Source organism: Pezoporus occidentalis, unplaced genomic scaffold (assembly GCF_034315485.1).
Source record: "Pezoporus occidentalis ecotype Australia unplaced genomic scaffold, CSIRO_AGI_Poc_V1 ctg4, whole genome shotgun sequence".
In the NCBI taxonomy this organism is placed as follows: Eukaryota; Metazoa; Chordata; class Aves; order Psittaciformes; family Psittacidae; genus Pezoporus; species Pezoporus occidentalis.
This window is the reverse complement of record NW_026915724.1, coordinates 22,027,802-22,265,402: the sequence shown is the minus strand read 5'-3', so window position 1 is coordinate 22,265,402 and position 237,601 is coordinate 22,027,802. Positions and strand designations below refer to the sequence as shown.

The window sequence follows — 237,601 nt, the reverse complement described above, 5'->3', positions numbered from 1 at the left end:
AAGTCTGGGTTTGGGATAGTCCTGCTTAAGCTAAATAAATCCTTTCAGTAAGACAGGAGGCTGGAAAGGAGATGTGGTGCCCAGCCCCCTGGTCCAGGGGTTTATGCAGTCATTAGCAAGGGAGGAGCTTAGCCCATGGACAGTTTGGGCTTTATTCAAACTACGGTCGTTCACTGAACTTCTGGGCCTGTGTCTTGTCTTTAATGCCTCTTCCAAAAATGCTCAGATGAACTACACCTCGGTGGGTATCTCTTTTTTGGTTCCTACATAGAGAATGGGAGCACTTGGGCATCTGGGTGACCTGAATCATAGCATTTGCTTGTGGCTGCATAGCAAACAGCAACCTGGGAATTAAGGAAGTCAGACCTCTGGAAATAACAGAGGATTTGGGGACCTGGGTCGCACATGATTTGCACAGAGGATGTGGAAAAATTGAACTCCCAGCTATCTTTATCCTGCAGGAAGGGGAGGTAAATGACACTGTGTGAGTTCAAAGACTTCTATCCAAATGCAGAGCTCCCTGGGTGTGTTATCCCATAGCAAGTTCTTAATGTCTTATTTATTCCAACACAGAAGTAAGGGCATAAGCATCCCTTTGAGGGAACCCTGTTGTACACCTATTCTTGGGCCGGTCACCCCAAAAATAAGCTCAAACTGAGGGCTGGTTGGTTTGTTTATCCAGCCCAAGTGAAGAAGTGAAATAGGCAAGTAATCAGGCTCTAGGTACATATGCTGTGTTAGTGGCATCTAAGGAGATGAATGTGGAAGAAAAAAGGATGCAGAGATTTTTAAGGCTAAGAACACACAAAGTTTATCTTAAAGCAAGACATGCTGCTCCCAGCTCTATCTTTATGAAATCTCTGTCTCTGGATCAAAGAAACAGAATTGCTCTAACAGCTTGTTTTTTCAAGATAAGCCAAATTTTCACTGCCTCTCCTCCAACTTGCGCTGGCATGCTGTAGATGACATGCTTTTTTGTTCGTTTACCAAAAGGTACGATGAGATAATTAAGGCATCTAAACTAGAGCTTTCCAAGAGAAAGAACTTTTCCTTTATTCTCAAGTTCCTAATATCCTAATGTAGTTCTGTTTCCTGATAATTCTGAGGACTGTACAGATTAACTTTTAATGAAGGACACCACAGCAAGCACAGCCTTGTGTTTCATCTATTTCTTGCTGAGGCAAATTACAAACTAAAATCTTCCCTGTGTACTTAATCTCATTTAAATCTTAAAGTACATTTGAGTGAAAGGATGTAATTTATTATTTTAAAGCTGATCCATAAACTTATGGGTTAATGGCATTCATACTCTTAAAAAAAACACAGTTGTTAGGTATATAGAACTAAATAGCATCTGTGGAGTACTAATTCTCTGTACACGTCTTTAAAAACTGCAGACTGCCTTCCAAAGTCAAAGACAGAAAGCACTCTGAAAATATTATATCTGCACTGTTTCCTATACTGAATCTTTTCCAGAATAGGGTCAAAGCTAGAGTCTTTCTTTTAGCTCCTGTTAGCAGGAGAGTTCACCTTATCCCATTCTTATCCCAGCCCATGGCAGTGGGGTTGGAACTGGATGATCTTGAGGTCTTTTCCAACCCAAACCATTCTGTGATTCTATGATTCTGCCTGTTTGTGGGAATATGAGTCTTGCAAGCTCCCTGTCCTCCATAGAACTCCTCCTTGTGAAACAGGGGAGCCTCAGCCTTCCTTTTGCTAGTTTTCCTTTATTTCAGTAAGATGTCCTACGTCACAAATACATGGATTTTGACACAGAAGCAGTTAGGACCACTGTAAATGTCATTTAGCCACTGAACCATACCAAGGCATTGAAAAATGGCACTGGAACAAGAAAGCCTGCCTTCTCTGGCTCCATGATGTACAGTGCATGTACACTGTGTGGTATGGCATGTGTCATGCTACCCTCTGGGTATTCACAAGAGTGGAGGGGTTCTGCTGATCGGACCATGGCATCCCTCAGCCCTGCAGGGCTGTAAGAAAGCATGGCCAGGCTTCCAAGGTGGTTATGCCCTCCAAGAGCATCAAAATGGAGAAACCAGGGATAACAGCAGGCTACTGTTTAGCAAGCAGTGTAAAAAGTCCGGAGACATATATCCTGATCAGGACCCAAAAAGAAATTAAACATAATATATTAAAACAGATGTTTTATAGATGTAATTGCTTTTTAATAATTGAACTCAAGACAACACTATCACTCATACCAGTATAAAACCCTCCAAGCAGGACTCAGTTGCCCCATGTTAGAGCTCCTTGTTCTCAGTACAAGTGGCTCCTTAGTCTCAGAAACAAAATCAACTCTGTGGATTTCAAAATCCTGCCTGGAAAGAGATGTGAACAGGAAGACTGCAGAAAGAGTGAGGTATGTGCATGCAAATGTACAATCACAACAAACCCAGCTCAGCAGGCTTATGGATGCTGAATTAATGGCAAAATTGTATTTACATAAAACGTTGCAACCAACCCGTTAGAGAACAGATAGAATTTTCTTCTGTGTTGGAACTACACATGTTATTTTTAAAATTTTTTTAACTTTCCTGCCCTTTACTCCCAACAAGTCTGACTGTAGTCTCATTGCCTGTGGAATATCTGAAGGTGAACGATGCAGCTTTCTCTTTTTATTTGGTATTTTCACTGGGGTTCACTGGAATAAATGACACTTGGAAATATACTGAGGTTCTCATGGGCTAAATCCATCTTTATTCAGAAAGAAGATTTCCTGTATGCTGAGCTTGACAAGCATATTCCACCAAATAATTACTTTGATCCCACCCACATTCCAATACCACTGTGCATACTTTGTCTGACTTTCTTTATGAATCACCCAATAAAACTCACCCAGTTCAAGATATTATTGGCAATGCTACAGTCTACGCACATTAAACCTCATTTTAAACAAAAACCTTTGAACCTGAAATGCTGCCAGTGCTTGAATCCAAGAAGTTGAAATCCAGACTGTAAAGCTTCTTAATACACCTCACCCCCTTCAACTTGTTCCCACAGTTAAAAAATATTACAGCTTACATTTGTGACACAACCAGGCACCCATGGTTCAAGCCCTATATGGTGGCAGAAAAAAAGAAAGAAAATGGTCATTTATATATCAAGTGAACAAAGTTGCTTTGGAAATTAACAGCCAGGAGTTGTTTTAGGACTGTAATTGCCCTTTCACATCTTAGGGAATTTAATTAAACAAAGGCACTATTTTTGAACCAGACAGCTTTTTAAACTTTTGATATTTGCTATTACAAACCATCTGCCCCTGTATATTGTCAGATTTCATAACTCATACTATGTCACCATCATCCTCAGAGATTATATGTGGGGTTTTATGTTTATCTGTATCCCCTCTAGTTTTCAGTACATTTATTTCAGATAAAACACGTTGTTCTTTGGATTCCCTCCCAGTTCAATAGCTGAAAAGTTCTGTGTAGAAACCAGCCCATGTCAAGAACCATCATTCAGTTGTCCTCCTTATTTTGAGTAGCTTTTTAGCAGTTGTTTCCTGTTAATACAATCCTTGCTCATAGTCTGTAGATCATTTTCTAACACTGTAAATAAAACATTGAGTCTTTTAGACTATTCTCAGCCTGCATTTTTAAAAGAACAAAAATTTGAATTTCAATTATTTCTTCAGCAAACGGACCTCTGTTATATTTTGCATATATTTGTCTGCTTTCCAGATGTTGTGCCACTGTCTGTCCATACATCTGCTTCAGCTCAGTGTTACCTGAAATGTAATTACACTGCTGCTGATTGAGTTGGAGCACAAGCAGGATGAGTTCACATCTGCCGTCAAAAGACTGTACACCCATCTAAAGATGGATTCCTCCAAAGGTCTGAAACACACGTGTGTAGCTGACCCTGAAATTCTGTGTGCTTCCTACAAGAGCCAGGATTATCTAAACAAAGAGTTCTTAGGATGTAACCCCTTGACTTCTCCACCCCTCACATTTTTTAGGATTGACAGGCCCTAGCAATCACACAGAACAGGATAACAAGCCATGTCCCAAAGCAATCATTCTCCTCACATGCATCCCACTGGCACATATTATGCTTCAGATCAGCAAAAAAAAAGCTTAGCTGCCTGCATAGGCATGTGCCAACTTCTCCCTGACTAAATGGATTACAGTGGTGTTGGCTTAATAGGGTGGCCAAGAAGACTTCAGCCAGCTTGGATTCACACATGATGGGAAACAGTGTTACTCATGAATCTGACCTAAGTCCAATTAGGTCTGCAGACGGGCTGCCAGACCCCCCTTCTGCCAGGATTTGAGTTTTGTTTCGATTTTACTTAGGAAAAATGCGATGTGAGCATAAGAAAACACTAAAAAGTTTCAAAAACTGGTAAGAGTGCTGTACATGCAGCTTGCTGAAAAGAATTTGGGATGGAGGAGCAAGAGGGTGGGGAGAGCTGGTGCTGTATTAATAAGAGAAAGGTTCATAGGAAGGGGCCAGCTGGTGGGATGTTAAACTGACGTTGGAGGACAACCACCAAAAGGAAGAGCAGGTTTGGTGGTAGTGATAATTCAGTCCCATTTGTCCCTCTGAGGTGTATTCTGGGATCTGAATAACTCATCTCTGATTCACAGGAAGAAGAGTGTGAGCTGATTGCTATGTGCCAATATCTAAGCAGACCTGGCAAGATGCAAATTTAAACTCAGTAGACCAGGAAATGAAGGAGTGAATAAATGCAAATATATTAATCTGAAAATCAGGTTAGGTATTACCAGATAGGGACTGGTTGGGTGGGGAAGGAGACTGTGTGGGCTGAGGAAAGGCTGGAAAACCTCGCTGACTCAAGGGCAGGTCTCTCAGGGAGGCAGGGTCTGGCCAGGCATACAACTTAGAGCTGGCACATAAGGAACCATGCTAGATTAGATTGCTACCTGTCATATATGTAATGGCATCAGACAGTGAAAAACAGTACAGAATTTCTTTTTTTTTTTTCTTATGTTTTGATTTGCTATTTTCCATCTCAGGCTTCACACAGTATCAGGCACATTACAGAATCATAGAAGGGTTAAGGTTTTAAAGGACCTTAAGATCATCTAGTTCCAACCCCCCTGCCACGGGCATGGACACATCACATTGAGCCATGTCACCCAAGACTCCATCCAACCTGGCCTTGAACACTGCTTCTCTTGTTCTCTGTTCCTTTACCCCGTAAGATGAGATTAATGACATTTATTTCCTTAAAATGATCTGGAGGTCTAGGATGAAGGGTTGGGCATATCAGTATCCAACACGATAGCATCCCAGCTGTGCATATATGTGGTTGCTGTAATTTCTTGAAATAGCCCAAAATCAGTCTTTTCTCTCTGATTAATAAATAAATAATACATTCAACAGGCAATTCGCTGAGGAAAAGATTCAGTTTGTGGTTGCCCAGTCTTTTTTCCTCCCAGTATGTTGGTGAGACACAAACCTCTGAGAACCAGGAAACCCAGAGGTGAGGTTCATTGGTATAACTGGAACTCTGCCTTGTTTGATCAGTGATTCAGTCTTCCTATAGAATACACATGACACATGATTCCTGAAGTACAACATCTCAGAGCTCCTCTACAGCTCTGATAAAGCAAAACCTACATCTAGGTGTGGGCCAGTAAATGAGGAATCTTGTACATACACTGCACTCAAACACTGAGACCCAGCTACGTGAAACAGCCTCTGATACATGATTCCTTTGTCCTCTTTCACTGTGAGCTTCAGCACCTGTGGGATGAAATACATAGATTTTCACTTGCCTGTTATAAAGCTCAGCCCCCCCCCCCCCCAGTCCCCCCCAGCATCTATGGCCGAAAAGGAGCTGGGGATATCACCACTGGTAGTGGTCTTGATCATAATATGAGGCACCAAGACTTCTCTCCTGATTTACGAGTCTCTTCCTTTTGCCCACACAGCTACTACTGCCATGCAACAGATTTGTTTGCAAACTAATGCCAAAAGCCAGTGTGAGCTCCAGGTGCAGCCTTAATGTTGCACCAGGATGCACCTCAGGTGGGCATTTCCTACTTTCCAGAGGTCTGAGCATCACTTGAACTTGCCACTGAATTTGTTGCTGTCATGGAATGACCTGAGGAACCCACAAGGAAAACTTAACTTTGTATTAACCAAGCTCTTTGTCAGCAAATTTAGGTGTTAATTTATTCACAGTTGGCATATTAATGTGTTTATAATCCTTCTGTGAGGCCTTCACTGGAAGCAGTGGCAGCTGGACTCTGATGTTAAGGTTCGCAGCTCAAACTCTTACCCAGGAAAGGGGAAAAATTAAATAAAACTGAGTGCTGCACAAGGGACTTTCACAACCACAATGGACGTATCAAAAAACCCTCTGATATTTTTATTGGAAGGGAAAAAAAGAACAGGGAGAAAAGCAAAGAAAGGAGAGAAGGAAGGAAAAGGGAATGCAGAAGAAAGATTTTATTATGAATACCTCTTTTTGGCAGAAACACTTTACTATATTTTCAAATGCAAATCATCTGTGTCCCAGACTTCAGTCCCCAGGTTTTCATATGTATTCATAGCTATTATAGGTCCCCCAGTGCTTGCATGTGTGTGTGTATGTATCTAAATTCGTATGTTTAGTCATCAGCCAATTCTGCTAAAGCACTCTGTAAAGAATAAAGAGGTGCTCTAAAAAGTAAAGAGTGTATAGTTTAACCTTAAAGCACAACATATACGTGCAGACAGGATCCTGGGGGTGGACAAGAAAACTATGAGTCAGTATTGCTCAAGAGGATAAGCAGTTGCCTTGGTGCACCAGCAGTCTAACCCCGATACATTTTTTAGTAAGCTTTACAGGAAAAAAGAGCTTTGCGGAGGAATCCGAAGGAGGATAGCAAGATGGTTGTGCAGATATTTATGGGATTCTCTTCCCACATACAAAGTGTAGCCTGGGAGAAATGCAAAGCTAGTTAATATGCAGACATTAAAAGCTGGCACTGCTGTCTGACCAGACTTGCGGCTTCACAGCAAAGGAGAGAAAATAGATAATAATAATAACAATATGCTACATAATAATATAACAAGATAATATAGGTGAGTTCCTGGGGCTGCAGGGTTTTTGAGCCTGAGGTTCTTTTACTTGGAATGGTTTTGACTGAAGATATGTCACTAATCCAACTACAGAACAACATGTTGCAAATATGTCTAGATGGATGTTGGGTATCTTGTGTCTAACTTGGTCACTTGTGTAGGTTTGAAAGGATTTATGTAGTACGTTATGTAAATACTATATGTCTTGCTGATTGCTATGGACTTTTTTGAGATACATCATGTAGACAGCAGTACAGGTGTCTTATCACATGCAAAGGATCTTGCCAAGGAATCTTCCATTTATATCCTTCCATCCATAGCCTTGGCTTCCACTCTTCATAGTGTGTTTTTCCATGATACAGAGTGTGCAAATACGAGCTTATCTCTTTCTCAGGTTTTTTTACTGCCTAGTGCCTGTAAGGGTACTCAAACTGACAATGAGAATTCCAGCACAAAATCTGCTAGAATATTTTGGCAGGTGTTACATTACTTGCTCATTAAGAGACTCGTCTAATAAAGTAAGTCTGTTATGAAAATTTTCTTTCATAATCAGTTATTTTAGAAAGGCAGTTCATCACACTGGCTGAGTCAGCATCTGTTCTACGCTTTACAGGGTCTCTCGTCTGCTTTGCTTGTGACCAGTGGCAGGGAATCCGACCATCAACTTGACCTTTGGATCAGGCCCTTAAGGAGCACCTGGGAATTTAGCGAGGCCCAGAAATTTACAAATACCTTGGTATTTATTCATTAAGGGGATTTTGCATTGCGTGTTGGCATGAAGCCAAATAATATTTTTTCTTTTATGTTTTTTTTCCCACCTGTGTGTGTCACCATACGAGCCAAAGGTTTTGCCACAGAGTTTCTATCTACTCGCTTTTCCTGATCGCTGCTAGTGATGGTGCTGGGACCAACTGCCCCTGAGGAACAGTCTCATGTTCTATAGGTAAAGAAGCAAAAAAAAAAAAAAGCCATTCCTGAACAGTTGTAGTTGTCTTGTGAGGCTAAATCACCCCGATCCTTGTTATCTGTGCTATTTAAATACCACACAGTACAGGGAAAGAGCTAACCACCACTTCAGAAGATCACGTGCACATAGTAAGATCCAAAATTCATTTATATGAATTTATGTAAGCATGATCTCTTGCAATCATTTTCCCTTGCTTTATTTCATAAATACATAGAAATAACAAAATCCTAAATACCTAAGACCATTACATATGAGGCAATAATTAATTGATGATAATTAACACTTAATATACTTCTAAGAGCAGTAATTCTGGTGCATTTCAAATTATAAACCCAGTTGTTGTAGATATATCTCATTAAGGTTCCATTTCTCATTCTGATGATAATAATAATGGTTAAGGTAGCTTTGACCAAGGTAATCTATGGTTAGGGTGTGTTGTGAGCTGAAAAAAGGAACCAACCCCCTCGATTCAGTAAAACCAAACCCATCACATTTTAGTCTATTGCTACTGAATTCAGAGGACATAAAACTAGGCCTTGATTGTGGTGAAAGATGCAGAGGGGAAACAAGTGTTCCTGGAAATAACCTGTGCTAATAGAGATAATAAAAATGGAATCTTCAAGGACACTTTTCTGGTCTAGCTCTATTGCTATTATAGCCAGCAATTTGTGATGTCAAGTATTTCCCCTCAATCTCCTCTTGAACTACCCTGGCAGAGAATAGCATAGTTCATATAACTTAGCTATGGTGAATTTACTTAATTTACTCAGATTTTGAGGTCATGTATCTGAATAAAAGCAAGCGTAGAATAATCAGTATCTAGTAGGCCCTAGTGAGTCATTTAAAGATTGAACATGTATGAAACAGGACAGAGCTTGTTTGTAGGATTGTAGGGAAAAGGATGTGTGCATTTTAAAAGAAGATTACACATTTTCAGCCAATATGGCAAGGACAAGAAAATAACAATAAAGATTTCATCCTTGCCCAACTTACAAAATAAAAAGAACCGTATGTTAAAAAAGGAGCTTACAAGACATGCTTTTAAACATTCAGCTAAAACCAGAGCTACTGAAATTGTTTTTTTTAAACTACGCAAAATTACTTATTTGACTTTTATGTGTCTTAACATCTTAATCAGTTATTACAGCAATAAAAATAAGACTCATGTAAGACCAGTATCAGTAATACTGGTAATATATACTCAGTATAATAATAATAATAATAATAAATAATCAGTATTAATAATAATAATAAATAATCAGCACCAGTATCAGTAATGGTCCTTTATCAAGCGCTCTGGGCATCAACTATTTAGAGCATTTGTTTTATCCAACACTGTAAATCTTCCAATTTACAGCAGAAAATCTATCGAAACAGTGAAAAGGGCAACAACCCTCAGCACTGAACATAAGGTACAGCAAACAAAAGCAGAAAACGATGGCCATCTTTGTGTGTATGTACCCCTGAACTGAGTTGTTTTTAAAACAGAACTCACAAAAGTGGGGAACATGATGTGTTTTTAAAACACGGGTTCTCAGCTGCGAATACGCCGAGTTCCGCGAGGAGGGTGCTCTGGGCAAGGTGATGGTGCCGGCCTCTAAGGGGACCTTTCTCTCCAGGTGACCTCAAAAGGCCTGAAGCAGGGATTTCTGCGGCCTCATCGAGACCCTTCGAGTCTGGAAGCTACACCATGCAGCCTAAGGTGAGGCGGACCTGTGAGGAGCAGCCCCGCTGCGGGGTCCTTTCCCTCTGGCTGACCCCACAACGCCCGAACAGGGCCGTTCGGGGCAGGGCCGTGATCACGGTGGTCCTTCCCTCAGCCCCGCTGCCCTCCCGCCCCTCGGCGGGCTGCAGAAAGGGCCCAGTGAAGAGATGGCGGATGGGGGCACGCCAGGTGAACGGGCTATGCCCCGGCGGTGGCCGGCCCCGCTGCCCGCGGACAGAGCCAGGCAGGGCGGCTCCGGGCGTGAGTCAGAGCGATGGGCGGGGAGGCGCGGCCGCCCCTACCAGCGAGCGAACGCTGCACCGCCGGGCGGAGGCGGGGGCAGCGTGTCCGGCCCAGACCCCTCCTCCCGCCTTCCCCCGCCCGCCCGCTCCCTCCCTCCCTCCTCCCTGCGCGACTCTCCCGGGGACTCGGGAGACGCTGCCGGGCCCGGGGCCTGGACCGCGCGGGACCTGTCCCCGTCCCTCCGCCCACACCGCTGCCCCCTTTGCCGCTCGGCCGCGGGTTAAATGTAGCCCAGCGCCCCACGGGGGCTGCAGCAAGATGGCGGGTAGGTAGCGCCCCCCTCCCCCTTTCCACACACGCCGCCTCCCCGGTGAGGCGCCAGCCCTCTTCTTCCCCCCCTCCTCTCCCCCGACCCGGCTTCGGAAGCGCTCCCCGCCGCTGTCCGGCTCGGAGTGCGGGGGGCTGCGGGGCGGGGTCGGGTTGGGGGGTGCAGCCTGGCAAGCCCGGTGGCGGTGGCGGCGGGGGGCGGCCCCGCGGGCGGGCCGGGTTACGCGTGGTGGGGGCTGGCGGGGTCGGCGTTCCGGGCGCGTTGGCACATGGTGTGTCTCCCGCAGATCTGTCGCTGCTCCAGGAGGACCTGCAGGAGGAGATCGACGGATGTGAGTGGGGCCGGGGGGCGGCGGCGGTGTGGGGCGGCTTTCGGGCGAGGAAGTGGCTTCAGCGGGGAGCACCCACGGTGCATTGTGGGAGGCGGAGGAGGCCATGCTCCGCGCCGTTCGGTGCACATGACACGCACCCGGGCACGCGTGGGGCCGGCCGGGCTCCGCCGGGCTTTGCCCCAGGGCAGCGGCGGCGCGCAGCGGGGTGCGTTGGCCGGCGGGCGGGGTGGGGTGGGGTGGGGCGGGCACGGGGGCTCCGTTAACGGCCGTCCCGCGGGGAGGTGTGGCAGCCTGCGGGCGGGCAGCCGGGCGGTGGCGTCCCCTCATGGCCTCCGCTCGGGGGGACGCCTCCGGGGAGGAGAAACCTGATGGGCCGGAGGATACAGCGCGTGGGTTACTCTATCCTTTTATAGCTATATGTGTATATATGTATATATTTTATGTGCATGTGTGTATCTGTGTCCGTGTGTCCCCTCCCCTCAGGCCCCCTGTTCCTGACCCTGATGGAGAGCTGTGTGTAAAAGAGTTAATGTCAGGGTGTGAATTGAAGAGTATGGCTCTGGTGCAGAATTACTAACTCAGGGGTATGAAGCCTGGCAGGGAAGGCTGTTAGATGTTACTCAGGTGGGAAGGCGTCTGTTGGTAACGTCAGTACTGAGGGAGCTCCTTGGAAGCAGAGGAGGATGAATTTTGGGCGGAAAGTGGAAAAAAATGGAGGCGGAGGCAGCTGGTGAAGCCGGTGGCTGCCTCCTCGCAGTCTGCCGGGGACGAACAGACCCCTTGTTTCCGTCTAAAGGTATTTGGTTTGCTGTGGTGTCTGCACCCTGGTCTGCTCCCCAGGGGGTCATTGCAGGAGGATAACCTTTTGTTTAATACCTTAGGTTTTTAGAGGAAAGTAATTTTAACTTTTCAAAATGTAACTGTTACGTCTTCTGCTCCAGTTTTGTCATCTGACATTTGAAAGGCTTTTATCATGTGTTGTCTCGCACAAACAAGGAGCCTTTCTGTAAGGCTTTATTTGTTTATTAATTCAGATTGATAGCGTAGCTCTTTGAAAACTGTGTGTGTGATTACAGGAGGACTTCTTCAGAAGCGACACTTCAAAAAGTGCATTCTTAAATTTCCACATAAATTATGATTTTTGTTGACTAAGACAGGAGTTGAAGTAAGAAGTGATGTGTAGTCATTGGAGAGATGATTCTGAGTCCCTCAGTTCCTGGTGGTGGTTTGGATGTTACGGTCTTGCCTTCAAAAATGAAGAAATAATATGTGTGGAGAGATACGACTCAGTCCAGATGAGAGCATCCTGAAGGCAGGTGCTATAGAAATGTAAAGATTTGAAACCTCATTAAAAGTTACTGAGATTTTAATGGAAGTAGATAAAAGTGAATAGCTCAGTACTTGTGCATGTTTTTTTAAGAGAAAAACCAGGAATCTATATGAATCAACATGTGCTGTCTGGACATAGTTCAGTCACACGATGTGTTCTGTGGTTCTGGATTTCATGTGATTTTTGTTCTTGTGGGGTGGGTGTGAGCTGGAGGAGAATCATACAGACCAGAGAGGCTGTACATATCTTGTCAAAAGCACTGCTTCTGTGCAGTGGTATTTTTTTGAAATAACAGTGTTTTGTACCCATGTACAACAGGTCTTGACGCAATTTATGGAAGCATTCCTAATTGATGCATTATTTGAGATTACAAATCCATGGTTGCATATAGGAAATGGACAATTTAAAAAAAGTTTTTTTTTTTCCAGGCAATTTTTGCCTGAATCCCACCCTACAGAACCTCTCTGTTGTAAATATTTCAAATATTTGTAGCTCTTCAGAGCAGTGGCATTGGACACTGGTTCAGAGGTGTATTCCTGAAGCAGTAGAATGCCATTGTGAGAAAAGAATTATGAAGTGCTGGCAGCTTTTATGCATGTGTCATTTCTGCCAGCTGTGGTCTTGCTATTCGGTGTGCTAAGCTATAGTTGGGGACAAGCTAGGAAAAAGACATGCAGGCCTATCTGTAGTCATGGTAGTGTAATTTAGGAGGAGAAATTAGGTAAATGTAAAATTATATGAATTATAAGAAAAGACTGAGATAGGATCAATTGATCGGCTATTTTGAAAAGTGAAATAAGTAATAAATAATAAATCTTTGGCCTTTTTAATTGATCTGGTATCAAGAAGTAGGAAAACATCCATGAGGTACATTGGAGAAACCAGGAGTGATTAAGATGGGATGCATGTGTAAAGATCTGGATTGGACATCTGAAGCTGGGTCTCTGATTTGGCATATGGATTAGGATGTTTTACTAGATCAGGCATTCCTTTGCAGCTTATCAGTGAGTCCAAGTTTGATTCTGAATCACAAATTATTAGTTTTTTTTTTTTATTTTTTATAATGACAGTCTACAATGTGGTTCACTTTTCTAATACAATAAATGTACAAAAGAAAATGGAAGAATTACTAAGGTGAATAAGATACTTTTTATTGGTTGTGTTCTAAAGCAGCAGGAGAAAGTTTTGGGAGTTGAGCAAAGAGCAATGTATGGTTGCTGCTAAAAGTAATGAACCAAGCGTCGATATATCTTTTTAGAAATGCAGAGTTAAGAGCAGCTGTTGAATGGTCTTTGTCTTTAAGGTGTCTGGAATTAAGTATTTTACTGGAAAGTTGGAGTTTAGTCAGCAACTTGTACAGCTGTACAATTTGTGCCTCTCATTTGGTGTGCCAGCTCACTGGATTCCAATTAACCTGAAATACAAAACAGTAAATTAAATCTTTGGATTATCATTTTAATAATTGCTTGTAAAAGAAAGTTTACCATTTCCCAAAGAGAACTTGATAAATATTTAGGTAAAGTGAAACATTTCTAGATTTCAACAGGGAGTAGTAAACCTGCTTTTGGAGGAGTGGGAGATCTTCAGAATATATGCTATGGAAGGCATCTGTTTGAAAGTTGCCTTTTGTTTATTTGTTTAAGAGGTCAGAGATTTAACAGGAGGTTTTATAAGAAAGGCTTTTAGAGAGTGGTTGATAAACCAGCTGGATTGACTTTTAAATAATTAATTTCAGCTTTGGTTTGCATTTCTATTTTAAAAGCTTCATATTATTTTCTACTCTTGGTTGCTTGGTAACCAATGAAATCTCTGATTTTTTTTTTTTTTTTAATTTATATTTTTTTGAAGGTGAATGCATACTTTACACCTGATGGTACATGACACTGATGACTAAGTAGTTACATAGGGTATTTCAGTACTTATATTTTACCTCATATTTTGCTTCTGTAGAGGTAGCTCCTGATGATTAAGGCTACGATAATAGTTAAAGAAATTCTGGTTCTCCTGATTTCAGCCACTTCTTGCTTGGTAGTTTGAAGTAAAAAAAAAAAAAAACAAGACAAAAAAAAATCAGTGACTGTATGTATCCTGGCTGAACGTACAGAAGGTTATAAGGAAATTTGGTTCCTAAATGTAAGTTCTTATCGTGAAAAGCAACTTTGTTATTGACTCTACGCCCCCCCCCCCCCCAATAAGGAACATATCGTGTTTCATTTGTGTGACCCTAACAAGAATCTTTGTGTGATACCCACTAAGGCAGAAACTCACACCCTAAAGGCAATAGGGTGAAAATTCAAAGTGAAAGCCTGCAGAAGACTCCCCATCCCATCTGGCTTTTATAAGGCTGCAAAATTGAGATAGCAATTCAATGTCAGCTGCATAGTTACTCATAAAACTGCTTGGACTATTGACTTCCTTGATTCTTTGTCTGAGATCTTGCACAGTATATGAAAAGAAGTCAGGGAAAAATTGGCTTTTGTTCAAATCTTTTTGTGCATACAAAATCCAAATGAAATAATGTAACCGTGTAAGCTATGTATAGAAGAGAAAATAAGCAACAAAAGTGATTGAAAAGCAAACACATGGGGCTGTAGAATTACATACTGCTGATGATAAATAAAATGTTCTTTATGACTCTTCCTAGATAGTTTGTGTTCCTCTCTGCTCTCCCCCTGGATCTTTCTGAAGGTTGATCAGTACAGATAGATGAAATCAATGTACCATGATGCTGACTTCTTTCAGTCTGTCCATTGATGTGTGCAGGATGTGTATTCTGGAAAATAGATCCATCTGTAATTAGAATTCAGATTGGAGGGGAAAAAGGGTAGCTTTATTTAACTTGGGATTTTAATTGTGATTTAAGTCAGGTGAGAAAAGAAATTTTAATCTAATGACTGGTTTTACTATTTTGCATGTATGTTTTTTGAAAAGATGTTTGTTATTGATAACCAACAGCTCCATTTACATACAACTTTTGAACTTTTGATAGTCGCTAGTACTATATGCGTGCTTTGGTTACATAGTTTAAGATTCAGATTCTGAAGCTTCGCCTTGTGTCATGTTGAGAAATGGTGAGTGATAGCTACCTTTTTCTATACAATTAGACTAAAAATGCAGAAAATTATGTTTTAATATCTAAGCATAGTTTAGACAGTGCTGGTTTAGATGTGTTAAAGTTTTTATAGAGATGGTCACATCTGTAAACTTCTTTTCTTTGGCATAAGAGTTTAACAGTATGATAGATTGTAGATTTAAAATAGTATTTACAATTGGCAAATCTAGTGTGAATGTCTGGATTTTACTAGTGGATTAGACAGTTCTAAAAATAATAATAATGATAGTGAAACTAGTCGTTATGACCTAACATACCACTGGTTTTAGTATAGAGTTCTTTTTGATGGTTGGAAAGGGAAGACAGATCTTTCTAGCCTCCCCTCCCCTTTGTGAGTGAACTAGTTATCTAACTGAGCTGAAGAAAATACTCTGTGCATCTGCAGATGTCAGAAGCTGGTTTTTCATTGAGGTGTTCCTTTTCCAGGTGATCAGCAAATCATCTGGCATTAGCAGTGAGTTTGTGTTGGTTGAATGCTTTTAGTTAAATTACTCTTAAGACTTTGGGTAGCACACAGGTTTCTTCCCAAATAGAAACTAATTTCAATTAATTTTATTTTCATTAATGATACTTAAAAGTCAAAAAAATGTTTTTTTGTTCTTTTTAAAATAAAATCAGTCGTATTTCCCTGTGGTGTCAAATCACAATCACAGCTTGATGCTTTGTTGTAGTTCTTACTCTCTTGCAGCGAATTACATTGGCGTAACATGCATTCATTATGTTAAAATTCATCTTAACCTTTCCCATAGCTGTACATAGTAATATCAGAAGCTTTTGCATTGTGGTTCCTTTGTTCCTTTGCCACAGAATAAGAATTAGCAAATTTTGTTACGCTGTTAGTTCTTATGTGTAGACTGCAAGTCATGTCACTTCTTAGGCTTAATTCCAGCTTTGATTATAGCTAAATTTCCAACATAATGTTCCAGTGCTGTGTTGCAGTACTGACCTTTTGGTCGCATCAGAGTCTTCGCTCTGGTGAAAGAGTGCTGGAATAGTTTGAATTACTGGGTTGGTATTTCAGTCATCTGCAATCTTGAATGTCTGCATTGCAAAAAGCAATAAATCAATGGCAGACTTTCTCTAGTGCTTAGAATGAGTTCTCCTGTGGGACTGAGATTCTGTTCCATCGGGAATCTAGTAACAGTTTTTTAATGCTAATGTAACATACTTGTTAAATACCTCTTTCCCCTGGAGATGAGGTTTTAATTCTCCTGACTCTTCATTTCTTTGTCTTTTAATGTGGGGATTGACCTTCATAGAAACTGTGAGACTCAGGTGGACAGCTGTGTCCCCATGGAATTTTGGTTTCAGCAGTCTCAGGTGGGTAATGGATGGTTAGTCACTTTCTTGAACAATCTGTTAGGATCCTAGAGAGGAGCTATTGTGAGGAAAGGTTTGTGCTTGATTTGATACAGGCTAATGAACCTTCTTCATGCAGCTGCACGTTTTCTCCATTACATCTAGCAGAGGATTGAAGAGCAGGTAATTTTCTAGGCTTTGAGCTTCCCAAGGCCAGTAGCATCTTTTCTGATGTGGAAATAGTGCTTTTTGCCAGCTGCCTTTTAAGTTCCTGTCTCTGGCAGGGCTCCTCGATTAAGGCTGCAACCTCTTATTTATTTATTTAGTTTGTCATCTTCTGATTTATCTCCTGGGGCTTCAGGTATTCTCCTCCCTTTTTCTTCCTCTTGGAGGGGAAAAAAAAGAAAAAGAAAGGAGTGAAAGAGGCAGGAAGGAGCTGGAAGTTTCCAAACTCTTGAGTGCTTAAGATAAGAGTGAAACCATGGTGTTTGTGCAGTTCTTTCTGATTGCTGACCTGTTGTGGAGGTGGCAGGCGGCAGCATGTTGAAGATAAAATGCCTTTCTTTACTGTGTGTGTCTTTTCCCTACATGCGGGCAGGAGGCTTTCACTGTAGGAGAAGTAGCTGCAAGAGATGACTTGTGACAGAACTGGATGAAAGGATAGGTTCTGCTTTGAGAGCTAAAGTAACAATTCCCTCTTTGGAAGAGAGAGGCGGGAACAGCTGCCCCTAAAGGAACCCAGAACATCAGGGCTTCTTTACTTTAGAAGGTATAGCATAAGAAAAAATAATGTGGTTTCATGTGGTGTGGGAGGGATGCTGCAGTTTTTTTCTGGCAGTATGGTGTTAAAACCCTGTTCAGGATGTAGGTTGAATAAAATGTCAAAATATGTTTGTGAAGGGTGTTCATTTGCAACAGCAAGACAACTGCACTGAGAGTTCAGAGTACTGGTTTGCTAGGGTGTTTTTGAAAGGTATCCTGGTTTCAGCTGGCATAGAGTCAATTTTCTTCCTAGTAGCTGGTGCAGTGATGAGTTTTTGGCATTCTTCTAAGACTAAAGCCAGATAGCACACTGATGTTTTAGGTGTTGCTAAGAAGTTACCCCGATTAAAGACTTTTCACTCTCTCATGCTCTGCCAGTGAGGAAGGGCGCAAGAAACCAGGAGGAAGCAGAGACAGGACAGCAGGCCTGAACAAGCCAAAAGGATATCCCATACCGTAGAGCATCATACCCAGACTATAAGCTGGGGGGGGGTGTTGGCTGGAAGGGGTGATCGCTGCCTGAGGATGGGCTGGGTGCCGTTCAGCAGGTGGTGAGCAGTTGTATATCACTTGCTTATTTCTTCCTATCTCTCTTTCCTATTTTTATTATTCTAATAATACTATATTTTACTTTGATTTTCATTATTAAACTGTTCTTATTTCAATGTATGGGAATTTCTTATTTTATGTGTTTTTCTGATTCTCCTCCTTATCGCACTGGGGAGTGGGGGAGCTAGCAGGCACCTGTAGGTAACAGTACAACAAATACACACTATTCTGCAGTATGAATTCCACAAAAGCTAAATATACTAATGTATAAGTGACATTGTATATGAGCGATAATGCAGGCTGCTGGTGCGTTGTTCTCTGGTAAACAAGCTTGCTTAGGTGTTTTCTCGTATTGTTGCCATAGTGCCTGAACAGTTCCCAAATATTTGAATGGAAGAGACCACCTTTTCCTTCCCCTTTAGCCTGCAGGAGGAATAGCTTGATTAGTCCATAGGGATACATGCTTGTGTAAATTTGCTTTTATGTATGTTTTATTAGAGAAAACTACTTTAAATAACATTGAAATTGACACTCATGACTGTTCCTTTTCCTGAATTAATCTGCTGCATTCTGTACTGCTCAGTCTTCTCCCATAGACCACTTTTACATTTTATACTGAGCATGGACAGGAGAAAGCATGGGGAGTTGCAGAAGGAAGAAAAGCGTGAAGAGTTACAGAAAGAATTTCTGCCTCTGAATGCTCAGGAAACACAAAGGCTTATCCCATCCAGAGTTTTGAATGCTGTCAAACAACACCTCAAGGGCATTGTCTGGGTTTTAACTGGAGAGAGGGGAAGTACACTTAGGAAGTTCAAAGTGATTTATATTGGAAGGCCACATTTTGTAGATTATGGACGTACTGGTCATAGAACTTGTCTTCTCCTGCAGCATTTAGCTGAAGTAAGTTTATTTCAGTTACTGTGATTGAACTAGTCAAAGTAACTGTACAGTAGAGCAACACTTGATTCAAGTGGAGCAGTTCAGTTAGTAGCTGATGTGTCATAACTCATGGTGTCACATCACTGTTGTGTCCTGTGTACATGATCTCCCTGGTCCTACCATGACAGGACATCTTGGTTGAAGATGAAGTGGGATTCTCTCTGTAGTGCTGCAGAATTCTCAGTCAGTCACAAACCGCTAGTCAGCAGTGCTTTGCAGGGAGAGGATGGATACCTTTCTTTGATTGTGAGGAACTCATAGAGGAGAAAAAAGTACCTTAGATGGAACTTCGTGCTCACAATAGCTGACTTGCTTCACTCCGGCCTCACTCCACCACTCTTAATTGTATGCAGTTGTTAGGAAGGGGTAAAAGACAGACCCTTAAATAGCAAGGGACTTGAGTACCGTGGTGATGGGTGTGACATGTTACCAACAGGAAATAGGCAGACAAAGTGTAAACTGTTTATTGTTTTCACTGGTAGCTTGGATGTCGTTCTCTTTGTTTGAATTTCCTCTGGCCAGCCTTTGTTGCAGGTCAAACTGTTGAAGGTACATTCCACTGTTGTACAAATAAATGACTAGTGAGCAATAGGCGATAGAACTATTCCTTTGTTTTAGAGCAAGTCAGGATTTTCAGTGCTGTTTGTGTATGCCTGGAAAGACAAACTTGTCTGTAGCCACACCTGTCCTTGTTGCATGGAGAATTTTGTGTCACCCCTTGTTTCCTCTGATGTTTGCTGAGAAATGCAGCACCTTCGTTATGCTTGATAACTCTCTTTTACCGAAGGTCTTTGCGAAATGAAAATAGTCTGTTAGTCTACTGGATCTTTTAAATTTGCTGTGCCATACTTGCATAAGTCCTGTGTGTAAACAGTTGCTGATTTTGATGGCTGTGTCTTTCTTTCATCTGCTGGATGCTCTCTCTGCAAGCCTGTACCAAAGATCTATTTTGAAGCGTTTGCTCTGTGCTTCAAGCTGTTGGCAAGCTCTGCTATGAAAGTGCTACATAGAGGCTAATGTGGTAAGCCTTGCTACTACCACAGCAGCTTTGCATCAGAGCTGCTTTGCATTTCCCCCTTCTTGTCTTCTTCCTTGCTTCTCCCTCTCTCCTCCTTCAGTCTCACCCCCAAACCTTATCCCACCGGATCTGGAGTGGAGGCAAAGTCTGTGCATACAGGTGTGGTAACTTCACATTCGTAAGAGGCTCAAGGTACATAGTGCTCTATACTCGAAGGGGAAATTTAGGGAGAGATAGAGAAAGGAAAGTGTGGTTCTTATTTCTGCTAGTATGGTGAGCAGATGAAAATCTAACTGTTATCAGTTGCAGATCCCTTTTATGCTTTTGTGCACCTATTTTGTAATTTTGCTGAGTAAAACCATACCTTGTTCAAATTTGTATTTTTCTCTGAAAACATTTGCAGTATTGGGGTGAGCTTGTTATCTCATTTGCATTTTCAGTCTCACACTACAGGAGTCAAAGAGATATAATAGATTTTAAGTGTTTCTTGGAAAAATTGGCTCCCGGTTTCTGACAGTGGGATCTGAGATCACCAGTGATACCTGGATCAAGCATGCAGGGTGGTGGAATTCAGCATGACAAATGCTTTTTGTAATACTTGTGTAACTGTCATTGCAATAGTCCTTGGTTAATGTTACTGAAGCAGTGCAGTAAATTTGTGTTAGCAGATGAAGGTGAAGTAGCGTGACTGACATTTTGGTCTGTGATGTCACTATGGAAGCAGGCTGGAATACAGTGTAGTGTGAGAGGGTAAAAGTAATGCATTGCTGTGGACAAATACAGGTATTTAGCTTCCATGCTAAATGTGGTGGATTTCTTTGTAGAACATTGATGGAAAACAATATTTTTTATAGAAAATAACATGGGAAAGAATTTATTTAAAATATTGAAGTACTGAGAGAAACTTGCTCCTGTTATTTTGTAATTTGACTACCTATTATGTAGGTAGGGCTTTATTGTAAATGCTGGTAGGACTTCTATTTTTGCTTTACAGTTAAACTGAAAAAATATTTGCTTGAACAGCAGAACAGAACTAAGTCCTTTCTGCATGTAAGTGATGTATTAACCTGAACGTTCTTATAGTTACAATTGATACAGAACATAATAAATAGCCTCTACTGCAGTTGAAGAAAAATTAATCCATTTTACTGGAGATGTTTGTAGCAACTGCCATACAGACTTCTTAATAGATCTTCAGAATGCTTTGGGAATTCAGAAAATAAAATGAGGATGGTAATATTAGATGGAAATCCTGAACATTTAAAATTGTTTGTTGCTCACCTTCTAGAAATGAATATTGCTCATTTTTAGAATATATTTTGTCTTGTTACTGAGTGCCCATGTCAAAATGATGGATATGTTTTTGCCATGGAGCCCATAGCAAATACAGAAGAATAAAAATAATATATGTAGGCCTTGCTACTGAACAGTCTGTGGCAAGAAATTGTTCATGCAGTATTAAATAAAAGAAAAATAATAATTATTTTTTCAATCATGATGATGATGTCCAGCTGTCTGTAAAAGACACAATATGGTCGAAATCTTTGTTAAAGATATTATAAAGATATGTAGTAGAAAAATGGGCTTACTTGGAAATTGGCGTATTGGCTATGGTTTTATAGGGGACTGAGTTTTAAATGGATTTCTGTTTTGTTGTTACATGCTTGCCAGCCAAGCTTGTCAGTGGTTGACTAATCTCCTCTAAACATAGTCTGTCCCAGCAAGATTATATGGTCCAAGTTGGTTAATAATTGTGACAAGTAATTGTTGTAACCTTGCCATAAAACAGAACTCAAGGGAAACAGGAGAACTTAAAGCGAGGGGGTGTTAATACATTCTTGGTATAGTACAGACTAGATGCAGGATAGACGAGCCTGAATAGTTTCTATCATGAGCTGTCAAACAAATGATTGGACAGGAAAATGAAGATATAGAAAGAAGGAGGTTTACTTGGGTTGTGTCATACAGCAGGTCAGTGACAGATACTGAAACAAAGTTGTGCTTACCTTGTTATCTGATGCTGCCTTGTGTTCAGTGGTAGTAGTGTAGAGTTTTGAATAGGAGTTTGCAAACTACTTATTTTAGACAAATGCATTTACACATTTTGCTCTGCTTTGGTGCTTATGTGGACTGAAAATAGGGGCACTGTGATTGCTTTTCACACTTGTCCAGTTACTGTTCCTCACCACTAGTGACTTTAAGCTGCTGGGATAAGGTGTTAACTTCTAATTTCTGAGATCTGTTTCTTTGGCATGCTGGTGTGAACGTGTAAGACCAGATTGAAAAGTACTTAGGTTCTTCACTTGCATTAGTTTTCAGTGCTGTCTTGTAGCTCAGATGCCTTCTGAGCATTTGGTCTGGACTTTCTGTACTGGTTTGAAAAAGTGGAAAAATTAAGAAAAGTGACCTGTAGTATTTTCTGCAGCAGGAAAGTAACACGTGGCCCTGTTGCCTGGTCTACATTCCGAAGTGAGAATGAACCTGTGTTCTTCATTTGAACTAGCCAAGGCTTGTATTGGCTAGGACAGAGTTAAATTTCTTCATAGTAGCGTGTATGGTGCTGTGTTTTGGATTTGTGCTGAAACTAGTGTTGATAACACAAGGATGTTTTAGTTACTGCTGAGCAGTGCTTACACAGTGTCAAGGCCTTTTCTATTCCTGCTTCTCACACTGCCCTGCCAGCAGTAGGTTGGAGGTGCACAACTCTCTCCCAGCCAAAACCAGTACATTTGTGTTCAGGGTATTTTTTGTATTGGTAAAATTTACGAAAGGTCCTGTGGCACCTGGGCAAGTGCTCAAAGTTGGGTGTAAAGCAGTAGAAGGCTGCAGAGGCAATATTTAACAGCCTTTTTGATAAGTTTTTTGGAATAACCTTCCCAGTGTAGAGAATGTCAAAGCAGGCAAGTCAAAGACAAACATCAACTTGAGGAGCTTTGTTATTCTACTGGACTGATGTCTCTTTTCACTTGGATTCGTGTCTTCATGTTCCAGGTGAAAATGAATATGTAAGATAACTGTAATGCTAATAGAACTATAAACTGTTTGCTAACTGATTGATTTATTTTTATCACCCCTTTCTTCCCTGTTGGTATTAAGTGTTGCATTTATCAGGATGCTGCCATTTGAATGATCTCCTTTGTGACTATGAGCTGAGATGCTGCAATATTTAATAAATGTTGCCCAGCATCAGTAGCAGAGGCACGTCAAGACCAGTTTAGTGCTAAACTTAATTCTACAATGCACAAACACAGCAGAGTCAAATGCAGACACCTCACTTTCTGTCTGAACTAGTAGGAGATATCCATCAGATAAAAATATGAGCAGCTGCTTTCAGTTTATCATTGATATTTTCATCTGATATGGAGTGGATTTAGCAGTTTGGTTAACTAGTTTCACAAGGCAGAAGTTATCAGAACATTCTGTTCACTAAGTCAAAGGAATCAGATATTTAGTCAACTTTGATGCATGTTTATGTGTTAAGATATACCGAGTGAGCAGTCGCCATGTTCTGCACTATATAAGATGGCATCTACATCAGGCCACTTGCAGTAGGAATATTATTGGAGAATAAATGTAGAGGGGACAGAGAGAAACATGACCATAAAGTTGAGGTTGAGAGGAGAGAAACAAAGGCAGTAAACCTAGTGGTAGTTGATGCAGTTGTCGGGCTTTTATTCATGCATTTGATAGGTAAATAAAATAATGGTGACAGTAATATTGATATTTTGAAATAGCTTCTTCTTCAATTTATGCATTTAAATTTATAGTATGATCAACAGACTGTAAAATAGGAAAATAAAAAATAGGATGTTGGCATAGGATTAATTTCACTGAGTATTAAGTGATGGGGATTTTTTTTTTTTTTGTTATGCCACAATTTAACAGTATTAATTGAAGTTGTTTAGAAATTGATCCAAGTGCAGTGGTTTAGCTCCCTAGTGAAGGGTGAAATTATAATGATAAAAAAAAATTAATGCAATTAATTTCCTGGAATGAGGAGTATCTGCGTAACATTTCATGTGTGGATGTTGCAGAACGTGTTGCTTCAGAGTATGTCTTGAGTTTGTGAGTTGCTACTGTTGGAGGGTTGACAACAAAATGTTCCTATGAGGAGCAGCTGAGGACTTTGGGCTTGTCTAGTTTGGAGAAAAGGAGGCTGAGGGGCTACCTTATTGCTGCCTACAGCTTCCTGAGAAGTGGAGAGGGAGATGCTGATCTCTTTTGCCTGGGGTGCAGTGATGGGACACCTGGGAATGGTTTAAAGCTGTGTCCATCAGGGGAGGTTCAGACTGGACATAAGAAAGTATTTCTTTACCGAGATGGTGGTCAGACAGTGGAACAGACTTCCTGGACAGGTGGTCTGTGCTCCAAGCTGTCAGCGTTTGAGGCATGTGGATGTTTCCTTTAATAACGTTATAACCTCTGTCAGCCCTAAAATGGTTGGGCAGTTTGGTGATCATTGTAGGTACCTTCAGCTGAAATATTCTCTTCTAAAAAGATTGGTCCTTGTGAGAAAGGTGCACAGCATAACTGAAAACACAGGAAAACTGGTTTCAATTGAATTGATAGGTTGAATTAAAGGCCTGTGACCCTGTGAAAGGATGTAGCCTGTTCCTTGTTAATTTAACCTGGCATAAAATCCTAGCTTGCGTTATGAGTGAACTTTTACACCCCCTCCCCCATTTCCTTTAAAAATAAAACATTCTTGGGGAAAAGAAAAAGAAAAAGGCAGCCCAACCTAAACCAAATGAACAACAAAAAACCCCAAACAACCAAACCCACAAAGCCAAACCAAACATGGGTTCAAACAGTTGTGTAAACTTGGGGTTGCTAAGTGCTTCCCCTTTGTGATGCAATAGCTTTCTGCAGTAGCTTTTTGCAGCTGACCTGTCCTTCCTCTTCCCTGAAGTTTGCTATCCTCTACCTTAGGCATATCCAAGACCACGAATTCTTCTCCCCAAATTGCTCTTCCATTTGCTTTATCTCACAGCTACTAGCATGCTCTTCCTTATACCTATTGCCCAGGGTATTCTTACGCACTTGCTCTCCTCCCCTCATTTCTTCATTTGACTTCTGGCAAAGATTTCATGTCCTACCAGCAACTGCAGAATTTGGATCCTCCTCCAGGGATGGGATTTACAATCAGTTAAACAATGGCTGTTGATTCTATACCTAGGAAAGGGGAGAATTAGTTTGTTAGTAAAAGGGATGCTGTTAACTCTATTTAGGTCTAAAAATATTACTCTTTTAGAGAAATTTAGGGTTAAATCTTTTGAAATTGAAATATGTAAAGAAAGACGTTCAGAAAATGGTACCTGCTTATGTATTCCAAATGTTGAAGACAATGATACAGTATCTGATAACCGATTTATGTAACATAGTATATATAATCATGTGAAAGGCAAGAGCACAGTAATCTCTTTCTTTCCTCCATAGAGTTCACTTTAAAAAAAATAAAAATTGTTGGACTTCTAGATCTGTCTTTGTCTTCTGTGTGTCTCTATTCGCCAGTTTTCAAAAGGCTTTTCAGAGAAGCTTGGCTAGACTGAAGAATAGCTGTAGTGTACTCTAGTGTATTTTCAGGAGTAAAGCAAGTGACCTGGGATAGTTTTTGTGCTGGTTAATAATTATGCTAGTTTATTTGATGATTGGATATAACACACGCATTTGACCTTTCCTACATGCTTAATATAGATTTAAAAAAGTCTTCTTGTGTTCTGTATGTTGTATTAACTCTTTATTTCAGGAATACTTACAACTATGATTTTAGTCTGTGTGTCTTCAAAAAGCTGACTTTACAACTAGCTAAAAGTCACTTGATAAAAATACTGTTTTTCAGCTAAAAATACAGAGAACTGTGGATGTTCTGTGAAACATGTTTTGGAATTTAGAGAAAATTATTCAAAATCCATTTTAGTGCAATAAACGTCATTAATCACTGTTGTATAGAAAAGTCCTTATGGGTGTTTGGGAAAGCTGGGGGGAATGCAGTTAGTAAATACGTTGTCAATTGGAGGTTGCCTAGACTATTTCAGACCAACAACAGACATCATTTTAGTGTTAAACTTGTGATTATAAGGAATATTTCTGATGTCTCTGATAGTTGGTGTGGATGACTACAGCTCAGAGTCTGATGTGATTATTATACCTTCAGCCCTGGACTTTGTCTCACAAGATGAAATGCTGACGCCTTTGGGAAGACTGGACAAGTACGCTGCAAGTGAGAACATATTTAACAGGTATGCTTTTTAAATACCTTGTCTGGCTAACGATATGCAAACTATGCATCTGATTCAACTCTGACAAGCCAACTTGTGTAAGATACAAGTAATTAAAGAAAACCCAACAGCTTTACAATATTCTTCAGTTTCCACTCCTTCTGTTTGCTGATACTCCTACTTAGAGCAAGATAGTAGTGATAACAGAAGAATGTTTGCTTACCTTCACAGCAACTGTAGCTCAGGGTTCCTTGAACTTTCTTATTAATTGGAAGACATCCTTTTATTTTTTTGTGTATGTTTACATTCCTGCTGACACATGACTAGAAGATAAGTGAACTGTACCTGTAACTCTGTGTGGAAAGTCACTTTAAGAAAACACTTTATGAAAGGTCAGGAGAGGATAATAACGATAGCTCTAGATTTCCTGAGGAGCCCAAGAAGTATTCTGCAATATCATCCTTATCCATAGTTTACGGTTTGAGTATTGCTGTTTCTGGGTACTGAAAGTGAACTTGCCCAGTTAATACTGTGGTCTGCATTTCCCCCTTCTTGTTTCTGTAGTGCCACTGAGCTAGTGGCTTAATTTAAAAGCACAGGTATTGTAGCATACTTCAGATAGGAACACATACCCCATCCCTTGTACACAGACACTCTGCAATGGAATGGAGAAACTAAACGCCATCATTTTAATTGTAACTGTAAACAGCTACAAGATCATAGAAATGTATGAAATATGTTAAGGTTGAGGTTTTCTGGTATTTTAACGTAGTTTTGTTTGGGTGCCAAGTAAATCCTTAATAAAGCATGTTTACTTAACTATTCTCTGATTCTATGGTTCTATGTTGAATTCTTAATTCAGTGGTATGCAGAAGATAAGTCTGTGATCAGCCACCCTGTAGGTTAGCCTCTTTTGGTTTTTATGGCCCGAGTTCTGTAAGGGTTTAGCCCTGTGTTTAACTTGAGTCATATGAAGTGTACTTAAAATTCCTTACTACATGTATGAACATACACCCCTGTTTGGGAGGTTTTCATTCTGACTGAAGCTAACAATTATAGAATGGCTTCTTTTATTATAATCTGCAAAAACCTGTATGCATAAATCAGTTCTGAAATGTTTGATGTTAAAGTTTTCTGTTTTCCTGAAATCCAAAGTTTGTTGTATTTTACAATCTGAGATGACACCAGCAATTTGCTAGCCAGGAGAGAATTCTTCCATGTTTGACTTCATGGGGAGGGAGGGAAGAGCAGCCCTTCAGGGCTATAGGTGACAATTCTGTAATAAAAGCCAGCAGGGAGGAGAGCAAAATCAGAAACTCAGGTTCTGTGACTTGAATTTTTAACAAGAGTGGTCCTAATGTTTTACTTTCCCATTTAAGAAAAAATTGTCTCTGAGTCTCTCAGTATAGATTGCATGGAGTGTTGGGGTATGCATAAGCTTGAAATCTTTTTGATGATGCTGCCCAGCTTTACACATCCTGTACTTGCCTGTGCTTTTCTACAGGGGAAGATGGGGGGAGAAACTATAGTTTTCTCAGGTTTTTTTTCTGTTTTTTTTTTTTTTTTTGTATTAACTTGTTTATAGGTTTGGTTTTTGCTGCTATAAACACATTGTTTAATCCTAGATTTGTTTGGAGGCCTACTGTGTTAGGTAGCATAGGAAAATAAAGGAAATGGTATATGATAACCATTAGTGATATAACTGTGAATAGCAATTATATCACTCTAATTGATAGTAACTATTGCGGGCAGTTTATGATGATTCAGCATCAGTCAGTCCCAGGATTAACTAGGGAGATTTTTGCTAGACACATAAACTGGAGCATTTTATAGGGAAAAGATATGGATAAACAACTTTGCTAGTATGGTATAATCACATCCAATTACATATGTGTAGTTTATTTTATGATTGAGTTGTTAATGTTTTGGTTGCTCTGTGACCTTGAACCTGCATTAGCATGGAAGCTTCAAAATATAGATGTCCAAACCCTTGAAACATAATCGTATGGCTCTGGGAAGCTGTTTTAGCTAAGACAAGATGCCTCCCCTCTTCAGACTGTACTGAGAAAGAGCGCCATTTTACCTGACGTATTTTTTCAGAGATACACAGTGTGAGGCACAGCTTTTAGCTGCTTTTTTTTTTTTTTTGAGGTAGATGAGCATGGCTCCCAGCTTTCCCCTTAGAGAAGAATCTGTAAGAAATATCTCGTCCTGGAGATAACTATTCCATAAACTTAAACAGGAGAAGTTTAGATTGGATATAAGGAAGAAATTCTTTACTGTAAGGGTGGTGAGGCACTGGAATGGGTTGCCCAAGGAAGTTGTGAATGCTCCATTCCTGGCAGGGTTCAAGGCCAGGTTGGACAGAGCCTTGGGTGACATGGTTTAGTATGAGGTGTCCCTGCCTGCAGGGGAGTTGGAACTTGATGATCTTAAGGTCCTTTCCAGCCCTAACTATTCTAAGGTTGAGCCTGAGTAAATTAGGGCAAGATTTTTTTCTTTTTTTTTTCCTGTAAAATGGATGAATTTGCTTTTAGTGTTTAGTTTTTTGCCTTTTTTTTTTCCCCTCATAATGTATCTTTTAAGGTATTGTTTCTCTTTGCATTTGTTTTTATTGTAATTTTCTGCCTGGTATGTCATCTTATGTATCATATTTGCAGTGTGTGACTTTTAACAATTACTACAAAAGCTTAGTCTCCGAGAAGATTCCTTGAGCAGTCATGATTTCTCAGCTGTGATGTGACTGAAGGCCAAAGTCAGTTGCTCTGAGATGGAAATGGATCTATATCCCAATCCTAAAAAAATGTAACAGCTCAGACTTGGAACTTGCAAATAGGAATTGCTTCTTCATTTAAATATGTATGAATTTTGACATGGTGAACTGAAAAGAGTGAGGTATGGAATTCTTTAACAGCTTCCCAAATGGTGGAAGGATTTGCTGTGTGACAGTTTTTGGCGTGTTATGGTCTACATCCTCTATATGGTCTACATTTAAGTGTGGCTGATCAGCACCACAGATGTCTTCGGCTATGAGAATGAAGAGGAACTTGACAAATACTACAGTAGCCCCTTCTTTGTAGAACTGTGAAATGATTTGGGTTGAAAGAAGCCTTTAAAGGTCACGTAGTCCAACTCCTGTATCATGTGCAGGGACACCTTCCACTTGGACAGGTTGCTCAAAGCCCCATCTGACCTGGTCTCAAACACTGGCAGGGATGGGGTATCCACAGCTTCTCTGGGCAAGCTTCTCTGTCACTGTCTCACCACCCTCACAGTAAAGAACTTCTTCCTATAACTAATCTAAAACTACCCTCTTTCAGTTTAAAGTGATTCCCCCTTGTCCTGTCAGTACTTGTAAACAAGTCCCTCTCCAGCTTTCTTGTAGACCCCCTTTATGTACTGGAAAGCTGCTATACAGTCTCCCCCGAGCCTTCTCCAGGCTGAACAAGCCCAACTCTCTCAACTGGTCTTGTATCTGAAATCTAAGGCAAATGGAATCCTTTTTATAGTTTTATTAATAGAGACAGCCTTCAAACCAGATTTGAGAAGCATTTCTAGCATATGCTTTAATAATCCAGTATCAGATTGCATCAAGAGTAGATGCCGAGAAGAAAGTCAAGACCTGAAACAAGGTCTCCTTGTGTCTGGTAGCACTGGTATGTGTGTGCATGCATGCTTGGATGAGGATTCCCTTTTGCTGTTTGCTTTAAAATCTAATTGCTGGTGCAGATTGCAGCATAGCTTTTGTGTCTTCTCATTTTAAAAATTCTTGGTTGGTTTTACTAAGCTTTATTAATGTCAACTTGCTTCCATTTCTCATTAAGAAGGCTCAAAAGTATAAAATCCTCACTGTTTGATCTGTTCAAATAGTGAGAGAGTTCTTGAAAGCCAGGCCTTTCCTTTTGATCAGCTTACTTTGTAGGAATTGTGTTGCCCTTTCTTTTCAAACCAAAGCAAATCTTGGTAGCAGACTCTCAGTCATCACTATGATCAGTTTTGGCTATCAAGACTATGTCTACAGATCAAGGTAGATATTTTTAAGCTATGCGTTTGTCATGCTTCTTTGTGTTCTAAAGTACTTACTTGCTTTTCCCTGAGGAGAATACCTGATGTCTTTTGAAATAGTTTAACTCCAGTATACTTGTAGAGCAGCACTCAGCAGTAACTGAGGATATATTGGGAGTCAAAGAGGGATTAAGTGTAGGTGTGTGTAGTCATGTACAGCTTATCAGTAGCACTCTTCACTGTTGACAGTGTAGGTGAAGATATGGCCTGAAGCATTCTGGGTAACTTGTCTTTTTTGGCTAAAATATATGCTTCTGACTTTATGGCACATAGTTTCTGGTTTGGTTGGTAGAAGGTAACCTTCTGGCTTTGAGAGTTCGGATGGAAAAGATTAACATCAGAAAGGAGGCCATGTGTGACAACGAATTATTTTAATGTGGTTATCTGATTCCTGACTGCAACAGTCACAATATAAGCCTTGGCTTTACATGTCTGTGATTCTGGAAAACAGTTCAAAAGTGTTCAGGATGTGTATATTGTGTTTCATTAACTGAGAAATTCCTTTCCAAGGAATTAAGGGCAATAGTAAATTTCTGGATGTATCAGGGCTAAGCCATAAGCCTTTGCAGTTCTCCACTTCCACTTTGTCAAGAATGTAATTTTACTACATATTTGAAAATTAGGGCTTGCATGCAGAATATACCTCCACTAAAACAGAAGAATGCTGTTTCGAATGCGTATCACAGAATCAGAGAATAGTTAGGGTTGGAAAGGACCTTAAGATCATCTAGTTCCAAACCCCCTGCCATGGGCAGGGACACCTCGCACTGAACCGTGTCACGCAAGGCTGGCCTTGGGTCACCAGCCTGGCCTTGAACACCGCCACGGATGGAGCATTCACAACTTCCCTGGGCAGCCCATTCTAGTGCCTCACCACCCTAACAGTAAAGAACTTCCTCCTTATATCCAATCTAAACTTCCCCTGTTTAAGTTTTAACCCATTACCCCTTGTCCTATCACTACAGTCCCTAATGAACAGTCCCTCCCCAGCATCCTTATAGGCCCCCTTCAGATACTGGAAGGCTGCTATGAGGTCTCCACACAGCCTTCTCTTCTCCAGGCTGAACAGCCCTAATTTTCTCAGCCTGTCTTCATACAGGAGGTGCTCCAGTCCCCTGATCATCCTCGTGGCCCTCCTCTGGACTTGTTCCAACAGTTCCATGTCCTTTTTATGTTGAGGACACCAGAACTGCACACAATACTCCAAGTGAGGTCTCACAAGAGCAGAGTAGAGGGGCAGGATCACCTCTTTTGACCTGCTGGTCATGCTCCTTTTGATGCAGCCCAGGATCCGGTTGGCTTTCTGGGCTGCAAGCACACACTGAAGCTGGCTCATGTTCATTTTCTCATCAACCAACACCCCCAAGTCCTTCTCCACAGGGCTGCTCTGAATCTCTTCTCTGCCCAACCTGTAGCTGTGCCTGGGATTGCTCCGACCCAGGTGTAGGACCTTGCACTTGGCATGGTTAAACTTCATGAGGTTGGCATCAGCCCACTTCACAAGCGTGTCAAGGTCTCTCTGGATGGCATTCCTTCCCTCCAGTGTATCAACCAAACCACACAGCTTGGTGTCATGGGCAGACTTGCTGAGGGCGCACTCAATCCCACTGTCCATGTCACCGACAAAGATGTTAAACAAGACCAGTCCCAGCACCCATCCCTGAGGGACACCACTCGTTACTGGTCTCCAGCTGGACATTGAGCCATTGACCACAATTCTAGTAGAAATGTCTTAAAGAGCTACTGATGGTGGTTGGTACATAGTAGTTATACCACTTAGAACTCCCAGTATTGATTCCAAATAAAGGCAAATGATTGCATAAAAGGAGTTTGAATGAGCCAAGCAAAGACATTTATAGCTCCTCTCTGAGGGTATATGGTCACAAATCCTAATTCATGCACATACAGAGTCTGTCAGAGTATCTGTCACCTGCGTGTGGGCATAAGGGCAGGGTGTTAGTAATCTGTTCCTTTTTATCCTGCTGCTAAATGCAGGGAAGCGTGCCTACAAGATATCCTGTCAGTTTTTCTACCACTGGACAAGCTCTCCCCATGTGTGCTCATGAAAACATGAACTTTGCCAATTATCCTCCACTTTGGCACATAATAGCCAAAGAAAGCACTATTGCATGCTATGAAGCATGTTGCATGCTACATTCCACCCTTTGACCTCTCTCCTTTTGGTCTCTAAGCTATTTAATGGCTAAATAGATGAATTGCTACTTGTGTGGAAGTTGTATACCAGGGACATATGTGGTGAATAAATAATTTCCTTAGAGAGTTCGCAGCTGTAGGGTCACTGATTTGAAGTGTCACTTGCCAGAGCACCTAAAAAAAACAGTCTCTTTGGACTTGGAGGATTTGGGAATCAGATCTGACTGAATGAATAAAAAGATACAATTCTGTTAGTTCCTGCAATGAGGACAACTCTGCTGGCAGTGAGAATGTGTAAAGGTAGAAGTTCTTAGTGGAGCTTGGTATCTCATTAGAAGCAAGCCCTGCACAAACCCAAGCCAGTGACGAAGGAAATAGCAAGAAACCATTCATCCTAGCCCAGAATTGTGCCCTGATAACCAAGAGCAATATATAGTACAAGAGTGTATGCCATTGAAATAATTTTTATTATCATCATTAATATTTGCGGACTCATTTCTGTCACATATGTACTTGAAAGAGTCTGATTTCCTTTAGAATGCAGTTTATGGGGACATGTTGTTATCTGTAGAAGAAGACTTCTCCTCTTCCTTTTGACTGTCACAGGAGGTATCTCATTGCCTCTTGAAGCATGTCCGCCTGTTTTGTTGGTCTGTGTTTATAGCAGACAGGTCATCCTTCAGAGCTCAGTTACAATTCTACGAATGCTCACCTGGTACTCATCTGGCCAGTTGCTGGGCAGCCTTGCCTTATGCTGTGCTACTGTGGATTGATAGTTCATTGCAGTTGTCTGTTGCTGGCTTTTTGTAGCTCAGCCACCAATGCTTGCCTGAAAAGAAAGATCAGACTGCTAGACAGCCTTCTGTGCACCCTTGCTTACTCTGCTCTCCTTAAGCAGAGCATGTTAAAGTGTGAGTTTGTAGGGCTCTAGTCATTGTGCATTAGTTGCTAGACTCTAGCTCTCAGGCTGTGGCAAATGTGAGGTAGGTTTAGCTCTGTGTCCTATTTTTGTGTCTTGGAGGCACAAGAAGAATTTTGGCAGCTTGCTGGCTATAGTGGCAGAACTAGGTCAGAGCCTGTAATGTTTGGAGGGCATGAGTGGACATCATCTCCCAGGACACTGGATGGATGGAGTTAAGAGATTACCCTGTTATTACTGGCTGCCTACCCAGTTAAGTTTTGCCAGTTTGCCATGCTGCCTTTTGTTGTAAAGCTTTTTAACAGAAGCTGCTTAATATAAAAGTAGGTCCATTGATTCCTTTACAAGCAAAAGAGGGTAATAGCACCAGGGTGCAGGTGGGAGCCATCTTCTACATTTAGCCTAGGGGAAGAGTTGAATGGCCCTTCTTAGCTTTGAATGGGTTTAATAAGTAAGTCCTATCTACTTCAGGTTAGGATTTGTGTTTTCGTCTCCTCTTGAACAGAAGGTTTGTGAGCTTACAGGGTGGCTACTTCTGCATAACGATCTGGCCAACTCATAGGAGCTGGCAAAAACTTACTGTGGGATCAAAGTACCACAGTTCAGGGTACTGCTAACAAAGCTGTATGAGGATATGAAAGTCTGCTCAAAGCTCACAGCATAGTAGAGAGCCATTCCATAGTCCACAGGAGCCAGATGGGATGTAGTCCTGTTTAGTGTGCTTCCTTACTTGCTGAGACCAACTTAGTGGGTCAGCTGACTTGTCTCTCGCTTCCCAAGGTTATGTTTGACACATGCATCTAGACAGGCTGGTTTGTGAAATATGCTTCATGTGTCCATCTTCTCTTTTCAGAGGTGTCCAGCCCTTTAAAAGACCAAGTCAACTCTGCTTCTAGGTTAGTGTGTCACAGTCTGTTTCCCTCCATTAGGATTTTGGTAGCTGAACTTCCAGTTGCATATCAAGGTCTCTGCTGAGAGATGTTGCATGTTTACGACGCTGAAAAGGGTGAGGGAGAGGAAATTTGTTAAAGGCGAACAAGTTTTGCAGGTTGTTTTCTTACAGGATTTTGTTGAGCTGTAATGTCAAAACAGTTTAGTTCAAGATACTTTTGCAAGGGGCCAGTGTGAAACATTTAAATTATTGATACTTCCGTTTTCTCAAACTGAATATCTGCTTAGCTTTTGGAATTCATGAAAACCTACTGCATTTCTCCAGTTGCATGGAATTGTAAAGCTCTTGGGCTTCCCTTGTATGCTAGGAATGTAACCCTCTGTTTCTTACCAGTTTGTGACCATTGCTGATGTTCAGTGTTTGTAGTAAGCATGATCAATTTTAGTTATGCTTCTGCTCTTGTTCAGGGCACTGCAGTCTGTCAACAAACATTGTTTGTGTCTAGGCTACCTCCTAACATTTCCATCAGTCAGTTCTGGAAATAATGTTGCACTTGACCCTTGCTGCTTCAGCATTTTGATAAATTGCTCTCGGGCAGTACAGGAGCTAGGAGCATGTTGGACGCTGTTCCTTGGCCCATGCCACTGCTAGGATAATCCTGCTAGCTCTCTGAACTCATGTTCAACCCATGGTGTCCAAAAGTGTGTGTGTGGGGGGGAAGAGTTATGCTGTTGCAGGCTGTTGCTGAAGAGAAAGGTTGATAGCCACACTTTGCCGGCTTCATTGTTTAAAAAGTTAGTGTTTAGGGCTGTGTAGGTAACTGACAGGTATGACTTTGTAACATAGGCTGCAACAGAACCTTGGAGGACAAAACCCCAACTTAGTCAGTGACAAATTAATCCTTAGAAAATTATTGATTCTGACTTGTTTAATATTTTCTTAATGTTTCTTTATCTACTTTGCGTAATGTATGTCCCAGGCATAGTACGTTTTATTTTCACAGTGCTCCAGATAGCATTTGAATGAAGTTTAGTTTCTAAACATCACTATCAGTATGGAAATCTTCAGATTGAGTGCTCATGCTTTCCTGAAATGTTAGTAATTCTTTTTCAAATTGACAATAGTAGTAGTAGAGTTGTCTTCCTTCATGTGGAGCAAGTTGGGGAATTCAGAGGTGAAGGTGGAAGGCTGACACTGACTTCCTAACATTCAGTGCCTGTTTGCCCTCTTGCCGGATGTTTACTCATTTTTGTCTTTGTGGCTGGTTTTTCTTACCCTTGTAAGCCAAAGGGGTACTTTTAATGTTACATTTAAAGTTAACAGTTCTTTAGGGTTATCGTCAGAATTAATTCCCCAAGCAGAACTAACAGTTAAAGGTGAATCTACAAAATTTTACTTTTTAGTTTAAGAAACTTGTATGATTGCACAACTTTTTGGTTTTGGCTGTATTTCTGGACACAAATAATGCTAATTTTTAATCTTTCTCGTAAACTAGGCAAATGGTGGCTCGAAGTTTGCTGGACACTTTGAAGGAAGTCAGTGATGATGAGAGAGATTGTATTGCTGTGTTGGAGAGAATCAGCAGATTAGCTGATGATTCAGGTAGGTAGCATTAAACATTTTCCTGGTTTTATGAGGGAGAGTCAGAATTGCTGAACCTGTGTTCAGCACAGGACCAGTATGTGCTTTCTCATCTTTTGATGTTCAAACTGGGCTTCTGAAATGCAATAAAATACTGTAAAATTTAATTTTGGTAAATCATCCCCCCCCCCAAGATGACTTTTTCTGTACTATTTTTCTCAAGAGAATTAAGCCCCTTCAAAATGTAGGATTACGACTTTCCATCAGTACATTTTTTAATAACTAATTATGTATTTCAGCTACCTAGCAGATCTGCATGATTATTTTAGGTTGTGAAAATTTCCTATCTTGATAAGAATCTTGAAAAACATTGTGCAAAACTTCGATTAGTTTTGATAGAATTTAAATGCTGAAGTTGTTCTCTTGGTCCCTTTTGGGCGACCAGGTGGGAAGGTAAGAGAGGCAGCAGAAATTGGTGACAAGATGCAGATACAAGCAGTGAGTTAGGAGGGCTCTGTAGATAGAGAAGGGCTTTTGCCTTTTGCCTTTGTGAGTATATTGAGACTACTGGGTGCTTGGAATAAAAGGCAAAAGCAGGACAAGAAAAAAAAAAAAGTAAAAGAAAATGAGTGTTTAAAAAGTGGTGGGAGAGTGGGTGAAGGGAAAAATAGCTGCAAAAAAAAATCCAGGTTGAAGATGCTCTAGAAAGAATTAAGGATTTGATTTCAACAAAGCTGATACAGTTTAAGCACCTGAAGGAAGAAGGAAGGCTTCAGCAGCAAAACATCACAGAAGATCAGAAGTTCTTTTTTTTTTTTGTCATTGTAGAAGTGCTGTGGAGAGACATTTGTGTTAAATCCTGTATGAGAAGAAAACATTTCTTCAGTTTAATGTCTGTTAGTTTTTCTCCCTTATGGGATTGCAGAACATAATGCTTTCCAAGAGTAAAAAAGTATTCTGCTGATTTCTGTTATTCTGTCATTATTGTCTTCCTTTATGTCCTGGGTTCAACTGTAGCAGTTATGTATGTGCTGCTACAGCTGCTGCTGCTACAGCTGAACCCAGGACAATTTAAAACACACATTTTTACTTTTCTGAGGGAATGTCCTTGTTTAGCCAGGAAAAATAGCCTATTGTAAGCAGTACACAATTGTATTGAGTATCTCTCCAAGGATTCTTTAAGAGGAAAAATGGTCACTATTCAGTTAGGATTAAATGTGTCTTTAATTGACAACAGTGGCATGCTACTGATTCTAGAGTGCTTTCTTAGCAAAGCTCTGCTTCAAAATCTGTATATGTTAACGTTTTTGAGCATCAGAAACTTTCTGAAGCTTTATTTCAAGTTTGGAAAATAGGACAGCTGTGTCCCCAGGGGGAAATGGCCTTGTGAAGCAGTTTTGTAGCTGTAGGCTTTTCATTGATGACCAAGTGTGTGAAATTGAAGTTTGCTTGGATTAGAAATGTAATGAAAACCAAGAGTTGAGCCGAAATCCATTTGTTTCCTTTAACAGGGGTGGAGTACACTTTTAGCCAGGGTTGATATTTTCTCAGTGTCAGTAAAAGCAGCATTTCAGGCTTTTCCTGCGTTGTAGAAGTTGTCTCAGATCTGCCAAACTAGTAGCACTGGATTCTGCAGCTGCCCCGCAAATTAAGTTTCTGTAAACTCAACTGTGAGTCTTGTGCCTCGAGCAGTTGCAGTATTTGACTTAGCCTGTTTCTGTAAGACAGGTTATTAGAATATCCTTGTGTCTTAAACCATGTGAAAATTCATTAGAGAGCTAGATCTGCTTTGTACACTAATACATACGCTTGACTATTATTCAAACTACAGCCCGGTGGATTTTGTTGTCTTTTTTTTTGGGGGGGGGGGGGGGAGGGTGTTGGGGTTTGGGGATTTTGGTTAAGGTTGCTATTACTAGGCTTGGTTTTAATTTTTATCTGATGCTTTTTACCATTTATGATACCTTTTTCTGACCTGTTCTGTAAAACAAAAAACCAAATCAAAACAACAAAACAACTGAATTTGGAACAAGAAAACAAAATATCTCTGTTTTGACTTGCTTGGTTAGAGCCGGATACCTGTATGGTCATCCTGGAGTCCAGTCATCATATTTAAATTCGTAAATAAATAATCATAAATTCACAGAATGGTTTGGGTGGGAAGGAATCGTAAAGCTCATATAGTTCCAGCCCCCTGTCATGGGCAGGGACACCTTCCACTAGACCAGGTTGCTTAAAGCTCCAACCAACCTGGCCTTGAACACTGCCAGGGATGGGGCAGCCACAGCTTCTGTGGGCAAATACAAACTGCTGGGAAGTCAAACTAAACTATGTACTGGTCGTCTTGTTTCTAATAGGTGATATTCATTAGTCTTGCACAATACCCATGCTCTCTGTGCTACTGCTGCTGTTATCTAAAATACAAGTACAGCAGTGAACTAGAAATAAGCAGTCCGTTGGCCTACAACTTCAGAAGTCCTGTAGTTGGGCTGATGTCATTCAGATGTGGTCTTTGCTTGAAAAAGAAACATGTTTAGGTCATTTTAGGGTTTGGGTTGGTTGTTTTGTGTTTGTGTTGGGGTTTTTTTTTAGCTGCTTTTTTTTTTCAGTTGTTGCTTGGTGTTGGGGTTTTTTGTTAAATAAGCTGTGGCTACGATGAGACAGCCATTTCTAGTTTGAGAGCAAGAAAGTTTCAAAACAGTAATTACTCTTATTCTTCATATACTGCAGTAACACTTAGAAAGCTACATGTCCTCTCTGTTGCGCTAAATGCTGCATTAATGTGCAATAGAAATTAATCTTTACTAGAAAAAGATCTGTGTTCAAATACACGATTGCAGGAGGGGAGGTACAAAAAATCATGAGACTATGGCTTGGTATGATTGACACAGAACTTCACATAACAATTGGCTAGCCAAGACCTTACTTTCTTACATTTTTTGAGGCATGGTGGCAAAGGAAAATACCAGCTCTAAAGCCGTTTTTAAAAAAAACTGTTGACAAAAAAATGCTCACACAAACAGCTTTTGGTGGAAACTCATGTGGACTCTTGGAATAGTGTCCTATTAATATGGCTAATTTATGAAGGTTTCTTTTGGGGAGAAGAACTGAGTGTTGCCTGTACTTGAAAGAATGCTAAGTGATGCTTTAATATCTATGAAAGGTCAGTGTGCAGGTTGCAGGTGGATGCACAATGAGTTGTAGTGAAACGTATTTTGTGAAAGACAGTTCTGACTACCATTGTGTAACTGCACATACAAATTATATAAAGTGGGTCTTCTCCTGACAGGGCAGTTTGGACTCTTTCCAGTGAATTAGTTCTAGGTTACATGTGGTTTTGCAGCTTTCAGATCACTAGTATGTTTCTATTGTGGAAAAAATACCCACTTAAGGTGATACTGGAAGTGAGTTGCTCCAAGTGTTGATGGAACGCAGGAATTGCTGTGCTCTGGTGTCATGTCCTGCTGTATGTAAATGGCAGCACAGAATTGCTGATGAGTGGAGGAAACCAGTCAGTCGCAGCTGGGGAGTAATCTGCTGCCTCCAACCCACTTACTTCCCAGAGAAACTTTCTCTCCAAATCTCAGTTGTTTGAAAGGCATATTTTCTTTGGTAGTTTTCTTAACTACTGTAGTTGTGTGTTGCTGCCAAGCCTGATTTTGCTGTGGGGTGTGGATGTTTCTCAGTCCTTCAGAACTCTGGACTTCCCTGCTGACTTTGGTAGTGATTTCTCTGGAATAGCTACAGCTGACATACCTTGTATTGCTCTTGAATCTGCTGTTCAATCACTTTGTAATTTCTCTGTTTCTTTAGGGATGTTAGGTATGGTTTCCCACTTACATGTTTTTGTGGTGTCTTTGAATCTATAGAAGCTAAGAATCAGCTTGGCATAGAAGCCCAATGTTTGGCAAATCTTAACTTATCCCACATAAATCCTTGTTAGAGATAAAATGCTTATCTTTGTGTTAAAACAGCTGGGCCTTCTTCATTCTCAAATGTAGACTAGCCACAGACTTCATGTGAGCTTGAACAAGGGCCTTATGTCTGTCTTTTTCACTTAAGTGAATTAGTATCATGCAAACTATTTTTTGGTACCAGCCTGTGAATGACTTGCATGATAGAAGGCTTCATCATGTGTGCACAGGTATGATTAACTGGCTTTGAAAGTTAGCCATAGCAGAATTACTGCAAGAATGATGGGGGGGAGGGGGAAAGTGACTTCCTAGAGGACTAGTGTTTATTTGATTCTATATAAACTAGGGTTTTTTTCTCCTGAGTGACCAATAGTCTCTGTACTGCATAGAATCAGTTGTGAATGCAGTTTGCAAAACTCACTGAATTTAAAAACAATTATTAGACTAATTGGTCATTAAGTTTTGAAGCTGTGTAATCAGGCTTAATGTGGATGGCCTCATGACCTTAATTACTTAATAGAGTGCTTAACTTAGTAAGACCATTTCAATTGCTGTTGGCATAGTGAGAGATAACAATGCCTGTCAAATAGCACATATTACAGCATTGCATTTAACAAAATCCTGATAGGTAAGCAATATTAATGGGAATTTTCCATAATGGTGTGGAAGTATTTTCCATACCACTTCTTCTATCTTCAGCTATGCATTTTCCTTTTCTTGATGTGATCCTTTTTTCCTTTTTTGTTTCTCCATTCATCTGATGGATGACTAATGGTGACGTTACCCCTCTCTCATTAGTCTGTATTTCACTCCTCGCTCTGCCAGTCAGTAATGAAGTCTGTTTCTGATTAGTAAGAGTAAAGAACCTGACTACTGAAGCAGCACACACTCTGGACACATCAGTCCTTCCGATGGATTCCTAAGCTAAAAGAGACAGGTTCTGGTTATAGTGCATTTTGCTTGCCTAGATTTTCTTTTGTCTTCAAAAAGGTAGGGAAGTTGGAAGGACAGATGAAATGGGAAATGGAGGAAGTCGAGAATAAGGATGACACTAGAAGGAAAAAAAAGGGGGAAAGGAAAATTTCATTCAGGAAAGAAGTGGATGGATAAAGGTTGAGTTGACAAACTGAAGAATTTGTGCAAACTTTGTCTTTGATCATGTAAATTACATTGTTTGAGAATGGACATGTATACAAATCCCATACTATTGCTCATGCTGTAGGCATCTTGGTATGCTGTGGACCTTATACTCAGGCTGAATGCAGAAGTGAGGATCTTTACAGGGAGGGGGGCATAAAGGTGTCTTCTGCACTGCTTGTTTCTCTAGAACATATGAGTCAATATTTTAATTTGCCTTTCACCAGATTAATTTTTGTTTTCAAAAGAATGGAAGTGTAAATGCAAAATGATGCACTTACACCTTAACTTTTCAAAACCCTTAATAAGAACAAATATTACTAATACTCAGGTGTACTTAAAACATTCATCAAAATTGTTGGTTAAAACAGCATTAACATCACCAGTAGTTGTTTTTCATATACACTTTCAGAACACAAAAATGTTACGGGAAATTTCTGTTTGTATTCCAGAATGGTCATTCTGAGATAATGAAAGCTTTGCAAAATTTCTTCTAAACACTGTGCACTGTTGCAGAGTAACCTGTTGTGAAATAAATCTAGTTGTGAGCTGGCTCTGGAATAATTGCTTCACTTACAAATAACTGTTCTAGAGCAATTAGTTGGTATTACACTGTGCAGCTCTGCAATAATCCCCTTTGAATTTTCAGTATACAGCTAACTGTGGTGCTTTACTTCCTCAGAGACTCAGCAGGGATGAAAAACATTACTACACTTACACTTACTTAGCTTTCCTATATATGTGCTAGGAGTAGCTCAATGAATATTGTGGCATTTTGCTTACATGAGAGATGGTGTGAAACTGTAGGGGAAATCCAAGTGTTTTTCCATGGATGAGGAAGGAACAGTTAATTTACTTCTATGATTTTGACGTCAGTTTGGGAAGTTGATTTGTGAAATGTCTAAAACTGAAGGTTGGTGTGTGCAGATCAGAGTCTGCCCAGGTTCTGGAGATGTTGGTTGGAATATATTGCTGGCTTCATGTTGTCTGGAAATAGAACTATGTCATTTTATTCTAGCAACTGATTTTCAAAGTTATTTCACAAACAGAAGAAATGGAAGTCTGTTTTAATTTTCTTCTATCATTCTCCTAATTTTGCTTGTTTTCTGAACATCACTTCAGTATAATTCTGTATCTAGGGAATACACAAGACCTAGAATCAAACAAAGTGCCTAGTGACTGAGGAAAACAAGGATGACTTTGCTTCTGAGATCTATTTTTTGTATTACTATTTCTTTCCACATTTTTTTGTTTTGGCAAGTTGAAGCATTTTTTTTTTTTTCTTGTAGCCTGTTACTTTAAGGCACAGACTCGTACCTTCAGGAGGTAGCTTGAAAAGAGCAGCATTTAAAAGTACTTCCTCTGCCAAACATAAAAATACTGTTCCAAGCAAATGCTATGGAGAACCTAGTTGTACCCAGTGATTTTTCCAGTGTGCCTAAAATAGAAACTTTCTGTCTTGATGTGGAGCAAAATTCTCCACCCAGATTTTGTTTATACTGTGTGAAGGCCTGGTCCTGACTGTATTTTACAGTGCAAAACATATATAATCCAGATGTGTTCCCCAGCTGGATGAGTTTATGCTTTAAGAAGCTGTGTGTAATTATTTTAACTGATAACCACCATGCTCTGTTCACTGCGTTGATGACAAAACCAGAAACTTTGTTACAAACAACAAGAAAGTTTAAACTGAAATGGCAGACACTGTCTTGTGTTGAAGTCTGCTGGAATCTACTTGGATCTGCCACCCGTCTAAGCTAAAGGCAAAGCTGAGGAATGTACGAAGGGAATGAGAAATTGCTGTATCTTTAGTGGAAATTTTTGGCATTGTTGCTTGGATCTTTAGGAAACATAATGCAAGGAAAAGCTGTACTGTAACCCCATCAGACTGCAAGATTAAGTTCTATTCAGTGCACACTGGAACATACGCTTCAGCATTTGGAAGAATTGAGCTCTTATCTAAATTGGTAAGCTTAAGGTTAAGGTTCTTGCATAGCAGCAGTAATTCCCCAGAACAGCACAAATGCCTTTTTGATAGTGAATTATGGTGTTGGGTTACATAGCCAGTTACATACACAGTGCTCATTTGTTTGTTGGTTTCAATTGGCCTTAGTAAGATCATAGAGCCATGTACTTAGAAGTTAGGGAATGTAAGAACTAAGGTGACTTTACAGTTCTAATTCTTTCCTGAGCATGAATTTTTCAAATCTTTAATTGCATCATCTCGTCTGTCTGTATTCCTCACAAAGCCAGAGCTTGTTTAGCAGCTCAGGAAGAAGGGGGCTCACTTTACATGAGCAGCTCTTCCGTATTGTCAGGTGGTGTGGCTGCTGTCTAAAGTGTTGCATAATAGATGAACCCTGTTCTGAAGAAACAAGGATCTTATCTTTTTGGTACTCATTGCTGTCCTACTGGAGTGCTTCATAAAGAAATTTATGAATTCAGTTTCACAGCAAGCCCAGGCAATTTGGGGAAAGGAAATGTTGCCATTACTTTACTAGGGGTGGACAAACTGTAGAGGTATCAAAGTCAAAACAGTCTGCCCATTTTGAGTGTCTGTTGTCTGAAGCTTTATACATAGCTCTTGATATGCTTAATACATAGTTCTTGTTGGCTTTGATCGCAGTGGTGGTATTCAGCCATGATGACACAAAATTCTGACTGCAGTCAAATAGGTAGTGTGCAGTTACTCTCTGAAGAGTCTGGTTTGAGTATTTTGCACATCTTCATGCTAGGCAAAGGAATGAATTGGTTTTCTCAGCGTTTTGCTTCTTTCACTCTGTTTGATAATCTGTTTTGGTAATATCGCAGTAAGCAGTCCCAGCACCCTCTCTTACCACCACTTGCCTTGCTTCTGTCATCAGATAGTTCTGCTACATGGGGGAAATGTGTGATTGCACAGGGAACCAATCTGATATGTCTGTTCTTGCTGTTTAATCACGTTGCTGTGGTGGGGCAAAAGCTGTGTCAGCTAGATCAGTTCTTTGATATGGTTTGTTGTCTGGCTGCACAAACAGTTGCATTGGCATAATGGAAGCCACGATTTTTGGGTTTGGGAGAGTGGGAACTGCCTGAAGCAAATTCGGAAACAATTTAAGAAGCACTGCTGCCAAACATGCAGCCTCAGCCAGATTTATCTTCCTCACTCTTCCCTCTGTCCTCCCCTGCCCGCAAGTCATTGTCTGTCTGCTGCAAGAAATGAGGCAGAAGTCCTAAGAAGTGAGAGTTAATTCCTAGTGATAAGTGTTGTGACAGAAGCCTCTTGTACCCTTATCATGGGTATCTTGTACCCTTACCAGCCAGGATCATGTCCTGGGCATGTCTTGAAATAGCAGCCTTATGGGAAAGATGGAAGCGATTCCCTCCAGCCCTGGCATTGGGCCCTGGTTCCAGTTTCTTATCCAGCAAGTTCCAGTCTCCTTTACCTTCAGTTGCTAGTCTTATCTCCTTGTCACTTGCCTTTCAGCCATCCATCCCTCCTTGCCCAGCCTGATGGTTCGTCATTCTGCTGTTTCCCATCTGCAGCCATTTCGAAAGAGTTGCTCTTGGGTAAGGGGCTGTGCACAGTCTTATCAGCAGTGATGATGACTTTCTCCATCTCAGGAAGGAAGGACTCTTGTATGTAGTTGCTGTGCCCTGTGTTGGCTGCTATGCAGCTGCAAATGGAGGGTGTTTTCAAGGCCTCTTAGCTTAACCATCTTTTGGGCAGGTTATCACACAGATGGAAAAACCATGTTGAGGTGTAAAAGGATTACTTTCTCTGGCACGTTTCAAGTTCCTCTTCCAGAAGTGAAGAAGCTAGGCCTTGTCAGATAAGAGGACCAGAATCCCATATAGGAAGAAAATAGGTGGTTTTGCCAACTTTAGTCTTGAAAACAGCTGATCTCCTTTGGTTGTGTGAGAGATTGTGACAAGGAGTCCCCCTCAGCTCATTTCTTCTCACTGGTATCAATTTTGGGTTTACTTTGTGCTTAGCAGGTTTCTTTAAAGTAAGGGATGCTCATAAGGAGTTCAGACAGATTATGATATCATAATGTTTGATGGTTTGCTCTCTTCGTTTTGACTTGTTTTTATTAATGCGAATGTCGGACCTGTCCCTTTAGTAGTTTAGCAGTACAGAGTGCCGTTGTACCTAGTTTTGACAAAAGATGGTGCCTGTCAAAACGAACCTCGATAGAAACACACTGACATGAGCCCTTGAGAACGTACTTTGTATGTACAGAACCATCTTATTCTAGCACTATGCTTGTAAACACTTATTGTGCCTTTTTTTTGTGTTTTATTTTGACCCTGACAGAGCCAACAGTGCGGGCAGAACTAATGGAACAGGTGCCTCATATTGCTATGTTCTGTCAAGAGAACAGACCTTCAATCCCATATGCGTTTTCCAAATACTTACTGCCTATAGTGGTGCGTTACCTCGCAGACCAGAATAATCAGGTAAGTATCTTTTACAAATAGTTTATTTGCTAGTTGAATGCACCTGATGTGATGCTCTGTTCAAGTAACAGATCACCATATGATTGTGTCGTATTTTGGGGTAAAAAGTTTGAATGGACATGAAATACATGGCACTCTGAACTTTACTTAAAGAAATTTTCCAACATTTTTTTTTCATCAGACATGATCTGTTCTGATTTGGGGCCCTTTTTTCTGGTATTATATTCTCATGGGCAAAACCAAACAGTCATTTTGATAAGCTTACATAATTTAAATTCTGGCAAAAAGTAACAGTAGGTCACAAAAACCTGACTTCTCAATATAATTCATTTTTTAACACCATTATGTACCTTCATGACCAGTTATTTGTGTATCAATTCAATGGTCTTTGGGATTGAACTTTCGTGTTTTGTTTCTTTGCATGTGTGAGTTAGCTTGCCTAAAGCTTTTTTTGTAGGCTTTTCTGCATCATTTCAGACTGGACTACTTCTAGGTAATACATTATTTTAAAATATTTAGGGCCTCTTCAGTGTTACCTCTTTTCCCTTGCCTTTCCCAGATTTTCCATAATTAAAAATACATACCCAAACCTATGTTTCTTAGTAATATACATGAGTTTATGCATGAATTAGCTGTTTTGCTGATTCTGTATAACAACCATACTTGTGCTTGACATTCTCCTGCTAGCAGATTCAGTGATTCTTTTCATCATCTTAACCTCTGTTGATACTCCATAGTTCATTTGGTTGGTTTGCTCAGAAACAAAGATCTCAAAGATGTTTTCAAAATTACTGCATTGCAGTATGTAGTCTCTTGCTATATGTAATGCTTTCTCTTCTGATTAAATTCCTTTTTTTTTGAGAGGCAGGGGTTGCCATGTACAAAGTCAATTATTAATGGCTATCTTATTTTTGTGCAGGCTTTGTTCTTTTTCCCCAGATACAACTGAACAAAATAGTGTCTCAGCATTTCAAATATGTTTGAAATAAACACAGTTATTCAGTGTCAGCTGAACACTTTGATCTCAGAAAAAGAGGATTTGTTTAAAATTCACATTCCTTAAAACTTTGTTATTCCTAGGTAGTTGTCCTGCTTCGCTTTATGGATTTCATGAACTCTGCTGTGGCTACTTTTTTTGACATTGCTGTCCTCTGTTTTCGGAAGTATGTAGGTGGGCATTTTTATAACAGCACTGCCTTAGTTTATAATGTGCAGTTGCTCTTCAGTTCAAACATAGTTTGTTTCAAACATGAAGTGTTTGCAGAACTGCTTTTGGAGCATTTGTCCTCTTGCAGAGTGTGACTAGTATAGGTGTGTGGCAGTATATAGGTACAGCTTCCAAAATACAGGGCATTTATTCAAACAAAAAACCCCTCTCTTTGAATTCCTTCATTCTTTTGTCTTTTCATGATAGGTGAGAAAAACAAGCCAGGCAGCATTGTTAGTTCTGTTGGAGCAAGAGCTCATAGAGAGATACGATGTAGAAACCAAAGTATGCCCTGTTCTGATAGATCTGACAGCTCCAGACAGCAATGACGATGTGAAGACAGAAGCCGTGGCTGTAAGTAACACCAGTACCAAATCACACAGTATAAAGTTTGCTTGAATGCATGATATTCCAGTCATGGTAGCATGTTTCCAAGTTGCGCATCCATTTGGTATTAAAGAGAAAAGAATTTTCAATAACATTATGTCCATACAAATGAAAAGTAAACATAAAAAGCCTCTGCTTAACTGACACAGAATTTTGTGTTGTACAAGCATCCCTGATTAGTGTCTGTCTTGCCTTTAGATAATGTGCAAAATGGCCTCCATGGTAGGAAAGGACATCACAGAAAGACTTGTTCTTCCTAGGTTTTGCGAGATGTGCTGTGACTGCAGAATGTTTCATGTTCGTAAGGTATGAGTTATCAGCATTTGGTCTGGATTGTCTGTGAAAGGAATGTCATGAACTTGGAACTTGCATTTGGCTAAATGGGTTTTTCCTGCTAGGTCTCATTTGTGACATGCATAAATGAAAGCTATGGAGTTTCTTTGTACCTCGCATTTCCACAGATTTTATATTTGACACTGAGTTTTTTTCCAAAGTTCTTACCTTTATTATCAGGAATAAAGAAAGAATCTGCTTGTCCTATGATTGTGTAGATGGTTATGAAAATGTGAACCAGCTGTAACTGATACAACATCAGCCACCTGAGCTTATATGGTAGATTGCAGATAAGATGAAAGATGCTCGTTAAGATGAAATAAACCAATACTCCGTCATGGTATTTAGGTGCTGAGGCTGTGTGTTGGTTTCACCCTGCAATTGCATAGCTTATTTTCCATGATAACTTCTTGTATTCTTTAATCTGAGAGCAGTTTGAACACATTTTATTCTTCCCTTTCACTTAAGTTCTGGGATGGTTCTTTCATGATTAAAAAAGGCTGATTAAGCTTGAAATGAAGAAAACAATTTTTAATTTTCTTTTTAACCATGGGAACTGATGGAATGGGGAGGTAGCTGATGCTGAGTTTATGCTGAAACCTGGGTTTATGTTTTTAGAAGCTGTTTATTTTTTTGCTTTGATTTTTGTTTGCTGTATTAAAACTACAGTCTTGGTTACCCTTTTGCATTTTGTCTGCAAGGTATGTGCAGCCAATTTTGGGGATATCTGCAGCGTGGTTGGGCAGCAAGCCACCGAAGAAATGCTGGTAAGCTGTTTTTTAATACTTTTTAATATAAGTCAGTACTGGAGCAGGACAAGGTACAGGGGAAGGGCAGCTAAAATGATTGAACAACTACTGCACTGCTTTAGTAAGAAGAGACTAAACGAGCAGGGACTCTTCAGTTTTGCTGATGTGAGGTTATGAGTGACGTTTACAAAATCTCAAAGTTACTATGAATACACCATTCTTACTTGCCAAGTCACACAGTCTAGAGCTAAGGGGTACTCAGTTTTAGAGCTGGGAGAAGAGTTAAACCAGACTGAAGAAAATAGTTTGGGTGGTGGAGGCTCAGAGTAGTATTTGCAAGTTCAGAAATATATTAGGCAAGAAGTAGGCAGAAATGTGTCTTCTACTGTCCATAAATACAGTGAGAGATTGTAGATACAGGAGGAGCATGGTAGGCATAGACTGCTAGAAGTGGTGAGGCTTATATGTTCTCTTTTTAAATGGCATTACTTAATGCTGCTGTTCATTGGTTTAATCTTTTAAAGTAACTTTTCCTGACTCTAACAAAGCCTCACAGACCTCCTGGGAAGAAGGGAAAGAGAAAGAAAGGCAGAGAAAAGAAATCAATCTGGGCAATAACAAATGAAGTAAAGGGAAGAGATACAAATTGAAAATGGAAAAGAAGGGAACTGGATGGAGCAGGGAGTAGTAAGCAGAGGATCCTTAGCAGTGCCCCCCATTCTCCTGGTGTGTCAAAGGAGCTGGTGGGTGTTCATAGGCTTAGAGGCGTTACAGGGCTAGGGAGCAGAAATCGCCCTGACAGTTGCTGGGCTCCTTCTTCCAACTTTTTCCTCTTGGGGACGTGAACAGTGAGTTTGTTGAGGGCCAGAAGACTTTGAGTGAGTGCCATGGATTAGTGAAGGACTTCGATGCATGACTTTGAAAAAGGCTCTGTGTCATTTTGCAGATGTGGTATTGGGACAGGTAGGCCTAGTGTGACCCTCAGGGCACTTCTTACTTTCTTACAGCATCTGCTACATTTTTCCCTAGGTACTGTGTGATTCAAGCCATTTGATAATGAAGTATCATTGTGCAGATTTACACACATTGTAATTTGGGATGTAAATTGATTTCTCTCCCACAAATGATCTTTTAGTTATATATGTCATAAATTTGGATTAAAACTTTGTAGAGTGTGCAGTTAAACTATGAAATAAAAAAGTTATTTTATGTGAAAGCAGTAATGTGGCTGGGATGGTTGGGGATCTCTTTCCATAACAGAAAATGCCATTTTCTGCCTTTTCTGTATTATTAAAAGGAAAAAAAAAAAAACACCAAAGTGGAGGGGGAGGAGGAAGCTGAATGGCTTTAGATGAAATTTCAGATTATAACATAAATGCTTTTTAATCAGGAGCAAAGTCCAGAAAGCTTTGCTGCAGAAAGTAGCAACAGCTGAAGATCAATAGAGCTGTAGCAACAGTTGTATTACTTTCAACACTGCCTACTGAAAATGAAGGCAGCCATGTGATGACCTGCATGTCTTTGCTTCACCTGCACTGTCCATCATTTTGTCCTTACTGCTACCATTTCCAACAAACCCAAGCACCTGACCAACTTCAGAATACTTCAGTTTTATTAGTAAACCCCTTGGTCTGTTCAGGCATGTTTGCTTGTGCACCAAATGTAGTGTTTTTCTCATTTCCCTGTTCCTTTATGCATTTAGGTCCTGCCTTTATAGGGTAGGTGGTGACAGAGATTGATAAATCTAACAATGAGAAGTTGGAAAAGAAAGGGTTGTTCTTTCTGAAGATGCTCTTTTGCATTTCAGTGAGGCTCTTACAAATACACACACACACATATATATATAAAAGGAGGTTGAAAAATAATACTTTCTTGCTCTTCTTCACACAGGTGAATTGTCCTTACCTGTATCCATAAGTAACATGAGATCAACTGATTAGAAGGGTGGTGCTACTGAATGTGTGCTCTTTGTCTTGCAAATATTAAACTAATGTATCTGAGTGTGAGGAGAGAGAACCAGATGCAGGAGATGAATGTGAAAAAAGAACTTGCTTCTAAACAAGTACTGCCTGCTAAGACTTGCAAATTTACTCACTATGTTCCTAACAGCTGCCGAGGTTTTTCCAGCTCTGCTCTGATAATGTGTGGGGAGTTAGGAAAGCCTGTGCTGAATGCTTCATGGCAGTTTCTTGTGCAACATCACAGGAAGTCCGGAGGACAAAATTGTCAACCCTTTTTATTAATTTGATTAGTGATCCTTCACGATGGGTAAGAATTGCTTTTTATTTCTTGACTAGCTGTCATATGTAAAGGATTTTACTGATAGTCCATATAAAACTTCTCCCCATAGGTGTGGATAACACAATTTGTTTCACTCGCCTCAAGCAAAATTCTTCTCAGACTGCTTAGTTTGTCAGTGGGTGTAGGAAGTCCCTCACGTTTTCACTGCAGCATAACAGAAAAACTGTCAGGGGTGTAGTTTTCTTAGCTACGGGAACTGCCTGTGACAATATTGCTGAAAATCGTCAACAAACTTGGACAATTATATGTGATGCATTTGTATTTCTTGAGGTTCCCTACCACTGCCTCTTGTTTTGGGGAGCAGCGGGTCAGTGGAGCGTGGTGGTGGTGTTTGTTGGTTTTAGGTTTGGTTGGTTTTGAGTTGGGTTTTGTGTGTATGGTGGCTTGGGATTGTTTGGTTGTCGGTGGGGTCTTTTTTGGTGTTGTGTTTTTTAATTTCATTTTTGTGTTTTTTTTTATTTCATTGGTTGGTTGTTTTTTTTTGTCCTCAGACCATGTTAAGTTTTTTCTATTGCACAGATGACTTGTGAGATCCAAAACTAGATCTAGTAGATCTTTTGCACAGGAGCATGAGCTCATGGGTTCTGGAAAATCATGCAATTTATAGCCCAGCAGAATTAAGCAAATAAAAAAAAAAAGTAGATAATTATTGGGAAGAGAAGAATAAATAGTAGGAGAAAGGAGGAACAAATGAACAACATGGCCAGATAGGAAATGGAAAGAAACGCAGAGCTTATCATCAGTCAGACTTACGGTAGTGAAATGTCTGTTCACTGCACATAATTTTTATCCTTTCAAGTTGTTAAAATTCTCAGCTGAGCTTTCAATTTTCCTGCTTCTGCTTTCTAAATAATAATGATTTCTTTGGTTGTGGGAAATAGGCCTCTCAACCTAATTACTGTGATTTAGCTGTTTTTACCCTGCTTATTCTTAACTTTTTTTTTTACCTAGCACTTTATGTACATGACTGACTGACTCTTTCCAGACAAGAGCCTCTGCTGTTGCTTTCCTCAGTAGGCTTATGGCCCTTCCAGTTCCTAGTAGTGGGCATTTATGTTTTATAGGGCAGACTTGATTCATATATATAAATAACTCTTTTTTTTTTTCCATCTTGTGGACCCTTTCCACTAGGTCCGCCAGGCCGCTTTTCAGTCTCTGGGGCCTTTCATATCAACTTTTGCTAATCCATCCAGCAGTGGCCAGTACTTCAAAGAAGAAGATGGTAAAAGCCCAGAAGGTGGTGGTTCTGTGCAGGAAAACAGGTAAAGAATTTACTAAATCTACAAATTATTTTTTACTCTTTTTGTTTTTCTTCTGTATGAACTGCAAGTTTAAGAAAATTAACCTTCCTGTATGAATTGTGTATTTATCTTGGTAAATGGAAAGATCTGGAACTTCTCATCTTGCTTCACAGGCTGCCAAAATTTTCAGTTATATACTGAAAAGACATGACTATTCAGTAACTTAAGATACCTTAGGATATACCTTCTATAATGAAAAGACTGACTTAAAGAAGCCAGAGCAGTGGATATAGACAACCTAGATTTCAGTAAGGCTTTTGACATGGTCTCCCATCAGATCCTCATAGAGAAGCTGATGAAGTATGGGTGAATGAGGAGATAGTGAGGTGGATTGACAGCTGGCTGAATGGCTGGGCCGGGAGGGCGCTGATCAGCGACATGGAGTTAAAAGCCAGTAACTGGTCATGCACCTCAGGGGTCAGTGTTGGGTGCAGTCCTGTTTAACGTCTTCATTATTGATTTGGATGGTGGAGCAGGGTGTGCCCTCAAGTTTGCTGATGATGGGAACTGGGAATTGTGGCTGATGTGCCACAGGGTCACACTGCCCTCCAGAGGGGCCTTAGGCTGGAGAAGTGGATTGGCAGGAACCTGTTGAAGTTTAACAAGGGGAAGTGCAAAGTCCTTCACCTGGGAGGGTACAGCCCCAGGCACCAGTGCTTGTTGGGGTCTCACCGAGTGGAGAGCTGCTTTGCAGAAAAGGCCCTAAGGGTCATAGTGAACACCAGGTTGACCATGAGTCAGCAATGTGCTCTTGCTACAAAGAATGCTGGTGGTATCCTGGGCTGCATGAGGAGGAGTGTTGCCAGCAGGTCGAGGGAGGTGATTCTTCCCTTCTGCTTGGTGCTAGTGAGATCACAGGTGGAGTGCTGGATTCAGTTCTGGGCTCCTCAGTGCAAGTGGACATACCGGAAAGAGTCCAACAAAGGTATTGAAGGGCCCAGAGTGTCTCTCCTATGAGGAGAGGCTGAGAGAGCTGGGACTGCTCAGCCTGGAGAAGAGAAGGCTCAGGGGGCACCTTATCAGTATGTAGAAACACTGAAGGGAGGCTGCAAAGAGGACAGAGCCAGGCTTTTTCAGTGCTGCCCAGTGCCAGAACAGTGTGCAGTGGACACAACCTGAAACACAAGAAGTTCCCTCTGAACATCGGGGGGAAAAAAAGTATATATATAATTTTTTAATATATTTTTTTTACACCTGTGAGGGCTGACCAAGCATGGGCAGAGATTGCACAGGGAAGCTGTGGAGTCACCATCCTCCAAAGTATTCAAAAGCACTGGGCAACTGCTTTTGGGTGGCTCTGCTTCCACAGGGAGGATGGCCAAGATGGCCTCCAGAGGGCCCTTCCAACCTCAGCCATTCTGTAATTCTGTGATTTATTTTGCCATGCTATAAGTAAATCTAGTTTCATAAATAGCAAGCTGATAGCATGTGTGTGACTTCTCAAGAGCATCTGTTTGCAATGAGTATATTTTGGTTTTTAAATGTTCAATTGCTTTGGCACTCAACAGTGAGCAAGTCAGGACTACAGAAGATGTTACAACAGAGGATGAGCACAACAGGACAGAGGATCTGTCTTCACATGTTGATAACGATGATTTTGCAACAAAACTTGAAAATGCCATGGAAGATCAAAATACAGTGTCAAATCACTCCCAGAGGGAAAGTGATTTCCAGACTGAGTCATCCTTCCATTGCACTTTGTCCTCAGAATCTTGTGGGGAAATGGCTGATGAGAACGAGCGCAGTTCTCATTGCTGTACAGCAGGTCTGCGGGAGGCCAGGCTGAATTCACAGGAAACCTCTCTTTCAGAGCAGGAATTGTACAACTCTTTCCATTTCTGGAGGACTCCACTTCCTGAAATAGATATTGACCTTGAGCTTCAGCAGACTTCTGAGATAATACTTGACAGAGAAATTCAGGAACTCACTATGCAAGTATCTTCAAACATTCCTATGACAAAAAGGAAAGAATTGGAAGAAATGATAGAAAATTTGGAACCCCATATGGACGATCCAGATGTTAAAGGTATAGTAAAGATACTGAAGCATTTTTAGTGTTCGGAGGTATGGATATGTTGCTTTAGCAGTGTGGGTTTTAACCTTTCAGTCATTTTAAAAGTCAGAAGTACTACTTTCTCCTGGTCCTTAAAGAGATTGTATCTATTTTGATTTAATTATGAAAATGGATGATTAACTAAAAGGGCACTTTCATTTGTGTAAAAATGTTTAAAGGTGGTACAGTTCTTTCCATAAAGTGAATTGTCACAGTTTACACTGAACCCAGGGCATGAATACACATCCAGTTATCAGTATAAACTTCTGCCTGCCTGTCTTGACAGTATAATCAAATAGATGGTTCAATGGCATAAGCTGTTGATCAGGAAATTAATTTGTAGTTAGTATACATGCTAAATAAGGAGGCAGATTTAATTGTTTTTAATATTGAACTGTGATACACAGTTTTCATTTTATGCATTATCCATTTTATTTTTAATCAGTCTTCTCCATTTTTCTGTAAGGTCTTTATTATTGCAGTCTTGTGTTTTTGCCTTCAAGTGTGCCAAGTTTATTTGGTCTGAGGATTGATGCAGACTGAATTATTGAAGTGAATACACAGCCTCCATTTAGAAGCTCTTGAAGAGTAGAGAAGGGTTTCATAAGTATGCCTGGCTTCTGGGAGCAGCACATCAGAGAGACCTCCTAGGCTAGCAGAGCTACACAGGCTATGTAAAGTCAAGCAGTTGTATGTAATCGCTGTTAATAGGACCTTTCCAGTCCACTGGCCACATAGCCTTGAGGGTCTCAGACTGGGAGACGGAAACCTGCACATTCCTCTGAAGTATGCCAGCTCTTTTAAAATGATCCGAGGGTCCTTATTCAGCTCACCTTTGTACAGCTCCCTGAGGCTGCTGCTGTCTTCACTTACTTCAGAGGTTGCTTTTCTTTCCACAGATGTTTTCTTTTCTTTATTTTTCCTTCCAGGGACACTTTCTTCAGCTTGATTTGTCTGATGATGTTCTGCATAGAAAGTGCTAAATCATGTAATGTCAGCTTTTCTGAATGTTGTTTGAGGGAAGTAAGAAAGCCTGACTTGCAGGTTACTGGGGTTAACTGTGGTTTATGCCAGTTACAGGCTGCTTTGCCAAATGGAGACCTGATAGGGATAAACCAGCCTAAATGTGTGGTCAGTTGATCCCATTCCTTACAAAAATTGTTTTTAAGTTAGGCTACTAGCACTGCCTGCGGCAAGCATCTAAAATATGGTGCTAATGGAACAGTAGGTGGGGAGGAAGTGGAGAAGAAACTCCTCTGTGCCCAATAATGCACTTTTGGCTTGGAGTAAGAAGTGAGGGTAAGGAAAGCAAATTCTTCATGAAAGAAAGGGAGCATACAACTTGTAAATATTGTCTTCTAGTGAAATGTGAGGAGAAACAGAAAACAATAATAAAGCACATTGAAAGGACAGAAACTCCTGAGGACCAGGAAATTTAATAAGGCCAGATAAAGTGTGGTTTTGAATTTAAAGGTTTTGCCAGTTATTGTTAGGATACAGGTACAGTAGCCAAGAGTAAATAATTCTTTGCTGAAAAATACTTCTCACCTGAAGCAAAAGTCAAAGCAAGAGTTAATTAGCAGGTGGTTTAAGGTCCAGTGAACATCGACCTTTATTTTACCATGAGTTCTGTGTTATGCACATAGCTGACCTTTACACTTCAATTTTTACTGAAGGTAGTTGTGAAAGCTGGTTAGCCAGCAGATTCCCTTCCAGTTTTCCTCCCAAAACCTTGCTTCCCAAGAGCTCTAGGGCTTTTTTCCCTGTCATGTGTGAGAAGGGCCCCTTATCTTTTGTACTTTTAATGGTTTTCTGTCTGCCTGTCTTCTAGCTTCAGGAAAGACCTTTGTGGGAGATGAGGAGGAGCAGCAGCAGCCACCTTAGTCAGGAGGGTATCAGTACAGATCTTGGACTGTGTCTCTGTGTGATGGGATTATGAGGGGACATGGCCTGGCACCTGAGCCTGCGGTGGTGAAGACAGCTCATTAGGAAGCTGTTTCAAGTTTCAGTATCAAGGCAGCCACCTAGAGTCTGTGCACACATATGCACATACTTGCACATGCATTCTTTCTTTTCCTCCTTTGCTAAGCTGGAACCTTAAGATGTTTACAGATGTGGGGTCATTCACCTTTTGGTAAATGACAGCACTAGAGTCACCCTTGGTGTGACAAGGACCTATGGAGAAGCACTCAACAAAGAAGATACTTGCCAGTCAGTGAAATCCTTGGGAGTTTGGCCTCTCCAGTCCTTCATCACCACATCTTGGCATTGTAGAATTGACAGGAAACTGACAAGATGAACGTTTGTGTCATTATCTCCTTCCTCTAGGGCAGGCAGAGGAAATCAGGATACTTGTGGTCTCCATCCCATTAAGCCCCTATGTGGTGGTCCAAGCATGCAGACTGACAGTGGGGCATGTGTGGGGAATATGTCATGGAAAATTCTCAATTTCTGCTGCAGATAGCTTCACTCTTGCTACTAGAGTAATCTTTAGAGCTCTGTGTGGATTTTTCAGTAAATACATACTCAGAGTTGAAGCAGTATGTGTCACCTAGTCAGGATAAGCTTTCTTGGCTTTGTAGTGAAAATGAGAGGAGTGTGCACTTCTCATCAAGTTGTCCTGCATGAAATGAGTCCTAATGAAAAACATCTTCTTGATGTGTGGCACAATATAGTTCTTTTTAATTTTCTTGCTTGGTTTCTCTAAATGAGAATAAACTGGAAATCAGGCATTTCTTGCCTTAGCAGGTGCTCTGAAATGACCACCTATTTTGCATGGGCTTGGGTAATTTATTTGATTTACAAGTTTTACAGGAATTTACTAACCTTGATCTTGTTTATTCTCATGGGCCTTAAAGTACAGAGGTTTACTGTAAGTGAAGTAACACTTGAAGAGTGAAGTCACAGGAAGCTTTTGTTAATCTTGCAACTTTTAAAATTCATCATTTTTCTATGTGTATTTGCAAATTGTATATTACAATATAACATATATTGAAACTGTTTTCTAACACAGTGTGTTTCATGGAGGAAGTATTAGTATGATGTTGGTTTTGTTTTTAAGTCTCTAATTTTCTATGTTTTTTTCCTGTTGAGGTGAATTATAGTAATACAGCAGGAATGTCTTTTGGTTATTCTGTCAGAGATTTGATGCACTTATGGAACTAGCATTGTGTGTTGTAAAGAATTATCTTTATTCCTGCTCATCAAACTCTACATAGAAACCAGTGAACCTGTAGAGTGTTTTCCAATTTTTGCAGCTAAGATTGTGCTGTTGTAATTTTGCTTCTTGTAACAGATGTATTGCATATCTGTTTTGCCTGTCAAGTAAGTTCAAATGTTTTTTAAGCCTTGTTAGTAACCCTATTAAAAAAAAAACACAAAAACAACTAGAAGGAGAAATTCAGACTCTCTAACTTGGTATGGCAGTGTGGATTTAAAAACAAGCTATTGTTTATTGTTTAATTTCATGAGGAGCTTTTAAAAAACCTTGGAAAAAAACAAATTCTATGAGAAAGTGAGCTTCTGGATGGCTGGGTAAATTTAATTCCTTCTTACCCTCTTGGAAAAAAGTGGAGAACGAGGGAGGCAGGGTAGCTCAGAGTGCACTGAATTCTGTGTCGCTTGCAGCTAAGATTGCCTCTGGTAGCTGATCTGCTTGGGTCAGGCTATATCCAAGGAACACTGCTCAACAAAGGTGTTTTTTTTTTAATGAGCAGTAAACAGAGGGATGGAAAGAAGAGCAGTCTCAGAACTGCTGGATCCATTTCAAAAGAGTGGATGACAGTGTCTGAAGTGCTAATGCTTCCTTTTGATGAATAAGAGGACATCAAACAGTGCAACCTTTATTATTTTTCTGGAGGATGCAAGGCTAAAAGTATCCTGTGCAGAAAAGAGTTACTGGGGTCTAACATCCTCCTATGTAGGTCCTGCTTTAGAGTTACTATAAAAACGTAAAAAATGAATGACTGTATACGTAGAGGCACAGCCTCTTAGAACCTAAATCTGTTCTGTATGAATAAACCTGTTCTCAACCTTTATTTGAATTATTTTTCCCTTTTCTCTCCTATTCCCACCTCCCACAGAAGACCCAGTCAGTAAGTTAGCATTCATGTGCTGTTCAGTACCAAAGACTACTTGCACCATTAATATGTACTGATCCTGCCATAACAATAGTGTCTTACTCCTGGGTGTGTGTGGGGGGTGTATTTGCTTTAAAGACAAATTTCACTGTTCAACTGTAGTGTGGTTGAGAATCCTCAGGAAAAAAAAAAAAAAAAAGAAGGAATGTTAATTTTCCTTATGTTTTACACTAATTGTCTCCAGTTTGGGATTTGCTAACAGTCAATAATCTTAAATTTGTACATCCCCTGTAGTTCTTCACCTGTCTTCCAGTTAGTCATTGTCTAAAAGTTGATCTGTGGACTTGCTAGAATTTTATTGCAGTTCAGTCTCATGTATTTCTCTTTCATATGCTGCAGCACAAGTGGAGGTATTGTCTGCTGCACTCATAGCATCTAGTTTGGATCCTCAAGAAGAGACAATGGCCAGTGTTGGCAAGGGAACAGATTCACAGGCTGAACTGACCATCAGTGACCAACAGAATTTTAAACCTATACTGGATGATATTGTGCCTTTAATTGGTGATACTGTTGAGGTAAGAAGCAAGTTGTGTACTCTTTATTTTTTTTCCATTAGAATTTCCAAGGCTTCAGTAATAGAGCTGTATTTTGTGTTTGTGTGGTAATTGCAGCCAAATGCTTCTCACTTTTGGCTAGTATGGTGGTCAGTTTTGTTGGCTGGTATGGAAGCTACTAGCTACTAAATTAAAATGATTTGTGGTTTTGCCTTTGTTTTTGCCAGTTCTGTGCTTGTCCTTGTAAATTCTTAAAATAGTTTCTCTTAAAATCTTTGTTGTGACTGTCACATCTTAAAATGTTCTAATGCTGCTGCAGTTTATTCCTGTGAAGTTGCCTTCTTTAAATTGAGCCCTACTGATAATAAGTGAATCCCCTTCTTCAGTGCCTTCCCTCCTTGCTTCCCGACCCCCTATTTGGAGAAGGAGCTACTCTGTTCCCTGTGCTCCCTGTCAGAATGTTCTATAGTAGTTTACTGGTGTGTATAAGAGGACCTGCACTCTAGGGTGTTAATGCAGGCTGCTGAAAGATAAAGTGGATTCTAGCAATCAGTAACATTTTAAAGTTTCTTGAACCTGTTAAGCACCACACCACTGCCCCCCTGCCCAGGTGAAGTCTGTAGCAGTTGATACTATTTTCTGTTCTGTACTGTGTATTAGGCCAAACCCACTATGTTCCCTTGCATACAGTGCTGCAAGCTTTGGTGATACCAAAAGCTGTAAAAAAAAAAAAAAAAAAGCTCTGTAGAAAGCAGTGGTTCCAAAATATGCTCCATAAAATCACAGAAAGTGGTTATTCAACCTTTTTTAATTAGAGCAGTGGTTTTAGATGACATTTAATTAACTTTTCAACTAAGCTGTTGGGCTGCCATGTAGCCCAAAACCATATAGGGGGTAGAAGAATGTGACATTCACTTGGATACTTCTGTTTATACACAACCATAACTTAACACTATAAACGTGGCTGGTTTGTTTGTTTCGAGAAAACAGCTTGCGCCAAATTCCTGATGTCAGGTTTGATACATTTTTTTTTTTATCAGAGGACCAGTTGCAGTTGCTTCTTTCTTATATTAATGTGTAAAATGACAGTGTAAATGCATCATGGCAGCGTCATGTCACTGGTATATGTTGTTTTTGCATGGTTCAGTTTTGCTCATTAAAAGGATGCTCTTAATCTGTCAGTTCCTAGTCTGTTACTGGCGCTGAATCAAATCCACATTTTACAAGTGAAAAGATGTCATAGAAGTGACCTAAAATTTGGGAACCAAGCTGTGATCTGTTGAGCAAGTGGACTGTTGCCCCTAGCAGTGAAGAGAGGTCTGATTTTCACAGGTGGCTTTTTTTGTGGTTGTTTTTCCTCCTATTCTGTTGGGGTTTGTTTGTTTGTTTTGTTTTTGTTAAGTCTCAGTATAGCAACATGTCAGTAGGGTATTAGACACTTCGGAAAAATCAGGCTCTACAGCATTTCATGTTTGAAAGCAGCCTTCACAGTTCTGCACACTTACCACAAAGCAAATTACACTTTGCTTGTCCTCCTGTGGCTGTGTTGGCTCCTGAAGGAGTTACTGCTACATGTTAGAGAGGTCCTCTATTCACATGAAAATAAATGTTGTGATAGAGTGAACAGATAAGAATTTCAGATAGAGATGAAGTACGTTTGTTGAGGATGAGGGTATCTGTTTTATATTTTCCTCAACTTTTAGTTTCTTTAGGCTGCATGTTCTTTGTAAGGTTTGATAAGTGAATGTAAGCCTCCAGAAACCCCTCAAGTCATATTCTCAGTGGGTGGGTATGGGTGTCCTCCTTTTTTTTAATGGTTAGAGATAGAGAAGGAAAGGAAAATGAAAGACAAAGGAGACTGGCTTAAAATCAGCCCACTCTTGTCTGTCACAAGTACCTCTCTTTAAGAAGAGGGTGAATGCCATGAGACCAGATCACTGCACTCACATAAGAGGTTTGTAAGGCCATGACAGAGATTTTGCATCTCAGAGGTGGTGGTTCACCAGTATGGCATGCAAGAAACTTTCAGGTTAAACCCTGCTGAATTTTTATATCCTGGCTCTCTACAGTGTTCAGTTCAGTGTATGCATGTTACATGGTAAAGTACAGATGGAACTTCATCTACAGGAATAGAGATAATGCATTGACTTAAATACGGACTGATGCTTTGGTTCTGTACTGAAGATCTTCCTTCCTGGAACGCATACTTGACTTTAGAAGCGACTGGGTAAAAATGTTCCCATCTGTGCCACCCTTCAGTATATTTAGTAGCTGAACTTAGTTCAATCAACGAAGTATTATTTTTAGCTTAGCCTTTGAGAGCTGGGGTAGCAGAGATTGTGAGATGGAGTCATCTTATTTTTATTGTAGCAGAATGGGCGGCTAGCCTTTGGTCCTGTGCACCTGGGCCACTCAAGTACAGGTGACTTTGGGCTGCTGTGCCAGCAGTATGCAGTTGCCTTACAGCTCTGCATTTATCATTTATCACCTGTAATTATGTATCTCAGTGACTAAAATTATATCCCAGTGCTTAGAGGAAATCAGCTCATGGAAGAGGAAAAAGCAACTGTCTGAAGTCAAACCAAGGAAGACAGATTGTATCCTGGAGGCTATTTTTGAAGAAGTTTATACTTCGCTGGAAAATTCTCATTGTCAAACCGAGCTGAACAGCTGGTAGGGTAGGCATGTTCTCAGTGCTTGTGTTGATCCTGAGAGCTCACCCTGCAGCATCTGTGGATAGATACCATGGCTCATACCTAGCAAAAATGCTCTTGTCCTGTTCTACCACATAGCAGCCTTATCAGCTTTTCAAATATTCATCACATCTTGAAATTCACAGCTGATTATGCAAAGTCCATAGTATTCAGGGAACTCCACTGATGCAGAGTGGCAGTGCACCCTCTCCGCAGCAGTTTATCATAGCATATCACACCTCTGCTAATTGGTAGAGATAAGAAACAGAGTCACAGGCCTTAGCCTTATCTTCAAGGTCCAGATGTGTAGTACTTGAATGATTGTTAAATGTGATTTTAATAGAACTGCTGAAAGGAGTGATGGGTAGTGTCAGCAGCTGTGGTCCACTAGTACTCTGTTAAAAGTTGAAGGTCATCGGTAGAGAAGATACTAGAATAATTACTTTTAGGAAAGTAGAAACGGCATACGTCTCATCAGTTTCTGCTCTTAAGCATGGTGGTGGCTTTGTTTTGAGCTTTTGACCAAATCCAAAGCAACAAATCCAACAAAATCCATTACAGATATTTTATTTTTCCCTTCAGGGGAGAAGCAGTGTGACCCATACGTTAGTTACATTTTCCCTAATGCAGTCTCAAAGGTACTTCTTTCCTGTGATTCTGTGAGACCCAAAATAGAGTAAGAGTATGAGGAGCAAGCTTTTGAAATTTAAAGGAAAAAGATTTATTTTATAGACCTTTTGATTTTGGGCTGTAGCAAAATTGTATTTGATATGAAACATGTATTCCTTTAATCTCAGAAAAAGACCCTGAGGTGAGGACAGCACTTCTTCATGTAGACATCTGTTTTTTGTTCAATATGTATTTTGTGTAACCTTTTTTCTTCTTTTCTTTCATAGAATATGGATTCTACACTTCACTATATTCATAATGATTCAGATTTGAGCACTAACAGTTTCAGCCCTGAAGAAGAAAGAAAATCCAAAGTACAGGTAAATGGCAGTGACTTCTGTTTTTTTCTACATGTATCAGATAAGTGGTCTTTTTTCTTACATATATGGGGATTTCTGTTACGCATTTAATTTCTGATGTAGTTGCTATTAAATACAGCAAACCTCTTAAATAAGTAGTTCTAAAATAATCTTTGTTTCCAGAGATAATGGCTTAATTCAGCATTTGATTCTGTTTCAATTATGTATAAGAGATGACAGCATTTTTTGACATGAGGTGTAATGGTTGTCATAGACTTTCAGGCTCTGGTTTCATTTGCTTTCCTTTTCTCCAGAAACTACCCTGTAATGTAAATTAGGTTATTGAGGAGATGGGGTTTTTTTTGTTAAGTGTTTTGAGTGGAACCACTCCCACCCCCTGTCAGCTTTTCACAGCAAAGCTGTGAAAGAGTTTCATAAGCTAAAGCTGTCTCTTTGTTGTTTTTTCCCAAAAGGAATCAAATGTTTGTTGCTACACAGTTCATTATAAAGTGTGCCACCCCACACTAAGGTGATTCCCTTGACTGGGAACCTCAGTCCCTCTTGCTGCTTATGTGAGCCAAGCTATTTAGTAGCTGTGTTAGGGAAATGCTGGTGCACCCCTTTGGGTAGAATCAGTGCCTGAGATAAAATGACAACAGCTGAAGCAAGGACAGCATTGAAATCAGTGCAAAGAGGTTTTCACAAAACTTTAGTTCAAATGCTTTAATTTCTTAGTGGACAGAAGGATTGGTCTTCAGCAGAGGTCTTTATCTCTGGAGAGGCCTTCTCCTTCCTGCTGACTACTTAGGAAGTTTTATGGCAATTTTGAACATACTATACCTCTACTCTGCCCTTTTCCCAAGGGAGTTTAATTTAGTTTTTTACTCCCCACCTCCCCAAGACTTTGAGAGGAATAGGAAAATGATTTTTGAGCAAGTGTCGTAATTTGCTGTTTTGCCTATTTTTGTGGATGAGTAAAAACAGCCAGTCTGCACAGCATGAGAGCCTGAATGCTTGTGGAAAGGCAGAAGATAGTCTCTTAATTTCCTGGTCTGCCTAAGTAGACAGTGATCCACCCACCCATCTGTTAGGCTGGTCTGTATGTTTTCAAATAGCCCCCGGTTGTGCCATTGTTTCTTTGGAACTTTTTGGTGGAACTTAGGAACTTTACATTCTTATCAAGAGAATTGTAATTAAATAATACTCTGTAGCTGTAGGGGAAAAATTGTGTGCCCTGGAATTTTAGTAAGCCTTATGAGGACTTACTGGAAACAGTGTAAGCATTCTACCCTTTTCTTCCTGTAGGATGTTGTACCTCAAGCCTTGCTGGATCAATATTTATCAATGACTGATCCCTCTCGCGCACAAACGGTTGATAACGAGATTGCCAAACACTGTGCCTACAGCCTGCCAGGTGTGGCACTTACATTAGGCAGGCAGAATTGGCACTGTTTGAAAGATACCTATGAGACACTGGCATCTGACATGCAGGTAAGCTCAAGAAGCTCTGACGGTGATTGATGTGAACTTCTATGGTGTGACCATGAATAATCTGAGCTTCTGTGATGATCTACCTCCTTTACTGGATATTTGGTTGCTCTGCTTTTTACATAGAGCTTTCTATTGCCGATATTAGTTATTTGTATAATGAATGAAAGTTGTAACAGTTGTCTCAGAGGAAGCTGTGTGTGGTGCTCAGGTAGTAAAGAAGTGGTGCAGTTTGAGAGATAGATCCTCAGCAGGAATGTGAGGAGATATCTCTGATTTCCTCTGCTTGCTTGAGATTTTATGGCAGTGCTTGGGATTCTCAAAGGTATGAGAATTTGGACTGTGCTGCTGTGCGTGCACAGACATGTGCCGCTGCAGGCATGTCTGGAGCTCAGTGAGTCAGCCTCACACCAGGCTTCTTGGTGGCCTTTTGGGGCTACATCTAGTTAGTCATAAGGGAATAACATCACTATCACCATGCAGCATTGCTCTTTTTAAAAATAAACACTGGAAATAGCAGCATTTTCCTTCTTGTCAGGTGGTTAGGAGGTGGCTTCGTGCATTTTGTTGTTGGTTCACAGTTTCTCAGTCCTCCCTGGTTTCCTTTTTTGGAGATACTAATTTTTTTAAATAGTCTCAAGATTGTTTCACCTCTCTTTAACTTGTTGCTCGCTGTGTCAGAGCAGCAGCTCTCAGTGATATGTAGCAAGTAACATGGCTGTTGCTCATAGTTTCCAGACTCTTTTGGAGCCATTAAAAACAGCTTGCTAATAAATTTTTAACCCAGGACAAAAGTAAAACCAGATTGCCCTGTATTCCAGTCTGTCCAGAGTATGTCACAAATCTAATCTGAAATAAGATTGAATCACCAACCCAGGGCAAAAGGAAACATGCTGGCTAACGAATAGATAATATTTTATTTTTAAAAATACTTAAAATAGTTACTCTTTTAAAACAGTGGTCCCTCAATTTAGGATGAGTGTAAGCATTTCTGGTCCTTGGACTGCTGGGCACTCAGTGTGGATGAAACTTTACCTATTATGGAAGCTAAAATGCACCAGCTGAAATATTGTGGGATATGTATCTTATTCTGTTTTATAAATTAAACAAGTGAGAGGGAAGTAGTATGGAACTGATTTACCCAAAAGAATGTAAAGCAAAGCGTGGAAGATTGTGTCACTGATGTCAGAAGTGCTATTTTCTTTCCCAGCACCTGGAAAAAGTAAAATATTTTCATTACTTTTATTTGCCTTAGGTCCTTGATATTCAAGTGGAAGAAATGATGCCTTGTCACTTGTCTTTTCTTCTCTCCCCCCCCCCCTTTTTTTTTCTTTTGTTCTTTATTTACTGCATGAGACACTATTGAATGTATGTAAGTACTGTAGTCTGCTTGGATACTGACCCTCAAATTAAAATAGAACTGCAGCATCAATAAAAATGATTTGTTTGTTATTTTACAGTGGAAGGTTCGGCGGACACTAGCATTTTCTATACATGAACTTGCAGTTATCCTTGGAGACCAGCTTACAGCTGGAGATCTAGTTCCTGTCTTCAATGGCTTTTTAAAAGATCTAGATGAAGTGAGGATAGGTGTGCTTAAACACCTGCATGACTTCCTGAAGGTATGTCTGCATTCAACTCCAGTCAAGTGCAGTTATGTATTTTGCTTCATTTCTTCCTAGGTACTTGCTTTTTAACATAGCACTGGTTTAACTCTTTGAGGGAATCCATACAGATGTCTGTTGAATACTAGAGTATGTTTTGCAGTTCTGTGTTGCTGATAGGCTCTTTTCTCTGAAGAGCCTCATTTGTGAATGTTTATTCAATAAGTAATGTAGGTGGCAGTGGATGATACTAAGTTTTTTGGTGGTCTAACCTCTCTATGCAGCTTACTTCTCAGATTTCCTTAAGAGTTTCTCTATAACTCTTTTTGGAGCTGAAGCTCACAAAACCTTTAAAAGCAGCACTTTTCTGCCTACCCCTCATTTCCCAGAGTAAAAGAAGAGACTAGATCAGAGTTTGTTTTTAGTTTGCCCCATGTGATTTCACACACTTAAGCATGATAGGATTTCACCTACTAAAGATTTTTTTTTCGTCAAAAGCAAGTGTTTTATTAATTGTATTTTAAAACTCCTAATCTGTCTGCTGCTTGTAGCTTACATTTTTTTTATGTAAGTTTGTATTTACTGTTACAGCTTCTTCATCTTGACAAAAGACGAGAGTATCTTTATCAGCTGCAGGAATTCCTAGTGACTGATAACAGCAGGAACTGGCGTTTCCGTGCTGAGCTGGCTGAGTACGTAGTTTTCTGGATGCTTATTTTTATTCTTACAGATATTTTAAAATGTTAAAATCACAGAATAGGTGTTTCACAGTGACATTCTTTATTTCACTCCTAATTAGCGGATAGTCCTTATCCTCCTCTATGTGTCACCCTTCCTTAAAAATTCACCATAATTGTATATCACAGTAGTTGGAACTTGAATGTCTCTTTCCATCACCATATGTTGAGAAGCTGCCAAAAGAGAAGACAACAGCTGGTTGCTTTCGAAGTTAGTAGAAGTGTTCTAGCAGTTAGACTTCAAGTTGCTGTATTTGAGGAGTAGGCTGAATTCATGATCATGAAACACAGGAGATGTAGATCTTGAGGGGGGACTGAAGAAAGTGAGTAGCACTTTGGCTTTTTCATGGGACTGGTAGGCAGACTCCTATGGGAGGCAGCTCTTAAGGGTCAAGTTGCTCAGGAGAGCTAGCAGAGGAAGTGGCCTATGAAATTCAGCAAGGGACAGATGCCAAGTCCTGCATGTGGGAAGAAAGAGCCTCTGACAGTGAGACAGACTGAGGACTAGGTGCCCTGGGAGCTGCTCTGGTGAGCCAAACATGAGCCAGCAGTGTGTCCTGGCAGCACAATCTTGGTCTGTATCAACAGGAGCACAGTTAGCATATTGAGGGAACAGATTAGCCCCTTCTAGTCAGCACTCATGTGGAGTAATGCATCTATACCAATACAGGAAAGTGCTGATGAACAAGCTCAGCAGAAGGCCACCAAGATGATCAAAGCTGCAGCACTTAACCTGTGAGAAAATACTATGTGACAGAGGCTTCTCTAGCAGGAGTGATGAAATAAGCATATAGTAGTGACTTATTACAGTGCATCTTTTGAGATTAATTTTGAGTTACCTCAAAACTGATCTTGATATCATCATGTTTTCCCTACGTTTAAGTGTTAGTTTCGATTTAGTAAGTACAAATCACTTAGCTGTTGCTGCTGATACAGAAACCTTCGTTTGGCTGCTTGTAACATGTCATGCCGCTTCTTTTGACATACTTTCTACTGTTCATGACATACTAATTTCTGCAACCTGCTGAAATCTTAATCAACTCAATACGCATTGAAGACTGATAATTTCTCTAGTTCTCCAGTATACTCCTAAGTAGAGGAATTTTATTGATCTGATAAATCAGTGTACTTAAGTGACCAGGTTCCCTTGCCTCTCCCCATTTTTCCTTCTTTGAGCTCATTTAGCATTTTGCCATTATTGTGACTAAGTGGTAATCTAAAATTTGCAAATGACCCATAGTCAAACTGCTGGCATTGAAAAATGAAAGATTTTACTTTTCAGTAACTTTGTTATGGCCATATTGCATATTTGGCAAGTGTCATCATATAAATGATCAAAAGTAATAGTTAAAGCTACTTTTCTTCTTATAACATACTCTGGTTATTCTTTCATCTTGTAGGCAACTGATCTTGCTTCTAGATCTGTACAGTGCCAGAGACATTTATGACTACTTGCGACCTATCGCTTTCAGCCTCTGTGCAGACAAAGTGTCTTCTGTCCGTTGGATTTCTTACAAGCTGGTAAAGCAATCTAAGTAAATTCAGGATTTCATACTTCTTCTGAGGGTTGGTCAGAAGTGATTTTTGTATTTTTTTTTCTTATTCCTTCTTCAAGGTTAGTGAAATGGTAAAAAAGCTGTACATGGCCTCAACGCCAACCTTCGTGGTAGACCTCATGAATGAACTTGTTGAAAAGTTCTGTAGATGCCGCAAATGGTCTGGTCGTCAAACTTTTGTCTTTATTTGCCAGGTGAAATGTTGTTTTTTCTGATCATCCTTTCTGGTTTTGGGGTGAGGGGATGTGGTGGTGGTGGTAAGAATTAAGGGGGGAAAGCAGCTGGAACTCTTCAGCTGTCTGTTGATGCTATTTTCTTTTCTTTGTTTCCAAGTGAATAGCTTTCATGGCTGCTTTCTTCAGTGTTACTCCATAGATGCTCAGATGCATCTTTAGCTTAGCATATTAACATCAGGTTCTGAAATCTGAGTATTAAACAAAAGCATAGCAAAATAATCCCTGAGTTGGGAGGCTGTTTTATTACTCAGCCTGAAGTGAGATTTTTATAACATGCCTACAATTTTTTGGGGTTACCTTTTAAAAATCAAGCACCAAGACTTGCCTATATCTCCTTAGCCAGTTAGTGCAGCTTGGTCAGTAGCAACATTTTCTCAGCAAAAAAAGCAGGGAAGTTGATATTAGTTGGTGTCCCAAGGAAATGACCAAGAAATGGTCAAATTTGGAGCCTGCAGCAGAGGTGCAGACTGGGAGGCAATACGACTGTTGCCCAAATGGAACAGTTCTCTTAAGTATTTGGAGGTATGTTAGCTTTGAGCTTAGAGAAATATGCTTGGTGCAGCAGACATTTATTAAGATGGACCATTCTTATCTTGATATAGTACCTAGTTAAAACAAAGACTAAATCAATCTTGAAAAGTATTGGGAAGGTTTTTTACTTCCTTGTTTTCAAATGATACAGTGACTGAATAAAACAGTAGAAATAAGGAAGTTGCCAGGCTTCATACAAAATAAAATGAGCTGCTAACTGAGCCTGAATTTCTTCAACCCTGACTTGCTTTATTTTGTATGACTTTGTGCTAGAAAGTATTGTACCATATTTTACAACTTTGTGGATACTACCTACTGCATTCGTGCTGTGAAGGTAATGTTAGCTCTGTTTATGTGTTGGGATTTTACGTGCTGAAATCTAAGGAAATTGCTTCTGTCTTGTTCCCAGACTATCAGTGAAGATGATTGCCTGCCCATGGACCAGTTTGCTGTGCATCTGTTGCCACACTTGCTACACTTGGCATCTGACAGGGTTCCAAATGTTCGAGTCCTGCTTGCAAAAACACTAAAGCAAACCCTTTTAGAGAAAGGTTAGTGGCTGAAAGAGTTGCCGTGGGCTGACAGGGTATCTTTTTGTCTCTCCTATTTTCTACAGTCAGCAGGGAAAGGAGAATCGACATCACATGTGGATTACTCCTTGCTTTAACAGTCTTCTTGGTGTGGGATGTTAACTTGGCTGAGATAAAGCCATGAACCATGTTATGGAATCAGGGCCACTGTTGTGTAATGCTGAGGAAATACGAGTTCTTGCTCATACACCAGCCTGTTCTTTTGGTGCCATTTTCCCTCAATTAGCTGGTCATCAAGGCATAGAAAACACAAATGAACAACTAGGAATTGTGAAGTTGTTGAGCAGTGCCTTTTATTTGGTTAATAAAAATATTCTGTTGATGTTCTGTGTTATAAGAAATAAAAACTCTGTACAAATTTGCTGTGTGTTTTCTCACTGGGGGAGAAGAGATGGCTGCTGTTTGCTTTCATATTTTATGGTAGCAGTGGGAAGAAAGTTCCTCTGAAGTCTTCTCAAGGAAATTAGACATGCAACTTTCAAATTGCAGACTTTGCTTAGGAAAGCATCCCCAGTGCATAGTAAATGCCAGAAGAGTCAGCTGTGCTCAGAGTCCAAAACACTGCTAGGGAAAATAACATTGAAAATACTGCTCTATTTTGCAAACTGGCAGAGTGTCTGCACTTAGGATACTTCATCCAGTTTTGGTCACTTTCTTTCTCAAAACCATGCAACAGCCTGAAGACTGTTGTTCCTAGTGTAGGAAGTGTGAAGAAAAATGCCAACAGAGTGAGAACTATTGTTAGCTGCCTTGTGCATGCTGGAGATTGAATAAGCATATGTAGACAGTTAAGATGAAGTAGCTGATGTGCAGTAATTTATTCTCTGTTAACTGTGCCAAGGTTGTCACTGCTCTTCCTGTTACCATGTAATATTAATATTTTTGTTGTTACTGATGTGTTCCCCACCTGGGTGGTACACCTCCATTCTGCATTGCCACTATGTAAGCTTATAATACAGGTAGTCCCAGCCTCATAGAGATGATGTGTGTATGATTAGGAGTGGTGGATAGATAGGAAATGCAGATTTAAAAAACAAGTCTAGAAGTTTTTAAACCTCCAGATCTAAACTGCTGCTCCTGTGAGCTGTTTGTGGTTACACTGCATTTATGCAACTTGTGTAGTTCATGAGAACTGTCAGGTGCTGGAACTTCTTCCACTCTTGTTTCATATTATCTTAATTTTATTGTTTGATAATTATTTAGCAAGTCTGCCAGTGAAATGGCATGGCCGTGGATTTGTGATACCTTTACTTCATCACAGATATAAGCACATTCCGGAGTCTCTTGTAGAGTTTTTTTTCCTCTTCGTTTTGATCATGGTGTCTGTCACGCTTACTTTTACATTGAAGGGCTATAGAACTCCTGTATTCTAAAAGCACTGTTACAGCAACTGTGCTCTGAAATATGGAATGATACACTTTTTTTAAGCTAAATTCCTGGGTATACTCAGAAGTGTGTTGCGTGCCTGCTCAGATATTCCAGTTTGACTGAATGTGTGCACTGTCTCCTGAGATTTTGAACCTCGTGACAGCGCGCTCAGGTTTGCATTGAACTCTCTGCTGCCTTTTCCTCCTTTAAGTCTCGTGCATTTTCTTTTACAGAGTATTTTCTGAATTCTGCCAACTCTCACCAAGAGGCTGTGGAACAAACAATAATGGCTCTTCAAATGGATGATGACAGTGATGTCAAGTATTTTGCAAGCATACACCCTGCCAGTACCAAAATCGCAGACGATGCCATGAGCACTGCTTCATCGACTTATTAAAAAGTTCTGAATGTTGCTATAATTAAAAAATTTTTTAAACAAACTATCCTCAAATGCTTCTAAAATGGTTGATCTCTGACAACCTCTTTGGAAGGAGAGATTTCTTGCCAGATGTAACAGGTGGATGTTTTCTAAACCTGATACCAGGGATTTCAGGTCAAGGAAAAGTAAACCTGTATCAGCTTGACTTTAGAAAAACACGGCTCAGAGGATTATTTTTGCCACCGAAGCCTTAAATCTTCTGTCTTCCTCAACAAATGAAACTTGAATTGGCAGATCATTTTCATTGTAGAAAGGATGTGATTTCCAGAGACCTGCATTGTTTCTCCTGAGGAGTTAACTTAGCGAGTATTTTCTGTAGCAACTGATAGATGAGATGGCCAGAAAGGCAGATTTATACCGGGATGTAAGACCTCCAGTATTAGTGCTAAAAAGTTTTTATCATTCAAGGACTTGATTTGTGTGCAGCTGGGCACACCCTTAAGCGGGAATAGCTTTGATGTTTGTAAATGGGGAAAAGTAGAAATTTGGATTTCTCGTAAGGGCTCAGTGCTAACACTAAACTAGTATTTGATTTTAATCCTTAAATGCAGCATATTGCTGTACCCATTAGCAGAAAACTTTGCTGAGTACCTGTGTCCTAATTATTTTCATGCTGGTCATGACCTAAAGGAAATTTATTAGCACATGTACTTTAAGTCAGGTATTTTTAACTTGATCATGATCGGCTCTGAGGTGCAACCTTTTTCTTCATATACTGTACATATCTGAGAGCCTCCTTGGAGTGCTGCAGTCTTTAATCATGTTGTTTAAAGCTGTTGTGATACAAGTTGTTCTCTACTTGTCCAAATAAAATTTATTAATAAGATTGAAAGCAATCTTGTGACCTTTTTAAGACATTAAAAGAATAAGTTTGAACTTTAAGTGGCCTATTTTTTCTCCTAGTTCTTTACACTTTGATGGCTGTTGTAGCGTGAAGAAGTTTGCTTAATGTCTGTGAAGAATATTGCATTTTGAGATAGAACATCCTACAGTAGCACAGATGTACTTTGGCTGTGTAATTGAGGTTTTGCTAGATTCTCTTTCGAGCGTCCCTCTTGCGCTTGGGAACCTGTCACTCCAGTGTGAAATGGCATCTTTGCTGAAGTGAGTGTGACTATTCACCTCAGTCTGGATTTTGTGAGCTGAAACTACCCTTAGTCTGTCCTCAGTCCCTAATCCTTTCCTGTCATTTAAAATGACTGAGACAGTATTTCCTTCTCTGTCTTCCAGGGGCGACTTGCTTAAATCACCCTTCCTCCAGCCTGCTGAACCTGAAGTGCATGAAGCTTATTTTCCTGCAGAGGTAGAAATGGCTGTGGCAGCTTATCTTTGATGTATGTTAGCAGAACACTTTCATTTATCAGTGAGGTGGCTGGTACTGAGGCAGCTCAGCCCCAGGCAGGTTTGTCTTTCCCCTGTGTTCTTGGGAAAACATTCTTGTGCATTTTCTTCTCTAGTAAACTCCAGTTGCTGTTTATTCCCCAGAGGTCTGCTTTTCTATTACCTAACACCTAGAGGTGGTTAAGATACAGTCATCTCTCTCTGCTTTGAAACTTGACGGGTTTTGGTTTTTGGAGTGTTTGATTTTTGCTGTGTTTTTTTAGGGTTGGGGTTTGGTTTTTGGTTGCTTTGGTTTTTGTGATTTTGGTTTTGGTGATTGGGGTTGGTTGTTTTTTTTTCAAAATCTGCTTAAAGTTTGTGAAGGCAACTATACACTCGGGTCACAAGTTCCTGTAGTGCAGGTGATGGGGTAGGTAATAATTCTCATCAAGTTCCTCATGTTGTCTGATAATTGTTCAGAAACCACACACGAGTCCCCAGAGATCTAGGCAGTGCGACAGTGCTCTGTCTGGTGACAGTAGATCATCAAAAAGCCATGAGGTTTTCGGGCAAGAGGATTTCTGGGCGCTCTCTGCTGCCCTGTGGAGAACAATCACAAATCACTAGTCCTCTTCCAGGCCAGGTGATTCCCATTTTGAAAATACACGTTGAAATCCAGTCGATTTCTGCATTTTGCTCAGGGCACATAAATCCCTTGGTCTGTGCTTTGCCTCAGTGTCATGAGAGTTGAATTGTATTTGGGTCATGTGTGTGATTTCTGAGGTGAATGGGATCAGCTCTTTGCTCAGACCAGAGCATGCTCCAGGTTATTTTCTAGCTGCGAATAGAGTGTACTATTCATTGGAGGAGTACTGGGACTTGAAAAGAAATCCTTGTGTTTGGCGTCCACGATGAACATGTTCCAGCCTAATTCCATTACTGTGCTTACTGTTCCACTAGTCCACTAAAAGGAAGCACTATATCTGATCCCTTTAGGCATTTTCTAGTTATTTAAGGGTAAGGCATCTTTAAGTAGAAAAATGAGACAGATTTTCCACATGCTTTATTTCTGTTTTCTTTGTCTTCAGTACTGATGCAGGCCTGTAAATTTGAGGGAATTTGGGGCCTTTCCTAAGAAAGACTTGAGTGTTTTCAGGTGTAGAGGGCCTCAGTTCCGCTGGCATGTAGCAAATAAAGACCATCTTCAGAGAAATAGCTGGTTTACTCCTTTTTCCTCCACATGTCACGGATCTGCCTGCCTCTTTTCTGCTTCATTTGGTGATTCCCAAGAACTGAGAGGGAAGGAAAGACTCACTTTATTCTTGGCATTGCCTGAGAGCATTTGATCTACAGCCCGATGGATGTGGTCTGTGTTGCTGAACTGACAGGATATTATCTCATGCCAGCAGTGTTAGTGATGTCAGTAAGTCAAGCTTCAATTTGTCCCTAAGGGTATGGGGTTTGGGGAAATGTACATCTCTGTTCTGAGTGATGAAAAGAGGAGCTGTTCTTTAATGTGGGACAGCAGCAGAGAGTGCTGCCAAAGATCCTGGTGAATCCCCTTATGTGTGTGTGTCTCCTGAAGAAAGATTTGAGCTTTGTATCTCAATGCATTTCTCTTCTGGTCTGGATCTCTTGAGCAGAAAGTGGCTCCCAGATCTTCATCTGTTGATCCAGAGTTTCTCAAAGGCAGTATCATAGCTCCATCCCCGCCTTCTTGGTAGAACACCAAATCAGCCCTTCACAAGCAATTTCCATTGTTTTCCATTTAATCTCTTGGCTCATTCCTTTTGGAGCTTCTTCATGGGAAATCCTTTTATTCCCATGTCATGGTTATGCACTGTCTGCCTTTCTCCCACTTGTTGTTTTTCATAGCAGGTTCTCTGTTTTCAGTTGTTCCTCCCAGACATGTCAGGAATTAGCAGGGCTGTTTCCTCGCCATGCTTTCATGTAGATTCCATGCCCACAGAACAGGCAAATGTCTGGAACCTTCTGGAGGGCAGTTTGTTTTTAACCAAGGTATGGCTGATGCTTGGAAATCAGTCTTTGCTGTTTTGAACGTCCCAGATAGCTGTTGCACAAATTCCTGGCCCTGTGGACAAGATCCTAGGTTTATTAGGACTGCAGAAGAGCAGCTGTTTTCGGCCTAGCTGAAATAAATGCCTGCAGGGGCTTGGCAACCCTTCAGTGCAGGTGTAGGTCTGTGATGGTTTTCATGTTCTGTCAATGGATCATGCCCCTCAGTTGCTGGTGTTTGTCCCCTTTGCCCTGTCAGAGGTCAGGGTTCAGAGCTGGCTGATTTGAATTGGCAGTGAGTGGGCAGAGAGGAGGGAACGGTGAAGCTTCTCCTGTGGCTCAGGCATGCTCTTCCACTTCCATTGGATCTCTTCCTGTTGGCAAGGTCTCCTTGTGTTCCCTTTGGCGTGGAAACTTGGGTGCATTGCTCATGTTTTCTCACCTAATTTCAGCCTGGGGACCTCTCTGCCTTAGTTGGGAGGGAAGAGGGACAGGCAGATGAACAAAACCTAGTTCTGTATTCTGCTTGTTCTCTCCTGTCAGTTCTCTCCTCTCTTACACTCGTCTTCCTGTCTGCTGGCATTTGGACAACATGGGAAGAACATTTAAAGTGATTAATCTTGTCTTTATATGCAGAGTTAGAACATACTGATAGACTGCCTTAAGAATACAAGACTGACAGGAAGCTCACTGAAAATAGGTACAGTGATTCTCCCCACTGGGTGCTTTCAGACTCTGCCTTTTAGTTTTACTTGGCTTTACTTAGATGAGGAAAATAAAGAGCCCAGGGTACTGGGACCGTTTTAGGGTTCTTGCTGTAGAGGTTGGACTACAACAAGCCCATTAAAATACACTGGGACTTAGCAGAGACAGGTAAACAGATGTTCAGTCATCTCACAGCCCTCTAATCACGTCTGCTTGAAGTCCCGTGACCCATTTGCAGAGGTGTAGTAATGTTTCTATAGAGGAAGTGTTTTCAGAGGATGACCCACCCACGGGTGGTTTTGGTTGAGGACTGGAAAGTGACGGTAGTGCGCACGCTTCTCTGCATGTGTTTCAACATGGCTGCTGAGAGGAGGAGGGAGGGAGGCACTGTTAGAACATCTAAAGAAATGACAGTTACTTGTAGTCAATCCAGGTTTCCTGTGTAAGAACCAGGAAGGCTTAGTTTGAGTAAGCTGACAACAAAGGCTCAAATGGGGCTGGGCCACTTCTCTTGCAATGGTCATTTATTTCACAGTAGCTGAGGCTTGGCTAGTGGGGCTGTGCCTCGTCTCCCTGGAACTGGGATGACTGGCAGCCATTCTCTGTTATGCTTAAAGAACACTGTAGAGAACTTGTGCTGTTGGATGGAAGCCATATTTGGTCTGGATGAGGCATTTTTCCCGCTGCGGATGAAGGACGCTGAGTCAGAGGTACATGCTGAAAAGTGAAAACTCTTGACAGATTAAGCTTGGTCACACCTCTTTTTGATAAGAGATGTGGGTTGATACTTTAATATTAATTTGGTTTTAATTACATTTTCATTGCATTTAATTACAGCCAGGGGACACAGAGGTAAAAATGAATCCCTGCAGCACTAGTACTGGAGCTAGTGGGTGGAGGTGGGAGCTTTCTGTACAGCGGTCCTGCAGCTTCCTCATAAAGGACGATGGAGTGGGGTGTGCAGCAGTACTGTCAGAGCACCTCACCACTGGGGAAGAAACCTACAGTTGTATCAGAACAGGTGGCTTCTGCTTCCATGAGCAGGAAGCTGAGCCAGCGTCAGAACCCTGTTGTGGGCAGTGCATAGCCCTGGAAAGCTGGCTGGAATCCTGTAAGGTGCTGGACACGAGGTGATGTTATTAGGCTTGTGGTAGGGATGTGATCTGAGGGGAGTACTGCTTGGTTGTTTTTTAACTTAACCTTTCTTTCAATAACTAACTAAAACGAACACCCTCACCTCTTTTCAGCCATTCAGGCAGCAACAGTTCACTTCCGGCTGTTATTTTTTCAGACAAGACTTTATTGGGAGAAAACAAGACCCTGTTTGTAATGCAAGGTGTGTGAAGCTGATTCACTGTACAGCTGCAGTATTTCAGGAAGTATGAGTGTAAATTCCAGTTCGATGCAAGTAACTGTCTGCTGTGTCCTGATTCATACTGGTGGTGTACTCCCAGTGACTGACTTACACCGTGCTCCCTGCTCCTTTGGGTTTCAGACTGAGCGACCAGGCTTGTGTTGAAAAAGGTAAGTAAGTGTGGGGTTGTCTCACCCCCCCAACTTCTCTGAAGTACCGCTGTGTAGTGGAAGCACTTGGTCTTCAAGAGGAAAGCAAATGGGCCACATCAGTCTGTTGCCGAAGTTTTAAGTCCAAAACACTAGCAGTAATGCTGCAAGCCTATTGCTTCCTCACTCCGGTAAGGGTAGGTCTGTCTGGTGTTTTGGCCAAAGGATGTGACACAGGTTCTGTTGTATTCAGCATGTGCAAGCTGTACACTGTTGAGAAGAGTCTTACTTTAAGCCAGTTTAAATGATGCTTGCTAACTTTGAATTAGTTAAATGAGTTATTCAAGGCATGTATGGACTCTGTGGAGGTGGCCTGTGGAGTAGGCATCACTAGTGCCGTGGGAGGGGAGCTGCAGCTCATAGGTCAGTGCAAGGTTCTTGGCATTGGTATGTCAGATTATAAAGTGATCTGAAGAGCACACTCAGATTATTGTGTTTCAGTTACTTTCCATTTTATTTGAAATGAGCTTTGGTTTTTTTGGCTGCGTATTTGCAGCTGCTGCCTTTGAAATCACTGCTGCTAGCATTGCTTTTCCACAAGCCCTGTGAGCACTGGGGTAATGCTGCTGTTATGGGACTTGGGGCAGTCAAACTCCTTTGGGGAGATCATCAGGCAGGAAAAGCAACCCCTTGCCAGAGGCAGGCACTTGGCCCTTCGTGCCAGGGTCTGGTTTTGGACAGGGCTCAGGGCTCCCTGGACCCCCTGCCCTGGAGCTGTTGGGTTTCAGAAAGATGGGATGGTGCTTAGGCAGGGTTGGCTTGCATTTTGGGTTTTAACTGCAGGCTTCACAGGAGTTTTATCAATAACTAACTGTGTCACTGGATGTATCATTTTAAAGAACACGAAAGAAAATGTCAAAAAAACATCGTTCAGGGGTTCTGAAAATGAATTTCTGGTTACAGTTGCTGTATTTCCACAGGAGCAACAATCCCACTTCCATCTGAGACTTCAAGGGGAACACTTTGAGTGCAGTGCAAGGCTGCAGGAGAAAGAACAGTGGTCATGTATAGAAGTGATGATGTGAATGTGCGTTTTACCTCCACCACTGAACTCTCAAGTAGTTATAGAGAAGCCAAAGTCTTAGAATCTTTAATTTGATCAAATTAAACTCTACCTTCAGCTGAGTTGTGGAAACTTCCTATAACACTGAGCTGCAAACAGTGTTCTCTCAGAGGGAGGCCTATTAGAAAGCCTGAATTCATTTAAACCTCTCCAAGAAGCGTAACTACCATGTGCATTATGAAGCAGGTAAATTAGAAACTACTTTCAAATGGCTGTTGATTTTATTTGCTTGATAAATACAATCCTAACAAAATAAAAGTTAATCGATATTAAGAGATTTGTCTGAACATTAGAAAAACCCATGACAATTCAATAGGAATTAGTGTGAATTAAACCAAAAAGTTTAAATATTGCCAGCAAATATAAAATGTATGTAACGAAGGCAGGGGAGGATGCTTTAGTTTACATTTGTCACCCGACCACATTTTCTGTGTTTATAAACTTCTTTTTTTCCCCGAATTTTAAAAAAATACTATGCTGTTTTCTATAACATATCAAAGCATTATTTGTACAAAATCAAATCATGGCCAATGATTCACAACAGTGCAATAGAGAAAGAATACAACCCCATCCAACAGGTGCTGAAAATATCCAGGTTAGAAAATACGATCGCCTCTACGCACACTGGGGAGTTCGCTGTCTGCAGGTGGAGTCATGTGAGTGTATCTGGAACATGAATACATTGAAAGGCCCCTGAATGCCAGCATGGATGGACAGAAGCTGTTGAACTGCTGGGGGTTGTGTTTTAAATAACCACCAGAAGAGGCTGTTGCTGAACCCCTGGTGTCTCCCAGGGCACTGCCTGTACTTCAGGCTTATTTGGAACCTTTAGAATGGATGAAGAAAACACTCTTGGCTGGATGGCAGCAGTGTGAGCACAGCCTGTCATGAACAGGTATGAGGATGGTGGTTTACAGATGGGTTATCTACATGGCTAAGAGACACGAACAGCTCTTGATGAACGTTTCCATCATACAGGGACATAAATAACATCTCTCAAGTCTTTACATTTATTCAGTACATCTCAGAACAAAAATGAAGCTTAACGGCATGTTGGGTTAACACGATACCCCGCAGTCTCCCACGTTTTCAGCCAACCCAGAATAAATTTAAAGCTCCCTTGTATAGCATCTGCATCAGAAAGGTATCAAAGGCACAAGCAAGAAGTGACTAGGTTAATAAGCAGAAGTAATGGTGAATGAGGATGAAGAGAGTCACAAGGCAAATAATTAGTAAGTGTGGGTGGGGGGTGGTTTTATTTACTGAAAATAAGATCTTCCAATTCTGCTCCAGTGAAGGTAAAGAATGATTTTTGTTTAAAATAAAACTTACTGGATTATTTTAAATCACCTGAAGGAAACACTCTCAAAATAATCTGATGCTAACTGCAAAACTCTTCTGGCCTCTCCAAACTCACCTGAGTCTGATGAGTAGAAGCCACAAGTATTAGAGACTAACGTCTCCAGGACTTAAAAGAAAGGTTTCTTTACAGAATGTACACAGCCAGCAATGCTCATTTGTGCAGTTTGACTCAGATTACAGTAACTTGCACAGTTCAGTTGGTTTCACGCATACCAAAGGAGCCTGATCAAATTGGAGTTTCTTTCCTGTCTTTGCTTGGTGATGGCTTCACTTGCTGCTCCTTGTTTGCTTTTGGCTGCTCTTTGGCTGCTTTTGTTTCCAGGACACTGTCTCTCTGCTGCTGTTCAGAAACAACCCCACGTTTTTCTGGGTCCTCTTCCTCCTGCACCTGCTGCTCTGACTTGGCTCGCTGCAGTAGCCGGAGCTGCACCCGCAGTTCTATGATGGCCTCTCGCTCCTCGTGAATCGCCTGGTTCAGGTGATTGTTCTTTATCTTTAAGCAAGGAAAACAAATGTCAGGGCTCCTTCTGGCAGAGGCGGGCTACAGCTAAGGGGGCATGTAGCACTGCACTAGGGAGCTATGCTCTTATGGCAACGTGGACTTGCACACAACAGAGTACATGGGTGTTTGTTATGCCCAGCGACAACTGATGCCAAACTACGAGTCTGCATATGTGCAAGTACCTCTGCACAGACTAAATCCAGTAACCAGAAGGGGAAGAGTGCCAATGAATGCCAAGACTCCAGTCTTACCTCTAGTTCCTCGTTCTGTCTCTGCAAATCTTCCAAGATGACCTGCAATTCTTCCTCATCCTCACTCTCACTTTCACTCTCAGAAGAGTACTCCTCGGTTTCACTTCGGCCATGCTGCTGGCGACTGAAAGATCAATGACAAACTGATTCAAACACCTCCTCAAGGCTGCCAGAACTGTAGCAGCGTAAAAGGGTTAACCTGGATCCACTGAATAATCTGCAACGGTTTTGAAAACCAAGTCAGAATTTCCTTTCAAAGCTTAATTTAATAATGCAGTGATGTCCAGAGGGGATTGTTTTTTTTAAGAGCGCAGGATCTGTTTCCTTTAGATGCTAACTCCACTGTTACACTAACAGAAAATATCCTGAAAGGCCCAAAGCTGCTGAGATTGCAGTAAAAAGAGGCGTCTTTCAAATGTGATGTTCACAGGCTGAGCTTTTAGGTGTGGTTGAGAGTATCATTTCAGAAGAGCACATGTGGGGCAGGAGCTCTGATGCGGGCAGTTCCCCTCTTACCTTTGTATTTCAGCTATTTCGGCTCGAAGGCGATCTATTTCTTCCTTCTCCGAGGCAATCTGTCTCCGCAGGAACTGCTCCATGGCCAGCAGTTCTTCCTGTTCTGTTAAAATCTCATTCTCCTGTAATGATCAATTAGTTCACTTCAGACCTTGACCTTATTTTCTGCAGGAACGTCTGGTAAGCAATGGTGCTGTTCTCTGACAGACTTTCAGCAGGAGTGCTCTGAACTCTGACTCATCAAGACCTCAAAGCAAATGCAAGTTGAAAACCAGCCATTTCTGTTCTGAATCCTCACGATGATTGCTGCACTGAATAGCCGTGGAGATGACGCGCCAAGTTCTGGCATGTTTGGCTGCCACTTCCCTTAAATCACAGGGGAAAATTCTGGCTAACCAGTAAAATAACTAGAAAACCTGAATTACAAAATATATGTCTGAAGGTGAATCTAAGGAGGCAACTACAGCGGAGAGAAGATCAAAGCTATTCAGGGAAGCAAAGGAAAGCAAAAAAAGCCAGGGTAGTTGCTTTACTTCCTTTGATCAGCAGGGAAGTAGTTAAGGGTATTAAAACAGGTCAGATTTATAAGGGCTCTCTAAGTACTTCAACAACAGAGGCTACCTTTGGTGGTGGTGGCTGCTTCTGCACAGTGTCTCCTTTCTGCTGTTAACAGGTCTCCTCAGCTTTGGGTTCACTCCTGTGGTCACCATTCCTTCCCTACTTTACTTACCATTAAAACAAGCCTTGTCTTTTAATAGAGAGACCCCTTTAAGCCTTCCATGTCCAATCACAAAGGAATGAAAGGGCGTTTAGTATTTTTGAGAGAAGATGGAGCAAGAAAATACCAGCAAACAAGCAGGTAAGTGCTGACCTGTGCAAGCAGAATATTTATCACTTCCTCGTTCTCATTCATTTCTTCTTTGGAGACATCCTCCTTTGAAAGGCTGGCAATTTCTTGTGCAATCTTTGTCTCACACTCCTGCCAGAGAAAGAGAACAACTTTTCAAAGGACAGCTTCCCCAGCCACTTTACTGTAAAAATAGATTTTCTGGAACCTATTATTTACTTTCCAAATACAGAATCACATCGTGGTTGTCTTGAAAGTGTTCAGCAAGGGACATATGACAGTTTAAAAAAGCATGCTTGAAGTTTGTTAACCTTGAGCTTTCCAGTAGTTCCTCTTGCTACTCCAGGACACATTGTGTCAAGCATATAATGAATCCATGCTCTCTGTCAAACACTAGGTTTTTAATCATGCAATGTGTTGGTTTTTTTGTCAACAGCTGTGCAGGAAGGTGGAGATGTTGCTGCCCCTAGGGAGAGCCAGCTAACCAGAAAATGCAATTGCCCATCAGCCACGTAAAGTGAAGATGTAAAATCTGCAGCAAACGGATTGAAACGTGGTCTGATCTAACTGTCACAAATTAGCAATCCACGATTTAGATGCTTGGCCAATAAACAGAAGTTACCCACCTGTCTCTTAGCTTCTCTTAGTTTTCTTTTCAGAGCTGTTAAAATCCTTTGCACCTCCCAGAGTCTCTCTTCTTTGGATAAGTCTTTTATCCCTGCCTGCAAGTCTCTGTGTAAACAGTTCAGTAGGAACTCCTAGAAATATTGCAAATAAATCAGTGTCTTCGATATATCCTAGCACAGCAGGCTAAAATGAAACAATCTTTCTGGCTTCATGGCAACAGGCTTGGGATTCTGGTTTTCAAAGCTCAGTATGTCAGCTAACAAGAGTTAACATACATGATCTAGAGCTAGTTGAAGAGCAGTATTAAAGAAATCAAACTCTTTTTAACATGTCCTCCTGACCTTTAGAGGAAAGGACCTTAAGATCATCTAGTTGCAGGAGCAGGGATGCCTTACACTAGACCATGTCCCCCAAGGCTCTGTCCAACCTGGCCTTGAACATTGCCAGGGATGGAGCATTCACAACTTCCTTGGGCAACCCATTCCAGTGCCTCACCACCCTAACAACAGGAAAGAATTTCTTTCTTATATCCAATCTAAACTTCCCCTGTTTAAGTTTCAACCCATTACCCCTTGTCCTATCACTACAGTCCCTAATGAAGAGTCCATCCCCAGCATCCTTACTGGCCCCCTTCAGATACTGGAAGGCTGCTATGAGGTCTCCACACAGCCTTCTCTTCTCCAGGCTGAACAGCCCCAACTTTCTCAGCCTGTCTTCATACAGGAGGTGCTCGAGGCCCCTGATAATCCCCCTGGCCCTTTCTCCCACTATAAAAGTATTGAACTACATAGCCCTGTCTTTCGTGGGTTGCTCTGCTATATAATCATCACAAGGCCGTAACACCTTTCCACCCATAAATGGGGAACAGCATCACTAATTTCTTTTCAGTGGTTTCCACTTACAAGACAAGTGTGATAGAACTACAGTGTCTGTTACAAGCTTATAAGGATTTACTACTGAATGTATAAAAGCCAGGGCAAAGATAAAAACACTAAAGTAATTTCCAACCTGTCGCCTGATTTCTTCTTTGATGCTTTCTTGTGTTTCTGGAAGTGCTGGCATTGTTGCCATATTTGACCAGCGAAGAGGTTTCGTCACCTGCTTCAGGGTAACATTCCCAAAGAACTCTTGAACGTGTGTAAAAAATACATACAGGACACGGTTGCTGATCTGCAGAGAAAGGACATACAAAACAGTGGTTAAGATGACTTACTCACATCATCTTTATCTGTGAAGCACAGTCTCTTCCTCCAGAAATAGCCTTTAGAATGCCTTTCTGTGACTCGTAGTCATACTAGTTTGTCCTAAGAGATTAAAATCTGGATTAAAAATGATACTTTAGACAACCCAGTGCTGTCCCCAAGGAATCTGTGTCTCTTACCTATGTATCTGAGGCAGTTTCATGCTAAACTCAGACACATCTTAACCTACTGCAATTATTTCCATCACTGGTAGATACAGAGATGTATTACTTTCCTTTTACTAGTGTAAAGGTGGTTAGTGACAACAATGGGTAACAGGCAATACAAACCATACCACACCATGGCTTTCTCTTACCCAACATGTAAGCAATTTCTACAACGCCTCTCTCAGATGATTTACTATAATAGAAAAAGGAGTCTGAAAGGGCCTGTTGCTGCTGTTCTTGTTTTAACATGAGACAGAAACAAGTATTTATTTTGATACTGTATCTTTCATTAAACTGCGAACATTTATCCTGTCACTACCTGCATTTTAATTGCTAAAAACTACTTAACAAAAACATGACTGGGCCTGCACTGCTTTGCATTAATTGTTACTTCTTTTCTTAGCTAGGAAGTGTCTGGCATAGCAAAAGAGCCAAGAATAATAGTGCCCAGCCCTTTTGCTACTGGGCTTCCTCCTAGGCTCTTAATTATAAAGCCAAGCTCTTCTGAAGTGTGGGTTTTCTTCTAGAAGACACACACCCAATAATGCCATGTTTCCATTATGCAAGGACTAATTGTGAACTGTATTTAAATTAAACATTTCCAAGATGTTAAGGAATTAATCAATCCAGAATCCACAAACTCTTACTGGAAAACTAAGTCAGTTGTTTTTCCCTGACTGCAGACAGGGAAATGGCTTTGGTATTCTGTCTTGCACCAAAGCCATTAGACAAAAGTCATTACTGCACCAGGAAGATCTGTTTTCAGGACAGGATTCATTGGCTTGATACTAAAATTAAGCAACAGTATAGTCTTCGCTAAATTAATGCTGAATCAAAAGCCCACAGAAATTGTGTATCTGCATGAATTGTTGGACAAATTCAACATTAAATGACTTCGGTTCGCAACAGAATTAAAACCCTGACAGGAGTCTTTGTAATACTGTCATAATAAGCCAGGTGTCAGACCCATAGCATGCAAGCTCACATTCAGAAAGTCTTTTGTTCTTCCCTTCCCAGCAGATTTGCTTCCCAGTATATAAAGAGAAGCTGTAATTTAGCTTAACTGTTACCAGACAATACCTCTTTCCCACCTGCAAAAGAATTCCTACAAAGAAGTCTTTCCTGGGCTGAAGTTCTGCTCTGGCACTTGCTGCGTGGCACACGTACCTGGACAGTAGGGCTGAGCACTATAGAAATATTCTGGATGTTCATTTTTGTTTCCAGTTCCTTTGCAATAACGTGGTCCATGTGCACAATCAGCCAAGAAATCAGGAGATGGTTACACTCTGGCAACTCTTTCAGCAGCCTCTGGCACTCCTGAACTTTCTCAGCTTCTGTGCTCTTCCCACAAGCATCTTCAAAGCGGGGCATTAGCTCTTTGGTAAGCAAGTTTTCAGGCAGTTCTCGTAGGTACTGTTTCAGCAAGCTGGCTACTGTATTGGGCTCATATTCTTCCAGGTTGGGAGATTCTTCTCGATCATAGGCTGCTTTTAGCTCATCAACTTTTGATTTTATTCCTTAAAATATTTAGATCAAGAATTAAGAGAAATCTTCAACTGTAAATGTATAATAATTACAGTTACACATTTTTTCTTTGAGAGGCACTTATTTCACCTCCCCTTACAATTTAAACTACTTGAGGAACACCTTTTAAAAGTTACCCATGTGTAACAAAATTAAGATCATGACTCAAAATTACATAGATTGTTGTTTCTAAAAGCACCAACAGGGTGAGCAAGGGCACGGGAACACAAGATCAGTTGTGTATTTTCAATCAGCATCTTTCTGGCTGTTCAATTATAGAGTCCTAAGCCAAGAAGCAAATACGTTATCAACTCAAGTTCTTAGCTATATCAACTACCTATAATAGTTTTCCTCTCCCAAACAAGTTCTACCTATAACAGCTTTCCTCTTCCAAAACACACCCCACACTTTTTAGTTTCCAGGTTTCCAGCTGGCCCTCTGCAGTGGAGGAATCTCACACAGGATTTTTGACTTGAGGCACTGCATGAATGAAAGCGTGTTCACAAAGTTACTCAACACAGCCAGAGTTTTCTGTGAGGTGTTCTTGTAACTCGGTGACATTCCAATCTTCCCAAACTTGGGGAAATTTCATTCTTAAAGCTCAAACACCCATCTGAGTTGCGCCAACTTGGCTCATACACAACCAGCAAAGCTGGGTGTGCTGAGCCCATGGTAAATGCCAGGTAAAATATACTCAGTTTCATGTCCAAGTTAGGTATCACAACAGCTGGTAGGTTGTTGAGCCACTGGAATTGTCTCTCTGCACTCTCAGTTTAAGCAGTCTGACACACACAAGAGGGTGCTATTGCACAGGGGAACACTAGATGGTACAAACATCAAAAATGATTTATGGAAAACACACCTTTTATCTGTAAAAATTCCCAACACATTGTGTCTTGAAAAAAACACAGCTGGAATGTTCCAACAGGCAAGATGAAGAAGCAGCTTAAGCTGCTGCAGTATTTATGCATGCCTACCTCATACCATGCAGATGGACAGCATGAAGACAGCTTAATGAAGCCTTTAAAACCGTTTGATTACTGCTTTTCACTGCTTTTCCTCAAATTCCTTTTCTCACTCGTTCTTGCTCCCTTAAACATACCCACAGAGGTACTTACACAAGTTACTTTGCAGATGCAGTTCACAAACAAAGGGACCGTTCTCTGTAATGTGACTAAACCTGATGTTCCATTTATGTAAGCTGATGTTACACAACCACCATGGTTAATTAGCCTGCTGCTGCTAAGCTTAATTAGGGGAACTTGGATTTTGTGCTCATTAGTGTATTTGCTCAAAGAAAATAATTTTTTAAGGGGGAGGGGGGAATCATACAATGGAAGTAACTGGGAAAAGCAATTTAGTGGGAAGCTTAAGTAATAAAGTGGTTGTATCTCATCTTTGCTTTTGCAATCAACTAGCACTGCATTTCTAATGCAGAAGTAAAAAAACAGAAGCTGGCCATACTAACACATTTTATTCATCATTGGCACCCTACCACAGAAGGCAAAAGCAAGTGGTTTCTTATTGCCAGTAAGCAGTACCGCCACTTCAGCAATTTTTCTGGTACTTTGGACTTATGAGTTACTCAACTTTAACTGCCTGATAACCTTTTGGATAATTAAAATTAATGCAGCTATTAACAGTCCCTAGGTGGTGGAAATGTTAAAATAGTAAGAAAATAGCAAGTAAAGACCTTAGGAACCTGCATGTCAGTGTGCCCAGAGTACCTGAAACTCTGTAGATGCCTTCGCATTTCATGCCATACTTCTCTACGTAATCTATACATTCACGGAAAACTGCTGGCAGGCGGACACCATCATACATCATGGTCCTGTCTACTGCATCAGACAAAGGAATGCCAAACACGGGTCTATGACTTGGAACATCCACTTGAGGTATCTCTGTCTCCTGAATTGGCTTTTTCTTTTTCTTCTTCTCTTTCCACTGTTTTACAACATCTGCTGCAGTTAAGTCTTTTGACTTCTTCTCTTTATGTTTGTCTTCCTTATGTTTGTCTTCCTTGTGTTTTTCATCTTTGGGTTTCTCTTTTATTTTAAAATCCTTTTCCTTTTTTTTGGAAAAGCTGGGTTTCTTGAAGACATGTATTCCCTTGGACCTCTTCAACTTTGAAGGGCTTTCAGCTTCATCACCAGAACTGTCCTCTTGAAATGCAGCATAACCTTCCGCTATTGGGCAAAGAAGGAGAAGGCAAGAGGAAAGCTGTAAGTCTGTTTAGATAGCATATTGTAAGAGGGAGAGAACAGGCAGTAGTATGTAAGGAGAAATGAAAAGAAACATGAGTGAAGAAAATAGCACCGGCTTGACTTTGTGGAAGGTTTTCTTTAGCCTTTACACAATTAAGTGGACAAGGACTAAATCAAGGTTGCATAATCACATCAAAGATAATCCATAGCTCCTGACCAATCTAAACAATTAATACTTTATATACTTACTCATAATGGCAATGTCCATGTTACGGGTTGGTTTCCCCTCTAATAGTCAAGGAAATGCAAAATAAAAACAACTGTCTGGCAACTTCTCTATGTTCCTGTAATCAACAGCGTAAGAGTTGCTGTTAAGGATCATCTACTGCATACACATAAGCCTAACAAGCTTCCGTTAAGAAGAAACTAAACTTCAGCCACTTAACTCCCCAATCCCTCCCCAGAACATTATGACTGTTAAGTATGAAGTTAACAGTTTCAGCCTCAAATAAAATACAAAAAAGAGAAAAAGGCCCAAGCACACTTACTTTTCCACTTGACAAATAAAACAATTCCAGTAACATTAGCACAATACCTGACCGTGAAGGTATCTGCCTTAAAAAGAACTTCAAACAAGTCAATGGGTGGAGTGCACCGTTTGAGCAGCAGAACACCAAGTGCCGTCTAAAACGTGCACCAGGGCTTTTACTAGCTACGCCTCTGCAGCAAGCCCTGCCTGTCCTCCAGGCAACAACAAGCAAATCTTCAAACATGGACTACAAAAAACAAACCCCACCAACAAAAACCCAACCCATAACCAAACCAACAACACACAAACCAAGGCAACTTCCAAGTCAATTAACTGATTTTACACACACATGTAAGAAAAGCCAGAAACCTGGTCAACAAAGACAACAGTTTACAGGCCCTTTGCACCAGCCAGGTCCCCCAAGGCAGAGGGCAGCCAGCTCTTGCTTCAGTGTGAAGCCCCCATTATACAGATCCTTTGAGGCTCTTCCACTACCCACAGGCAGCAGCTCTGCCCAAGTGAGGAAGCACACTGACAGCCAAGTGCTCTTCCTGCATAGTTTTGGGTGGTGGAAAATTACCCCCTTAGATTATGAGAGAACGCATCACACAAGAGATTATAGGCTGTAATTCTTACAGGTAAAAGATCTTATGCAAAAGAACCAGGAAACATTCAGTCTTTTGTTCTTCCAATTCTAAATTATACCAAGCTGCAGAGTTGCTCAGCATTAATTCAGCACGTCCAAGGAGCTGTCTGTATTTTGAAGCCTCCCTGGCTGCTCTGTAGCAGGCAGCTTTTAACAGTCAAATAAATACAAGAAATGTATTAAAGCATGCCATAAAATAATTACAACTGCCGGAGCAGCTCGGTCTGGACTCTTCCCTAGGGCTACCAAACGCACACTTTCATACAACACAGAGAAAGACTGTAGGTAGCACTGTTCCTGTCAGTGAATTTTTATTATAAAGTGCAGATGTTATCTGGACACAACCAGCAGCCAGGTCTCATCCTCCCAGTTTACCAGCTATACCATCATCATCCACTCTATAAACTAAACCCAGAAATGGCTAAGGAAACTTGCAGTGCACAAAGGAAGGATTCACATCTCACTCTGATACAAGAAGGAACTGCTGATGCACCAGCTATGGGACAAAGGAAGAGCACACATCACCACTGTGTTTTGTCAGAATGAGATGGGGCTGGCACCAAGCTTCAAGATTGGGTTCACAGATGTTAAATTCCAAACAGAAAGCCAGATCCCCACCAGACATTGCCCAGAACAACCTGCCCTCAACCTTTTCTGATCACAGTCAAACAGCATAGGGTCACCCCCCAGCATGTCACCTGGGTCAGCACAGGGGACCCAAACTTGGAAGTCAGTGTCCCCAACACAACACCTGCCTTAGTGTCTCAACACTCCATGTTGCAACACAGACCTTGGGTGCTTTCCTAGATCCGTGGTAACATAACACCAGCAACTGCACATTACTGAAACTGGTATTTCTTGACTTCATGAGAAGACAGGAAGGAGCAAGTTAAATACAAAACAGTCTATTCTAATTTGTCTCAGTAATGCTTAGGGATACATACTCCTTAGGTTCACAGAGAATCTCAATCTCCCACTCATACCAAGAGCGGGTTTGTATGTCTCTCAGAGTAGCCCAGTTTTCATTACCATACTTCTGCTAATAAAGTTAATGTATCCCTTCCACCAGTGATACAATATATTGAAATATAAACAACTTACATTTATACAGGAGGAATTACCAAAAGCAGTAGACAAACCAGGTAATTCTAACATTGGAAAGAAGTATTACCTGCTGTTAGTAAACTGGTATTTCTGCTCACTGTTTCCTCAAAACTTCCAGTACTTCTGCATTTTCCCTTCACTCTAGTGCATGTTAATGACATTTTCCTTGACCTGTGTGAGACCAGTACTAATAAATACTCCAATTTTACCAGCATAACAAGTGAACTATCTGCCAATTCCTTGCTCAGACTTTGTTAGACCTTCCACAAGCATACCTTCACTGCAGTTATTTTAAATAGGATGCTCCGAGTACAGCCCTTATCTTACTGAAAATAATGAAAACCTCTTTTAAAAACAGTAATACTAAAATATTCCAGTGTTACTCTGGAAAAAATTAACTTACTGCGTGACAAAGCTTTTAAGCCTGTGAGGCCACTGTTTCTATCAGTCTGTGTACTCCGGAATGCTTCTCCTGCACTCTTACGATGAAGCTATAATTTCATGCTATGTAGTATTTATTGCTAACACAAAGGGCTGCATTATATAGAACTGCCCCTTATCAAACCTACCACAAGATACATTTTGTGCATCAGGTCTCTGGTGAGTTTTTAAGCTATTTATACCTCTACACCTCATTTTGGCTCCCTGGGGAAATTTGCATGCATCAGTAATTAATTCACTGAAAGGACACATGGATCACTTTTATATATGGAAGAATCAGTTGGTCAAATATGACTACAGGGACCAAAGTGCAACGCTAGCATTAGTTATCTAACTTCAATTCGTCACAGGGACTGCCATCAGCATATAACATTTCTAAAGAAAACGGTAAGACATACATGGATACATAATCAGCTTGGGTAGATGGCTTTTATTTCCTCTCCTCACCCACAAGATGTATTGTTGTTAATAACAGAAACTTCAAACTTACAGACACTACCAGCACTTAGTATCCAACTTTCAATTAGATCAGTTTTGTTTTACATTCAACTCACTAATGTGAGCACAGCACTCCCCCAAAATTATGCATTCCAATTACTGCTCAGTGCTATGCAATGAGAGTAAATGAAGCTGAAATATGAAATTTGCCTTACCTAATTTTGATTCAAAATAATTACTGGCACTGAAAAGCAGACTTTTAAACTGTTTGCAAATGGTACTTTGCTAAATACACATTGGTGTATAGATACACATCGTACTTTGTCAGTAGAACAGAATGTGGCAACAAAAAGATAAACCTTGATATGAAGAGCCTCTAATGTTTATCACGGGTAGGAAACTGTAGTGACTTCCTATTCTGTAGATCTGGGAACTGTATTCAGAGCTTCCCCGCACACCAGATCAGTAAAAATAACATTCTGTTTGCAATAGCAGCAACGTGGTTGTTTCGTAGGATGACAATGGCCTCCTTACATTTGTAACAGACCTCTCCCCATACACATGAAGTATCTCCATTAGCACTCTGCACGGAAGTGAAGGATCATAAGAACAGAGACAACTTCACATGCCACTCCTCTATGTGAAAGAGCTGGGAATGCTATTAGAGCTTTTGCATGGTTGCTGGATGTCCAAATTCCTAAGAAGAAACTATTTTGGAGAAAAATCCCTTAAGATGACAGAAGAGAGAATAGGCTGATATCTGGTACCTGACAGTCACAGATCACTAGAACCTCAACTCAGCAACTCAGAGGAAGGAGATAAGGGTTAACACCCAATCTGGACTGAAGATTGTTTGGAGCAGGTCCTCAAGTTAACAATAGGAATATTTCAGCCCTCATCTACCTCCCGAAAGAACACCCCTGCCCAACGCATTTGTGATTTGGTCTTCAAAATATTCCCTGAAAACATCAAAGAGTTCATGTCAATGATATTAATGTCCTTTCATAAAACAGTTTTGTTTACAGTTCAACCAATTCTCCATTTCCACCAAGAATTCTGTAAAGAAAATGAAAATGATTCTACACAAAAAATCCAGCTGCATATTGAACCCATGCTGTCCAACGGCACCTCAGAAGCAAAACAAATAAGCAGAGTAAGATCTACTACATACAGATTCTTTATCTACAGAGATTCTAATGGGTAGAATAGCTTTTTCCTTAAGAACATCTTAGAATCTTTTTCCTTTCGCAAGGAACTCTAATGTTATGACTTTATCAACACACAACTACTGACAGGTGCTTAAACATTCAATCTTAAAAGTCAACTATGCTGGTCAGTGTCTCACAGAAACCATTACTGCTGAAGAAAGGTCTATTTTTGCTCTCCTGCTGCCACAGTACAAGTCTTGCATGGAAAGTTCCCTTTGAGTCAGAGAACACATCTGAGATGAAACTATCCTGCTGAAAATAAAATGCATTCTAATCCCTAATACATTCCCTAATCTAACTCGCTCTCTAGCTAACCAACACTCAGTCTGTCAGAGGAGTGGAGAATAGAGATCAGTGGCTGAAACACTTTTCCAGGAGCCGACATTCCACATCAAAACCAGTATTCCATTTTCTATTATCTCCAAAACATTTCTGAAGTTTACATTTACAGTATTATCAAAATATCCCAAAAACTGAAAAGGTGGAAGAAACCGAAGAATCGGAAGTGTGGAAGGAATAACAAAAGGCAAAGCTGGAAGGGGGACTCTTAAAAAAATCAAGCATGTTAAGCAACTGTAAAGAACACCTGTCATTTATGTAAGTAAAATGTCTGTTCAAGGTATATTTACAATAATGCCTATTTTTGGACTGTACAAGATGTACTGAAAGCTTTATATGTAACTTACTCTTACACCTGACTGGCAATTATATGACACACTTACATTAGGGCTAAGAAATGCGGAATGTTTTTTACATTACAGATTGCAGGAGATAATTTGATTCTTCCTCCATATTGCCTTTTTGTGTTTTCGAGGATTTTTCCTACCTTTAAAGCTTAAGTAACAAAAATTTCTTTACATCAGCTATAAAATGTGTTGTGATGTCTTGTGGAAAAAAGCAGCTACAGTGCTAATGTGCACAGACCTGCATGTATTTGCTGAAGAAGCGTTTTTCCTCTTTAGCCTGCAGTTACACTGTCACCAAGAGACAACCACAAAGAAACCCACACTATATATAATGCTGACCTCTAGCAATTCCAAATTTAGAGGTGTCTAATGCGGGGTTAGAACAGAAAACTGATTTGCAAAGAGTAAAAAAAAACTCAACTACTAACAGCCTGAATTTAGACCTAATCAATAATACTGAATTTTCATCACCATTCCGATAATCTGTATTAGGTTAATGTTGTTAGAGGAAAACCCTGAGAAATCACTTTAAACCTGCAGGAATTTATACCATTTGGTTTAACTTGAGGATAATATGTTTTTGAGTTACAGCAGTATTTAGGCACACAGTCTTTAGATAGAGTAACAACAGTCCTCCTAACTGTGGTAGAAACAATTCCTGCATTCCAGGAAACTAGTTTGATTAAAAGCAGTGCAGTGGCAGCAATTCTTAAGGAGTAATTATTTAAATAAGTGCATGCATATTACAGACAGTCACCAGATTCATTCTAACAGAATAGTGTGTGCTGTCTCATTGGTTTTGATCTTCCAAACTTCACATGTAAGCAGTAGCAAGGTACACTGGCAGCCAGAACTTCCAGGCATCAGAGACAGAAGCATGGTAGAAGAGGAACATTATTTTGAAGTTTTGCTAAAACAAATGTCAGTTAAAAAAAGCCCCAGCATGTGGGCTGTGATATTTAGGTTTCAGAGACTTGGACAGGAAGGATCTTTCTGCTACTGAGAGTGCTCACTCCCAAATTAGTATTTCCAAGTGCTTTGTTCTCTCAGAACATGTAGAGGAACTCTTACAGAATAGAAACTATTTCATGTTTGCAAAATTTTCTGCACAAAGCTAAAGGTGCAGAAGTTAAGATTTCCCTTGTGTTGTTTTGCTGGAGGGGTACACTTTCTAAATGAAAACTTCCATTCTGGACAGGGATACACTGACAAAGAATGGATTCTACAGTCAAAGCTTTACTTTCCTCTAACCTTTACTCTGTTGGTTCTAGCAAATTCAGATCTCAATGTTGGCTTGCACATTTTTGAACTCTGCAATACCACTTTGGCACTGCTGGTGGAAACTGCATGATCAGATTAAAATGAGAAGCTAGAGGAAAAAAAAGGACACAGACCTTACTGCTTCTCAAACGATGCAGTGTGCACAAGACAATTTGAGGTGGTAACAACAGCAAACTGAATACGTGAGACATAAGGGAAAACGGTTAAAGTTGTTGAAACTGACTCTTCTGAATTTAAAAAGTACAAAATTCAGGTCAAACTTGGTTTTATCTTAGCCCCTCAGCTGCAATTTTAAAAAACATCTATTTAGAAATACACTTGTAAACTTCCACTTAGAATGTGAACAGATAATGAGATTAGAAGAAGCACATGCCAGGCATTTACCAATGCATTGCTAAAGGTTCTGGATAAACAAGTTTATTAGTAATTCTGGGCACATGTTTGGCACCTGTACTTGTGCAGCAAAAAACAAATCTGGTTTTTGGTTAAGGTGTAGGCTTCTTTGGAAGAGAAACAGGTATTGCACAAAGCCTGTTTGTACAAGTTAGCTTCCTTCACACCTAAACAAGTCTAAAAAAAAGCACTGGAAATACTAAGCAATTTTGAGAAAGAAAGAGAGAAAAAGAAATTATAAGCATGAAATAAGAGCAGTTTCCTACTCACTTCTTTTTTCTTTCTTCTTAAATTTTCCTTTCTTCTTCCCATACTCTTTTTCATCATCAGATACTACATCTGGAGGCTCATGCAAGCTGTCATGAGGTGGTGAAGGCTCACCAGTGCGGTACAATCCAGGGAATTTTGTAGGACTGATTTCTTCAGAGCTGGGAGTACGAGCAAGACCTCCACTGTGCTCTACCCGACGGTGTTCACTGGGGCTGCTAGTGGGAGGCAGGAAGCACTCAGTCATTCTGATTCCCTGATATCCAAGTGAGATCTTCTGCTACCTGTCCATCACACCTGCAGAAGGGAAAACAAAAAGAAACCCCACACAATTTTAAGCAATGGGTTTCAGACCACCTACTTTAGAGCTCTATCATGAAAACACAAACAGCAATGCCTCCTGCAATGAATGGTCCAACTTCTGTCAAGACACAGTAATATAATATCAGGTCCTAAGCTCAGGGTTTGCTGAATCTGTCCATTAACACCTAAGCCACATTAACATAATGTGAGCTGCTATTTTATTCATTTATACTTTATAATATGTAAAACATTATATATTAAGTAGGAGAATATTTTAACATTTGAAATAATTCTTACAAAATTCATAGGCAGCTTGTGTACTGATTGGTTAATATTTACTATAAAACAGCTAACTTTAAACATTTGATACAAAATACATTTGTCTGGAAGCTCAGACTGTTTGTGAGCACTGCACTTCAGGCAAAGATCATTTTCATCTTTCCCAAACATATTTTATAGATGCAAATAAGAACTTGCCTAGCCTGTTGCAATAAAGGGGGGGGGGGGGAGTTAAAGCAAATCCATCTTCTAATTATGCTAATGTAAATTAAAGAAGGTAAAAAAAGCATGATTGTTTTTCTGGCCTATAAGAATTTCACATTCAAAGAGGGGGTATCAGGTCATCTGCACCCAGGTGCTGGTATGTTGCCTGCTTGAGAGTTATGACCAAATAAAAGCTAATATGAAAACTGCTGAAGAAAGCCAATACATAAATTCTCAGCAATGAAACGCATAAGCAAAAAAACTCTTCCTAGCACAGATAATTCCAGAAGTTCCTGAGAACAGATATGCTGCATGGGACATCATACCTCTGGAGTCCACCCTGCTGAACTTGACCCTTTGTGTTTAAAGGATCACCCTCAGATATGAACCATTCTTTCATGGGATGAAAGGAAAACAGAAATAGAACTAACTCCAGAGAAAGAAAAATCTATTTCCCACATCCACTGCTATAATTGGCTGACAGGTCAAGTCACACGCTAACTTCCACCTGTGCTACTGTGTTACTGCTGAGAGGAAACTGAGCTACTGGAAGACAAACAGGAGAAAAAAAGATTTTTTGTTATTTTAAAGATACATCAGTTCCACAGCCTGGCTCCCTGTGCAGCCATACGAGTGTCACAGGGAAGACTGTGGACACTTTGGGAAAGGTGCCCTGCACTTCAGACCTAAAGTGATCATGGTGGCTGTGTAGTCATGGCCTCAAACCTTCCTTCTCAAAAAATCAAATCACAATACTCAGAATTAAAACATGGTATAAGATTATGCACGTAAGCCTTAGTAAACCTATGAGTTTTTTAGTTGTGACAAGTGTATCTAGATATAATACCTGCGGTTTCTGCACTAGCCGTTGTACTCTGCAGTCACCTCTGGTACACCTGCTATTTAATGCTGATGTACAGACTACAGTCAAGAAGAAAGCAGTCAACCCTTTGCTAAGTGAGGCAAACAGTCATGGATACCCAGTACTTCACAAAATCTCATTCAGAGATATAAATGACACAGTTCCTGGCTAAGCAGAAACTCCTGATACATCATACAGACACACTATAACTTCTTATACAAAAGCAGAAAGCCTTTTTAAAAGAGAACAGCATTAATACAAGGCACAGCCAGTTTCTTTGTATTTTTTACTTGTCATGCTTGTTGGATTTTGTTACATTTTTAATTGTTATCAAATACTTCACTGCTAATTCAATACTGTGTTTAAACGAGTAAATGGTGTGCTCAAACAAGGTATTTTAGGAGAAATGTCCAGGTATCTAAAGCTTCAGACTCACAGATATCAAAACAGGATAAAACTTTCAATAACACAAGCATTTTCAATATTACCAATGACACAGACTGGCAATACTGTTGCATTCAACTGAGTACCAGAATGATCTGTAAAATTCCTGCAGAGCACCTCTTTGCATTTCATCCACCCACCCCAAAAAAGCAGAACTCAAACCACCCCACCCAAAGCTGCTGAACAGACAGACTAAACTTTTAACTGTTACCCATGGGATGAAATTACAAATACTACACTTAATGAAGTGAATAGGATGTACCACACCTACAAATCAGTCCACGTCTACAGTGGGCAAGACAGGCAAATGCACAGAGGGAAAGAACAATGCCATTGCCAAGGCACATAAACCCCACCATGGAAAATAAGGGTGCACATGCTTTGCCTCTGGAACTAAGCCAAGCTCCTGGGATGAAGGCAGCCTTAGCCCACACGTTCCACAACACTCTTCAGCAGTATTACTCAACTCCTGGCTTCTTATTTATGGATTGGTAGAATACAGAAAAGCATAATATGCACTTGTGTTTTGCCACGTTAACAATTATAGATGTGCCCAGCTAAGTGGGTTTTGGGGAGGGTTGTATTTGTTTCTTTGGTTGATTGGGCTTTTTTAGAACCAACCTCTCATCCTTCAGTTCTCTGTATGTAGAACACAGTGAAAACTGTATGAAAGAAAGAACCTCACTACAGGTGATCACTCACAGAGGCTTATGGAAATTACTCAGATTAGAATATGAATAGGGCACAGTAACACACAGAATTACGATGAGAAACAAAATATTCATGAGTTCTTTTAATATGGTTCATTCTTTACTTTGCCTAAAGCAGAGACACTGACTAAAAATAATTGTGCATATTTGTAAATGCAAACAAAATAAGACTGCACTTAGGTTTCATATTTGTTATTTTACAACTTAACAAAGCATTGCTTTTCTATATGATTTCCTAGTCCTTTAAGTGAGGGAGAAATTCCATGGCATTCAAATTGATATATCAGACCTATCAGCAGAACCAGAGCCTTTAGAACTAATGTACTATTTCCACACAAAACTGCATCCTTCCTCTAGCTTTCACAGCAAAAAATGGTGAGAATGAAAAAAATCACGGATCCTCTCAGCATTCTGAAAAGGAACATTTCTAACAGGCTGATTCTTCTGCCAACTTCTCCCTCTCAGACTTGACCCTTTGTTCCAAACCTGTTAGTGAGTCAGTCCTGCTCTCTGCAGCACGCTCCTTGCTTCAAATTGCTTTTCTTCACCTATGCAGTTCTTATCTGCCAGATTTAATAGCTCACTAACAGCTATGCCCCATGTGGGTAAGGTCATATTACTCCTCCCATTACCACACACCCCCAATTCCAGTGGTTTGCTTCCCCCAGACCCCCTTGTGAGATGATTCAGTTTACTAGCTGCTCCAACAGACTTCTGCTGCTTAGCTGGCTTGTGGAAGAGCTCAGCAATCACCCAAGAGTGAAAAAAGAGGGGTGGCAGAACATGATGACAGGGGTGCAACCTTCTCTGGGCAGCTTTGTTTTGTGATACTGCATGTACAGCTTAATCCCCCCAGATTTTACTTTCACTCAGACCTAACTAACTACTCTTCACAGTATTCCAAAAATGCAGTTTCTTGAACCATCTTTCTGCTCAACATGAATTCAAACCTTCAGAATAACTGAGTGTCAAAAATAAACAGCCTTCACTGAACATGTGAGGAATTGTGACATTTCCTCTACCCCCCAAGGAAAGACTAAATTAAAGGAGAATTTAAACATGGAAAGCAGAAGGTATGTCCTTAACACAAACTCCCAGACATCATACCACCACCACAGAATGATAGAATGGTTTGGGTTGGAAAGGACCTTAAAGATCATCCAGTTCCAAACACCCTGCCACAGGCAGGGACACCTTGCGCTAGACCAGGTTGCTCCAAGGCCCGTCCAACCTGGCCTTGAACACTGCCAGGGATGGGGCAGCCACAGCTGCTCTGGGCAACCTGTGCCAGCACCCCACCACCCTCATAGTGAAGAGCTTTATCATAATACCTAATTTAAGTCTACCCTCTTTTGGTTTAAAGCCATTCCCCGTTGTCCTATGTCCCCACATGAAAAGTCCCTCTCCAGCTTTCTTGTAGGCGCCCTTTAGGCACTGGAAGGCTGCTATAAGGTCTCCCCAGAGCCTTCTCTTCTTCAGGCTGAAAAACCGTAGCTCGCTCAGCCTATCTTCACAGGATTCATGCTGCAGCCCTCTGAGCATCTTCGTGGCCTTCCTCTGGACTTGACCCAGCTCAGCCATCTTTCAAGATCATACGTCAAGCACAGGAATGTGGGCTGGGGAGATGAAGATGCCTGAATGGGCAAAATAATGTGGGGGTCTTTTCTAGTTTAATTTTTGAAAATAACAACTCTCTCCTAAAATAATCAGCCTGAGCTACATATCTACTAAGTAAAAATTAATATTAAACAGCTGAGGTTTGGAAAAAACATAAAGAAGTGAAGAAAAGAGAGACATGGCAGGGAACCTTAATAGATTCCCCTTATTACAGTGTGTCATTTAATCCAGCATGAACATATTAAAAGAGAGGCACAGTCTGAAAGACCAAACTCACAGCTCTGTCATTCACACAGAAGGCTCCATTATTTCCGTTTTGCACCGAGTCTGTGACTTTGTGCCTTGGAACAAATTACAACAGCAGAAGCAAATTAGAGCAGGTGATTGCATGCACAGATGTTATTTTGCAAAGCTGTGAGGCAGAATGAGGGACACAGGGAATTTTTCTGCAACACACATTATGCAAGACCACATCTGAAATGCAGTGGGTGTCCCTACGTCATCCCATTTTGCCACAAGCAGATACACTCCAAAAATCTGGGTGTTACACCGAAAATATCACTACCAGATACCAGAACCTGCTCTACTGTCACTGCCTAAAAGCAAGAGCAAAAACACAGCAGTGCCTCATCATCATATTCAGTCCAAAAGATATGGGCTTACATGAAGAAACTGATGTTATTTGCAGAAATGAGGCACACCACTTTTGAAGAAAAAAAAAAAAACTTAAAAATTATGCTTTTAAAGAAGCATAGTTCCATTTTGGAAAGTAATGAACCATAAAAGGAAAGAATAAAAACTATCAGTGTCAAAGCACTTCAGAAACCATGAGTGGCATTCATAAAACTGCTGAGATAGTTGAAAAAGATGACTTGGAGATGAGAAGACAGAGTCAGAAGTTATTTATTTAGTAAAGTTATACAATGTCTGAGACATGTCTAAGTTCTGTATCTTGCTCAGACTATTTTTACAACACACTGAAAAGCTTAATGCAAAACACTGCTTTCACTCAAACGCTTCTTAAGACTGAAATGTTGCCATGCAGTCAAATAGCAAAATGACATCAGAGGCCACCTATTTTATTTAACAAGCAATACCCAGGTACATAAACAGTGCCCTTTCTTTAACAAGGCAATATGGCCATGCAAAGAGGAAGAAAAGGGAAATGCTTCATGCAGACAGGTAAAGCAAGTTTAAAATTTCACAAGTAATCACAAACACAGCATTAAGTAACTCCCTTGTGACTCATACACTCTTCATAACTGGCAAGAACTAATGCCTCAAGAAGGGCTTTCACAAGATTTTTCTGGCTAAAGAAAATAAGAACTGCTTAGCAGCATTCAGCTCCTAAACTGAGATTACTTAACAGGATATGGGATGCTATGAGAATGTTAGAAAATGTACACTAAAGAAGTGTCTGTCATCACACAACTCAAGTCACAGAGGAACAAGCTGTACATTTGTCAAAAATAATGCCAGCATCAGATCAGCTCTACAAGTAACATAAACAGGTTTATGTGTTCTCTCAGTTACCTGTAGGTGGATAAAATCTGTAACAACAACAATACCATTCGAAGTATTTCAATTTCTGCTCTGAGAGTCCATACCAGCTTAGAAGTAGTGATATACAAATACACAGAACTATTTACCCCTCAACAGTCAGAGGGCTATACACCACATCCATACTGGAACGGACTGCTGGAGGAGCCAACTCACATTCAGGATCTGTAGCAGGATCCAGGTTATTTCCTGTTACTGAGGGTACACCAGCTGTTCATTAATCCATTCAGAAGAGAGCCAACCTTAATATAAATAATTAAATAGTATTTTAGGTATTTTAGAAATGTCTCTGATCACATTATGACAAAGCCTCACAATCACATGAAGATAAAATCTCCAGGTATGCAGCAGCATGTGCTCTCCACTTTGCTTCACTTCAGGGAAAAGTGTCACAGCCTCTGGTCTACAAATTCTGTAGAGCTCCATCAGAATTGCAATTCACTGGCTGATTTCAACAGACATCCTGGGGAAAACAAAACTTTCCCCAGGGGATCTAAGTTAAGTGCTTTGCTCTAGATAGAGCACACCTGGAAAGACACCCACCATAACCACAGAGGAGAAACCTCTGTCCCAAGAGGACAGATTCTATGATTCTAAGACCCTGCCTCCTGCACTGGCTATGCTGTCACACTGCCTTTTTTTCTGCCTGGTGAGACATGCTGTGAGCTTGTATCCTGCTGCCCATTCCAGAGCAAGCTAAATCAGACAGTCTAGGAGAAAAGTCAAGGCACAAACCTTTGTTACAGGATAACAACCAAAGCCTTATACAGAGGTTACGCAAACTATGTCACGTGTTGTTCCCATGCTCATTCCCATTGTAGAATCATAGTTTGGGTTGGAAGGGACCTTAAAGACCACGCAGGTTCATCCCCTCTGCCACAGGCAGAGACATCTCCCACTAGACCAGGCCCTGTCCAACCTGGCACTGAATACTGCCAGGAATGAGGCAGCCACAATTTCTCTGAGCCCTGCCACATGTCTTTCCCCAGCTGAATCAACTGCCATGGAAGCAGCTTCAAAGCAGTGTGTTACATTATGGTCATAACCACAAATGTAAGGGACATTCTTGGAAATAACTGGAAAGACTGCTGTTTAATTGCTTTATGTGGTATGTTTCTGAAGTAACAAGCAAAAGGTCTGGACTCTGCATCATGAGGCAGATGGGCACTGTAACCAGGCTAGACTTAGCAGGAGTATCTTGACTCATCACCTACCTGCATGACAACTGCTACTGCTCACCCAGAGAATAATTCCTCATCCTTCCAACTTCTTGGGAAAGTGTGGATCACTGTTCTATAGTCTCACCCCCTACGAATCCTGCTCCTGGGTCCCATGGTCTTGTCACCACAACGCAACCCAACACCAATTGCCCCAGTAATCATAGTCAAGCTCAGTACACTAGTTTCCCATTCCATGGCATCTACCACCACTTCCCAGGCTCAGTCCCTTTCCATTAACTTCTTTATCCCCTTCCTCCACAGTCCAGTTCCTCCACCACCAGGATTGCACCTCCTTTCTCTCACAATCTCCTCCTCACCACACAGGTGTTCAGCACCTAGACCTATGAAACTTCAGTTTCCCTGTTCCTCTTCTCCACACCCAGTGCCTCACCAAACCTCACCTTTTGTTTGTTCACTGTTCCCCAGGTTTCCCTTGACACCTTCTACTTCTCCCACACTCAGTTCCATTCAAAGCTTCTGAAAAATCACGGTCCACTCATAAGTCAGAAAATCTGGGAGGTCTTCTCCAGCCAAAGTTAGGTATCCCTTCTAAACTACAAACAGCATTAGAAAGGTTTGCCTGATTAACAAAATAGGTTTTGCTACAGAAGATATATTCTTCCCCTCTAGCTGAATTCTCAGAAACAGTTTGAAGGATCTGATTTGTGCTTTTTGTTTAGAATTTTAAGTACCTGCCTAAGAAACCCATCTTTTCAGCCCAAATGTAAACATGGGAACTTTCAATAAGGGCTGAACTATTAGGACCTAAATTGAATTATACGAACTGTCCTGCAAATATACCAAACTCTCCTATACTTCTGAAAAACACCCCATTGTACAAAATATATAATACTCACTATTGCTTAGACTGGCCTTAGAATTATTCCTGGTGTGACAACCCTGTCCCTTTTCTCCTGTCCAACTCTCCAAATCCTCACTTGTGCCAGCACTAATGCTTGTAAAATACAACAGAAAGTTTTACTTTTATCACTTATCAGAAGAAAGGAGGAAAGTGCAATAAAAGATATGCAGTTTACCTTTTAACAATCACTATAAACACTGTATCACATCAGGTTTTGTTTGCCCTCAAGACTATACACAAGTTTTAGACAATTCACGTTTTCTGACAAGTCTTCCAATGCGTTGTCCAATCCTTGGTCACCAAAGGTCTGCAGCAAGTCATACATACAGCAACTAATGATCCCGTGAATTGAGATTGAGTTTCATGCTGTTAGCAGTTCCTGGGCTAGGCTTATTTAACGACAAATTGCCCTCATCACAGATTTCAATTATCTAATCATTCAGTCACACTCTAGTACCTGAACTCAGCCAACTTGAGAACAACTTAGTGAGGTCTAGGTGGACAGTCTAAAACCCTACAGAACTGTGACTGGTTGAGATGAACGCACAGCAAATTCTGTTAAAAAAAGCAAGTGCTAATCATCAGCATGAAAAAAAGCAGCAACAAAATGAAGCAGAAAAGAAGCCAATGGATTTGGTATTAAGTATTTTACTGGAGGTTTAAGTGATCCTGCTGTTCTTTCAAAAGCATCTGCAGACTAACTGTAATGGATCACATGACAGAGAATGGAATCTACTTTTCCAGACAGGAAAACATGCACACATCGGTTCCACAGCCCAGTTAAAAAAAATAAAAATCTAAGGCTACACACAGCCTAGTTTTGGCTTTTGTTTGCTTTGCTAGTTTTTTTTTTTTAAGAGTGCATGAGATAATGCATGCTAAAATACTAGAAATGACAAGGGTAAACAGAAAATATTAAAGTCACTTTGCTTTGGATTTAACGCTAGCAACGAATCTGGGACATGCCTGTACACCAAAAACGTGTAATGCAACACTCTGGCATTTCTGTAACAGCAGTAATTCACCTGGCAAAAGCCACAGCAGCAGGAGAGATGCAGTAACACATTGCGAGGCTCCTGCCAGCAGGTAGAGTTCAAGCTCTACGGAGATACTGGGAACATACTCAGTTGACACATATGGGCAGATACTAATGCTGCTGCATTATCATCATCTTTCTTATCCATGCTAATTACAACAAAACCAGAATAAGTATGCTCCCCCTCCTAAAAACATCACTTAACTTGTGTCTGCTGGTTTGTCCTTTAAAAGCCACTTGCCACCACCTACTAGTACACTGAGTTCAAAACAAAGCCTGGCTACACTTTGTCACTGCATAAACCTGCTTAAAACACAGAGGAAACGACAAAGTGCTCACATGCTGCACAAAGTGCCACGTGCTGAATCCAGGCACCAACACTTTTTAATCCATTATTGAGATATTATCTTTTAGACTGATGTAGAAAACCCAATTAGAAGCACCATGCTGCTTCACTGAACTGTGATCATTATTTTTATTCATGGAATTTTCAAACAGTATTAAGTTAATTTCATAATGCTTTAACTGGGAGGTAAGTGTGAACAATCTAGTTTACCTTACCAAAGGCAAAAAACATTAAATTCTAAGGCTTTATCATCCTGAGAAATAAACATTTTTCTGAAAGTATATTAATGACACACAAACCTTTAAGGTTATAAATGAGAAAATTAAGTTTCTTGCGATTTACACTGAATTTTTTCCACCATGCCTGAACACAGACAAAAAGATCTGTAAATTACAGACTGTTGCTTGAACTGAGAACTCTATAACGTAAGGAGAAACTAAGAACAGCTTTGCTTGGATGTCTTCACAGTGTGATACATGACACAGATGATCAGTTTCCACTGTAACACAGGCAAATCATATCCAACATTTAGTGAATATTAAATTAAAACGGAACTATGGTGGTTGAGAGAAAACCCATTCTATTGTATCAGCAGAAAGGAAAAGTAAGGAAAGAATTTGATCTAGAAAAAATGTTTATACAAAAGCTTCTCTGATTATTTTTAGTGATTATTTGATAACTATCTGCCCATTATTTTTAATGATTATTTGATAACTATGTCTATCTGCAGCACCTTTGTTTTTGGCTTACAGAGTCCAGTATATTATCAAGCTAACATCAGTGGCTATTGACCTAGAAACCCAAGCAAAAGGAAAGCCTCCCATTCTGCCTTCACTGGTTGTTTTATTAGGCTCATATTGAGTAAAATGAGCTGGAGATCGGGCTGCATGCAAATGCTTTCCCTATTTAACTATAATGGATAGGAGTATAATATTTCCATGCTCCCAGCACAGCAAAGCCTTGTTGTAGATGCAGTTTTACCCAACAAGAGGGTTTTTTTTGATGTAGCTTATTTCCTTTGCAGATCTGTTTTGCACCATGCCAGCAAAATAATAGCTTTATTGATCCATGTTATGTTCCATGCTGGAACAGATGTTGGTATCTGTCAAACTCATGCTATATGTAAAAGAAAATTATCTTTTTAATTGTGCCATATAACTTTCACACAAGAAGAGGACTGTACGGTCTCCTCTTTTCAGACATATTCCCATCAGTGCCAGTGACAACTCTTCATCACCACCACATGAAGTAGTTAGCCTTTCTGTAGATCTCTATATTTTTAGTTACTTTTTGTCAGTACCCTATGTAGAATTGGGATTAAGAAGTTCTGTTTCCCACCCTGCCTCAGATTTACTCAGTACCCAAGGGGAAAGTCAATTTCAATATTTATAAGCTCAGTAGATTATTAATTATGATTAACACCACCACCTGCAGGGCTGAGATGTTGCAAAATGTCATGCATGAGAACACTGAAAAAACACATACATTCGAGGTGAGGTGCAGCATCACCCACCTTGGGGCAGCAGCTGGTCCCTGCAGTGACTGGCTGCGAAGCAGGAATCTGCCTCCGCAGCCAGCAAAGGTTTCTTCAGAGGCACTCATGGGGAAGACTCATCAGTTAAATTACTGATTACTGAAACAGCAGTAGGACCCACAAGTTCACAGTATTTGTCTGCTATGCCATTTACATAGAAAGCCTTACAAGAAAGCTTGCATAAAACACCAGCTTTACAGAAAGAAAAAAAAACCACAAACGTATAAACATCCTTACTATTCAAAGTTAAATTCACATTTTCTATAACTAGCTTCAGCTCAGCCTGGAGCACCTACTGCAGTAATTTTTAGCTATCCTACAGCTTCAGAGTACCATAAGAAAACCCCTATACCTTATGAAATACACACTGATTGCTGTTTTCAATTTACTTGCACAATGTAATAAAAATGAGCTGAATAATAACAAATAGACATTAAAAATATGTATACTTCTCAGCTGGCAAAAAAGTTTGGTATCTGATAGTACAGGACCAAACAAGTTCTGACTGCTATTCCCAAATCTGTTGTGTAGCCTTGCCTACATGGGAAAAAACATGCTGCTTCAAGTAACGCTTGGAAGAATCTCCCCAGGGACATGGTAGATTCCCCAACACTGGACACTTTTACAATGTGCCTGGACAGGGTGCTAGGACATCTAGTTTAGATCACACTTTACCAAGAAAGGTTGCACCAGATGGTCCTCAAGATCCCTTCCAACCCAGTGTTCTGTGATTCTATGAAATAAAATTAGTGTAGGTAGTTTAATGGGAGCCCTAATAAACATGAGGCAAAACAGTGCCATCGTCCTCCCCCTGCCCCCAAAAGAATATAAAACAGCCTCTAACAGTATAAGGCATTTTTAAGACTGAGGTGAGATCCTTGCTCTTAAGCACTGAAAAACACCACGTATATAATTACCTGTCAAAAACATGCATCTGTAACCGACTGCTCTAATGATACACACTAACTGCAAACTTCTGTGATAGGCATTTGTGTATCTTTCAGATGTCTTCAATGTCTGTCTGACTGAAATAGCATATTAAAAACTTAATTACAAAAGGATTTTGTAATTAAGAACTACCAGTCAAAAGAAGGCAACCATACTAGAAAACCGTGAGCCAGTTTTATAATAAAATAAATGAAATATCATAAAATTGTAGCACACAAAAGGACTTCTGCAGGTAACAGCCAATGTAACTTTTTGGTGTAGTACACAGATCTTGGCACATTTCAAGATATGTTTGTGACAGTCATTGCCAGAATATTAGTTCCTCTTTACTATCTTTGTTAAGGAACTTGGATTGGAATCTACATCTTAGTATGTCAGTCACATCAATTTACTGAATCATATAGAAAAAAAAAAATAAAATCCACATATTCATCATCTCCTCTTTCAGCTGGAAAGCTGTATTTCATTTCCTCCAGCAGCTTTTCAAATCCTTTTCAAAACATGACTGATAAAAACCACACCTCATCATCAGTGTACGAGTTGTGTAACTTCTGGAGAACTGCAACCCCATGTTTCAGGATTAAGACTTCAGAAGTATGCCTTGTGAAAGATCTCTTCATCTAAGATTAGCCTGCAAGTGGCCAGCACAAAGAAAACTTAAAGAATTTGTAAAGATTAAAACATCTAAAAAGAGAGAGAAAAGATAAACCCACTAGACTGAAATAATCCAAAGAGTTTTTTGGTAAATATATTCAATCAGGTTAGTTTTGTTTTTTTTTTTCCACCAAGCTCTTACATTTTTAGTCCATTTAATAAATTAAAAACATCCCATCAAATATGAAAAGCTCTTTAGGCTATCTTAAAAGAACAGCACCTCCTTTGAAGCCACCACAACTGAAAATTAAGAGAGAAGCGTGTCAGATGATACTTTTCTTCAAATCCAATTAAAAAAGAGAAAGGTGTTTTAGGCTTTGTACAGATCAGCATTATGCTTTTATATAGCATTTGGTTCACAATTTTAAAATCTACTGGAGTTAGGTTATTACAAAACATAGTAAAGTATCTGCCAATTTAATTATCTTACACAAGGCAATATTAAATTAATACATTCAATACTTAAAATGTGAAAGCGGTGTATTGGAGAGAGGAAAACACGAGTTATGGGCTTCCATAGTAACGTAGAAAATCACTATTAATACCACAAAATGAGTTTCATTGCTGGCATGTTTAGCATTAGGATTTACATTTAGCATTCAATGTAATTCATGCTAATAAAAATCAGTGAAAATTTATTTTCACTGCAACATCCAAAAAATACTGTACCTTGACAGGTGTTGCTTGTGTTTAAAAAACACACCTGGACCGGCTAGAAATGCCAAAGTAGCAATAACCCTAGCAGACAGGGCAAATGACATGGTAAAGTTCATTGTAAGTTACTATAGCAAAAAAAAAAAAAAAAAAAGAAGATTCTAGCTTCTAATCCTAATTCTAAATAACAGGTGAAACTCCTATTTTAAAAAGTTACATGTGGTTTTCAAGAGAAGTGATATCCTTACAGAATTCTTACTAAATTTTTTTCTGCAAAAGAGAAGCTCCAATTTTTGTCACCATGATAGCTCTTTTCTCACAAGTGTCCAGTTAACACTACTGTTATCATACATTGTGTTTTTAAAAAACATATATGCAGCTCAAGGTCTGATAGTACCAGAGATGTATGTTCGGCTCCAAGAGTTTCTTTCTGCCAGATGTCCATCTTCTAGCATGAAGGTCAGTTACTCCTAACAGAAAAGCCACGGGGTCCTACTGAAACTGTAAAACAGGAAGCAAACTCCATGCACTGACTTAAGCTAGATCATAGAAACGTGTGAAATTTTCATACTACAGAGGACAGAAAATAAACACAATTACATTTTATCTGTACGTAACTATATGAACTTACTTGAGTGAGGAGTTACTCACTGTTAGCAAATGTACAAAACAACCAACCTGAAATCAAGTTTTTTTCCTTGAAACAATTTTCAGTTTGGCCCAAACCTACATTCTGATTTGGAATGTCAAGCCTGGCCACTGAACACTGGCTCCATACTCTTCCTCTACAGCAACCATCTGGCCCCTTCCCACCTCACACAAACATCCATCACTTTTCTTTCCTCGTGTGCCTCCAGAGACCAAAATAGTCAGTTTAAAAAAGCTCAGCTGCTTGTGAGCAAGAAGGACAATAAAGAAGGCAGTGCTAAAATGAGAAATCTGCTCCTAGTTGCAAAGCTGCCCCTTCCATTGTACTGAAGTAGAGGGCAGCATTTACTCCTTTGAGAAAACTAAAGTAGTACATCTCTGCTAACTAACGCAAGCTCTTCCCCAGTGCAGAGCTTCATGTTGGGCTGTAGCTGGCAAGAATCATTAAGCCATTCCCTGCTTCCTCTAGGAAAAAGGCAGTTGTCCAGATGGAACCAAGCAAGGGACTGACTACAAGATCATCCAGTAAATTAATCTATAACACCAAGGATTGCAAACCTTCTTGTAAAGATTTTTTTATAGTAGCACTGATTGCTTCAGGTTTGTATTTCTACATATCTTCCCACACTCAAAACAGACAGATGACAAACTATTAACAGTTAAGGGCACACCAGTGAGGATGAAGTGACTTACATCATGCTCTTCAATTATATTAGAACACTTGCAAGACTTAATTCTGCACATAGAAAATAATACTACATTTGATTATTTAAGACTAAACAAAACACCTTCTTACTAATGTTTCTTTTTTAAATTGGGCTACATACCACATGAATTTGTGCTAATAAACAGCTCAGTACACTTATTCAGATTTACATTATTATTGTTTTAGCAACTGGTAAGCACTTTTTCTTTATTGTTACAGAATTCTGTGTTTATTTAATAACTAGTTGCTATGTTTTTAGTCAGGATGTTATGCCAAGCTGTTTCTGGAAGAAACTGGGACATGTTCATTATCTGTATTTTTGTTTCCTTAGTATTACAAAAGCTACCCAAGGGAAAAATACTAAACCATGCTCTCCATCTGAATACATCTTATTTACTTACCAAAGGAAATACTACTTGTCGGCAGTGAACCGATTGCTCCTAAACACTGTGATCGCATGTTTTCACATTGGTAGATCTCAGTGTCCCATGCATAGATTAGACAAGAAAAAAAGATGCCTTCTGCTTTTTCAATGCACAACTACTACTAAACAATACTAAGGACCCCAGTTATAGTTCCCAAATATTTCTGGTCAGACATATTTTGTTCAGGTTTTAACTTTGGTTTTTACCTTAGTAAATTACCTGAGCCATTGAAGCCACTGTAATTTGTATTTATCTTTTTCACAAATTCTTCCCTATTGGTTCAAAATTGTCACAGCACCTTACTGATGAAACTAAATAAATATTTTTCCTAATACATTATCTTCTAGTAACATGACAGAATAAACTATAACCTCTTCAGATATACTAGAGTTGAGTGTTGCCTGAGCCTATTTACTGAATCACCCTTCCTTATTCAGGCAATTATATCTATCCCTCCCCATTCCACTTCCCAACAGCTGCCCTAAGTAAGCAGTCATCCCCCACTTTCTACTGCAGCCTGAAAACAAACCAGAAGCAGTGAGCCGCAGATCCCTGCTGTTATTCAGCTTCAGAGATAAAGGCTTGCTGTTGTTGCTGCCAACATCAAAGGCTCTTTCATTCTACTGTACCTGCACAGCTCCAATCAAGTCTGTATTCCCTGATGTCAAGCCCAAAAGGTGAGGGATGGCCAGGATGGGAAGAATAAGTATGGACAGGAAAGGAGTCATACCCTTCATTTTTCTAAAATCAATCCAAATCCTTACCTTTCCAGTTTTGGCCGTGACAAGGCAGAAGATATGTTATTTGTACAGCACGTACCTCTCAACACTGAGATGCAGCCAAAGTGCAAGCCTCCCACAGGCTACTCTCAAGCCCAATGATGTGCTCCGTTGATGTATTTTTTTAAGCAACAATTTGAAAACTATTTTTCATTAGGCTCAGGTGAACAGCAGAAAGAGCTAATTAATTCTTCAGATGAAAATGTGAAGCAGGCACATGGCAAACCATGACTAGTTTTAAGGGTAGCAAATCATTCACTGATTCAAAATAAGCAGATGCACTGGTTCAGATAAAAGCTTAGTAGATTATACTAGACAAACAATAATGTCATACTGTACTTTATTTTGGCATTTTGAGGCCAGCTACATGACACCATGCTTTACAGAAGAAGAGTAGATTTCATTCGCTGCTGAACAGCAGCATCTTCCATGGTAGTTTAAAAACTGCTTGTAAGAAATAGCAATTTATTCAGAAAATGTGCAAACCTTTTCTGTAAGAAAATACAGCTAAAACCTATTAGGGAAGTGCCTAAAGGGTATAAGTGAGATCAGAACGTCAAGGTTTCAGAGGCACTCCATATGCACAGTGGTTTTGCTTTAAGCACATCTACAGAATTAAGCCATGCAGCTCTGAAGGCAGAATGCAGTTATTGCAATACCAAGGCAACACAGATACGCATATATAGAAATGGAAATAAGCCACCCTACAGAAAAAAAAACAAACTTTCTCACCTGTCTAACTACAATTACACCAACGGTTTTACAGTGAAATCCTTACTTTTTGGGGAAAAAAAGCCCAAACCAAATCACAAAAATTGATGCCCTCCACCCCTGAATACACCTTAACTAAGAATAATGCCATAGTGGCACGCTCAGTATTAAAAATTTGAGGCAGCTATGCCTGCCTTTCTTCTATTTCTGATGTGGGAAGATTAAAAGAACACAACTTATTTTCTCAAATTAAAAATTAGATGGATCCCTATAACAGGGAATGTAAAGTTCCCTGCTTCTCCATAATAAACACCATATTTATGACCTAGAGCATTAGAGTGGTTGGGGGAGTGGAGGGCAGTAAATTTCAAGCACTTGGAAGTAGTAAACACTGAAAACCCCAACTGTCTAGAAGCTTTTTCTATTCCTATTTCACTGCTCTGTAGAAAATAGCCCCTCAAGAGTATGTATCACACCAACTGTGTAACTACTAGAAATGGACTGAACTAAAATGAACCAAGAAGCTGTATGGGTGGCATCATTCCCCAGAAGCTGCATGTAGCACCTCAAATTATATCACAACCCAAACCCAAGGGACCTCTCTGCCATTTTTCTCTAAGTTTGCTAATAAATTCACATCCATTACAGTCCTACAGTCCTGCATCATACCTGAGAGAGCCTTAACATCAGCTCTGAGTGGGTGCATTACAGCAATGCCAAACATGCATGGCAAGCATTTCAAGGGCTTTCCAGATTAGAAATAGGTACAAAAATGCAATTATGGCTGGTTTGCTGTGCTGGGACAAACCACTTGCACAAATCCATCTGGTAAAAAGGTCTTCTTCGCCTATTACATTTTATTACTGCTCATTAAGGACAATTACTAGCCTCAGGGACACCAGGTTGGGAAGTATGTGTCCAAACCACACCATCCTCATGAACAGATACTTTCAGATTATTAATGTGGGTTGCTGGCATTTATTTATTTATTTTTTGTTTGTTTCCTGTAACATGCATATGCACTTAAAAGTCAGGTCTGCTTCTTTACTCACAAATCACATGCTGACGTATGATGAATGGTAACACATGCTTTCTGAACAACATTATTAGGTAGAAAACACAGCGTCCTTAAAACCTGTTAAACATCCTAGACGCAGGAGTAAAAGTTTTCTATTTTTCAAGATGTGACCTCTAGGTGAAGGTAAATGAGTAAAAACCCATGACCTCTTCCCCCTCAAAGCCAACCCCAAAGCAACTTCACAGAAAGCTAAACTACAGCAGACCTCTGACTGAGCCTGAGCTACAGGGAACCCGCACTATTCAAAGCGCATAAACGCTGCAGACAACCGGGCGGACGAGAAGCCTGTTCCCCGCCGCCGGTCCCCATGAGGGCCGACAAGCAAGGCACAGGGGCCGGGCCCCGCTCCTGAGCCGCTCCCCCGACGAGTCGCCACTGGGATGAGCCGAGCCGGGCCGGGAAGGGCCAGGCTGCTCCGGGCGGCCGGAGAGAGCTGATCCCGCAGCGGGAAGCCCGAGAGGAGCGCCCCGGGCCTGCCGAACCGGGAACAGGGTGGGGGAGGCGGAGTCCCCAACGGCCCCTCCCCTCCCCCAAGCTCCGGGCAGTCCGGGCCGGCCCCTCCCCCACCTGGCAGCCGCGCCTGGGGGCGGCTCCGCACCCCTCGCTATCACCCCTCGTTATCGCCCCTCGCCCGCCCCGACCTCCGCACCCGCGCCGGGCCGTGCCGTGTCCCCGCACCCGCGGGCACTCACCGCCGGGGTCCCGCTTGCCGGCGCAGCGGCTCCGCCTCGGCCTCACTCCCGGGGCCCCGCCTCGCGCCCCATTCCGCCTCCGCCACCCGCGCTCGCAAAGGACGGCCGCGTAGCGGCGCGAGCTCGTCACCGCGCAGGCGCCGCCCGCCCCGCTCCGGGGCTCGCGGCCGCCGGGGGCGGGAGGGGAGCGTGCGCCGACACGCCAGCCCCTCCCAGACTGCGGAGGAGCGCGGCTCTGCGCAGGCGCAATGCTGAGAGGGCGGGGAGCAGAGCCGTCCTGCGCGCAAGGCGTGACGGGTGCCGTAGTTCCCCCCGTGAGGGGTGCCTCGGCGGCCCCTGGACTACAACTCCCAGGGCACGGGGGAAGCCGTCTTCCCTCGCCCCTTGTTTCCTGAAGCCCCAAGGGCCGGGGAAGGGTGGTGAGGCTCCGCTCGCTGGCGGGAGCTGGGGCTGGCTGCGGGCAGCGAGGGGCGGTGTGAGGGGACCCCGGCGCCCCTCCCGCTTCAGTGAGCGGCCTCCCGGCGGGAAACACCGGTACAACAGCTCCGTGAAGGTTTCTGAAGCCTCTGAGGACGGGCGAAGAGCCGATTGCTCTCTTGACCTGACGTACCGGGCACTGTGAGCATTAGCCGTGACTAAAGCGGTGTATGACTAAACCCGTTGTGAGGCAAAATTTGTAACGGTGGGAAGCCAGCAAACGTCAAAACCAGTCAGTACCACCGGAGGGGCTGACACAGCTCTATAGGTGTTTGCCTCACGAATAACGTTGCTTGTGACCTCTCCGTTTGCAGCCATTTGTTTCAGTTTCATCTTGCATAATGAATCTGATCTTGAATCCTTACCCGCTCGTCTCTACCACTCTCTGGAATACAAGAGAGTGGAGAAATACTCTGGATGTGACCTGTGCCAAGAAACACATCTCCATCTCCACATGCATCCTGTTTACAGTGGTGTTAAATTTTGTATTCTCTGCCTTTTACAATGCGAGTTTCTGTTACGTTAAGCACCTGCGTAATTTGAATCCTTTTCAGGATTCCTCATCAACAAGGGAATTTGTTTCAGTAAAAAACAGACCGATTCATTCCCACAGCCTCAAACCTAATCCCTGGGTGATTGGACACATTAATACTGTGGCAGTGTGCCACCTGCTTCATTTATTCACTCGAGATTCAATGCTGCTTAGTCCCTGTCAAATGGGCTCTTTGTGCAACCTCCTGTGGTAATGCAAGAGGTCCCCCACAGGAATTTGTGCTATTCAGTAGGAAATACAAAAGGGAGAGTTGTAAACACTCCGATTAGTGTTGGAGCACAGAGATATTGTCTCCACAACATATTACATAACCATGCAACTTCCAGTTTACTTCCTCCCATCCAGAAGAAATGGTTTAACAGCAAGGGCTTACTGATTTATTTAGCTTAATGTCACCGCTAATGTTGGGGTTTTGTTACCCAAAGGCTGCTGCTTCTGGAAAAAGAAGAGAGCAAGGTTATTTCAGTAACATCCTATAGTAATTTGAGATGATTGCCTGTGAGGATCTCCACTTGAAGTGACAGTTGCCAGAGGCTCTTGACTCTGAAGAGTATTATCACAGGCGGTTGCCAACACAAGTTCACACACAATAGGCCCATCGTCTAATGAGTCCAGAATGAATCTTCTCCATTTTTTGAAGACAAACAAGTTGTTGTGTGTAGTGCTGACAATACCAATTTACTGCCGTGTGAAACACATTTGGATGACTTCTGACCTACAAAACTTACTGTGGTCTGAGGCCTACTTACACAGACCGAGGTGCTTTCTTACACCCTCCATGCCCCCACATTCACTCTGTAAATTCTTACTGCTTGAAGGACAAAGTAAGGAGTCTAAGGTGGCAAGCTCTCTGCTTTGAATTTCAGTCTTGCCAATGTACCTGACCCTCATAAACATACTAAAACAATAATGGAGGGAAACATTAGAAAGCATTTTGACAGGAAAAAAGGGGGGAAAAGGCAGAGCTGTGTTAATGAATGATTCCTTCCCATTCCCTCTCAGTGACACTCCTACTTCAAGAAAGCCAGTTCTGGGGCTGAGTTTTTCTTGGCGAGATGGGAGCCTACATGGGCTGTACTATTCTGGGATAGCTGTAGATACACTATGTAATTCTCATTAGCAATAAAGGAATACACAGCAGTCATAAGGAGGTGTATTTATGAAAGAAACTAGCTGGCCACATACTGAAACACCCACGTGACATAAAAAGAACCTGAATATATAAAGGAAAGGCTAGGAAAAAAGTAAGATTAGGTAATCCCTTTGGCGGGAAAAGTCTGTTATTTATATGATGTCCCACATAGCAGGAGAGCCAAAAGAGCTGTCTTGACACTGAATTCTGCCTGTACAACTCCCATGAGCACTACTGTGGAGTTACGATTCCAAAATCATTGCAGCAAGAAGAAACTTTAAAAATACCTAAGAAATGAAAAGGATGTCAGAAAACTTTGGTCTTGGTAGCCTTACATCTTGGATTTGTCTGAAAAAGGGATTTGCTCTGTTCCTTGCAACATCTTGTATCAAAGTATGTTTTCCTGTGCAAGTGGCGCAAATTTTAATGATGTACTGCCTGGTGAAAGATACCATGCCAAGAGCATGTGGCAAATCTTGGCACAAGTATTTCCTTTGCAAAATCCAACTGACATTATGATTAGCCAAATGTTAGGTTATGTGATCAACACTCCATGAGCAGAAATGAACACAAATGAGCACAGCACCGCAATGGTAGGTGAAGGAATTCCAATATGGTGCCCACAGAAATGAGCTCCTCCCAGGGCTGTCCCATGACAGCCACCACTGTGAGTATGGGATACCTGGGATGCAAGGGAATAGCATTTTGGGGTGGCAGAAGACCTGTTGCAGGGCTTGTAGCAGAAAGACCAAAGGCAGTGAAAGGGATGAACAAATGTGGAGAAAAAGAGGGTAAGAACATAAAAGGGGCTGGTCAGTACACTTGTCTGACAGTGCCCTGCAGATACCTCATCACCATGGTCTGTCCTGTTTCCTCATTAATGCTCCTCCTGGGTGAGGGGGTCTCTGTGCATGTAGATCTAAGTGCCAGCCACTGGAAAGGCATGACAAGTCACAGGGGCCTGCATGTCTTGGATGCCTGTGGCTGGAGAGACCAGAGCATATGTGTTGTGTGTGTCCGTGTGTCAGCATGTGATCGCCAGCAAACATCCAGCCAGACGAGCCAACCAGCAGGAAGAGTGACTTGGGAGCCAGGTACCAAAGCAGCCATTAACTTTGACATGGATACTGGAGAGACCATAGATATGTTATCAGAGATACAAGAAGGTGTTCTTGTATTTCTTTTTTTAGGTACTAGATGTGAAATCTATTAAATGTACTAAAATCAAGCCAGGAGCCCTAAGAAATTACAGGAACACAATGGCACATTATGGCCATTGTACTCACTCTCTGCACGGTGTCAATGCTTCTGAAATTTCGGAACAAGTGCCTGTGGGGAAAAACAAACAAATGAAACCCAAAACAATGAAACAAAAACTTTAGCTACTTTTAGAGAAAGAATAACAAAAGGCCTTCAACCCCTTCTCAGTCAGAACCCAAGCAGACCGGGGATTTGTGTAATTTCTTATTATATGGATTACCTTTTTTGGCTTCCCTTGAAGCTTAGTAATTTACAATTCTATCCCAAAGGACAGTAATAAAACTGGCTGATGTCAGAAAAGTTTTTAAAACATATTCTGAAGTATTCTGAAGCACTTGTGTAGGTGATGCTTTGCTGGTATCCAGACACAGGTGAAATACCCCCCCCCCCCCAAAAAATGAATTATGATTTTTCTTGCAAAATGAGCAAGACTAAATAAAAAACTTTCCAAAATAAAATCTCAAAAAAGAAAACATAAGAATCAGTAATGTCTTTTTATTAAAATACCTCTTAACACACTCATTGTAATAAAATACACTGGATGTTGTTGTATGACATTTGCATACACACAACGCTTACAGCAAACTAGACAGCATCAGGAATTACAAAAAATAAGGCAAAGTGTGCATCCTCACTATCTGCTCTCAGGCTATTACATACAAATAACCGTGTTTACATTTTTATGCTGTTCCCTACACTGTTTCCTGGACCCCTGTTAAGCAAATTCCCCATATCCCTCCCGCTCTCACCCTGCTGTTCCCTTGACTTGACCTCACGGTGAAATTCTAATGATGTAAATGGAGACGGTGTCACAGATCCGTGGGGCAGCAGGTGCCTGACCAGAAACATCAGCCCTTTTTTTCCCCCCAGGAAGATTCTGAACTACTGTGGTGCTTCTAATAATTCACCATGGCAAGAATCCGAAGCATGCTGATGTAGCAGTGCTTACTTTGTGTCTCCTCTTTCGGTCAAGGCCAATGATGCATCACCCTCTAGCTAAAACCAGTCACAGCTACTCTAACGTATTCTTTCTCTCCATTCATTTTAAGAAACTCAAGCGGAAGAAAAGATAACATGAATTGTCAAATATAGAAGGAACAACTCCTTCATGATAAGCTAAGCTTTTCTATTCACATCTATGAGTTTTTATTACTTCATTGCAAATTTGAAGCATAAAGGTATTCCATTATCCACTAGTTCAAAGCATTCATCTTTCAAGTACTTTTTTATAGCTGAAAAAGAGACTGAAGAAAATAATGTTATTTCACAAGAGTAGATTTTTTATCATTATTATTTCACCTTAATGAAAGCCATATCATAAGAAAAATGAAAAGACAACATTCAGGCAGACTTTTCAACAAAATCAATTTAAAATGACTGCTTTCATTTGTACATGGTACAGATAGACAGGTGTGACTATAAAACAGCTTAATCCCTCTAGGCTGAGGTTAGTGAGGGAAACACGAATGGTCAAATTCTTTTTTTCTGTGTGCATATGCATATATGCATTAAAAAAAGAAATCAAGGAGTTCAAACCCATATCATTATAAATACCAAAAGCTGATCATTAATTACTTATACACTCTATGCTTGTACCTCGTACCATTATCAACAGAGCCCTAACGGGCTCATACTAACTGCAATGTAACTGCCAACATATTAAAACACTTACTTAGATGTTCTAAACTCAGAGCATCCTAATTCTGCCTTTGTGGACACATCTTCCCTTCCTCAGTGACAACATTTCATGGGGAAAAAAGCCAGTAATTGTATTTTGGAATACATATTCACAGCAAACTACTAAATGGGAACATGTGTGCTGCCAACAGCTCAACTCAAGCCCTGTACCACTTACTGGTCCTGCAATTTCCTTCTTCCTTATTCATTTAGTCATTAAATCCATAGTAACTTTTCATGTTTCCTTTACTGGACTGAATGTCTGGGGAGTAAGCAGCCCTAGAGAACGGTGCAAAAGGACGAGATGCAACTGCAATTAACAACTGTATTTTGGTATCTAAGAGAAGACTCATGTCTTGGGTTCAGCAGTAGCAGTCATTTTTCTCATTCTTGGTAGCTGGTGCAGTGCAGTGTTTTGACTTTCGGCCTGGGAACAGAGCTAATAAAAATGACGTTTTGGTTTGGCCAAGGACTTTGTGAGTCTCATGCTCTGCCAGGGAGGAGTGAAAGCCGGGAGGAAGCAGAGACAGGACACCTGACCCAAACTGACCAAAGAGGTATTCCATACCACAGCACGTCATGCCCAGGATGTAACTGGGAGTTAGCCGGAAGGGCTGGGAGTCTGCAGGGTTGGAGAAGGTATTGGTCGGTGCTTGGTCGGGCTGGGGGGGGGGTGAGTTATCGGTTGGCTGGTGGTGAGGGGAAGTGAGTGAACGAGTTGTCTGGTTTGGTTTAAACCATGACAACTGAAAAGGTGGTTTTTTGCTTGTTTAATATAGAAATTACACAACATAGGCCCTAATGTACCTACAAGAGCTAGGCAAATGAAACTTGGAAGAAAAGTGCCCCATACATAGTGTTTTGTTGGGCAGCCCTTCTAAGAAGTTTGGATTTTATCCATGACAGCCCACGTGCTGAACTTGAGAAGAAAGCATGAGTTTTTCTTTTTGCCCAAATACCATTTTCACAATGAAAGGCTAAGCTGAAAACCTGGAATGTAATAAGATTAAAAAACAAGCCCAGAAACTAAAAAACCCACCAGCCCCTAAAGAACAACCAACCCCCTCCAACTAGCAGCCATTTCATTATCTGTTGAGCTTAGGTGATAGAAATCTCACTACCATACTCGTAACGTTTCCCTACTCTAAACTACAAGATATAGTACTACATTCTGAAAACCAGTATAGTCGATACTTTCAAATTAAAGGAAAACAATCAGAACAGCAAGGATGAGCATGGCTGTACCATTTGAGCAGAAATAAACTTAAAACGTAGTGTTGAAACTTCTACTAGTTAGCCTTGCTTACATGAATTAAAATTAACAGACAAGGGAAAAAAAAGTTTTCAGATTTTATACATCTTTTTTCAACCAGGTGCATTTAATTGCAACCAGTAGGCACTCCACCAAAACACAGTATTTGCAATCCCCATCTCTTTAACCGAGAGAGATTACTTTGGCCTCAATATTTCTATATTACAATTTTCCTGCTTCAAAACATGCAGTTCATACATTTTACAGTTTTACTGCCATAGTCGATGCATTCTGGCCCAATACACTCACAGCAGGCGTTGTGAAACCATCGGTATTTGGAAGCTCCCATGGACTCGCAAGAGATCTTGCACTGATGTATTGACATGCAGTCATCAAAATACACCACAGTACACATGTGTTCTAAACCAAGAGGGGGGAAAAATTTGGTTTAAAGGGTCTTGAAATATTTTTAAAGGTTAGTTAAAAATTAATAAAATGTGCAGCTTTTGAAGGAGGATTGGAAATCATCATGACTGTAAGGCATACAGAAAAAAAGGCAATAGTGAAAGCAGAGAGGAGAGGCAGAGAGCCAAGGTAAAAATCTATCAACTTCAAGTTTTCAGTGTCTACAACTCAACCTGTTGTCTGCTCTCCTGCTGGACTCATTCATTTCTACAGTCAGAGGCATGAATATTTGGGGGTTTGGCCCTCAGTTATCAAATATACCTTCTCAAGCAGAAGGATGGTCTATGTCAAAACAACAGGAAGGCATGTGTCCTCTGAAGGTAATACCAAGGTATCACTTTCACAGTTACCAGCAGTTGCTATATACCATCATGAAAAACTTCAGGTTTAGAGAAGTTATTTACAAAACATCAAACCCACTTATTTTAGTGTAAATGTTTTCTCCTTCCCACCCCCCAACTCCACAATATTCTTCAGCCACATTAAATCACAGAGAATCCAGTTTTCCTCAACTTGAAACTGCACACTTTTTCCTTCGTTTTTAAGCAAAACCACTAGTTTTAGTACTAACATTAAGAACCCCCTTCTGCCTAAATGCTGACTTTATTCTTCTAACAATCATGCAGTTACTTGAAATGCCATGAAGTTTGGTGTTGCAACTTCAAACTGGAGCTGAGGCATTCACAGCTATAGAACAAAAACATCCCTCCCAAGTCTACGTGCAGATTGTACCAACTTTCTTTTGTGCTGACCAGGTGATTACACCGTACCTTTGTTCATCCTCCAAAGGACTTGAATTATATTGTATTTACTTACAGCATTAACTTGGCACACTTTGGGGAAAAGCACAACTGTGAGCTGTCTGCACATATGAATATCTCACTTGCACACATCAGAGTTGTGAGTGGGAGATGTCAAAGGGCTTTCTAACCTATTGCTGCTTCTGAAGTATGGATCCAGGAGAAACATCCTGACCTACATTCCAACGTGGATTAGAAAAATGTAATCCAATCATAAATGGTAAACCAAGACAGGGTGGGTTGTTTTTTTTTTATGATTACAGAGATACAGAGAATGGTGAGTAACCAAAGGACTCTCAGAGCAGTGCAGCTGTTAAGCATACTGTTTATTCAGTCTCTTCTCTGTAAGCAAGTCTTGGGACGCTGATGTGCACCAGAACGTCCCCTTTAAAATTTGGGTGCCCCGTACATTAACAGCCTCAGTAGTAGTATGCACATCTCATGGCAAGCTCTTAAGGTGAGGTCCAAAGGTGAGTCGAGGATAGCAAGGGTCTCCATCACTTTACAAGTCATCAGATCTATGCAGTCAGCTTCCTCAGTACCAACAGATGATCTGTGTGGTGCCCATGCTTTCAAGCATGTGACAAGAGACAACACAACATGCAGGAAAGCATGATACATCCAACAGCTTTTCTTTTTCCTCTTTGACATCTGGAAACCCTTTTAAGACCTATCGTTTGTTAAAACGTTTTTGAGGGACCCTGACTACTGTCAAACTGTTTTGCCACTACCTCAACAGCTGCAAGAGGGTCACAGGACATGCTACCAGCCTGCTGAAAGCAAGACAGTATTCACTACCTTGTTTAGGTCTGAACTGATGGACACATCTTGCAGATGGACAGTGCAACAGGCAGTAAAGATTTTGGGGAGGAAGTGCAGACCCACAGCTGAAGCAGAAAAGCTGTACTGCAGGTAACGCTGCAGTTGTCCAAGAAATTTTGGAGTACCTGAAGCATTGCTGAGAATAACAAAGTATGTTGTGGCTGTGTGAGTCCTGTCCCATTCTTCGCACTTCTGTTTCTATGATTCTTTATAATAGAGCCTGTGGCACAACAACCAGAGGAAGAGAGTTCTCAAAGAACAAACCTCTGCCTAAAAACAACCAGTATATCTACAGCAGTATTTTGTTCACAGAGGGGAGAAGGAAAGAGCAAAATGGACGTGTATGCTTACATACCAGCCGTATATATACCTAAAGTGCTTGGCCAAAGCTGAAAAGTAGTAGGGAGATACAGCCATGACAGCCTTGAAGGCAAGAATCCACATAGAGACCATACAGAAGCTCTATCTTCTTATGGAGGACACACTTGGCAACATTCAGTCATCAGCTACAAACAGCTCAGATTGCCAGTGTCCCAAGAGGAGCAGACACCACCCGTTCTCAGGAGTCCCAGACATTCCCACAGGAGGTTTTCAGTGGAAGGGTAGGGTCAGAGGAAGTAGAGGTGAGTCTCCTGGCAGCATTCCTCATGAAATAAGCACCAGCAAGTGTCCTGTCGGTCATACAGTTCAGTGCTAGTGTGCAAGTACAGGATGTTACAGAAGCCTCTAAGACACATTCATACTCTTTGTACCCTCCTGCTTGATACCACTGCACTTCTTTGATAGTTTTTTACTAGTTTTCTTGTCAAGTTTGACCTTAAAAGCCATAGGTAGGGTCGGTCTTAGAAGGTGACAGCTGGAGGCACAGAACTTCTATCTCCAAACAGGCAATCCAGGATAATCCAGAAAGATTAGATTTCTTTCTGCAAAATCAGCTTTTGAGATGCCATCTCCACGTGACTGACCTAGTCTCTGGACCATCTTGCAAAGGCAAAATGACTCCTGGCTCACTCTAGACAGTAGTAGAACTCTTTGAAGAAACCAGAGCCCTCTCCAGGGGGTTGTTAGAAGCGTTCACTGCTATCATGTTGATCACTGCACTCTGACTTGTAACACACAAGAAGAAAGGCTAGGTCAGGAAAGCTTGTCAGGAAAGTTGTGTACACTCTGAGGTGGGCTAGCTGTTCCCAGCACTTGCAGGCTGTCTTCACGCCAGAGAATGACCAGTGCCCTCTGTGTTAGAAGACATCTGTGCTCTCTTTCATGTTAACCTCATCTGTGACAGCCTCTTGCATGTTAGTACCAGTTCAGTAGTCCTGGAGAAGCCTAGTTCATCAGCTAATGCCTGCTGGAATATGAAATAAACCTTGTGAAAGAAGAGCCTGTGATTTCTAGGATGTAAACATCAGTGACACTGAACTGAGAGACTGAAGACCTCTCTCGGGGGAAAGGAGGCCGGAGGATGAGCAGCAGCAGGTCCATAACCCTGGCAAAACCAGATGACAGCAGTCAGGTCCTGTGAGGCTGGTCTCCTTGACCACTCTCCCAAGACCAAAATGGAACCAAAGCCAGACATTAATCTTATTAAGGTGGCAGCAGCATTAATTTTGACCTAACTGTAGGAGGAAGTTTATTTCCACCTGCACACAAACCAAGAGGGTTAGGTCCTAAAGGACCAGTCCAAAATGCTGCGAAGGGGAGAGAACAGACTGTATACAGCAAGCAAGAACCAGCAGCAGATCTGGCTGGTTCCCAGCAGCTCTTGTAAGCAGCTGAAGGACATGTGCCGCGTCTTTGCTACCAAACTCTTTCTGAAGTCTCACTCGCTCAGACACTTGCCAGGTCTGACTGAGTCAGACTGGCCAGGGTGCTCTTTGTTTGTCACAGGACACTCCAGGTCACATCCTCAGCAGTGCCTGTGTAGAGGCTGAATTACTGAAAGCAGGAGAGTTCCTCACCTCAAACATTAAATCCCTCTTTATAGGCTGCAGAAACAGTTACACAGGGGAGAAATATACATACCTACAGGCTCAGCTGGGATTGTGGAGAGTATTTAACTTGTTTCACAAACCTAATTACACAGTCATCGCTCAGCTCCCTCAGCGTAGATAAAAAGGATGTTACTTGGTACAGTAACATCTCTTTCGTTTGCGTTTTGCCAATTTTCACGCAGTAAGGACTACAGACTACAGGTGTGGGGAGGGATAAGGATGAAGCAGCATTCTCTTTTCTTCCAGAAGGTGAACTTCTCACCTATTTCCACACACATCCCCCCCCACACCCCCAATTCATACTCAACAAAGGCTGCATAGGAGAAAAAAATCAATCAAGTCTAATTTCAAAATGGCCAGAAGAAATAGACTTGCATTTCTGCCAGATTTTGCTATGATACTGTCTGTGCTGCAAGTGAGATCCATATCAGTGCACTATGGAGGAATTTAGCAACTCAGAGAAGACAAAACAACTCTGTTCTTGCAAGTTAAGGAAAATGCTTATCTACAAGATGAGAAAACTTCCTGAGTTAGTGGCAGTTCCCTGCATGCAATCTTTGAAGCTAAAGGTGCTATGTGAGTTCAGCTGTCTGGTGGTCTATTTATTGGTAGCTCTGAGAGTACTTTAAAGAGGCAACTGTCCATCCAGCAGCCAAACCATTTTATGCCAATCAGAACTCATAAAAATAATTAATTGTTTTAAATAAAAGTCTTCCTAGAGTACCTACAGAGGCAGAAGCCACTTCAGTGGATTGCTAGCTCTCTTCTACCTGGCTGGCACTGGAGGGGAGCAGAAGTGCAGAGCAGACACCATCCCCTATGTCACCAAGCTGTGTAAGTCAGAAACCCTTAACTACAACACAGATTTTGTTTCATCAGTTGCCAAAAGATTATCTAGTTCCCCTCTCTCTCTCGCCAGCATCCTGTCATCATCTGAAACAATTAAGCTTATTTAAACATCTGAACTCACAGTTCAGAGCTCTGAGGGTACCAGCTGAAAGTAAAGCAAAAAGAGTAAAGTATGACTGTAGCTCTAGATTAACAGTCATTGCAATCCTCTCTTAAGTGTCAGAAACTACTGATACAAAGAACTACAGCAGCTCCAGCAGCACACGCATACTTTGGCAACTAAAATGTTAAAAAGTCAATTCACAGGAGGAAAGGGAAGACACTCATTAAGATAATAACGGGGAAGTTCAAGGTCTGGCGGGGAAGTTCAAGGTCTGGCGGCTGGGCTCACAGCAGGCTGGGGCGAGAAAGGAATGCTTTATATCCCACCACACTCCACCTCCTCCCGGATCTACAGCCACCCTCCCGGGGCCAGTGGCTTCATGCCACTCAGGCACAGAGCCTGTGGGCTCCTGGGGCTGGTGCTGCTTTTCCTGGCACTCATCCAGAACTGCATCGAGCGAGCCTCGCATCCTGGACCAGCTTAATGACAACCCCTCAAAAGTAAAACCAGAACTGTGTTACACAACATAACAAGGGGTATTTGTAGGCAGAGCCTTTCTGAAACTGGGGATATATTCCAGAAGTTAGCAGAGGAACTACTGTCCCCTTACCAAAATCTACCTCTCATTAGCCTCTTCCTCATTACTGGTTATGCAGTAGGCTGCTGCCAGCACACCATGTTGGAGTGAAGCACACAAGGAGCCACGAAGAACCACAAAATGGTGTAGGCACAGCCCTGCTAAAGAAATCATAGAGCATCTGTGTCCCTGCTTACAGGAATACTCCTTCGAATCCCTGAATATTACAGCCTTGAAGACAACTGCTGAGCAATTCACTTTAAGGACATCTCCATTTGCAAGATCTGCCCTTAAGCCTAACAGCGTGGCTGGGGAGAAGGAAAGGGTAAAGAGATGGTCTTCAGTTTCTTCCACTGCAGGGTATGCTTGCATGTACTGCAACTGAGCCTGCACACATACACATGCACAAACCCAGCCTCTGTTCAAGTGGTTCTTCCAACATATGCTAGCTTGTTAAACCACTGATTTGATTGTGTGACTGAATTTTCAATAGGCAGAAGCCATCAGAATCCAGCAACTTCCTGGGCTGCCTCCCTGTGCCCATGCTCACAAGGCTCTTTAGTCCTTGACCTACTACCCCTCCAACTTTTGGTTACTGCTTCATCAACGATCTCATCAAGTAAGTGTTAAGAAAAATGCCACCCCACGGTTCACACAACATCCAACACAAGCGGTACAACTCCCCAGATGTCCTTGCTTCCACCATACTACGCATCAACTGACCAAGGCCGGCACCCAAATTTTCTTTCCACCTTCTCTGTTCTCAATGCTTGAATCATCCACATTTTTATAAGCAAACTTTAATGACTTCTGAAAAAGCAGAGCACTAGAAAGTTACCTACACTGTGCCAAGAAAAGAGACTCCCCAACAGGCTTACATATTTAGATACTTAAAGTATAAGATGTTGAAAGCCATCTTCTACCTTTTCTAGTTCTTCACTGATCACTAAAATGGAGTAGGCACAGCCAATGATTACGAGAACAGCTCTGATATTTGTTTCTGTTCTTAGTGTCTACTGAAACCTGAAAACCAGTGGCATTTGGTAACTATTTCCAAACATAACTGCTGCTTTTGGACTGTCATCATTCCAGTAAAACCTTTTTCAACTTAATCTCTAATACAGTCTTAGTAAGTGAAATGAAGGAGACTTTTGACTAAGAAAAAATTGCAGTGTTATGTATTTGCCTGTTGTTAAATTCAAAACTCCTCCACACCCTTGAGATGAAATTCAAATTCCAAGTTTAATCCAAAACTATCATTAGCCCATCCTGTTGGTATGGTAGTAAAGGACTGACAGAGAACAGCCATCTGGACTGCAGTAGTTAAGTACAGCGGAATATTTTGAAGATTGTTCTAAGCATAATTTTTTTTTTCCCCAAGTATAATTTACCTCTTTAAATACTGTAGTGTTTGCACACAGGGCTTTTTGTGGCTTGCCATTTAACATGGCTTTTTGCATCATTCTCATAAAGGCAAGCAAAGGTTTTAATAACGTCAAAAACATATGAATGAGATGCTTTCTGAGCATCTGGTTTCCCAGTTCTGGAGTTAATTTATTTTTCTAATGTGTCTTAACCAAAGGAAATAAGAGATGTTGCCATTATGGTCCTATTTAATCAACAGCAGTCCTACTCAGAAACGTAACTAGGTCAAAGGTTCACAATGGCATGGCAAAGCAGTGTGTCCATCAATTAGGGTATCTTTCATTGGTAAGATAAAAGAGCCATCACAATAGAAACATATGAGGTAATGAATATTTAAAGTGTGTGTTGGGAAGGAAGCAAAGCATTAATTACACTAATAAAGCAAATCAGATTCTCTTTTTCCCCTGTTAAGCAGCAATTTCACTATGAACTGTTTATGAGATTCTTTTAAGTCTGATGTAATGATATGCAGGGAAAAGTACTTCAGGTTCAGTATGGAAACCAAGAAGCAGAGAGGATTTTTCTTTCTTATGCCACTGCTGTCACTACTTCAAATTTCTCATCCTCTCCCTCACTCCCCAACAATAGTCTGAAGTCTGTCCTCTAAAGTAAAGATAAGAATACAAAAACCTTGATATAAAAGTAAGAGCAATGAGTCCCCAAATTGCTTATTTTTAAGAGTGTCTGTCACATATCCCTCCTCAACCTAAAGAGAGATCTTGCTAATCTTACTCAGCTCTACTACAAACCATCCTCCTAAAGAGTTCAAGTTATGCCAACTCAGATGGAAGAAACAAACACCTACTCCAGATACAACGGTTTATGGCACATGGCTTTCTCAAACCCCTGAAGCCATGCATTTCAGTTGCCTGCCTCTGCACTGATACATGGTTTGGTTTCATGGTTTTTTGTCTGTCCTGTCTCCTAAGATACATGTAACTGCTTATGTGCTGGTGCATGCAAAATAACACGAACAATCTGCCTCATGCCACAGGACGAACTGTAGATGTAACAAACTCATGTGGTTCAGCATCTTCTAAGATCATCAGACACTTTAACACCATCTTCCATGTTCCTCAATACTTTTGCCTCACTCCTTTTGTTACTTCATGCTCAAAATTAGACTGAACTTTTCACTTTCTCATGGGAAAAGAAGAAGCAAGCACAGACAAGCATAGGGTATGCACCAAGAAGGCTCCTGGAAGAGATGAGAGGAAGGACACTACACTCATACCTTTGTCACTAGAGTAAGGTGCGTGGACATTGTTGCTTGCAACAGAGACGTTCTGATGCTGTGGCTGGTTCACTGTTTCTAAAAAGGAAACGAGGTTCTCGTGGTGTGACAGCTCTTCTGCCACGGGGAAGGAAACAATATTCCAGTTCAGCTGAGTATCCCCTTCCGTCAGTGCTCGGAAAAGGGAAGGAATTGGTTCATGCAACTCCTCAACAGTGCTCTTGGATGTTGGAGGTGTGTCACTGTAATTGCGAGGATTGCACATACCTGCAGAGGAATGAAACAATAAGTTACACGAAACTCCCTGAACTCCTCCTTGAAACAGGCAGGAATACGTAGAACATTTAGAACAGAGCCCTTTCATACATATTGCACTCTCAGCTCAATAGCAGAACTGCCACCAAATACAGCAGGAGGAGATTTCTGCAATGGCAGGTTTCACATCTCTGCAGACTTCCACAAAACACACCTGTAACTTGTGAGATCCAAGTGAAAAGAAAAACCTCATCCAAACAGCACTTCACTTCCCTTTTTATGCTAGAATGACAGTTTAGAATATGAAGATCTCAATGGAAGGTTTGTTTTCCCTGGGGAAAGAAACAAAGCACAGTATAATCGATACTAGCATGAATCTGGAATGAAAGCTTGCGACTGGATGAAGATAGTATCTTGACAAGTCCTGAGCTACATGAAACTTTTGATCACAATTCAAGTATTTGATCTCACCTGCTGCAGCAGTGCACTAGATCTTTTTAGTCATCTGCCAGAGACACAAAGATCACTGTCATAGAATCATAGAATAGTTAGGGTTGGAAAAGACCTTAAGATCATCTAGTTCCACCCCCCCTCCCATGGGCAGGGACACCTTACACTAAATCATATCACTCAAGGCCTCGTCCAACCTGGTCTTGAACACTGCCAGGGATGGAGCATTCACAGCCTCCCTGGGCAACCCATTCCAGTGCCTCACCACCCTAACAGGAAAGAATTTCCTCCTTATATCCAATCTAAACTTCCCCTGTTTAAGTTTTAACCCGTTACCCCTTGTCCTATCACTACAGTCTCTAATGAAGAATCCATCCCCATCACCCTTATAGCCCCCCCCTTCAGATACTGGAAGGCTGCTATGAGGTCTCCACGCAGCCTTTTCTTCTCCAGGCTGAACAGCCCCAACTTTCTCAGCCTGTTTTCATACAGGAGGTGCTCCGGTCCGCTGAACATCCTTGTGGCCCTTCTCTGGACTTGTTCCAACAGTTCCATGTCCTTTTTATGTTGAGGACACCAGAACTGCACACAATACTCCAGGTGAGGTCTCACAAGAGCAGAGTATAGGGGCAGGATCACCTCCTTCGACCTGCTGGTCACGCTCCTTTTGATGCAGCCCAGGATACGGTTGGCTTTCTGGGCTGCAAGGACTGAGCAAGGAGGGAGCATTACTTTACCTGCTTAGAGATAGCCCAGATGAACCTCGTTTTGCTACTTAGTTGGAGGGGTCACCACAGGCAAAATGCTTGTTTCCAGCTTACCTCTTCGTTACTTTTCAACATCTTTTGTGGTATCTTTTTTGAAACTTTGTAATCTTTTCTCTGTCTGCCACTTCCTACAAAGTATTTTTGTGATGTGCAATGCAGGTGCTAGTTTTTCATTAACCATTTAAACAGTAACATAACTAACATTTGTTACTAGCAATGAAACTGAAGGGTATCTTGATTTAATCTAACACTGAAACAATCAAGGTTAGAAAGAAAAGTTGTATCTGCATAGGTAGTTAAACTCAGAAGCCATAAAGTACCATTAGAAGTCACCTGGCAAGAGACACACAAATCCATTTTCCTCATGTACATCTGGATAACATTTTGGATAGTTTCGCAGACACAGTTTTAGATGGCTACAGCTGCAAAGCACACCAATCCTTAAAGTATCAAAGAAATATAGGACATAAACGTTCAAAGACTACCTGTTCCATACAACCCATGCATCTCCTACCCTGCAGATACATTAGGAGTCCAGCTTCAGAAACCGTGTTTAACTGGAACCTTATACAAACCCCCAGTCTTTTCAATCTAAGGAGGTGCATTTCCATAATGAACAAAGCAGAGGGAAGTTTATCCGTGATGATGAGTATGAAATCTGGCAAATCCTAAGCAAGTGGTTAGCATTACCAGTGTTTAATAACAAGAACACCACAAGACTGTCTGCTCCTATAAAAAGGTCTTCAAAGATGTTCCTGGACTCACTGCTCTAACTAAAGATTTCTATCCCTGCATTAATGCTTCTTAGTAAGCACATGGAATATTCATCACACAACTGGAATAAAGCATGCCCACCTGAAAATGAACTGGGAAGATACCAAACCAGGTAAGGGTTTTGTACAGATACATCAAGAGACATACTTTAGCTGATGTCTCTGTATGAACATTGTGAAATGGAATCCAATGAGCCTTTCTAGGGGCCCCCTCTGTTAGGTGGGATTCAGAAAATAGATTTCACTGGTAAGAAGAATACACATGAAAAATAACACCCAGATTGTTTATTAGAGTATTGCAGAATGTGTATGAGTTTGTGTGTGTACCAATGCACTATGAAAACATTACCTTAAGATGGTAACAAGAAACCATAGCTCATAGTTTAATGGATAACTGCTCGTTCCACAAAGATCCTTCCCTCTTACTATATGGATAACTGCTCGTTTCACAAAGATCCTTCCCTCTTACTATTTTAACAAGTATTTTAATTATAATTATATTTATATATAATTATTATAAAATTAAAATAAAAAACTTATATGAGCAGCAACTGGTCAAGAACAAACATGTCTACATTACCTCTTTGAAATGGATGAGAAGATGCAGAAATGGGCTATTGAAATGATGGAAGCAGACAAGCCTTTACAGGAGGGACTAGAAGAGCTTAATTCACAAAGCTTAGAAAAATAAAGATCAGAGGAACCTGTTGCTGTTCTCCCTCCTCCAGTCTCATTTTCCCCGTCAGATAAGGGAGATAACATCCACACAAAACACAGGGCATTAAAGTCAGTGCTGCATGATAGGAGGTAATTCCTGACTTCAGAGCAGACATGACGTGAAAGACACGACAACCCATCTGCTTTTACATTAGACATGATCAGCTTTTAAAGAGACTTAAATATCAGCTCAAGTATCATCCAAGAACTGTCTCCAGGGAGCTGGGTATGGCACGCACTCTTTCTTCATTTGAATAAGGGTACAGGAAGGAAGACCCTATGCTAAAGAGAAGAACAGGACTATACCATAGAACCAACAAGGTCTGAGGCACCTGCAAAGCCATCAGGAGATGGTTTAGTATACTTGGTACTGGAAACTGAACCTGAAGCCTCATCATCTTCTGTCCTGGATAACACCATGGGAAGAGCAGCACAACAAGGAGTAAGTAATCTGCAGATTTAGGAAAAAAAAAAAAACAAACAGCCACTTGTGTGTGGAGTTTGCTTGCTTTCTTTACAATCCCTAGAGGCAGGTCTTTCCTCTCCCTAGAGGATACTGGCATACTATGCCTTGATTTCTACAGCAAACAACTGTTCTGAACTGGGAAAATAGTCTACTGTCCTATTCCTTACTCTTATGACTGAATATGCCAACACAAGATGATGCTGGAAGGGCAAAGGGGATGGGAGCCCAAGATCTAATATAAAATACAAACTCTAGGGCCTCTTTCTAAATGTATATTCTCCAGAGGTGCAGGGGCTGAAAACACTTTATGCCTTTGGGGAGAATCTCACATGCACAGGACCATGCCAGTCCACTGCTTACTGAAGAAGAGTAAAGCAAAGGTAAGCTAGCCAGAGCCAAAGAGAAAGCAGGATGTCAGAAAGCATATTCACATCATGATGGAACAAGAGAGACAATGGGCTGAAAAGGAGCATTTTGACATTAAACAGCTTCATGAATTCAGACAAGACTCAGTCAGCCAGAGAAGCTGAGAGCAGGTACAACACTCAAGATGCATCCCTTTCATGGAAGCCAGAAAGATTTTGAATGGCTGCAGAGAGAGATTTCCAGCAACCACAGGAGGACAAAGCCTTCCAATATGTTTAAAACAAGAGATGGAACTAGAATACATCCTCCACAAGCAGGGGCACCATTCATTTTCAAAGATCTGGGCACTCTAAACACTACCTGTTAGTAATAACACTGTTCTTGTTATCCTACAGCTAATCCCACAGTAGGAACTTGTATGCCTCCTTCTCATCCTCCACAAAGAGCTTTTTTTGCAAAAACAAGAAAGATGAAAACTTTGGCCATGGCTATTTCCTATTAGTCCCAAGAATCCACAAGGGAACTGTAACCTAAAATTGTCCCTGTGTGGTATCTGTCAGTACACTTTGCAGTTAGAAACCTCCATATGCCATCCAACCCCATGAACCACGTGCTGCGTAATTTCCTCAAGATGACGATTCAAAAAGGAGTTTATGTTTTAGAGACAAAATTAATAGTCAGTTATGACGACATTAACCAAGAAAAACCTGGCCTATGGCCACTCCACAAGGCAGATACAGCCTTCCAGTGTTTGGCTCCTCACAGTAACTTATTCAGTGCCCACAGAATGAGCTGCAAGACGTTTAAAGCACAGATTCTGTCCCAGTGTTTTACTTCTATTATAAGACTGTGAGCTCAGCACGTAGCAGGAGAAAGCAATTTAAAATAGAAGAAAATCCCAAAGAAACACAAACTTACCAACACAGTCACAGCACTCATCCCACAGGGTGCCCAGGCAGAGCATGCACTCCTTGCAGCAGGAACAATTCCCTTCCCCAGGGCGACACTGACATAGCTCCTGAAAACAGAAACTCATTACAGAGCAGCAATCCCAGATGTAAAATGTGAACACAGCAGAGCAATTCTTTCTCAAGCCACAACTCAAATTACAGCATTAAAAAAGCTTAGTGCTCTAATACAGTGAGTAAATGGTACAATAGCTCCAGCCAAAGAACTTACTTCAGTTTACAAAAAAGAACTTTTGCAACTTTGGGTTTGTTACATTTTTTAAAGGTGACATTCTGAAGACAAATCTGAAGTCAGCATTTAGAAGAGGAAAAAAAACCTATTAGAAGCAGAGAATGGTTTGGGTTGGAAGGGACCTTAAATATCACCTAGTTCCAAACGCCCTACCACAGGCAGGGACACCTTCCACTAGACCAGGTTCAAAGTCCCAACCAGCCTGTCCTTAAACACTGCCAGGGATGGGGCAGCTACAACTTCTCTGAGCAGCCTGTGCCAGTGCCTCACCACCCTCACGGCAAAGAACTTCTTCGTGATATCTAACCTAAATCTCCCATTTAAGTTTATTCATGGGAAAGGTGTGTGCACTTCTATGTATGCCTGAATCTGCAAGTTCTTTGAACGTTTTCACAACAGGCAGTTCAAAGAAGGATGTTTCTTCATATATAAATAGTGTGTGTATATTATAATTTAGCTAAAAATGTTACTGTAAGCCACATGCACATGCTCCAGAAGATACATGATGTCCACCATCACACCTATTCATGGGTTCTCAAAGGAACTTACTCAGTTAAGTCACCTGACTGCAGGATTTTGTCCAGTATTAGTGACCAGATTATTTTCCCCAACCATGTCCAGCTGATTCCTTTTTGCTGTTACCAAAGACTTCTGCAGCCTCCAGAAAGTGCAATGGCACACACTTATTTTTCTTTAACCATTATTAAGCCAAAAAGATAGAACAAGCAAGAAGACAAACCTTTCTCTTCGCATCACCTAAACCTGAAGGCACTGGTTTAGCAAACCTGCTGGAGACTTGTGGACCTCAAAGCCTGGAAACAGCCTACATGGATGAAGAAAATTCAAAAACCAGGCAGTCTCCTTCCCTCTATCTCAAATCCATACTCGTAATTCCACTCTGGCCAAAAGACTGTGGCTACGTGGCAATAACACAGGCTTGAATTACACCACCGTGCAAAAAGTGGACAGCCAAGAAGTCACATTTGGTTGTCCTAGGAATTTGGTTGTGATGACGTCTGCCTTACTATCACGTTACACACAACTGGTGAGAAAAGAACATCCCATTACTGGAAACACTGACCACGGGATCCTTCCCACCCTTGGCTGTACTGGAAGAGTCATCGGCAAATCTCTGCTGTGCACTGGGCCAGGGAGAAGGTGACTCCCATCCTTGCTCTTTGATCTCGTTCTCCAGAGGCAGGGCAGTGACATGCTGTGGTGTGGTCCAGAGACCCACATGGACAGGAGGGAAGGGCAGGAAGAGGGTTTGGTGTGAAATTCTCCCAACCTGGAGTCACCACCAGAGGCTCCACCTCAGGTAACCACAGCTGGGTCAGGGACAACACTCCTTGCAGGCAGACACAAACATCACCCACAAAGTCTCGCTGTAGCACGTTGGGAAGAAGCCAAGGGGGCAAAATTCCACTTTTTAAGTGGAAATTTGTTAAGAAGCATCAGGAAGGGGAGAAAGAGACATTTTGATACCAAACATTAGGAGCGCATTTGCTAGGCAAGGCACAGAGATGCACCTGATCATGTACAACCCCTGTTCTCTATTTGGCAACACCAGCAAATGCAGATGTCCACTGGCTGTAGGTGCACAGGGACTGCCTCTCACTCACACCAGCTCACATGAACCAACAGGAGACCAATGAGTGCATTTTGGAGGGAGAGGCCAGACCAAGGTCTGGCTAGGGGATGGGGCTTAAGAATACAGCATATGAAGCTGCAACACTGCCCATTCTGAACTAAAACTGAACAAACCCTAAAACGTGCTGCAGGCATGCTACAATGTCTTAATGTAGTATAAATGCATCGACTTCTTATTTGCCTTCCACTCACTTCATCCCAGATCATAAATCTTCTTGAAGCCCACAAAGAAACAAAATTCACAGACTATTCTATGTGCTACGTAACGTGCCTGCACACTTTAATGTGAGCTGTTTGCCCCCCTGACTGACCGAGCATGAACTGCTGCTCCACATGCATTTCTGCAACATGCAACCTTCGTGAGTCTTGGATTTTTATTTACAGAGGGGAAAGCTTCCAAGATTTTTTTACTTCTGCATCCTCAGAATTTATTAATGCCATCTATTACTGTGCTACTTCCAAGTGAAAGATGAAAAGCAGGCTTGTTAGTAAGAGATACAAATTTTTCCACAAGAGGAAACACCACAAACTTAGAAAGATGACTTATGTGAGTGAATGATGTACTTGCTAAATATTTATCTTACTGTTTGATAAACAGATAGATTGTGTCAGCCTTGAGAACAAAGAGCCTCAATAAAATAGCTTTAAAACCAACCATGAGTAAAATACTGTTACCTTGGCCAGAGAATACCGTTAACACATATTAGCATTAAAAATATCCTACATATTTGTTCATCAACAGGAAAACTGAGCAAACAACTTTACACTTATTAAAGACATTGCAACACCAACAAACCAGCTCGTGGGGGGAGGTGATTCTCCATAACCTGTTAAATGTAATGTGCGGATCAAAGCCAGAAAATTCACTAAATTTAAGTTGTTTCAGTTTTCTATGAGTATTCTCACAGAATTAAACGCAACCTTGAGTTCCGTGTTTGCAACATAGTGAAAAAATGTCTGCTTAGCATCTCTGTGTGTAAGCATTATCTTGGGATGGCAGCATTACACCTACCAGTTATTTTAACAAATTCATTTCATAGGTAGGGCTTATGAGCAGTGCAATTTTTTAAGCCTTTCTTTTATTATTATTATTAGTAGTAGTAATTTGGAGGGTGAGGAGGGAGGAAAGAGCAATGTAATTCGTTTGTCTTCTGCACATTTCTTCAGCTCCCCCCTTCTCAGAGTCTGACAGGCTCTTCAGGGCAATAACTGTCTGTTCTTCCATATGTTTGCTTGCATGTACATGGTTTCCTTAACCACTTTTGAGTCCTTCTGCCTGACTCATCTCCACTGGATACTTGTACGGATACATCTTTTTAAAAGAACGCTAACATGAGACGTGGGTGAAGCGAGGCAGAATGAGAAACGTTCCTTGTTGATGGCTTGGGGGTGGCAAGGCGTCAGTGGAAGAAAATATTACTCATAAGTCAGCTTGGCAACTTCCCAAGCTGAACTACTGAAGGTGCATCGGAGAATGTATTTTGCTAGGCAAGAAATAAGCTTCCCAGTCTAAAAATACTGCATTGAATAGGAAGCGGGCATGTTTGTACAATGAAGACACTTCTGCTCCAGAGAGCAAATCAAGATTCTTACAAGGTATTTAACATCTGCCTGTTTTTCAAAGCTTTCTCTAAATGACAGAGACTGCTTTCTCAGTGCAGTGAGAAACAGGACCTGGAGGCATTGGCAACATCTCTGCAAACTGGAAGGGGGAGTGAAAGAAAAAGAGCTAATGGTTTTTTTCCTACAACAGTTTAATAACAGAAAGTTTCCTGGAAGCAAACCAGCCAGAACTGTTTTGTTAACCCAGCTGTGTTACCTACTACAGCAACAACATACACACAAAAAGTAGCCTTTGGATGCCTGAGCCCTGAAGTTAAGGAGTGGTGTTCATCTCATACCACAGGGTTTAAAAGTCTGGGAAACCCTTTCAAGCTGACAAGTTTGTACACAAGTTTAACAGGAGGTGAAGAAAAAGATGAAGAGGGGTTTTAATCAGAGCGATACCACACCAGCTGAGGTGACTGCGGGCAGGTAGTGTTTGGGAGAGAAAACTCTGTTCTCCACAAAACAACCCCTCTTCAGAAGGATCTGACATCCATGTCTGAACTGCAGCACTGTTAGTTTCCTGCAGACAGCAGTAGTTTAAAGAGCTGTCGCACATGAGACAGCAAAGCTCGGCTTCCAGCACAACATGGACATACTACTCCAGCCTGACAACCGCAGGTAGCTCTGCACTGCAAGAGCTAGCCTGGGGCTTGCCTCAAACCCATCTGCTATGAACAATTGTGGGAATGTCCCATCCTAGAGATTTCTGTCCTCAAGGATTTCCTCCATGTCGCATAGACACACTCCACCCAGCGAGCGTAGCTGGTCTTCTCATCTCCTCCACACATGGGAACATCACAACCACCCAGGCGTTCGAGTCAGCAACAGATGTGCTGGAATAAATACTGCAATACACACATCATGTGCAACCCAGCCTTGGTGGCCTACCTGAAGAGCAAGGTAACAGTCAGGTATTGACTTCAATGCTCCAGTCCCAACGACATAGGAAGGAACTATGTTCAAAGCCTTCAAGGGAACTAATATTGAGGTCCCACTCTCTACACTCCCAAGTCTTAATCTACAACTCCTTCAACAACTACAGGAAGCCACAAAGGTTTTTTTTGAGAAAGCTGAGCTTACACAGAGAGATGCCTCAAGCTATTTTCTTATAGGACTTTGCTTACAGAAAACCAAGAATTAGGCTATGAGTGCACCAAGGAAACTAAGGCCTCAAGATGTAGACGGAAAGCTGAACGCATGCAAGTTGTTGATCTCATGCTCTGTTTTGGATCTAACGAAATAAATATTTATGTAGGGACCACCCTTCAGCAGAGCAGCTCCAAGGAGTGGCAGCAATGACTGCACTGACTTCTAGCCATGCCGGCAAAAATATTTATGTTAACCGTATGCTTCTTCAGAGAGCAGGTCCTCTGTCTCATTATGTCTCTGAGACAGGCAGCCTTGCTTTCTGCATGCAGATACAGATGACAAACATCCATGCTCTGTTTGTTCCCCAGTTGCCTCTGAGTGACATTATCTTGGTCTCATTGCCAAACTAGAACACTAATAAAAACAGGTGAGGGAAAAATGTCATGCAATAGTCAAGAAAACTCACTCAATGCTATTGTAAGTTCAGATTTCTCCAGAAGAGTTTAAAGGGGAAAAAAAACAAACATGGATATACTCATCTGCTCTAAGTCAAAGCTTTAGAAGCCTTCATAGTGACAATCAGTCTGCCTGTTCTTCTGTAAGGAATGAATGCTGACAGGTATGTCACTCCTATTTGCAGGAAGAAAGCAGCCAGACAGGGAAACTGAACAGTGGCCTTCTGTAATCATAATCATACACAATTCACATGGTGCGGGTTACTTTAGGGTCTCAGAGAATTGCATACAGTTTTGATTTGAAGGAAATGCTTTAGAAAGGGATTCCACATCACCTATGCAAAGAGAGAGCATGTCTACTACAACACGTAAAGCAGTAAAGGGGTGTCTGCATGCACAGGGCTGTGTAACTGCAGAGATGCCAACATTATCCAAGCAAAGCAGAGTTATGTGAGCCACCTCCAGGCAGTGCTGAACCTCAGCTGATCCCAGCAGCAGGGACTCCAGCAGCATTAGCTCCGCTTCTCCACCAAGTACTCTCTTCAGACTAGCTCATAAAAATGAAGTTTAAATGCTGACTGTCTCAAGCTTGGCTTGATAAAAGCTAAGTGATTACTTGGGAAGGAGACATCTGTGGGCTCCATCAGCATCACAGAAAAAGGAGGCAATAGGTCTCTCCTGTTTTCCCCTTCATCTGGACCAACAGCTTTCCCCCGAATCAACAGATCTGTACCACTGCGCTTGCTATTCAAACAGCTCATACATCCAGTGCACAACTGGCACCATACTTTTTAAAGGTTTCAGACCTAAAAGGTGATATGAAAAAATGCAACAGAAGGAACTTCTGAGAGCATCAATTTGTGGCAGCGCACAATGCCAACCGCACCAACAACAATAGTGGCATTGTCTCTGGAAAAGTAAAAGCCTCTTTCTTGCTCCCTTATTTAACAACTCCACAGGCAATGGTGGGGCTAAGGAGAAGCAGCAATTCCCATTTCTGGGGGCTTTTCTTTCTAAGCTATAGCAGTGCAGGCGCCAGACAGAAGACAGTTCAGCCTGCAGCCAGTCTTCATCTCACAGGATGGATTTGTGAATCCAACGAGTATTTTTATTTGTAAACCAGACAAATTTTATACAGAAGCCAATGAAATGAAGCAAGCACGGAAATGCTTCATGCCACTTCAGCACCACTTTTCAGACTGTGACCATACATTTACAGTAAGCAAGTGTACTAGCACGTTAACCACCGCATGACGCTTGTGCTCTCTGCTACTGCCTTTCCAACTTACAAAGAAGCAGTTTCATTTAAAAGAAACTGCAACTGACACTATCGAGGTTCCTTTTTCCAATACAGAGTCAAGAAGCATGCTCAATACACCACTGATAAATAAACACTTGGTAGTTACCAGACCCGCTTGCAATTTTGCTAGAAAAGACACTTTCGTCCTGCTGCCCACCATACCTTAGAAACACAGAATCTTAGAATCAGCTAGGGGGGAAAAGACCTTTAAGATCATCAAGTCAAAAAAAAAAAAAATAATGGAACGTTTCATGAACTTGTATGTCATCCTTGTGCAGGGACCTTGCTGATCTCTGAATCATTCCAATTTCAGTATATGTGCTGCCACAGCAAGAACAACTCCTGCTTAACTCCTGCTGTATGAGCAACCTGGTCTCAGTCTGTTTTTTTCACTGAAGACAGACACACAGCAAGTCAAAAGCAGCATCTGGATTTGAGTTAAACATCTGTGTGGTTTGGGGTTTTTGGTTTGTTTGGTTCTTATGCTTCTTAGTGGACTCATGCTTTCAGAGCTTGCTCACTCATTGCCATTAGTAGCTGTCAGTCCCTCCTGATCAAAAAGCTTTCCTGAATGCACCTCAGGACAAGTTTTGCCCCTACTTGTGTTTGTTCTCACATGTGAACTTTTAGAATCACAGATCATTCAGTTCCAACCCCCCTACCATGGGCAGGGACACCTCACACTAGACCAGGTAGCTCAAAGCCCCATCTAACCCGGCATCTTCTAATTGACTGTACAAACCTGATGTTGTGGAAGGCATCAGACATCAAGTACTGACCCTTTGCCTGGGCCAGGAGAGTAAAGAAAGCAGACAGATTGCAAGTTGAGAGAGTAGATAAGAACACCTCAGAAAGATATGGGAGCACTGTAAGCACATATGAACTTGTGATATTGCAGTTAACTTTAAAAAGTACAATTGCCCACAGAAACCTTTGTAATAGAATGTCTGTTTCAAATTGCTGCTTGTTCCTAACATCACTAATAAAGAAGAGACTGAAAACTAAGCGTGTGAATGGAAGTGGCTTCTAACAATAACCCAGCAATCATAATCCTCAACTAGAAAATGTTTCTGTTAAGAAAAGAAACATGTCCATTGGTGCACGCACTTAACATTATCTATGAATAATCTGGTAATCTGCATTTATACATGCAGGAGACCAAATTAGCTTCTTTAAAACACATTATTTAACATAGAATACCAGTTATTTGTATCACTGGATCTTTTCAAGAGGCAACTTCAGAACCTTGTCTTGAAACACATAAAAGCAAATAAAGGAAATAGGACTCATACCTGTATCAGGCATTTACTGACATCGCTAGCACAGAGAGCCTTATTGCAGCCTGTTGAGGACTGGGTCCACAGCAGGAAGAGAACGATGGTGACGGTGGGCGCAGTGATGTACTGCAACCTCATGTTTGCTGCAGGTGAGTGATTTTCACAAGTACTTCAACCAGCACTGAAATAAGAAACAGCAACTGAAAAGGCTATTGGGACACAAGTGAAATCCTGCCATTGCCTTCCCCTGCAACTCCTTCAACAAAGATTAATAGAGATTAATACTGGGTCAAATTGGGGTGCTTAACGTCAAACCCAACCCCTCCTCCTGCAACTAATTTGTTTATTTGAAGCTTTCTGCTACTGCACCTATGCATTAATGCTACAATAAACTTAAGGTGAACAATCTCAACTTTGCAGTGTCAAATATTACAACCTATAAGCAGTGGCGACAAAAAAACGCCTCAGAAGAGGCAAGCCACCAGTGAAGACCTAATCCTGTCAATGCATAAAGCAGAAGGGTAGGTTTCCTGTAGTATGCCCTCAGGCTAAAGGTAGGCACAGGTGTGCAGGACCAAAGCTATACAGCAACCTTTTACCACGTGTAAGGTTAAGCTGCCGTGTCATCTTTAACCAGCAGTTAGATGTCACACTGCTGCTCAGCTCAGTCACAACGCTGTCGGATTCCTTCTTTGTTAGGTACAGACACCAATACTTCAAAACCATAAAGTTCCGGGGTCTCTGAATGACTTTCAAGAGCCAAACAAGTGACTGAAGTCAGCTGAAGACGAGCATCTGCTACTTCAAACAGGCAGAGGAGCTGGGCTGGTTCAAAGCATTCCACCTTTCCCCCTTTGTGCAAACCCAGCTTGTCGGCAGGTGGTATTTGTTACGAGCCCGGCGATGATTAGTGGTGTGCCACCGAGCTTCTACTCCTGCTCAGCATGTGCCCCCCCGGCAGAAGAGGACCGTGTTGCACTAGGCACTGTACCAATGTATAATAAAAGGCAGCCCATGTTTGGGCAAGCTTACAGTGAGCCTGTATTGTTCTCCTAAGGGGGAAAAATGCTAATGGGGCCCTGGATTTCTTTCTTTTGGTATCTAGAAATGTTCTTCTGCTTTATGAAGTGAAAAAAAAAAGCCACCACTCTGAATGAACAATTGGCAAATATGAAAGGGAGAAAATAAGCCAACATGTAAATAAGGCACGATCCGGACATTTAAGCCTGTGTCAGATTAGTCTCACAATGGTTATTAAACACTCCCGACCTCGCCGTGCTGGGCGCACGGCCATCTGTACCCATGTAGGACCGGGGAACCCCCCCCATACGAGACCCGCTTGGAGAACACGGGATCCTTCCCCTCAGCTGGGGCACCGCGTCCTCTCCCTGGCACCCAGAGCAAAGGAAGCTTCCCTTCGGCTACGGACGGTTCAAACCCGCGGGTGCGGGTGCCGCTCTCCGGAGGGGCAGCCACCGAACGCGGGGCAGGCTGGATGCTCGGCCGGGTGCGCGATCCAGGCGCGTTTCAACACCGCACCGCCTCGGCCAGGGGCTGCCTTACATAAAGGGATCCCGAGAAGCGGAGCCCGAGCGGTGCCATCCCCACCGGCTCCCCGGGGTGACCGGGCCAGGCGCGCACCCCTTCCCCGCGCTGCCCCCTCCTTTCCCGCGACTTTTATCCGGCGCCCCCCTCCTCCCGAGGCAGGACCCTGCCCGGGGCCGGCCCCGCTCCCCCTCTCTGCCGGGCTCACCCCGCTGCTGAAGGACCTCCAGAACTGCCCCGGTCACACGCGCTCTGCTCCCGCTCCCCACCGCCCCCGGGAGGCCCGGGCCGCAGAGACGGCCCCGCCAAGAGCCCGGGAGGCCGGTGACAGGGCGCGCACCCCCTGCCGAAGCGGCGCGGGGCTGGCGGGGCCCCGCAGGGGGAACACCGCCGAACCCCCCATCCCCCGGCAGTGGGGGCCCGGCCGCCGCCGCCACCTCCTCCTCCTCCTCCTCCTCCTCCTCCGGCCGGCAGCGGCCGGCTGCGCAGGGCCGCCCCGAAACTTTCCTTCCACAAAGGAGCACCCGCGGCCCCGCCGCCTCCTGCTCATCCCCGGCCACCGGCACCCTCCCGCCGCCCCCCCCCCGTTCCCCTGGCTGCTGGCTCACCGCACCGCGCCGCGGGCCGGCACCACCCGCTCCGCAGGCGGCTCTCGCTGCTCCGGCAGCGGCGGCAGCACCCGCACGCCTCGGCCGCTGCTCCCCCCTCGGCCGCAGGCAGCGCGGAGGCGGTGGCGCGGCCTCGCCTCGCCCCGCCTCGGGGCACCGTCAGGCGCCAGGACCCTCCTCCCGCCGCCGGCTGCGCGCCGGGGGACCCTCCGGCCCGGCGGGCGGCGGCTGCGCGGAGCGGGGAAGGGGGCAGGCGCGGGATGGAGCCGCGGAGCCCGGGCGCTGGAGGAGCGGGTGAGCATCCGCCTCCGACCCGAGCGCGAGCAGGAGAGGGCGCGGAGGTCGTGTGGGGAGAAGAGCAAGAGCCGGGCCGGGGGCGCTGGGTGTCACCGGGTGGCTGCTGCGAGAGGCAGCCCCGCACCCAGAGCTGCAGATGAGCCCTGAGAGAGAAGGGGACGCGGGAGGCCGGCGCTGGCAGCGGCAGCGCCCGGGGCACTCGAGGCTGGCGGTAAGTCCGCAGCAGCTGTGCCTGAGGAGGAGGGTCCCGGGGCTTTGGGGCAGCCCCGCTCAGGATCTCAAACAGCTGCGGCATCCTCCTACCGGCCAGGCTGCGGGGACCAAGGTAACGAGTCTGGTCCCCAGGAGGAAAACGCGGGAAGAACCTGGCAGGGACTTGGAAACTCCGGGTAGCCGTCAGGCCTCCTGGGAGACGCTCTCCTTGAAGGAAGCACGGCCATCCTGCCCCAACAAGTTGTTACTCTATTTCATCTCATCCCTTCTTCTGACCCCCCACCTCGCACCGCTTTGTTGAAGGAAATCCACAGCTGGGTGTCCTTAAACAACACACCAGGTATTGTCCCCCAAAGTAGACCTTGGAAAACAAGTAAATTACACGACTGGAACAAATCCTGCATTCATACCGGATATGCCAAGAGATCACTGTCTAAGGGACTGAAACATTTTGTCAGTCCAGTTTTCTGAGCAACTTTTACTAAGCAGTTGCAACTGTAAAACACAAAATCTGTTCCACAGACCCCAGTAGTGGGAAATCGCCTCTCCTTGTAAAGAAGACACAGTCTTCCCTTAAGCAACACCTGTCTTTGGATCTCCTTGTAAAATGGGTACTGCAAAGCCACTTTTATCACAAACCTGTTTCTGTTCATGCTTCCAGAGGATGAACTTTCCCTTTTACAGGAAACACCCTGACCCCCTGCACTCCTGCCAGGTCCCAAAGGCCTGTGGGGCTGTTCCTGCTGCCATCCTGCTACCCTATTTGTGTCACAGCGGGAGCCCCAGTGGACTCGGACCTGCTGAGGTACCATTGTAAACCACGCCAAGTCCCAGTTGTCTCCTCCGTCCCAAGCATTTTTGTCACCTGCACAGCCAATGCTCCTGCAACCCAGTTTGTCCTTCCCGTTCTTTACGCAATACTTTGAATTATTTGTAACCCATACTTCCTAACGCCTGGATCGGGATCTCCCATTTGCAGATATATAACTTTTTAGTATCCGATGGAAATAACCTAACACGTATTTACTAGTTATTAACACTTGTAGCTTTTCCCATTTCCTCCCTTGTCTTTTAAAACAGGTAACTCAGACATCTGTATTATTTTAAAAGTTTACAGCTACTGTCAGAAGAATATTTTATTTTCAGAAGAATAATATTTACATTTTCCTGAGCACATCTTCAATTCTGAGTGATGTCAGGAAGACACTCCTATATAAAAGCAGGAACAACTTCTTCCACAGGTACCTAACAAATTAAAACTGGAAAAAAAAAGTTACAGGGCAGGAACCACATATTAATTGGGTTTACGGTGCTTGAGTTACTATTACTTTACTCTCGACTGGAACTAGCAGTGATGTGCACAAGAAAGGATCCTGCTATCCAGACAGTCCCTTCTTGTTCAATGCCTGTTTGCTCACCATCACAAGAAAGGTAAACTGGGCATTCATGCCAGCCTAAGGAGTATGTACTCTGTAGTAGTTCAAATAGTAATTAAACATCAGCTCCCACAAAGCACTTTACATTTCTTTTCCAGGTAACTGGGTCTGTTGCCTAAGCCCCATTTCTTTCAGAAGTAATTTCATGGACATCAGATCCCAAGCATTCCTGAATAATTTATGGGCTAGAGGGTAACAAATCTTTTTCATGAATATCTGTAGCCTCCTACTAATAAATAATTAACTCTCTGCTCATTAACAGGACTAAGGAAAAAAAACGGGCATTACATTTCACAACATGGGATTTCTTTTTCAGCTTTTCACTCAGCCTCTTTACGTACTTCAGGAATGTCAAGATGCGATATTGTATCAGTGTTACAATATTAAGAAACTCCAACTAATAACATGACCAATAAAATTTATTAAACATTGTATTTACAACTATTTACATATCCTTCCATAGATTAATATTAAAATAGACAATATACAATTTAAGAATTTTCATTCAAAGGCATTTTGTTGGAAAAAATAGGCTCTATTACGAGACCACCATATAAGAGCAAAACTTTTTTGTTTGCTTTACACAAAAATATTTTCAGTTTAGTAAGTCATAGTATGGCATCACAACAACAGACTAATATGAAATATGACTCTGTAGATATTACAGTTGTTAAGGTATTGGTTACTGAAGTAAAGGGGTTAGGAGTTCTGTGAAGCATGCAGTACAGTTCAGTTTCAGTTATTTTACAGTTATGGTGATGGAACAAGCAGCTAAATCAAATACATGCCATACAAAAGAAAAGAACTGCCAACCAGAAATACGCTACACTTAATAAAAAGTACAACTTTGGTCCAATAAAACATTAGACAAAAAACAGTTTTACAATTAAAAGTTCTATTTTATACAGGTTTGAACATTAATTACAAGACTATTTACATTTGCACAATATGTATAAAATAAATTATTTGAAAAGGAAGACAATCTTACATCTTTTTCTTTTTTTTTTTTCCCCAAAAAGAAAGCTGTACAGCAATTTACAAAATATAAGATAATAGACTATTTTCCTCCAAGTCTTATGTTTTCTTCCACAGGCTTGTTCATTGTTTTTCTGTGGGAGTCCAACTCTTAACTGCAGTTTCATAACACAAAGCTGTACAGCAGATTGTAAGTATCATTTGTTTTTTGGTGGCTGTTTCAGTTGTTAACAGCTTCCAGCGCTGTTAACTCACCATGTTTCGTCATCTTTTTCAGCAATAAGCTGTAAAGCTACAGGCAATTTTAAAATACAGATAATGCAGTTACTGGGAAACCGACTTGTTTGAACAAGAGGCTGTGCCACACATCTCTGAAGGAACACCCAAGTTATTGAGAAAGGTAGTATTCCACAGAATTAAGTGCTCTGTCTGAAAAAAAAATCCCCAAAGATTTGTGTATCACTGCACCTCAATCCCTAGTTGTCCCAGGGAAAGGGTGACCAGAAGATGCTGGCTGTCATATTGGTGCCAACTCAAAGTCATCGTTAACTTCAACAAGAGGAACATAAAACTCCTGAATGTCATAAATGCTGACAGATTTGTACGTAGCAGGATCGAGTTCCTGTAGTTTAAGCTGCCACTCCAGTCTCTGTACCGCGTTTAAAGCCGCTGCTTCGTGCTGCTGCCTCATCAAAAGGCACGTCTGTTTTAAAATTGAGAAAGAAGTTATTATATGAAAAAAATACTGCAACAAGTTTGAAATTAGAAGAAAAATCTAAAAGCCTCTCTGGTGGCAGTGAGTAATTTTCCCCACTAAGTATTCAGAAATTTGTAGATTATTCCATTACACCATGCAGCAAGAAAAATTTGTTTTTTATACAGCTACACCCTCCTTTGTGTTGCCCTTAAAACCTCTACAATAGCCTATGATATTGCATGCAAATCTACTATTTATTCATCTTGTCTTCACAGTCACTTTAGAGTTGTTGGGGGCTTTTTGTTGTGTTTGTTTTTTATTTTTGAAGTGGAAAGACAAAGAAACATACCTTTAATTTTTCAAACTTATCATCAACGTCCTGTAACCATGACATAAACTGTCTGCCATTAAATCGATCCCTTACCGATGTTTTGCTGTCATCAGCCTGCAAAAAATTATTCAAAGGATAAGTTATTTGATGAATCACTCTTAAACAGACTTTAAAACATGAAACTTCCTGTGTGGGATCTTCCTAAACAGTGCTTCAGATGGAAAAATAAACTCAAAGTATAGAGGTACATACGAGCTTAAATGTTGACCACCACCTTCACTGTGCGCCAGCTGCTCACTAAAGGTGGGTATTTTCAGATTCCCACAATCTGTTTACTGTACTCTGGTTTTGAAATTTAGAGTAGGAGGCTTAAAGATTTATGCCTTAAAGTCTTAATCAGTACAAGGCAGATCCTTCCATAAAATCGCTATCTCTTTGCTCTTTTAAAAATTCAGCCACAAATTATATTAATATTCCCTCAGGGAAAAGCAAAACATTTGTAAAGGAAAACTTAAGCAGCCTGACTTAACTGGGTACACAAGTGTTCAAAAGCTATAATAAAGAATATTTTTTCCATCAAAATCCTCAGAGGAGGTTAAAAAAAGAGAGCAGACATATATTATGTCCTGTGAATTATTATTTTTTTAAAGCTTTTTTAATAAGAATCTTGAATGTCACATCTGCCCGTTGTGAGAAAGCAGATACTCTACAGATAGTCCTAAAGCCAGACTATGCCAATGTAACGTTTAAATAATAACCACTAAATAGAACAAGCTGCTATTACTTTTCAGGGGGTGGGGGAAGAAAAATAGGACACTGCAGGAACTTGTACATTGTAGCAATGGGCAAGAACAGGAGGAAAACAAACCTGCAATGACAGAAGTTTCTAGAAAATAGCTAAGATTTCAGGTATCAAGGACAGCTGCACAGGTTGGTTGTACAAAGAGCCCTCAACAACACTTGTCCGGTAACCCTGAACCATAGCATAGGCATTCAGGTGAGCTGTGACCAGCTAACGGTCTATTCACCAGAAACTTGGGTTGTTTTCCCTCCCCCATCTTTGCTCTGGCCCATATGAGTGCCAAGTACAGTTCCCAAGGTCTGCCCAACACGTGCAGCCGTAAAGGCAAGCCTCCAAAAACCCAGAAACCCCATAAAACCAGCTCTGAGGTGGTCATTTTCCTGCAAAATAAACCAGACCTTTTATCAAAAATCTCTGGCAGCTATTTGCTCAAATACTTGAAAAATTCATCAGAAATGTTTCTCCATTGTAGAACAAAACTAAGAGTTGTTAGCAGGATAAAAGCTAAGCGGGAGAACGTACTACAAGATAATGGTTTCTTACGCATCTACATTCTTCCCACCAAGCAAATTTAAATCAAAGCATTAAGTTGATAATTTAAAACACTGACTTCAATTATAATTAAAAAATATATTTAATTCTTTGCTGAACGTTATGTGCAGTATTATAATTTTGTAAGAAAAGTTAACACAGACTGAACCACAAAGCTGTTAAGGCAGTAAGGGGGAAGGAGAGGCATTTTACTACTACTGCTGTTCTCTTAATGGTCAAAAAAAGCTGCAGTACCTGGTGTGGAGGGAGAGGTAGGAACCACAACTGCTCCCCCAGTAAAGATTCCTTTTGTTTCACAAAATTCAAATGTAGAATCAGTTTATTTAAAATCGGTTGTAAAATGTTAACTATAAAATGCAGTTATGTGCATAAAAATCAGATGTACCTCAAATTTCTAAAAAGTTGAGGGCCTCTAAATTGGGGCAGAAAAAAGCCAAGCACATTCTGAACTTCAGAACTAACAATGATGGTATGTGGACTGTTAATGGAAGAGAAAAATCTATTTTTTGCCCTAACAAATGTACTAAGGAAATAATGACTTAAAAATTTGTTGGTATAAAGCAGTATAAAGCTTAAAATGGAAGAACAATACACTCCCCATAAACTGCTATCTCTTGCTGAATCACCTAGTTGTGCATAGCTCTAGTTCTTTAAAGACAGGGAAAAAACATAGCAGCAGACTGAGGAAACACTGAAAGCTATAATAATTCTATAAAGGGCTCTGGGACTAAAGTGGAATCTCACACATGTTGGAAATGTAAGTGTTCCATTTAAAAATGCCCAACATCCAATGCATCAACACTTTTATTGCCCCCAAATCATCAAATTTCTTCCTTCCATTATTTGTGCTCCTTACAGTCACCAAAACAGGTGCTGAATGCTGTTTTCATTTTTTGTTAGCAGCCTTGTTCACAAAATACTGATATACAAATATACAAAACACACAAAATTCATGGTGTAATTTCAAGACCATGAAATTACATTCTCTTAGAAACAGAGCTGCAGCAAATCTCTGAGTGGTAGTCCATGAAAGGTATGCAGATTATAAAGTACACTGCTCATTTTATGTTTTAATCAGGACTAAGTACCAACACTGGACACATAAATAACATGGTGCATTTAAATAATATGGAGCTCGAGGTGATTTTAAAGAAATAGCATTGGATATTTCACTGCTGGTCATCTGATTTTCATGGCACAGTTGTAATGGCTGCCTTAGAGAAAGAAGAAAAGTATAATGTGAATACCTCCACAAATCATTTCCAGACTTCACAAACCAATCTCATCACTTCACACACTACTGCATTCCGATTCTCTGGACTACTGACAAAAATGATCCTACGTTCTGCAAATATTTTTTTGTTGTTGTTGAAGTTATATTTGTAAGCTTCCAAAATATGTTCTGTTTATGACTGATTTAATAAAAATCACCAGAAAAATGTTCACAATTTATCCTTTTCATAATCTTTGGAAGTGGAAGAAAACCAGACATGGTGCAAAACAAAAAAACAGTGTACATATATCCATATCCTCTTGTTACTGAACACCCAAATGAAGCCTAATCAAAGGAGCAGTCTATAGTGTGCAAAATTTTATTTCCAGGCAACTCAATGACAACTTCAGTAAAGGAACAGAATTCTCTCCAAACACTCCTTTTGACCTTTTTGTTTGAAACTCTGAAATACATTCTTTACCTGAGCATCTGGAGGCACATTATAAACTTCAGCATCCAGCAGAACAGTGCAGGCACTGAATGGTAGTGTTTGATTATTTAGCGTTCTTGCTGCTCGATGATGAACACGTAGAACTTCTTGCTCGTTAGAAACAATAAGCTTTTCCTAATTGAAAAGACATCACTATATAAGTATACATTTGGTAAATTAAGCATTTCAGCTGGATTCATTAAAATTCCCATTTCTTTTTAGGGTTTATACTTTTGAACAGTGTGAGAAATGGGCCAGTGGAGGGAGGAGCAGTTGTTTATCTGATCAAATCCAAAATTTCAACTTAATGATGCAAAGAGTGTTCCCTGCATGTCAGAACAGAAAATACCTTCTCTTCCACCACCACTGCTGGCAGCAGGTCAGGCCCAGGTTTTCCACCCAGTGCCACTGAGGCAAGTTCTAGTTGATGAAGAAGGTGAAAGATGAAAGGTATGAGGAGCACAGGGTTGGGATATAGGTTTGTGAGTGTCAACTGAATTAAGATTTTTGTCACATGCTTGTCGTACCAGGCAAAATGGCCAAACATACTGAAGCAGAAATATAATTTGTAGGAGAATTTAATTTTATTAAAAAAAAAAAAAACACACACAAAAAAAAACACCAAAAACCCAAACCAAACCAAAACAAAAAAACCATGCAGAAACTCCATAAATTCATAGCTGGACAAAGATTCTTTCCTGAACCAATACAAGAAAATAGAGCTTACTTGGCCAAACTTGACTTACAGTTCTATAAAGTAGATCTGATTGGAAGGACAGTCTGAGCAAACTAACTAGAAATATGCAGAATTTTAAAAGACAGAAATTAATGTACATGCTGTGTTTACTGCTCTGCAACATAATGGCTCTGATTTTTATCAGAAGAAAAGAAGGTGGATTACAGAAAGCTCGGAAAACAGAAAAAGCAGCATCTTTCCCTTGGTTACAATTAATTTCTTTTCAGTCAGAACTTGAACCATGTTTACATTCTTTGTGCTTGTTATTTTATACCTAGCTTTACACTGAAATGCCTCCCAATGTGGTTAGTTAAGCCACAATGAAATCAACTTAACCAAAATGTACTTCATTGGGTTTTAATGAGCCTGCTGCTTATACAACCCTGTGGAAATATTTAAGATACATTATAGGTGAGAAAGCGGTCCTGTCTATATTCACAAGCAATCTGGCTCGCAATACTGACAAGACATCTAAAGCTAGCTGTCAAAGAGAAAGGTTTGGGCACCATAAAAATAAAGAATACTCTTAAATCAGGAATATTTTCTCAATATCTGAGTTCATATTTAGTCAAGCCTATGGATGCAGTTCTAACATAATTTTAGGCTGTTTTTGCAAGCAGAATATTGCAAGTAATGTTTTAGTCTTAAAGCCACATATGTCTACTACCAATACAGAATATGTTCTTGTTTCAATTCATTTAACTCAGTTACTTTGGTTCAGAGTCTACAACCATTACAAGCTTTCAAAGCTAGAATCTGAAGCTTTCTTCCCACTTCTCACTGCCTCTGGGAAAAATCTGGGTCACATGTTAGAGCAATTAAAGGAAAAAGCTGCTATCTTACTAGCTTAAGTATTCTGCTAAGGCATTTTTTTTTTATTTACAAGTCTCTCCAATTCATAAATTTGGATAGAAGGCAGATTACTTCTAAAGTAATGTCAAACTGAGCAAATGTCCATTGAAAAATGAAAACCCCTAAAGCTTAAAGTTGGGAAATACAAGAATAAATTACTTTAGCCTTACCCTTTCAATACTGTGCTGCAAACGTAGTTTCATCCTTACAACCTCCTGTTGTTTAAATAGTTCCTTAAGCGGGTCTGACAGTGAGGGAGGTGGGGTAATCTGTGGAAAAAGTGTTAATATACAATATAGTGAATATTTAACATATGTTTTTATGTATTTAACATATGCTTAATACTGTTTATATGATTTGGGCTTTTATTTTTAAAAAGCAAAACAACCATAAGCAAGGTATTTTTTAGGGAAAATATGAATTTTGTACATTCCATTAATTATATGGCTTCAGCCCATTTGCAATAAAAGGTTTAAAGGATTCTTTGCCATAAAGTTAATAAAGCTGACTGAAATGGCATTTCGAACTGTTTACTGCTTTTAACCAGTCATTGTCAGCATGCCATAGCTGTTCTTTAAAAGGGCTATACATTAGAACATCGTAAAAATACAGCTTGCTTTCAATTTTAAAGACTTTCAAGCACAACTGTTCATTTTGAGAAGTTAAAAGCTGCCTAACCAAATACAAGAGCATATATATGGCATAAAAGATAACCAACCATCTTCCTAATTTTATAATGATGCAGAACACAGGCAAGCACAAAAAACCCATTACAGGCCAGGCAGTGGCTTAGAAGTGTTTCTTCCTGTCAGTTATTCAAATAAGATTTTTTTAAAGGCCTATGCCTAAAAAAAAAAAAAAAAAGATTATAAAAAGAAAAGTCACACAGTGAGTGAGCTATCAACACTATTACTGATGGGATATACTCCAAACATTTTGCATGTCTAGTCAATTAAAGTATTACTGTATGGTATTACTGACCAGACCGAGCTGTATGACAAAAACTGTAAAGGCACCTGGAGCCCTCATGGCAACTGCAGAAACCAGAAGTTTCTTGAGAAGTAACTAATAAACATTTTGGGAGTTTTAACGCTCCATGCAAAGTTTACTTTTCTCTATGCAAGTTCTGCCTGACAGTTCAGCATGGTTTTTAACAACTACTAGATGTAAGAACGTTGGTATTGCTTTGGAAAGACTGATGAAAACTAAATAAAACATTGCTTACTACCACTGATGCTCAGAAACCACAGCTGAAATATATACCTACAGGTGTTTCCACTCCACCTTGTACCTCATAAAAAACACAAAGACAGAAATCACTCTATTCAATAATATGCATCCTGCAACTATCAAGAAATACTAAATCCATTATGAAAATATGGACACACTGTATTATTAGTACCAATCTTGCCCCATGCACTCCAATAACAAAGTGATTTACCTACCAAAAGTTACTCAATTATTGTTATCTTGGCAAATTATTTCAGGACAAGCTTTTCCCCCAGTGGAAGTTAGCCAATATCTTTGAAGTTAAAGAACATACAGAATAACTAATTGTGATTCATTCCTTAAGTTACTATTTCGTATAAAATGACATTCAACTCCTTCACTTTTCAAGCTACTAAACAAGATACACTTCACTCTTCCCAACAAAACAGTTTGGCTTCCAAACCAGTGAGTAATGCTTATGGCATGTGCCATTTGGTATAAGTCATCAGCACTAAAAACAAAAAAACACAACAACAACAAAAAAAAAAAACAAATCACAAACATCTACTGGAAGAATCAGTCTTAGTCATAACTGATAGCAATGTGTTTAAGTTTAGCTTGAGAGATACTGCAGTCTAGTTTTGCCTGGAAAGTTTGGATTCACAGCACAGTGCAACAATGCTGTCATAGTCTTTCAATAAAATAAGATGCTTGTAACACCACCAAACTTTTACCTAATTACTTTTACCAAACCCCAAAGATCTCTCAAAAATCCCAGTGCTTTTGCTGAGAGGGAAGCTCACCACATAAGCGGCAAGATAACCTGTCTATAAAGAGGGTTCGAGTTTATGCATCCAAGTTAGTCAGAAATAAAGCTCCCCCTGCCGGCCGGAGGCACTGCGTCTCGATAAGGGAAGCAAACTTTCTGGCCTCAAAGGAAAATGAAGTTAAAGATTTCAAGGCAAGAACAGCCAGAGGAGCCTCTTGATCTTCTAGTCAAAGAGACGGTTATTAAAGAGACTGCAAAAAACGTGTAGGGAAAATACAAACATGTATGCTGAACTTGAAAGAACAGAGCATGAAGCTGAATGCCACGAGGAAAAGTTGACCTCAGCTTTTTTGTATAAACAAAACCAATTATCGCAAGTAGTTCCTTAAAGGCTCAGACTCCATACAGACATGAAGGATACAAAGAGGCCCTGCCTTCTCTTACCCCACCCATAAAAGGCAGACAGAACTCAGCCTCTCACCTCCCTGCTTCTCTTCACAAGAAGGCAGCCATCGTACATAGCTGAAGTTCAAGACATGCCCTTACCATCTCCAACACATGAAAATCAATTAAGAAAGTTTCCTGCAGGCCTTGCATCCTTCATAACAACTACAACAAAACCAGCAGCTCCTCACTCTACAAACATTCAATTCTCATTTCTGCCAGTTATAAAAAAAAAGCAACACTGAAGCTAATTCAGATTCACACGTACACAATTTTTCCACAATTATTTTCACACATCCCTCTCCACCTCCCCTCACCCATGCCACCCAAAATTGACAAGCCTGCTCTACCGCTATAATATTTCATGCACTTAGGAAGCAAAGTTCTGGTAACACCACTAAAATAAGCTTTTACCACTTAAGTTTCTACAGCAGTGGCTGAAAGACTGGACAGAATCCCTTTTACTAGAAACATATCTGTTAGATAGCCATCAGAAGCTGGAAATGAATCACCCGGGTATCTCTTTTCAGGAGGCAGCACAGATAAAGATGACTGAACCCCGCAGAACATACTGATGTAGCAATCTGAAAGGTAACATAGCTAAGTACAATTTAAATTTACTCTCTTAGAAGACTGAGATTTGTTGCCCTCTGTTTTGAACTGAGCTGGTGTCCAATATCTTGTCTTCTATTTGCATTGGAGAGAGGGAAGCTACAATTCATACGTGACTATCCTTACAGCCTGAGGTGATATGGGTTATAAATTACAGTATGTAAACAAGGCTGTGGAAATCAAACTTAAGTGCACCATCTCCTAGTTCCCACCTACAGGATGTCTGAAGTTCATCAGATAAACTATAGTGCATCATTAAAATTCCAGTGCAGAGAACAGTTTGTTAAACAAACTATTCTGAGTCTCAGAGTGTCAGAGCTAAATATATTGTCTTCACCTAGACCTTCACACAGTGATATCTAACATACAGCAATAATTTAAGAAAGAGTATCTACCTTCCTATAGCCTATGTAAATTAATGAGGCAAAACTCAGGCTGGCAGAGCATCATGAAAGAACCATTAAAGGTCAACAGTGGCAAACTAAAATTATTAAATTCTATACACAAGCAAACCCTGCACAGACATTAAATCTGAACTACTAATAACTTTTAAAATTCTATCTTTTTATTTCTGGAAACAAACATCATTAATTTTATCAAACTTGTGCATTTATGCAAGTGACAGTAATTAAATAAAACATTTAGCTGCACCGTAGATGATTTTTCAAACAAGCAAAACTAAAATGCTTAAAATACTTCCCTCTAGATTAAAACTCATGCTGCTTTCTTACACTTTACTCCTAATGGAAATAAACACCCATTTCCTAATCATTTATTTGGGCTTCTCAGAATTTTTTGCCCTCCCTTCTGCCTGAAACAAAAAGCTCTATCTGCTTCTTCTACAACTATAGAAGACTAGCAATACCATGAAAGCATATACAAAACAAGTGACATTTTAAACAGAATCACAGAATGGTTTGGGTTGGAAAAGACCTTAAAGATCATCTAGTTCTATCCCCGCTGCCACACACAGGGACACCTTCCACTAGACGAGGTTGCTCAAAGCCCCATCCAACCTGGCCTTTAACATGGCCAGGGACAGGGCAGCCACACCTGTGGGCAACCTGTTCCAGTGCTTCACCACTGTCATGATAAAGAATTTCTTCTTAATATCTAATCTAAACCTATCCTCTTTCAATTTTAAACCATTACCCCTTGTCCTACCTCTGCATGCCCTTGTAAAAAGTACCACTCAAGCTGTCAAGGTCCCTCTGGATGACATCCCTTCCCTCCAGCATGTCGACCACACCACACACCTTGCTATCGTTGGCAAACTTGCTGAGGGTACACTCAATCCATGCTGATGACAAAGATGCTGAACAGTGCCAGTCCCAACACCAACCCATGAGGAATGCCCCTCATTACTGGTCTCCATTTGGACAATGAGCTGGTAACCACAACCTTTTAAGCATGACTATCCAGCCAAATCCGTATCCACCGAGTGGCCCATCTGTCAAATCCATACTTCTCCAGTTTAGAGAGAACGATTTCATGCAGGACAGTGTCAAATGCTTTGCACAAGTCCAGGTAAATGGCATCAGTTAAGCTCTTCCTTTATCTACCAATGTCATAACCCCATCGGAGAATGCCACCAAATTTGTCAGGCACGATTCACCCTTAGTGAAGCTGTCATCAATCACCTCTTTGTCTTCCATGTGCCTTAGCACAGTTTCCAGGAGGATCTACTTCATGATCTTGCCAGGCACTGAGGTTGACTGGCCTGTAGTTTCCCAGGTCTTCCTGTATTCCTTTTCTAAAAATGGGAGTGTTTCCCCCATATCTGGTCTCCTGAAGTCCAGGAGCCCTCTTTGCTACCCTAAGAATCTTGAACTCCACCATTTCATGGTCACTACAGCCAAGGCTGCCCTCAAGCTTCACACTTCTCACCAGCCCTTTCCCGTTTATGAGAACAAGGTCTAGCATAGTCCCTTTTCTTTTTGGCTCCTCTATCACTTGCAGAAGGAAGTTATCATCAACCTCCTGGATTACTTATGCCCTCCTGTGTTGTCCCTCCAACAGATGCTGGGGTGGTTGAAGTCTGCCATGAGGATCAGGACTTACGAATGTGAGGCTGCTCCTATCTGTCTATAGAGGGCCTCATCCACTCAGTCTTCCTATAACAGACCCCCACTATAATGTCACCTGTCCCTGTCCCCCCTTTAGTCCTGATCCAAAATCTCTTGTTCAACTCCACATCCATCCCCAGGCAGAGCTCTGCACACTACAGCTGGTCATTGACACAGAGGGCGACACCCCCTCCTCATCTCCCCTGCCTGTCCTTCCTGAAGAGCCTGTATCCTTCCAACACTCCAATCATAGGAGCCATCCCAGCCTCTGTGATGCCAATAGGATCACAGCCCTGCGGGTGTGTGCATGTCTCTTAACTCCTCTTATTTTTTTCCCCATGCTGGGTGTGTTTGCATAGAGGCAGTACATTCATTTGCATAGAGGCAGTACATTCACTTGCATAGAGGCAATTAGCACCAGAACATGTATGTACAGGGAAGCAACCCAGAAATCAAAATGAGATAAAAACTCAGTAAGTGTGATCCTTCAAGTACATATGCACGTTTTTCTAAACTTTTTTAGAGATTTTTCTTTACAAGAAGTAATTAAAAGCCATTCAGAATGGGGAGCATCCACTCATCTCTGATGTTTTCTGAACCTAAGTTACCCAAGAATTTGCACTACCCCATTACCTAAATTATTTTCATGAACTAGAGAGTCTCTATTGTGCACAGCAAGAGAGACAGGAAGGATGTATGAAGCAGTGCTTTAATATCAAGTCAATAACTCTCCCTTTTTTATAGTGCCTACACATATTTCCATTTATGACAGGGAAATGAATTCTATTGCCCAGATAGAAGATGGACCAGGGAAAAATATATGCCTTGCTTCTTCTCTTTCCGCTTATCCAAGATTAAACACTGAAGTGTGACGCCCAAGCAGTAAGTTGTATCTTGGAAACAGTATGTACTTGACTAGCAGCTGCTATTAAAAAAAAAAAAGAAATTAAAAATCCTCTGCTTCTAGGGATAAAGATATATTACAGAAGCTGCAACAGCTACTGAGAAAGACTGGTAGACTGGGGAAAGCTGACAGCCTGATACACTGCAGCAATGCTTATGATACATCCTAGTTCACTTGCAGACCAAGGGAACCCACATCTTTCCTCAGACTATAATTGATCTACTAATTACAAAGAACTGTGGTCACCATCAAATAAGAGAGAACTCAATAGAAAGAGGATGCACATATTAATTCTCTCAGGCAGAAATAGGGGTCAGACTGGAAAAATGAGAAGGAACAGCTTATATGGGGGATTATGATTACCTCTGAATGAAGCAAACATTTTTCAATTTTATATATTAGACTTGTGTGCATTGCTAAATCAAAAAAATCTTCAACTCTATTGGAAAAAGCTAAGGCAACATCTCAAACAGGGGCAAGTTATCTTAAATGAGTCAACTTCGCAACTACTCCATTCAGAAATACTGAAACTCAGACTTCTCCTAACTTGATGCATATTAAGTAACAGGCATACAATCAACTTCTGCTGAATTCTAACATTACCAAGCTACTGTATGTCAGCCAAACAACTACTTTAGGAAATCAAATATGTGGTCTCAGCCAATTTTAGCTATTATGTGTGTTAACTTAAACCATTCAAACAGGCTTAAGCTTATATGTTTTACCTCAGAACCAGAACCATTTAAGTGAATTAGGTAAATAGGTGGAAAAATAGAAAACCTCCTACTCCCAGGAGTGAAAGTACTTCAGAAAACCCTCAATGTGCAATGTTTCAGGTCTCCCGTCCCCCATATAGAACAATAAGCACAGAACCAGGTGTGCTGAGGAGCAAAGAAAGGAAATACAATTCAAGTGCTACCATGATTATGCCGATTACAAAACAAGACACCAGCAGGGACCATGTTACTGTGAGAGACCTTGAGGGTCACCTCCATAGTAAATCGTAGTATTAACAGCACTTGAGCCAATTATGTTCTGCATTGCACAGACCTCTTTCATAGCTGTCATCAGGAAAAATGCCTGTGTCAGAACTATGGAGAGCTTTGAACCAAACTAGTGTTCCTGAACTATGGATGTTCTTCAGTGAAAAGGCAAAGAACTTCACATGATTAAATGAAATGCAGAATACTTCAATGATTACAAAAGCTAGGACACAGCAGATTACATCTGCTGCTCTTGAGAGCATTACAGAGGAACTGAAATAGCTAGCAGGCTCTCTCCTACTTACATCTTTTGGTGATGGACTTTATATTTTGAAGTACTGCACACACCCCATCCACCACCCCCCCACCACCCCCAAATGAAACAACATTGAATAATTAAGTTTTAACCAAATTGTTGCTAGCAGAAAATCTGAGAAGCTCCCAACAACTGACTTCACCTCTAGAAGGACAGTAGTAAATACTCTGAAATATAGTATTTGTCCGTGTGCCCTTTAAAGGTGTTGCACATGATGGTTTGTCTTGTAATAACTATGAAACCACACTTTTTATGCCTCCTGAATGGGACTGACATTACTGGTCATTATTAATTTGACATGTTCAACTTACTATTTCCAGCATAAGTATTCAGAAGTAAATTACGAAGAATGTGAAAGTTACGAAAGCAGAACATGCCTTTTATTGTACTGGATATTTAAAGACCATGTTACTTACTGTTGGGATGCATATCTTGCTCAAGGGATTGCCATCCAGTAGGTATGAGCCATTGAAGGTCAAGTATTCATCATAATATTGAGGTGCCTGAGGAGTAACACTGCACAGTAATTTACGCTTCTCTTCTATTTTTTTTCTTATGTGCAAGTATTCAAAATATGGGTTTGCTCTCTCAGAACTGTATGGCTGAATCTCTTCAAGTTTCAAAGAATCAGCAATAGCTGCCAGTGACTGCTGGGTTTTCTCCTTAGCCTGCAGTAAAGAAGGGTTCATTTGTGCAGGCTGAGGCACACGCAACACTTTTCTTTTACGTGGATGATGGACCTGAGCATCATCCTCTTCAGTTAATCTAATCCTTGCTTTCACAGATGCTGATGATTCAGACTCTTTTTCTGATGTCTGTGTGCAGCCAAGAGGATTCTGCTTAGCCTGGTTAGCAAGCAAATTTGCTCTGTTCCTTGTGATTCTTTGAGGTATTTCTTGCTGTTCCACCTTCTGATCTTCAGCAATTTCTTCCTCTAGTTTAATTATTTGGCTGTATTTATGCAACTCTTCCTGTGTCATCTGTTGTGAATTATTTGCCAAATTGGATAAAGAGGAATACTGTAGTGGATCATCTGTCAACACATTTTCTCTCTCTGTAGTGCGGGGTTTTTTATTAGCCACTTCATTTGCAATTCCCTTTGACATTCCTGAACCTAGTTCACAGAGATCAACACTGGCTTTATTATCAACAACATGGACTGAAACCAGCTTTTCTTGTTGGCCTTTTTCATTTCTGGGATCTGAAGTATCTTTTGTGTTACTATCCACTTCACTCCGAGCGTTTTTACAAGCAACTTTACTGAAGGCATACAAACTTGTATTCAATTGTGAACTGCTATCACTTTCAGGAGTATCTTTTTCTAACAGTACTGTAGGTAGATCATTCACTCCTAGATAGCTCTGTGAAATACCCTTTGCAGAGCTCTCAGAATATACAGCAATGGGTGCATCAACCTTCTTAATGTTTGAAGGGAAAAAAGCATTTTCCTGCTCTCTGCTACTAGTAGCATCTGTATCCAAAGTAGAAGTTGTAGCCTGAAGTAGATTTTGTTGTACAACTGATGAATCTTGACTGCTAATGCCTGGTAAGGAAACACATTTAGATACATCTGGGAGTGGCTGGGTAGGTAAAGAACAAGGCGGCTGTGAAGGCAAAAATGATACAGATTCTTGAGAATCAAAACTTCCCTTTATTTCGGCATGCTGAGGCAAAATTTCAGGTACTTGTTGCTCTTTTAACGTCCTCTTTTCAGAATTATGCATTCCTGTAACACTGTTAGCATCTTGCTCTGAAACACTATAACCTGAGTTGGTAAACTCATTGTTTAATGAATTAAGTCTGTCAAAAGGCACATCCCATGGTTTGGTTTGCCGAGTCACACCACTTTGACCACATGGCTCTAAGTGCATATTATAGTCTTCCGAAGGGCTTATCTGAGCAGTATTTTTAATGGTACTTGTACCTGTTGCCTGCTTGCTGCCAAAAGCTCCAGTTGGAGCTGATGTGAAGTTTGACTGCAAACTAGACACACTACTTTGAAAATCCCTTTCAAGCATGCTACATGGTAGTTCTGAATTAGGAGAAGTGCTAGCATACGTCTCAGCTGATGCCAGACCATTTTGATTATTTTCTTCTGGTATTTGAGGCTGTTTGCTGTGGTCGGAAACAGCAGCAGGCATGTTGCATCTTCGAACCTCTACTACAGGTCTACACTCATTTAAAACCAGTTTAACATCTTCAGCAGGTGCTGATCTGATATACACTGGTGGAAGCCTGTTTGTGAAAGGTAGCTTACTGCGATCTGGCAACTCAGCAAGACCATCGGTCTCTTTTTCAAGAAGGGCTGGTGATTTGGCACTTGCCAGAAACAGTGATTGTGAAAAAGGCATTTGGGAATCCAAACCTTCTAGCATGAAGTCTGAATCATATTCAATTACAGGCCTTGGAGTAGTTACTGTGGTATGGCAAGAATCCTCAGAGCTTGCAACTGAAACCATGGACACTGATCTGGAGCTCAGACCTGTCTTTTCACTTTCTGATTTGGGGGATCTATTTAAATTATCTAAACCCAATGAAGGCTTTATAACATTAACACTTCTTGTATCTAGTGATTGCAATCTATTACATGTGGTGTCTTTCTGCTGTTTGTCCTTCATACAAATGTCTGGCAACTCTGAGCTTTTTGAATGAATCAGTTCTTTGCTTTTTACTTCAGGTAACGAGTGTTTTGGTTTTTCTTTCATCTTGTTAAGTTCTAAACAAGGGCGTTTTTTTAAACGTTCCTTCTCTTTCTGCTTTATTTTTTCTTTATGTTTTCTATGCCACTGCTCTATTTCCAGATCTTTAAGGCTAAGCATTCTTTCAAAACTAGTCTGCATTAAATCATCATTGACTAATCTTTTTTCTTTAGGTCGAACATCCTTTGGTGCAGGGGCTGCTTTAGGCTTAAGTTTTTCATGTTCAAGTTTTAGTTTAAGTAAACTACTTTGATGTGGTTTATGTTTGTCTCTCTCTTTGTATCGGTCTGTATCTTTATCTTTTTTATCTTTCTCTCTACCATCTGGAGTTTTCAACAGATCATCTTTTGTTTTTTCTTTCAATGATGGCAGTTTGTCATGCACTGTTTTATTACTTTCTGTAGTACTACATCTCCTTTCCTCTTGTATGTGTTTTGAGTTTGCTGCTGCTGAGATCTCCCTGTCTTTGGATTTGTCTCTTTTTTCAAGCTCCTTTTCTTTGTCTTTAGTTTTAATTTTTTCTATTTTGGCATATTCAGATTCTTTTTCAGACTGTTTGACTTTTTTTTCAGTACAGTGTTTTTCTTTGCTTTCAGCCCAATGTCTGTCTTTATCAGCCTTTTCTTTATCATGTTTCTTATCAGTTTTTTCTTTATTTCTTTCCTTGTCATCAAGTTTTTTAAGAGTACCACTGCTTTTTAGTTTATCATTTTCCTTATGGCATCTTTCTGTTTGCTGGAAATTGGGCTTCTCCCTCACTTTCTCTACATTTTCATTCACTTCTGCTTTTTCTTTCTCCGCCTTATATTCATGCTTTACCTTTTTCTCTTTTTCTCCATTTTTTCTTTCTAACTTTTCAATATCTTTTTCTTTGGCTGAGGTTTGCTTTTCAGTCTTTTCCTTATTTTCCTTAAAATTCTTTTCCTGCTTTTCAGTATCTGTTTCTATTAAATGAATATTGACAGCCTCATCTTTAACACCAAAGCAGAACAACTCAAATTCTTTATCTGCAAGCGTAATTTCTTCTTTTGTATCTTTTAATTTTTCATCCTTGAGAAACTTCTCACTTTCCTTTTTGTTCCTCTCCCTCTCTCTGTTCCTCTCTCTCTCTCTGTCCTCTCTAGTATTTTTCTCTTTCTGGAACTGTCTCTCCTTAACTAACTTATCTTCTTTTGCCACAGCTTTTTCTAGCTTTGATTTTCTGTCTGAAGAAAGAGATTCATGCTCTATATTTAACAACATATCTTCATTTTCATCACTTTTGAAAAAGTTCTCTTTCCAAAATTCTCTGTCAAACTCAATACTTCTTTGAACCTCTTTATGCTTATGTTTTTCCTTCTCCCCATCCTGTTCCTTTTTATGCTTATCCTTTTCTCTTTCCTTGTGCCTTAATTTATGCTTTTTAAGTGCTTTACCTTCCTTGTCGATCTTTTTCAGGGTATAATCTGAATTCTCAAATGCTGAGCTATTATCTTCCTCTTTAGTTTTAGGACTAGATTTTTCACCAAATTCTACATGAAAATCTTTCTGATGATGCTTGCTTTTTTCTTTGTGCTTGCAAGATTTGCCACTAGAACTTTCTACTAGGTATTCAGAATCAGTGTTGTGATCATACCGAACTAATTCTGATTGCAATGTTATTTCAGAACCTCCTGGTGATAAGCAAGATTTGGTGTTTTCTTGCTTTAATGGTGTTGACTGCTTTTCACTTAATCCACAGGGATGCTTTGAAGATTTGCCAGCAGTGATATGAAATACATGTAAAGAAGAATCTTCTTTTGGGGTGAAAGACTTCTTAAAGGTTTCTTCCTCTCTAGTTTTATCTAAAGAATCTAACCCAGAAGCAGCTATATTTGTTACTCTGGCATTTTCTTTTTCTTGCTTAAGTTCTTGATTCTCTTTATTTTTGCTCTGATTTTTTACTTTCCTTTTAACTTTGCCTTTTTGCTTCTGTTCATTTGTAACCATATATTCTTTCTTCACTTTTACATCAGAATTCGATGTTTCTGAAACAGGGACTATCTTCTTGTCTTGAGGTATTTCTTCATCTGAACTTTCAGAACTTGAATACAGAACTCTAGATGGCTTCTGCTTTTTGCTTTTAAATGATTTTGAAAAAACTACTTTTTCTTGTTTCACAAACAAACTGTTCTTATCTTCAGTCTCGTCCTCTTTCCTTAAGTCTTTTCTAAGAACGTGCTTGTCATCAATCATTTTTTTCATTTCCCCTTCATCATCATCTTTAAACTCATACTCATCAAGAGCAGATGAAAGTGGAGCCTTACTAGGGGCTATTTGTTTGCTGTCATTGGCTACAGAGTCCTTTTCCACTTCTGAATCAGCATTGCCCTCTACACTGGAAGGATTTACAGATGGAGCTTCAGAATCTAGAGTAAGAATACAAAAAAAAACCATTGGAATGGTCAACCAACTTAATAGCTAATATTATGCAAAAGATTAAAACCACTTTTCAGACAAATTGATGCACTTGAAGTATACTATTAAGTGGCTACTTTTACCTGAGCAGCTTTCCTCATCATCAGAAATGGGCACTTCCCTTTTCAATAGCATTTCCAACTCTTCAGTTTCAGCAACATCAACAGGTCTCTCCCCATGCTTATTGGCTTGAAATGGATTTCCACCATGTCGAAGCAACAGCTTCACAATCTGCAGCATTAAATAAATGAACTTTCAGGTTTTCCACAACGTGTTATTTGACCAGCATAAAAATCTCCCACTGCACATGAAATGTGGATAACATGATACATAATCCCAAACTTCAACCTATGAAACTGAGACTGGAAAGCAAGCCTTCAGCAACCAGAATAAAAAGTCCCAGGTATATGTAATCTGCTTGTTAAAACAGGCAATTGGGAAGACTGAAGAAGGTTGTCCTCTGTTACTCAGACATAGCATCATCATAAAGAAAGGCATCAGTGGCCTTTTTGTTCTTGCTGTTCTAGCATTTCCTCACACAATTCATCTGGTTCCTCACATACCAAGCTCTCTCTCTATTTCTCTGTGCTTGATTCACCTTCTTGCTCCAAATTTTATAGCACTTACCTCTAAGGAACAGGAAAGTTTTTTCAACTAGCAGTACTATTGGCTTCCACTGCATTTTAGAAAAGCCCTGACAGAGATCCAAGTATCTTACTGGAGGAACAAACTACCCCCATCCCCAGCTACATACAATATAGCAAAATCATTGATTCCTCTAGCATCAAGGGCATCAAGTTGTTAAAGTTATGATACCTAGGCTACTGCATCTTCAGCACAGTATTCAGTATGAGTTACTTCTTTTTTTTGTTGTACATGCTAAGAATGGGTAAATTCAGCAGACAGTGAATGTTAACATGAAACTATGTTAACAGGAAACTTCGCAATTTTTCTGATATATGTTAGTGAGATGGTCACAGATACATATACTGAGACCAGACAAGCAAGAGGTCCTGTTCTCCAAAACTCTACTACAATTTTATGCAAGTTCTAGGTAAAGACCCACTTTTGTTTAGATAGCCATAAGAAATGGTTACTAAAGAGTCAAGTACAATGTCACAATCAGATTAATATAATTCATTGCTCCAGCCTTTCCAGAAGATCCTTTCAAACTGAACACCTTTGTTTGGAAGAATTTAAGGATATTTTCTGTTTTTTTTTGCTTTATACAGTAGATCACACACACCGTTATGAAATAAAAGAGATATAAAGGGAAAGCAGAGTAATTTCTGCATCTACTTTGTAGAAAGCAAGAACAAATTCAGTAATTAATGTAAAATACCTACAGTGCTCCATTTACCTTCTCTGCTAATTCATTATTGGTAAAACTTAAAACGATAATTTAAGAATATATGTACATCAGTGCTGTATTTCAAAGACTGTAAATAAGTGTAGGACATATATATATATACACCACCCCCCCTTTAAATACTTTTATATGTGTGTGTGTATATATACACACACACAAACCATTTTTGTTTGGAGACATTTTTATTTTGAGAATTCTACACAGTGGAAGTCTCTCCAAAAAAGTCCACTGAGATGTTTCTTTATTAAAACAGCAGAAGTGAAACTTTTAAGTATTTGAGAAAGCAGATACTGGTAGAAAACAACTGGCAATAGAAGTAGGATGAAAACCAAAATGAAATAAACAAAACCAAAACAACTTTAAGATGCTCTCAAACCAGCAGAAGCATAATTAAAAAACCGTATGACAGTGGTCAGGACATTTAGGATTTGTTCTAAAGACTGAGCATTTCAAACCACTATGTATTTCCCTCCCGCTCTCCCGGTAGACTCACATTTCTATGCCCACTACTAGCAGAATCATGAAGTGGTGTATCATCATCCAAGCCCTGTGTGTTCACATCAGCTCCCGCCGCTATCAGGACTTTAGCAACATCATAGTAACCAACATTACAAGCTTCATGCAGTGGCGTCCAACCTGTAGTGAAGAGTGGGAAATTTAAGTTTGAAAGGTCAAAGATCCTGTACTACAGATCGCTACTGCCTCAAGACATTTCAAAATACACTCACACACAGTAACTGGCAGGAAGGCAATGCCATTCATCTGATGAACATGTGCTTTACCAATTTTAAACCTCCTGTCAAATTCCAAACTTTATTGTGATTACATTGAACATAGAAATCACTACTCAAATAGTAAAAGACAAAATCTGACACAAAATCCCCAGGCTAAACATGCTAGAAATTCTTTGACTAGTGAGCATTTGAATACAGTGTTGGGGATATAGAGATAACATTATTCTATATGGAAACGCTTTGAAAACCACACTATTGGAAAGAAGGATGATGGCAAATTATCATAAACAGTGCTCCTTTAGAGCCACTGAACATGCACCAGGAATCACTAATAACACTCAGCAGTTACTAGTGTAGATAACAAGCTAGTAAGAAATACTGGCAGAGAATTTACTCCTGATATTTCCTAGAATATTGGTAATTTTTAGCAATTTTGATTTCTACATTGATAATCTGAAGTTCAGTGCTCATTTTTTGTAACAGAGCCTCAGTGGAAAACAATGATCAACCCACACACCCTATATTCCTTACCTCAACTTCTTCCCAACTTGATGCCTTCCACTTCATAGCTTCCCTGAACTTCTAGCCTGCTGCTGCTGCCTTCTCAAAGCTCAATTCTGGGAAGCTGTTCAACTTTTCTTTCCAATATAACCAGTGTAAGTCAGGAAGAACACATTCACTTGAACTCTGTGTCTAATCAGTAATAGTCTTGTATACCCATGATGAGGAGGTACAAGAAACATCTAACTTACCTAATCCCTCAGTAAGGTAATTTTTCACCTTTCCCTTTCCCTCAAGTTCTCACCTGCCACTCATCTGAATTAAAAAAAAAGGAAAAAGTCTCTACTTTATTCTAAAGCAAAACATTTCTTCCTGATCTTCGTATCCTGTAGTTCCTCTCCAAACATTACTTGGGTCACTCACTTTCAACACTGCCTGGCTACCACATCCTTCTTTGCCTTTTCTTCTCATTTGCCCTTTTCTCAATCACTCGCAATGATGACACTCTTCTGCTCTCAGCCCTCTGATCCCTGTGTTCTTTCCCCTTATTAAGTCTCTCTGTAATTCACTCTTCTCCATCTTTTACTGCTTTGCCTTTCTACCCTATCACAGTGTCTGGCCTGCCAATTCTAGTCTGGCTTGCTCTCAACATCTGTTTCCTTTACTCTTGTTCTCACATGGCAGTATCATTCTGGCAGGTATCCCATGAGCAGGGTTACTTCCTCCATTACTAATTCATTTTCTGCTCCTTTAGTCCTGCCAAATTCTTAGCTAAAAACTCTAATTCTCTAAACTTCACTGCATCCTGAATTCCTATTTTTTTCCACTCATGACTCATTGCTCAGATCCTCCCCCTCCTCTTGACCTCTTCCTCCACACAGGATTTTGAAGCTTAACCACCTCTGCTTCTCACTTTGGATTACCAATAGAAAAGTATCTCACTTGATCCCAAACACCTCCCTCAGAGTTCTGAATGAAGTCTCTAATGACTTGCTCCCAATTGATTCTTGCTCCTGTCACTAGATGGCTGAAAGCAGTATTGGGTGGTAAATGATTTGATAAAGCCTGTGAAAACAGTTAGGAACTTTCGTGCCACATCTGCTCAGTTTTCTGGTGGTGCCTGATTTAATCTGGAGCAAAAAGACCTTTAACTAGAGAAACACCAGAACTAAAATGTCTGTCTGTGTAAGCGTACAACTGTTCAGCAATGAATGTCGGATATTGCAGCCTGACTTCTTATGAGCCTGCTTATCAAAGTATCTCATTGTAGGCCAGGCTGGACAGGGCTTCGAGTAACCTAGTCTAGTGCGAGGTGTACTTGCCCATGGCAGGGGGGCTGGAACTGGATGATCTTTAAGGTTGCCCCCAACCCTGAACATTCTATGACTCTACAATTCTCAGAACCAGCTCTCTACCATTCTCCTCATCCTTTCCTCTGCCTTTAAAATGAATTAAGTATCTGTACCAGGTCAGGCTGGGGTTAAGCTACAATGTTCCTTCCTAGAAGCTCAAAAAGTGCTGTGCATTGTACTTGAGGCTAAAACAGTGTTTATAACACACCTAGTGTTCTGGCTACAGCTGAAACTGCTTGTAGAATATCAAGGCTTTCTCCCTCCCTCCTTGTGCAAGAGGCTGGGAAGGGATGTAGCCAGGACAGCTGACCCAAACTGATCAAGGGTATATTCTGTACTATATGACATCATGCTTAGCAATAAAAGATTCAGGAAAGAAGGAAAGAGGAATGTTCATAGTTATTGTGTTTGTCTTCACAATCAATCATTACACCTGCTGAGGCCCTGCTTCCCAGGAAGTGGCTGCACATTTGCCTGCTGACTGGAAGTAGTGAATGAATTCCTCTTTTTCATTTGCTGGCATGTGCAGCTTTTGCTTTTCTTATTAAAAGGCCTTTAACTCAAACCATGAGGGCTTTTTTTCATCTTATTTTCTCCCCTTGCCCTGTTAAGGATGGAAAGTAAGACAGCAGCTGGGTGGGCGTGTGGCAACCAGCCAAGGTTAACCCACCACAACATCTCTTCTTGTAGTGTTTCTACGGCCCTATCTTCCCCTGAACCTCCCCCTCCTTTTCTAAAATTGCTCATCAATGAATTCTTCTCATTTTCCCTCTCAATTTCTCTGAAGATCTCATAGGGTTCTACTTCAGCTTCCTTTCTTTTCTTCCTCTACATGCCAGTCCTGGGCAGCCTCATCTTTAAACACAAATTCAGCTACCCTCTGCAAACCAAGAAATTACTGATCTCTTTATTACTTAAAATTCAGTTTTTCGTCCACCTAGTTAATACCTTCTCTTGACATCAAGTTAGAGCTGACAACTAATTGTATCATGTAAATCCTAATTTCTCCAACTGGAGCCTGTTACCTCAGCCCATCTCACCCATCCCCATTGAGAATGTAATTCTCACTGTAACCATTCAGACCTATAAAAAGAGGATCTTTAAGAGCAGGCTTTGCTGTAGGTCTAGTTAAAATACTCATGCAAACTTTCATTATATTTTTGCTTCTTAAAAAAAAAGAAAAAAAAAGCAACATGGCCCCTTCTTATATTTACTACCATACTTTCCCATGACCCACTTCTACTGTGGATGAAAAAAGCCAGTGTTTAGAGCCGATGTTGAGAGGCAGAGCTGTTTCTTATGCTCTTTATATAATGTGCATTTGATATTTGTATTATTTTTAGAGTTATCCTTGCATTTAAGAGAGAAACATACTGAAATCCTATCTTTTTATAGATGTCTCTTAGACCTCAATCCCACAACAACCTCCACACCCCACCGAACCCTTTATCCTGTAATTTAGCCTTCCTTTCACTCTGTTCCATCCTTCCTCATTACCCCAACCTCCTTCTATGCCATAAATCTCTACCCAATACTCCAGCTCCTAAGTCATAGACTCTTTTACACTGGCTGAGGAAAACCCAGAAAGTACTTTGGCTTATCTCAGTATGTAAATGCATTTCATTTGGCGCCTGGCCAATCAGCAGCTGGCAACTACTGAACTCAAAACTGAAGGTTCTATCATCTTCTCTGAAAGCATTACTTAGGGAATCTTGTATTTACTCAACGGATTTTTTACTAAAACATGTAGAAACTTAACTACTATGAGCATATCAAAAACAAAATAGGCAAAAGTTTTCCAGCAGGTTCCAAAAACTTATTTAGAAGGTCTTACAGACAAATAGACAGTAAAGAAAGATACCAAATAAAGGATGCTAAGAATATGGTACAAGTTGCAACTCACCTTAAAGTTCATCAATCATTGCTGAAATCACAGCAAATACTGACATATCAAAACTATCATTAATCTAACAGAACTAAATGACAAGTGCAAGCTACACTACACTCATCTGCTTTGGTGCACATTAGCTGTCCCAGTGAGAAGATAATATACATTACAATGCCACCTTTGCTGTTACTGAACTTTCCATCTCCTCACACAACCTACAGTCCCATTACCAGTTACTGACTGCCTGGTCACAACTGAAACCTTCAGGTATTAATATACTGTTCTAATAATATACTAGGCTCTATAGTGTCCCAGTATTACCACTGCTGTCAGAAATAAAAAAAAAAACAACCATGGTTTAAGAATTTCTAAGGAGTTGTATTTTTTCATTTGCATATAGCATGAACTGAAATTAAACCTCTGATAATGACTTCAGCATTAATTTTGAATTAGTATCATAGAATCATAGTTTTAGTACATAGAATTAGTACAGTTAAGAGAACTTATATCAACTTACCTGCAAAATCTTTTACATTCACATTTGCACCTAAACTGATTAGCTCCTTAACCTGTTTAACATCCCCTCGAATTGCTGCCATATGTAGAGGAGTTTCCCCTCGTTCATTTCGCTTGTTAACTTTGTCTTTTTGTCTTGAAGAAGAAGTTGGAGTTTTCTTTTGTGTTGGTGTTGTTTGTAAGGGATGATTTAAGGTGGAATCTACAAAATAAATTTTAAAATGGTCACTGGAAGTTATTTAACACTATTTTTACTTTAGCTAATTTTAACTCTTGTTAATAACTACCGGATAATTATATTTAAATAAAGGATATATTTGACACTTGACCTGTATTAACACAATGCTTATTCACAGCATGCAAAAGCGCGTTTTGCAATATCTCACTATTTTTTATGCAGGTTCCAAGGACAGATGAAGTCTATCCAGACTGCAAGGTTCACAAACTGTGTTATAAATTTTGCTGAAACAGAGAAGCATGACCATGCAGATTAGTATCTACTCTGCTTCTGCTTCTTCTAGCACAATTCCACCATATTTTTATGTAGTGGGATACCAGTTTGATGAATTACTGGGTATTGTACTCTGTGCACAAATGTTTTTGGCTGGAATACATAGTTTCTTAAGGAAATGCAACCATTGACTTTCAAATGCCAATGTTGTAAAAATGTAACACCTGTAGAACATACACAAAGAAAGATTTTTTTTAAAATACAGCTGGAGCAAGGACAATTTGAAGTTCTTAATTCAAAACAAGGTGTCATCCCTCTCCCATTCAATCTTAAGGAAACAATCCATTTTCCTTCAAAATGAAAACCCTGCTCCAAATCGAGACAATGAGACAGTAGTTAAAGTTCATTAAAAAAGAAACAAAATCAACACCCCCCAACAGATAACATTTCAGTTTTTAAGTAATGCACATTATTTGAGAGGCAAAAATAATTAAAGAAAGAAAAAGAGATTTTCAGGTTTTACAGCTATCATAGCGCAATTTTTTGCACATAAATATAGCAGGTCAAGACATTGTTATCAAATTGCTTGTGAATGCAAAGAAGCTTTAACAGATTTATGAATATTTTTTTAAAAATCAATAAAATTAAGGATTGTTGAAAAACATCAGGGTTCAGAATATTCTGACTGAGACAAAATTAAACAGGCAGGAGGAAGAAAGCTGTTAACTTTGCAAGCTCACCTGGACTGTTGTCTCTTGCTGTCATCTGCATGAGAAGTGCCATCTGTTTGCGCTCTGACAGAGGATAACCAAAAAGAATGCTAACTGGTGGTGTTTTCTTATTTCCAGCATCCTTCTTAATTTTCTTTTTCTCCGAACCTTCCTTCTCTGGAAATATTAACATTTAATAACTCAAACTGCTGTTCTATTAGAACATCTTTCTAGAAATAAAAGCATTCTTTCAAGGTATGCGAACTGGTGATTGGTGATGAAAACCAGAAATTGCATCTCTAATTTACTGCATTTGTATTAGTTTTGGTTACTTGTTCTAATCATATCAGGATAAGCTACTGAGTTAAAGCACTTAAAGCTCTGAGGATTACTAAACAATTCTGGAAGACGAAAAACCTGTTTCACAGCAGGAAGACTTGTCTATGTCACAACTTTTATTTTCAGAGATTAAAGTCAGGCACTTAGAAAGATTCTGTAAGATCAGCTAGTCAATTTTCAGCCTTGAACACAGACCTGAGACTGCTCGATTCTACTTCTCTCAAGATACCATGTTAAAAATTAGGAAAAGGCTTTTAACTACTGGTATTGTTAGCTAATTGCATAAAAGACTGTTTCTCTCAAACTCATCCTGTTACTTCACCTTAGAGCAATTTATTCTCCAAAATTAATCTCTTTCCAAATCATATGGCTGTTTTATATACAGAAGTTCTTTCCTTTTATCAATATTTACAGAAGTTATTTAATCTTTCATGTTCAAGTTTTAAACCAGGAGCTAAAATTACGCATCTGGATAAACAGATCATTTCTAAAACTGTTCAGTACCTACAGACTCTCACAGATCTTCAGATTGGTTAAATGTGTTCTTAATCAGGTAACTTTTTAACACCTAATGATTTTCAAATCTATAATTTTGTGTAATTTGGAAACTTTGGTCTGTATCTGACATACTTTTCAAAAGTTCTCCCTTAATTTTTCTGCATAAAGGTCTCGTAAAAGGAACACAGGCATTTAGGTTAAAATATGATAGAAAACAACTGATTTGTAATTGACTTTAACTAAATCACTTTTAACTGGAGCAGTATTTAATGTTCTTAAATCAATCAGGTACAAACTCTCAATGCACCAAATTTCTTTTGGTACAACTGTTTTCTGCAGATCTCCCTACCTGGTCATTATTGTTTAACTATTATTTTCTAGAGATATAGTAGTTTGCATATTTATGTGGAATGAAAACCATTAATTTTCTGTAATTATCTCATCTTTCTAGGCAACTACTTTTTTTTCTGTCTTAACAAGTTCTTACTAAATTCAACTTCTTATAACTTGAAAACAGCTTTTATTACTTACATGCTAGATCTATAATGTCTACCTTTTTCTTCAGAGCCCCTAAGTTTACTACTTGAATATAAATACACTGGATGGTTCAAGGAACCTTATTCACAAATTATGTGATTTGGAATTTAATTTTTTGAAAGTGTTACAAAAACATTTTTAACCAACACTGTCAAGAAGGAACGGTCTGAAGAATAGTGTAACAGACTTAACCAACAGAAAGAACATCTTCCGATTCCAGGCATTTCTAGAGATCCTGCTCACTCTACTGCATCTTCATCTTTTGGAAGCCTGCCTACTGACAACCTTTCCAACAGGCCTTTAAACAGCTGGACAGGACTTTGTATCCTACAGTCAAAGGTAATCCCAGTTCACCCTCCAGGCTGGACTACTGACCATACAGACGGGGCAGAATCCAGTAAGGATGTCTATTGCCTGCTTTTTTTTCTCCTCTGTGGCTGGCACAAAGAAGCTGAGATCTAAAGATTACAACAGGGAATCATAGAATAGTTAGGGTTGGAAAGGACCTTAAGATCACCTAGTTCCAACCCCCCTGCCATGGGTAAGGACACCTCACCTTAAACCATATCACCCAAGGCCTCGTCCAACCCGGTTTTGAACACTGCCAGGGATGGAGCATTCACAATCTCCCTGGGCAACCCATTCCAGTGCCTCACCACCCTAACAGGAAAGAATTTCCTTCTTATATCCAATCTAAACTTCCCCTGTTTAAGTTTGAACCTGTTACCCCTCGTCCTATCACTACAGTCTCTAATGACATCTCCATCATCCTTATAGGCCCCCCTTCAGATACTGGAAGGCTGCTATGAGGTCTCCACACAGCCTTCTCTTCTCCAGGCTGAACAGCCCCAACTTTCTCAGCCTGTCTTCATACGGAAGGTGATCCAGTCCCCTGATCATCCTCATGGCCCTCCTCTGGACTTGTTCCAACAGTTCTATGTCCTTTTTATGTTGAGGATACCAGAACTGCACACAATACTCCAGGTGAGGTCTCACAAGAGCAGAGCAGAGGGGCAGGATCACCTCCTTTGACCTGCTGGTCATGCTCCTTTTGATGCAGCCCAGGATACCGTTGGCTTTCTGGGCTGCGAGCGCACACTGAAGCCGGCTCATGTTCATTTTCTCATCAACCAACACCCCCAAGTCCTTCTCCGCAGGGCTGCTCTGAATCTCTTCTCTGCCCAACTTGTAGCTGTGCCTGGGGTTGCTCCAACCCAGGTGTAGGACCTTGCACTTGGCATAGTTAAACTTCATGAGGTTGGCATCAGCCCACCTCACAAGCGTGTCAAGGTCCCTCTGGATGCCATTCCTTCCCTCCAGCGTATCAACCGAACCACACAGCTTGGTGTCATCGGCAAACTTGCTGTGGGCGCACTCAATCCCACTGTCCATGTCAGCGATGAAGATGTTAAACAAGACCGGTCCCAACGCCAATCCCTGAGGGACACCACTCGTTACTGGTCTCCAGCTGGACATTGAGCCATTGACCACAACTCTTTACATGCGGCCATCCAGCCAGTTCTTTATCCACTGAGTGGTCCATCCATCAAATTGATGTCTCTCCAATTTAGAGACAAGGATGTCCTGTGGGACAGTGTCGAACGCTTTACACAAGTCCAGGTAGATGACATGAACTGCTCTGCCCTTGTCCATCAGTTCTGTAGCCCCATCATAGAAGGCCACCAAATTGGTCAGGCAGGATTTCCCCTTAGTGAAGCCATGCTGGCTGTCACCAAGCACCTTGTTGTTTTTCATGTGCCTTAGCATGCCATCCAGGAGAATCTGCTCCAAGATTTTGCAAGGCACAGAGGTGAGACTGACTGGTCTGTAATTCCCCAGGTCATCCATTTTCCCCTTCATTGAAAACGGGGGTTATATTTCCCTTTTCCCAGTCGTCAGGAGCTTCACCTGACTGCCATGATTTCTAAAATATGATGGCCAGTGGCTTAGCAACTTCATTTGCCAGCTCCTTCAGGACCCGTGGATGGATCTCATCAGGACCCATGGACTTGTGCACGTTCAGGTTTTTAAGATGGTCTCAAACCAGTTCCTCTCCTACAGTGGGCCCAAGGTCTTCATTCTCACAGTCCCTGCGTCTGCCTTCCAAGACCTGGGTGGTGAAGTCAGAGCCTTTGCCAGTGAAAACCGAGGCAAAGAAGTCATTCAGAACCTCAGCCTTCTCCAAATCCTGTGTAGCCAGTTCTCCTGATAGCTTCCTGAGGGGGGCTACATTCTCCCTAGTCTGATTTTTATTTGCTATGTACCTGTAGAATCCCTTCCTGTTATCCTTAATACCCCTAGCCAAGTTTAATTCTAACTGGGCCTTAGCTTTCCTAACCTGGTCCCTAGCTTCCCAGACAACGTCCCTGTACTCTTCCCAGGCCACCTGTCCTTGCTTCCACTTTTTGTAAGCCTCTTTTTTTCATTTGAATTTTCCTCAGCAGCTCCTTATCCATCCAAGGAGGTCTCCTGGCCCTCCTGCTGCAATTCCTTCTGGTTGGGATGCAACACTCCTGAGCTTGTAGCAGGTGATCCTTGAATATCAACCAAGAGTCTTGGGCCCCCATGCCCTCTAGGGCTGTATCCCATGGAACCTTACTAAGCAGGTTCCTGAAGAGGCCAGTCTGCTCTTCTGAAGTCCAGGGCAGTGAGCTTGATGCACGCTCTTCTCACTGTCCCGAGGATCTCAAATTCGAGCATCTCATGATCACTGCATCCAAGGCTGCCCTGGAGCGTCACATTTCCAACAAGCCCTTCCCTGTTGGTGATCACGAGGTCAAGCATGGCACCTCTCCTTGTTGGCTCCTCTATTACTTGCAAAAAGAAGCTGTCTTCCACACAATCGAGGAACCTCCTGGATTGCTTGTGCCAGGCTCTACTATCATTCCAACAGAATGTGTAATAGATGAAACAGACTTGGCCATATAAAAATGGTAGAATTTGGCTGGGAATTCGTTGAGGCTTGGTTGGGGATTGGTAGTATTGGTTAAATAAGCCTGGTTGCCACTCTGATCTTTTTAGCTTTTTGTGTAGTAAGTTATGTCAACTTATTCTTACTGTGACCAATTACCTTCTGATGAGACACTGTTAAACTTTTTATTTTGGACAATACTAAAAAGATTGTGGAAATTTTTAATTTAATTTTTTAAAAAATTGAGGAAGGTACCAGGCTTTTTTCCGTGCTGCCCAGCAACAGGATAAGGAGCAATGGCCGTAAACTAAGCACAGGAACTTTCACCTCAACATGAGGAATAACTTTTTTACGTTGAGGGTGGCAGAGCAGTGGAACAGGCTACCCAGGAGGATCCATGGGGTCTCCCTCTCTGGGGACATTCAAAACCTTCCTGGACACATTCCTGTGTAACCTGCTCTAGGTGGCCTGCCTTGGCAGCGGGTTGGACTGGATGATCTCCAGAGGCCCCTGGCAACCCTAACAGTTCTGTGATTTTGTGAACTGCAATTAAGCTAAGTGAAAGTAAGGGGTGGGAATTTTGGTGCTATTACTTGTCCCCATGATTATATTGGTCCTCCCAGTTTCATTTTCTAAATGTCAGCCTCAAACACCTGTATGATAAAAGCTTTATTAAAAAACATGAAACAAACCCCCAAGCCCCCTGTCATCTGCAAATGCAGAAAATATTAAAACAGAAGACTCCACCCAGGCTAACTTCATGACTTTCTGCAGAGACACAAAAATTAATAAAAATCACAAATTATAAGCTTAAGTCTCGTTGAGGTTTCCTAACCATGCCATTCTACATTTCATTAAACCCCAAACTGTCTTTTTTTTATCTTTTGATTTTCTCCATTTCTGCCTAAAGCCCTCTCTGTGGCCCTCCTCACTTCATTCATTTCCTCTCATTTTCTGCCTTCCTAACCTTCTCTAAATCTCATCTTCTAGGCTTTAATAATGCAATGCTATTCAGGCACAGGAAGGCAAGTAAATAGCGCACACCTTGAATTTCATAATGACCAAAACAGAAATACATGATTTTACAGACTAAACAATTATAAGCAAGGCCATTTTAAGAATGGAAAGCTACAGTTCTACGTACATATTTAAAAAAAACCTACAAATCTATCAGTCACATTTAAAAAGGAAACAAGATTCCTTTTACTAAAGCAATACATGAGATTTTTCCTAACTGCAGGCATCTCATACTCATGAATATCTAAATCAAGGCTATTGCCCTATTGGTAGAATGTCTGCATAGGAAATCTTAAAGAAAATCAACACTGAAATTGTACTTTCAAAACTTTCACTGTGAATATGTGGCTATCTCTCCAAGGATAATGTATAGCATACTCTTCATTGACTAACTTAACGCTTCCATCAAAACAATATATTTCAGTTTGTTTGGCATGATCTGCTATTTCTTAGCTTATGCTATTTATTGTTTATGATTCTTTTCTTCGAAACCATATTCATTTTCATTCTGAAGTACTTCTTGCAACTTTATAGCTGTACTCAGTTTGAGAAAATAATACATCTAAATAAATGAAATAAATGTTTTGATGATCTACCTGTTGCTTTTTTATTACACAGTGTAGTTTTCCAGGTAGTTTTATCTGCTGGTTTTTGGTCTGGGGTTTTTCTTTTGTGTATGTGTGGGTTGTTAGTTTGGTTTTGTTAGTGGTGGTTTTTATTCTTTTAATAATCTTGTTACAAAAGCTTACTAAATAAATGAGTGCAGTTAAATCCCATCTCATGTTTAGTGTTTTCAAACAATATGAAGATCCTCCCCTACACCTTCCAAAGCATTTCAGTGGTGAGCAAATTATTTTTCTATTACTCTTTATTGACATAATGTTTGCAAGGCATTTCTAGAGCTTTCCAATTAAAGTACCAAATAAGAATACAAGTGCTCTCACCAAATTATACTTTAATTATGTGCTTATGTGTCAAAAAAGACACAACTTTATTAAAATTTGTGAGACTTCATATGTGTTTTCAGTAAATCTCAACAGTTCAATACACAAAATTAACATGATCAAGAATAAACCTAAAATATGAAGTACGTCCTGTAAGAGGCTATTGCTTCCCCCTCTCAAGATCTCATGCATATGCTCTGGTTCTGAATGTACAAGACAGAATAACACAAGACAAAAGGGGTGAAAGGAAGCAAAAGTAAGGGAGTAGGGCATATAGATTTTTTTCATACACCAATAGATAAATAAGATAGTAAAAAACTTCTTTTTTTTTCTTTTTAATCCAAGGAAAACAACGATGCAAGTGCTGATAAGGAACCTGCACAAATCCACAGAAAAATTCCTCTAAATTACTGGGAACCCCATTATGCTTGTTGCAGAGTATATGATACAATTTGTTTTCATTCACTCATTCCAGGAATACCATCACGCAGGACACTATATTTAGCAGGAGAAGTTGCTCCTGTTAAAAACATTCAGCAACTTTGACTTCTTAGCAATTCTTTATCTTGAGGTAACAGAAAACTTTACATAGCTGTGTACTTGATGTTTATACAATTTTTAGAGTAGTAACTTCCCTAATAGAGGAATACTATCAGTTTAAGAAAGTAAGTTTAAGGAGAATTTATAAAATTGACAGTCAATTAGGCTTTTGTTTGTGTTTGTTTTTTTTTTGAGGGGGTGTGTTGTTTTGCATTTTGTTTTTTTTAAAGATCTTGAGCATTTTTTTCAGTCTGTAGAATGAAAATTTCTTTTGCATTCACTTTCTTGACACTTTTTGGTGCTCTTCAGCAGCTGGACACAGAATATCAGAGAACTTCTTGTTACTAAAAAATATAAAAATCAAAGCTCTTCAAGTGGCTTCATGTTCAATTATCTTTATTAAATAACCTTCATAATATGCAGCCGAATCTATCTAGGCAACATTCCTTTTAAGATTTTCATTTTGCAATGTAAGGTTTTCACCTAACACTTAATAAAAGGACTTAAAAATAGCCAAGTTATGTAAACCAGTGACATAGGGGCATTTGAGCACTTATTTGGAGAGGAGCTTCATGAAATTCACTCACACTCTAGTCCTAGATATTTCACTCTAGGACTAGAAACATCAGAATCACCAGCAATTATTTAAGAACTTATGCATGACAGATTATGTTCCAAGGCAACCAGTTACGTATGTTGTGTGTGTGTGTGTTATTTGTTTAATTTGGATACATTACAAATTTAGAGTCAAGTAATTTCTAAATGTTTTTTGAAAATAAATTATTAAATAATATGATGTGTAGTCCTCAAAACTGTTAACCCAAGCTAACAGAACATCACATTTAGTAAAACATCCACCTTAGTGGATAAAAGAAAGCAAAAAGACCAAATTCAAACTTCAGGTCTCATGATAGTCTGGTTGAATATAGATCACCTCTCACAGTGCAAATTGTAAGGAATAACAGGATTAAGAAATAGGACCATGCAAAGCTAAAATATGCACTGCTTGAAAAAAATGCTGCTAAGGAAGTAATAGGATTGAGTGATACACAAGAAATTAATATGCTTATTACAACTGTAGAAGACAGGTCAAGATGATCAGTTCTGCAGCTGATAAAGTCAAGAGACAGAGTGATTGAGATCTGTGTGATTGTCATAATCTGATTGAAGTTACTTTAAAGAGAAACAACACGACTGACTGCTGCTTCCAACCTTCAGTGAAAGATTAGAACATGATGGAAGAGACCTCTCCGTATACTGTACTCTGTAGAGATATCAAGGTACTACTGTGATACCTAACTAATCAAGTTTACTGAATATTTATTTAATCAAACCAACAGACACACACGCATGCACGCACGCAAAACCGCCTTCACTTTACTGCTTCTAGGCCAAACAATAAAAACTTGTAATAGTTGAACAATAAGTCCAAATCCAGGAAGGAGTAACACTGTGAGCTTGTAAACAGTCCCTTTAACAACCCCGCTAACCTCTGTAACTACGGGAAGCACAAGTACACAAATTGTGTTACTATGACATACACATGGAACATGAAGAGGACAGTTGTTTTGCTCTTCTATGCTAAAAGAAATATGACTGTGCCATGTGTGGTCTACTTTAAAGACAGAAACTGAAGGGGTCGGAAAACAAAACCGAGATGCTACTATAAACAGAAAATCTGGAGAACATAATTTCCATGGAAAGATGACAAATTAGCAGTCAGTATAATTGTAACTTTTGTTGTTCTTCCTGAATAATTGACTTTGTAATAAGACTATGAGGAAAAAAAAGCCTATACTTATTCTCACAACTAAAATTTTTAATATGATTTTTCTGATCTGCAGAAAATCTGCAGTTATATTTATTATGCAAAAATTCAAATTTCTCTCTTCACACTAATAAGGTGGAGAAAAAGTTCCTTTGCAAAAGCAGCACTTTCCTGTTGTTCTTATTCTGATAAACACATCAGAGGTTATTTTAAAATAACTCATTAAATAAACTAACAGAATTTAAATAGTGCTATTTAAGTAGTCTAAATAAGTGATGGCTTTTCAATCAAATTCTTGTTTGGGATTAGGAGACTTTGAATCAGAGAATTTATTAAAAAAGGTGTGAAAAATGCTTCTCCTTCCACCATCCATTCTCTCAATCTTCACTAAAGCTTGCATGTAGAATCCTTTATGAGATTAACTTAAATAAGGGTTAAAGCTATACTGCCAAATTTGTAATATAAACAAATTTGACTTTTTACTAGCTTTTTCTGGTTGCTCTGATAAAAGAATGGGGAAGTCATAACAGCCCTCAGTTTAGGAAGCTGTCCAAACCAGGACAGCATAACAGACAAACCCTTGCACAACAGAAGAAACTGAAAATAGAATGCTATTCCTTAAAAAAGGCATGTAGTGCCATTTCATTGTCCTGCTGGCCTCTGCAGGCCACAGCTCTTCTGTTACTCACATCTTTCAGCCCTGTGCAGACATCTTAGCTTCTGCACGCATCTCAGCTGGCACTGCATGACTCCATTCAGGCAGCTGGACTCAATCCTACCCAGTATGAAATTGTTAAGAAAGTAACCTAAAGGCTAAATCTGAAAATCTAATACCAATTTATTGCAGCGGTTTCTTAGGCAAAAACACTGAATTAAATATAAATTTAGATAAACCGGAAGATTATAATTGTCCTGGACTCTTACAGGACACTACAAATGCCATTTGTTTTCAGCCTTGCCAAAACTGACTCGGGGTAAAATGTACTTTATGTATAGTTTTGTAGGAATCAATATTAATAAAACATTTCCCAATTAAGTTAATATTCAGCTGTCCATGTTCACTATCACTTACAGTTTCTAGACAATACCTAAACAAAAAAAAACACCCACCACAAAAAGAAGCAAGAGGTATAACTGCAGGAGGCAATTTTTACAAAAATAAAGCAAGAGTGACAAAATCTTAGTTTATGAATGAATACTCTGTAGACAGAACCAAGACAGCTCTAATGATGTGAAGCTCTCAAAAATTATGTATTCCAACTCTTTGACTGATTCACCTGCTAAACAGGATGAAGCCCAGTCATCATGGAGTTTCTACAATCAGGTAGCAACCATATCATAGTATTGTGGAGATTAACAGTTTACTAAATGAAACTATTAATTAAATTAAATTTTTCATGCTGCAGTTACTTTTTACAGCATTTCTTTATTTCTGTTCTCCCGGGGACATTTTTAGTAGTCCCCTAAATCTGTAAGACCATTTAAAAATCAAACTTAATGGTCTTACCTGTCACAGAGAACACTCTTTAGCAAAGCAGTAAGAACATTTTTCTACTATGAACTCTGAAAAAAAAAAAACATACTGGGAGATTATTAAAAAAAACCCAAACTATTGGGAAGTGATAAAAAACATCCTGGAACTGCAATGGGCAGTGGAATGAATGAGGTAGTACCACGTATTTTTTCAGAATCCTTCCAGTTATGAATTGTATACACAACCTCTGACCACATACCTAGAATACCGCTGCAGATTTGTACAAAGTATCAGAAGAAAACTGAGATTATTATTTTATTTTTTTTTAACACCAGCACTAGTAGCTGATAAAAAAACTTTTCACCACCTCTTCTTTTTCCTCTTTGACTCTGGTTACACTCTCATCTCCAAAAGCTTACATTCTTCCTTCTCAACATTTGACATTCTCTGTACATAGTAGTTAGCAGGGAACTCTGCTTTCAGAGCCAACATTTTAGTTCAGTGATGGCAAACCTTTTCACTGCATAACGCCAAGTTTGTGTCAGAAGCAGCACTTCAATGATCACTGATGTCAGTCCTGATCTATGTCAGTGGCAAACTTGGCACCAGTGCAAGTGGCTAATTCCCACTGGTCTAATCTACTTAGTGAGGAACATAATCAGCATTACAAAGAACTATTTTTTTCATCCTGGTAATGCCCCTGGCCCCTAAAAAGTTTCTGGAAAGCTTGTGTACCAAGTTCCTCATCTGTGAAAGGCGGTAATTGTTCTTACCTCCTTACCTCAGCAGTAAAGAAATGGACAACAAGCTATGATGCTTGCTACACAGTAGCTAAAAGCTATGTGCCTTCTATTGTTATATTAAGTACCTCTTACACCTATTTGAACGGTTTATTTCATCTCCCTGCTACAATTTGTAACAAAAAGATTTTGTAGTGTGCCCATGGTCTTTTTGTGCATTCTAAGCTCCTAGAATAATATCTTGTTTGTGGCAACTGTGACAACATAAGCTACAGCAAAGGAAACACGAAGTACGTTACCTTACAAGATGCTGCGACAATGAATTATTTAAAATTGGTGGGTGTGGGGAGAGATGACAGAAGATTTTCAACACAGAAAACATTAGATAAGTGCTAAATATTGCTTCTAAATATATTTATTTCCATTGTGAAAAACAGGTAGGGTCTAGTCCCAAACAATAAATTTAATAAAGTGGATGCTAGAAGCATATTTCTAATTTATACATGGCCTTTTAAGAATCAAGTAGTATCACGAATAGTGTTAAGACTCCAGAATTCTGTAAAACCACTGAAAAGAGAGATCTAAAGCCAAAAGTATTGTTTTGTAATGTGACTATTTCAAATTTTGATTTCTTGCCCTATTCTCTTTACAGTAACAAAAATTTGTACGCAATATCCAGAAATCAAATCTGCATTAAAGCAGTCTTGGCCAAAAATTAAATAAGTACTGAAGATACATAGTTATACCTTGCATTTAAATCTAAGCACATTCAGGGAATTACCTGTTTATGAAAACATTCAAATTTACAATGAGCACTATGTAAGAAACCATAGCACTGAGCCTCTGACAAATGTGAGAACATGCTGTCTGGTGGCCTTTTAGAGGGCACAGATCCTGTTTTGCCACCGACAGAACTATTAATGAACTAGGATACAGAAAACTAATTACCTAGATTCAGAGGTACTCTTGGAATACACCCAGATCCCTCCATCTTGATTTGAAAAGAGCCAAGAATAGTATTTTGAAGTCCTGAAATCAGTTCCAAAAGAATATGCTTAAGTGAGGAAGAACTACCAGCCTGTACAGAAAAGGGATCTTCAACAGATCATAGGAGCTGAGACTGAAAAAAAAGTTCACTCTCCATGGATAGTTTAGTTAGTTCCATAACCTCAGCATCCTTTTCTATGGAGGACAGTACATCTACCAATCTTTCCAAGTCTCCCTCCCCAAAAAAAGCTACGGAAGGCTGACAGCTGTCTCAAATCAAGACAATTAAAATGTCTTTTACTTGTTTAAACATATAGACCTCTACAGATGACAATGAAAAGAATCATTTATTACTAAAACAGAAGTAAAAGAATGAGGTTAGGAAACAACTGGAAAATGCAGATAACTATGCTGGCATGCTAGCTCTTGCTAATGACAGGATGAAAGCCTATCAGACTGAGATGCAACAATCAGAAGTAAGCAAACAACTCTTATACTTAGTATCCTTTTCTATAGGGAAAAATAATCAATATAAAAACATAATATACAATTAATTAAATTAGGATGTATTTTAACAACAAATAATTAGTTAAGGAAATAAAAAGGTTCTACCTGTGTCTGAATTGCGATCTTCATTTCTGGATGGACTAACAGTAAAAGGAAGTTTACGTTTCATGGAAGACTTTTCTTTCATCTCCTTCCTCACATCACTCCTATCCACTTTTGGAGTTTTGCTGTAGGATGCAATCTTGTCCTTGCTCTAATATAAATAAAAAGTATACTAAGTAATTTTTGCATAAAGCAGAATAGTTTTATAACGTATACAGACTGAAAAGACTGCTATGTGAGAATGTATGTGCGTGTGTGTAAGTATGCATATAACAGTTTACTGAAAAACTTTTAATCCAGCCTTACTAAAAATAACATAAAAATAATAAACGGCATTCCTTTATTTTTAAAATGAGCACCTTCTGTGTTATTTCTACATCCAGATACATCACTGTAGAACTGCTGTTCCCTATTAGAGCCTTGATTAATAAGCAAAGGAACAACACAAACTGGACAAGAATTTGCTAAATCTTAACGACCATTCCAATTTCCTTCCCTGACCATAACAAAATAATCCCATTAAAAGCCCACGCTGCAATCACTGTGAATAGTAACACAGCAACCCCACCCCCAAACCCCACTCTAACAACCCTCCCCTGCCTCCACCCCCACCCTGTAATCCATCTATACAGAACTCCCTTTCTATTTCAACAACTGTGTAGTTTTGGTTTTCTAAAGCAAAAGTTTACTAAGAACTTAGAAAATCTATGAAGAACCTAAAAGCTATTTGTTATTCTTAGTTGCATAAACCTGGGATTTATGGCTTATAAAACATATTTTAAGATAAACAGATACAAATCTGGATGGGCACAATATTTACTTATGTTTACTTTGATAATATAGGAGGTCAAAGTACATAAAAGATATCAGATTAGTGAGAAGACTGCTTGAAAGAACCCTCTGCAAACCCCAACATTTTAGCCTACCAACCAAGGTGTAATGTAGAGACATAACATTTTCTGTTCATTACATGCTGCAGAAGAACATTATCCAGCTATGTCAGCTACCACAACTCCATAACTTTGTATCATTCTTAACAGATGATTGGATGAAATCATTCACAGATTCATTTTCTAAAGGCTGCAGAATAGGGAGCCACACTAGTTTGCCAATCAGTGAAAAACAAAAGGCTGCTCCTTGGTACTTTTGAAGGAAGAATTTAAAAGATTTATTTTGTTAGAGGAAAACTAGAAAAATAACTCCAAGTAAAGGTACTATTCCTGAGGGCACCTTTCATTTTTTAAAAAATAAACACATGAGAACATTTTGAGTACATCATCTCACCCTCTGAGTTTAAACTACTGCCAAAACAGTAGGTAGAAGTGATTACACAAAAAAACCTGCAAACAAACTCTACAATCTTCAGCCAACAAATGTTTGTACCAGGGTAATCACAAAGAAGAGATCAGCCTATGTCAGGAGAATTCCTGAAATAGAAGGTTGATACCCCCAGAGAAAACCTATCTTCACTCTGAATTTGGGAACCTGGAAAAAAACCCAAAACCCAATTCCAATCCAAAACAAAACCACCAAACCCCCAAACCAAAACTCTAAACCAAAACACAGAATAAAACCCACATGCCAAAACCAACCCTTCTCCAAAACCCCAAAGGAACACATCCCCTCTTCCCCCCCCCCCCCCTTTTTCTTACATGCTAGAACAAGAAAGTCTAAAAATCTAAATCTCCTTAAGACTCTCCTAGGCCCTTGAGAGATCTGTGTGACTACTTTTGAAAGAAGCCATTCAATCAAACACAACTGACCATTTGCAAATCCATCTATAAGTTGACAAAAGCAGATCTAAACTCCATTAAACCCATTCTAGTCTTTTCCACTACACAGGCGAGTTTTCCACTTCAGCACAACCTCACCAAGAGCTTTCTCATCCCTTGTTCCAAACAATCCAATTACTTCTCATATGTATGTGTGTAAATTTCCCACAGTATTAAAATCTTATTGCTTTCTGTAGAATATTATCTTACATTAGGTATCATGCAATAGAAACAATCAATTAAAAATTTGGTTTTCAACTTGCTCTATAGAAAAAAAGGCAAAATTTTGCTGTTGGCAATCCTTAAAAAGAATCACTCGTTTTGGCACTAATCAGTACAATAGACTGGTAGGTGCAGAGACACAAACTGCTTAAATAATTTCCTAGTTTAAAGTTTATTCTTAAATTGTATAGATGCATTATGTTAAATATGATGACCGATGAACTACTTTCTTGATAATCACCGAGTACTAATTTTGTGATGATCTAATTAGGAGGAGAGACAGTTCAAAATGCACACATTTGGATAAAAGATACACTGAAAGAACCAGCTATATACAGAAACAAAAAACAAAAATCTGAGTATTTTGTTCTTTAGCTAAATATTTAGCCATTACCACTGGTGGACCTTCCAACCCAAATGATGCAACGAACAGGGTGTTCGAAAAGTCTGTACAAGTCGATGCTACTTAGTATTTTCAGTGACAATGCTGAAATAGAGATGCAATTCTACATGTAGACACCATCACAACTGGGAGAGAGGGAGAAGCAAAGAGTGCTGGCGAAGGGAAAGCAAAAAGACTGCCAAATTTGAAAAACAGTCTAAATACAAAACAGAAGTGGAAAAGCCAGGATAAAACCAAGGTTCTACAAAAGGATAACAAAATTAATGGTACAATCACAAGACCCCACATTAAATGCCCGAAACTTCTTAACAGCTTCCTGGATTCAACTCCTAATGAAGGCAGGCAAAAGGAAGCAGCAAGTCCCTCAGGTTAGAATAGGCATTTTGATTTAAAGAGCGAGCATTCACTATTCCAGCTACTCCTGGTCACTGTAAAAGCATGGACTTCCCTTTTTCATGGTCCAAAGGAAGGTTTGAAATTCAGCATGAACAGTTCTATATATTAATGTGATCTGTGGAAGCAACCTAAAACAACGTTGACATCTTTTGTAAAATAACCTGTAACTTAGAATTCCTGTGGACTTTCTAAGGAGGTTCTGTTCAGATAAATAAACTGCTGCTGCAAAGCATTACATACTCTCCATGCCCGCTACAGTGAGAGAACATTTAATGGCTTTAGACTGCAACAGGAGACAAGCAAAGGTTATTTATCCTTCTACAAAGTATCTAACTATGCCAGTCAGCATAATTAAGTATCAGAATAAACTGCCCAAACAGTTGAATTTCCATCAAGTAAGGCTTTAAAGAAAAGTTCTGGCAAACATCTGTCAAGAGCTGAGTACAGCTTACTCTGGGGCAAATGGATGAACTGGATCTGCATGTCTCAACATTTAATGCATGCCTCACTGGAGGATGTAGTAACAAGGAAGAATTTTCTCTGTCAACAAAACCATACTAGTGTGCTATGATGAGGAACACATTTTTAATCTGTTCAACAGTCTCAGAAGGCTAACAAAGAGCAGCCTGGACAATTTCTGGATATCTCATTCCAGCTCTATTGTCTGGTACTGTGACAATCAATGACAATACACAAAAGGAGACAACAGAGTGCCATATAATCTAGCAGATGTACTAAACCCTGGGAGAAGCAGCATTCTTTTTCTGCCTATCAAAGATAATTACATATTGAAGTGTGTCCTGTATGGTATTAAAAAGGCTTTAGGCACTATCATTGGACTCTTTTAAGAAAAGAGTTAATTCTTACAAACCCCAAATGTGTTTCTTCTTCAGACCACAGATCTATCATTTACTTCCTGAGGTGTGGCCACATAAATTCTAAAGGATAAATTTAAATAAATTAAAATGTCATTATGCTCTTGTGTTTACAAGATATCTCATGCAAACACTAAATGGTCTATCTGCTGTACACACTCTCACAATTTATTTTATGCTCCCAAGATGAGCAACTGACATAAAAATATATGTACCCTAAAGCATACATAATATAAACTCAGTTTATTAACAGAGATGTTATTCCTAATGAATTTTAAGCTCTCAGAAGACCTTAACACACGCTGATTCACGTCACATGTTGCTAGAACGGTGTAATAAGCACTAACTTCCACTGGAAAAACATGAAAAATTAAGTACCATAACAACAGTAACTTTACTACATTTGCCAGTCAACAGCTAAGAGTGCCCAACCGGTAAGAGCTAAGCACTGCATCAACTATGACAGGAAAACAAAATCCTGCAGGTGTTTTTTCTTTTATCTTAATATATTAACCAATGGAATAGGCTCACACCATATATTTAGGCCATTACAGTTTTTATTTTGCTAACACGAATGAAGATTTTTTTTAAGGGAGTGGTGTTAACATTACTGTTCATTTGTTAGATGCACTGTTTTGTATGAACATTATTTCACAGTAGGCCTCAGTACTTTCCTACATCAATTATGTTAACAAACCCATTAACTTTTCCATAAGAAGTTCTAATGCTTCAAAGACTACTGGTTTAAAATTTATGGTGGCGAGTATTTATGTATAGAGAAAAATCCTTATTTGCTTTACAGAAATTTCCACTACTTCCTAAAGACATTTCATTTAAAATTATCACCATTGATTTGGCCTGGTCAACCTTTACTTCAGAGTTTCATGTTTGTGTATGTAATACAGATTTGCCTTAATGATTTTCTGTTGTTCAAACTCAAATTCTACTCTACTGCCTGTTGAATTTTAACTGATTTTCTAGGCTGAATCTTTTCTAGGCTGAAAACTACTACATTTTGGCATGATTTTGTCTACTTTTACTAATAGATGGGGAAAAATTGCAGATTTTTCAAGGGCCAGCTAAACAATTCCGACAATTACCTGCCCATATGTTAGAAAACAGATCATGCCACTGACTATTTAGCATCTTAACTATATATTTAGTTTTTCCCCAAATATGACAAAAGCAACCCAACTATATTTATTATGCTAAAAATAATGAATACAGGATTATTAACTGCAACACTTATATAATTCTGCAATTTTAGTTAGGATCTCACGTTTTCAATACTACATTTTAATTTGTATCATACAATCCTCAAACCAAACCCTACATTACTCTAATCTCATATTATATATTGTGCCAAGTTGGATGGTGAGCAAGACTGAATGTAACAGTGCAAGCAGTTTATCAGCTTACATTTTGGTATCAGTGTAATCAAACCACATTGTGATTCCGTATCTATGACCTTGGTCAAACTGCCATCTTCCCCTAGATTTTAATTTTCTAAGTAATTCTGCTTTCACTGGCATCTTAAATACCAGGCAAGGCAGAATCTGACATTTGCCTGTATTTTTAATTCCTGTAGACTGGTCATCAGCCAACAACATTTTCTTTGTTAGAACAACCAGCTAAGGACAAACCCTCACTTCAACCAGTATCACAATGAAAGGGTTTTACATGACATTAAAAAGAGAATGTTAATTTACTTCTTTTTAAATCAAATCAAAATTTGCCATATTTCCTGCTGGTTAAATAAATGACACTATGTTCACTCTTCTATTCCGTGGAATTAAGTTATTCACAGCTTCATATGAATTCAGATCTCCTTTTTTAATGTTTGGCAAAAGAGCTACACATCTCTGCTTCAGAAGATTACCTAACAGAGATTGCAGAGTATAGGGGTTATGTGGCTCAGCAGATGTAACTGCTAGTGTTATTAGCAGAGAAGGAACAGTTTATGGGGATCAAAGGCAGGAGATTACTGGAGAGGAAGGCATCAAGACAACCAGCAAATACTGAACTGAGCAAAAGAGTCACTGATGAGGCAGTTCCTTTGGCAGCAGTTGCAGGTTTAATGGCCAAACTAGCACCAATTTTCTACAATGACAGTGAGCAACAAGAAGAGGTGAGGGGGAGTCAGAGGTATAGAATGCAGGAGGTAAAAAGGACCTCGCAAGCAAACTCTTTATTTTGATTTATAAATTATAAAGTTATAAATAAATAAAACTCAAACTGCAGAACAATTTTTATGTAAAATTCAAAGCCTTAAGAAGGAAGAAATTAATCTCCACTATGAAACTACAATAATCTATTTCTATAGGCTCAAACCAACAAACAAGCATACCCCAAGCATTTCATGCCACACCTTTAGCAAAGAAACAGGGAAAAAGAACACTTTAAAATTGACACATTTCAGCAAACCCACCAGTTTTGCTTTGATGAAAGTGAACAAAAGATGAAAACTTATTTTAACCTCTGTTATCATTTTTTTATAAACACAAATAAAGCTTGAAAAAATTGACATAAGTCAGTTTTGCTAAGAAGCTGTTGGTTATATCTTGAAGATTTCCTGTGTCAAAACTTTTTTTCAGAAATACCAAAATGTCAAGATGAGAGTTTATAAAGCCAGAACTTTCAATTTTTGTTTTAAATAACCTAAAATCTTTACAAAATGTCACTTATTTGCAAGAGTATACATAAAAAGACAGTATTAATACCACTAAATTTCCATGCAATAGCCTTCCTATTCTTGCTGCTTGTAGGTCCCAGACATTCCCCCTTTTCCCCACTATTGAGTAACACCAGAATTAATTTGACCATATATCAAACAAGGATCAGAAAAAAAACAAATAATGAAGAAACCCCAACATTCTTTCATCCTTTTACTGGTAAGCCAATTTCCTTTCCCGATATTATTCTGTTATCGTCCTCTTCTTATCTGAGTAGTTCATCACAGCTAGCAGGAACAACTACCTTTGCCTCACTTTAGTGGGACCAATAAAACAAACTAGGAAGAGACTAAAAAGTCTCAAGTTTTCTATTAATGTTCTCAGAAGACAAACAGTTTCAAGTAGATGCTGAATCCTCCTATCTTTCCCTGCTTCTTAATCTCTTCCTATCTTATATCCATTCATCAAATGGTTTTACAGAGAATACAGGCTTCAAACAACTAGTAACATTATGTATGACCACACACACAATCACCCTTTCCAGAGAAGACAGTTTTAAAGACCATTTGGGAGATAAATGGATTCTCTCTCCTTAAGGCAATATACAAGTCATCATTTAATTTCTTTCCTTGTTTAGGTTAGATATAAGGAAGAAGTTCTTTACTGTGAGGGCAGTGAGGCACTGGAATGGGTCGCCCAAACACGTTATGAATGCTCCATCCCTGGCAGTGTTCAAGGCCGGGTTGGATTAAGTCCTGGGTGATACGGTTTAGTGTGTGGTATCCCTGCCTATGGCAAGGGGGTTAGAACTACATGATCTTAAGGTCCTTTCCAACCCTAACTATTCTATGATTCACAATGAAGAATATTGTTCTGTCTTCTGTTATTCAGTAGTATTACAGATAAACTTGTTCTCTATTGCACAAGTGTACTAAGCAGACAAAATGGAGAACTGGATTATTTGCAACTTGGTTGGGCTATTCCAAATAACAATCATAGAATCATAGAATAGTTAGGGTTGGAAAAGACCTTAAGATCATCTAGTTCCAACCCCCTGCCATGGGCAGGGACACCTTACGCTAAAGCATATCACCCAAAGCCTCGTCCAACCTGGTCTTGAACACTGCCAGGGATGGAGCATTCACAACCTCCCTGGGCAAACCATTCCAGTGCCTCACCACCCTAACAGGAAAGAATTTCCTTCTTATATCCAATCTAAAATTCCCCTGTTTAAGTTTTAACCCATTACGCCTTGTCCTATCACTACAGTCTCTAATGAAGAGCTCCTCCCCAGCACCCTATAGGCCCCTTCAGATACTGGAAGGCTGCTATGAGGTCTCCACACAGCCTTCTCTTCTCCAGGCTGAACAGCCCCAACTTTCTCAGCCTATCTTCATACGGGAGGTGCTCCAGTCCCCTGATCATCCTCGTGGCCCTTCTCTGGACTTGTTCCAACAGTTCCATGTCCTTTTTATCTTGAGGACACCAGAACTGCACACAATACTCCAGGTGAGGTCTCACAAGAGCAGAGCAGAGGGGCAGGATCACCTCCTTCGATCTGCTGGTCATGCTCCTTTTGATGCAGCCCAGGATACGGTTGGCTTTCTGGGCTGCAAGAGCACACTGCCAGCCCATGTTCATTTTCTCATCAACCAGCACCCCCAAGTCCTTCTCCACAGGGCTGCTCTGAATCTCTTCTCTGCCCAACTTGTAGCTGTGCCTGGGATTGCTCCGACCGAGGTGTAGGACCTTGCACTTGGCATGGTTAAACTTCACGATGTTGGCATCAGCCCACCTCACAAGCGTGTCAAGGTCCCTCTGGATGGCATTCCTTCCCTCCAGCGTGTCAACCGAATCACACAGCTTGGTGTCATCGGCAAACTTGCTGTGGGCGCACTCAATCCCACTGTCCATGTCAGCGACAAAGATGTTAAACAAGACCGGTCCCAGCACCGATCCCTGAGGGACACCACTTGTTACTGGTCTCCAGCTGGACACTGAGCCATTGACCACAACTCTTTGTGTGCAGCCATCCAGCCAGTTCTTTATCCACTGAGTGGTCCATCCATCAAATTGATGTCTCTCCAATTTAGAGACAAGGATGTCGTGTGGGAGAGTGTCGAACGCTTTAAAGTCCAGGTAGATGACAACAACTACTCTACCCGGGTCCATCAGTTCTGTAGCCCCATCATAGAAGGCCACCAAAGTGGTCAGGCAGGATTATTTTCAATTTGGTTTGAAAATGATAGGATACTTCACTTCCACAAACAACAAATTACCTTTTCAGTATTACTGGACCTCCCATATTCCTTCATTCTCCAACACTCAAAAATGGATTGTACAATTTTAAAGTGGACTCCCTTGTACAGGAGTTACTCTTAACCCTTCTGCAGCACTTGGCTTTCAAGCCCTGGGAGAGGATACTAGCCGATGTATTACAAAGGAACATAAGAAACTTGTCTGTTCACTGGTCTGTGCTCTGTCACAGGCCTTCAGAAATGTTTCATGTGTTTGTTACAGACAGTAAGACACCATAAAATTAAATATAATATGAATCATTGTTCTTTTAAAATATGGGAACTATGAACTAACTTGTATCAAATAAACCCAACACATCCAGCTTCTTTTTGAATTAAACTGCAAGTCACAATTAAAGGCATAAATTCTGTTCCCTAGTTCAATGTACAGACACTTTTTTTCAGCACTCAAGATACCAGAATACAGATTTGTTTCTTCCTGTTACAGCAACAAAATTTGTGATAGAACACATGCTCTTCATTTCACTGAAATTAAATGGACATTAATGTAATTTTGTTACCTTTTTTGCAGTTGTTTTTTCCACCATGGTGCTGTCACTGTCAGAATTTTCAACTTGAACTGTTTTTGAAGACCCAAATTTGGGCATCTTATAGCTTTTTAGCTAGCTGTATCTTGTATCAGTGGGTTCATTGTGTGTCTGAAAAATAAACAAAGAACACTATTTAAATATATACACTGCAGTGCCATTTCAGGACAAATGTTGTTACTGCAGATGGTAGCAGAGCTGAACAGTATCCTAAAAAGATGGGTAACAGTGACACCTGACTTCAAGCATCCCATTCATCTGCAGCCCAAACCTTGGGGCGAAAACCCAAAAAGTCAAACATGGCTACTTCTTGGGACACAGGCATTAGAAAACCACCAAGTCAGCTGCTGAACTGCCTCAGCCCTCTTACCTCTTTGGCAGACTGAACACTTGGGGATTTGATGGGCCATTTGTTGATTATCTCACTTAATTTTATAGGTAGGAAGCACAAGATCATTTCTAGCAACACTATAAAGAGCAATTAAGCTTTCTAGCCTGGGAAACTGAAATTTGTCTACTCAAAAGATGGAAAGATGATCAAATCTTGGTGATTTACTGTACTTTGTGTTAGATCAAGAGATAGGTGTTACAAGACCTGGAACTAGAAGCCTTAATTTTCACTGTCTAGTAAATTAATTATATAAGCCATTGATATATATATATATGCATATATATAAATATATATGCATATGAAGCTCTAAGAGCTCTGTGATGTTTCATCTCCAAGCCAAGTGTCATTACAAATTCACATAATGGAAGAGGTCTGGTTTGCCTCTTCCACAGAGCAAAGAACCACTCTTCTTGCAAGAATAAAGGTCGTGTAGAAAGGAAAACCACATTTGACTTCACTTTAAAGCTGGTGATGTTTTATGGGTCTTTTTGAGTTAATGTATTATGTTACAAATATTTATGTGATCACAGTCTTACTGAGTCTTGTAGTAATTTTATGTCTCACTGAGACATTTCAAGAGTGACATTTATATTGTTGCTTTACAGTTAAGATTCTGGGATCATCATGTAGCAAATCTGTTGGTGTTATAGGGCCGCTGTTTTGGTTTGACATTGGTAACTGACAACAGAGGCTGATATTTTCTCTTTGGCAGATGACTTTGAGAAAACTGTTTTGCACACCAGACCTGACACATAAAATTTTCATATTTAAACACATTTCTACACCCCACCCACCCATCCAACCCCCACAAGACCTAAACTATGAGAAATTCCCTAACAGAATACTTAGCTAAGATTAATACTGTTATATACAGCAAAGTAATATCTCTCTTACTCCTTCAGAACAGAAAGGGAAGAATAAGAGGAGAAGGAAAGTTTAAAATGTTCACTCCTCAAGTTAGAAAATTAGGAAATGCTGCACTAAGGTCTGCTCTTTTCCTCCACTTTCCCTACACCTGAGGGTGGTGTGAATTGTTTTGGTGGTGTTTGTTTGGGTTTTTTCAACATTAACTACAAGCTTAGGAAAAACAGGAAGAGCTTAATTAGAAACTGTCTGACACACCATAATCTGAATCTTGTCTTCACTATGATACAAGACACAATATTGTGGAATTTCTACTATTCTGTTCTTACCCAGAACAAAAGAAACATTAGTGTATTCCCTTCATCTATGTAGTGTATTTTAAATAATTCAAGCTACAAGGCATTGTATAGGGGCAAGAGGATGATGAGAACATTTTCAAAATAAATTAATAAATTTAAACTAAAGGTATTTTTAAATAATACAGTTAGCACAAATACTATACAAACATAAAGTAAATGAAAATGCCCAGAGAAGCTGTGGCTGCCCCATCCCTGGCAGTGTTCAAGGCCAGGTTGGACGGGGCTTTGAGCAACCTGGTCTAGTGGAAGGTGTTCCTTGTCCATACCTGGGGAGTTGGAATAGATCATGTTCCAACTATAAGCATTCCAATGATTCCATGAAAAGAGAAATCAGAGCATGTTTCCATTTTCTTCACCACGTGATCAAAAGTAAATGTGAATTTGTTCAATTCTCAACCCCAAGCCAATTATGTTTTGAAGAGAGAACTGCTTTAGAAGTTCACTATAACTGAGCATCACATACTGGATTATTGAAAAAGAACCATCACAACTATCACACGGACACATGGCAGTATTTTCATTAAGTATTTTATATACCAGGTTGGTATTTCACAATCCCTCTGTGAAACACTTTTCAGATATAAATGCTACAAATGTTTGAGGAGAAAAAAAAATTCTTTTCATAAAGTGTAGCTCTTTTATAAGAGCTATGGTCCAGAAATGTAAGTAAATTATTCAACCCATGATCACATAATATATCTTACAATCAAATTCTGAACTGAAGAAGTGATTTTACTGTCATTTTAATTTTATTTCCATTTTCCTGCAATGCAGTGCCATTTCAATTCATGTTCTGAACAGTCAACAAACATTTTCGTTCAGAGTGAAAATGCAGAACATTAGCAGGTTCTTCCAGGGAAACCTAGATCTGTCTGCTTTGAGTTTCCTTCAGGGCTGTTTCTTAATGCAATTACTGGTTTATTAGGCAGCCTTGATGGCATATTTCAAATCACCAGAACGCTAAACTGAGTGTTAAACTCTTTACATTCCAATTATTCTCCTCTGTCACAACAAGCAGCGCCATCACTCTTCCTCTAACAGGCACAGCTGTGCTTTTTCTCTCACACACTGATCTATTTCACCCTTTTCAATAAAACATAGAATCTGCTTTCTACTAAAGAAACTTCTCTGCATGTAACAAAGTGGATAATCAGATTTTATGCTTGCATGTCTTTATGCTTGAACATATTTCCTGCACATTCATTATCAGTTATCAATGTCCCATTATTTGAAATACTGTTAAACTTCTTTTCTCAATCATTTTTCACCTAAAGGAAAAAAAAAATAATCTATTTCCCCCTTAGAGTAACAAATATAAGCATTTTGACAGATTTACAGCCAGTGATACAAGAAGCCAGGATTATTTAATGAAAAAATGCTCACCCAAAACCCCCCCATCAATCACCAGAACTTCAAACACAGGAAGCTACAGAAAATTAGGCATATAATAAATCTCTAACACCAACAGATTACTGTATTAATTTATTAACTTGTATAAGCTTACATCTAGTACTAATGAAAGAGTATGCTCTCACCTATGTGAAAAAACAGAATCCGTGCGATACTCCAAGAACAAAAAAAACCCTCTCTTCCAGTACGAATTTACTCCAGACTGGGAAACAGTGAATCGACTGTACAAAATTTCTGCTATAAATATTTGACAGGAGTACTTCAGGATGTTTTGCTAAAATTCACCTTCTGAAAATGACAGCTAAGGCTACATCTACATTAGCAAGGAATACACAATTATCAAGAGCAGATCTGTAGACTGGAACAGCTGGTAACAAAAAGTCAGAATTTACACTAGTCACATTTTGCAATTTTACCCTAGACTACTTCTAGTGCAGTCTCATGTACTAAGCACACATTAAAGGTTGGAGCGTGTTCAGCACACTGCTGAACACATCTCTCAGCTTAAAACAGGGGGAATTAAGCTCTGATGCCACTCTATAGCAAGCTAAACCACAGTGAGGAGAGCTAAGGATAGTAATTTTAAAGGTGTATACCTGATTCAAACTAAGACACTGACCTGATTTCCTCCTAGCGATCTCCCCCCTCCCATTCCCAAGACTTTGTCTCTTCCAAGATTATTTAGAAGTGACTAGTATGATCTGCATCTCAAAGCTATTAAGACTCTATTATGGAAAGGAAAATAAAAGTTGGTGGACGAGTGTAATAGAGAGATGTCTAAGAACAGCTGAACTGAGAGAAAGGCAGGCAAAAGCCAGCATTACATATTCTGTTCAGAGAAAGCCAGCTGGCCAACCCTTATGTACATACAGGCTAATTAAGAAGTACGTAGGTAGCTCCCGCCCAGCCATACCAAATGTTATCTACATTCTGGTGGGAGTGTTAAAAGCAGCTAAGGTTAATGCACTAGGTATATTACAAAAGACTGAAATCCACAGAAAATTGTTGGTTTTTTTTTTACATACGGTAAGGAGCAGAGTTTAAGCAGAAAGATACTAGCAAAAAGATGTTCATTTAACTAAGTTTAACAGTCTTTGGGTTCTTTTTTTCTTCGTATCGAGAAAGTGCAAATTACTTCAGTATTTTATTTCACAATAAAAGCACCCTTCAGCAAACAAGAGTGACTTATTCCCAAAAGAGATTTGTTAACAAACTCCAGTGTTACTAGTACTAAATGAAATGTGATGGGAGATGTAGCAGCATTGTCAATTTTTTTCGTTTTACAGAACTCAGTGCTTCTATACACAGAGTTATTTAACCATAACCTACTGCTATACAATGAACCAGCTGCCAGTCAGACTGCAATGCATGCGTTATCAGATCAGCATCTACCTTTTCACACACAGTGTCCAGTAAGAAAAAAATGGCTCAAGATGGAACAAAAGATTATCTGGGATCTTTTGGTTAGAGGCTGGGGACATGCTAAGACACGCAAGACCTGGAATTTGGGACTGTGGGGAAAGACTTTATTCAAGTACAACATACACTGGCTTGGGAAATTAAACACCACGTGTATGAAAAGAGCATCTCTATTTTTGCCTGGTATTTCCACCACAGAAGTATGCCTGTGAGGAGTAAAACTTCAGATTACTAAATGAGAGAATGTGACTGTGAAGAGGAAGCTGCAGAGAAACTTGAGAGGACAAGTCAGAAGGGATTATGCTTGTGAAGAAAGCACAGTAGACTCTGTGATCAACACACAAGACTTTTTTTTTTCCCCCTAGAACACAGAACACAAACCAAAATTATTCAGTCTTGCCATTCCTGTGGCCCTGTAAAAAAGCACAAGCGTTCCATCTCCTTTTAGCTTTAATGGAGGATGACAACTTACTACTGTGGTCAGTTTTCCATTACCTCCTTGGACAGACGTACTTGTAGAAAAGTAACCTTAAACACTGCTGATGACTCATGAGAATGTCAAAACGACGGTAAAGAACGGGACATTGCCCAGGATGTGCACTTCAAAATCTCATTAGAACATTATGCAAAATACTGGTTTGAAATTTCAAAATTTCAGAGTGACTGTAGCCACAAAAATTTTAGTCTTTCTAATAAGGTCTTCATAGCAGAGAACTATATAAACACAGCTATTCTATAATCATTGCAGCAGTTTATTTGATCTTTACAATGAAAGAGCTGTTAAAGGCTTCATTTGAGCAAAACCAGTTCCAGATACCGTGCAGAGTCCTATGAAAACAATGTTATATGGATCTCCCAAAAGACTTCCTCCCAATCATTTAGCAATCAAGGACGCTACAGGGTGCAAAAGTCAAAGTTGAGCAGGTATAAGACCTATATAATAAAACACTTTTTCCAAAAGCTGAAAATACATTAGACATGTGCAGCTGTAACGGGCTAAACATTCACTGCAGTACAACCCTACCGGCAAGCCCACCTCCTGTTGCAGGCTAGAAACATGTTATCATTTACAAGCTTAAAGAAAAACACATTTTGAATAAGAAAAGATGAAACAGAGGCTCATTGTGTATGTTATACTATCCAAGACTAAATTTTTACCATCATCCCTTCCTGTGGGATGTGGCATACACTAAAAGACCATCAACTACGATGAACCTAACAAATTACCAGGTACTTTTTGCCCTGCACTCCATGGTGTCTCACTGCACTTGCAATTCAGTTCTCTAGCAGTAACTAGTATGAATTACTAAATACAACTGGCTTTAGGTAGCACATCAATTTAGTATGCTGGAGAGAAGAGTGCCTTAATGGTACATGCAGTGGCTTATGCAAATGAAAGGTGACAAGAACATTTTTTTATTTGGAAAATATTCACAAGCTCTTTTCACACATGACTGCGACAGTGCAGGCCATGTGGATTCCAGTGTCACAGTTATGATGAAAGAACTAAGCTCCAACACAGTCTCATACTAATGGTGCATAAGGCAATAGTCTGTTGTGGTATTAAGTGCAAATGCAGTATGCAGGGTGGACATGAGTCACAAATCTGGCAGATTTTACAGCAGCATCTGATGGTAAAATATGAAAAAACAGGAATTCTTTTTTATTACAGTTTTCCTTTAAGATTTGCACAATACTTGAGATGAGTTTGTGGCTAGAACATGCAATTCTGAGATCAGTTCTACTCCTTTCTCTGCTATACCTATTGTGCAACCTCAGAAAAAGTGCCTTACCGCTTCCCCCCCCCCCCCCCAACATTTCTCCCTACTAGATTTTGGATGATACGTTAAAAAAAAATCCAAGAGAACAGAACACCAATCTAACAAACATACTTTTCAGAAATATATGCCATGACATAATTTGGATATGTGTATTCTCAAGACTCCTTCTCAAGACTCCACAGATCCTAGCTAATACATGGAATGGTCTACTAGACTTGCTACCCTGTCAAAGCACTTCTGATTTTGATATGAAATGTTTAGATACTTGAGATCCAAACATCTAAGAATTGCACAAATCTTTCTGTAATAAGAAAAACAGAATTATTTTAACCCCATTTTATAAGGGTGTCCTTGAACAGTGAAGCAGGAATAAGCAGTGACTACTCATAACCTCCAGAGCAGCTTTTAACATACTCTGAAGTACCTACTCATTGCATGCCAGACTCCACTACGCAGCACTAGGGCTAAGTCCCTGAAAAAAAGCCGACAACCGACACTCAGGCAGCAAGAAAGATTTTCCAGTACTTCAGCTGGAACTCACCACTACTTCCTACCAAAATAAAGAACATATCTCATAGTCTAGGAATTTCTACTCGGAAAAGCAAAAAATGAGGACATAACAACTCTTTCCTATATAGAAAACAAACAAGACTCTACAGGGGTTTTGCACTTGCCTATATAGGACCTCGGGCTCCAACACAGAACACCTTCAAATCCCTATTTTAAGAGCCAAAGTTTACCTGTGGTTGGTTTCAAGTGTCAAGTTCCACTGATTTACAATACTCTTCAATTTAGTTTCCATGCTAATCATAGCACCTAAACTTGTCTACCTCTTTCTAACAACTATGCTCTAGTAAAGAACATGACTGAATCTGTAGGTTTTTGATTAAGTCTTAACAAGGCTTTACCCCACCTGTCTTACTTAAAAAAAACAAACACATGCTTATCAAAGAACACAAGAACTTCATTGCTCATAGAATTAAAGAATAACTGAGGTTAAGGAACATCTGGAGGTCATCCAAGTCCCTCAGTTATCTAGTCAGTCAGACATTTTCAGCTGTTGTTGCACCTTACACAGACCAGGTCGAGTTTGTTACTTGAGCAGGAAAAAAAGCTGTAAAAGAAAACATGGAGAATAAAACCCTTCCTATTGCTGACTCACTATAGACACATACAAACCATGCAGCTGTATTTTACAAGCAGCAACTTGAATAAGAAACCCAAACAAACTAACTTTGGCCCAATATTTAATTTAAAAAAATCTAATTCTCCAGTTGAAGATACCACACCCCAATATGCCTTTGAAATTTGTTGCATGGATTGACTGAATGTTAGAGGCACTACTGGTTTGTGAGTTTCAGACAGCTCACGCTTCAATAAAAGCTGTACCTGAGCAAGAGGTGGCTTCTCTTTTGTGTCACAGCTCATTAGAAATATACCTGTACTTCTTTCTGTAATGTTTTCTTGCAACTACACTTACAATAAATGTCAAGCAATTAAGGATTCTAACTCTTGCTGAAGTAGCACTGAACATCTCTCATGTCACACACATAACTAAAACTCAAAAAATCCACCTGGCAGAAGGAAAGAAATACATTTGCACTGATTTGTCTCTGGAAGTAAAATCAAAACAAGACAAAAACAGATTTCCAGGGTATCTTACAACTCTGATTTTATTTATACTTCCTCAGACATGATCAAGCAACATACTCATTTGCTGAACATTCCTTTTAAGCCAGTTTAGTTCTTAATGCTCCTACAGAAATGTTTAAGTAGCACTCGAGGCAAAAACTTTGTGATCATTCTTACTACTGGCAAAGGCAAATTCTCATAGCAATTGAAGAAACTGCCTTCTCTTGCTGTGTGAAAATTTTTTGAGAACTTGGGGAAGTTCTGAGGAACTACTGACCAGAAGCATATACAACAAGTGGCATCACTTACTTCCAGACAAAGAGAATCCACTGGTTACACATACCATGATTCCCTGCTATTTCAGCTTGTCTTGATTTCTACCTTCTTAAAGAGAAGGAAATGCCTGCAATATTTTTAATTATTATTACTTTAAAACACACCCTAAATAAAAAGCAGGACCCTATCCTGGACAACACTACAGAACTTACTAACCATAAATCAAAACTGGGAATAATAATGGTTAAGGTTCCCCTTTCACAGACATTAATTTATTTTCACAATATCACTGGAAGATGAGAATGCATTATGTCCTTCATTTTACAGATGGCAACTTCAGTTCACAGAACTAATGAAGTCGGGAGTTTCAGCAATTTGCCAAACCCAGACTTCATTTTTCAGATTATTTCATGTTAGATAGCACTTTATACTTGGTTAGACCATAGCTACTAGTGACTTCAGTTTCAACTTTTGCAAGCAACTCCTCTTCCCTGCCACTGCTGAAGGAAAAAGGTAAAACAGTGTCAAAGCAGTTATCCACAAGCGAGAAAAACACTTGGCAAATGTTCACAAAAAAAGCTTGCATCTTACATGAATTCCAAAACAGACTAAAACTTGGTAATATTCAGGGTCAGTACTCAACTTTCTTGAACATGGGACCCTCTTTTCTCTTCCTGCAACCTCCTCCTAAGTCAGATGACTTATTCCAACTTCTGCAAGAGGACTCCTGTTGGAGCAATATCCTGGACTGCACAATTGTAACTTATCCCCAGAGATCCACTCAGTTCATTACTTTGAAGTGGAGTCCCAGCCAAAAACCATCAACTTGTGCTCACATTCTGCTATCTGCAGAAGTGCTACTCTAACATACGGCAGACAGCATTTCTGACACAGCAGAACAGGTTACTGACACTAACCTTTATGCAAGAGGCATGGAAACACAGACAAGAAGCACTAGTTTCACTTCTTCCACAAGACACTCCTATTTTCTTCCTTTACTTTCTCTGAAGTTTCCAGTCCTAAATAGATTCTGAGGTCCTCCCACTGCAAATGTCACTTTGCACATCAAGATTACGAAAAAAATCAAAGCAGCTTGTTTGTATCAGACTTCTAAACTCATATAGAATTAATTACTGTTTATACCTTGCCAAGGCACTGGAAAAAAAAATCACAAAAGCTAAAATTTTGTCAAAATATCCAAACAATCTAGTCTTGCTTGGTATAAAAGAGCAAAAAAACCCTGAACATGACATAGAAAAAGAAACAAAAGGATCCCAGCTATCTGTAAATGACCTTTAATGTTCTTTCAGTAGATGGTGAACATGGAAGAATTAAAGAAAATGAGTGTGCTAGGCTCTAATTCTACTTTAACATCTCACAGTAATATTAGTAATCACTAAATATTAAAGTTCAAGTATCCAAAAAGGTGTCATTTTCAAAGGACGGGAGACTCTCAAAGAATCAGTTAGATTCATGGACCCAAAACCTGGGTAAACCCATCATATCCATTCTGGATAGGCATCAAACCCTATCCAAAAGAAGACAGCAGAGACTGCCTCCAAAAACCCTGTAAGGTACTGAGAAAAGGTACGAAATAAAAGAAGTAGGGGTAAATTCTTTCCCAGTTGACTCTTGGGCATCTCCTAGAACACTGAACTATATCCTGACGTAAAAAAAAAGTAAAAAAAAAAAAACAAACAAAACACTATGGGAATTAATGTGCTTATATAATGTTGTTTAGGGTGAAAAATGTTGACAAACATGGCCTAAACTGACAGGTCACACAAGCCTGAAAACAGACAAGTGGGGAAGATGGTGCTTTGCAACAGGGATCCCAAAAGAAGATTTAATATAAACAGACATCTGAAACAGGGAAGCATTGAATGAGAAGGTACCTGAAGGAGCAAAAAGTAAGATCAAACACTATGGTTTCTTCAATTCTGTTTTTGAACAGAAATAGTTTCACAAGTCTGAAATCCTAAATGCTAGTTGACTGTTAAAGAAAACACACAGGGCTAAGGAACTGTCTTTACAGTAGGTACTCTTTGATTTACATCTCAATCATATGTATAATTACATTCGGGATAAAATTTCAGAACACAAGTCCTTCCAGCTTAAGATTTCAGGATAATATACTATTTCACAGAAGTCTTAGCACTGCAAGCTTGCTTAATCGTGAAGCATGTGGACTGGATACGTATATAATAAATGAACTTGCAAAACCACAGTCTTAAGTGATTAATAATTTCACAATAGGATTGGAAAAATGCTATTTTTTCCAAAAGTATAAAACTCCAGATATCACAATGGCATCCCAGATTGTGCAAGAATAGCAGAATCTTCATCAATAAGCCCGTATTATCTTGCAAAAAAAGGTACATCATTCTATCACCACTTTTTTATCATATTGAGTGCTGCACTCAAAGCATTTAAACTAGTATTTTCTGAAAAAACTGATTTTGAATTAAACAGTTTAAATTACCAAAGCTGAAAGTCTGTGGAGCTTACATATAACATAAACCAGATGCCATTTTTAACAGAGAATGGTTACGAATTACTTAAAAACAGAAAATGCTTCTTGATTCTGAAAGACTTGCGTTAAAGCTTCTTTTTATGCGCTTAAGTACACATCCCCTGGCTCAAACTGGGAGGACCAAGATGTAGGAAACAAATGTTAAAGAACAGGATTATGTTCTGACATTAGCAACAAAAAAACAAACAAACAAAAAAACCCCACCACTGCCTCTCCCCAAAATGGTGATAAACCTGCCTTCCAGAAGTCTGACACTGACTTCCATTTCAGTGTGGCACGGATGGCTCCCATAGTGACAAAGGGCATCATTCCTTCTGAACTACATATACTATTTCTACAGCATTCCCCCATGTGGGCCAGTAAGGAACTGCAACCGGTGCCAGAATTCAAGACATATCTGGAAGATGTTTGTCATTATTTTCTTATTCACAACTGCACTTCTCTACTCTCACATTAACCCTTTGTCTTTTCATGCAAGATACTAGCATTATTGCTCTCATATATGGCTACATTCTACAAGGAAGCACTGGAAAGAAACAAATAGAACAATGAGGGTACAAATTCTTCTTGGAAGAATTCTGTGAGATCAAAAATATCATTAATTTTCTTTTCAAATTTTATCAATAATAAAATTATAGTTTCTGGAGAAATGCTTTTATTAATACTTATGATTTAGCTACTTTTCAGATTTCTCCTTTGGCAGTAGAAAATGAAGTTGTTTCAGTTTCTCACTCACAGGCTTACTCTGAGTTGCAGGCACTGGAAGGGACTCTCCAATTGAGTTCTAGCACAAACAATGTACAGAGTACAGACATGTATTTGTCTTTTCTTTCTTAAAACAACAATATCAGAAACTGCAATTTTAGTAAGTGAAATGAAGTGCAAATAAGTCTTATTTATGCAGCCAGTTAATTAGTCACTAAGAAAAAAAAAAAAAAGACTTCACTAAGAATACGCAGCAGTACTTATTAGAACGCAACACAGCTTTACAAGACTACCACATACAGGCAGTACAAGAAGAATGCATCCTTTGACTCTTAAAAATGAAATTAGGTCAGGAAAAGCACATTACCTACAACAGTTGGAAAAAAAAATAATTCTATTCCACACTATTAAAAAAAAAACACCAACAAACAGGGAAAAAAAAAGAAGAAAAGAAGTTTGACAGTTTTACAACCTATCAAGCCCTCAGCAGCAGGTTCAACAAGGAATCCCAGTAAACTAAAATGAGAACAACATTTTACTCACACTGTTGGAGTGAATTCCAGGTTCAGCTGGTCATGGCTATAAGCAATCTGGTTTAGCTGATACCACTCCGAGCAGGTGGAGAGGTGGACCAGGTGACCTCCAGGGGTGTTTTCTGATCTCAGCTAGTCTATGACTCTGTTTTACCAATTAGAACTGCAGATGCTCTTTACCTCAGCGACAGCATGTCTACTGGTAGCTGTCTCCTCATGCTGATATGTTCACCATACAAAAAAGTTTAAGCCTTCTATATTCTCCAGCGACTTAACTGCTATGTAGTCAGGACAGAATTTACTCCAACAAAGACCTACACAGGTGGCTTAGAAGAACCTGTGTAGCTTGTGAGTACAGATGTCATATGCAAGTTGAATCATATCATTAAGACATCTGCGTAGAATACAAACATCATCGTCCTACAGAGGGATATACCTACCTGTCAAAATAAACATTTACATAGGAAAACAACCTTACTTTTTTACTCTGAGAATCAGACATACTGATACATAAGTTTCCAGGGCATCTGAAGGGATCTCCCTTTATTCTGGATGGCCTCTCAAAATAATGGAGATTCTTGATCCTCTAAAGAAGAGATCTGTTCTGGGAAAGAAATGAGTCGTGCTTGCCCAAGAACCCTGGCTCTTAAGAGCAAAAACCACTTATTGCAAAATTCATTAGTCCTCCTTTTTAATCTACAAGTTTAAAAACTTGTATGTTCACAGGTGCTTGCTTCCTCTTGAGTCTTTTTTAGAATGAGCTACAGGTTGCAAAGAAGCACCTGCACAGATGTTTATCATAACATGATACTCCCTTTAAGTAAAATGGAGAAGTGGAGGTGTAAACTTTTAATCTAGTGGATCCTTAAAGATGTAACTAAGTAGATTTTAGTTACATCCTAATTAGATGTAACTATGTAGACCTTTGTCAACTAAGACAGACTATTCCATTATCACAGTGACTACCAAAGGAAAACTTACAAGCCTTTCTATCAGTACTTTGCCAAACTCAATTGTCAATAGGCTTATCTTGAGTTTAAATTCCTTCTACAGGAATCTACATCCTCTATGGAAAGCTTCTAAATATCTGCAAAACAAGACATTTCTAACCTACTGTATACATGATTACTAGAACCTCAGTAATTTCCATTTAAATCTCTATAAACTAATGATAATTTTCCAACCTAAAACCAAAAAAACCCCACAACTTACCTGCAGCACTGCCAGAAGGAACATAATCTTAAAACCATGCAAAGGCCCTTCATGATCTAAAAACAGATGAACTGCCAACACCTACTTACAGACCTCCAACTTCAGCAGGATTCACCATGGGTAAACAGCACACCTGAGTGCTACCATTCATGTGTAAGACCTAAAGCAGCAGGTGCAGGGAAAAACAGCAGGCATCTGACTAGGCTTACCTACAGGTCCCTAGATGGATAACAGAGGTTTTTGTCCTGGCTAAACTGTGAAGACAGGCAAAATATTTTACGGTCTTTATTGCCACCTCTTGGCTATCACCACATATCACAAAAGTAACAGAACAAAATGGTCTGTCAGTTCCTTTATGGGAATAATTTTTCTTTGGGGGAAAAGAGACTGCGAGGAAACAGATGGAGTGGAAATAGAGAACAGAGAATATCCAGAACACTGTTTGCATACAAGTATAACTATTTAGAGCTGTAAAGCTACAACGAGTAGTGCAATTAACCTTCATTAATGTTTTACTATGTTGTCTGGAGAATCACAGGGACTAGAAAGCAAAGAAGCAGTTATTTTCCAGACAAAAGACAGTATTCTTTATTTATTAAAAAAAGGTAGGTAATACAGTTGTCAAGACACCTGTCCCTTCTTGAAGTCAGAAGATGAATGGATTAGCATTACCCGCACTAGAAAGAGAACTTTCCATTTTTCCTTTGTAATTAAACTTGTAGTAAGAACCCAGATTAGTAGGTTGCTGAACAGCAGAGCACCACAGAAAGATGATTTCTCTCATTTAGCTATCTTTGTTCCACACAGTCTTGAAGCAAACATAAGCAAGAAGAAGGCATTTCCATGAGCCAGCTAAGGAAGTTATTTATCAATCAGAGTTTGAAAGGTTTGAAAAGCCAGATACTTTTTAAGTAGGACTAATACAAAAGGCTTTGAAAGAAAAAGGAAACTATTGGAAACGACTTCACATAAGTAAGCCCATTTTCATTGTCATCAAAGCAATGGGACTTTCTAAGATTTCTACCACAACAATAGTGGAAATGCAAAGTGTTATTTGGTTTCTGTTGCACTTAATACATTTTGAAGCTCAGAGAGGAGAAATAAGTGCTTTCTAATCTCTGATGTTTTACAGCCTCATAAAGGCAAGATACAGAACAAGAAGAAATTTCAATACTCTCCATCTCCACTAGGCTACCAGCAAGTGGAAAGCACATGACAGGAGCAAGGAAGAAAATATCTCAAGTCTTTCGCTTCAGCTTGCATTTTTACTTTTTGTCTCCAATATAGCTCATAATTGTTTCTAACATTGCTAATGACTTTTCTTAGTGTAAATCAGTCCTCTTGTGGCATTATCACTACCTACAGCACTCCAAGTAGCAGCCATGAAACCGAGGAGAGTTCATTCAATATTGCTTGCTAAAGATAAAAGTAGTTGCAGAAGATATAAGGATGCTTTGTCAGATCCAGGGAGAAACTCAAAATAAGCCAAGGCACAGTTATACTCTCAAGGACTTCAAACCTCTCCTTAAATTAATATTTAGGTTTCATGCAAGGTGGCAATAAGGGTCTTCAACTGTACAGCTAAGATACAAAGTATGGCTCCACAAGCTTTGGAGGCACCTTCTAAGACTTCTCTAAGTTCTAGAGTAATGATGAACTGGTAAGAAAAAAAAAGCTAAATATGTTAGCAGGGCTCTGACTTCTGTTGTTCTGTTAATAAAACTATTCAGTGTCATAACACAAAATGCAAGACAGAGTTTGTGCTAATATTTATTTCATACCATCTGTTGCTAGAGCCTAAGTAGAGTCTAATGATGTAGTTAAAAAGATATAGTTTGATTTGGAGACTAAATGACCAACCAAAATTTATACTACTCCATCTGCAATAGAACATAGAAAAGAAGAAACACCAAGCATTCATGCCCAGCCCACCTCTTCATAACATAAGATCAAAAAAATATCAAAAGTTGTTCTGAGTGTGTATATTAACAGTGTGGTAGCAGGTTAATCATTACATATTTTCTGGTCAATAGTTTTTTCCTATTTTACAGAGGACCAACTGTGCTCATCTCTCAGTCAATTTCATCAGCCTAACACTGTCTAAACATGGCAAACCATTCAACATTTGCTTTCATATATCTGTATGTCAAATTTTGAGGAAGATGCTCTAACTCAGCCATTTCTAGGTGACGTGCCCACATTTCCACTAGAAGGATATCCAGGACTTTTCCTCTAGTAAAGCTAAAGCTGGAACAGTTTATGGGTTTTGTAGCAGTTTAGACACCTAATGCGGCAAAGAAGCTGCTGTTTGAGACTATGACTGGTGACCTCTAATTTAGTAAACACAGATATTATATTTTCAATATATTCTTTTAATCCTAAGGTAAGTGGTAACATACTAGTATCCCCTCCAAGTAATGCCAAACAAACATTGAAGCTTCATAAGCACTCGTTCAGCCTGCTTATTAAAAGACCTTTTCCTCAAAGAAGTTAATTTATTGTGCAAGCCTGCTGGAAGAAATCATAAATGAACTTCAGTTTGTTGCACAGATCTTGCTTTCTTACTCAACATCTGTCCTAAGCTGTGCTGTCCGTAGTATTCAGAGTTCACAAATAATTTTGAGTAAACCTATGGGTGGGTGAAGAACACACAAAGAGATGGCAGAAATCCTTGTATCTGAAAGATTGAGCTGTCATCTTTGTGAAAGAACCAAAGGCTCCATGATCAACTGTCTGCATTCAGTGATTACTAGAGAAAACCTAGGAAATCAGACAAGGAACTCACATACCATACACCAAAAAACCTGACAGCACCACAAGAATGCCACTATAGTCCCCTGGGTGCTGAGAAAAACATTGGCACGCCTTGACATTTTACCTTGCAAGACATACAGAAAAGCAGAAGTATTAAAGGGGGAGTAGGGGAAGACACAGATGGTCAATGGGTTTACCATTATGTTCCCAATGAAGGATCCTGCTATACCTCAAACCCTGGAATTTTTTTTGAGAAGACAGTTTCTCAACCTTGCACAGAAACCTAGTAAATTCACATAGGGTGACATTAAGGTCTCCAGCTGATAAAGTCACAAGGGTAGCTGAGAGTATGAGTTTCCATCTAAAGAATGAAATAAAGTGAGTGACACTCAGCATCTGCACAAGCCTCAAGTAAGGAGCACAGGTGAAATGCCCTGACATCTCACTTCATCTTGAGGATCTTAGAATCATAGAATAGTTAGGGTTGGAAAAGACCTTAAGATCATCAAGTTCCAACCCCCCTGCCATGGGCAGGGACACCTTACACTAAACCATGCCACCCAAGGCTCTGTCCAGCCTGGCCTTGAACACTGCCAGGGATGAAGCATTCACAATTTCCTTGGGAAACCCATTCCAGTGCCTCACCACCATCACAGTAAAGAATTTCTTCCTCATATCCAATCTAAACTTCCCCTGTTTAAGTTTTAACCCATCACTCCTTGTCCTATCACTACAATCCCTAATGAAGAGTCCCTCTCCAGCATCCCTATAGGCCCCTTCAGATACTGGAAGGCTGCTATGAGGTCTCCACACAGCCTTCTCTTCCCCAGGCTGAACAGCCCCAACTTTCTCAGCCTATCTTCATACGGGAGGTGCTCCAGTCCCCTGATCATCTTTGTGGCCCTCCTCTAACTTGTTCCAACAGTTCCATGTCCTTTTTATCTTGAGGACACCAGAACTGCACACAATACTCCAGGTGAGGTCTCATGAGAGCAGAGTAGAGGGGCAGGATCACCTCCTTCGACCTGCTGGTCACGCTCCTTTTGATGCAGCCCAGGATACGGTTGGCCTTCTGGGCTGCAAGCACACACTGTCGGCTCATGTTAAGTTTCTCATTGGATCTATCATCCTGGTGACTACTATCCACTGAACTATTGCAAATGAATACAGTGGAAGAAGGAAAGCAAGCACATGGCCATTAGTTCTTTGCAGCTGCCCAGCACCTGTGGGTAGCTCACTATGTTCCCACCTAGAGTAAGTAAAATGTGAGGACAACCAAACTGCTATCAATCTGTATACTGAAAACTACCTAAACTCTTGCTGCTTCAAAACTTGAGAGCAGAAATGCACAACCTCTCCCCCGAAATCATGACATGTCAATAATAGTGAATTATTTTAATAAAAGTTAATGATTTCTTATAGACATGATGATCTCACCCTTTCCTAGTATTCCAAGATTAAACAATTTTTCCTGGAACATAAGTACATTTGGACCATTCCACATCTGTCTGATAGCTTTTTGTTCCTACAAGAATCATAACTTACTTACTTGTCTTCATTAAAGAACTGCATTATCCCACAAACTACCTTGTAATTCAGAGGCATATAATTCAGATTTTCCTCCACATCCCATAGCCTGCAGAAGGCAGGCACAGTGACAGCATCCAGACAATTTCCACAAGACCTCTATCTGACAATACTGATATTGAACTACTCTTTTTATTTGGGAGTTTAAATAAATAAATAAATAAATAATACCCTTTAATTTCTTGTCAGCTATCCAGTCTGTAACAAACACTAAATAAAAGACTATTAGCAATATTCCTGCAGTCAAGCTAGAACTACATAAAGAACCGTGCAGCTGAGCCTGGCATTCTCTCTTTTCTTGCCCTTCCTTTGTTGCCTAGTGTCACCTGTGCCGCGCGAGTTGCAGTGCTCCACACCAGCGGCGGCTGCCTTGCACTGGCACACCAGGCAAGCTCAACGTATTCTTCTGCAGAACAGCCGGGCAGCCGCGAGCATGCAACGGAAGCCGCCGGGAACGCCTCACCCGCTCGCCCCAGGTCTCGATCTGAGGAGGCCAGGCCACCCCGGCAGGGCGGCACGGCCGAAAGCGGCGGAGCGACTCCAGAGGCTGGAGCGAGCTGCCGAAATTCCCGAAACGGAGACGGGGCGGCGGCACGTATTTGTGTGTGCGAGCGTGTGTACACCGCCATGCCGCGCTCGGCACCCGCGCCTCGGCCGCCCGTACAGCCCTCGCCACCTTCCACACCACCGCCCCGGCCGTGCCTCCCGCCACAACGGCCGCCCCGGCCCCCGGCACCGCTAGCGGGCCCCCCGCGGGACGGCGGGGCAGGGGCTGGGCTGGGCGGGCGAGAGGCGCGGCCGCCAGACGGTGACAGCGGCGGCCATGGCTCCCGCCGCGGCTCTGACAGGCTGACAGCCCAGCGCCGCTGACCGCCGCCGTGCCTCCGGCGCCCGGCAGCCTGCCCTCCGAACTCAGTAGGGGCGGCGCGGTGCCCGATGCTCGGGAGGGCAAGGCAGCGGCTACACCCCCTGAGGCGGCACGCGGTGAGGGCTCCCCGGACGCCCCACTGTCCGCTGTGTGGAGACAAGGGGGCGTCACCCCGCGGCACCACGGCGGCAGGTGGGATCGGGGGGCCGCGCCGCGCACCGGGGAGGGTCGGGGAGGTGCGCTTCGGTCCTCACCTTCTCTAGGGAGCCGGCGGCGGGACGCGTCCTCCTTCTCCTCCCGCCGCTTACCCCGTCCTCTCTCTGTGGCGGCGGATCCCGGCAGGAGAGCGGCCACCGCCCGCCAGAGCCGCCGGTGCCCAGGGGCTCGGGCTCAGCCCCGGCTCCGGCCGCTGTGGCTGCCGGGTTTGAAAACACCCCTCCCCTCCCCCGCCCGCCCGCCCTCCCTCTGCGCTGCCGTTGCCGCTCCCCTCCCCCTTCCCCAACGTCGGTGCTCGAGCCGGGCTCCGCGGCGCTCTCATTGGCCGCCCCCCGCCCACGTGGCCCTCACACAGGGCACGGGGCGCGGGCGTTACAACGCTCTGGCTGCCGCTGGGGAGGGAAAGAGGCAACGGCTCTGCTCTGTTCCCCCGGCCCGGGGGGCACGGGCACGGGCGCGCCCTTCCCCTCCGCCGGGCCCCTCGGGAGGAGCGCACTCGCTCCTGTGCGCACGGGGGAGAACGGGCTCGCAGGGTGCCAGTGGCGGGGACTTGGGGGGGGGGGGGGTAGGCGTGGGCCCGCGTAAGAGAGTGGCGAGCGAAGGGCGCGAGCGGCGCGCACGCGCTGGGGCAGCCGGGCTGCGCTCGGCGGCTGTCGCTGGAACCTTCTGGAAATGGCGGCGGCCCAGGTGCCTCGCGCCTGGTGGAGGGGCAGGGAGCGGGCGACGGCGGAACGCCTGACGGTAACTGGTCTAGAGCCGCTGCCGCGACCCTCCCCACCGCCCCGCTGTGCCGCCACGGCGGTGCCGGTCGCTCCCTCCCTCCTCGGGGAGGGGTTTTCTGGCGGCGGTGGCGCAGTGAGTTTTAACGGTTGGCGCACTGCGCCTGCGTGGTGGGCGCAGCTTGGCGGCGCGTCTGAATGAGGCGGGCGTGGGTATGTGCTGCTTGGGTGTCCGGTGTGAGTGTTCGCAGGCGGCAGGACAGGATCGTTGCGTGCCGGCACCTTGCAGCGAAAGGTCCCGCAGCCTCTCGGAGCAGCCGCTGGCCGCAGGTGCGTGTGGCGCGGCGCCGGGGGGGGCGCTCTCCTTCGGGGCACTGGCGCGGAGGGGCTGCGGGCGGATGAGCCCGCCGTTCCTGGGCCTTGTCGGTGCGTTTTGCCGCGCCGCCCTTAGGCAGGGATCTCGTCCGCCCCCTCTGCCCTTCGCACCCTGGCGGGTGCAGCACATCGCTCCAGGGCCGCTTGTGTGGGTGTGCGGGCCCCAGCCCCGCAGAGCCTGCTGTCTGGAGCTCGGGCCCGCTTCCAGGTTTAAGAACAACATAGAATCGTAGAATAGTTAGAGTTGGAAAGGACCTTAAGATCATCTAGTTCCAGCCCCCCTGCCATGGGCAGGGACACCAAAAAGTGTGTAGCTTTTAGGGGCGTCTTGCTTGCGCCAATAAGGGAGACGTCATACAAATGCATCAGAAGGGGTTACAGGAGTAGGCTGACGTTAGTCCTAGTTGCAACTTTGAAAATGGGTCATTCATCTACACTTGTGAAAGGCTTTGTAACTGCTTATTAAAATAGTATTACACGTTAAGACTTAAAAGAATTTAGTCACATGTAGTTTGGTACTTGTGCGTCCTGGATGGGTGTGGGGGACTAAAGATACATGGGCTGTCTCAGGGGTAATGTTTGAGAAAGCAACTAAACAAAACCCTTCTACTTAGTGGAGTCTTAATTGCCATGCTCAGTCTGCTACTGGATTTCTTTCTTCTGTTAGTTGTGTAGAAAGCAAGAATTCCTTAATATTTACTGTGCAAGTCAGATGGGTGAATTTCTCAGATGCTTTTTTTGGAATTAAAAGACTGCTTTGATTAAGGCTATCTATTATGTAGACTTTCTCCACCCATCATTTTCCAGCCCGAGTAGAGAATGGCATCGCAAATCCCAGGTATTCCCACGCTTCACATTTTACTGTTGATCTGCCTAATCTGTTCAGGCAGATTTCTCTCACATGCTTTCAAGAATGTTACTGTAATGTATGATCTGCTGGTGCAGATCACTTTTGTGGTAAAGCAACTGCCTTCATTTGATTCTGTTAGTGTACCAGGAGTTCTGTCAGGTGACCTGGAGCAGGAATTCCAGCACCCCTGAGTACATCACAAAGGGAGTTGCACTTGCTTCATATTCTTCATGTCAGCTTGATTGCAGAGGTCATCACATGAGATGGCAAGCACACTGAGGAGTGGACAGGCTAGGGGCTAACAATGTAAGTGGACTAACAACTATTTACCGAGGAAGAATATTTTTCCTTCTCACAATACTATACAGGGTTGCCATTGCTGATTCACCCTCTAAAACATGACAGGCTACAAGTATAGTGTGGTGGTGTAGCACTGCATCCTGATCCTCATGCATCCGCATGAGTAGCATTTCAGGATTTTCACAACCAGCAGCTGACAAAACAGGGAAGGAATCTTGTGAGCAACATCTGCAGCAGATGTTAAGATTTAATATCTAACTAAAAAAGGGTTCCTTAAGCCTTAGTCAGTTAAGTGCTAATTGCTCCCCTACATGGGTTTCTTCCCCTTGTCTCCAGAGCCCCCTCCTTTTACATACAGCACAGCTGTAAAATGCCTTTGTAGCTGCACTGTGCTTCCCTTGATCTGCCCTCCATGGTGAAACATCTTGTGTTACCAGCAGTGTGAGCTGCTGGTCTTAATCAACATGAATGTGTGCAGCATCTAGTTGGACTCTGTCATTGCTGAACTCACATCTAGGAATTCAGTGACTGAAAATCTCTGATTATAGTACAAAAGTCTAAGAACTTTATCCCAAGAACTAGCAGAACATCATGCTGGTGAAAGCATACGTGCTTTTGGTGGGTAAGTGGCAGGTCAGCCAGTGAGTGGCCCAGCTAACACTGCACCGGTGGAACTGAATTTCAGTGCTTCTTCCTATTTAGTGACAGTGTGGTTCCAGGTGACATTTTTCTAGTAGCGTGTAGAGGTCATGGAAACACTTCATTATGCAACACTGTTGGGTATGTAGTGGAGTCTCCCATTACTCCAGACTTTCTTCCATCTTCACCAAAGGAGCAACCACCACCCACTGGCTTGGCCCAGTGGTTTCTTTGTGCTTCCATGTTCTAAATCTCTTTTCCTTTCCCAAACCTATTTTTCTTAAAATTTTCTCTATAGTCTTTTAACTGGGGTGGGAAAAAGCCGCCTTTTTTTTTTTCTTCCACTTTTAGATAATATAGCACATGAATTCTTTCATTTTTTTTTCCCCATTCCAGAAGAGGGATAAACAAGACCACTAAAACCCACAGAATCAGGCCTGTTGCTCCTCTATTATCAGTTTAAAGAACCATAGAATAGTTATGGTTGGAAAGGACCTTAAGATCATCTAGAACTCATTTTTCACTTAACTGGCCACCCAGTGCTCTTACAGTCCAAGATACTAACTGGTACATCAAAACTGCAGATTTAGAAGTATTTGACTGGTTAGCTGCCTAGCATTGCTATTAGTAACCCTCTGCTGTTGAGGATAACGGAACTGATGTCTTACTAGTATTTGTTAGCTGAAATATTCAGTACTACTAAAAGCAAGTACAGAGTATTACTTGCAGCTGTTCAAGACTAGAAAAGAGAACCTGGATATATTACAATTCTTACACTATTCTGGAACTCTTCCATAACAATCACTGTTTTAATCCTTATCACAGTCAGATGTAAGTTATTATGAAAGTATTTTTTTATATAGTAAACAATGACAAGTAACAAATGTCGCAGAATCTGTATTTCTAGTTGACATGTTTCAAATTTGCAATGTTCAGATTTCAACAAAAGCTGAAATAACACAAGATGGGGTTTTGGTTTTTGTTTTTCTTTTCAAGTATTTATCGTAATACAATGATAGCCAAACTTGATGTGGAAACCAGAACCATAAAGCTTCATGCAGTTGATGAATAAGGTGGGTTTAGATGGGAGAGAAGAACAATGGTTATTTGCATATTTCTCTTCACATATTTCAAAATGCTAGAGCTGCACTACAGTATTGAAATTAAACAGTGGTGTATCAGATTTGTACCACACTGTAAGGATAATACCAAATTATCTTTTTCTGGTCAAATGAGTGGCAGACTATGATGTGCTGCATCAAAATGAGTGACATACCTGTCTATGGAACATCATTAAGGTGATCTCCAGCAAATGGGAAACCGCTGAGGTTCATGTTTTGCTCATGAGACAGACATTCAAGATTTTTTGTGTATAGAGGGAATGAATAAGAGCAAAGTGGGAGGAGGCAATGAATCCTGTTGTCCAGCTTTACGAATGGGAGGAGTCTGGCAGTTGAGTTTTGTTTTGGAATACTTGAAAGTTTCACACTTGGCAGGTCTAAAACTATGTTTCTTTTCAACACAGTTATGCAATCCCGTCAGTTTCTGTTACAAAATGCTGAATAACTGCAGCACACAGTAGTTCCATAACACATGCAAAGTCTTCATTTATGTTCAGTGTATACTTTGAAAATAGTTGTCTGCTTTCATACTAGATTAGAATATGGTAATCCTGTATGAATAGGAATACAGCTTTGTTGTTATTGAGAAACAGCTTAGTTAGACTGGTATATAAAAATAAGCATCTCTACATCAAAACGCAGTGTGCTATCTCATGTCTCCAGAGAAGTGCCAGCTGGCTAGTCTGCTACAAGGCATCTGGCTATTAGACACTCAAGTGACCTTGAAGAAGAGCATTCAGCAACTTTACAGATAATATTTCAATCCATGCGTTATTTTCTCATAGGCACAGTGCTTTATAACATTTACATATAAGATCAGGTTTTTTCATTCTTATTGGGTGACTGCTTCACTCGTGAGTTATATTTATTGAATTTACTTTTCCATTTGTATGCAGTTCAATTATTTCATTTTATAAATTTAGTAATGTAGAAGGGAAAGCAAGTTTTACATACAAATGATATTCTTATATATTTTGCTCTCAGAACTACCAACAGTAACACTACTTAAACAGTATATCAAAGAACTTCACAGAGTCTATTGAAACAAAGGTAGGGCATGAACAGACTATAAGAGATAACCATTATGCAGGGAAATCTGTAGATGCAAAACTTGGGCAAGGGAAAACAGTTTAGGAAAGAACTGTTAATCAGAGTATCAAACCAAACTAAATATAATACAGAATAAAATATAAATAATACAATTGAGCTCCATCTACCACATTAATTATAATCATGTAAGTTCCATGGCAGATTTTAGTAGAGGCAGACAAAGTATAGTCTCTGGTAACTGACATGTTCATGTTTCCTCATTTACATTGAAATGTGTGTGCGTACATATACATACACTTGTAAAATGTGTCAAATGCTTTATATACAAGTATCAGTATACAATAATTTTTTAAAAAAGTTATCTTTGATTTTTTTGTATTGGGAGAAGAACCTCAGTTTCACACAAATTTTGTTCTTAAAAGTAGCAGGTACACAGCAGTAAGGTCAAAGAAAGATCTGCGAACCAGATACCTAGTTTTATATATTACAATTAGCTAAATATTAAACTGTTCTAGTATACTTTGTTCCCCCCCGCATACCTTGGCTGTATTGAATAAATTTGTACAGGAAATGGTTACTGTTCATTCTTTTTTGTAGAGTAGTACTGCTATTTGAGTTTTTTTTTGGTTAACATGATAAAAAGATAATTCTCACATCTTCCCTGTTCACTGAATGGTAGTAGGAAGCATTAGATTCAAGAAACACTTCTGACGGAACCTACCAGATTTTTTATGCTTGATCACCTTTTTTTGTTTTTGTTTTTAAATTGCAATTAAAAGTAGTAAGCAATGAAGCTTTGCCAGATAATTTCCTTTCATTTTGTTTCCTTGTGCATTTGCCAGATGTGCCAGTAATTTAGGCAGTTTTGTTGCTTCTTCAAAGAACCTTAGAAAAAGATAAAAGGTTTTTTTAATGACAGATCAAAAGATGCAGCTATCACCTCTCAGTGACTGTAAGTGGACTCTTTCAGTGAGCCACTTCACATTCGACAGAACCACTTTTCTTATAATCTAGAATTATGATTATGCTTTGCAGTAGTTAAAACCACATAAGTTAGGTGTTCTAACTGCTGTTGCTTTCTTGATTTTTAAAAGAAGTACTAGAATGCATATAATTTTACTGAAATTTAGAATGAGTTTATTATTTTCAGACAGTTTATCTTATATTACAAAATCCTTAGAGATCAGCTCGAACTCCAAAACCTGGTCCTTTCGGTGGCTCAGTCAGAGAAGTAAGGCCACCAGCTGGCTCACAAGAGAAACGTCCACTCCTGAAAAATGAAAAACAGTGTTTTATCCAGTGCTAGTACTGTTATCACCTCACATACTGTGTGCATCTGACTTAAGCCTGAAGCCACTTTTTTCTTTCATTCTTTCGTGACAAATAGTTTCATAACTGAAATACAAGATAGGATGACTGGTTTTCTTTTTTTATTGATTTATAGGTTGGCCAGACAAAAGTGATGCTGATCCCAGTAATACCAAAGGCAGTATCTGATTACAGTGGTCATATTTTTGTTAAAGATGCTTCCCTGTGTTTGGAAACTAATTGTTTTAAGACTGTTGTTCTTGTATTAAAAAAAAAAAAAAACCAAAACATTATGATGAAACAATAGGAATAGGTAACACATCCAAGTCAAATTAATTCCCCCATTCACACAAACGTGTGTAGTTGGGCTAACAGAGAGCAGTGGAAATTAACAGTTCAGAAATAACCCTTCCACAAACTTGCAATCTTTCTGGGTTTTGTCAGAAATTTAAAAGACACCAAACAACAGGAATTTGTTGATTCCCATGAGCTAGAAAAATAAAAAGGCAACAGGTGATACCATTCAGTTATTAAGTACTAAGCCAAATCAGAATTAAATGTTTTCACATTTCATGCTCCTCTAGTGCATGAAGAATATGCAAATTCTCTGTTCCTTTCAGTTCTTTTTGGCTTTGAAGATACCGCAAGGCACTGAATACATGCCATTCTGTTCAGGATGTGAATTAATGCCTTTTATCTGTAGGTTATGACCTCAAATCACTGGAACAGGAATCTAGTTTTTCAGAAGCATCAGCCTTCAAGTAGTTGGCCAGTATTATACAAACAGAGCATACCTTGGGCCAGGTTTGGGAACTTTGCCAGCCTTCAGTTCATCAATTATGTCTTCGATATCTTTAGGTGTCAAATCTTCCTGTAAAAAAAAAAAAAAAACAAAAAAAGAAAACAAATAACTGACCAAACAGAAAAAAGACCCTGCAAAGTCAGCAATTGCAGTAATTGCAGCATTCAAAATTCATCAGATTAGGGGCTCTCAGGTGTGGTGAATTTTGACCCTGTCCATTAACATGCATACTTGTTTAAAGAATTAGGAAAATTAAAAAACCTACTGTCATTTTAATGTTAAAATTTGTTTTATATATATTGCAGAAATTATGTAAAAACTAACAATGTTGATGCAGGTCATCTGTAACATGGGCTTGTGTTTTCAGTTTCCTTGGTACCTCAGTGAGCTGGATCTCTGTCTACCCACTGTATCCATAGTGGTACATAATGGTGTCAGCTGTGACAAAAGCAGTTGTGGGTATAGTTCAAGAGTACAGTTCATAAAAATTAATCAGACTGTGATAACAATAAAATATTTTAAAAATAAGTTGGTTTTGTGGGTTTTTGTTTGGGATGGTTGTTGTTTTGGGGTTTTTTTTTAAGCTGAATTCAGTCAATACATTAATTCCTTTGGTCTGATGGCATCTAGGTCAGGCATAATTCAGGTCAGCCAAATTTAGAAGTCTAAAAGTTAAAAATAGTGTTAAGCCTGCCCATGCTTTCCATCAGACTGCTCTAAAGTGCTTTTAAAAGCTTATCAAATACCTATCTAAAAATCCCAGATTTATGGGCAGACTACTGTCACAGAAACACATTACCACACTTGTAAAATCAACACAGTAACAGAAAGGAAAAATATTCCAATACACTGTGCTACAGATAAAGTGTGCTAGGAGGAGGCTAAGAAACTAAAAGATGTTCTAGGTTGGAAGTTGTCTTTGCCAGTAGGAATTTGAAGTAACTGACCAGAACTTCAGAGTCTGAAACAAATGCAAACACAACCCAGCAAAGAAGTTTCATCTTTAAAAAGGGAATGCAATACTTACATAGTAATTATCATTTATTTGTACCATTGGTGCATTTACACAAGCACCTAAACATTCCACTTCTATTAGCGTGAAGAGTTTATCGGGTGTTGTTTCCCCAACTTTTATACCTAAACCAATAAAGAATATTAGGTTCAGCAGTGGTTATTGAACAAGATTAATAAAGTATAAGTACTTCAGAGACTTCTCATTACTTGTGTTTTGCCCTTAAAAACAGCTGCATAGTTAAGTCCTCTTCAATGAGTCCAAAATATTTCCATTCAACAAAAGATTCTAACAAACTGTGAAGTCAGTTTTCATACACATTTTGGAGACCTTGGTTATAGGTTTACAGTTACGACTTACTGAAAAATAACCATGAAATGACAATTCTAAGAAACAGAACAGCTCTAGTTGGGAACATTTTTAGTAATCAATACAATAGAATGGAAAATAGAGAAAACAGCTTTCATGTGCTGGTATGAAATATGTTAATATGGCACTGAGTATAAAATTCCCAAATTAACCAAGATTCAAGCATGAAAATTCTTAGCTACAAATTCATAAACAACTTCCAATTTTATACACCAAGGCTTATATATTGAACAACACTATACACAGACTTAGCTTCCATGACATGTTTTTGTTTTAGTGATCCAGACAAATACCTTCCCCAGAGGACAGTTCAGCCACCATAACATTTGAGTCTGATCTCAACAAAACACTCCATGGAAAGAAGAATGCTGAAAAGCATTTTTCCTCTACAGTTACTGGGGGAGCAGGAACAACACTAATGAAAGTCTTAAGTAAGGCCTGTCTCAGTATGAACTACACTATTATCTTTAATGCTTTGATTTCTCAAGCTAAGAGTTTCAGTTAAAATTAAGCTATCTTTGCAGTAACAAACTTCAGCTAAATTTCATCTAAATATGCCTTTTCCAGACCACAGAATATGTGAAATGCAAGATAATAAGCAGCTATTCTGCAGCTGTTCTCACATTGCTTCTTAGGAAGGGTTAGCATAGCTTGTAATTTCATAGAAAGGGAAGAGTTGTTAGTTGCTGATCTTATCCCCACTTTTCCTCATAACCGTCCAATAAGGAGGAAAAAAAGGGCTGGAGCACCTCTACTATGAAGACAGGCTGAGAATTGGGCTTGTTCAGCCTGGAGAAGTCTCAGGGGAGACCATACAGCAGCCTTCCAGTACCTAAAGCGGGCCTACAAGAAATCTGGAGAGGGACTTTTCACAAGGGCAGGTAGGGAGAGGACAAAGGGGAATGGCTTTAAACTGAAATAGGGTAGATTTAGATTAGATATTAGGAAGACTTTATTGTGAGAGTGGTGAGGCAATGGAGCAGGCTGCCCAAGTTAGCTGCGGCTGCCCTGTCCCTGGCAGCGCAGGTTGGACAGAGCTTGGAGCAACCTGTCCTAGTGGAAGGTGTCCCTGACAAAGGCAGGGAGCTTGGAACTAGATCATCTTTCTGGTCCCTTCCAACCCAAACTATTCCGATTCTATCACTTTGAAGTAAAAAAAAAAAAAAAAAGAACAGCCTTACAATTTTCATATAGCATATACCTCAAAAATCTTATTTTGTATATAAAAAAAAAAGCCATAGCATTCAGAGTCCTCTCCTGTATATGGCATAGCACTCACTTTCTCAGTCCAAGAGTCACATTAGAATAATGAGCTTCCTGGCAAACTGTCTTTAAAACCACTTTAAGGTCAGTAAATGGCATTCCAGGCAATGGCCTTTTCTGCTCTGCTATACTGAAATCTTTACAAATAAGGACTGAAGGGAGAATCTCAAATTTGAAGTGTTTAGCACCTCTTCTCCAATACTTACACTCTATTTTCAATACTATTGCTGTTCCCACCATGAGTAATTTTACTTCATTAAACAAACGTTAAAAAAATTACAAGTATATTGCAAATCTGTGTCATACCAAGTTTCTTCTTAATGGCTTCTAAAATACTGTCAGAGTCTCGCAGCATGCAAGGTGTGGTAGTGCAGACCTGAATATGGTACTTCCCAACAGGTTTGCGATTATACATTGTATAGAAGGTTGCTACTTCATACACTCTCATAGGAGGCATTTCTAATACTTCAGCAACCTGTAAGGAGAAAACAGACTATACTGAATTCTCGCACAGCATCAGTAAAGGCATTTAACAAACCTGTAAAGTCACCTGTCCCCTGCAGCAACAGGTAAGTAAGAAGGAGGGGATGGGTATCAGTGTACAGCTATATTCAAGTGCCAAGTAGAGACACCGGAGTTACTCTGGAGTCACCACACGTGAGAAGAAACTCCACTGAGCCATGGATTAGCACAGCGAGGAGCTCAGGTCACTTCCCCTCCAGCATCTAGCATCATACACAAGCAGATGCAAGGAGTCAGCAGGGTTTCTAGGTTTCATTGTCAGCTCCAGCTCATATCACATTTCTGCTCTTTTGCTGTATGAGTGAACAAACTTGTGCGAATCTGCCTACACTAACCCACATAAGCCTTCTGTAAGGGAATACTTACAGGTTGCTGCTATGGTCACCTAATTCAGACAGCAGGTCTGCCTCAGGTTCTGTGGCACACCATGGCTACTTCTACAGATTGGCGTCACAGCTAATAAACGGGGCCGGGGGGGAGCACTATCTCCATGGAGACAGTTCTGGTGCAATGAGGTCCCTGACCTCATTAACCTGGAACCCTGGCAAACTGCTCAGGTTGAGAACTGGCTCTGTTTTCAAAGGTAACTGTTTTATGTTCCAGTCTCTATTAGCAGGCAAATAACAGACCATGAAAAATATTCGTTCACTTTAATAATATCAATCCGAAACTTCAGAGTAAATAGAGACCTTTTCCCATTCAGTATTAATAGAGATTTGAAGTTTTATGCTACACTGTACAAACAGCAGCTGACCTAAAATGCCATCCTCTAAATGTGCCCATAACTCCTTCACTATTTTCTGTAAATGCTCACACTCCTCACTTAGTGTATCTTAATTGAGTTTAAAGCTTCTCATTTTAAAACTGATGATATGCCAGACTAATACATAATGTAACAATTTATTTATATAAACAGTATTTTTTATTTCTTGTTATTTGATTACTGCCATGCAACCTATCACTTTGGAACAGTGCGCCTGCTTACTTTGAAACCATTTTAATAATTTGTAAGTCTTCCAGGCATTTGCTGGGAAGTGTTATACTACTTGTATGCTCGTGACATGTATCACAGTAAGGCTGGTCAGTCTGCAGTCTTTACAGGCCTAAAGACTGTAAAGCATGATCCTGGTAATGTGCATAGTGTCACTAACCTGTGAGGAGAAAGCCCCCATCATCCTTACCTTTCTTCTTTCCCAAACTTCAGCAGCAGACAAAAATCTTTCAAGTTTCTGTTCCAACTTCCAGGATGTGTCTGGGAAATCTATACAGGGCTCATGTAATTTTTATTTTATCTGTAGTTTCTAACAACAGGCTAACACTGTGTAGAAAACAGAGCCCCGGGTTTTCTGCGTTAGTTTTCCCTTCCATTTTTTTAAATGTAGCCTCATATGGAACTCTGACAATTCTGTCCCACGTGTAAATTTCCACATTAGCATGCTTTGATAAAGAAAAGCCAATATTCTAGTAAGATACTGAAAGAAAACAATAAAACTGTGCTTGAAAGAGAATTGAGTACTAAATACCTTGTTCATAGCTGATATGGGCAACCATCCATGCTGTCTCTGGGCCAGATCTAGTACTGCCATGACAGCTGCAGACTTGTGTCCCCCTGGGTAGTTGTTTATGATTGCTTCTATCCGCTTTTTAAAGGGAAAGAGGGAAAAATACATCAGTACTGATCTAAAGACAAAGTCTGAGCATTTCCCTGCTTTTTGTCTGCATACCTTTTGGTTTTCAGGTGTGAATTCAAATGGAGTATCTGGATTATTTTCAGGAGTATCTCTGTGCTTCAGGAGAAGAAAAAGAAAATGTGTAAAAAACAGGTTGTGAAGAAATTCAGGACAGATTTACTGTTGTAAAATGTCTTCTCAATAGACAGTTACAGTTGAATTGCTTGAATAAAACCAATATATTCCAGGTAAAGATTTCATAGAACTCAAAGGATTAAACGTCTCTGGGAAAGATATCAAAAATATTGATAGCCTGTTTTTTTTTTTCCCATGAGAATTCAGAAGTCTTGAAGTGACATTTTCCTATAATAAAATCTTAGTTCTGATAAAAATCCTTATTCACCAGAAAAACTTCCTGCCCAAAACTTTCATTTCTCTCTTATCTGCTCATTACAATATCCTTGAAATACTTGTAGTTAAGATTCATTCCAAACTTTATACAGTTTTCAAATTGAGAAATTTGCAAATTAAATGGAAATCTTGGGGAATAATGCAAACTATACTTGAGCCTTGATGTTAAAAGCAAGTCACAACCAGCTAATAATAAAAACTTTAAAATGATATTTAGGAGAAAGAAACCCATTCCACTCACTTGCACTTTGATCATTTTCTCAAGTAGCCCAGGGTGATGTTGCAGTTTCCATGCTGCGTTCTTGTTGAGCAGCGAAGGGTTGAATGACAAATCTTAACATTGCAAAATACTTGCATACTGAAAGACTGTCATCAGTGCAGAACTTAAAATATGTGTGGCCCATAGCTATTCCTGGGTTTAGAAATTTTAATATGGAAATATCAAAAGGCCAAATACTTCAATTACATCTGCTGGTCTAATGAGAGATTCCCTTTGCTTATACTGTCTATATCCAGGAGCAGAGTACTACTGCCTCTCTCAATTTGGTAACATGCACACCTACCACGGTCCCAAGTCTAATATAAAGCCACAGTCATTATGTACTTCACCACTAACGATGACTTTCCCCCCAAATAACAGGAATTACAGTAAGATAACTGATTCCCTTTGAACACAGTAATAATTTATTAAGTGTGAATTTACTGCTTATTGTGTGGTCTACTAGATAACACAAGACAGCTTTGAGGAACACAGCTGTCACAATTTTAGACTGGCCAAGATAAATGATTTGACTCCTCATTTGTAATGGTGGTGAGGGTTTTGTGGCAATTTTAATGAAAGTTCTCAAAAAGAGGGTGATGGAGAAAAAACTGTTTGGAAATACTGTGCAGCTTTTAAGTTTTTTCCCCTTCCGGACCTGGCTGTATTTTAGCTGAACAGATCAAATCCATGATTCATGATAAGTATTTCCGTAACTTAACTTTTCCTTCTCAAGTCTGCATGCCTGTTTTATTTCAGGCTGCTATTTTGCCTTCCATAGCTATTTGATACAGTTACAATTGTACTTAATTTCTTTTGCAAATATATTTGATTTATTGAAATCTCCCTCTTTGTCTAGCACAGCTTTTTATTTCAGTGTATCATCTCTAAATGGGTATTTTACATGTGAAGAGGAATAATAAAGACTTTATATCCAAAGCTACAGCTGTCACACAGTCACTTCTGTGCAGCAAGGCTCCAAAATACACTGTAAAGGCTACAGCACAGGTGAACACTATTGAGATCATAGAATAGTTGGGGTTGGAAAGGACCTTAAGATCACCTAGTTCCAACCCCCCTGCCACGGACAGGGACACCTCACACTAAACCATGTCACCCAAGGCTCTGTCCAGCCTGGCCTTGAACACTGCCAGGGATGGAGCATTCACAGCTTCCCTGGGCCTATTCCGGTGCCTCACCATCCTCACAGTAAAGAACTTCTTCCTTGTATCTAACTTGAATTTCCCCTGTTTAAGTGTAAACCCATTACCCCTTTTCCTATTGCTTCAGTCCCTGATGCAGAGTCCCTTCCCAGCATCCTTGCAGGCCCCCTTCAGATTGTTTTCCATTTCCTAAATGGGCTTCATCTATTTCTGTGCTTCAGAGAGTTTGATAGTTTTTATCAAAAGCTTAGAGTTCTAGGCCTACTGAGCTGTAAGGATTTTGTCAATCGCACATTCCCTAGTCTTGATTTGTCTGATGATGCACCTCTTATTCAAGACTTGCATGAACTGGTTTACTTCTGAATGATACGGGTGCATGTCTCCCTTTTTTTTGGAGACAGATTCTGGTGAGCAAGATCAAAGTTAAGGACACAGTATTGGAGAGAATACTTTATTCAATCACAGAGTGGTTGAGGTTGGAAGGGACCTCTGGAGGTCATCCAGGCTGAACTCTCCTGTTCAAGCACGGCCACCCACAGCTGCTTGGCCAGGGCCATGTCCAGATGGTTTCTGCGTATCTCCAAGGTGGGAGACACCACAACCTCTATGAGCAGCCTGTGCCAGTCCTTGGTGACCCTCACAGTTACAAAAAAGTGTTTCCTGATGTTCTCTGAGGCCACTGCCTCTGGTCCTGTCACTGGGCATCACTCAGTAGAGCCTGGATCTCTTTTGAAGGGATCTGAAGGTACCCCCTCCCCCAGCCTTCTCTAATAGTCACAGCTCTCTCAGCTTTTCCTCATAGAAGATACGCTCATCAAAAGAAACCAATACATTAAGGCTTCCTCCCTATACAAACTAAGTGCAAACAGCTGTGTCTGCCAATTACAGACATTTACTGAAAAGCAAGGTCAAACTTTATTCATTTCTTTTCCCAGTTCCCTTGTCGTGCTCCCCAATAAATTGAAAAATGGTGGAAGTACTCTCAGACCCAAGTATTTCACTGACCATCTTCACAAGTAATTGAAACTGTTAATACATAGATCTCTAACCTGCTGTGCAGCCCTATGACAAAGCCCACATCAGGGCAGCCTATGTGTTAAGGAAACTCAGCCCATCTGTTTAAAACGATGAAGTAGAAGAGCTATGTTTTAGCTGTTAAGGGGCTAAACACAGCTTAGAAGTCAAAGGCAGAGAGGGCACATTTAAAGAAAGGTAGACAACTGTTATAAATAAAAGTATATTTGAAATCAGGCCTTCCCTGGCCATCAGAAATGCCAGTTTTGGAACAGCTCTTTTGCATTACTATAGGCAAACAATCTACCTAGTTTTAAGCTTCACATATGTACTTCTTTTGGAAGAGTGATCTGTCCATCTGTGATGGTACTAAGTTTAAGTCTCTTCTTGTTTAGTTCAGAATAAAAAGGTGTATCAGTAGTAGTTCTGTTATTTCTATATTTTTCTGATAATGTGTAAGGAAAACAAAACTTGCATGAAAAAAGTTTGTGAAGGGATGCACAGGCATGTAAATCGGAACTGCCTTTTAATACTAGATTTTATGACAACCAGGTCCCCTTCTAGCCAGGTCCCCTGCTGTTACAAAACAAACATGCTGTATGTATTTCCTGTCCTCACAGATAGATTTCATATAGAGAAAGTGAAACAAGAACCACCAATATGCTTTGCAAAACAAAACCAAGAGACTTGTATGTATAAACTGACATACAAAGAGGGCTACCACAAGGTTAGTTACTCCCAGGTAAGTCCACTATTCCTCCACAAGCACTTTTTAACAACCTCTGACACTTTATATAAATTCCAGGAAACTAAGACTTACTTTTCCTTTTTAAATGTTGCTGTTTCTCCCCCCCCCGCCCGCCCTGAGAAATCTTTTTTGTATATAAACACCTAGTGTTGATTAAAATAATACATTCAGTTCAAATCAGCAGGAAGAGTTTCCCTTGAAATCTGCTGTGTTAAACAACATCTGAAACTTGCTTTAAAGGTTTCTAGTTGTAATTGTTTGCCCTAACTACACATGCACTGACATCTCCCTTCTCATAGCTTTTTGCTTCACAGAGGAACAAATATGAACCTGTTAAAAAAAACAACTGCCCCCCCTCCCCCCATAAAATACCACACACACTTTCCCCTTTCCCCCTCCCCCTGGAACAATTTTCTATGCTCTTCTAGCAAAACTGCTGTTGTAGAATAAAAATAAAGGAAGTCAGTGATGCCATTAAATAAAGAGCTGCAAATCACAAGTAGCTAACTAGAACACACAACTTCACTTCTCTACTTTCCTTCCTCTATTTTAAGGCTCCTCCCTCCAGCAAATAATTTAAACAGTTACATAAATCTTGAAAAATAGCTGGAGAATTTACAAAGCTATTTAGCTTCATGTGCCAGGCACCAACACGCATTAGGATGCCAAAGACACCTTTTGCCTGTCTTCACCAACCTCAGACTACACTTGAAGTTTCCTAAGTTGTCAGCCTACACTGTTTTCTCTATTCCTTGAATACCAGCTCTCACTCTACAAATCATCGATGCTTGCTCAAGTTTCTGGAAAAGTATAAAAAGCATGTATTTTAATCCCATTAACTTAGTTGTATGAGAAAAGCTGTAGAGGCAGTTGCAGAAAGGCAACAACAGCAAAAATCTGTCCAAAAATGCTGAGCACCTGCTTTCAACAAAGTGGTCAATTCTCTAGTAAAGTGCTGATTTCTAGCAAGCACTGGAAAACCACCGAATTACTCAGCTGTTAAACCACAGACTAGCTAAAGCTCTAAACAGGGCAGAATGGGGCAGAATACACCTCTGGAGATGCTTCTGGTTCTTTTCAGAAGTAGACAACACATTGGCTTTACACATTTAAATTGGAGTGCTTTTTCTTTTTTGCAATTGCTATTACTATTTATATATATATATATATATATATACACACAGGGATGCCTCTGATAATGCCTAATGGCATCAATTATTAATCATTATGCAACATGCTATATCACATATAAAATGAACAAGAACTGCATGGTTCAACTCACAGTAAGCACGGCTAAACCTGGACCTAACAGTAATTCTGCAGCCCATGTCAGAAAGCAAGAAATTACACCTGCAAAAAGTTTCATGACCTCCAATTACAAATTCAAGTAACACCAATTATAAAGGGCAACAAGAACTGTTTTATAATGAAATACAGTTTAAGCAGAGTCTTATCTGCAATCACACCCAAATACTACTAGTATCACCATTACCATGAGTTTTCACTATACAAGGAAAGAAACACAAGGCCAAAACCAAAAAAAAACAACAACCCTTTTAATACCCCATCACAACCATAATAAAAAGTTCTATTGAAAAAAAAACACTTCTGTGTAAATGCCAGCAGGCTTCTATAGCAAAGTTCTGTTTACCAGAAGCTTTCAAGCAGATTAAAAAAGCATATGCCAAGTCTTACACATTCCCCTCACAGTAGGATAGAAAATGACTTACCACAAATAAGGCTCCTCCACTGGTATTGCATCCTGCTGTTCTATGTAAGTATCGGACTTGTCTTATCTACAAACAAAATAAAGTACAAAGTATTTAATAGTTAATAATTTACATACTGCTAGTGGCTGCTTTCAGAACCAGCTTGATTTCTTCTCTAACTGTAAACTATTAATACTACTATCATAATTAATAATTTAAACTAAGTCAAGAAGAAACTATTAGGAGCTTTCCTCTACTATTAGGAGAGAAAATCTCTTAATTCACTTTGACCGTTTTAGACAACATAGAAGTAAAAGGATTTAACTTCAGGTAATACTCTGCCACAGCTTAATTGAAGTGCCTCGAAGACAAATTCTCATCAAGCATTTAATGAAGAATTTTCTACTTTGTTAGTTTATATCATAAGTACTTTAAAGTCTGCAGAAACTACCAGAACTACAGTGGTTCTTTCTCATTGACATGCTTCTGCAGCTTTTATCTAACTGAGCAGTATGATGAGGCATATGAGGACAAATATAAACACAAATCTGAGATCTCATCAGAACACACATCTATATGCAAGTTATTTAGCTATTCTCTGTACTTTCTGTCTGGATCTGTCATGCCAAAACAGATCAAGATTTCTAGATTCTGGCCAGTATTACTAAGATAACTTGTTAATATTATCTTGTCATAAGCAATCATTCTATAACAAATTTAATTTCATATTACTATTATATTGAATTCTAGATCAATTTTTATATTTCCTAAAGTATAGCATATATATAAAAAAATCCCTCTTTAACTAATTAATTTCTGTTACTGTACAAAATTTGTGGGACTCCAAGCAGATCAGCATCAAACTAGTGAGAATATAGTCACAGGGTGAGATCTGAAACCCAAGCCTAAGTGCCAGGGAACTACAGTCCCTTCCCTTCTGTAAGAGCAACCTGATCAGCTTAATGCTTTCAGCAGCAGCTCATGTCGTTTCACCTACAGTGTAATTTCACAGGCTGGCTGCTGTCATATGATCAGTACTTCCGGGAAGCACTAGATCTACCACGTAGTTATGTGTATTGTATGCACCGATTTCCTCTTTGCTCTCCACTTCTGGGTCATCTGAAAGCAGCAGCTAGGAAAGCAATTCATCTGCCATTCTTTGTCAGAGGCCAAAATGAACTCCGGGATACATGGATAACTGCTGACTGCAGATCATTCCCAAATGCCACCTCTTCAAGAGACTTTCAGGCTACCATCTTTAACAACTGAGATGAAACATCAAATGAAGTGCACTGGCATGGCAGTTTGAGTGCCCTCAGTGTGCCAGACAGCACATAAAATACAGGGAAAAGACTTGAGTAGAGCATGCAAATATAACTGAAATTCTGCAATGCTGAAAGGTACATGCAAATGAGAATGTGATGCTCTGGTATAAATCATATTAAAGTATGCTAAATAAATGTAACACATGTATGCAGTGCTCCTTCAAAATGAAAAACCCTTATTCTATCCAAAGATATTGTTGTTTTCAAGAACCACACCTGTAACTTCAGACTGAAGAAGAAACAGGATGAGCCTAAAGGATTTCTACTGCTGTGAAGCGCTGACTCGGGAATGAAACACAAATTATGGGGCTTCCTTCCAATGGAGAGTCTGACATATAGACAAATCAGAAACTTTACTTCCGTATGGGAAGCTTCCCGATAACCTACAATAAACACCACGCAGTTGCTGCTGCAGCCTCTTCAACCTGTCGCAGGCAGCACCACTCCAGAGCCTGTCAGATAACCCCGACAAGCCGCGGGGCCTTGAGGGCGAGACAAACACCCGGCAGTGACGCCCTTCCACCACTTGTCCCCGGCCTTTCTTCCCCGTGGCCGAGCCCTACCGCAGGCCCTGGCCGCCCTCCCACTACGAAGGTAGCACCGGCTTCCCCCCCAAGTCCACCCCGCCCGCCGCGGCCTGTCCCCACTCCCGCGGCCTCCTCCAGCCGCGTCTGCCGGCGGGGAACAGACGTATAGCCTCCGCCACAGCAACGGCCTCCCCCTTACCGAGCGTGCGGCCGCTGCGCGCAGGGAATCCCACAGGAACATGGCGACAGCAGAAGCAACGAAGCCCCCCTTCACCCCCTTCCCTTCTCCTTGAGCCCTCCCCTCGCCCTCCGCGCAGCGACAAGGAGACGCGCTCCGCGCATGCGCTGGCGACGCGCCCCTGCGCGCGCGCGTATCCTCTCCCGCCCGCGAGCCGGGCCCCTCGGCGGGAGGGCGGCCGTTGGCGTTATCGGCGGTATCGGCGGCCGTTGGTGGTTGGGCGGTGTCGGCGGTGGGTTTTCGCTGTCCGCCGTGCTGGACGTGGATCGCGAACGAGTGGGGTCGCCGCTCGGTCACTGCGCTGGCGGGTGTCGTGGCGGCCTGCTCTGCGAGGGGAAGTTACCCGGGCTGCCCCTTCTGCACTGTCAGAGCTGGACGGTTCGTGTCAAGTAACAGAAGCAACCCACAGGAGGAAAAAAACACAAACAAACCAATAAAACCCTTTGGAAGCAAGGACCTGTGGTAAATAGAGGGAAATCGCAGAAACTTGTGAGGCTTTTTGGGTCCTCTGTTTTCCTCCTTTCAGCCCAGTTTTGTTGATTGGGGTATTGAATGTTTTAACTCTTTGCACCTATGTTTTGACCTTCCTTGGTCGGAAAAAGGAAGACTTAAAATTTGGTTGTCTTCATGGCTTCAGCAGCCTACCAGTATCTGAAGGGGGCCTACCGGGGTGCCAGAGAAGGACTTTCCATCAGGGACTGCAGTGATAAGACACTGCTTTGTGCGTTCTGCCTTCTACATGCACTGACCTTAAGTGCCAAAGGCCTGCCTACAGCGTGTGTATACAGTGGCTCAAAACCACTATCAGTAAGTACCTGAGAGGGTCTTTTATGGACCATAATGATTTCAGACCACTCTCTTCCCAGTGTGACCCATCAATGAGGGAAGCTGCATTCCAGAGAACAAGACTCCTTGTGTTTATTCTTTGGACAAGGGTCTGGAAATGCAGCAGATGATGTACTTCTGCCTGTCTCCAGGTGTGCAACGACTGGTGAGAAATGGCCAGACCACCTCTTCCAGTAATCTTCCACCTTCTCCTCAGTATCCTCACAAGTATTAATTGTATGGGCTAGTAAGGGAGAGATGGAGAGTACTATTCTTTTTAGCAAATATACGCTAGACAATTATGCTTGCAACCAAATAACTATTCAGTATGTCACTGGATTTCTTCATTAGTATGCATATTATGTCAAATAATTGCCATCAGGCTTTTGTTTTAAATGCAGTCATACTAGGGATATTTAATGACTGTTACATTACTCTCTGCCCTGAAATACAAAAATAAAGAGATTGGCACTCATTAATCTTCAATCTGTTATTTATGTACAGGCATTTGCTGTATATTTTCTGACATTCAACAGCAGTACCTCCAGCCACGGCATTACAATTAGACTGAAACCATTAAATTTTAATTGTTTTATAATACATGCTCTAACATTGTTATAGAAACCATAAGTAATTTGCAGTGTAGGGACTGTGAATGTTTGCAAGCCATTTGAAGATTCTTCTGAAAACAGGTCATCTGGAGAGAACATAAGCACTGCGAAATGGTATCACAGGCTTCTTACTGCATTGACACACCTTCAATCAGCTCTGCTGTAAAAAAGAAAAGGCTATTAAAATCTTTCTGAAACCTGAGCATTATACATTAGTATGTTCATACTGAACTAGTTCAGTGATCTATTTTAGGAAGTGTGAAAACACAGGGGACAAACAGAAGAGATCATATTAAATAATTAAGGCCTAAAAACATTGGAAAACAAAACATTCTCAGTTGCAGTCTTCACATTGTGACTGTACCAAAACTGGCTTATATACCCAGGAGTGTTTGAGATTAAAAAGTGCTGCTATCTTTATGATACATTAGATTTAATTACATGTACTACAGAGTAGAATTAGTGTGAAGTATCATCTGAGACCCATTTCTGTAAGCAAGGTAGAGACAAAGCAGTTAGTGAACTGCCTCATTTAACACACCTGAGAATAGTAAATATTAGAATAGATATTTTTAGCATCATAGAAGGAGCTCTTCCAACAAAAGATGACTGTATAGTTAGTGTTGAGGTTGTACATGCAACCTCTTCTGCAGAACATTTTACTTCAGAGAAATAACTACAGAAGTATAGGGACTGGAAAGGCACATTGGAAAAAAACAACAATCCCACAATTACTTAGCCACCAAACTGGAAGCGAACATCAGGGGATACTGCGAATACTGCTGCAGGGGAAGGCTGCCTGGGATAATAGTGCTTACTATACCAGAGAAACCTGAAAGGTGTAGTTGTTAAGAGCATCTGAAAAGACATTTATAAAGAAGGAGCATGTCACTGCCACAGGTAACTGGCCATAGCTTCTGTGCAGGTGGAGAGTGGTATAGCTCCACTGCAGAAGAGAGAACTGAACTGACTTTCTTCATCCAAGGACGAGGTCTACTGGTTTGTGAGATACGCGCTTTCACATTGCATGCAGCAAATATATTTCAGTTATTTTATGATTACTTTGCTTCCATGGCTTGAGTATTAGAGATGACAAATTTGCATCACTGTTCTACAGTATGCTTGAAGCAAATGGCAGCAGTACCAGTAAATGGTGAATGATAATGAAAATAGGCTCAAGCTGTAAATGCAGATAAAATGTTTATAGCCTCAGCATCCTTTACATAATACCCACTGAACTCAGTAAAATATTCATTTTAGCCAGTTTAGCCAGTTATTTTGTGTTATATCATGAAGTTTGATATATATTTAAAAGTAATCTGTGCTTAAATTAAAAAATGACTTGTTGGCATTCCTTCGTGATATAATCTGTTCCATACACAAATGGCATTACAGATTAGCAACGTTTTTTCCTTTACTGTGTACTTTTACGACACACTGCACTTTACTCAGCATGCGTACATATTGCTTATGTTCCTAGATGCTGGTTTAGTGTTACTGAGGTCTAATGAGGAAGCCTACACAGCACTATGAAACACTCTTCCACTGAAAGAATAGGGGATGATGAAAAACATCTTAATGGTGTTTACTAGTTGCACAAAGTAAAATTTTATAAGACCCTTGATTAGATCTTTCTGCAAATGCAGTTGTTTCAGTATGCTCTAGCAGTTTAAATTTCACCATCATGTGAAAGTACATTTCATATTATGCATGAAAGTGAAAATGCACTTAAAGTTTAGAAAGAACCTTAAACTGTCCTTAATTTCTACTACTCACATTATTTAGAAATATGTGACAATAACTCCAATGTGCCCATATGCATAGATAATTGTGCTGTGAATGAAATAATTGTAGTTGATGTATAATCAAGACTTTGTTATCCAAAGATGAAGACCTCTTTTAGAATGTGATTAGGAATTACTATGTTTATCTTACATGTAGAAAAATGTGAAGCAAGTGTATACTGACCCCCAGTTAGTCACAAGAAGTCACCAAGAACTGGACAAGAACACAAGTACACCAACCTATAACCCAACATCCTATTCTGTGGACAACATTTTTCCCCTGGTCTGAGAGAAATTCAGTTCCCAGTTATCAGCCATAATCTCTGATTTGCAGCATGGAAAGGGCACTAGGAATAAATCCTTCTCAATTAAACTATTAATAAAGAAGGATGAGGAGTTAAATACATTCACACACTTAGCATTAGGCACTTAAATGCCCTGGCTAGAAACCTGCACTCCTTCTGTGGTTAACTGACTCTCTCCTGACTATGTACAGAGCCTGAAGAGCTACTTTACTAAGTCTCCCAAGTCAGGTACCAAGAGCTATAAGGAAGAACAGCTTCCAAATACCCTACACAATTTAATTTTAATTCATATATTGCTTCAAGTTAGTTGTATTGTATATTGTATTCAAGTTAAATATTTATTTAAGCTTAAGAATGTTTTGATGTGTAAACAAACTGCTGTAAGAGACACTGCCTCTCTCTTCAGTAAGGTCATGAAAGGCTGCTGTGACTTCCACTAGCATCTCCTGACTTTCTCATGTTAATAATCCGTGAAGTTCAAACACCATTCAGAAAAGTGGTCAGCATCTTTTTGCAGGAGCTTTGAACTTTCTTTATTCAAAAGGGCAGCTAGAACTATAATTAGGTACAGCTAGTCTTCATTATTTAGTTCATTTATTATTGATGTCTTCCTCCCACAGTGCCTGTGAACCTCACATCTTGTTCTGGCAGAGAAGAGAGTCTGAATGTTGCTCTACTTGGTTTCACAAGCTCCAGGCATGGTCCTTGATTTACAAGCTGGGCTTAAGCATGCTGGCCAAATGCAAGCAGTGGTGTTACAGCCTCTAGCATCCTAAGCAACCAAGTTACCAATGCACTCTCTCCACCTTTCAGGCAAGCAATCAGAGATGACCTCCCCTGTACACATTTACTACCTGCATGTATCGTAATTGTTGTCACTCCCTCATTGTAATCTCTCCCCATCTCATGCTGGATAAACTATGTTTTTGACATTTTGTGGGTTATTGTATCAAGAAGTTCTGCAGGTCTTCTGGGAGGTGGAAGGAGAGGTAATGGCAATTTTCAATGGAGATAAATGCAGGAAGGACATAATGGGATGGAGTTTTAGGCTGTTTTCTTTTAAGCTCCTGACAGTCAGTGTGTCACTGTCTTTTTGCAAAGATCATGCTTGACCAGAATGGTGACAGCTTTAGTAACAACTTGCATTGCCTTGTCTTACTTTTCAAGAACAAGTTTCCTCTTTTGTGCAGTACACACCTTTCATCTCTCTAGGATGCCTTCCTCCCCAAATCCTTATCTGTGGACTAGCAGATGGAAAGGCAAGAATTTGAGAATAGCTTGGTCAGTATTGAGGGAGTGAGGTTAAAATGGAATAGGGTAGAATTGCTGAAGTAGATTTGAAATTTCTGCAGGGCTTTTTTCTTTTTCCCCTGTTGTAAAGAGAAGAAAGTTTAGGCTACAAGTTGTTTTGGAAAGAAGGCACTGCAGAAAAGGAAAGACAGTGACCTACTTAAAAAGAAATAAAATGCCTCAAACCTCTTGGGGTTGAGTTTACAAAAAAAAAAAAAAGTAAGAAAAAACACAGCACAGTGAGTGTGTGCATGCAAGGAGACAACATCTTCATTTTTTTCCTAGAGGGAATAAAATTTATCGGGAATGAATTTGACTTCTGGTCAAATTATTATTATACTATTGCTATTATGCAGTTTAAAGGGATGTTTTTACGTTGCCTAGTAAGGCCTTTAATGTGTTAGTATCTTTCGCTGACTTTCTAATGTGCTAATATCTTGTCTGAAAACAAATGCTTCTCTCTCTGTCAGTTTCCCTAGGGCACAAATAAGTTTCTGCCATCCCTGTTTATTACTCTGTTTATTATAACAGTTATACTGTATTTCAATATTTTTTTTTCCACTTGTTTCCCCCCCTGCCTATTTCGTGGACACCATCTTGGATGACCAGAAGCTGTTTTTTATTCATCCTTTAATCATCTCTTCACCTTGGGTGATCTTTCCAGGACTTAACGCTTCTGTTGGCATAGTTGTTGCTATCACCAGGTCATATTAGCCTTTCCCTTGCATCAAAGTGGATTCCCAGGGAAGAAATCTATCTTACTTAATGTAAATCAAAACATGCATGCCAAGTCAGTTACCTTCACAGCTCTATGGATGACAATTACAAGCACAGGAATTACATTTGTCTTATATCCAAAGCTTTGAGAGTAATTAAGTGTGTTGGGAAGAGACAGGCTGATTTGATACCTTTGTGGATTATTAGGATCCATCTGTTCCATACTTTGAAACCTGTGGTGAAACAAGTCACGGCCAAATAGACAGGAGCATCGTGGTGCACAGGTCCTGCTTACAACACAAAAGCCTCCCATGGCTGTGTCCCCTGCATACTTGTGCCTTTCCAGGACTCAGCACAAAGTCTGAGTTCCAGCTGCATGACTGTGCCAGTCTGGGCCGATCTAAAGCTGACACGGTGATTCATGATCACCGCATGGGAACAGGAGACAGAGGAGCCATGTACCAGACCCAAAACCATATATGCCCATCTGCAGCTTGCTATTCCTGCCATGAGAGATGCTAAGGTTTCAAATTACTTATTTTTTTTTTCTGTCATGTTCCTAATGACTTAGTCTCATCCTCTCTTTTAGTTTCTGTTGCCCACTCAGCACACTGTCTTTAATCATCTTTAGTCTTCTCCTCACTCTGCTTCTCCTCTTCGCAGATCCAGGCATGATTTGACCTCTCCCATTTTAAAATAGTGCCCTTGAACTCACCTGCCTTTCCTGGTTATTGCCTCATCATCCTTTCTCTTTTAATCTCTCAGTGTATTTAACAAACAATTTACAGTTGGTATCTGGGGTTTCATCAAAAGCAGCCCAGCACTTTAATGCAGCTTCTGCCCTTGTACTTTGCTGACACCTATGCCTATTATTTCTTTCAGTAACCGTCACATTCTTTTCTGTCTCCTGAGTAAATGTCCTTGTGATTTCAATCTTTTCCAATTCACAGCCATTCAGAATATTGCTGAAAATACTGTTTCCCTAAATTTGGCCGCAAAAATATGGGAAAGTTCTGATTTCCTTTATTATCCAAAAGCTTGTTTCACTTGCAAAGTCTCTCCCCTGTTATAAAGCTTCCCTTGTAACATACTGTATTTCTTCTATCCTATACCCGTGGTTATTTTGATTCAATTGTACAACAGCTATTTCTGTGTTAGAAACTGGGTGACAACAGGAACTGTGGGACCAGCAAACACACTAGGTATTATCCTGCAGCATGGATCCTGCCTGACAAAATCCATGGTCCAATCTGCACTACATTGTTCCAATCTGTCACTCCTCAGAGGTAAATCGTGGCACTAACTCATCCACAGAAATGCCCATCTCCACTGCAGGTGTTGTCATACGGAAGAATGCTGTCTCCGTCCTGGTTGCTGTCCTCATACAGAGTGACAAGAGATTTCCTGGCTTGGAATTGCCAGCTCATGTTTGGCATAAATTCATCCATCTGGGTGGCAGGATGGGTGAGCTGTGCTCCCAGATCAAACACATGTGGGCTCCTGGGCAGTCTGCATGTGCAGGACCTTGGTGCCATCAAGGTCTCCTCCATCAAGATCTCCTACTATTACACTGTGATACCAGTCTGCAGTGCCCACTTCTTTCATGCTTTCCCTGTACTGTCCACTGGGGAGAAATTTCCTATATGTATGAATATCTAAAATAACCTTTCAATTTCTTGTTAAAGTTCTTCTTTGCTCTGATACCTAAAAACCCCATAACAACGGTTAAGACTGCTAGAACTGATACCAGTCACATTGATGCGTACTGTTGTGTTGTTTCCTTGTGCTTCCCAGTCTATCCCTATCTGTCCTCTCCTGTTTCATGCTTTGATTTAAACTCCTGGAGACATGGATAGGACGTAAAAGGGGCTTTACTCAGAGGAACTGTTCCAATGACAAACTAGTTCTAACATGGGTCCTTGCAGAAAAAGAGCTCTATTGGAAATTACAGTAAAGGCTTGAGTGGAAGAGGGGTGTAAAGGAAAGGAGAACCAAATCCCAGTCCTATTGCAGATTCATTCTTCTCTCTCACAGTTTCTCATCCATTTGTGGTGTGGATGATTCTAAACTGCCAAATGTAATATCTGTAATGTCAAAATCTCCTCAAATCAGTAGATACACAGTGCTCAGAATGCTGTCTTTCCTATTTTGTATGATCTAACTGAATTGGCGTTAAGTTATTCCTATTTATTCTGGAAATACAAAATGTGTTACTTTGCTCTTAATCTGCATAGAGTGAAACCATCTGCTGTGGTTCACAGTTGAAGAACAAGAGATTATAAATTCTGCCTAGTATTTATATCCAGCCCTCATTAAACAAGTAATCATTACCATTACCAAGTTGTCAGAGAAGTATACAGTCATAATCTTAACATATGAGCATGAGTGACCCATTCTCTTTAAAAAAACCCAAACCCAACATTTAAATACAAATTTAACTTTTGCTTCTACCTGATGGTGAGAAGGTAGCTTTTAGTGGCTCATGTAGAGGAGGAGTGGAAGCTGTTTTCAGGTGAGTCAGTGACTAACTCTATGCTGAGTGAAAAGTGATTTGACAAAAGAAGGAAAATCATACTGGACTCAGTTGTGTGATCAGCTAGTGTGTTCACAGAATGGCAGGAATCAACAGTCAGAAGGGATAGCTGTTCAGTGAGAATACCTGTTTGAGAAATATATTTTATTTACATTGTACCCAGATATACCACAAGCCTGCTTGGGTTAAAACAGAAACATGAGGCATCCTGTTTGCCTTGCACCCAGACATATCACAAGACTGTTTGTTTTAGTAAATGAAATATTGTGTAATATCTGTTTGCTTGGCATAGTTGCACAAAAATAGTAGAACTAAAATAACTGTATCCAGTCTGCAAAAAATTGAAGGATTCAGACAGCCAGCATGGAGTCTGCAGACAAGTAGCACCCACCTGAAACTGCTGGACTGGTCCTGCATGCAAGAGTGTAAAATCTGTCTGACAAGCCAGAACAGACTGGCCCTGACCTATGGAAAGAGGAAGCAAACCTTTGGAATGGATTGGTCTTAATCCATGGAAAAGCTGTATGTGAGCACTAGTGACACACAGTGGAGCTTGGGGAAGGGAGAATATGCCTTCTTTAGTTCCGGCTGCCCCTGCTGAAGAGCTCTCAAACTCAGCTACCACAGCCTTGGAGGCTAAGAATCAAAAAGTGATATAGCCATCAAAAACCACAATGCAGCATCAGTCCCACAGTACTGTAGACCTAAGACTTCCTGTTTAGGTCTGTATGTTTAATTAATACTTGATTTTTGGTTGTTAGCAGAAGGATTGCATAAAAGTTGAGCACAGATATATGCCTGCTTGAATTACTGACTGGCTTACCCACTAAGCGTTCTCCCATTATAGTGGTCCCCAGGTCCCAGCTATGAAAGAGTTGGCAAAAAGCAGTTTCTCCTACCTATACCAGTTTACCATGCTTTGCAGGGACTGAGAAGAAACTCCTGCCAGGAAGAGTAATACCACACAGAAGCTGAGGACAGGAGTAGGATGTCTGTAAATCCAATGGACCAGGTCTCCTGTGCAGGGGCTCTCCTGTGAAGGCTGAGAGAG

The 237,601-nt window shown here is 40.5% G+C and overlaps 5 protein-coding genes, 1 long non-coding RNA gene and 1 pseudogene across 17 annotated transcripts; 1 reads left to right on the top strand and 6 right to left on the bottom strand.

Moving 5' to 3' along the window:
* Positions 1-9,879: 9,879 nt before the first annotated feature.
* PPP4R1 (protein phosphatase 4 regulatory subunit 1) lies at positions 9,880-71,015 on the top strand. Of its 7 annotated transcripts, none has more exons than XM_062632967.1 (20): positions 9,880-10,296; positions 10,586-10,630; positions 25,794-25,878; positions 35,383-35,489; positions 44,817-44,959; positions 46,374-46,520; positions 46,752-46,859; positions 47,588-47,653; positions 49,745-49,903; positions 51,068-51,198; positions 52,746-53,263; positions 57,769-57,944; positions 61,513-61,605; positions 62,890-63,075; positions 64,533-64,694; positions 65,268-65,368; positions 66,814-66,934; positions 67,029-67,163; positions 68,146-68,287; positions 69,928-71,015. In XM_062632967.1, exons 1-20 carry the CDS (start codon positions 9,903-9,905, stop codon positions 70,089-70,091), a joined length of 3,183 nt encoding a protein of 1,060 aa, XP_062488951.1. In that variant the 5' UTR covers positions 9,880-9,902; the 3' UTR covers positions 70,092-71,015. The 7 variants fall into 7 exon arrangements, with proteins under 7 accessions (XP_062488951.1, XP_062488950.1, XP_062488956.1 ...); XM_062632966.1 differs by having other exon boundaries at positions 25,743-25,878; XM_062632972.1 differs by lacking the exon at positions 25,794-25,878 and having other exon boundaries at positions 10,233-10,296.
* A 5,987-nt stretch (positions 71,016-77,002) lies between these two features.
* Positions 77,003-111,471, bottom strand: RALBP1 (ralA binding protein 1). 2 transcript variants are annotated; one of them, XM_062632964.1, is made up of 10 exons: positions 111,307-111,471; positions 93,038-93,331; positions 85,565-86,023; positions 83,481-83,830; positions 81,914-82,075; positions 80,905-81,036; positions 80,303-80,410; positions 79,432-79,553; positions 78,916-79,039; positions 77,003-78,655 (listed from the first exon to the last, which is right to left on the bottom strand). In XM_062632964.1, exons 2-10 carry the CDS (start codon positions 93,279-93,281, stop codon positions 78,389-78,391), a joined length of 1,968 nt encoding a protein of 655 aa, XP_062488948.1. In that variant the 5' UTR covers positions 93,282-93,331; positions 111,307-111,471; the 3' UTR covers positions 77,003-78,388. The 2 variants fall into 2 exon arrangements, with proteins under 2 accessions (XP_062488948.1, XP_062488949.1); XM_062632965.1 differs by lacking the exons at positions 93,038-93,331; positions 111,307-111,471 and adding an exon at positions 86,291-86,385.
* A 6,269-nt stretch (positions 111,472-117,740) lies between these two features.
* Positions 117,741-140,589, bottom strand: TWSG1 (twisted gastrulation BMP signaling modulator 1). 2 transcript variants are annotated; one of them, XM_062632961.1, is made up of 5 exons: positions 140,450-140,589; positions 138,312-138,477; positions 130,636-130,735; positions 125,924-126,190; positions 117,741-118,077 (listed from the first exon to the last, which is right to left on the bottom strand). In XM_062632961.1, exons 2-5 carry the CDS (start codon positions 138,432-138,434, stop codon positions 117,896-117,898), a joined length of 672 nt encoding a protein of 223 aa, XP_062488945.1. In that variant the 5' UTR covers positions 138,435-138,477; positions 140,450-140,589; the 3' UTR covers positions 117,741-117,895. The 2 variants fall into 2 exon arrangements, with proteins under 2 accessions (XP_062488945.1, XP_062488946.1); XM_062632962.1 differs by lacking the exon at positions 140,450-140,589 and adding an exon at positions 138,896-139,402.
* LOC134171358 (U6 spliceosomal RNA) lies at positions 137,253-137,352 on the bottom strand (annotated as a pseudogene).
* Positions 140,590-142,796: 2,207 nt separating the features above from the next.
* ANKRD12 (ankyrin repeat domain 12) lies at positions 142,797-209,302 on the bottom strand. 4 transcript variants are annotated; one of them, XM_062632973.1, is made up of 12 exons: positions 209,130-209,299; positions 190,525-190,662; positions 181,370-181,517; positions 169,033-169,179; positions 167,843-168,043; positions 163,344-163,486; positions 161,565-161,712; positions 156,763-161,432; positions 149,214-149,312; positions 147,447-147,590; positions 144,417-144,512; positions 142,797-144,073 (listed from the first exon to the last, which is right to left on the bottom strand). In XM_062632973.1, exons 2-12 carry the CDS (start codon positions 190,609-190,611, stop codon positions 143,888-143,890), a joined length of 6,069 nt encoding a protein of 2,022 aa, XP_062488957.1. In that variant the 5' UTR covers positions 190,612-190,662; positions 209,130-209,299; the 3' UTR covers positions 142,797-143,887. The 4 variants fall into 4 exon arrangements, with proteins under 4 accessions (XP_062488957.1, XP_062488958.1, XP_062488959.1 ...); XM_062632974.1 differs by lacking the exon at positions 209,130-209,299 and adding an exon at positions 180,719-180,848; XM_062632975.1 differs by lacking the exons at positions 181,370-181,517; positions 209,130-209,299 and having other exon boundaries at positions 190,525-190,664.
* A 5,957-nt stretch (positions 209,303-215,259) lies between these two features.
* NDUFV2 (NADH:ubiquinone oxidoreductase core subunit V2) lies at positions 215,260-228,601 on the bottom strand. The gene is made up of 8 exons (XM_062632960.1): positions 228,447-228,601; positions 226,417-226,482; positions 221,146-221,208; positions 220,945-221,061; positions 219,206-219,374; positions 217,283-217,392; positions 216,248-216,324; positions 215,260-215,415 (listed from the first exon to the last, which is right to left on the bottom strand). Exons 1-8 carry the CDS (start codon positions 228,486-228,488, stop codon positions 215,322-215,324), a joined length of 738 nt encoding a protein of 245 aa, XP_062488944.1. The 5' UTR covers positions 228,489-228,601; the 3' UTR covers positions 215,260-215,321.
* On the bottom strand, positions 223,103-224,779 carry LOC134171042 (uncharacterized). Its single transcript, XR_009967462.1, has 2 exons — positions 224,271-224,779; positions 223,103-223,560 (listed from the first exon to the last, which is right to left on the bottom strand). It is a non-coding gene; the product is annotated as an uncharacterized LOC134171042 (long non-coding RNA).
* Positions 228,602-237,601: the final 9,000 nt, after the last annotated feature.

What these genes read in the sequence shown, in the direction of transcription:
- PPP4R1 (XM_062632966.1), top strand. Translation starts at nt 9,903, where the DNA reads ATGGGGGCACGCCAGGTGAACGGGCTATGCCCCGGCGGTGGCCGGCCC. An exon ending in AGTGAGAACATATTTAACAG is followed by an intron (nt 25,879 to 35,382) that starts GTATGCTTTTTA and finishes CTCGTAAACTAG; the next exon opens with GCAAATGGTGGCTCGAAGTT. An exon ending in GGACGATCCAGATGTTAAAG is followed by an intron (nt 53,264 to 57,768) that starts GTATAGTAAAGA and finishes CATATGCTGCAG; the next exon opens with CACAAGTGGAGGTATTGTCT.
- RALBP1 (XM_062632964.1), bottom strand. Translation starts at nt 93,281, where the DNA reads ATGACTGAGTGCTTCCTGCCTCCCACTAGCAGCCCCAGTGAACACCGT. An exon ending in TAAGAAGAAAGAAAAAAGAA is followed by an intron (nt 86,024 to 93,037) that starts GTGAGTAGGAAA and finishes TTTGCCCAATAG; the next exon opens with CGGAAGGTTATGCTGCATTT. An exon ending in TAAATATTCTGCTTGCACAG is followed by an intron (nt 79,554 to 80,302) that starts GTCAGCACTTAC and finishes TGATCATTACAG; the next exon opens with GAGAATGAGATTTTAACAGA.
- TWSG1 (XM_062632961.1), bottom strand. Translation starts at nt 138,434, where the DNA reads ATGAGGTTGCAGTACATCACTGCGCCCACCGTCACCATCGTTCTCTTC. An exon ending in TCAGTAAATGCCTGATACAG is followed by an intron (nt 130,736 to 138,311) that starts GTATGAGTCCTA and finishes TTCTGTTTTCAG; the next exon opens with GAGCTATGTCAGTGTCGCCC. An exon ending in ACCTTACTCTAGTGACAAAG is followed by an intron (nt 118,078 to 125,923) that starts GTATGAGTGTAG and finishes CTCTTGGTTTAG; the next exon opens with AACACATGTGTACTGTGGTG.
- ANKRD12 (XM_062632973.1), bottom strand. Translation starts at nt 190,611, where the DNA reads ATGCCCAAATTTGGGTCTTCAAAAACAGTTCAAGTTGAAAATTCTGAC. An exon ending in GAATGTAAAAGATTTTGCAG is followed by an intron (nt 163,487 to 167,842) that starts GTAAGTTGATAT and finishes TCTTCACTACAG; the next exon opens with GTTGGACGCCACTGCATGAA. An exon ending in TGATGAGGAAAGCTGCTCAG is followed by an intron (nt 161,433 to 161,564) that starts GTAAAAGTAGCC and finishes TTCTTACTCTAG; the next exon opens with ATTCTGAAGCTCCATCTGTA.
- NDUFV2 (XM_062632960.1), bottom strand. Translation starts at nt 228,488, where the DNA reads ATGTTCCTGTGGGATTCCCTGCGCGCAGCGGCCGCACGCTCG. An exon ending in GCGCAGCGGCCGCACGCTCG is followed by an intron (nt 226,483 to 228,446) that starts GTAAGGGGGAGG and finishes TTTTGTTTGTAG; the next exon opens with ATAAGACAAGTCCGATACTT. An exon ending in AAATAAATGATAATTACTAT is followed by an intron (nt 216,325 to 217,282) that starts GTAAGTATTGCA and finishes TTTTTTTTACAG; the next exon opens with GAAGATTTGACACCTAAAGA.